The following is a 288,358-nucleotide window of genomic DNA, read 5'->3' as shown; positions in this document are numbered from 1 at the left end:
CTATTTCCTGAGTAATATCACGCACCATGAGATAGCTCATACACTTCTCACATCAGTAAAGTAGTTATTATTCCCATTTTACACATAAAAGAATGATGGCTCACAGAGGTTTACCAACCTTCCAAATATTGCCTAGCTAAGATCACAAAGCAGTGTCACACAAATGCATAAAACAGACGAGGTCAGGGATCCATCCAAGCCCTTGATCACTGAGTCTGGTGCTTTTTTTTACTTTCCCACACTAATCACCAGATGCTGAACAATCTTCAACAAATATCCCTGCCAGTTTAAAAGTACATATTAAAATAACTGTATAAATGGACATTTTTTATTATAACCAATCATAGCAACAAAGCTACTCTGAATGGTGTTTTCATCAAATCCAGATAGAGGTATTTTTCTCCCCATTTTCTTCACATCTGAAGGGAAAATTGCTTCACAGAGGAAACATGACCTTCCCTGATGTATTCTCCTGGGTGAAAAGAGCAGTCAGAAGTAAAGATACCTCTAAGGCAGTTACCTCATAACTCTCCTTGGGAAATTTCCAGGAGACAGAGCACATATCTGAATAGGCATTCCAGCTACAGGAATGTCATACATTGTCAGACATCACACACTGACATTTGATATGCCTTACTGTGTCATAGTCTAATATATTTCACAGTGCTTCCTTTCCAAGTGATGAGAAAACACAACCCCAAAAGCATAATCCTCACTATGTATAGATGTTTCAAATAAAAGCAAGGACAATGGCAGAAGGAAAGACTAGGATGCACTGAACAGTATCATATGCCAGCATGGTCACATAAGACATCACATTTATTCCTCACACTGGATGAGGTGGGAAAGGCCCTTCTTCCACTGGAAGATACAGGAGAAGAAATATTCAGAGGAGGCATATCAAAGAGCATTCTTTGTTGAATGGATGGAGTAAGTAGCCTAAATTTATTAGCTAACTGTAACCTTGGTCCCATAGATCTCTACCTTTCTCTGGAATCTAACTCTCAATTATTTATGTCACAACTTAATTCTGGAAGCTACCAGTAGGTATCTCATGTGCATTTGCAAGTATATTTTTCTACAGCTGTTAAAATAGCAATGAGTTTTGTAGTTCTGAAATGTGCCAAAACTACAAAGGTGTTCTGTGCCAATATACAACACTTGAGAAGATCTGTTTTCATCAGGTCTTTCTTTCTTGAAATGTCTTTCAAATCTTGAAAATTTATCAAAGATATAGTGTACCATTTGAGAAGTAAGCATCTGGATTCGCTTCTGAATTGGGAGGAGCATTTTCTTGTCTTGTAGTTCTTCACTACCTGAAACCATGACTTTCCCTGTACTTTGTATTCGTTTTTCTCGAGTAACATATAAAGGTATTATCTATACATTTTTGTCCAGCTGTCACCAAGGGAAGCTATTTCAAGCTGATTCTCAATTTTACAGATCTGCAAATCTGATTTAGTTAGTTCACCCGGAGGACAGACTCATGCCAACAAAATTAACAACTACTGGTTTCTAAATTAGATGCAACCTTATTAATTTATTGGTGGAACACTTATTATCTAGGGACATAAATATTCATGTTTGTAATTAACTATGACCAGAAATTTTCAGTCATTTTCATTTATCATTATGCATTCATCAATATCCCTTTTTTCTCAGTAATATGAATGTTTAGGGAAGTTGTCTCTCCCTACTTCATTATAAGAAAGAAATACAGAAAATATGCCTACACAAAGACATTAAAGTCACATATAATAGAGAAGTGCCAACATTTATTTGATGCTTGGTCTACAGATGCCAATTTTTCCGATGCTTCTATCTCATCTAAATGATGGACATGGACTAGTAAAAATTGCATAGCAAGACATAAATCATATTCCTTATTTGTGATCCTCCAGCAATTATATTAAACAATCAATTTAGATGCTCAGGCAACAGAACTACATCTGTCATTTAAAAGTCCTCAAATGAGTTGATATAACTTCTACTTTGAATAGCATTCAAAATGAATTATTAATATTACTTTTTGTAAACTCAGGTCATACTTTTGAATAAGGAAGGGAAAAAATGACAGGAAAAAAATCAGTGGATAGAGTAGATTTTTTGTGATTTTAAAATTTGAACCTACCTTTGTATCCCTACACTTTTCCTCCTTCCAAAAAATAAAGCATTGTGCCTTTCATCCCATCATGCAATTATTACTAACGTCACCTCACAGGTGTGATGCCAATATTACTGTCTTTAAAAGGGTAAATCATTATGAAAGTAAAGCATATTATGACATATTCACCTCGGGGAGTATGCCTTAGAGTCTCCAGCAGCACATCAATCATCAAAAGAAACGGTGAGAACCATCCAAAACAAAGGAGGCTTACTTTAATCTTTTTATATCAGTTTACATATAATTTCTACAGTTTTTGTTCCTTACTGTCTTTTACTTGGAATTATTTTTTAAGGTACTTTTTATTCTCTAGTCACTCATTAGTTGAGTAATAAGGTAGACTTTGAAAGAAAATGGCAGATATAAGACAGACCAGGTTTTTTATGACCTGCACATGGATAATAGGGATTTGAATAAAGCAAAGACTTGGATATAACTAATGGAAAACTAAGTCAAGCATTCAAATAAATATTTTCTAAGATAAACAACTTATACCATTATCTCGAACTCTATTTATATAAACAGTTCTTTCATCATGTGTTATTTTCAATGGCATATCTCCTTTCTTCCCCAGTACTCTCCCAAATATGGTTTCAACATAGCTGTAATTATTTTTCTGTTTTAAGAAATATATCTGTATTGATGATTTAGTTGAATATCTCAAAGATCTGAAGCAACATACTAAATACACTGAGAGTTATAGCTATGTCTTAAAGTAAGATTGGTATGTCATTAGCCAAACAAATTCTGTCATAAATTGCCCCTGAAAACTGAAAAATCAACTTTTTTATGAGGAGGCCTTTTTTCATGAGTGGAAACCTTACACTAGCAATTTTGTTTAGTCTTCTTAAGTCTACACACTATTGCGTCAATAATAGGAAATTAGCTTATGGCATGTAAAGAAAGCTGGAGCTAGCTATCTGCTATATCCGCTTCCTGATTCCTTTATTATATTCTCTACAAATGCATCATGTCTTAAAACATGTAAGAAAACCACTTTCTATAGAGAAAAAAATGATCACCAATCACAAGTGCTTTTTGTTTTAGAAGGTAACTAGTTCAGTTTAACCATTGTTTTCCTTTTTAGCTCTCTCTTAACTGACAAGCTTTTGCTGCTATACATTTCAGCAGTTTTTCCTAGTCCACACCTGCTTTAGTACTTTTCTGTGTGCCAAGTCCCAGAGATGAGCTGCATTGTCATAGGGGTCTTCTAACGCATGCTAAATCAGAAATTTAATTTGTTCAAATGCTGCTAAGGCCAGTGCAATGGTATGGCCAACAATGACTCCCTGAACTCTGCAACTCTCAACCCTAATCACTAATCTCAGATAATTGGGTTGTTATGGACTGACACCTTCAGTCCTCTTGCTATATAATACTTTGCACCCAATTGGCAGACCTGACTCTTCCAGAAGAAGATAGACCCTACAGTCTGGACAGAGTTTTCCTGGGTGGGGTTAATCTGCAGGGAAATAGTGTTTCGGAAAATCTCTAGACATATGGATATTTGAGTTTGGGGCACTGGGCTTTGGGAATACTACCCTCACATGTGTTCTAACTCCCTTTGGCTTTCTTAAGAGTTGACCTTTTCTGTAACTAATTTTGGATGGTCTGCTCATTAAGAATGATTTCTATCTTGCATTGAGAGGCCCTTTTGAAGATCAATATATCAAAATTATTTGGCCCTGTTCCTTGGATAAATACCATTACAGTAGTAGGACAGGGTAAGTACAAGATAATCCCATACAATCTTGTGGTGCCAGGAAGGAAGGAATTTTTTTTAAATGATGGAGACATGTCCAAAGGACACAGAAGTCAACTTGAAAGGGATTCCAATGGCTAAAGCTAGGATAATTTGAGGAACAAAATAAAATACTGGTAGCAAAAGTATAACCCATAGAATAAAAACCAATTATCCATGAGATTATACTGATAAAAATAAATAATTTAATAAAAGAAAATGAGGAAAAGGGGAAAGCTCTTCCTTACCATAAAATTCTAATTAATAAATTTAGAAGAAGTGATGAAAATAGAAAATCCATCATTTAGCAAATGCCACATTAATAATTGTTTTAGGCAAGACACATCAATAGATGCTAAAATTAGTGGACAAAAGTATGCTAAGACACAGCAATATTATAGTCTCCAAGTATATCCACTCAGAATAATTATGAAATACAAAGAGAAAAAGGGTAACAGTAATTCTACATCGGAGAAGCCTGGCAGACACCACCTTACCCAGGTGATCCAAGTCAACACCGCCGGCAAAGGGAAAATAGACACTATGTGCCTCCTGAAATTATAGCACCTAAAGGACACGAAAGTACTTCTGTGTGTTTTTGCCAAAACTATGTAACTGGAATTTAATCAAGAGGAACATCACACAACCTCAAATTGTGAGTCATTCTACAAGCTAACGCGCCAGTACTCTTCAAAAGTTTTGAGATCATGAAAGACCAAGAAAGCTGAGAAAGTTCCAGATGTAAGGTGACTCAGGTGACATGGCGACTAAATGCAGTATGTGACTAGGGAGGATGTCTGGGTCAGATAAAGGACATTAGTGAAGCCATCAGCCAGATTTGAGTAAGATATGCAATTAGTTCACAGTATTGCATCACTATTGATTTCCTGGGTTTGATAATGTTACCGTGGTTATGTAAGATGAAAACATGTGGGCAGATGTGAAGAGTATAGAGGAACAGCATATGGGAATTCTCTGGGAGTTTTTTTGTTTGCTTTTTTTTTGGCAAATCTGAAATCTTTTCAAAAGTTAAAAATTGGGAAAATGGTAAATAGTTATAAAACACATATCTAACCCCTAAAACCTTTGCCATCTTCCTGACCTTTTTTTTGGGAGCCAGTTCATTAAAGCCATATCTCAGGCGACTTTTGCAAATGCAAGAACATCTGGGCACCATTATTTACCTTTAATTCTCACCTGGACTATAAAAATGGACTCCTAACAATGACCAGGATATTTGGTCCATTTTCCATACCATAGCTACAGTGATCTACCTCAGTATCTAAATATGATCATGTCACCTTCTTCCCACACCCTCAGGTTTCTCTAAGGGGCCAGATGGTCTCCAGTAGGAGTCACTACAATGACACTTCTTCTTCTGGTGTGCCTCTTTCTCTTCTTTGCTTCATTAATTCTATTAATTTTTTAGATACCAGTTAAAACCTTCTCTGACCCTCTTCACTTGGTCAAATTCCTCTGTCATAGACACTGTAACATGCGGTTCTGTCTTTTTTTAGCACCCATCAGTTATAATTTTATATGTTCTGTGCTTATTTGGTTAATGTATGCCATTCTCAGTGGCCTGTCAACTCAATGAGAACTTAATCAACCTTTATTTCCAGCATTCAGCCCAAAGTATAGCATCCATAAATAGTTGCCAAATGAATGAAATAAATGAGCCATATATGAAAATATCTATAAATGACTCCTTTAAAAAAACTGAAACATGCTTTTCTAAAATTGATACATAAAAAAAAAGTGCATCTTTTTATAAATCTCACCCAATAAACATGTAACTTAAAGATATGAAGTTCTTTGGCTCTTCTTGTTATAAACACATTTTCTGTGTCTAGCATAGATATTTGAACTTACATAAAACAAGTATTTTCCTGAGATAATCAAGGCAGAATACTAGCAGTTTGCACTTGATATCTTCATTCTCTCCCAAGGAAATTTTAGTAGATGATTTTAAAATTGATATTCTTAGACTAATATAAGTAGAAGTAGAATGTCAGAAATGAAAATAAAGATATATCAATAGAATGATGAATTTGCTGTATTGGAATTCCCATTTGGCAAAGAGCCTCAAGGCAGCAGAGACAAAGGGGAAAATCCATTCACACAAAGTAGGAATCATCATTTATTTAGACAGGTCTATATTTCGTTATTCTTGGCGCTATGGAATTAGCTTTCATATGAAAGAATAATAAAGTAAAATGACTTTAGGGTCTTTTATAGGTCTTGGTAACCAGCAAAGTTGGATTTGAATCCTATCTTTGTTAATTTACAAAATTTGCAAATGTAGGAAAATCACTTCTTTTTAGCCTGTTTCCTCCACCAAAATAGAAAAAAAAAATCTTATTGTAAAGATCCAGCGAGACCATTATGCATGCACACTTAGTACATGGGGGTCTTTGTGTATCTGGGTATTCACCGCTCTCTGTCTCCTTCCTTTAAAAGGTTTTCATTTCTCTACAACCTGCTTGGAGAAATACACTTTATGGCAGAGGAAAGGAGTTTTTGAAAGTTATAATGAATTATGCATTTATATTAAACAAGTAGTGGCCACATGTTTCGTTTATTGCTCAGTGTTCAGGGCTTTCCTATTTATTATCAGATAAGGCATATTTATTGGGATTGTGACAGTTCTGCTTCCGGATAGGAATAACTGAAGGAGGACATATATAAGGAGGAGGAAATGACAGAAAGCTGTATGTCGGGGACAGGAGAAAAGAAGTATCTGGATTTCCACTCCTATAATTTAACCTTTTGTGCTGACAAAAGCCAAGGATATTCAACCTCAGAATCCCCATTGACCTCACAGTTTCACTTAAAAAGAAGGTAAAGAAAATGGGTCAGAGGGAATAGGACACCTTACCTGAGTGCTGTTCACTGAACTGTGTCCCCCTAAAATCTGTATGAAGTCCCAGCGCCCCGTATGACTACAGAGATAAGACCTTTAAGAGGTAATTGAGTTTAAAAGGGGTCAATACATGTGAGGCTCTGATCCTACGCGATTAACGTCCTTGTAAGAAGAGACAGCAGAGGGCTTACTTCTGTTCTCTCATCCCAGTGCAACCCAGGAGGAGAGCTCTCACCAGAAACTGACCCTGCCAGACCTTCAAGAAAATTAATTTATTCTGTGACATTTTGTTATGCCAGCCCTCTCTGACATTGAAATGGTGAGGAAAGTATTTGATGATCTTCACCTCAGATTGCTCCGGTGTGACCTTTAACTCCCCTTCCTGATCCTGCTGAAGTGCTATAAAGGATGAAGCTAAAAGGAACCTTAGAACACCTGCCACCTGGTGACCCAAGTGTTTAGATGGAGGCCCTAAGGGTCATGGTCATATGTCTAGGATCTAACAGGTAATTTACTAACCGAGGCAATACTGATGTAGGAACTAGGCTCTCACTGGAAGTCTTATGGGGTCTTCACTGGGAGAAATTTGAGGAAAAAAAAAATCACAGGAGCTAAAATAAATAATAAAATAATCTATTCTAATATAGATAAGGAATTCAGGGAACACACAGTCCAGAACTCACGAACTAACATGTTTGTTATCAGAAGGCCTGAGCCCTGTACCACCTGCTCTGGACTACTTCCAGCACCCCATATCTTGGTTTGGGGGTATGTGCTTTGGCCTTGGCTATATGTGAGACACTGAAAGTAAATTCCCCCTTGTCTAATTAAACCTATAGTTAATTTATCCCTCTTTTTGCAACATAAATAGCAAACTTCTGATTAATCAGCTCTAGAGCAAGAGTAAACCTTCTGCTTCACTTAATTAAAAATTAAATTTCTCGGGGGGATTGATTACAGCCAGGAGTCAGGATATGCCTCTGCTAAGTATGTGTTGTTTGCAGGACAATGTTAGAGGCAGACCTTGGGGACTTGTGCATCAGTATAAACAAGAATACGCTCAGACATTCAATGAGGTCTCTCCACATTGTCATTCTCAACAGGGAATGGGTGTAGAGAGAGAGGCCAACGGGACTTTCAAGAATTTTAAATTATTGAGGCCTGAGGTTCCAGTTGCAGTCATTATTCAAAAAATAACTATTCAGATAATCCCCACTAAAAGAAAAGGCAGGTCAATTATTTTATACATAAAAATAGCATAACCACCAAGCAAAGTCCAATTTAAATGATAAGGACAGGTAGTATCCTGATTTTTAAAAAGTATAATAATCTAAATATTGCAAAATACCTTAATATACCTGCATCTAATTACATATAACCTTCCATCAGGAGCAATATCTCATTTTCCAATTCTATGCCCATATGTAACTTTCCACTTTCTATTTCTGAAAAGAAGATACAGTCTTAGGTAAGGAACCACAGAAGATTTCATCTTTAAGGCATAGATAAAAAGTGCTAACTGATACAGAAATTAGGCAGATAATATAAGGAGAAAACAAGCTTTATATGACAAATTGGAGAGAACAGAGGCTGTGATCTCCGCAGAGGCCAACCGTCTGGTTGGCCAGTCAGCGGCCGGGAGCTCCCCAGTGTCACCATCACCACCATGCATGTGGGAAGGAATGCAATCGATGCATCCTGATTTTTAAAAAGAAAACAGAAACTTACATTTAAATACAAAATATTCTGACTTTTACATGTTTAATCATTTTGAAACTATGTTTAGCATAAACAAAGCACTTCTACACCTTTACTCAGCTAGGGTACCACCTCCCTGTCCATCCCCCAACCTCCATTTGTGATCTCCACTTAAAGGACTAAAACTGAACAATTATTTTGCCTCCTTTACAAAGGCAGATATAGTAGGAAAAATGTTTAAATGGGACTCTGGTGAAACCAGTTGCTGTTTGGTATTGCCCCCAAATGGTAAATTACCTCTTAGATCCTAGCCGCACAGCTGTGAACCTTAGGACCTTCATCTAAGGGCTTGGTAGATTGGAGGATGTGTGTTCTAAGGCTCCTCTCAACCTCATCGTTTATTGTGTTTCAGCCAGATAAGAAAGAGAAGTTAAAGCTTACATCACCCAACTCTTCATCCAAAATTTGAAATACAACTGCAGGTCAGGCTTCATGATTGCATGGCCTGTGCACTCACATGGGGCCCTGCTCTTATAAGGGTCCCATGCTCAGTTTACTGTTCTGCTGCTAAAGACTTGAAATCATTAACAATTAACAACAGGCTCCACATTTTCCCTTTATACTGGGCCCATATATTATGTAGTCAGTCTTGGTCTCTATTTCTGTTCTGTTCTATCCCTATCTTTATACTATGATTGGGGCATTGTTCTATTGGTTTTTTACTTCTGTCAACAGTTGTTCTCCCTGTTCTCCTGATTCACATCCAAACATTTTCTTTTCCAAACTCTAATATGGACATAATAACAATACAAAACTCAGAAATTTCTAAGAATAAGAATGAGCTATGGAAAGTGAAGTGTGTTTTTTTGGCCCATAGTAGGTGTAGAAGAAACATTCTTCTAACTCTTTTTCCTTCCCCCTAAATTAACTACTTTCTTCATGAAACAGGATGCATCATATCCTGAGCTAAATTATTTGAAATTTGAAGAAAATGCTGCTCCTAGTTAATTCCTGCATTTGTGAACATGGTGTAAAGTGGCTGAATTTATGAAAATATCAAGGAATAAGAGATCTAATAATTTGAGCTAAGGAGTTTACTTATCTACCTCTAGTTAAAATAAATAAAATTGAAGTACATACATTAACCAAAATAATGAATAAACTTCATAAATATTTACAGATTGTTGGAACCACAAGTTGTCATTTTATTAGAAGTAAATTTTATCCTAGAAAGTTATTAAAAATCATGTATAACTTCAATAAATATCACTGTGCTCCAAGCACTAATATATAAAATCTCTCATCCCTAAAATCCACTAGATGCATTAAATTAACAATAATCCAAATTCCATTTTCAGAAAATTTACCTTTTAATATTTGAAAGCTATAGTAGTTCACTTCTTAAGAGCTTACAGCAATTACCAAGGTCACTGAATATCTTCATGAAGCCGACTCCTATAGATGTTGTGATGTAAGGATTTCTTTTTCTAGTCAAAGTCATAACGATCATCTCACTAAGCAACAACTACAATAATACCTTACATTTACAAAGTATTTTTCAGTTTGCAAAGTGTTTTCATGCATTGAGTTGAATCCTTATTACCATATCAGAGGATAATTATGGTAATAATTCTTAAGTTCATAATGCAGATAAAGAAACATGGGCTCAGAAAGCCTTTGGTCATCCAGACAGTGCTATATTACCACTGTCTAATGGAACTTTCACAATGATCAAAATGTTTTATGATCTGAGCTCTTCATTATAGCAACCATTAACAACATGTGGTTATTGAGCACTTGAAAGGTGACTAGTGAGCTGTGGAGCTATTTATTTTACTTAATTTTGTTTAATTTATATTTAAATTGTCATATGTGGATAAGATCTATCCTATTAGGCAATGAAGATCTAGAAATTATGTATTCACTTATTACTATTTTTTTTTTTTTTTACTTTATAGTCAGCCTTCTAATTTTTTCCATACTTTGCTTGAAATATCTTTCTTATCTCTGGACATATGAAAGATCACTGGACATATGAACACTGCAGCAGCTTCAAAGGTGGTCTCTATCACTCAGGCCCATTCCCAACTCTTTTTCAACTAATTCTTAAAGAAAGAAGGCATCCTTCTAGCAGTTATAAATGGCCACAGTAATGTGGCACAACAAAAACATAATGTATCAGCAGATCTAAAATGTAAGCATTTATTTAGCTTACAAGTCTGCAGACCATCTGAGGATTTGGCTGACCTACACTGGATTGAGATGGGTAGTGTTGCTGGTCTCAGATGGGCCCATTCATGGGCTTATGTACAACTAGGAAATTGCCAGTCTTGCTTCGCTCAGCTGGTCATGGCTCTGATCCACTTGTATTTCATCTTCATTTTAGAACCAGTGAGCAAAGGCATGTTCTTCTAATGGTGATAGACAAAGTGAAATAGAGCAAATAGAAGCGTAAAAGATCTCTTAATGCCTAGGCTTAGAACTAGCATACTATCACTTCCACTTCACTCTGTTGGCCAAAAGAAATCCAACACAGAATCAGGAAGAAGAAAAATAAATACTGCTCTTAGTGTGAAGTTACTGTAACAGTCCATAATAAAGGGAGAAGACTTAAATAGGAGTGAAATGTAATAACAATACTTGTTTATGTCTATGTACTCCTTGCACACTCTATTCTTTTTTTTTTTTTTTAGATAATTATTTTTTATTGAAGGGTAGTTGACACACAGTATTACATTACATTAGTTTCAAGTGTACAACACAGTGATAAAACATTTATATACATAATTCTAGGTTCCAGCTATCACCCTAGCAAGCTGTTACAATATCTTGACTATATTCCTTATGCTATACATTACATCCCGGTTACTTATTTATTTTACCATTGGAAGTCTGTCCTATTTTTTTTTTTTTTTGTGAGGACATCTCTCATATTTATTGATCAAATGGTTGTTAACGACAATAAAATTCTGTATAGGGGACTCAATGCTCAATGCACAATCATTAATACACCCCAAGCCTAATTTTCGTCAGTCTCCAATCTTCTGAGGCATAACAAACAAGTTCTTACATGGAGAACGAATTCTTACATAATGAATAAGTTACATAGTGAACAGTACAAGGGCAGTCATCACAGAAACTTTCGGTTTTGCTCATGCATTATGAACTATAAACAGTCAGTTCAAATATGAATACTCATTTGGTTTTTATACTTGATTTATATGTGGAAACCACATTTCTCTCTTTATTATTATTATTTTTTTTAATAAAATGCTGAAGTGGTAGGTAGATACAAGATAAAGGTAGAAAACATAGTTTAGTGTTGTAAGAGAGCAAATGTAGATGATCAGGTTCTATTCTTTACTGTAGAAAAATAGTATCAAAACAAAAACATTTCAAAATGAAAGCAGTATCACCTGGAGATATCAAGTCATGATATCTTTATTGACAAAGTCATAGTGATACCATGTATGCCCATTTTTTCATGATTAAAGTATAATAAGGAGTTATGAAATAGATCGAAAGAGTTGAGAGTCCATTAGTCCATCCTTACACACTATGGTAACATCTATGTCATTCTGTCACCTAAAAAATAGGTCATTTTATAAAGCTAGTTATAATGTAACATAGATCCATGTCTAGGAATAAGAACTCATGTATTCTTTGAATGTAAAGACTATTTAAGTTCATCTCATCCTCTTAGTGATATTGTTTTTCTCTTTCTTTAAAATACTATTAAACAGCAACATTACATACCATTTAGAGATCCATTTCTTTGGTCACTCTTTTTAAACTCTTGAAAACTTAAATTAGAATAATAAAATATGTGAATAGTTATATAGTAAGCCTAATAACAAAGTTAAAAACTAATTCTATTTTTCTCTTCATATGCATCCCAGTTAAAATTCTTCTTGAATATTTTCTCTTTGACTAGTATTCTTAGGAGTCTGATTGAACTACTTGTTTATATATTGTCCATCACATTTTGCCTTGTCCTCTGAGTGTTAAGGAAAACTTTATGCCAGATCTATCAACAAGCAGGTTTTAACATAAATGTGAAGAATGTTTCTAAATTAGTTGCCTACTTGATCATAATTGAAACAAGTTGATTCATGTTAAAGATAATTAACAGGCTTGTAAAGAATTTTAACTTGTGCCTTCATGACAGTTTAGTGAAAATGTAAAGGGTCGATTGCTACAGAGTTGTCACCACACAGACACAAGGTAAAAGGATATGTGAAAAATTGCAGCAAAGACTAATTCAATAAGAGCTCTGCCATGGAAATGGGGTGTTCATGAAGATTATCTTCTAGTTAATTATGTTTCAGTAGAAAACTTGCTTAACGTTTATTGAAAATGTTGGAAAAGGTATTTGAGTTCTATAAAATAAATTGTAAATAATTATTCTTTGATTTAGTTATTAGGGTTCTCTTTTGTTCATTCATGATTTTTGTAGAAGAGAATGAAATGGTAAGTAAAATTATGCAGAAAGAATATTGACACCAGAATATCATTGGAAAATGCTAACTTCTAAAATAAACCACTGAACAAAGATTGTTCTGTTGTCTTCATCATTCTCTCAAAAGTAAAACAAAAAATAATTTATCAACACACTGGGTTCTTTCCACTGAAATTTTACCCAAATGCAATTCAATATAAACTAGTTATTTTAACTTGTATGAACTAGATTGTATGACAGTCTTGGTTTCTTTTATAACTTATTTCAAAACACTTTCATAGAACACAATAATTAGCTTCTAGTTTCAGACATACGAAGTATCAGAGTTTTGAGCATAAGGATGGACACTGTTTTCTATATGTGATTCAGACAGAATTGTGTATATATGGAAAAACTATGAGAATGGTCTAACACAATTTTAGCTCTGTGAGTTTTTAGGGGAAAACTAATTAAGACTGGGTGAAGTGAGAATAGTAGAATGGATTGAATCATGGATTAAACTTGAACTTCCATGGGGAAAGCTTGTATATATATATATATATATATATATATATATACACACATATATGTATATACATAGAGAGAGACATATTTATCTCTATGCATATATCACAGCTAAAGCTGTGACCCTGAGTACATTTGGCTTAATAAAAAATTATTTTTTTGCTTTTTCAATCTTCTCTGTTTTATTTTAATACATGACATTTCCTTTCATTTGTATGTCTAATTAATGAGGAAAGCACAGCAATGTGATAGAAATAATAAAGCAGGAATTGTTTATTAATCATACCAGCCCCCATTACTGATTTGGGATCATGTTCAAATTCTTTAACCTCCTTGAAGGTCTATGTCCTTATCCATAGTCTACCTTTGAAAGGATTGCATGTAATATGTATTAATTACCTCAGACAAGAACTAACAAAGAGTAGATATTAAATAAATATTGGTTTTCCTTCTTCACCACAGTTTCAAGGGACAAGTTCATTCTGCATTACTGTTTTTGATGTAAGAAATTACTCATATCTTGACCTCTGAGAATCAGCAAGTAATATCATTGCATTATGTTGCAGAGTTGTTGAGACGGAAATTGATTCATGATAAAGTCGAACAGAAAAGTACCGTAAGATCTTATGCAGAAGTGGAAAGCGTATCAATAGAATGAAATCATTTTAAATGAGATTAACCAAAACAATAGTAGACTTTTGCTCTGTCATAAAATAAGGAAAGTAAAGGTATTTGAAAAGTTATACACCCTATATAAAGCCAATATTTCTTACAAATGATACTGTGAAATTGACTTTGATAAAATGCTTCCTTTGAATGGCCATAAATTGCCTTCCTCAAAAACCATTCAACATAGGAAAAAGAGAAAATATATTAAATCTGATATTTTTAATTAAAGTTTTTCCAAGCTAAAAAATATACTGTAAGTATGGAAAATACAGAAAAGAACTAAAAATCTTAAGAAGAAAAAAAATAAGTCCCATCAGGCAAACACAGTATTATTAAGACCAGCTTTCATGAATTTGGTAGGCTGTTCTGACCAGTCTCTTATTATATAATTATTAAAACATAATTATTCTACGTGTACATTTTTCCTTGTTTTTTCTCCTTCCTTTGTTCTCTCTCTCTCTCTCTTCTTATTTCTTTTTCCTACTCTTCTTTTAATTTCTTCTTCCACTGATTGGCAAAAGAGAATTTTGTCAATTAAAATATGTTTTGTATATCTTAAAGTCAAAGACTACATCTGCCTCAGATCTACATGAAATCACATTTTCAGGAACCAATTCCAGCCACAAAATTGTAATTAAAAAGGAATATAATCTTTCTTTCATATCTTGAAGAATGTTTCAACCAAGTTTCTTGGAAGACCTGACCTGCACTCCCTAAATCTGCTGCTCTTGGACCTCGCTGACATTAACTCTAAAACCCTCTTGCAAATCTCTAGCCCCCATTGCTTCCTCTTAGCTGCATTTGCTTTTCAATAAATTATCTGTAGGATGTCATTTCCCTATTATGAACCATATTGTGAAACCTATTAAGAACCATTTTATTAAAAAAACTAGAAAAGTTCTCCTTTCATTGAGGATTTGTATATACTCTATGGCTTCTTTCCACTAATTAAAGCTTCCCATCTATTTTTAAAGACTCAGAAGTCACAATATTAATGGGATAATTAGTGAGCTCTCAAATGTATAATAGATTACTAGAGTTATTATTATTACAGTTGGACATAGTTAATGTTAACTCCCTCAAAATATCAAGCTTTAGAGAATAAATATTCCTTTCAAAGCTGTTATAACTTCTTCCACTCTAAAAATATTATGACTTTGATTCTAAATAGGGAAGTAGAACTGAGGGCTCCAGCTGAAAACAGCATTGGTCATTTATCTTCCTTCTCCCTGGAGGACAAAATAAAATTTCCATAAATAAGGAAGTATTTTTGTTCCCTTATTGAGTTATTAAAAACAACTAAAATAATGTAACAAAAATTGCTTAACCCCATTATGTAAAATTTGATCATTTTTAATTTAGAATACAAAAGCATGGAATACTTTTTATTAAGAAATAATTGGTATGTAACATTAATTTTAAGGCATATAATGTGTTCATTTGATACATTTATATTTTGCAATACAATTATTGCCATAACTTTAGCTAACACTTCTATTATATCACATAATTACCATTTCTTTTATGTCACAAAAACAATTAAGGATCTAGTCTCTTAGCAACTTTGAAGTTTATGGTACAATATTGGCCCTATAATCAATATGCTGTTCCTTAGAACTCCAGGACTTATTTATCTACTAATTGCAAGTTTTTACTTTAAATAACATTGCCCCATTTCTCCCAACCCCTGGTAAATACCATTCCACTCTTTGTTTCTGTGAATTTGGCTTTTGTAGATTTCATATATAAATGATACCATACAGTATTTGTCTTTCTCTGTCTGACTTATCTCACTTAGAATAATGCTCTAAGGTCCGTCCGTGTTATCACAAATGACTGGATTTTCTTCTTTCTCATGACTGGATAATATTCCAGTGTATTAATATATCACTTCTGTGTATGCATATATAATATATATGTATATAATACATATATATATATATACACATATATATACACACACACACACATACATATATCTTACACCTTCTTTACCTATTAATCCCGTGGCAGATACCTACATTGTTTTCATATGTTGACTATTGTAAATAATGCTGCAATAATGGGAATACAGCTATCTATTCAATATTCTATTTTCATTTCTTTTGAATATATATCCAAAAGTGGAATTGTTGGATCATACAAAAGGACTATTTTTAATTTTTTGAGGAGATTTCATACTGTTTGTCCTAGAGGCTAAACCAATTTACATCCCTCAAACAGTGTACAAGGGTTTGTTTTCTCTATATCCTCACCATTTATCTCTTAGTTTCTTGAAAACAGCCATTCTAACAGGTGTGAGGTGGTATCTCATCATAGTTTTGATTTGCATTTCCCTGATGATTACTGACGTTGACCATCTTTTCATGCACCTGTGAGCCACAACAGACCAAAACCTACAGGATGCTGCAAAAGCAGTTCTGAGAGGGGAGTTTATAGCAATAAAAGCATATATTAAGAAAATAGAAGTATCCGAAATAAACAAACTAACTTTACTTTTCAAGGACCTAGAAAATAGGAACAGACTAAGCCCAAAGTTAGCAAAAGGAAGGGAATAATGATCAGAATGAAATAAATTAAGTAGAGAATGGAAAGATAATAGAAAAAATAAAGAAAATAAGAGCCGGTTTTTAGAAAATATAAAATTAACAAACTTTTAGTTAAATTAAGAAAAAGAGAACACTTAAATAAATAAAACTTGAAGTGAAAGAGGACTCTTACTACAGAAATATAGAGAAACTACTATGAACAATTATATGCTTTCAAATTGGATAATATGTAAGACATGGATAAATTACTAGAAACATACAACCACCAAGACTGAATCAGGAAAAAATAGAAAATCTGAACAGACCAACAATGAGTAAGAATATTGAATCAGTAATCAAATATCTTCCAGCAAAGAAGATGCTGGTGCATTTTACTAAACATCTAAGGAAGACTAAATGCAAACTCTTTCAAGAGATTAAAGGGTAGTAAACACTCCCAAACTCATTTTACACTACCATGTTGCCAAAGTCAGATAAGAGCACTACCAGCAAAGAGAATTGTAAACCAATATGCAAAAATTCTCAACAAAATATTAGCAAACAGTGAAATATGTTCAATTCAACAACATATTAAAAGTATTATACCTCACGATCAAGTGGGATTTAATCCCTGGGATGCAAGGAAATTTCAGCATATGCAAGTCAATGTGACATATCACATTAATAGAATCAAAGATAAAAATTATATGATCATCTCAATAGATTCAGAAAAACATTTGACAAGACTCAATATCCTTTCATGATAAAACCCTCAACAAATTTGGTATAGAAGCAACATACCTAAGTGCAATACAGGCCATTTACAACAAACCCACAGCTACCATCATACTCAACACTGAAAGAATGAAACCTTTTCTCTAAGATAAGGAACATGACAATGGTGCCCACTCTGACCACTCTTATTCAGCAGAGTACTGGAAGTCAGCTAGAACAGTTAGGCAAGACAAAGAAATAAAAGGCATCCAAATAATAAAGGAAGATGTAAAAGCCTCATTATTTACAAATGATGTGAACTTATATATAGAAAATTCTAAATTTCAAGCAAAAAACTGTTAGAACTAATCAATCAATTCAATAAAGTTGCAAGATATAAAATCAACATAGAGAAATCAGTGGTATTTCTATACACCAACAATGAAATATCTAAAGGAAGAAATTTTTTAATTACCTATTTATAATAGCATCAAAACAAGTATTAAGGAATAAATTTAAAAAGTGGAAGATTTCTACAGTGAAAATTTTAAGACTTTGATGGAACATTTTTACTATAGCAAAGATAAAATAAAAGAGTTTTCTTTAACACCTTCTAACAAAACACAGCCACTGTCTAATACTACATATGACTAAGGAAAAAAGGGGAAAAAAAGGAAAGGAAAACTATTATTTGTCATGTGCCTATCTTGTGCCAGGTTCAGAATTACTATGGAACTATGTAATATCTTCACTGGCTTAAATATATTTTACTAGAAAGATAATACAGGTAACATTTAGTAAGTATTTGTATGTCACGAAATTTTCTATATATATATTTTAGCTAATTTATTCTTGACATAAACCCACTCATGTCCTCATATTACAAGTGAGAACACTGAAGCATGGAGGATTTATTTACTATCTGGGATCAAACAACTGGTGAGAAGAAGAGCATAATTTGAACTTAGATAATATGAACTGAGATGAAGAGTTTTATATCTTAACATTTTACTGTACCAACTCTAAAACAAAATTCTATAAGAAAATTTCCAATAACACTTTTCCTCTACTTTTATTTGATAAGATGAAATCTTCAAGAACAGAAATTTAAGAAATACCTTCCCTGGCTAATACAATACTGGACGGTATTCATTGCTATTTATATGCATTCTTCATTAAGACTCACACATCTTCCTTAAAGCCTATATCCTTATAGATAAAGCCCTATTTCTCTCCTGCCATTTTCAGTATCACATTCAATCTTCCACGGCTGTTAATGTGATTTCTGCCTCTACATCTTTGTTGAAGTTGCCTGCGCCAAGGATACCAATGATTTGCTAGTCACTAAATCCTTTTATACATTTTAGCTCTCATCATAAGTGAACAGTTTATGGCATTTGACAACTCCTACTCTTTTTCTTTTAAAATATTGCCTCTCTTTCCATGGTAACTTCTTCTCTTGGTTTTCATTCGTGCTTTCCAATTGTTCCTTATTTCCTTTTTTTCTCTATCCCAGAGTCTTATGTGGCCATCTACTCAGTGACTGAAGCATGTTATCTAGTTATCATTCTCAGTATCTCCTTTGTTTTCAGGTCCATGTCCAGCCAACCAACAGAGGCAACATGGCTACATCACCTCCCAAAAGAACTCATGGAATACCTATCAATACCAAACAAATTCTCTAAACTGTCTTCAAAGCAAATCTTTCTAAAACAAAACTGGTTAAGCCACACTGTGTTGAAAAGTCACTGGCTTCCTGTTACCTATAAGATTGAGTCCAACCGTAGCAAACAAGAAAGTTAATGAGCTAGTGTTTGACTACATCTCTCATTTTATGACCTCCATATTCCATTTCCCAACATACCAATTCACTTGTGATTATATGTGTCTTTACACTTTCTGACCATTCTGCTCAGTATACCTTTCAAACATCTATCTGTATGGGAAGTACCTACTAATATAAAAATACATATTAATCCTGTGAGAGTCATTCACTTCTCTTTTGTACTTCTATGTTGACATAGTATTATTAGCAAGCTATGTAGTCTAGTGATTGCAGTTATTCATTTATATTTCTGTTACTTTCATCTACTTCATATAGTAGTAGCACACAGCACAATGTATAGTACATTGTGATCTTCAACAGATGTTTTTTGAACTGCATTGAATGTCATCAATTCTGAAAACAGGGAGCAAAAGGTATTTCTTTATGGTGCTATAAAATCTGGTTGTCAGTCAAATCAATGAAAGTTCTAATTCAATTTAATTAAAGGCCATGATGAACTGAAACAATCAGCTCATACCAACTACGTTGAACTATTTACTTGGTTTGTCATAATAAAAATATGATTTCATTTTAGTTGAAAAAAAATCTGTGATTCTAGAGGAGAAAATTGATATTCTCTTGATTGACATTTTCTAGTTATTTTGGTATAGCTTAAATAGACCTCGAATGGCATGGTTTACCCCACTGTCTTTTCTGTGCAGCAAATAAACAGTGAGCAACTGGCACACCTTATCATCTAATGTTCCAAGTTAGTATTTCAAGACCGTGGCTGTCACTGTAGTACCGAACTTCCTCTGTTTACCTGGAAGCAGCACAATGTCATTCATCACCAAGACAAGGTCAGCTTGAAAGTGTCATGTTTAAACTTTTAAGCGTGCAATGTTTAATTTACCTGAGTTTGCTTTAAAAATATTTTATATTTAATCCTTTATCTTCCACTAAGATAACTAATTGCTTTTGAAAAATTACACCAGTTAATTTCATATTTTACTATAGGGTAAATGCTGATAAGTAACTCTCATTTATCAGTGATACTCAGGTCTACAGGAATAATTTTCAAGACACAATGTTCTGGGTAACAGTTGTCTTTGGTGATGCTTAAATTAGTTATAAAATGTAAACTGAATAGTGAACTAGAGTAAAAGTACAAAAATGCAGAATTCAATGAGAATAAGACAATACAATATCTAAGTATAGAACATAAAAATTACCAATTACCATTAGCCTTAACTTGGAAATAGATATTTCACATATAAATAAAGTGCATGTCACCTTGAATGACCAAAATGAACAAATTTTTTTATTTAATAGTTACCCAATGATTGCATGGTTATATTACTCCTCTGTAAATTAATACTGTATTTTCAACATTTACCTTTTTAAAATACACTCTCACTCTCTGAACAGATTTTCAAACAGTATAAAAATGAAAGAGAAATTAAGTTGTCCAAGAAAACAATTGTGAAGAGATTATTTTGAAGCCTTTCCTAATGGTATGTTAAGTGCAACCTTAAATACATGCAGCCAGTCCACTTAACTTCTCTTAAGGTTTTGCTCTTTTGCCCCTGGACCATTACAATAGGCTTCTTTAACTTCCTAACAGTAGTGTCTCAAAGCCAGCTCAGAATTAGATATTACTACAGTAGAGATCTAAAAAGTAAACCTTATCACATTCTTCATGTTTAAAAATCTTTGATGTTTCTCTATTGCCAGCAAAACAAAACTGCAATACTTTATCATGGACCTAAGGACCTTCAAATACATCTGCAGTTTACCTTTCCAACCATATTCCCTGTCCCACTTCACTCCCTAATAAGAATGCTAAGGATCCTACACACTGAATTTCCTTTTTCATTTATTGTATATTCTTCTAAAGGTTATTTATTCAACCTTTCTCTCTTTCTCCAAAGTAAAAACCCCTAGTCATCCTTCAAGACCTATCTCAAAGAGTGCCTCTTTTGTGAATCATTTGGCAACATTTCTAGGCAGATCAATACCATTTTCCTATGTTCCCACACCACTTCTGTCAACAATTAGAACACTTTTCATACTGTGATGGTCCATTTTCTCTTGCTTTTAGACTGTGACTTCCTCCAAGACAGAGATCACACTTCTGTACTTCTGGAAACACATGGAAAATACTTAGAAAATGTTTTTTTAATTAATTAATTAATTAACTAACTAATTAGCTTGTCATTATTCCAGTTGTTTGAAAAGAAAAAAGGAAAAAAGATGTATCCATTGTCTGGGTTCTCAAGTCACCTATATGTCTGTCTAAGAAGTCACCGGTCTGTTTGAGCTCTCTGTGGCCTTGTTGAGTGTTGCCTTAGACTGCCTGACTGGACAAATAAACTCTCTTTGCCCTATGCGAAAAAAAGTGAAAATGATTTATGCTGTGTGTGTGTGTGTGTGTGTGTGTGTGTGTGTGTGTGTGTGTGTGTCCCAGAGCACAGTAATCCAACAGGGGTATATTAACAAAGGAAACATTTGCCAAGGTGTGGTTATGGGTCAAACAGAAAGCATAATGAAATATTCCTAGAAAGCAACCCATCTATTACAAATCTAGATTTAGCAGGACAAAAAGAAGGAAGTTCCTGGAGACAAGAAAGACTGAGAATAATGGAGGGTGAAATGCCTTGAAAGGAGCAGTGACTTTCAATTGAGGGATATGGTGTTGAAGAACACAATCAGGTAAGTTAGCTATGGAATAAATCCCTTGACTCTATTCATTTCTTCTCTCTAATGGCTTCTCGGTAGTCCTTACTGGCAGACTTCAGCTGCTAATCTAGAGGCCTCTGAGCACGTTGATGTGATGTGTGCCTGTCTCCAATGATGATCCCCATGAAGAAGGTTGGGGAGTAGGTCTAGAGGGGCAAATGGTGACATCTAATGTTATGTATACATTGACACTCCATGTTATGCATATAATCTAGAGGAACAGCCCAATAAATAATCATATTATCATTTCTCCATGCCCTGGTTCAGAATAAATTGATAAATAAACCTTAGTTTTTAGTAAGAAACTTGGGAAATCAAATTACCCCTTTAGTTGCTGAAAGGGGCCAGATTGAAGAATTGGACTTTAAGTCTATTTTCCAAGTAGGTTTGCAAATACTGAGTCTTAAAGCTGCAAGACTTATTCAGTTATTCGTGACAATCTAAACTGGGACAGTTCTTCACTGTACACATGTGATGTAGCAGATTCCATGTTCTCTTCAAGAAAATTGGCTCTAAGAGAAAGGATAGCATTAAGACTCCCTAGTTATTATTCTCAAGTTTACAAATCAGATGTAGTAAGTGCTGAAACAGACACCCGGTACTTATATAAATTCTTGTGTGAAATGTATTGTGATTGGCTTTTCTCCTGATTCCAGACTCCCAGCTCTCAAATGGGAATGACAGAACTCCTGAACTTCAGAAAGGGAAAGGAGGTTACAGAGGAGTAGGTGAGGCATGGCGGTGAAACGATAGCCACCTCCATCTCAGGAAGCTGGGAGGTGGAGGGTGCATCCTCTGCCATCAGTATTTGTTCTCCTGACCAAATCTGTGCTTCAGATTGCTAAAATTGACACCAAAAGTCAGATTTTTGGAATCGCTGTCTCTGTTCTAGAAGTCCGTGTCAACCTTAGGACTCAGAATGATCCCCATTGATATTTAACTTGGATCAAAAACAATCAACAGGTGATGTTAAACATAGTCAGGTTTTGGAGTGATTCAAAATGTGAAGTCAGATCTCCACAACTCCAGCCGGTTCCCCTTGGCCATTCATTAACCTCTCAACAACATGACCTCACATTTAACATGACTGACAAGTTTTAGACCCTGCATGTGGTATTACGGAGGTGTAGTAAATAAAGAAGAAGAGTGGGACACTTAGAGAAAATCCCTCCTCATTGAATCAGGAGCAGAAAAAAAAATATATTGTCCTTTGGTGATATATATATATCTAGATAATAACAGTAATATTTTGTTTTGTTTTATTAGACTACATTAAATATTTAGGGGAACATACTCTAATTTATAAACACTGAATAGTTGCAATGCTGATAACATTTTAAAATCAATATTGGCTTATCCATTTTTTGATTCAATTTATATTGAAAATATAGTATGTGTGTATTTTGGGGTTCTGGTCCCAATTCCAATATGTGGAGAAGGAGTTTTCCTCCCACACCACCAACTAAGCAATACTCCAGACACCAGCACAGTGTGTGGCAAGTCAACTCAATTCTGACACTATAGCATCAGATCCCACAGATTAAGGGGTCAGTCTTATAAGACTATTCATCCCTCCCCACTTCTGATGCCAGTCACAAGCCCAGCTGTCACCTATGCTTCTGACTTATGGGTCTTAGACTGGAGGTCCCAAAGACCCCCACCTTGGGTCCCATTACTTTGCTAGAGTGGTTCACAGAACTCAGAGACACATTTCACTTACTGGATATTTTTAATGGCTTATTATAAAAGGATATCAAAGGAGTTCAGAGCAAGTCTACTCAAAATGTGCCACTTTTGCATGTGTACTATTTTGAGCAACTGAGATTCTTCAGACTCAAGATAAACTTTTAACCTTTACTTAACTATTTAAAAGAATCTAAATTGGAGATCTTTCCCATAGTTAGTTCTTACTAGAGAGAGATTTGATTTAAGTGACCCATCTATTTGGCAGGGCAAACATCTGCTCTTCTTCCTTTTTTAAATTTTGGTATCATTAATACATAATCACATGAGCATCATTGTGGTTACTAGATTCACCCCATTATCAAGTCCCCACCACATAACCCATTACAGTCACTGTCCATCAGTGTATAAAAATGCTACAGAGTCACTACTTGTCTTCTCTGTGCTATACTGCCTTCCCTGTGCCCCCCACCCCATGTTATGTGTGGTAATCATAATGCCCCTTATTCTCCTTCTCCTTCCCTTTCCACCCATCCTCCCCAGTCCCTTTCCCTTTGCTGTTAGTCCATTCTTGGGTTCTGTGAGTCTGCTGCTGTTTTGTTCCTTCAGTTTTTACTTTGTTCTTATACTCCACATATGAGTGAAATCATTTGATACTTGTCTTTTGCTGAGAGTTTTTATCACGAATGGATGTTGAATTTTGTCGAATGCTTTTCCAGCACCTATGGAAATTGATCAAGTGATTTTGTTTGTTTGTTTGTTATCATTAATCTACAATTACATGAAGAACATTACGTTTACTAGCGTCCCCCCTTCACCAAGCCCCCACCACAAACCCCATGACAGTCACTGTCCATCAGCATAGTAAGATGTTGTAGAATCAGTACTTGTCTTCTCTGTGTTGCACAACCCTCCCCATGATCCCCCCACATTATACATGCTAATCGTAAAACCCCCTTCCTTTTACCCCGCCTTTATCCCTCCCTTCTCTCCCATCCTCCCCCATCCCTTTCCCTTTGGTAACTGTTAGTCCATTCTTGGGTTCTGTGATTCTACAGCTGTTTTGTTCCTTCAGTTTTTCTTTCAGATGGCCAACAGACACATGAAAAGATGCTCCACATCGCTAGTTATCAGAGAAATGCAAATTAAAACCACAATGAGATATCACCTCACACCAGTAAGGATGGCTACCATCCAAAAGACAAACAAAAACAAATGTTGACAAGGTTGTGGAGAAAGGAGAACCCTCCTACACTGCTTGTGGGAATGTAAATTAGTTCAACCATTGTGGAAAGCAGTATGGAAGTTCCTCAAAAAGCTCAAAATAGAAATACCATTTGACCCAGGAATTCCACTTCTAGGAATTTACCCTAAGAATGCAGCATTCCAGTTTGAAAAAGACAGATGCACCCCTATGTTTATCACAGCACTATTTACAATAGCCAATAAATAGAAGCAACCTAAGTGTCCATCAGTAGATGAATGGGTAAAGAAGATGTGGTACATACACACAATGGAATATTACTCAGCCATAAGAAGAAAACAAATCCTACCATTTGCAACAACATGGATGGAGCTAGAGGGTATTATGCTCAGTGAAATAAGCCAGGTAGAGAAAGACAAATACCAAATGATTTCACTCATATGTGGAGTATAAGATCATGTGGTTTTTGTCCTTCTTTTTGTTGATGTGGTGGATGATGTTGATGGGTTTTCAAATGTTGTACCATCCTTGCATCCCTGGGATGTATCTGACTTGATCATGATGGATGATCTTTTTGACGTATTTTGGAATTTGGTTTGCTAATATTTTGTTGAGTATTTTGGCATCTATGTTCATCAGGGATATTCATCTGTAATTTTCTTTTTTGTGGTGTCTTTCCTGGTTTTGGTATTAGAGTGATGCTGGCCTCATAAAATGAGTTTGGGAGTATTCCCTCCTCTTCTACTTCTTGGAAAATTTTAAGGAGGATGGGTATTAGGTCTTCACTAAATGTTTGATAAAATTCAGCAGTGAAATCATCTGGTATGGGCATTTGTTCTTAGGTAGTTTTTTGAGTACCAGTTCAATTTCATTGCTGGTAATTGGTCTATTCAGATTTTCTGTTTCTTCCTGGGTCAGTCTTGGAAGGTTGTATTTTTCTAGAAAGTTGTCTACTTCTAGGTTATCCAATTTGTTAGCATATAATTTTTTATAGTATTCTTTTATAATTCTTTGTATTTGTTTGGTATCCACAGTGATTTTTCCTTTCTCATTTCTGATTCTGTTTATGTGAGTGGACTCTCTTTTTTTCTTGAGAAGTGTGGCTAGGAGTTTATCTATTTTGTTTATTTTCTCAAAGAACCAGCTCCTGCTTTCATTGATTCTGTCCATTGTTTTATTCTTCTCAGATATTATTTATTTATGCTCTAATCTTTGCTATGTCCCTCCTTCTACTGACTTTGGGCCTCATTTGTTCTTCTTTTTCTAGTTTCATTAATTGTGAGTTTAGACTGTTTATTTGAGATTGTTCTTCTTTCCTGAGGTAGGCCTGTATTGCTATATACTTCCGTATTAGTACGGCCTTTGCTGCATTCTACAGATTTTGCAGTGTTGAATTATTGTTGTCATTTGTCTCCATATATTGCTTGATCTCTGTTTTTATTTGGTCATTGATCCATTTATTTAGGAGTATGTTATTAAGCCTCCATGTGTTTGTGGGATTTTTCATTTCTTTGTGTAATTTATTTCTAATTTCATGCCTTTGTGATCTGAGAAGCTGATTAGTACAATTTCAATCTTTTTTAATTTACTGAGACTCTTTTTGTGGCCTAGTATATGATCTATTCTTTAAAATGTTCCATGTGCACTGAGAAGAATGTGTATCCTTTTGGTTTTGGATGGAGTGTTCTGTAAATGTCTGTTAGGTCCATCTGTTCTAGTGTGTTGTTCAGTGCCTCTGTGTCCTTACTTATTTTCTGTCTGGTGGATCTGTCCTTTGGAGTGAGTGGTGCGCTGAAGTCTCCCAAAATGAGTGCATTGCATTCTATTTCCCCCTTTAATTCTGTTAGAATTTGTTTCACATATGTAGGTGATCCTGTGTTGGGTGCATAGATATTTATAATAGTTATACCCTCCTGTTGGACTGACCCCTTTATCATTATGTAATGTCCTTCTTGGACTCTTGTTACTTTCTTTGTTTTGAAGTCTATTTTCTCTGATACAAGTACTGCAGCTCCTGATTTTTTCTCCCTCTTAGTTGTATGAAATATCTTTCTATCCCTTTACTTTCAGTCTGTGTATGTCTTTGTGTTTGAAGTGAATCTCTTGTAGGCAGCATATAGATGGATCTTGTTTTTATCCATTCAGTGACTATGTCTTTTGATTGGTGCATTCAAACTATTTAAATTTAGGGTGATTATCAATAGATATGTACTTATTGCCATTGCAGGCTTTAGATTTGTGGTTACCAAAGGTTCAAGGGTAATTCCCTTACTATCTAACAGTCTAATTTAACTCATTTTGTTGCTATTCTTTTTATTGCACTGTAATTCACACTCTTCCCCTCTGATGCCCAGGCCCTATCCCCATTCTTTAGCTCAGGATGACATATATACTTCACTTTACCTTTCTGTCTTTGAACCTGTCATGTATGTGGTATTCCCATATGTATGAAGTTAAATTAGATTTTCACTTGTTAATCTTTCTCATGTCAATTCTTAGACCAGCTGGAAGAAACTTTGAAGGGTAGAGGAAAACTTTTCCTCCCCAATGATATGATAAGAACCCAGATGAACATCCAAATGGAAGGGAAGCATAGCACAAGGTATGTGAGAAGGAATGCAGAGTTCCTTGTCTTCTCTGAGCTCACCAATCTCCCCAAATCTCCATATGTTCTCTAATCTGAAAGTTCTCTGGAACCCCGTTCTTTGGGTGTTTATGGAGACTTCATTGCATAGGTGTGATTGATTCAATCATTGGTCATTGACATTTGATTCAACCTCCAGCCTCTTTGCCCTCCCCAGAGGCTGAAGGATGAGGCTGAAAATTCAATCCCTTTATTCAAGGATGGCTCTCCTCGCAAACAGCCCCTATCCCTAGCTACTTTCCAAAAGACACCTCGTTAGCATAAACCCAGTTGTGGTAGAAGTGTTTGTTATGAATAATAAGGCACCCATTTCACCTTTATGGCTCTGAAGTCCCTTGCAGGAACTGAGAACAAGAGACAAAGTATTATAACAAGAGATGCTCCTGTTGGTCTTATTACTCAGGAAATTCCAAGAGTTTTGGGAACTGTAAGCCAAAAACTGTGGGCAAAGGCCAAAACATATTTCTTAAAATATATATGAGCAGAGCCAGTATTGTAGCAGGGTTATGAATCACAATATCACAATGTGGTATTTTGTATTTTAAGAAAATCCTAGTATTCTAATTACAAATAACAACTCAGGAAGAGAATAAGATTTGTTTCTTATACTGTCAACCTTTATATATTCAGTAACATTCATAAAATATGATATAATTTCAAAAATAGGTATAATGGAGTATCCTGCTTGAAAATGGACCTGAAATTTCAAATTGTGAATTGTTTACTGCATCATCAAGAGATTATTTTCTAGGAAAAATCTTTTGATTGGGCCATTTAGTTAAACACCAAGCAAAGACTCTTCAGAAGTAGAAATATCTGAGACAATTTCATTCTGACATTGTGTAATGCTCTGTAATAGGTAGCCAGGTCTGATTATCTGTTAATCATTCCCTTGTATAATAAATACTTCTCTATTACACATGATCTGAATTCTCCCTGCCTACTGATAAATGCATGTTTTTGCAGAATTAGATATTGTTTGTTTAAATAGTTTCTCAAGATAGGTGGAACATTGAGATGGAGAATGTGTCATGGGGAAATATAGATCTTTCCTTTCCTTTGCACCACAGGAGAGACGGTGCCAGCCAAGGGCTCTGAACCTGGCAGAGCATGACTTAATCTGGATTTCCAATGACCCTCATATGCTACACTGAGAGATAATATATAACTCAGACCTTAAATATTACAGTATGTTTAAAGTTTATGAGCATGCCAAAAAACAAACCAGAGATCAGCAGACTAAGGTTTCCCTAGAAAAAGGAATATGCTGGTAGCATCACAGCCTACCAGTCTAAAGTAATATACCTTGTACATTTCACATCATTTCTATTATTCTGAACATTCAGTGAAGTCAAGGTGAAAGAGTTTGGACTTTGTGTTTCTATGTAAAATGACAAAGCCATCTCTCCTAGATTTCCAATTAGTAGCCAAAAAGGCAGAGATGGGTCCCTTTCTTAAGGGTAGATTGATAATGACGAGAACAGTCATCAGTGAAGGACAGCTGTGCTTGGAGAGTGGCGCTCCCGGGACAGTCATCAGCAGCAGAGCCAGCATTGTGGCAGCGTGTCTGGGGCCTGAAGCAGAACAATGTGGGAGACTTACGTCTGAGGGTTCATGTGACAGCTCTCTGTGGAGCTCTTAGAAATGGCTAGAGGACATGTTGAGAGATGCTAATTTCTGTCATTCAAGCACACAAGAATGATGCCTTGGAAATTTGGGTATTTGGAGTTATTTATGATGATGGGTGGTAGTCATAAGCTGGTCAAGCCAGAGAACATTTGGGTTACATAAACCTCACTTCTTATGCAAAGCAAGTTACATGAACTTCTTTCTCATTTTTATAATCCAATAGCAAGAGATGAAATTCTATTCTAGTGATTTTCTTTCCCTAAGGGGTTCTCTGTTTGGGATGTGGTTTTTGAAACTGCTATTGAACAAGAATATCTCTTCTCTCAAAGAAGTTAATTTGCACCCTGAATAATTTAGCTTAATATGTGTTTAGCCAATTCTTTTCAGAATAAAAAAATAATAAATTGATCATATATTCATTAGAAAGTGTTTGTGGTGGGAAGGAAGGTTAAATGCAATCATGGTACATGCTATTGCTGAAAACAAATTTCCAGGTTGCCCTAGACACTGTTGTCATGTATGTTTGCCTACTAGTATTCTTTCAATTAAGGTAAGGTTTCTTTTTTCCAATATGCAATAAAAACTCAAGGTAGCCATGAATGTTGTGAGTCCAAGCTCTGATACGTGCAATCTCTTTTCTCAGTCTCCGCTCAGACACATGGGCTGAGCCAAGCTCATCAAGTAATAAGAGTCAAGGCAATTTAGAATTTAAAGCCATGATCTTCTTTACCCTGGAGAAAATATGTTCAACTTATTTTCAGTAAAAAACATACTGTTCAACATATCATTCAAGAAGAGCATACAGAAAGGTTTTTAATTATGTCAATCACCCCAAACATGTTCATTAATATACTAAGTTAAAAAGAAGCATAGTAAATAAATTATAATGGGGAGGGAAGGAAGGAAGGGAGGAAGGGCGGGTGCGAACGTGGGAGGCAAGAGGGGAGAGGGCAAGGAGGAAAGGGGAAAGGAAAGGTAGGAAAGAAGGGGAGGGAGGAAAGAAAAGGTGGTAAGGAGAACAGAAGGAAAACACGAGAAAGGAGGATGGGATTCAGACAACCAGACCTAATCCCTGGCTGTAGCTCCCTTCCCGAGGCTGCAGTTACCCCATCTGTACTTGGAGAGACTTTGATCAGACGGTCACTTGTTCCGTATCAGCTCAAAACACCCAAGAAGTTTGTTTAAAGCTGAGATTCCCAGGTGCCTTCTGCATCCAGTTTATCTCAGCTCTGTATGGTGCAGCACGGCAGTCATCACTGTCGCCCCGTGGATTCTTCCCTCTGCCCCTCAAACTGTTCCCTCGGGCATCCCAACTCCTTTAGAAACTCACGGCCCCCAAATCCTTAGGTCTGCGCAGGGACCCAACCACTTCCTTGCTCCTTATTCCTCCCCACTTCCTTGGAACTACCTCTGAAACAAGCCACTTCCTCTCACTCCTTTCATGGCACAGATCTGAGAGTCCCAATCCCATTTTAAAGCCAGTACATTTCCACCCTCAGGCAACATCCAGCTTTTAATTTTACATCAGCATGGCCTCCTCCCAGGGAATCCCTACAATCTTCTACTTTCTCATCTCCCCTCCAACATTTCTTCACCACTTATCAATTTCCCTCCCCCACAGGCTCTCATCTCCCACACACTATAGACAGGCTCAGTCATCCCCACACGTGGTTAGTTCTCCCTTGAGATCTACCCTCCTGGTTCTTCTCATTCTCATTTACTCAACCAAACTTCTGAAACAAGTTGAACATGCTGTCCACTTTGTTCACTTTGATCCACTACAGCCTGACGTGCTTCCCTAACCACGTGGGCAGAATCCCCACTCACCAGCCAGTCACCAGCCAGCCTTCTCAGTGCTCGGAGCACTTGTGCTATGAGACGTTTTGGGCTCTTCGACGCCCTCTACCCTTTGCTTCCGTAACACCTGCTCTCCTGGTTTTTCTTCCTCCTCGTCACTCCATCTCCATCTCTTCTGCCTGATCCTAGGTCTCAGGGCTCCCCTGGGCTTGTTTATTTATTTCCTTTCCTTTCACCATGCTCTTGTTCTCTCTCATCAGTAATGTCCACCCTTAAAGAAGTCTGAATTTTACCTGTAGCTGTGCCAGACAAGTTTTCTTAAGTGTAGAGTATCATGTGCATAGATTTATTGTGAAGACTAAATGTGAACAGGCACGTATAATGTTTGACACCACGCTGGCACACAGGACAAACTCAACGAATTGCAGTCATTATTTCACCTCACAGAATTTTTCAAGTCCTTTTGTCAAGTTATTTGGTAATTGCCAAATATGACTCCATCCCAGAACTCTCTACTAAACTTTAGGTTAAATATATGACTGCGTATTGCACCTATACATCTGACAAAGACCTCCAACATATTTCAAAACTAAGCTCTCATTCCCTTTCTCAATCCCTTTCCTCTTATCCCACTCCTCCCCAAAATAAAAATAGGTCTGCTAGTCTTCCTTGTACATTCCCAATTTTTGGTTGAACAGAGCTTGTCTCCCAAATCTGAAACAGCAGTCATTCAAAATTCCTTCCCCTTCCATCCATTCTACAATGACCCCAGTATCCCCACATCCAACCACTCACACATGTGCTGGATTCTACCTCCTTACCATCCAGGATTCATCTTCTCTCCAACTGATCCTAGGAAGTTCAGGTCCCTGCCATCTCATCCCTGAACTACAATGACAGCCTTCTATTATTAGCCTTTTAGTCTTTACTGCACTAGTCCAAAGTCTATATGCCAAAAAAAAAAAGGCAATATTTAGGGAAAATGCAGAATGTCTTTGCCATTGCAGAAAATTAACCTTTTATCAGTCTCTGAATGGCCTCAGTGTAAGACGATCAGCAGAGCATACATACAGGGCTTTTTAATTTCTTGTCCCCTGCCTACCTGTCAGTCTTTCGCCAGTCTCCCTTCTTAACTTAAATCCAGCAGTGTAACCTAGTATTTCAGAAGTATGCTACACTATCTCATGTAATTAGGAATGTCCTTCTCCTTCCACTGGGTTGTGTTTACACTTCTTATCTACCTGGAAAGAAAGTCATATACCTATTTGTCTTTTAAATCCCATATCATTAGTTCTCCCTCCTATGATATATAATTTCCATTATCCCAGAAATATTCATCACTGTTAGAGGCAAACAACATGAAAGGGCAAGATTAAAATCTGGGCTTGGCCTTTTTCTATCTATATGATATTGAGTCATTCACTTCACTTCTCTTTGCCTTATTTTCCCCTCTTCTAAAACAGGGAGAGTAGTTCTGAGGCTTAGCAGTTATGAATACCTCATAAAGAGTAAATGCTCACTAAACTTTAGTTATTATGTACATGTGCAGAATTATGTAGGTATTACTAGGCAGTAAGATATCATTTTTATTGTCCTAGTCTTTCTTCACTACTGGATTATGAGACGTTTGAGGAAAGAGACTTAACACTATTCTAAATCTCTATATCTCCACAACCTTATGGTGTGCAAGCAACTTAGAAGCTCTTCAATAAATATTTGTTGAATAAATGTATGAAATGATGAATATTCACTATTGTTAAAGAGATATTAGTGTGTGGGAAATAATGAGAACTCAGCAGCTCCCTTGCATCTGAGAATCCTTTATTAAGGGCCCCCGGCTGATCTCCAGTTGCAATAACAGCACATTTGTAAGCTACACTCTTAGACATAACAAAATAACTTTGTGAAGGTCAGAGAGTAGTGACTAATGTAGACAGAATATTTATAAGTCTGTGATCAAATATATAAGGTAAGGATGTTTCCATTTTTGTACTTCTAAATCTTCTCACTTCAGAACACCTGTCTCCATCCACATATATCAGGATGTCTCCAAAACAAATTATGCCATTTCCCACTTCTAGTCTGAGTACTTTATGAGTTAGACACATTAACCAAGACGTTTCTATCTTGACGATTCGAGCGCTATGGTCCTATGGTCTGGTTACCTGATTCTGTTACCAGTCTTCTCCTGCTGAATATATTCTAGTTTCAAGCTTTTATGCATTATTATTAGAACAATTTCAATGAATAATTGTTTTTTATATTACACATCTATTGGCTATTAGATTAGGTGAACAAGAAAAAGTAATAATAACTGACATTAATTAGTATAGCATACATATAGCTGCTATGTTCCAGGCACTGTGCTTGGCAATTTACACCTGCTTCCTTGTTCAGTTCTCCAAACATGATAGTGATTTTATCTCGCATTTACATCTGAGGGTGCTGAGACCCATAGAGATGAAGTACTTTGTCAGTGAAGTAATTAATATGTTAAATAAATAAAGTTAATCATTTTACCTTTTAAAATATAGCCATTTTTCTTTCTTAAACCTTGAAAACTAACCATGGTCAAGGAAGTGTTAAATAATTATACATGATTATAACATACAGCCTTTGGGTTACAGTGGAGCTAGATAAGAAGCTAGGCGATTGGTGAAGTTGAACTAATCTCTAAACATAAAGATAGTAAAATTATTTCCCTCTCTCAGCAGGAAGCCCAGGAGAGAATCCAGCAGAGCTATGTTCAGTGGGGCCAAAAACTTTCTGTGTTATACATTTTTATGAAAATGCTTGGAGAACACATGTCAATGAAAAAGGTACAATTTCACAAAGAAATCATTCATGTCCTTTGATCTTTTTTGCTAATCGTTCTCCTTACCAGTCCCTCAGTGCTCCCCCTACTCTTCCTTGCCCCCAACTCTGGCAGTGAAGTGAAACTAAACTGATTCATTCCATGTTGAATTTAAAGAGGAAAGCTCTACCCTTAATCCCCATGACTATCAAGTTCAGAGCTGGCTCCTTAGTGGAATAATTACAGCATTGTGTTATTTTACATTGTCTTGATGCCTCTAAAATTGAGTAGAATCAAGCTAATTTAATGAGAAATTGCACATAGCACACATATTTTATGGGGAGTGAACAAAAGTTGATCAGAATAATATCATTATACTCTATAATAATGAATACATGTTCCTTTGGCTCTTGTATCAGACCCTAAAGACCACTGGTTAGGCAGAAATGAAGCTGGTCATTGAGCTGTGCATTATGAAATTATCCCTCATTTCTTGCAGAACACACTAGATTGATTTTGGAAAGTAATGAACTATGATTGCTTATATATTGCATCTTTCATATATCCAGAGAAGAATGCAAGTCTAGAGCTAATATCACTTGTGGAAATATTTCTGGGAATCACTCAGCCACTTTCTTCTAAGAACCAAAGTAGTATAAGTAAATCTCACTATTCTAAGAAACAGAATATTTGATATGTGAAATTGCTCATGCAGGAAAATGTGTCTCTACTGTTTCTAATGGTAACACCCCAGTACATTCATTACTGCAAACCCTTCAGAACTGAGCTGATTTTATTACTCATGACCAAGTCAGGAACTAAATTTTTGCATATGTTTAGCAACATTTTATCATGTCATCCCTATACCCTAAATAAAATTATGCAAAAACAAAGCAAGAAATTTTCAGAATGCTAAATTAAGCCGTTAAATTAACCCACCAGAATAAGTGGGATTAGAAGGGTAGGGAAGAGGCAAGAATCTTTTCTTCCCTCCTGCCCTGCTGTGGCGCTGTATTTCACAAAGTCTCAATATCCCTCCAGAATTAAAGCTCTTGACAAGAGACCCTCCTCTAAGGTTCCAAATTTTACAGAGCTCCACGTTACTATTTCTTCCTCTTCCCTTCATGTTTAGGAGTAATAATGGCTTCTTAACCATAGTCATCTCCCTGGTTTCCATGGTTTCAGCTACACAATCAAACGTGGTCTAGAAGCAGATGATCCTCCTTCTGCTTTATCATCCGAAGATCTGTAGTAGCCTCAGGCTGCGTCACAATGCCTACATCATTCACCTCACTTCATCTCATCGGGCAGGCGTTTTATCACCTCACTTCATCACAAGAAGGGTGAATAGAGCACAGTAAGATATTTTGAGAGAGAGACCACATTCACCTAACTTTTACTGTGGTATGTTGTTATAATTGTTCTATTTTATTATTAGTTATTGTTGTTCATCTCTTACTGTACCTAATTCAAAGATTCCTTATGGTTTTGGGGAAAAAAAAAAAACTGGATGTGGAATAAGGAAGCCTGGGCTAGTAATTCCTCTCTATTGCTTATAAATTGTATATTGCTAGACATCTTAAAGAAGATCACTCTGCAAAAGCATGCAGCATGCTTGAAACTCATTGAATGCACTAGAATGTGATTATTTAGATTCACCTTCAGGAGAAGTAATGTTTAGAAAAATTCAGCTTTCATATTTTTTTAAGGTCAATGTGAAAAACATAGAAGACGGTTACTGTTTTTATAAGAAAACTGTAGAAGTTGTTACTAATTACAGTTATCCAAAATGTTTGAAATATTTATAGAATTATCTGGAAAGTTAGACTAATTTATCAGTGTGACTCCAAGTTAAGAGAGGATGAATTCTTTGCCAAAGATTGAAATGATAACCACAGGAATAGTATGATTTTAAAACAAGGCTGAAATAGTGAAACTGCATTAATAGTCCATTGTTAAAAATTTAATTCTGGTGATCAGTGTGGCCCCATATCAACCTCAATCTAAGAATTCAGAAATGAGCTAGTATCTACTCCTGCCTTCCAGCATTAATACCTGCCAATAACAATAATGGCAAATGACGTAATAGCACCCAGCACACATTGATGGCTTTGTTACCAGAACTGTGTTTCCATGTATTACATGTATTACATATCACTTAATTTCCTCAACATCACTACAAAGTTAGGTTTTGCTAATATTTGCATATTAAAAATGAGGAAACTAAGGCTCAGAGACATGGAATAACTTGTCCAAACCAGATTTATGAACTTTGGAGCTGGAGTAAGACCACAGGCAAGGGGATTCCAAAGTCATCACTAAGGAAAGAGGAAACAATACTTGGATGACTGAATGACTGGCTATAACACTTCAGGAGATAAGCCTGTGTATGCATCCTGCCAGTCTGAGAAGCCGTTTATTGAAACTACTCAGTTGCTGAACATTGGAACATTAATTACAGAAGTAACAAATGCCCAATCGAATAAAACTGCTGTTAGCTGGAGTCCTGCTGCTGAGACACATATGGACAAGCAGTGTGTCGGGAAATGCTTACTCAAGTCAAACGAGAAGCCAGATATCAAACTAGCAGGAAGGCTTGATTTAAGCACTGGGCCTGTCAGCGCAGACTAGCTTCACCCGTCCGACATCATTGGTACCAAGTACGCGGTCTTTAGTGCTTTCCATATCCCCCTTGAGTTATTTATTATAATCACAGAATTAAATGACTAACAACTGCTTTCTCATTCCTCCTTGAGTGCTATACAAAATCATAATTACATAAGTAAATTATTTTCAACTGCTCTTTCATTCTTTCTTTCAGTGAGGTTTCACCCAGTTTTTAGATTTGCTGTCAATACTTTCGTTTTAGATAACATTTCTTTCATTGTGCCCACCCTATAGCTTAATGATCTCTTTGGGTACAAAGTCAATCCAGAAAACTAAAGTTTGATGAAATAAACTTTTCATGTTTAGCTAATAATATTATTTTCACGTGTCAAACATTGTCTAAAATTTTCAAGTCAGTATGCTCAACTTACTGTCTGAATACACACAAAATATAACTGAATGTTTTATTTGGTAGATGATTCAGATATTATAGAATACTAAGATAGTTGCTATAAACAAAAAACAGAAAAGCTATTACTTTACTTTTCTGTTTGCTTCATTTTTAGAGAATCAAAGTAACAATTGAGGTGGCCTCACCAAGGTTACATAGCCAGCTAAGATTACCAGGGCTGGAAGTAGGTCTGATATGAATTCCTCAATAGCCTTGCTTTCCAAAGTGTAGTATGCAGACATGTGACATCTTAATCATCGGGGAGCTTGCTAGGAATGCAGAATCTCAAGCCCCATGCAGACACACTGAATCCAAATCCACATATGAGGTTTGAGGAGCACTGCTCTATAACACACTACAATTTTCCTGATTATATACCTACAGAATGTGGCCCTTAGCAGTTATATTAGTCTAGAACTCAAAAGAAGTTTAGCACAACTGAAGTCTGGAAATTTTTTAAAACTTGTGTTGAATAATTTCAAATACTTTTTTTTTAGGCACTTGAAAAATGACTCATGATTATATTTGGAATTTCAAAATAAATTGTTATCTGTATATGCATGTGTTTTATACATGTATACCAAAAAAGGTATGTAGCTCAGATTTTTATTAAACTGCACAATTCTTCCTCCCTAGAAGCCGTACAGAGGACAGAAGTTCATCTGCAGAGCCCAACAAACGACAACTTTACAGCGCCCACGGTCGCCTGTTGGAAGCGCATTATCGCCACCTGCTGACACTGCCATAGAAAAGCTTGCCAGAGCGTTTAACAGTTTCTGTTTTCTTCTGTCAAGATCATTTCGTCATAATTTTATTGCTTGGCATGCATGTTTTTCCCCAATCTTTGATTTCTCTCCAACTCTATGACCACTCCATCCAACATTTTTTCTCTCTGACGTCCTAATTCAGTAGCTAAACTTTAACTCACTACAGCCATACAAAAAAAAAAAAGATTTTAAGACCAGCTTCAGCACATAGAAAGCAATTTACCTACCTGTCCTCTTTATAACAGATTTATAATTACCAGGAAAAGTTTCCCAATTTATGACTCAAAAAGTAAAGTCCATGTACCAGGTGCAGCGAAGTGACCATTGCAGAAGGACTTACGCCTGTGTTTCAAAAACAAGCAGTTGAGACCCATCAGATTAGGGAATCCTCCCCTATTCCTTGTCTGTGTATATTTCTATGAAAGGGGTCCTCATTCTCTTCTACCTTTAATCTAATGAAAGTTAATATCAGCAAACATGAATATCTTTCTCTTTTGTAAAGGCACTTTTCTTTAAGCCCTATTTTACTTATCTCCTCAGCTTTGGTTAATCTACACACAGAAAAATCTCTGTTCGCTCCCTCACATTATGAAAAAAAAACTGGCCTCAAAAAAGACAACAGCTTTGGTTAATCTACACACAGAAAAATCTCTGTTCGCTCCCTCACATTATGAAAAAAAAACTGGCCTCAAAAAAGACAACTGTTTAGACAGATCTGGAAAATTTTAAATCTAACATTACATGAGTCATCTAAATTAATATAATTAGTGGAAAGAACCTTCAGAATCCCAAAATTTCCTCAAAAAATCTTCAGAGGTTCCACTTGTTAGCAAAGATAATAGTATCACTTTTGTTTTTGTTGTTATTGATGAGGATTGATTATGGCATGGCTAAAAGAAATCCCATTAAGGGAACCAATTTGCCCATCCCAAATATTTCACCACTGAACATTGTGTGATACCCTATTTAAACTAAGAATACAAAATATCCTTAATGTCAGAGTTATGGTAAAGAAAATACCTGCATTTCACTTTTAAACATCTTAAGTCTCCTTGGAGAGAGACTGTTACTTCAACATTAGTGAAATTTAAGGGGATGAATTGAAAGGTGAAGAAAGTTAATTTCCTGAAGAAGTATGTGCCTTCAAATCTTAAATTGCCAATTCAGTGTGTTAAGAAATGACTAAACATAAAACCCTCAAAGGAATGAGAGCAAAGGGAAATTGACTTTTAAGAGTGTCTCAGATAAGAATTTGCATGAAATCACTTCCACTATATTCTTCTTATTGGGTTTGGTTATAAAAATAATAGCTTTTAAAAGGTATACCTGCTGGGTTTGTTCAGTTTAGAGAAAATTAGTTTAGATTATCTTGCACCATCAAAGAAAAGTTGCACCAGGCAGAGTTAAACATTCAAGGAGGATTTTACTCAAGACCACTGCAGTAAGGGAGAGAGGTGGAGCTCAACCCCACTGGAACAAAAGGCAGGAAGGTTTTTAAGTGCTGGGGTATACTAGTGGGTAAGTAGTAGGGGACTTAAGATGGGAAACTGCTCAGTGTGATCAGCCCATCTGTGTTTGCTAATGGTGCTCATCAGAGTCAGGCTCCTAGCCTCCCACAGAGACTGAGAGATAAGGGTGCTATCTTTCCTGATGATTACATTTCAAAGGATGGCTCTTGGATCTTTGATAAAGATATTCCCGGGTTGTGAATGTGGCCAGAGTTTAAGAAATTTACATTGGAGCTGAGACAAAACTAGTATTTTAAAGTGAATGCTCTAAGAAAAAGGAGGTCAGAAGCCCATAGTAAGGAAGAAACTTGTCTAAAGCTTAATCAAACTGAGGGAGTTAAACGGGTCAGCATCCAATTATTATCTCAGAAGTGTGTTAATGAGCTTTAAAATTAGTACAGTTTTCTGCATTCATAATATGTGAATATGAAATAAATAACCTAGATTTTCTTTACTGATTCATGAACTGGCTTTGAAAGTAATTTACAAAGAGAAACTCTTAACCTATAGCAACGTTATTAAAATAATTGAATAGTCTCACAATAAGAGGGCTCTGAAGGGCAACATTCATTCAGACATGTTAGTTATTGAAACTACTTTAAAAAGTCAGTTTACATAGTGTTATAAGTGACTCTCCTTTGTCACTGGGTAACTTTTTTTCTTAAATTGCAGAGACTCCATTTTCCTCCTTTATTAAAAATAATCCATTTTGAAGTTGCGTCAGCTAGCTATTACCATAAAATCATTGCTCTAAAGTCATTGCCTTAAAAATCATTGCAAACAATGATGACACTTCAACGGCACACAACAATAAGTGTTTATTTCTTATGCTTCTGCCAGTTCAGCTGATCTAGGTTAGGCTGGCTGAAATGACTAAAAAATTTTCCTCATCCTTTTCCTTGGCATATCCTTCTCGGAAGGTTGGTAGAAGGACCACAGCAAGCCGAAACATTCAGTCTCTTGAGGACTAGACATGCCATTACTTGCCTAAATTGGCCAAAGGAAGTCATATGGACAACGCCAGTGTCAGAGTGACAAAGCCCTGCAAAGTTTCATGACAAAGCACAGAAGGAGAGTAAAGAATTAGGGATATTAATGCAATCAACTATATTTTAGTCATTAAATATTCACTGAAAACTTGCTATATTCACAGAGTAATGTTGAAGACTTGTCTTTTCTCTCAAAGATGCACAGTTAAAAGAAATCTTTATGAACAAGTTCAAAAGCTAAAGGAAATATTTAGAATGGGCATTAAAGAAAAGACACCATTTAACTGAGTGGAACTGGAGAAAAAGCATTCCTGGAGGAGGAAACATTATAAACAGCAGAATGAGTGAGAAAATACAAAGCATATTCAGAAATGTTCAATTTGAATGGAATAACAAGTACATGAAGAGAAATAATTTGATGTTGTTAGGAGAAAACACTGACTCAGTGTCCTTTCCTAAATCATCTCTGTCATCCCACTGCTCAAATGCAAATGGCCCCTGGGAGGTAGTCTTCTTTCGTCCATGCTTCTCTACACTCTCCTTGGTTGACCTAATTTCAGCATCCAAATTTAAGCTGACCCACAAAGATGAGCTTCCATCATGACCATTCTCCTTATTTTCTAAGCTTCCATTTCTGTTTTCCAAATGTCTTTAACTGAATAATCTAGAATTGCTTCATAGGTGATGTTTATAACTAAGTTGTCTCTACCCCGACACATTTTCTCTTTTGTATTCCTGACCACAGCAATGGGCACCACAGGGTCCCTCAGCTAGAAACCCAGGAGCCTATCAGCTTCACCTCTCTCCTAATGCGGCCACATCTAACCATTCAAGTTACATCAATTCTGCCCCATAAGCATTCCACAAATCTACCTCTTTCTTTTCATTTTCACATCATTACCTTAGCTGAGACCACCAACATGTCTTAGCTGTAATGTTATAATTGTCTCCATACTTGCTCCCCATTTCCAATCCTTTCAATACCAGAACAACCTATCAAATTTGAATTATTTGGTCCTATGATTCCTCTGTTCAAAAAATTTTAGAGGCATTCTTTCATTGTTAGAATTCTTTTGTTTGGTCATTTATTTATTCCACAAATACCTTTTGAGTTCTCTATTACGTACCTGGCCCTGTTCTAGGTAATAGAGATACAGCACTGAACAATACAGGCAGGGCCTCTGCTCTCATGTTGCTGACATCATAGTGGGACAAAAATAGTAAGACAGGTAGAGAAAAAATGCATAACATAATATATCTTAAGACAATGCAAGCACTATAAAGAATGTAAGATGGGTAGCAGGTAATAGACAAAGAGTAACCAGTGGGCAGTACCTATTTTAGAGTACAATTAGGAAAATAACACTGCTAGGACATGATGGTGACTTAGGCTGGGATCAATAAAGAGCTGATTAAGATTATTGAGATTCAAGGTGCACTTTGAAATTTTGAGATAGAACTGACTGGTCTGGATTGCTGGTTTGGTATGAACAATGAGGGAAAGAAGAATCGAGAATGGTTTCTGTGTGTTTGGACAGAACATGGGATGAATGGTGGTGCCATTGGCTAAGATGAGGAATACTGGGGAAACTAGCTGAAAATGGAGGAGTTAAGATTCCCATTTTACTTCACCATATAGAAATTAAATTAACTGACAAGCAAACTATGAAAATTCAATATACTTTAAATAAATTAAATAATGCATAAATTTTAATGGGAACCTTAAAACATTACATTAATGAGCCTGTCTCTTTTGTATTTTTGTAAGGATAGCCTTCTTGCTAGTCATCAAAAGCTCTCCTTTTGAATGATGAGATAGGATGATGGAGTAGTTGAGAGGTAGGATGTTTTGGTCTGTTATTACTGAAATGCCCTTTACATTTGATTAACAGTGTAGGATTTTTGAATTGAAGAAAAAGCCTCGAGAGCTATTATAATAGTGTATTTGTAATCAAGCAGGAGGAATCAGCTTTTACCAATTACTTGAGCATATAGATGAGATCGTCTTTTCACTGATGCAAGTAATGACTCACCAAATATGTATTAAGTATCTACTATGCCCCAGGCTCTGTTTAGTTCTATAAAAGCTATGAATCTGGCTGCCCAAAGCTAGAACAAGGGAAGAAATCATGCAAAGAAAACCTTACATCCACTTTTTCTATCCCAGACGTTGTGGAAGAGGAATGATAGACATGATCAGACTCCTACGGTTCTTGTCCTCCCATCCCTTCACTCCACATTTTGGGCTGTACTCTGAAAAGACTTTTAACATTTAACATGCATGGGGATGCCAAGAAAGTCAGAGCTCAAGCCCTGTTTTCCTTGGCACAATGAAAGGAGAAGTGAAGCCTTAACCTGGGCTCCGGACCATCCAGGGCAGCATGAGGGTGAGCTGCAGAAGGAGGACCAAGAGCCAGAGAAGTGAGTCTGTCTGCAACTAAGTGAGCCTAGGCTCTCCATAACCTGCACCTGTAGTCCTGGTGACAGATCTTCAAGAACCAAGCCAATTCATGGACAAGGAAAAGGCTGTTTGAGGGCAGAGACTGTCTCAATAAGGATTTTATGCTTGGAGCCAAATGCCAGGAACAGATTCCAGCAGTGGATCCAATACATCAGTGCTCTTCAATCTAAAACATGTGTTGCTATCCAAGGGTTGTGTAGGCATAATTTTAAGTAGATTATTTTTAGATTCTCAACTGTCATAACCTGTTTTACAAAAACTGGTAAGATTGGGGACATGCTTGCATTCATACTATTCCTTTTCCAATTGTATAAGAAAGGTTCAATCCATCCCAAATCTTGTTAAGCAGCCTTGTTCTGCAGAGTAAAATATCAAAAATACATAGTTCAAAACATTTGTTTCAAGCATCCCCTGTTTAATGATTAATCATGCCATAAACACACAGGGCTTTTAATTTGTCCTTATTTATACATATTTCTGTTAAAGTGGACTTATGATGCATATCATATTCTTAAAATATATTCATACAACCTCTGGTCCTAAAGTCCTTTTATGACCAGATTAAGTTCTATGTGATCTGCCTCACTCAGTTATATCTATATCATCTACTAATCGGCCTGGGACATAAATACGGTACAATAAATATATTTTGAATCAAAAAGTCTTTTCCCCCTTATTTTAATTTTATCCAACCCCAAATCTAGTATGTGCCCAACTGTTCCTTGAAGACCCTTTAATAGAATGATCGGAACTTCTGACTTGGAAGCATAGAATGAGAATTAAGAATACAGAGTTTGGGGCAGACCACCTGGGGCAAGTCCCAGCTCTATAACAACTTATATGGTAATTTATTTGTACTGTCTGTGACTATGTTTCCACATATTTTAAAAAAACCCTTGTTGGGATTGTTTGGAAGCAATTTAAAAAATCCTTGTTTGGATTTGTTTGAAGTAAATTAGAATTTATATGTAAAACACTAAAACACATAATATATTTTAAATACTATGTATGCATTAACAATTAGCAGCTAGTAGTATTATTATCTATATAGTACTAACTTGGCATGTATCAATAGGTATCTTTCATATGCTCCTACCTTATTCTCTACCACTTTTTGAGCTCTACTACGTGTGTGAGGACAGAGGCATTACCTTCATCATCCCTACAACACTGCAGACCATACTTTGCACATTCATATTTCTGAATTAAAAGTTGTCCATTTCAGTGGGACATTTTTTGTATGGGATGAATTACTACTACAGTTTTTAAAATAATTTCTAATGTATACAATATATTTTAATAAGTGAAGTATTTAACAAAATATGATTTACTAATAATAATAAATTAAACTGAATAACACTTTCATAGAAAAATTTCAACACAATGTATTTATCTATAATAAAAATCAATCATCTATAGCTGTGCAGCTACCTTTAATTTTGTCATTCCTCTCATTGTTGCAGTGTTTCTCCACAAATCTATGTAAAATAATTTACTACTAACCCTACTTCATGGTAATCCCAGATTTCTGCATCCATCCAATGTCCTTATGCATCTTGGCAAGGAAGGCTGACTTGCAATCACCCAAAACTGAAAGCATGCTAAAATATGCAACCAATGAAACATCATTATTAATATCTTTCTGGAAGGCTTTCATCTGCACTTGAAAAAAGTTGTAGAGACTTTCTTCCATGAATCATAGTCCTATGATTTATGAATGTCTCAGTTCACTTGCAAATATGCCATTTATAGGAAAAATTTATGAGGCATCAATAATTAAGAAATTCTAAATTATTGACAGCTGCTTGAAGAAGTACTGATTCACTATGGTTGTCTGAGGTTTGAGGGAAATGAAAGCAAATGGATTTGTGTTCATGGTTCTTGGACCAAATGAAGTAAAGAAGCACTGAGAAACATTTAGATGAAATAAGAATTAAGGGTAGACCATAGAAAACCAAGGTTTGGGGAATTCTAGCAAATGGAGTCCAGAAATAATATTCAGGGATATCTGGCATAAGTTCTACTGCTTTCTCCTCCTAGAAAAGGAGTTGCCTTCCAGTACAAACTTTGATTCAAGAATCAGCAGAGCCAAAAATTGGTAAATATTTTATTTTTGAAAAAAGCCTTAAATATTAATTATACTTATATTAATAGCATGTATAATATCACAAATACTATAGCATGTATAAATGGCATGTGTGTGTGTGTGTGTGTGTGTGTGTGTGTGTGTGTGTGTGTCTGTTAGTATTTGGAATGGTTAGGAATGCCCACTGGTAGTGTACTGATAAATGCTCAACAACCATCTTTCTAGCAGAAGAAATGTGTGGATTTTTGTCTGTGTACAAATATACTTATATTTGTTTATTTTAAATTTCACTGATATTAAGAATACATAGCACAGTGTACAAATGATAACAAACTGTACATTATTGTTTATTGTAAATTCTGTATGACCAATATACTATCATAGACTTTTTATTGATTTTTGCAAAACTTTTATCTGTTGCCAATTTATGGTTGCAACTGATGAACAAGTACAATTCTAACATGAATGCTGGTTGATGTTTTTGTTTTTGTAACAATAAGATAAAAGTAACAATGAAGATGAATATTGAAATTACCTGTCCATCAGTAATGTGAGGGACATCTTTCCTAAATCAGACAATAGTTTTGAATACCAGAATGGTTTTTCCTCAAAATTATTTTGTGCCATTTTTAATATGAAAAGTAACAGAAATACACAATTTTAAGTATAATCTACCATATTAACATTTTCTCCATCACTTCAAGGCAAGATATCAATAAAACAAATCCTAAATTGTAGTGTTCGCCAGTTCCTAGGGTGTATATTGTCCCACCATAGATATTTTGATATAGTATCACCATAGATACTGGGAGTTATAATCACAGTAGCATACCAATACATATAGTATTTCCACACACAGATGCAATTGATGTAAATAATCTTATTTAAGAGCATAGATAATGCAAATATGGAATAGTATAATTAGGGAGTGATGAGTTCAATTACAATTTATTTAATGTAGCTAATTTTATAAATTTTTACTATATACTAAACATAAAGTTTTAACGTAACTTATTTTTATAAATTTAAGTTTTATATATTTATTAATAATGACTGTGTTTACTAGCTTTCAAACTTCCTGAAAATCTAACAATCCTCTCTCAGATAAGCCAGCTCCAGCATTAGACAAACCAAAAAGACCTGCAATAGATACATAAAAAATAAAAAGAAACCCAAATATAACACTAAAAAAACCATCAAACCACAAGGAAGGAGACCAAGAGAAGAAGAGAGGAACAGAGAAAACTATGAAAACAACCAGATAATAATTAACAAAATGACAATAAGCACATACCTATCAATGATTACTTTAAATGTAAATGGGCTAAATGCTCCAATCAAAAGATATAAGGTTGTTGAATGGATTTAAAAAAACAAGAGTCATCTATAAACAAACTGAAAGTGAAGAGATGGAAAAACGTAGTCCGTGCAAATGGAAATGAAAAGAAAAATGGATTGGCAACTTTTGTATCAGGCAAAATATATTTTAAAGCAAAGAATGTAACAAAAGACAAAGAAGAGTATTACATAATGATAAAGGAGTCAATCCAAGAAGAGGATTTAAAATTCACAAACATTTATTTACCCAACATAGGACCACCTAAATATATAAAGCAAATATTAACAGACAGAATGGGAGAAGCTGACAGTAATACAATAATAGTAAGAGACTTTAATACTTAACTTACATCAATGGTTGGATCATTCAGGCAGAAAATCACTAAGGAAACATTGGCCTTTAATGACATATTAGACCAGATGGTCTTAATAGATATGTACAGAAAATTTCATCCAAAATCTGCAGAATACACATTCTTTTCAAGTGTACATGGAACATTCTCTAGGACACATTAGGCCACAGAAAATTCTCAGTAAATTCAAGAAGATGGGAATCATATCAAACATCTTTTCTGGCTAAAGCAGTATAAACCTAGAAATCAGTTACAATAAGAAAACTGCAAAAAACACAAGCACGTGGAGACTAAACAACATGGTACTAACCAACTAATCAGTCAATGAAGAAATTAAAAAGTACTTTGATACATATGAAAAATTTTCCAAAATCTATGGGACACAGCAAAAGCAATTCTAAGAAGGAAGTTCATAGTGATACAGGCCTACCTCAAGAAACAAACATATAGAAATCCCCCAAATATCTAACTTTACAGCTAAAGGAATTATAAAAAGAACAAAACCCAAAGTTAGTAGAAGAAAGGAAATAAAGTTCAAAACAGACATAAATGAGATTTTTAAAAGCCAATACAAAAGGTAAAAGAAACTAAAACCTGATCTTTGAAAAGATAATCAAAATCTATAAACCACTAGCCAGGCTCATCAAGAAAAAGAGAAAGAGGGCCCAAATAAATAAAACAGAAATGAAAGAGACTTTACAATTGATGCCACAGAAATACAAAGGCTCATAAGAGATACTTTTGAAAATTATGCACTAACAAATTCAAAAACCTAGAAAAAATGGATGAATTCCTAGAAACACACAACCTTCCAAGACTGAATCATAAATAGAAAAACTTCATAGAGTGATTGCAAGTAATGAAATTAAATCAGTAATTTTAAAACTCCCAAAAAACAAAAGTACAGGACCACATGTCTTCATAGAATTCAACCAAATAGTTAGAGAATTAGTACCTATGCTTCTCAAATTATTCCAAAAAATTGAAGAGGAAAGAATGCTTCCAAACTCATTTTATAAAGCTGGCATTACACTGATACCAAAACCAGACAAAGACACCACAGAAATATAAAGTTACAAGTCAATGGCTTTGACACTGGCATATCCATGTCAAACAGTTGTTTTCTTAACTCTAGCAAGACCCTATTGGTGTAGAGGGATTCACCAAAAGATGCATTCAAGATTACTGAGCTAAAATGCCAGAGAAAAGCCAAATCAAGAAATACTCATCTACTACTTGGTGCCTCCAAGTCACTCCTGTTAATTAGTTGTCTGTCCCCTTGGCCAAATCAGTAACTAGGAGAAGGTATATATAACTATGATCAATTTCATGAGTTCATTATCCAATAAAATGCTGCAAAGTGGCTAAGATAAATAAAAAGGCATAAACAACATGAAGAATTAAAGTCAGATATGTTTATGAATATCCTTATATTAACATCAGTCAAACTGTAGTCAGGTCAAATAGTGAAAACTGGTTTGAAAGACAGGAATGTTGCTAATTCATCTTGTACTTTCAATTCGTAACTCAATATATGACATATGCTGGGTCTTAAAAGAATAGTTCCTTTATAAATGGCCAAATATATTAAAGCTTAATTATGCATATTACTATGCCTATTCTGTAAGAGACATGAAAGTATTATAAGGAAAAAAAAAAGTCTCTCACCAAGATCTAAACTTACTGGCCCTGTCCTTTTAAGTGATATGCCTAATATGCCTCAAGTATAAAATAAACCAATAGACATACAATCTCTAACTCCTTTTACAACTCTAATATGACATATTATGAGAAAATAAACATGTTTCTTATCCCAAAGATATTTAATATATAGTCTTAGAGAAAAAAGTGATATATAAAACTATTAGAAAAAATGCAATACACAATAAACTATAAAAATATTAGACAGAGTCTGTTTAAAATTATATGGTAGCTGTTCCTAAAATCCTGTGAAATTCACCTATACACACTACTTGAAGTATATTGTGGTCAGTTTCCTGTGAATGATTCAAACCTTCGATGGTTTAATTTTTGCATAGCTATTTCAAAAAACAAAGCTTTCAAATGATATAGACCATGTGTACTGATTCTTAGTGGTATATTTCTATCAGCACATATATTGATTGATTGATTGATGCATTGAAAGGTCACTTCTGAAAGAAAATCTATTTACTGTTGTATGCAAAAGGAAGTATTAACCTTCAATATAGGCAGGGTATATATTGTGTGCTAGGGCTCCCATAACAAAATACCACAGTTTGGGTGGTTTAAACAACAGACATTTACTTTCTCAAAGTTCTGGAGCCTAAAAGGCCATGGACAAGATGGCAGCAAACCCAGTTTCTGGTGATAGCTCTCCACCTGGCTGGGAGAGTCTCCTCACCTGGGCTTTTTTTCTGTGCTCCTAAGGATTAAGAGAGAAAGAGGTGGATCTCTGGTTATCTCCTTATCTTCTTATAGAGATACCAACTCTACTGGGATAGGGTGCCACCCTTATAACCTCATTTGACTCTAGCCTTCCGAAAGGCCTTATCTCCAAATACAGTTACAGTGGGGGTTAGGGCTTTAACATATGAATCTGGGGGACAGATAGTCCGTAACACATGGAATATTAAGAACAAGTGAAAACAACAATTACAAGCACTTATACATTTACTATATGCCAAATACTATTGTAAGAGCTCAATGTTTACCAGTACATTTAATCCCCACAACTTGTTGGGCCAGATACTGTTAGTATACTATCACTACTTTACAGATGAGGTAACTTGGGCACAGAAATGTTAATTTGCCCAAGTTTATTCTGTCAATAAATTAGAGTCCTGCTAATTGAGCCAGAATTCAAACTTGTACAAACTCCAGAACCTAGACTGAATCAATCTGTTAATATCATCAGTTATATTAAGGCTAGGGTGCTGAATTCCCAACTTGTTTCCCAGCTTCATGAAGAGAAGGACAGTTAATACAAGCTACTGTTTTATACTGAGACTCATTGCTTTTTATGTAGAGGAATTTTCATTCATCTGTTCAAACTGGAGCAAGAACATAAGTCTTTCTGGAAAAAATAATCAGCTGTAAGTTGCTTTGTGTAACTGGCACTGGCCTTACTAACGTGCATGTAGTACAGATGTATTTGCCCACTTGAACAACTTAGTTATTCTCACAGGAGAGGCTTACATCAGCATTCTGTGTGAAAGAACAAGCAAATGGAGAAACTGAGAAAGTGAACTATGAAGTACACAACTTTATTGAGCTGGCTTGGATCTTTGGTATCTAAATGGTTTGTTAATAAACTCATCTGAATACACTAAATATGTTATGAATATTATGCAGAGACATTTAAAAGATCTTATAAATAGCCTACATTAATATTTTCCAAACAAGATGGCAGTAATTCATGAATAAGGAAAAATTTACCTTTATTCTCATTTATTTCCCAAAACTTGACCTATCCAAAATTAAACAGATAAAAGAGTCATATCAGATGACTTCATTAAATGAAAATTTATTTTGCAAAGTCATTTGCACCACTTTCTTTGGAAAATAATTCTCAGTATGAAATCTTAACAGAGAAGGCAGGTAAATTATCTTTAGTTCTTTCTAATTACCTGTGCCATTATGCTGGTATTCCATCAAAACTGACACACAAAGCATTTTTTGCTTGAAAACCTTATCTTCATTTTGAACTAATCAATCTGAATAGCCCTTCATTATGCACTGAACATCAAGAGCCCCACTGAGTAATATTTTCAGGAGAAATTTTTGTGAAATTTATTAGAATCATTATTACTTATATTTCACAGTTATTTTAATTTTTAAAACATTTTTATTTTATATTTTTAATAGTTATTTTGCAAGTATACTGTTTCTATACTAAAGGTTCTTTTTTAAACAAATTTATTTGAATAAGAAATAAGTTGATTTTAAAAATCAACATTTAGTAAATAATAATCAGGGTACATGCCTACAACAGAAACTATGACATTGACTTGTGAGTGACTAAGAATTACGAAACAAGACCTTAGTATATGTTTTCAAAATCTAATATTATTTCTATTACTCAACCATATCAAAAAGTTACTTTCAGCATTTGAAAATGAAAAACACATGCAATAAAATATGAAAAGTACATAAACAAGTTGAAAAGTTAAGATTGTATACCTGTTTACCACTTACTGTTACTGGCATGGAAGGAGATCCAAACTCAATGTCATATTTTCCCAGTAATCTTAGAAATTTCCTTTACCGACATTTCTTCTAATCACCTGTGCAATTTACTACCTGCCCATTGTTATTTATATTGGTTCACATTGTGTAGTTACCTATCAGTTTCATATTCATTTCCCCCTGTTAGACTGTAAGATATTGGAAGCAATAATTATTTCTTGCAGATATTTTACACCCAGGATTGTGTTATGCATGTAGAGTGGTTCAATAATACTTAACAAATAAATTAGCTCTAAGTTATATTGTTATTTCTACCCACATTCATTAACATACTTTTAGGGCCTCCACAAACTTCATACAATAAAATGATAAAATATAAATAATGTACGTATACTTTTAAATCAGAAAACAAAATTCAAATTAGGAAAGCAAAGCAGAAGGAAAATAAACATATATAATAATATATATTTAATATATTAAAATATAGTTTATATATTGCATATGTAAAAAATATTGTACATATGCCTATATCATAAGGAACTACATAACAAAAATTAGGGCTAGAAATTGGATCTGGCCTTCCTGACCATTAAAGGGAGAAAAGGGAAATAACTCTAGACATACAGCACATGGTTTTTATATTCCATAAGAAAAACACTCTCAGTTTCTTAGGGAAAACAAAACTCTTCCCAGAAGTCATTTCTAAAAAAAATTTCACTAGAACCCTGAGAGATGGTAGACATATAGCCAACAATCCTCTAAAATATGGGTTTCTCTCATAGATCTTCAAGGCCATACATTTGAAATGTACTTCAATGCACTTCCAGTTTTAAACATTGTTGATTGCCAGATGAATAGACTTACAAATGTAACTGAATAAATGGAAAAATGTAGAACAATTGATCTGTTCTATATAGCTATCAGAACATCTATCAAATTAATACACTTAATTTTTTATATTTATAATGTCATTCTGTTGCTAATTCAATAATAATATCAATTTTTATTTCCAATTTTTAAAACCTATATCTAAGTGTTTCTCTGCATTTTCTTTACTTGAGAAGAAATGCATCCAAATCATCCAAAGACATAAGCATTTTAAAAGCAAAAGAGCTGGGACTTAGAGGTCTACAATCTTATGTCACCGAATATTATGAAATTATCTGTCAGGAGACCATCCTCGCCCACCTTATTCCTCACAGTGGTATTGAAATGCATGCATTAGTAACAAAGAGCAAATTTTTAGCTCATGCAGATTAATTCATGTTACTCCTGTCCATAGTGTGAAGGGTGAAAAAAATTCAACAAAATTTACAATCATATTATTCTTAACAAATATCTTAACTTACTGAAAGAGTGGTCAATTAGAACAAACATGCCTAATGCCCACTGTTTCCTTATTTAAAGTATTTGCCTGAAAAACTCAGGCCTGGAGAGACGGTTAAGAATGTCATGAGGATGAGTCAGGCTGTTTCACAAACGTGACTGCTATCGATTGAATGTTCGAGTCCCTATCCAAATTCTTAGGTTGAAAGCTAATCCCAGTGCAGTGGTATTTGAAGGTGGAGCCTTTGGGAGGTGATTAGAGCCCTCATGAGTGGGATTGGTGCCCTTATAAAAGGGATCCTGGGAAGTTTCTGCACCCCTTCTGCCATATGAAGACACAGTAAGAAGACAGTCATCTATGAACCAGAAAGTGGGTCCTCACCAGACATCCAGTCTGCTGCCACCTTGATCTTGGACTTCCCAGCCTCCTGAACCATGAGAAGTAAATCTCTGTTGTTTGTAAGCCACCCAGCCTATGGTATTCAGCTCAAATGGACTACACCACTGACATTTTTTTTGAGAGAAGAGATAGGTTCCTTCTCTGAAGAAGAGCGCACATGATTCAGAGCCCATGCATCAGGGAATCCTACATGTGGAGCCCACGAAAGGAAACAGCTGGTGGGGAGGGGAGCCCACTAGTCAGACTACAGCTGTTTCATGTTCTGAAGCAAAATGTCCTCCCTCATGACATAACCACAAGTAGAGATACATATGAAACCTCCAACAGATATATCCTTTACCTGCCTGCTAACAATGACAGTTTTTGTTTATTAAATACATTTGGAAATGTTTTATTTTTGTTTAAATTAGCACATCTCTCTCCACATAAGAGACCCTAATAAAGCAGACTTTTTTTTTCTACATTGCATCCATGAAGGGCTAGAATCTGGATCACCAAGTATGGTACTCAAGTCACAAGAGATGCTCAACTGTATGTTAGGGATATATTTGCAAGACCCCCAAAGTCACCCCCTTAGGGTAGTGACATTAAAAAGGCCACATCTCAATGAGCATGCATTGCTTTATGTTCTCAAAGGATAGTTTTTTAAATGAAGATATAAAACATAAGGCAGCTGTATAATATCTACAAACTCCTACCCTACCCCTCAGGGCTTTTGCATTTCAGGTATAAAGTATTATGAGATATAAAACTTAGGAGAACTACTAATATACCAGGGCCAGTAAGTACAGTCTTAGTCAAAGGCAGGAATAATGAGAATTTGACAGATATAAAGTCATTATCCCCCTTTGGCCCTTTTCCTCTACACTTTGAAAATGGAACTTCTGACCCTTCAAGCCTATGGCCAAATATTTCTATCTCAGACTCTGAGTCTGTTTTGTCTTCACTCTGGGCCAGGAATGCATCTGTTGAACCAACAAGATGCCATAGGAGGATGCTTATCATGTGCTAGGCCCTCTTCTATGAAGTCGGGATATAGTAGTGAACAGACCTATGAAGTCCATGCTTGGAGAGACATTCTAGTTGTGCAGGAAAGCACTAAAAATAGTGCATAAAGAAGCAATAAAATTGTCAAGTGTGATAATGACATGCAATAAAAATTGGGTGAAATGTCAGAGCACCTATCTCAAGTGTAAGCTGAGCTTTCCTTTGTGCATCTTGCCCTGTGGTCCACAGAAGGTAACAAGATGCCTGGCCCTTAAACCCTTAAAAGACCTGTGAAGAATGTGTTCAGTTGTATGTAACAGAAAAATCTGACACACAGTAGACATAACAGTTAGGAATTTCTTTCTCTCTCAAATCACATACGTTTATTTATTTGTTTGTTTATTTATTTATGTATGTATGTATGTATTTAGCTAAGCTATGCAGATCAGTGTCCTTGTGATTCATTAGGCCTTTCCTCCTCGGTCACAAATGGCTTCTACAGCTTCAGACATGGCACATATAACTTGGGAACAAAGAGGAAGGAGTCACGATGTGTATTTTTCAAAATTGCCCGTACCCAGCCCACAGAATGATGCCTAGGCCTCAGTTTCATGAGGGAGTGACACGGCCACCCCCAAGCAAATAAGGAAAATGAGAGAATTGGGATGATTGCTGTCATTGGGTTATACCCTTTATGACATGTTTCCTAGGGCCTGCTACACTGCTACCTCAAAGAGGTGGGAGTGCTTTTAGCCAAGAACGGTAGGAGATAAACATTTGGTGGGCAACTAACAGTGACCTCCAGTCATTGATTTTTAATTAGCTTGTGCTTCCAATCTATAAGACGAAGAGTTATACTATTCCATAAATTCTGAAGAAACAATGATGTTGAATATAATTTCAATGTTTACTCAGGGCCCTACATAACAAACACTATAAAAATATGACAGCCCAGATGGGGTTATGCTCAGAAATCAATTATGTCTCCAGATACTTCATGTTTGTTTGGACAATGCTCTGTTCTTCACTTTCCAAAACTAATAATGACAGAGGACAACACTCAAACTCAGTGATGCTAGGAAGAAACAATTATTCAGCTATAAGACCAGAGGCCTCCACAATAAGAGAAATATGGTGAAATTCATTTTTTCTGCATACCCTGAAGGGTACTTCACAGTGTAAAAACAGGATGGAAGAAAAAAGAAGCCCAAAGGGAGAAGTTGATAAATTTATGTTATTAAAATAAAAATTACCATTCCCTTTTGAAAATTTGAGAGATGATGAAAAATTTTCTGATCCATAAGATACTATGTCATATTTCTGTAGGAAGAATTAGAGTGAAAAGGACTGTATAAACACATCATTCCCCCGGACATACCAGGGTGCATTAATGGAGAATGGTGGTCATGCTCTTAGTACCCTGTCCTGGTCCTCCTTTGTGTGTTAGCTGCTTATAGCTCATAGCCGCATCCTTCTCTGGAGAATTTTGCTCAGACAATCATTTTGCAGAGCAGCCTGCAGTCAATGCCCCTTGATACAAGGGACCACCTTGGCAGTTCACACTCCAGAGCTCCCCTTAGGGTCAGACGAGCTAGGTTCCTGCTGAGACCACATCTTGCTAGCTGCCTTCTCTGGACTGTCCTGGGTCCCTCACTGCTTCCTCAGGAAAGCATCATATAAACCTGAATTCTTCTCTCAGGCTCTGTGGCTTGGGAACCCCATGTAGCATGAAGATAAGACACTGTTTTCCATCTGTGGAAACACATTTTTATAGGCATAGTGAGGACCACGGAGGACACCTTCTGTAGAAAAATGTCCCATCGGGGTTTCCTCATAGTCTCCTGATTGTACTGCAGTTTAACAGCAGCTTCTGATGTCCTCGATGTGCCTTTTCTCCCTTGGGTCTCATAGGCTCATTGTTGTTCCTGTCAACAAGCCAGAACTCTCTTTCCTCAGCATCTGCTCCTCAAGTGCTCTCTGTTCTCTTTTAATCCAAAAAGCACTTCAACCACCCTACAGTCCTCTAATGAACGTATTGAGCTATTTCTGCAAATAACTCCTCAGAGAAAAAAAATGAAGATTCTGAAACTGACAACCAGAAGCATAGTCTTCCGGCTAGATATCCACACCTGAGTAGGAGAGTGTTGGTGCAGATTTCCCAGTGACAGCTTGACCAGTGTTCCCTCCCACCCAATTCTGATACGTAAAACTAAATGTTGGCATAAGTCCTTGTCTCTTCCTAGTTTGTCCCAGCAGCAGTTCTGATAGCTGGCTTTCCTCTCAGATAAACACACAAATGTGTATGCGTGAGTGTGTGTGTCATGTGTGTGTGTGTGTGTGTGTGTGTGTGTGTGTGTATGTGTTTGTGTTTGTATCCTTTTGGTTTATACACCAAAACATTTATATACACATATAGGTATATATACATACATACATACATACAAATATACAGGTTTATCTGTTAAGTTTTTTATACGTAAATATCAAAGTTTCATTCCAACATTAATTCACTTAAACCTACTCTCTGGTGAGGTAGAAGGATATATTTCTTTCAGTTTTGTTGGTAGAAAACATGTAAAACACAACTTCAGTATCTCCTGTATTATTTTAAGAGGTTAAAAATAGATAAAAAACAAATTGAGTCCCTATTATTCCCTTCTCATATCAATACTTTCATTACTTCATTAACTCTGTAAAGCTACTAGACTTATTGTTAAATTCAATTCCTTAAAGCTGCAGAAGCAATCCCAGGAAAGCACTTTAGGGGAATTACTACAGTTTCTGGTGATTAAAATCATTCGGTTTGTGCTGTCTGGCTCATCCCTGAGGTTTTTTTAAGAAGCTGAAATGTTTATTGTGACACAAGAGCCAAGTTCCATAACATCTTCCTTCACAGCAGAGTTGACGAAAAGCTTTCATTTTCCCACATGGAGGTTTCAAGGCAATAACTTTGCATAGTAAGGAAAGTTGCCATAATGTCATTTTCAGGAAAGTCAAACACACACACTGATGAAGCTGTTGACAGAAATATAAGTGAATTATGGTTTGGCAAAGCATGAAGCCATTAAAGGAAAAATGTCCTCCAAGTCATCCCTAAGGATCAGCAGATTTTATACTTGACAGCTTTCCTTTGCTTAATGGAGTTTCAATGGGAATTCTAGTAGCATAGTTTGCATTAGATGATTCTTTATTTAATGTATTGAAATATGGCTCCTAGTCAAAGTAAGCTTTAGAAAGAAGCAGGGAATAAGGCCAGGGAGACTTGCTTAGAAATGGGAATGAATTTTCCATTTAAAACCCAATAGTCCCACTGACAAGCAATATCTTAGGGAGAAATGCTTCCCTAAAAGAGTAGGGAGTGGAAGGTTCAATGGGTTCCTCCCACTTCTGAGTCTGTGAGTTTTTACAGATTCACAATAGGCTTTGTGGAAGCTCTAAGCAGAGTTTAGAGCTCCCTAAACTGAATATTGATTTGATCTGACTTGTCGTCAAAATTGGGACAAATTGTTGTTTGTTTCATATCCGATACACCTATCTATCTCTACAATCTAGATAATACCACCGGCTTCAAAAGGATGATAATTTCAAAAGACTAAATTATAAAAGACAACAAATAATAACATTTTTGTGTACCTTAGTTTGGCCATATGCTGTATTAAAGGTTTTAGTCCACATTTAATCCTTTCAGTAGCCATAAGAGGCAGCTGGTGGTGTTTTTTTTTTTCTTGCCACCAGAAACAAACTATCTTAAAAAGAACTGTAAGAAGACTATAAAAAGCTGACATTTTGTGTCCTAGAGTGAATGCAGGAGGTATTTATTATACTGTTCTAGCTTTATTCAGAAATGTGTAACTGAGTTTATTCTAACACCTTCCCTTCCAGCCAAGTAGCTCAGAAAATCTTGTGGTCCTGGCTAAATTTATTCAGTCAATCATAGAGGAGAAAATCCCAGCTAAGTAGTACCACTGACTGGGCACATATAAAACCTTTAGGTGCAATGGTTTAATCATGCAGTTTCACTGAAGAATGTATCAATGTGTTTGTTTAGGAGTATAAATACCTTGTTGAAGATCAGCTGGTTGATGATTCTGCCATGAGCTCCATGGCCACCTTGATGCCCTCCCTAGGTGCCCAGCAGCATGTCCAATACAGGTCAACTGTACAGAACACCGTGGTCTTTCTAAAGCAGTCAGCTGTCAAGGAGAAAACATGGATTCCTGGGAAGAAAATCTCAAGCCACTGTGGTAGAATTGACATGGATGAAACCTCATTTGAGATGTGAGAAAAATAAAATAAATTTATCTGGAATATTATAACTGAGCATTGGGAGAGTCTAGAAAGATTCAGTATTGGCATGAGAAGTAAACTGAAGTGTGCTTTAAGGGATCTTCTTGTTAGGAGACTAGAGCTCCAGTCCTGGCTCTCTCACTCCCTGGCTTGATGTCACTGGGCACTTGCTGGGTCTCAGTTTTACCTCTAAAATGGAGTTGTTGAACTAGATATTTTTAAATTTTCATTTGCCCCCTTTTTTTTTTCTGTAACTTTCTATCTCTTTTGGAGCTCAAAACATGTACTAAATTGAACACTTGGTTACATGTACATTTCTGCTGTTCATTTATTTAACCCAATTTTTCAACAGAAGCTGATGATGACACAGTTGATTCCTCAGTAGAGATCACTGCAGAAGTAAAAAGACAACTGGGGTCTATTTAACTTATCAGCATAGTTAATACATAGGCATTCTTGGCCATTTGGGAGTTGTCTTGTTACTTCTCCTGATGGCCTGCCACACTTTATATATGTAACAATCACACGGTATTTAGCAAATACAGTGTATTGTCCTATTTTGTACCAATGGAGCCCATAACTTTCACCGCTTGGATAAACCCTTCAGTGTCCTGGATTGTGACTGAGTGTACTTCTTTATTCAAGTACTGAAATAAAGGTTTGCTACTGATTTATGAGTAGTTAAATGCTAAGTATTGCCTCATTTTCTGCTGATGAATGTGTTTAAACATACATATTGCATCAAATAAGTTCATTCCCCTGTAAATATCTATGAAATAGTAAAACCTGAAATTGGTAAGATCAGAAAATATATAACTATAAACCTTTCTATGCACCAGGCATTATTTTAAGGGCTTTACAGGTATAATCTCATGATTTCCACCACAACCTCATGAATTTAGGGCCATCCTGAACCTCACTTCTCAGAGAGATTAAGTAACTTGCCAAAGTCCACACAGCTGGCAAATGGCAGAGATGAAATCTGAACCAAAAGTGTCTGAAACCAGAGCCCACTGTGTGAGTTTGAACATGAAAAATAATTGCTTGTCTACAAGTTAACTAGTGAAAATTTTTTTAATTAATATTTTTGATAACAGAAATTTTTCCAGAGCAGGGCTGGCAAACTACAATCCATGAGCTAATTCCAGCCATCCACTGTTTTTGAAATAAAGTTTTATTGAAATACATGGAACACAGCCATACTCATTTATTTATATCTTGTCTACAGCTGATTTTGTGCTACAATTATAGGCTTGCCATAGAGACTCTCTGGCCCCTAAAGCCTGAAATCCTAATTATCTGACCATTTGCAGAAAAAGTTGGCACTCCCCTGGTCTAGAGGAATCTTACTCAGGGTTCTTCTCCTTAAATAAACCTGTCTTTCCTCTAGTAATTCCATAATGAGAAGATGTTACAAGTAATGTATATCCAACCTCATTCTGTCTATCCAGTAATTCCAAACCTAAGTATGTTTGCCCTTATTTTGCCCTTTTTTTCCTACTATCTAAGCCCTTTTATTATCCATTTCCTTTTCTCTCAAACTTTGTTTCTAATTTTTAAATCTTTACTTTGTTAGTATTTATTCCAGATTTCATATTTACAAGTAATACTATATATAGTCTTAATTTTGACTCTCATTTTTATTAAAATATCTTTCATATCTTATGTTTGTTAACATATATCAATAGGTAAGTGACATTCCTCTTATCATCTTGTGCTGATCCTTGATCAGTTTTCTCTCAGACCATTCCCACACTTGTCTTTTGCTCCTGTCACTGGGGATCTGATCCCTATAGGATGCATTTCATAGATGCCTCCAACAACTGGCATCCAGAATGGTTCAGGTAAGGATTAAAGATGGCGGCATGAGAGGTGAGACAGAGGCTTCCTCCTAAAACCGCATATAATATGAAAATATAATTAATACAACTAATCCTGAAAGAGTAACAGGAAAGAGGACTGCGCCAGACTGCAAACACCTGGAGAAAAGAGCAGACCTCACGGAACAGGGTAACATACCAAAGCTGTGGCTCGGCGGGACCCAAGCCCTTCCCCCACCCCAGCTCACCTGTAGGAGAAAGAGAAACTGAGCAGGGAGGGGGTGGAGGCCTGGGACTGCTGAATACCGAGCTCCAGAGACCTGCTCTGGGAGCACAAACCTATATTTCATGGTGCTTTCATGATACTTGCATGATTATGGGGTTGGAAAGCTAAGACAAGCAGAATTCCTGGAGAAACTGAGATTCCAGCCACCTATGGAAAGCAGGGATCCATATCTGGCTGCTCTGGGACAAAAGCTTATACCTGTGTGCTCAGCCCACTGGTTCTGGCAGTGGAGACAGGCACAGCAGCCAGGAAGTGGGAAACAGCTCTTTCCTCCCCCCAGACACCAATACTGCTCCCCTGCGACCCCTGACATTGCTTCAGGGGCTGAGCAGCTCCAGAGAGCAGAGCTTCTGGACACTAGAGGGCACCATACACAAATATGAAATGCCAAAGGAACCTGGTACAGAGTAAAATTAATATAACCCCTGAGAAAGATGACATGGACCTCATGACTCTCCCTGAAAGGAAGTTCAAAATAAAAATCATTAACATGCTCATGGAGGTACAGAAAGATATTCAAGAACTCAGGAATGAATTCCACTTGAAGATCCAATCATTGAAGAGTACAATGGATGGTATTAAAAGCAGATTGGATATGGTGGAGGGGATGATAACTGAAATAGAAACTAGAGAAGAGGAATACAAAGAAGCTGAGGCACAGAGAGAAAAAAGTATCTCTAAGAATGAAAGACTATTGAGAGAACTGTGTGACCAATCCAAATGGAAAAATATTTGCATTATAGGGGTACCAGAACAAGAAGAGAGAGAGAAAGGGATAGAAAGTGTCTTTGAGGAGGTAGTTGCTGAAAACTTCCCCAATCTGGGGAAGGAGATAGTCTCTCAGGCCATGGAGATCCACAGATCTCCCAACACAAGGGACCCAAGGAAGACAACACCAAGACAGATAGTCATTAAAATGGCAAAGATCAAGGATAAGGACAGGCTGTTAAAAGCAGCCAGAGAGAGAAATAAGATCACATACAAAGAAAAGTCCATCAGGCTAACAGAATGGTTCAGCCAGTGGGAGGCTTCGGGGAGGTGTGGAGGTTGGAAGAAGCCAGGTTATTTTGTCCCCTCATTGAATAGTTATTTTGTCCTCCATAGCCGGTTATGGTTCCAGCTCACTGGTTGGTAGGGAGGAAGGAGGGAATGGGGCTGTAACACCTGGATTTCAATAACACTTTCTCCTCCCTCTTTACAGGGTCCAGGCCTCCTTCTCTGGCTCATTTCTGGACTGGCTCACCACTCCATTTAGCTTTGTCATCATCCCATGTCTTATGCAACCATTTCCTTGCATTTAATTTATTTACATATAAGTCCTTGATATGATTTCTTTGCATTGGTTTGACATTAATCTATAAAATTCTATTTTCTATTGTCCTTAGAAATAGAATGCTTTCCTAACACTTTGTTATTCATCATCCATGACTTTACCAAAAAAGGCCTGCCAAAGTTAGCTATTCAATTCCTTTACATGGGGCATATGTTTCAAAAAACATACTACTACTGGAGCAATCCTGCAGATTGTGTTTTCAAGGAACAACAAGAGCAAAAAGATGACTTTCCACTTACTTTGTTCAGATTCAACAGGTTGTCAAATTCCAAAGACAAATACCAACCCAACCTCACTTTTTGGGTATGATGTGTTTTAATTTAACAGAAAATATTTCAAAATTTTAACCTTGAAAGGTAAAAAACATTACTGGAAACTTCAAAATGAAACACAGTATATGAGGATTAAAGAAAATGTCTGTCTTTATCATTTCCTCATGCTTAAGCTAAATGCTCAATAAAATCTCAGCATGGAGACATTATGAATATCTCCCTTAAGATTCTTGCTTTTCCAGGATAGAAGCCAATCATGGCCTGTAATGTGATACTGAAGTGAAAACAAATGACAGTCAATAGACATTTCCAGGTTTAGGGGCCAGAACGCTTTGTTTTGTCGAAAATGTTTTACTATTTATATTACATTTTATGCATGCCACACCACAGTTTTATCAATTCCATATAAAATGTGATGTTTTTGCATGTTTGCACTTCAAAAAATTTGAGATACTATATATTACAGGACATGGAAACCTCCCTTAAGGAATACTTATATGACTATATAACCCATTTTCATTATTAGAAATAGCAACTAGTGTTAAAAAACACTCTTAATTTTTTCTCATGACGAAAGTAGAATGGTATTAAGGATGCTTTTGGTTAGCTGAAGAGTCCCTGAATTTCTTCTTTTTTTCCTTCTTCCACTTTCATTTTTCCAACTTCTCTTTATCCTCACTCCAAGTATATTTTGTAGTGACCTTACAAGAGTATGGGCTTTGGAGTCAGAGATATCCAGGTGCAACTCCCAGATTCCCCACTTCTGAACTAGAAACACCACTTTCTCCTCTGAGCCTCCAATTCCTCACATTCAAAATGTGTGTAACACTGACTTTTCCACAGGACAAAATAACATTTAATATTTGAAGCTCATTCAAATTTTGAGCATTCATTATACCTTAGTCCCCTTCACTTTGCTTCTTGCCTCCACATCCTCCCTGCTAACTTCAGCATGTTACATAAAAGCCAGCAAAAGCCATATGCACCCTTATCTGTGCTAACTTTTCTTTCTTTTAGACTTGGATTGCCTCTTTCTAAATATATCCATGTGAAGAATTGGAGGAAAACCCAAAACAATGTGAAAATTTGCATGTCTGCCCGATTTGAGTTTATTATAAGAATAAGTATGTGTCCACCTCCAGTTAATTCTGCCTGCAACAACTATTCAGGTGGACTGCGGAATTTCCCCTCCTTCCCTCGTCTCTCCTCTGGTTCCTGGTAAACTCTCCTACCCTCGCCATCACCACACAAAACGGGAGGGGACTCATGGCCAGATGCACGGAGAGAAAGAAAGAGGTGTAACAGAGGGACTTTCATGGCTCCAGCAAGGCCTGGTGGTTTCCACTTCTCAAGGCCCATAGGATTGGCTGCTGGCTAGGAAGGCCATGTTCCCAGAGCAAATACCAGGTTGTCATTGGTGATACCGCCCTGATTCTTAGAATAAGATGCAGGTGTCAGTTATAGGCAGCCAGCTCCTGGAGATAGCAAAGCCTAAAAACAAAACGTAAATCATGAATTTTCAGCTCTAATGAGAAAATACATTTATTCCTCAGGAGTGAAAGCTGTTATTTACAAAACATCTTTTTACTTTACTTTTTCCAGTTATGATAGAAAAATCCTACTCTGGACTGATTATTCATGGAAGTCCCTAAACTGGAGTGAGGCATGGGCAGTATACTATTGACATGCCTGTATGCACCCTGAGCAGTAAGTTTTTAAGTCAGCTCAGAAGAGGAAGGTTTAGCTTTTTCTACAGGTGTAACTGCCATTCATCTCTCTCCTTTATTTATTTATTTTTTTCTGGCAGAGGTGTAATTTAGAGTTCTACTTTCTCTACCACTTATACATAGTGGTTGTGCTTTTTAATAAGCATTTTAACTTTTCTATTATATTCTTCAATTGGATGTCAAATCAAACACGTTTTAAACTCTGTATTTTTAATGCTGAGGCAAGAAAAGACAGGGTTGGAGAAAAGAGGCAAGAGGTTGTAGAACAAAGGGTTACGGAAAGTACTCTGTGCACTTACTCCCAGGAAGGGTAACAGGTAAAGGCCTTGACATTTTTATAGTGTGGGCTCTTCCTGGTAGCGCTTTCAATTTTGTTGTTTAAAAAAGAAAGTTAGTGGCAGTGGGTGTGGAGATAGAATAAACATGAAGGTTCCAGGAAATTGAAAACAAATTATCTAAAACTGTGGCATAAAACTGACTCACTTCCCACCCCCCAAGATTGGGAAAGGTCTTAGTATCTGCTGGTGTACATACCAGAACCTGCAGAGAGGCCAAGGCCTCTCTGCAGGGTGAGCATTTGCAGGGAAAGGGCTGTGGAGGTGCCTGTCAGGACAGACTCTTAGAGCTGCAATCACGAGGACCAAAGCCAGAAAGCCCCGAGGGAACCCTGTAATTTGAGACATCCCCTTCCTTGGACATGGAATCCCGGAAGGAGACTTGGCTGCATTCTGGAGCCCCAGTGCTGGACAGACTGGGAGTATCTAATTAGACAATTGTGGGGCAGCTAGAATCAAAAATACCAATGGCACTGATGGACTAAGAAGTATGAAGGTTTTTTCACGCTGGAGAAAGAAATCATACGGAACTTCATTTTAGATTATATAGGCCCCTTGAGTGTTGAATCATTCCAAATGGGGAGCCCCAAGAGTGAGATATTAATTTCTTGCCAAGCAAACAGATAAACTATTCTAGCTTAATGTGCAAATAAACAGGGTCATAACTAGTGCCCTGGCTGTTGTAGAATATTATATATCTGTAGGTGTTAGTCAATCTTCATGGCCATTGATAAGTTTTGTCCAGCTTTGTCCAGAACAGTAAATTAAAACCTCTTTTGATCTGTAGTATCACTTGCACTCTTAAATTGGGAGGTATGGTGGATTTGAATGACCACTCAGGAGGCTCTTTCCAAATTACCCACACTTTCTGCTCTGTATTAGATATTTCAGCTCTTTTTCCATTCCATTTACAAAACTCTGTGTAATTGTTTCAGGCTTGTGACCAAATTGCCACATAATATCACAGAAATATTTGTTTTCATTGTGGCTGTACAATCTGCAATTATGCTTTAATTTGACTTGATGCCTCGCTATCCAATCAATGCATTACTGGGTCATCCAAATGGCCTGGTAGTTCTTCATCACACAATTATCAGAGCTAAAAGCCAGAAGAGTACATATAAATCCTAAGAATGTTTTTCAACTTCTCTGCTAAGTCTTATGTAGACTTTCAGTTTTAAAATTATGTTACCAATATTGTGAATAACTAAGATACTTGAAATCCATTCAGAAATAATTCTATTCTTTATCCCCAATTGTCCATTCAAACTTGGCAGATTCTTGCTCTAAGTCTGGAAGAAATGTCACAGTCCATACATTTTTTTAAATAGCTTTATTAAGAGATAATCATCATGTTGTTATCTACATATGAAGTGTAGAATTTGATTATTTGCGATGTCAAATGTATAAATATGTACTTCCAAACCCATTATCACAATCAAAGTAGCAACACTTCCAAAAGTGTCTTCATGCTCTATTTCAATGCCTCCCACTCTCCCCTTCCACCTTCTATTTACATTTCTAGGCAACCACTGATCTGTTTCTATTACTATTCATTAATTTGAATTTTCTAGTATTTTATATGAATGAAATCATACAACATATAACCTTTTATGTCTTGTGTCTTTCACTCAGCATAATTGTTTTGAGATTCATCTATGTTGTAGTGTGTATCAACAGTTCACTTTTTTTTGCTGAGTAGTACTCCAGTGTATGGGTATGTCACAATTTGTAAATCTATTCACTTTTTGATGAACATTTATATTTTTTCCAGTTTTTCCCTAATACAAATAAAGCTACTATGAATATTCATGTGCAATCACATTGTAAATTGGGAAAAGATTTGAACAGACACCACCAAAGATGATATAAGGATGGTAAATGAGTGCATGAAAAGATGCTTAACATCATTTATGAGAGAAATTCAAATTCAGATTAAAACCATAAAGAGATCCCACTACACATTTATTAGAATGACTAAAATTTAAAAGACCAATATCAGGTACTGGAGAAATTGTAGAACAACAAAGACTGATAATACACTGTTGAAGGAAATTTTACATGGTTATGATTTTGGAAAACATTTTGGCAGTTTCTTAAAACATTAAACATATACCTCCCATTCAGGGCTGGAATTACACTCCTGGGATTTACTCATGAGCAATGAAAGTACACTTATAATATTTTTTATCCCTTTCAGGTAGTAAAAATTCCTCTAGTCATATTTAGTCACCAAAAATAGTCTTTGTAATAAGAGAAATTTCCATTTTTAGGTAGTAATCAAAACTCCAAACTACAGTCAAAGTTTGAGCTTCCTTTCTGTCCCAGCTCAGGCCTGCTTAACGTCAGCACCTGAAGAGGCAAAGTGCTGTGGGACCAGTTTTGTCTTATTCCCTCTCTGACCATCAGATCATCCTTCATCTCTGCGCCACTAGCTGAGGTTTTGTCTCCTCTAGGGTCTGGCAGGGGAGAGGGAAAACAGATAAAGATCTTATATAATGTCATCATAATCTCATTTATTTGGATGTGTTAAATGTTCAAAACAGACTTTTTTCCTTTTAAGTGTCTTTGTGGGTTTTCTTGAGACATCCCTCTCATACTGCTTCCAGTTATTGAAATGTCTCACTGTAATCCCTGACATGGGTGTTGTACATTCTGGCTGGAGACTTGTAATTCCCAAAAGTTTAGGGAACTCAGATATCATGTGCCTATGGACAAGCATCTCATCCACAAAGAAGATTCCTATAAATGGTTTATCTTAAATGGCTTTTGACTGGAAGTCCAGGTTATTGTCAAATGGCTACCTTTCCTCAGAACTGGTCTCTTTCTTGCACAGCGATGGGGCAAACTTAAGTTATCTGTAATCCTTGAGCTCCAGGGACACCGTTCCATCTCTCCACAGACTGAAGATGGAGGGAATGTACCACCAATCTGTTCTCCATGGGGACTGAGACCAGGATTCTTCATGCCCTTTTAAAATTCACTGACACGGGAGCAAAAAAAAATACTGTTTCTACTTTCCAAACAGCCTTTGCCTCAGCAACTTCAACTCTTTTATACTTTAAAAGTGCATGAGGAATTATGCGTCACAGAATTAATTTTTGGACATGTCTTTACAACGTAAGTTCATTAGGCTCATGTCTTGCTTTGGAATGCTATAGTTCTTGCCATTTTTAAAAATTTTTTTGTCTTGGGAAAAAAATATTCTCTCTGGACCAGAAACAGAGGTTTGATCATAACAGAAAGAGGACAACCAGAAGTTACCTCCATGAATCTGAAGCTGACCATGTTCTAAAATAGTGGGGAAACTTTCCTTAAAACAGGGAAAAAGCAACTAATTGAGAATCTCAAAACATCTGACAAAAATCCAACACCATGAACCATAGATTAAAATTTCAATAATATAATGTACAAATAAAAGCAGACTCCAGAATCATCTGAAAAGGACTTTGAAATTAACAATCTAATCTTCAGAAGAATACAGGAGTGAATTCATCTACTACAAATAACAAGAATGGACATTTATGATGTGGAACAAAATAGAAAAGGAAGCTCCAATTATGAAGGCATATAATTAAATACCCAGGTAATATACATAATATATATGAATACAGATAATAATATAGTCTGGATGTAAGTAAAGAACAAATTAGTGAGTTAATAGATACTAAAGAGTTATTTTCCCAGATTACAGCTTAGAAAGATAAAAAGATAGAAAAATTGAATAAACAGATAAGAGGCAAAAAGAATAGATTGAGAATATTCAACACCCATATAAGAAGAAAATAAGGAGTAATTATAAATAATGGATGAGACAAATATAGGCAAAAAGTAAAAGGATGAAAATATACATGACATGCCAACAGGAATCAAGACAAAAATCTGGAATTGCCATATTAGTATCATGTATTAGTATCAGACAAAATAGAGCAAAGAATATTATGATGGATAAAAGGTGTTATTTCATAATAACAAAGTGATCAATTCATCAAATGGACATAACTGTCCTACTGGCATTGTACCAAATAAAAGTGTTTCAAAATACATGAAACATGAATAGAACTACAAAAAGAAAGAAATCCACAACTACAGCTGTAAATTTTAGCACCCACCCAATAAATGATAAAAATATACAAAATTTAGGAGTGAACGAATAAACATGGACATTATTAACAAATCTAACCCAACTACTGTCATTTATAGAATACCCAATAGCAGGAGAATGTACATTCTTTTCAAATAAACTTGGAAAATTTGACAAAATAGACCATATTGTGGCCCGTAAAGTAAGAATCAATAAATTTATAAGTAATTCAAGTAACACAAAATACATTTTCCATAAAAACATAATATTGGAAAACAACCGCAAAAGATACCTAGATAATGTGCAAATATTTTGAAACTAAGTAACACACTTCTAAACTATCCATGAATCAAAGAAGAAATAAAAATAGAAATTAAAAAATATTTAAAGTGGATGAAAATGAACACATAACATAACATATTACAATTTGTAGAATCCAATTAGAGCAGTACTTAGAAGGAAATTTTTTATATTAAACACGTATGTTTTTTAAAAGTGTCAGATTAGGGCAGAGCCAAGATGGTAGTGTGAGTAGAGCAGCGGAAATCTCCTCCCAAAACCATATATATTTTTGAAAATACAACAAATACAACTCTTCCTGAAAGAGAGACCAGAAGACACAGGACAACAGCCAGAATACATCCACACCTGCGAGAACCCAGCACCTCATGAAGGGGGTAAGATACAAGCCGCTGCCCGGCGGGACCCGGGCGCCCCTCCCCCAAGCTCCCGGCAGGAGGAGATGAGTCAAGGCAGGGAGGGAGAGGGAGCCCAGAACTTCTAAACACCCAGCCCTAGCCATCCGCACCAGAGCGCAGACACACAGTGCGTGCGTAGGGTGCTGGAAACTAGGCAAACAGGATGGTAAGACCTGTGAAAGGGTCCCCACAGCTGGCACCCTGGGGACAAAATAAAGAGAGTGCTTTCTGAAAGTCTTAAAGGGACAGTGACCCCACAGCTGGACGGAAGCATCCCAGGACACTTAGCCCAGCGGCTGGGAATCCCGGGGAACTTCAGGCGCCCTAACCCCCTGGGAAGCAGTGCAGCTCGGAGACCCCTCACAGAGATAAACAGGCTCTCAGCCATTTCCCCTCCAACACGGCTCCGCCATATCAGAGAAGCACCCTGAGGCAGGCCACACACACAGCAAATGCGGAGCTAAACTCCATAGCAGCTGGGCAAGAATCAGAAGCCCCATCTGCACACAGCTGCCCAGCACAAGCCACTAGAGGTCGTTGTTCTTCCAGGAGAAGAAGGCAACAAACCAGCAAGAAGGGACATTCTCCCAGCCGTCACACGCACCAGCTCCGCAAACTATCTCTATCGCCATGAAAAGGCAGAAAAATTTGATACAGACCAAAATAACAAAGTCAACCCCTGAGAAGGAGATAGACCTAACCAGTCTTCCTGAAAAAAATTCAAAATAAAGGTCATAACCATGCTGACAGAGCTGCAGAGAAATATACGAGAGCTAAGGGATGACGTCTGGAGGGAGATTACAGAAATGAAAAAATCTCTGAAATGATTTATAAGCAGAAAGGATAAGATACAAGAGGCCATTGATGGAATAGAAACCAGAGAACAGAAACACATAGAAGCTGATGCAGAGAGAGATAAAAGGATCTCCAGGGATGAAACAATATTAAGAGAACGGTGTGACCAATCCAAAAGGAACAATATCTGCGTTATAGGGGTATCAGAAGAAGAAGAGAGAGAAAAAGGGATAGAAGTGTCTTTGAAGAAATAATTGCTGAGAACTTCCCCAAACCAGGGAAGGAAATAGTTGCTCAGACTACGGAAGCACACAGAACTCCCAAAAGAAAGGACCTAAAGAGGACAACACCAAGACACATAATGATTAAAATGGCAAAGATCAAGGACAATGAAAGAGTTTTAAAGGCAGCCAGAGAGAGAAAAAAGGTCACCTACAAAGGAAAACCCATCAGGCTATCATCAGACTTCCAAACAGAAATCTTACAGGCCAGAAGAAAATGGCATGATATATTTAATGCAATGAAACAGAAGGGCCTTGAACCAAACATACTGTATCCAGCATGATTATCATTTAAATATGAAGGAGGGATTAAACAATTCCCAGACAAGCAAAAGTTGAGGGAATTTGCCTCCCACAAACCACCTCTACAGAGTATTTTAGAGGGACTGCTCTAGATGGGAGCACTCCTAAAAAGAGCACAGAACAAAACACCCAATATATGAAGAATGGAGGGGAGGAATAAGAAGGGAGAGAAATAATCACCAGACAGTGTATATAACAGCTCAATAAGCAAGTTAAGTTAGACAGTAAGATACTAAAGAAGCTAACCTTGAATCTTTGGTAACCACGAATCTAAAGCCTGCAATGGCAATAAGTACATATCTTTCAATAGTCACCCTAAATGTAAATGGACTGAATGCACCAATCAAAAGACACAGAGTAATAGAATGGATAAAAAAGCAAGACCCATCTATATGCTGCTTACAAGAAACTCACCTCAAACCCAAAGACATGTACAGACTAAAATTCAAGGGATGGAAAAAGATATTTCATGCAAACAACAGGGGGAAAAAACCAGGTGGTGCAGTACTAGTATCAGACAAAATAGACTTCAAAACAAAGAAAGTAACAAGAGATAAAGAAGGACATTACATAATGATAAAGGGCTCAGTCCAACAAGAGGATATAACCATTATAAATATATATGCACCCAACACAGGAGCACCAGCATATGTGAAACAAATACTAAAAGAACTAAAGGAGGAAATAGAATGCAATGGATTCATTTTAGGAGACTCCAACATGCCACTCAGCACAAAGGACAGATCCACCGGACAGAAAATATGTAAGGACATAGAGGCACTGAACAACACACAAGAACAGATGGACCTAACAGACATATATAGAACCCTACATCCAAAAGCAACAGGATACACATTCTTCTCAAGTGCACATGAAACATTCTCCAGAATAGACCACATACTAGGCCACAAAAAGAGCCTCAGTAAATTCCAAAAGTTTAAAATTCTACCAACCAACTTTTCAGACCACAAAGGTATAAAACTAGAAATAAATTGTACAAAGAAAACAAAGAGGCTCATAAACACATGGAGGCCTAACAACATGCTCCTAAATAATCAATGGATCAATGAACAAATTAAAATAGAGATCAAGGAATATATGGAAACAAATGACAACAACAAAACAAAGCCCCAACTTCTATGGGATGCATAGAAAGCAGTCTTAAGAGGAAAGTATATAGCAATCCAGGCATACTTAAAGAATGAAGAACAATCCCAAATGAATAGTCTAACATCACAATTATCGAAACTGAAAAAAGAAGAACAAATGAGGTCTAAAGTCAGCAGAAGGAGGGACATAATAAAGATCAGAGAATAAACAAAATTGTGAAGAATAAAACAATAGAAAAAAATCAATGAAACCAAGAGCTGGTTCTTTGAGAAAATAAACAAAATAGATAAGCCTCTAGCCAAACTTATTAAGAGAAAAAGAGAATCAACACACATCAACAGTATCAGAAACGAGAATGGAAAAATCACAACAGACTCCACAGAAATACAAAGGATTATTAAAGACTACTATGAAAACCTATATGTTAACAAGCTGGAAAACCTAGAAGAAATGGACAACTTTCTAGAAAAATACAACCTTCCAAGACTGACCAAGGAAGAAACACAAAAGTTAAACAAACCAATTACAAGCAAAGAAATTGAAGCAGTAATCAAGAAACTACACAAGAACAAAACCCCCTGGGCCAAATGGATTTACCTCGGAATTTTATCAGACATACAGAGAAGACATAATACCCATTCTCTTTAAAGTTTTCCAAAAAAAGAAGAGGAGGTAATACTTCCAAACTCATTCTATGAAGCCAGCATCACTCTAATACCAAAACCAGGCAAAGAAACCCTGAATAAGCAGTTCTCTAAAGAAGAAATTCAGATGGCCAACAGACACATGAAATGATGCCTCCACATCGTTTGTCATCGGAGAAATGCAAATTAAAACCACAATGAGATATCACCTCACACCAGTAAGGTTCGCCATCATTGAAAAGACAAACAACAACATGTTGGCAAGGTTGTGGAGAAAGGGGAACCCTCCTACACTGCTGGTGGGAATGTAAATTAGTTCAACCATTGTGGAAAGCAGTATGAAGGTTCCTCAAAAAGCTGAAAATAGAAATACCATTTGACCCAGGAATTCCACTTCTAGGAATTTACCCTAAGAATGCAGCAGCCCAGTTTGAAAAAGACAGATGCACCCCTATGTTTATTGTAGCACTATTTACAGTAGCCAAGATATGGAAGCAACCTAAGTGTCCATCAGGAGATGAATGGATAAAGAAGATGTGGTACATATACACAATGGAATGTTATTCAGCCATAAGAAGAAAACAAATCCTACCATTTGCAACAACATGGATGGAGCTACAGGGTATTATGCTCAGTGAAATAAGCCAGGTGGAGAAAGACAAGTATCAAATGATTTCACTCATCTGTGGAGTATAAGAACAAAGAAAAACTGAAAGAACAAAACAGCAGAAGACTCACGGAACCTAAGAAGGGACTAACAGTTACCAAAGGGAAAGGGACTGGGGAGGATGAGAGGGAAGGGAGGGATAAGGGTGGGGAAGAAGAAAGGGGGTATTATGATTAACATGTGTAATGTGGTGGGAGGAATGGGGAGGGCTGTGCAACACAGAGAAGACAAGTAGTGATTCTACAACATCTTACTAAGCTGATGGACAGTGACTGTAATGGGATATGTGGGGGGGACTTGGTGAAGGGGAGAGCCTAGTAAACATAATGTTCTTCATGTAATTGTAGATTAATGATAACAAATATATATATATGTATATAAACATAAATATAAAAAAAAGTGTCAGATTAATTATCTCAATTTCTTCCTTAAGAAAATAGAGATGAACAAACTCAAAGTAAGCCAAAAAATGAAATAATAAATAATCAGAGCAGAAAACAATATTATTTGTGACCCCCAAATCAATACTTACAGCACTTTCATAAACATTGATAAAATTTGAGTTCGTTGATGTTCATGTTTCCAGCTGAGGTGGAATAAGTCAACACTCTGCTCTCTTGTTTCAGCTCTCACACTGCAAAGGAGTGTGCTTTTCACAGTCTATTTAATGCATGTTTTTCACAGTTTGGTGCTTTCCATTAGTCATTTTGCTGTTTAAAATTGCCTCCAAACACAGTGCTGAAGGGCTTGCTGTACAGAGTTCCTAAGTGCAAGAAGGCTATGATGGGCCTTACAGAGACACATGTGTTAGGTAAGGCTTTTTCAGGCATGAGATATAGTGCTGTGGGTCATGAGTACAGTGTTAATAAATCAACAATACATATTAAACAAAGTATATTTGAACAGAAGGATATCCAAAACAAGGTTATGTATTGATCAGTTGATGAAAATTGTAACTAGAGGCTCATAGGAACTTAAACCTGTATTTCCCCTAGGAGCAATGTTTCAGAAATTGCTAGTTCAGTGTTCACAGAGACTTTATAGAACAAGAATCAACTGTGAGTAAATAAATAAATAGCAACAATATTAGAAAGAAGCAAAACTGTCCTTTTCACAGATGACATGGCCACCTACTTAGAAAACGCTATGGAATCTACAAAAACTACTACAACTAATTAGTAGTCTAGCAAGCTTTCAGGATATAAGATCAATATACAAAAACAACCATATTTCCAAATAAAAGCAGAAGAAATCATAAATTGGTATTAAAAAATAACAATAGCACCAATATTTTTATAGTATTTAGGGATGACTAACAAAAAATATGAAAGACCTTATACAAATAACAACAAAATATTGCTGAGAGAAATTAAAGAACTAAATAAATGAGAGACATACTGTGTTCATGGAATAAAAGACTCAATATTGTTAAGATGTCAATTATACACAGATTTACCTAAAGATTCAATGCAATCCCAGTCAAACTCCTATCAGGGTTTTTTATAGAATTGACCAGCTGTCTCAGATTCACAGGAACATTCATAAGGACTTAAAATAACCAAGAATATATTTGAAAAATAATAGAGTTCGAGTACTAATACTACCTGACTACAAGATTTATCAAAAAGATAAAATATTCAAGACATGTAGTATTGGCATAAAGAGAAATAAATTACTATAACAGAATAGAAGGTCCACAAGTATATATAGTCAGTTAATTTTTTAAAGGGTGCAAAGGCAGTTTAGCAAGGAAAAGATAATCTTCACAAATGGTGCTTGAACATTGTGTATCCATACGTAAAAAAGTGCTTAACTTGAATTCACAGCTTGAATCATATACAAAAGTTAACTCAAAATAAATCATATCTGCAAATGTGAAACCTAAAATTATAAAACTTCCAGAAGAAAAGTGAAAGACAAAATCTTTGTGTCATTGTTTTAGACAAAAATTTTTCAGCTATCATGCCAAAAACATAATTTGTAAAAGGAAACGATAAATTAGATTTCATTAAATTTAGAACTTCTACTCCTTGAAAGACACTGTTAAGTTAATGACAAGTCAAAGGCTGCAAGAAAATATTTGCAAATTGCGTATCTGAAAAAGTATACATCCAGAATACATGAAGAACTCTCAAAAGTCAACAATGAGAAAACAAACATACTTAAAAATAGACAAAAGACTCAGACACTTCACAAATGAAGATATACAGATGGCAAGTAAGAACACAAAAAGATGCTCAACATCATTAGTTTTTAGGAAAATGCAAATTGGAGTCACAAGGCACCACCATACACCTATTAGATTGGCTAAAAATAATTTTAATTGACTTTACCAAGTATTGACAAAGATGTATGGCAACTGGGACTTTCATACACTATGAAATAGTGGTGGAGAAATGTTAATGGTTTTATATCTTTTGAAAACTGAAAGTTTCTGTAAAAATTAAATATTCACTTACTCTGACCTAACCATTCTCCTCCCAGGAGTTTACTCCAGAGAACTGAAAGTTAAGTCCATGCAAAGACTCATATATTCATTTGCAATAGCCAAAAACTGGATATAAGGCAAATGTCCATCAAAAAGTATGTGTGTAAGCAAATTGTGATTATGTCCGTAGATGAAAAATGCTATTCATCAGTAAAAGTAAATGAAGTATAGATACATGCCATAATATAGATGTCACCTCAAAACACTGAACAAAGCTGGGGGGCTGGGAGAGGAAAGTGACCCTCCTGGGCTGAGCGCGCCTGGGGACCCCTCTGTGCACTTGCCGCTGAGGCCTCGGTGCAGTGGGCGAAACAGTCCTCCCTGAGCATCACTGCCGGTTAGGGCAGCTGCAGCGTGTAGACTACAGCGCGACTGTCCCCCGGCCCTTCTCGCCAGGGACGCAGCGCGCTGCTGCGGCTCTGCGTCTGACCCCTGCTACCACTACCTCCACGCGGTAACACTGTGCTAACACTTTAGTTCTCAGAACTTCATCTTCCTTATCTGTGGGATGGGGAACATAATACCTGCTCCACAAGGGTGGTTAAACGAGGATTCAGGGAGTGGCTTTTGCAGAATCAGTGTTTCACAGAAGGCACTTTTCATCTATACTCGCGGTTACACAATCACAAGATGCAATGGTCCAGAGAGGCTGCCAGTGCCGGCAGGGTAGCACCTCCTTTATGTGTCAGAGGACAGTCCTGAAACCTACTGGTGTTCGTTATCATTTCCATTTCTAACAAAATAGTGGAAGTCCTTTTAAAGAAAAAAAACTAGGTCGCTTTTACCTACAATAGTTCTGTGAGCAACAAAACCCATCGTGACATGTAAATTTCAGAGCCATTTTAAGTGCAACCAAATAGAATAGACAAAAAGAAGATTGCAGTTGCCACATCATGGGGAAAAAAACGTCCCTGAGCTAAGTGTCTATTGCTCTGTCACAGAGATGCAGAGTCTCACTAATTAGAATGAATTAGTGTTAGTAATTCATAGGCTCCCATGAAATGAACTGAAGACTGGCTGACGTGTAATCAACAGGAGTAATGATAAATAGAAGTGTGCTGAGTTGGGGTGATGTGATTAATAGAATCAATAGAAGTCCAGGCTGCCTTTTATTTGGCTTAATATTTTCCTGAATGGATTCAAGAAGGATATTTTTTTAAAGCCCATCAATTTAGGTCAATAGGAAATAGTGTAGGTGACAGATGTTTTAAACCCAAGAGAAGTCAAGCAGAAGATAATATTGCTTCCTTATGTTCTTATAGGGCTGTTTACAAAGGGCTTGCACATGCTTTCATCTAACCTTCTTTTGACATTATGAATTAGGCAATGCTGGTATTAACACCCTTTATATAGCTGAAGAACCAAAATTTAGAAAGCTTGGGTCACATGTCCAAGGTCATATAGTCAGGAAATTTCAGAGCCAGGTGTACAGTGAGAATCTGCTGTGCTTTTGTCTGCTCAGCATCTATTATCTATTCTGAAAATAATACCCTGATTCAATTTGGAGGAAACCACTGCTCCCCCCTCTTCAATCATGTAGTTGTAGGTGGCTAACACCACTCACAGGTTCAGGGTCTGTTTTGAAACTCCGCCTAGGCCTGTCAAGGAAGAGGGGATCTCTTTTTCTTCTGGGGCTACATAAGTTGCTTAGCTGGAAATGCAGATGTACCAAAGGTCACCACATGTCATACAGAAGATGTCTGCCTAAGAATTAATCCAAATGAAAGAAGACTAATGTCAAAGAAAAAAAAAAAAGGGAAAGAGAAACAGAGATCTGGGGTCATCATTTGAATCCCTGAATATGGCATCTAGCTGTGCCCCAAACCAGAGCTCCTCTTGAATTATGGAAGTTATATAAGCCAATACATTCCTTCTTTATCTTGTTTAATCTAGCCTGAATTATGTTTCTTCCACTTTCATCTGACTAATACAGATGAGATTTCGGGTCTTTGGGCCCATATCCCAGTGTTCCTTACTACACTAGAATTCCTCCCTTGATAATAATAAATAATTGTAAAATTATGATAGTTCATATTTATTAAGCACTTTCTATATGCCAACCTTTCTTCCAACTGCTTACCATATATTAGCTCTTTTAAACCTTACAGCAGTCCTTGCAATTAAAATGTGTAATTGTCCCTATTTTACTAACAAATAACTCGGGGACAAAGAACTAAATAACTTCACACAACATACATACCTAGTAACTGGAGGAGCCCGAATTTGAACACAGTCTGGCTGCAGAGCCAGTGCCTTTTACTGTGAGGCTTTACTTACATATTTTTTTAAACATGAATTATTTACTCTGGGTTATGTGGGACCAGTGGTAGAGCAAATGCTAGTTTCTAGTAAGCAGTGAATGGACACACAGAAGAAGGGAGGGCAGTCTCAAGCCTCTACTGATCTCTGGGTCTACTTCAGTTAGGGAGAAATCCTCGATGGTATGAGGAATACCTCCTCACCTGCTTCACTTTTTCACTTCATTGTCTAAATCCCCACTAAGAAATGACACATAGTTTTTGATAAGGCAATCCAGTTGGAAAAAATACGTTGTATTGTAAATTTTTTAAATTTCATGCTTTCCTGATACATCACATACCCACAAACAGGCTATGAGCAACCAATCCAGGTAACCAGGTGCACCAATGTGATAGTGTGGGTCCCTGCTCTGGGTTCCTTTGTGTTCCCCATACCGACTGTGATTCAGTGATGTTTAGCACCAATGAAATCTCCTCATGCCTTTTGCTTGAGTTCTCCACCGTGACCCCCAGTAAAGGCACTTACCCACAGGCCCCCACTCTCTCTCAGCTTCCCACCTGTTTGGTAAAGGCTGCTCCCTTGGGGCTGCTGCTGTAAGGCCCCCTGCACGGTGCACCGTGCCTCTCTCTTTTAGCACCCGAGACTGTAATAAATCTATTCCTCTCTTATACCACAGGCTGTGGTATTACTCCAAATCTACACCAGACTGATCATCCAAAACACCATTTTTAAATAATATAATTATTCCTTACAACACGTATACAGATCTCAAAGTTTATTTTTGTGCTCTACTTCTGGGTTTCTCTGCACTGTCTGCTAAATGCTTTGGTTTACTTAGCGTACTTATGGAGTCAGAAGAGTATAGCCTCAAATAATTACTTCAAAATAAAACATTACATATTACCAAATGAGTTCTCATATATTATTTCATTCAGTACCCGCAAGAGGTCTTTGAGCCAGGCCAGGCAGTAAAATCCCCAGCTGTGAAGGTGAGAAATATGAGACTCAGAAGAATATGTCTTGCTCAGGGTCACCCCACTTTTGGATAAGGAGATGAACCAGCTTTCCTTCCATTATCCATTTCACTTTTTATTGTCTTGGGTGAATTCTGTATACTTCTTCAATCTCATCTATAAAATATGAACCATTTCTACCTCCTCAGGTATGTCCAGACTCAAGGTCATAATGCTTATCTCTACCCCATTTTCTGGTCCTTGCTGGCATCCTTATTATTTGTGCTTCAGACATTTCCACAAGTTTAGTGGCCCTCTTTGTTGTCAGTGACATCCATTTCCACTTTTTAATATGCCCTGTAAATGGACTTCAGCATCTCAAAACCATGATCCACTTTGGTGATCTTCAGTTAAATAACACCTCAACCAGTCTTTTTCCTGACACTGAGTCATTCAAACTGCTCTCCCCCTTCCCTGAAACCTTCAGTCACTCACTCCCACTGTCCCCTAAACTCCCACCTTGAACCTGCAGAACAGTGACCTGGTCAAAGGTGGTAAGGACTCCTATCCTAGAATTTTAGCAGTTGATGGTCTTCTTTTCAATCTACCATAAAAAAATCAGAATGTGCTTATGCTTCACTGATGTGTTCAGTACACAGAATAAAGAGAGAGACCCATACATCGACATACATCCAGGTCTCATCATGTTTATTGTGGGGAAAGGTCATCAGGAGGACATGACTCCCAGATGACCCATGAGCCAGACCCAGACAGCTGGAGGCTCCTTACCCCCTCCCTTGCCCTTGGAAGGTGGGTTCCAAGTCATTCAACATAAGCCTCCTCATCTGTCATTGTTCTTATTTTACCAGTCTTGCCTCTTAAAAGTGTCCTCTTTTATAATGTTTACCACAATATTCCATTTCTTCCCACTCCCTATGGAAATTTGTCCTATTTTCTCTCTATTCATGTGCCTCAAGTAACAGCAAACCCTAAGGTATTTGAAACATAGACTGAAATAAAGCAAAGTAAGAAAGTTGCAGTCTTCTAGTCCCTAAGTTAAAGATTTTAATTTCTCTTTGATGTCAGCCAATTATTCCCCCAAGGAAAATTTCTGAGTAAGCTCTTCTTGAATTATGCAAATATTAAGCCAGAAGTTATACTCTGATATAAACATTAACTTAAATGCACAGGTTTTACATTGATAATATGATTTTATATATCGTTGAAGTAAGAGTCCTATTTCAGACTCCCTTGGTTTTCTATTTGCATGTTCGATCATTGTGTTAGTTTTTCTTTTTTTTTTTTTAGTATAACAAATCATCACTAATGTAATGACAACACAAATTTATTACGATTCAGTTCTGTAGTTTAGAAATCTGACACAGGTGTCACTGGGCTGAAATCAAGGTGCTGGTAAGGTTGCGCTCCTGCCCAAGCTCTCTGGGGGAGGCTGTTTCCTGACTTCCGTCCCCTGAAGACCACCCTGCTCCTTGGTCGTGGCCCCTTCCCTTCACCTTCAAACCCAAGAACATCACCTCTCTCTGACCTTTCCTCTGCTGTCTGATCTCCCTCTAACTCTTTTCTTCTGTGTCCTTCGTCCACTTAAAATGACCTTCAATACTGTATGGGTCCCAATGGATGATCCAAGGCAATATCCTTATTTTAAGGTCAGCTGATCAGCAACTAATTCCCCTGTGCCATGTATCTGCAGTTTATATTATGAAATATAATTTAGGGATTAAGACATGGACATCTTTGGGGACAGTTGCTCTGCCTACCACCATTATGTTTGGGGAGAGGTATTAAAATTGAGAGATGGATTTGGGCTATATATGAATTAAGATTCGTAAAGTTCTGGCTCAAATTACTGTGTATTCTTGTAAAAGTGGGATGTAACCGGTGGAGATGGCAATAAAATGGTACTTTTGTAAAAGAGAAGGGCCAGAGGAGAGAAGCTGAAATCACTGTTCGTATGAAGACTCACTAAGTCTCCAGGCACAAGTCGTGTTGCTCTGGCACTGGGGAGCTTTGGGTATTTGAAAGATAGCTTTCTTTATTGGGCTCAGGCAATCTCACAGGGCATCAGTAAGGCTCTTTCAGGAAAATTCAAGGGCAGTGGGCTTCTGCCAGGTGAGTCAAAACAGGTGGGGAAACAAAAAAGGATGACCGAAGCAGACAGGCCTCTTCATGAGTGACAGTGATGTGCTTCTTTGGGGCGCTCCGAAATAACTGAGGTCACACTTGTAGGGGATCTTAAGTCCGTTGTTCAGGTGATGGGAACTACAGCTAAAATTTTGTTTCCAAAATTAATTCCACTTCAAAACCTCTTCAGTCATAGACCTTTAAAGCATATATATTATATATACAAAATATAATATATACACATCACTAGTTTAACTCTTTCATGCATTTAAATTTTCCTTCCACCATTCAGTATGATCAGAGCACCAAAAAAGCATTCACTTGGCTACTGCTCTTTTTGATTCGTGTTTCAAGGTAAAACTTTGAAATATTCTTTTGTTCTTGTACATTGGAAGATCTCTTCATTCACCTAGGCTTGCTCTGTACACCTTTGCATAGTGGAAATGCTGTATGAGCAGTGACAGCAAAAGTTACTTGGAAGACATGTCCCTTCCTAGCTGTTGTTTTCCCAAAGCTGGGCCTATGAAAGAGACTGAGGTATGTTTCATAGAAAGAAGGGATGAATTTAATGAGTCTGTCCAAGAACCATAAAGAGAGGAAGATCTTTCCCAGACTGAATCAAGTCCTGTCTGAAGACCAGGATGGGAGGCAGATGGCTTGGGCTTCATTAGGAGCTAAGACCTATGCACTTCATGCAAATACCTCCAAGAGAGTGTCAGACTCCGAAGGGCTCCAGACCGCAAGGAGGGATGGTTGCACAGTGTACCCAGAGACTTCCCTAGGGTGCCCTGGGCTCAACAATGACTTCCACGCTTTAGCAACAGAACCAGTGGGGTTTCCCTGTTGTCTCAGCAGGGATTTGTGTCACTGATAACAGTTAACAAGGAGGCATCCTCAGGGTCTGGACACCGGTCATGTGACATACCCAGTGGGCTGTATTTTTCTGGAGAGGATAGGCTCCTACAGTGATGGGGTTGGATTTCCTGCCTACCCCACCCCCAGCCACAGGCAAAGGGGATGCTCAAAAGTAAGCTGACTTTGAAAAGCCCAGGAATGTGCTATTTCATGTTGGTTTATGAACAAAGACTCTTACCTGATTCTAGTTCCCTTATACCCTTTCCTGTACAACTTTATTTTTCATTATATGTTGCCTACAAACGCTGCTTCTTAAGCAATATTATATTATATGCACAGTGCCTACCTGTTTACCCACCCCTCAGTGAAGGAATCAGAGTTAATTGTTACTTCGTTTCTTGATCTACCAGTAATACTTTCCTGAACATGTTCTTCCTGTAAGGTCACTAATGATTCCATGACCTATACCAGATGAAAACTTTGACATTTGAATTGAAATAATTGTGTAATATTAAATGCACAGCCCCCATCCTTCTCCCACCCTCAGAGAAGGAAGCATGGCCATCTTACACACCAAGAACCCATTGAAATAATTGTGTAATATTAAATGCACAGCCCCCATCCTTCTCCCACCCTCAGAGAAGGAAGCATGGCCATCTTACACACCAAGAACCCAGACTGCAACAAGGAGGGGAAAGTGAGTGACTTAGAAAATGCACTTCTCCCTATTAGCATGGAGATGAGGGGCACCTTGTGCTCCAGAGTGGATCTATTGTCTATTTAATATTCTCTCACTAAGTGTTTGTAACAACAGGACTGGCTAATTTTTAGAAATTATAGCAAGGAAAAGAAAGAAATATGTGGAGTGTTTTTGGAGTTGAATTACTCAGAAATAAGGGATCCATTAATTGCTATTTTGTTATGGTTAATGCTGAGTTCTGCTTACTGAGAAGAGACTCTAGGGTCATTATATTTTAGAGTCAATCATAGTATATGACTGATGAAACATAAAGCTTGTTATTTGTATACCAGAGGTGTTTAAGTTTCTTGTGGGTGAATGAGAGTAAAGTATTGGGCAGAAATAGGGAAGATGTGTGGCAAAGCAGCAATGAAATAATATTAGTGCTTACTATGTGCTAGGTACTCTTCCAAGTATTTAATATGTATGATCTCATTTAACTAAAATGATAAAAATGTTAGTAAGAAATTAAAAATTAAAAACAAGGAGACTTTAAGTTCATCATTTTCACTTATGGGTAACATTAAACTATTTTTCTTGAGCCAAACTTTTTATTTTTTAATTATTTACATTATAAATTAGTAAATATTTTAACAATATACCACATCAGTGAAATTATGAAGTTTTATTAAACACATAACTGTTGAAACCTGAATGTCCTTAGATTTTATTTAACTATTTAGAAAAATTAAATAATATGAATAGAGGCAGTCATAGATAATGTTCAAAAGTCAAAAGAATAAGACCCATTTTTTTTCCTTTTATTCTGGTACATAATATTTAAATATAATACCCCTTTCTTTTCTGGTTAATTATTCTCAGTGACATTTTGAGATCAGAATCAGCATATAATTACTCTTTCCCTAAAACCCCTGAAATTAAAGTTGAGCTAACAAAAGAATATTAAATGTAAGAACTTTTGAAAAATTACCTCTAAGTGAGCCAGCTAGAACTAACTTTATTGTATTAAGGTTTTAATTTTTTAAAAATCTTTGATTCTTCAAGGTGAATAAGAGGTCTCTGATACTGAGATAAACTTACAGGATGGTACAAGAAAAGCCTGTGGATAAAAAAAATGAAACTGAGGTTTTCTAGAATGTGGAGAATTCAAGGAAACTAAGATCCCCCTCCTCTGGCCTTCTTCTACCTTTTTAAAGCACAAAGATTTTTGCTACTTCAGGGGTTTCCATGACATACTGCCTCTCCCTTGGAGGCTTGCTTCCCCCACCATCTGGCCACCCCCTATTTTTTAACTGCCTAATTTCTATTTATTCCTCAAGTCACTTCCTCAGGCAAGCCTTCCAGACCTCCCAAACTATCTTATGCCTCCCTGGTAGATGCCCTGATATGACCATCCACCACCATAGTTTATAATTACATGTTTAGTCATGCAAATTTTTGTGGATGCTTTTTACAAAATGGTAAAATCTATTCCATGGAGTCAAGAGCTGTTTCCCTTGTTCCCTTCTTTATTCTCCCCCTTCATCATGATGTCTGAAATATATGATAAATGCTATAGATATGTGGTGAAAGAATGAGAAAGATAACAGGATCTTGGGAGAAAAAAATCCAAAAGGTTATCATTAATGCAGCAATAATGCAAAACCTATTTTTATTCCCCATAATTCTGAATCAATAAATATAATTTGATGTAAATATAATTGACATAAATTTATTCATTCACGAAATATCTGTGGAATCCAGCTTTAGACCAGGAAATGGGAACTAGATTGGTGAAGAAAACACCATCTCTGTACTTAAGGTATTTGTAAGTCCTTGGGAGAGTAAGAATAAGAACTATACAGTAAGAAACAATTAGGAGATGCTGTGACAAGCATTACCTCAGAGTAAGGACAGAGTGCTATGGAACCATATAGGAGGGGTACCAATGCCAGATATCTATTGCTTTGTCACAAATTATCCAAAAGTATAGTACATAAAAAAAGTGTTACTTTTATATCTCATAATTCTGTATGTTATCAAGTTGAGCAGAATACAGAGAGGATGGTTTGTCCCTACTCCAGGATGCCTGAAACCTCAGATGTAATCATTAGAATTGCTAAGGAGTGGAATGATCAGAGGTTGGCCAAGTACCTCTCTCTGTCTCTGTCTGTCTGCCTGTCTCAGTCTCCACCCTCTGCATGTTGCTAGCTTGGGCTTTCTTATAATATGGCAGCTATAGTAAGACTTCTTAAACAGAGATTCAGAACTTTAAGAGAGAGTGTTTCAATACATAGGAAGTGAACATTCCCAGTCTCTTACAACCTTGGTCACTGGTCAAAGTGGGACTGAATGACATGCTTATGTTACATGCATATATATCTTGTAAGGGAGCCGGGTTAAACATTTTATGGACAGCTACAATTCACGGCAGTAGTTAACTGAGGTTTGGGGGTTTCAAAAAATCTTTGTGAAGGGCATAAAATCTCTGCTAACACCTAAAACATGTACAAGTAGGATGAAGAAGGGGAAGGTGGAGTGGGGGAAGAGTTTCAAGCAGGGGTCAGTATATGCAAAGTCTAAGGGCAAAAAATGTTCAGAGCTTGGCCAGAGAGTGGGTAGACATGGTGTGGAGACAGAAAGGATATGGTAGTGGTAAATAATAAGACTAACTAGAGTGATTCATTCATGAAAGATTTTGTAGAAGATGCCAAAGACTTTAGAATATTACCTGAGAAAAATAGGTCGCCTTCAAGGGAAATGGTATATCAGACTTGTAAATATTTTAGAGCAATCACTCTGGCTGCAGAGTGAACACAGAGGAGTTTTGCAGAAATTGAAGTAAAAGAGGATAGTGGCCAGGAAGAAGGTAGTAGTAATACATATGGGAAGAGGAAGATGGATTTGGGAGTTCAAGGTCAGAAGGACAAAATGTCAAATCCAGGCTCTAATGCTTTCTAATGGCAAGTTCATTGCACTTCCTGAGTCACACTTAATGCAACTTTAATAAGATGAATCATTTCTCCTCATAATGGTATGTCACATTAGCTATGTTTATAGCCAATATTTTTTCAACATGTGAGGCATTGGTTAATGGCATTACATGTGTCATCTTATCAACCCTACAAAGTAAGTCATTTCATCCCATTTTATCAAAGAGGAAATAGGCTAAGTAGAAAAATTCATTTCCTAGGTTTCCAAAGTTGCAGTGGACCAGGAAGCCAGGCAGTCTGGTCTGAGACAATGTCCTTCTGAACCAGTTCGTGATTGCTTCAAATAACATGTACATTCTAAATGTCTACCACAGACTCTAGCAACCACTATAGATACTCAATACATGGTAACTATTGTCATTTTTTGAGTATGATAACTAATTCTTAATAGCATGTCTTGAAGATTCTTGGGAGCTTGTCTAATATTGAATGCCAGTCTGTTAATAGCAAAATTCCTTACTATGCCAACTCAGGAAAGTCATTCAACCAGCACTGATTGCCAGCTCTGTGCAAGTCTGTCCTAGCTATGTGAGAGGAATGGAGAGAGCACTGGGCTCTCTGCTCTTAGTTCACAGCAGGGTAACCTGGGCTGTGGGTTTCAGCAGAAGCAAGACCTGAGGCAAGGATGCAAGCACAGAGTTTATTTAAGAGGCAATCCCAGGAAATGTCCACAGGGACAGGGAAGCAAAATAAGGAGGGGAAGGGAGCTAAAAGGGTGTGTTAAGTAACAGTTTACCTCTAGGCAATAGAGCTTCACTTCACTAGAAGTCAGAAAGACTAAGAACTTCAGAGTCGTCCCCGCCCCACCAAGGGGAGGCTAACTGGAGTATCCTCCCTCAACTTCTGGTCTTTCATTGGTTGTAGGCTGCTTCTGGATATTAACTCCCTAGCACTCAGCTCACTTTTGTTCTTGAGTGAAAAGCACTTGAGCAGCCAAGCAAAAAGCCTTCCAACCAGGGGTCAGAGGTGTTCAAAGTTGACAACATTCCATGTGGAGGCCGGAGTGGGGCTGAGGGCCTATGGAAGGGGTCCTGGCAGCACCAACAATAATAGCTATGTGAAAATGGGAATAATACAAGTTAGAAAGTGATGAATACTCAGATATTATAAAAACAAATACAAATGAACAATTCTTCCTGTTAAAAATAAGGGGAAGATTCTTCTCCCCTACCCTTCTTGGAGCATTTCCTTTAGAAAACTTGTAATTGCATTTCCCCATCATTACATAATATATCTGAATGCATTTTATAAATTTCAAATACTTTTATTTCTTTTATCTCCTCTGTATCCCTCCAAACAATCTGGTATATGGAAGAACTGACAGCATGTGATGTGTGAACTAACCCGCCCTCTCCCACATCCGTGCCATAAGAGTACATCATCACAGCCCAGGTACATCACAAGCCTACTCTGGAGACACTGGGAGTCTTAGAAAGCAGGGAAACGTTAGAGGTTTCAGATAAGGAGCCTTATACTAACAAAACCCTTTGTGCAGCATCAGCTCCACACTGTCAGGAGCTTAAACATGATTTATAGGTGAAGGATTAAAAATTGCAATTGTTTATTCATGCCCAGTAAACTATGAAGGACATGTTACAGGCCAGAGAGATACTTTGTGATGAGAAACAACAAATCTCACGAGAACAGCTAGACCAAGCAAGGAAAAACAATAAGGATGTTTTTCATAAGTAGTAAATAGCAAGTAAATACTAAATAGTAAGATGATAAAAAAAATAACAAATACATAGTACACAGTAAGGCAGCAGTTATCTCGGTACTGAAATTTCCTTCACCTCTTCCCTATTTTATTGGGAGACACAACCATGGGAAAAAGTTGGTTTGTGGACTCCCCCAGTAGAAAATATTGTGGTGCATCTGCTGTGGAAATGAATGACTCATGTTCAGCCATCGCTATTGAAGGATTAAGCATTTTTTATTTTAAACTAACAGGCAAAACAGGTCTATGTATATGGATCACAAGCCATGACAATAGAAAACTGAATACCTAAATTATAGTCTCCTATGATTTGTTTTCTGTCTTCATTTCTGTTTCTGAATGGCTTCACCTTTCACATATGTGGTTTCTCTCTCCAAGTACTTTTCAAGAGTATCATAATTAATTCAACTTTCATTTGTTTCTGGAACAAATATTTTCTAGACTCTTAGTAGGTGTTGAGCCTGATATTTAACTCTGGGGATTCAGTATTGAAAAGACAGTGACCTACAGACATTGAGTTAAATAATCAGACAAATAATTTAAAATAAATAAGCCATCACAATACAGCACAGCAGCAAGAACCTCAATATGGGGCAATTACTGATCTAACCCAGCAGACATTTATTAAGCACCTTCTATGTGCCAAGCAATATGTTAGATGCTGAGGAGGAAAAATAAATAAATCAGCACTGTTACTGCTCTCTTCAGCAAGATATCACCCAGTGCCAATATGTGGCCCTGTTTATTCATAACTCAAAGTATGTCCTAGGGTGCGGACTGACTCCTAAAGATGTAGCTACTGAGTCTGTAGTCACAGGTAATGCCAGCTGTTCTTCAAATACAGTGCTACTAGTGAACGGCTCTCTCTGTGTAGAAGGCATAGCATAAGGGATTGCTCTGCAGTAATTATTGCCAATGCCTTGTTACATTTTTTTAATATCGTGACTAAACACAAATTCAGTTTGGTTGTACTAACATGGTCATATGTTGAAAGAAATGTACAGTTCATAGTTTGTGACTTCTTACTGATTTTGAAAGCTGCATAAAGTTGATTTTCTCTTGTTTGTCTACTTGTTTTTTATAAAGAACTTCCACATGACTAAACTTCAGAATGGGAAATGGCAGATATAGTTTGGCCCAGGTAGGTGGCCCTATGAGAGAGAAATAAACTGCTTTTACAGTGCTTTCTCCAAATAATTATTTAGTTCATTTATTTAGCTCATAATACTTCAGTTACTTTACAGTATCTATTTCAGAATGTGTGGCTTAAGCGACTTCCCCTAAAAAAATGTTTCTATTCTTTTTAACTAACTAGCAGGACACATAACTGCAAAAACCTAAGTGTCTTGGTATATACATTTATTTAGTACTAATGAAAGTTGAAAGGATTCAACCTGAGCATATTGGTATTGAATTCAAAGAAACTATGAGTCAGGTGCTAATGGATATTATAGATATTTAATTTCTCTTAATGTTCTAAGGTCATGATAGTAGTGTAAATGTGTATTTAGTTAGTTAGAGTAACCATTGATCTGCTGTTGGTATATCAAAAAGGTACTGCTGAGTAGGTAGTCAGGAACTCCTAGGCTAGTAGTTTGCCTGTGCAAAATAGGTAAAAGAAAATTTGGCTCAGATTCAGAAAGTCTGCCTGCTAGTGCTCAGGAGGGCTACACTGGCTCCCAGGTCACCCCAGTTCCTCAGTATATCCACTATGCTTCTGAGATCCAAACATTAGCCAATGTCTGATCCTTATGTATGGTCAAATTCAGTAAATCTTAACCATTAGACATATAATCATTTAAGAAAAAAAATGTTTTAACTGAAAGAGAGAATTCCTAAGACTGAATTACACCCATATGTCAATAGCAATATGCTGAAAACACTGGTCCGAACATCTGGCATGAAGTGAATTAGCAAAGAATTCCATTTAGTTTTCCTTAGCTTATTCTTGGTCTAACTTCACTTCAGATGTTAATTATGGCATTTAAGGAAAACAAATTTTACAGTTCAACATTTTCTATCTTTTGTACTTTTGATTAGGGCAAAATTACCAGCTTGAGAACTATTCGAGAGTTCACAGGACAAATCCAGCTTTTGGAGAATATGTCAAATATTTACTTAATGAGAAGACAAATATGCCTGATGATTCCTGAATAGTAAGCCTCCTGCCTATGGAAAGGTCGAAAAAAGAAAAAATTTGATATATGAAGTTTATGTTTGAATTTGTCCTTCTCAGTGGGTATATTGAAAGAAAATGAGAAATCTAGGATTTGACTTTTTTCACTTTTGAAGTTTCATTTTCTTTTTTGGAAAGGGAAGGTTAGAAAAGTGGTAGGAATTTGGAACTAAGTGAACGCAGACACCGAAGGGAAGAAACGAGCTAAAGGTAAATTATGGGAATGAAGAAATATCAGGGGGGAATTGACTAAAATCTGACTCAGACATTGACAGAGCATGTAGGCTTTTAGAGATGATCAGTAGAGCCTCCTTTCTGAACCCCAGGACATTCATATTCTTGGCCATAGATGTAACCATAAAGCCTTAGGAACATTCAGGACAGGGTTGTGTACAGTGTAGATGGCGTAACTACAAAGAATCAGCAGCTCTACTTGATAGTAATTCTTATGATGACGTTTGGGCGTTTGGTAAATACCCTTTGCTTCTTCCACCTAACACGCCTCCAGTCTTCTTCTAATAAAACAGAGCCCCAAATGGAAAGCTACTTTATGCTCTCTTCAGTGCCATGCCATGGAATTTGGGAGACTTAGCTTCTGCAGGTGGTGGCGATTAGCCACAGTAATTAGTCCAGGGACGAACACGTGACATACTCATAGAAGTGAAACACAATGGAGCCTTTGCTCAGAATCCTCGGGAGAGGACGCCACCTCTTTCTCTTTAAAGCTGAGTAAGTATAGAAACTCCTTCAACCTTCAGCTAGCTTGCTCCTCATGGAAAGTATGAAGACAACACATGGAAGGGAGTATTACTGAACTGAGAGAGAAAAAAAGATAACACAGGACAAGGCCTTAATTTGAGGTTGTGGCTTGATGCAGCTGAAGCTGAACAGCTCTCATTCTAGGCCTTCTCAAGTATATGAATAAAGAAATCATTTTCTAATTGGTTTCTATTAAGCCAATTTCATTAATACTAACTGGTGCATGGACCTCTGCCCAAAATATACAGGGCTCCAACATAGCAGAAGAGATTTAGAACCATACTCAGCTGTATTGAAATCCTGATTCTACCACTTCCAAAGGTATGACTGGGCAAGCAAATTAACCATTATGCAATTTAGTTTTCTCATAGCATACAAACAAAAAATCCAAATGACCAATGAAAACATCTATGGAAAATGAATACAGTATATGCCACATAGTAGGTACTCAATAAATAGTGGTTATTGTTGGTTTTGCCTGTACAACAGAAATAATGAACTATTCTGAAGGGTCCTTACTGATATTCATGAAAAACTAAATACAAATGATGGGGGAAAAAGAATCAGAGATTTTTGTATATGAGTGTAATATGTTATTTCCTAACTCTGCCCACTGACACCCAATAGCAAAGCTAACTCTGCACAGTGACACGCAATAGCAAAAAACACACCTAGTGTCTAGATATTGGTTTCCAAATAAATCTTTCCTCTAAAAGGAACTAAGGCTCCTTGGTGAAGTGGCTACTTTTAAAGCTGGGGCAGATAATAAAACATGAACCTAGAAAACCTTGTGTCAGAAAGAACAAAGGGCTCAAAAAATGATGGAGACATGTTGAAAGACCAAAGAGGGCTAGTTTAAAAAGACTATCTGGCTACATTTAGAATAATTTGAATATCAAAATAAATAATGACTGTAACAGATTAAAGGCCACTTAAAAAATAGGAATCTATGAAGCCATACTGGTATAAATAAATGAGTCAATAGATGCTGATAAGAGACTGCATTTTCTTTTGGCATGATTTCAACTAATAAATACAGAGTGAATGAAAGAATTTGAAAATCATAATTTGACATGGTAATATTGATTTATTTACCCAAGACTTATCAGTGGATGCTAAAATGAATAAAGTTTAATGAGCAATGGGAACGTACATAGTCTCAAAGTACCTCTCCACAAAATACTTATTAATCACAAAGGGCACATGAGTAATACTACATGGAGAAACATAGCAGATGCCACCTAATCAAATGTTCAAAGTTAACATCACCAATAAACAGGCAAATTTAAATCATGTACCAGCTAATGGGATACAATGAAAAGAACACAACATCATTTCTCTGATATTCTTGCCAAAAAAATGCATACCCTGAATTTAATCATGAGAAAGCATCAGGTAAAAATCCCAGTTGAGGAAAATTCTACAAGGTAACTAACTGGCTCTAATCCTCAAAATATCTTAAGATCAAGAAAGGCAAGGAAAGACTGAAGAAATATTTCTGACTGAAGGGTATTAAAGAGACTACAACATGCACTCTCATTTAAAATCTTGGGGAAACTAGAGAAATTAAAACAAAGTCTGTAGATTTTATGGTGTTAATGTATCAATATTAATTTTAATATTTATACTGTGATTATACAGGAGAATGTTCTTGCTTGCAGGAATTATCTGCCAAAGTATGTGGGGTGATGGATCATCATATCATCAACTAAATCTTAAGTGATAAAGAGAAAACTAAATTCTCCATGCTATTCTTATAACTCTTACCTAATTCTGAAATTATTTCAGAATGAAAATTATTTTCATAAATAATTAAATTGATTAAATTAAATCTCAAAAAAGCCAAAAGCTGAAGACAACCAAAACATCCATCAAAAGGTGACTGGATCAACAAATTGTAGTGTATTCATACAACATAATACTACTAGGTAAATAAATGAAACAAACTACTGATACATGCAATAGTGTGGATGATTCTCACAGGCATTACATTAAATGAAATAAAGCAAACTCAAAATATAATTAGTAAGCTTTGCGCAGTGGCAGTATCATAGCCAATGAGGTTTATCCAAGGCGCGATTATTGCTAATTGAAAAAATTTCCCAATACCCCGCTGTGACAACTTGAAATATAGTTGGCATTGGCAATATAAATAAAATGTATAATAATAATAATAATAATAATTAGTGTGAGATATTGTGTATAGAGAATTCAAGAACAAGCAAAAGTTTTCTGTAGTAATAGAAATCAGTTCTGTAGTTACCTGGCTCTGGAGGGTGGGGAATCACGAGTGTCTGGCCCCAAAGGGGCACAAGAGAACCTCCCAGAAGGATGGAAATGTGCTGTGTTCATTGGGACGGTAGGTAGGCAGGGATGTACTGCTGCCGAAAGTCACAATCTGATTCTGATTGTGTGCAATTACACCACACTAATTTTAAAATAAAATAAAATATTGTTGGTAGTCAAAACAAAACAAAACAGCAACAAAGAAAATAAAACAGAAAGTACAATAACATAAAAACCAAAAATTTTTAAAAACTACTTGCTAACTCTTTTCTTTGGAAGTATTTTTATAAACAGTCATGAAATAGTAGGTTGCCTATTTATTTACTAAAACTTAATCAACCAGTAAATGTAATAAGCGCATTCAAGTATTTAATTATCTCTCTTAATTTTAATATTATGTATTTAATAAAATCCTATTATTAAAACAAAGTTTTTAAAACAAACCACTTCATTATGTAAATTTGTTTATTTAAAGTGTTCCTTTTCCTAATATCTTGACTTTATTTTACTTATGCCATGTTAAAACAATGTTGTGTTTTAATGCCAAACAATTCAATTAGCATCAAGATGCAAGCAAATGCCTTGACTGGCTTGGTGAAAGAGGGGAACTCTGACTTCATTATCTACATCTCCTATAAATAAAATATATGAAGTTTTCTGTACCAAAAGCTTTAGCATGTCTCTGGTGTGCCTGAACACAATGTATACTGTTCTCCTACAACTGAAGCCCTTTTATTTTATTTATCTATTTATTTTTATTAAGGTATCACTGATACGCAATCTTATGAAGGTTTCACATGAGCAACATTGTGGTTACTATATTCCCACCTATTATCAAGACTCCACCACATACCCCATTATAGTCACTGTCCATCAGCATACCAAGATGCTATAGAGTCACTACTTCTCTTCTCTTTGCTATACTGCCTTCTGTGTGCCCCCCATATTATGTGTGCTAATCATAATACCTCTAAATCCCCCTCTCCCTCCCTTCCCACCCACCTTCTCCAACCCTCTGCCCTTTGGTTCCTTCTTGGGTTCTGTGATTCTGCTGTTGTTTTGTTCCTTCAGTTTTTCTTTGTTCTTATACTCCACATATGAGTGAAATCATTTGGTACTTGTCTTTCTCTGCCTGACTCATTTCACTGAGCACAATACCCTCTAGCTCCATTCATGTTGTTGCAAATGGTAGGATTTGTCTTCTTATGGCTGAATAATATTCCATTGTGTATATGTACCACCTCTTCTTTATCCATTCATCTACTGATGGACACTTAGGTTGCTTCCATGTTTTGGCCATTGTAAATAGTGCTGTGATAAACATAGGAGTGCATATGTCTTTTTGAATCTGGGATCCTGTTTTCTTCAGGTAAATTCCTAGGAGTGGAATTCCTGGGTCAAATGGTATTTCTGTTTTTCATTTTTTGAGGAACCTCATATTGTTTTCCACAAATGGTTGAACTAAGTTACATTCCCACCAGCAGTGTAGGAGGGTTCCCCTTTCTCTGCATCCTCTCCAGCATTTATTGTTCCTTATCTTTTAGATAGTGGCCATCCTAACTGGTGTGAGGTGATATCCCATTTTTGTGATTTTAATTTGCATTTCCCTGATGCTTTTCTCTGTGGAGCATCTTCTCATGTGTCTATTGGCCCTGAAGGCCTTTTTAATTGCTACCGGAATAATGTCTTCTAAAAGCAATATGCCAAACATTCAAGGCAGCCCTTCTTTACAAAACAATAAATATTGTCAGAAAAGAGAAAACAATTTATGTGAAGTGAGTCTTGCAAGAAATGCAGTCAGGTTTTACACCAGTTGGGCCTATATTGGGCTATAATCATTCAAAGGTTATACTGTTGCTAAGAGCTGATATTTTAAGAGTCTACTCATGACCAATTCCAATTAAAACAATTCTTTTCAGGTTCATTATGCTGGAATAAAAGAGGAAAAACATCTAAGATGCAAATATAAAAAATTATGCACCATAATTTTGCTCTTTAGTTCAAGGGTGGGTTATTCAGTACCTTTAAGTACAACCCCTAAATTATTTAAAGGAAACTAAGTAATCTAAATTCTTCTGCTGTCTGAATTATTTAGGATATAAATGCTTCCTGTCGAATGCTTTTGTGGTCATATTTTATGTCTTAGCCTAAGTGAATAAAATTACCTTTAATGCAATAATACAAAAGCAGTGGTTAGAAATAATGCATGAAGTGATTGTCTTTTTTTCTTATGAAAATGATGTAGATATCAGCAATAATATACATTTCTTAATTTTTTTTAGTAAAGCCTCTGCCAATAAGAAATTTCTCCCTTCTCTCCCTCTTTCTGTCTCTCCTAACTGTATATAAAAGTCAATTGCACTTAATGTTTCTCTGCCAAACTTTAACTCACTTCTAAATCTGCCATTACTAGTTCAAGTTTCCTATTACCTATCACAATATTATATTAGCAATAATACACTAAACAGTATGGCCAATTACTTTATTGAAGAGAAGCTGGCAGTCTGTCATTTGATATGAAACCCAGTGCATTCTCTCTTGAGTATAGCTCTGATTATATTGCTAAGAGATATTGTGCTTTATTTGCTCCATAGGCTTAGAAAGAGAGAGTTCTTGAAGCCTTACCAGAACCTCATTTTTCTCATCACATTTAACTGTCCTTCATATACTAGTACTTTTAGCAAGTCCAAAACTACATGGTTTGAGCTCCAGATTTATTTCTCTTATCTTTTTACCAGTTAGGCAGGTGGGAGACAGGGAGGAAGGTCAGTTAAAAGTTTCAAAATCACAAGACAGTAGGAAAAATAAGAATATGGAAGTGACTTAATGAATCATAAAGGTAATAAGTAAAAATGGTATTATTTTGTTCATTAGATCTCTTGAATTAAATTGAGGTATTTTCTGAAGAATGTTTTCAATATAATGAACATCCTTTATTGGTGGTTTACAGTTGCAAGTAAGAGAAGTCAACTCAAGACAGGTTAGGGAAAAAGAAAAAAAAATAGCTGACACAGACTGAGAACATACAATTTACTATATGGACACAGGAATATTTAATAGAATCCAAGGGTAACAATTCCAGGTCTCCAAAAGAGACGACAACAGAACATTGGAAAGTAGAATTCTCACAACCAGCCTGTTTGTCTCTCAACTTTCTCTTTGTTATGCTCTCTCTAGATTTCACTTCCCAGTTCACATGGTACACGGAACTTGACTAACCAGAGTTCCCAAGGTTAGACCTGGCATGCTCAAGATCAGCTCAGACTCATCTAAAATTCCCTGGAGGAAGAACCTTATTAGCCTCACTTGAGCATATGCTTTCCTGTGGCCAAATCAATGGTGAACAAGGATTTCATTCTTGTACATTTGTGTCTTTGTGACTCACGTAGCTTTGTTGTAAGTTTCCAGAGCAGAGTTTGCTGGTTCATGAGCTGGGCAGATGCTCAATATATGCCCACCACAAAAACCTGTAACTAAATCATTTTAAAGCAAATTGTCCTTTCAGGTCATGTCCTTTAATAACCAGCATTCTTAAAATAATCTGCCAAACACTAAGAAGCTAGACTTTCATAGGTCTATATTTTGCCTACACAACTGTAAGATACTTTGTAAACTGGGTGCTTAACTTTCTCCATCCAGTGTCTACTTTGCCAGTATATTTTAAGTTTTTATATTTGACACACAATTCCCTTACTTCCCTGAAGTAGCCGTCAAAACCTGGGCTGGTGAGGTCACTGACAACTTACTGTGATGCCTATCCCATTCTGTGGTCTAATCCAGGACTGCAGATAAGGGCTGTAAAGGTAAGAATTATATTTCATGTTTCCAACAGTTTTCTTTGTATGGTTCTGGGCTAGAGCTTGCTGATGAGAGTCATTTGCATGAGATCTGTAAGGAGACATTATTTTTCAGAGGTGTTGCAGGTAGAGATGTGGACAAACTTGAGACTCAAGTCTTTCTATGGAGCTCAAGAACCACCAGCCTCACCAATGAAGACTGTGCATGTTGATGGGAGGTTCCTGGAGATGTTTAAGAACAAAACAACTTCCCAGTGGCAACTTGAGAACCATCTTTTTTGATGTTTCAGGCTGAGATCTTCAATGTCAGCTCCAGTGACCCCAAGCTCTTCCAACAACCTGCACTTTCTTAATTCACATATTAAGCCTTTTATACCTATAATACATGAGTGGCCTCTGGATCTTGATTGCACCACTATCTGATAAGATTATTGAATTCTGCTATCAGCTTTAACTTTTTCACATGCTGTAAAATGTATAGCCCTTCAGAGTCTGTGCTCTTAGTCACTCTAAAATTAAATTCAAGGCACTCAGATGCATCATTTTCATTTCAAATAATACTTCTGCTTATAAGATCTGGAGCCTGATCACTCTCACCTGGGCGACCAAACTTTTCAAAAGCTTTCAAACTCGTAAGTGCTACAAAATATTGTTTCTGTTTCTTTTTAGAAGAGTATAATATCATTACTTTTTAAATGTATTATTTTCCCTCAAAATATCCAGACACCTGTGGGAATGAAACTGGACCACGGTTATGAGGTAGTCTTAAAGACTGACAGTCCAATCATTGTCAAAATGCTGCCCTCAAAACTTCTACCTGACTCTTAGGTTTTACTTTGGATGTGGCTACCAACCTGACTGTGTCCTCTAAAAGTTTTCAGAGGCAAAAATATGTTTATTTTTGGAACACCTTTGGAATTCCTTTGGAACCCTTACAGGTTCCTACTGATAGGATCCTTAGCATATAACACATGACTCATCTTTCCATACTTTCCTAATAAGTACTTGCTTTCATTAAAACTAGTTTTGGCTGCTGGATTTGCCTTGGATATAGAATTTGTATTAAGTTCACATCAGAGCACTGGGAGAAATAGGCACACTATGAATAAATCAAATCAAATGAATAACGCATTAGGTGGGCTATGCAGCAGGGCAGAAGTGTCTGCATGTTTGCAGGAAATTCAATACAAGATGAATGGTTTTGGAAAACATGTGCACGGCTCGGCAAGGGCTCCAAATGAGCAGGCCAAAGGCAATATGTCTCACAATCACACTTCAGTGGCCCACACAGCTCGAATTTGCATGGTCTTTAAAACACAGTTGTTGAAGCCCTTTTTCACTTTGAAACCAAAAGCACCGGATTCTACCATGAATCTCACATATTAAAATAAACATGTCTATTGATAGCTTATTATTCTCTTGGTCAGAATTTATGAAAGTGATGAGATAACATCAGTGGTTAATTAGAAGATGTTGATGAGGAAAGACTCCTTATTATCAAAGCCTTTCTCTATGAAAGTCTCTCAGTAGAACTTGATACCCAGACAATTGGTGGTTGTAATATATTGTTACAGCCTGACTATAGTTTCCAGTAAGTTCATTTTCCAAAATGGCAGTAATTTCCTTAACTTCTTTATTTTAGAACAATGTGTACATTAAAACCAAACAGACACTGCAGGATGTAGTTATGTCAAGCAGTGAAAATGATAGCACATATTTCACCAACATCTACAAGCCGCTTCCAGACCGTGAACAAATGTCGCTACATTTCACCCAGATCTGCGATGTTGGCAAGCATTTGTAAAATGTCTGTAAGACTGAAAAACAAATACTGGACATTTTATTTCAGTTCCATTTAGTTTTCAATGTGTTGACTAACTTCTCTGTCTTGAAAAAAAAGTTATGAACCTAATTACATGTTTAGATTTTTGACAAATTTTTTCCCCTATAACTTCTATGTTTCTGTTCTCATGCTCTGAACTAATCTTCAAGAGAAGAAAGCAAGGAAAAAGCATCGGCAGGTGGTAGCAGGAGGTTGTCACCTCCTCAGAAAAAGTTAAATAAAACAGAGTTCTTTAGAGAAGAGCTAGAGTGTCATCCCCCTTGAATTGTGCATAAGCTCTAAACCTAACAGGCAATGAGAATTTCAAAAGAAAGCTTATGTTTACATTAAATCTCAGAAGAAGACACTTTGCCATCAATGTCCTTGTCAAAATCATCTCATCCTGTAAGTTTTGTTCAGATCTCAGAATGTCGAATCTTCCATGTTATGTTTGAGTCATAATCTGCACTGCCGCCTACACACATATACACACAAATCTCAAAATACTAGTAGCCTTTGTGTTAAGACTTCCTATATGAAGAAGAATTGATAGAATCATTTGGAGCAATATTGCACAAATGCAGTCAGGGAAATTATATGAGTGGAAATCACATTTACACATGTGAATTTTTGTTCTTATTTGTTCATTGATCATTATTTTAGCCCATAAAAATAATTCAGTTTAAAATGTTTTTTAGAATTGTCAGATGTGATGTCAACACTGATACAATCTACCAAATGACACCTAAATCCTATGTCACTTTTCTTTAATAAGCACAATGAGATATTAGAGAAACACAGAATAATGGCATTCTAGTTTGTTACGTTATATGATGTGTCTATTTTATTTCATTTTATTTAATGAGGAATATCTTGTACAGCATCTCTCTGGATTTCAGATGAAATGATTTCTGGTATAGGACAAGCATCAAAGTGTACCTTGAGCCAGGGAGAAAGCACACTTATGCAACTATGAGCTCCTGTGATAAGTCAGGTAATCTATGAAGCACCATTACACTAATGATATATTTATGGCATGCCAAATTTGAGTATGCTAGAAGGCAAGACCTCCAGTAAGGAGCACTGAAATATCTAGCACCCCAAGAGAAAAAGAGAAGAGCGGAGATATTGGAGAGTATGCATTGCTATGAAAAAGGTAACTCAGCACCAGAAACTGCAAAGTGTATCAGCCACATTTGTACTTCTGGTGCTACTTAAAATACATGTGAATGTTTTAGAAGTAGTTTGTTTCTTTCATTTTGTAATATAAAGGTCTCTAATTCTTTTTCAATTTTTTCAATAATCTTTTATCTTCTACAATGAGTAGTCCAATGACTTTCATCCATTACTCCCTTTAGCATTTCTGTGGCATTTAGAATACACATTGCATCTTTCCCATACTGGACATTAGAGATGAATTGGCAAACAAGAAGGAGAATTAATTTTCTCTAAGGAATAAAAATGTTTAGTTATAGACTGATGCCCATGTGTAGGAAATTCGAAATAATGTCATAAAAACTTTCACATTATCATCTGAATTGTGATATCCTACTTGTATGTAGGAAAGTAAAAATTTTTGCAAACCTTGAAGTAAAGCTTAGGCATGATCACCACTTCTACATATACACTTTCTAATTCATGTTGCTGTAACTGTACTCCAGTCCATAAAATATTCATATTGTTTTAAGGAAGGTAATATATGCCAAATATTATTGGCAAGGATTTCACTGTTGTATTATGGAGCCAAAAGAACATGGCATTTAGCCAAGGGCTTTATGAAAATTAGATTATCACGTGATTCAGGCTCTTACTGAGGCCCATTGAGTCCATGGATATAGTTTAGGTGATGAAAAGATTCCTCTAGTACTTTGTACTCACTTGATGGGTCTTCAGAAGCAATATCATGACTGTCATCCAAAGAAAATCTTTTAAAAGAATTTAATATCAATGCACCAGCCCTACTGAGGGGTGACTCCATTTGGAATGAAAAGACGGGTGAATGCTGCAGGCTCCGTGAGTGTGGTGACTCTGCTCTAAGTCACTGAGCACTGCTCACAATAGAATTAGGAAGAAAAAGGAAAGAATAGGAGCCTAAAGTTCTTCATACTGACAGCAATATGGTTGTTTGCATAGCTTGGGTACATATCAGGCCACTAACTTCTCCATTTACCTTCCTCCCTTATCTCCTTATAGAAGGATTTGAATGGGACCAAATAAAGGAAATTATTCATTTACAGAATTTAACCAGTTGCAGTCAGAGTTAACTCCCTGGGCTCTTCTTCCTTGGTTTGTTTCCATAGTTAATATGATACAGGTGGCAAAATATACAAAAATGTGTGGGCAACCAAATAGTCATTCAGCAAGTCTGTTACGCATATAGAACAAATCAAGCATCATGCTTAGCACTGATGATATAAAGGTTAAAAATATATCATTAATACTAACAGGAAGGTTATAGTCATAAAATTCCATGAGCTGACCAGCCAACAATTTTCAGCTTCCAGTTACATTAATATTTATCTAGAAAATTCAAGTGAATCAATTTTCATATTTTTAGAATCAGTAAGAGTTCAAACACTGGCCAGATACAAAGTAATTTTACAAACCCACCTTTAAAAAGAATATTACATGTACATAACTCAGAAATACAATCAGGAAATGGAATCATTCACCATAACAAGTTTAACAAAGGAGCAGAATACATACCAGCAGTTCTAGCATAATAAAACAAACAAGAACAAGTAGGATACAAAACAGTAATCCTAACAAAATATATGAATTACCTACATGAACAAGTGAAAAAAATATAGTTGAATTGGGTACACATTTTAATAATTTCATTCAATAAATATTTGCTGAGTGTTTCTGCATAACTGTCATTGTTCCAGCATCTAGGCAAAATGAAGTGAACAAAATCCCTGCCATAATAACCTTTACCACTGGGTGTGACAGTACTAGAAGGTACTGAAGAAAGTGCCTGAATTCTAGATAACCTCTTTTTTGCACACACTTTGTTGAACCAATACTATTTTCTGTTGATAAGAAGAATTAACCATTCAGTCAAACAGTAACCTTTCTTTCTGCAGGTCTGCTCTCATCAGATGCTAAGAATGGCCTTAAGGAAGTCTCCACTTTCAGTCCAACTGCTCACTTGTTCTGGCTTCTTAGGGAAGCACTCCTTTTTTGAATTCCAACATCATGGAGATAGGAAGCAAAAATATTCTAAGGCAAAATATAAGAGAAGCTTTTAGAGGATCCATTCCTACTTTCACCTCTTGGTTCTCACATTCATATATTCAGATGATGCAAAAAGCAGCATCATACACTGTCATTGGTTAAGCGTATATATTGCATCCAAACTCTTATTTCCCTAGTCCCTCAATTCTTTTACTATGTAATTGCTTTCTGTTTCCAAACCAATCTTTTATGGAATAAATTACTTGACTGAAAAGGCACTCATTGCCTACAGGATGAATACAAAGTCCTAAATTTTCAAAGCTTTTCACAACCTATTCCCAAATCATCTCTAATCCTATGTGGCAGGTACTGAACTAAATACTTTATTTCTATTAATTTAATCTTGCCAACAATCCTGTAAGTTAGGTATTAATATTAACATCTTACAAATAAGAAAACTGAGACACAGAAAGTGTAAGAAACATGCCTCAAGTCACATAGCTGGTAAATGGCAGAACTGGGATTCAAAACTAAATAGTCAGAATCCAGAGCTTTTGCTCCTGGCCACAGTGATGCACTGGCCATTATTTTGGGGATCATTTGGAACACGTAATGTATGTTTGCCATCTGCCAGGCATCATGATAAACACCCGCCTGATTCCATATCTAGACCATGACTTTCTACTCATATCTTTGCCTATAGGAATCCTATTATCCAAGGCACTGCTTCAGTTAAACCCCCCAAGAGGGCTCCGATGTTCATATATTCTGCTCTTCTGAGCATCCTATAATATTTAGTGTGTTTGCCAGACAGCTGGTCACCAGTAATCTGTATGACAGAATCTGTGTCCTATTTATCTGTAGCATGTCTTATCTCCCCAGTCATGATAGGGACAGCCATGCTATATCCATCTTGGTATCCCTCACAATGCCTGACACATTTCTTGACTGAATCACATGCTTAATTTTGGCTCCAGAAACTCAGGGACTTTTCTACAATATACTTATCACAATCACATTATTAACAAACAAATATTTTATTCAGAGACTTCTACTTCATAATCAGTCTCAAAAATTCTCCCCAATCTCAACGCTGCAAACATGGAAAGAGAAGAAAATGGGAAGAGGCATGTTTAATGGAGGTTACACATGCTTATAAACAACAAAGAGTCATAGCAGCTACTAAAAAAATACAAAGAGCACAGACAATTTTACCTGTAGGAAGAATGTTCTGAAACACAGATATATTTCACTTTCCTAAGAACAAAGCATGCTACAATATTTCCTAGCCAGAAAACAAAAGTGTGACAAAAATACATTGATGATTCTGTCTCCAGGTAAGATCTACAGCAGTCAGGCAACCACTCAAAAGAGACTTCTAAAGGTCACACAAGCATGTAAACTCCAGAGCAATGAAGTGGCAGCTGCTCTTCCAGGAAACGTCACCTTACATTCTGTCCCAGTGCCCCTCCAAGGGGCTTTTCGGGCTTCACAAGTTCTTCATTCATCAAGTGTGAAGCAATACACAGAACTATGCAATACGCAAAATATAACCAAAGCAACCAGCAGTTTATAAGAAAAGCCGTTGAAATATCATTATTTTCCATCGGTCTTAATATTTTTCTCTCATTGTAATAAATAGGCACTGCCTCAAAGCATCATTTTCCAGATAATGTGCACATTTTGCTTCTACCTGATATGTGTGCCTCTATTTTGGGTGGTCAGATAACATTTATATTGATATTTCTCTAACAAGGCTGTGGGGACAAAAGGGTTAGTATCACAGAAAATAAAGAGAAAACAGGTAACAAGAGCCCAGAATGCTAACTGAGGCAGATGCAGTGCAGGAAACCAATATGGATTTTTCTAGATATTGTTTAATATTGAGAATGTCTTCAGTTCTCTAACAGGTAAGCAATGCTTATATTCTTCAATGAAAGCTATATTCTCATTCAAAGTCACCTTGCCACCACATCATGCATTTTGAGTTTTCCTATGTTTTCTGTACTAAGTTTAATGGAAGAATTATAAAAGTTCAGAATAGGGGCAGAACAAAAAATTCCCTTCAGAATGGGTGCTCTTTTTTTTTTTTAGAAGAATTGTGCTTTGAGACATGGGTATTCTCCCATAGCTGAAAAAACTGTTTTCTCATCAAAGACCTTCCCAAGAGGCCAGAGCTCTCTGAGCAGCGTGCTCCTGCGTGGGCAGCCAGGGCCGCCGCTTCCAGGAAGGCAAATGTCTGCTCAACAGCGCGCTCAATGAGACTGCCGCTCTTTTTCAATTATTCTATTTTTTAATAATTTGTACATATTTAAAGTGTACAAAATAATAATTTGATATACATATACATACTAACATGATTACTATAGCCAAGCATATGTACTTTCTCACATGGTTATTGTGTGTGTGTATGTGTGTTTGGTGAGAGCCCCTTGAAATCTACTTTCTCAGCGAATTTCTAGTATTCAACACAGTATTAACTATGATCGTCATGCTGTACATTAGATCTCTAGACTCTTTCATCCTTTATAACTACAACTTTGTACCCTTTCCTAACATCTCCCTGTTTTTCCCACCTCCACGCCCTGGTGACCACCATTCTACTCTTGGCTGTGTATTCAACTTTATTTTAGACTCCACATACAAATGAAATCCTGCAGTGAACATTATGCTAAGTAAAAGAAGCCAGACACAGAAAGAGATTTTCTCTTTCTAAGTGAGGGAAGTGTAGAAGTATTTCACTTTTGCAAAGAGCATCATATCTTCTAAAGTAATGGGTTGCCAAACATTGCAGTCAAACACAGCCTGCATTAGAAATGCTGGTAGCTAAGCAATACCAACTGCTGATGGACCTGAAGGGTGGTGAGGAAGGTGATGATGAATAACCTTGAGCATAAGGCACTGAAGAACAATGCCTTGTTACTCTTACCATCACAGTAGTTAATTAAACCTTTCTTAGCCAACTACCCCTTCCCATACTTTAAAGGTTGGCAGATCTTCCCCATTCCCTCTGTAATACATTCCTTCTGATGCTTTCTGCCTGCTGATGCTTGTAGCCAGGAGAAATGCTTCTCTGCCTGCATACGACTACTACAAGCAGACAAATATACCTCCCAAGAACTAGTTATATCTCCAAATCTAGCATTATAGTTGTGTTTACAGTTATCTATATATATACATATATATATGTATATATACATATATAATTGTATAAGTAAATAACACATTAATTTTAATTAAGGGAAATAGTTTGTTATAACTAGAAGTTTTAACAGACTGGTTAAATATCAGAGCAAAGGGAAAGATATTTATTCTTTGAAAACGAAGTTTAATGCCTTAGAAATAACTTATAAAGTCAAATATTATGGAAAAAAATTACTGTTAAATTATTGTCAAATACAATCCCAAAAATCTAAAAAGATATTACTCAAATTGCTTGCCAAAATTTAGGTTTTTAAAAAGACCTTGGGATGACAAGATTAAAAAATAAATATGCATTTATATTTTGGGGGTGTATATCATTTTTTAAGATCTTTCTTCAATCTTTTTAAAAAATGTATTCATGAACCAACCATGGCCCTTACTGCATTGCCTTGAATCCTTTGCCAATAAACAGCATTGCCTGGCTTTTGAATTAATGAAGAGTTGCAAAAGGAATGTATGAAGTTGTAAGAGCTCAGAAGCAGGACTTTTCGTTCCAATTCCATTGCTTGTGTAGGTGTTTATCTTTCAACAAGTTTGTTGTTTGCTTGACTGATTTCCTACTTTGTACCACAAATAAAGCCAGCTCAAACGGACACTTAAGATGCAACAAATTGACATAAATTTCAAGACTTTAGGAAAATGAATTAACATTCAGAATCATAGTTTCCTCACAGTATTATAAAGAAGAAGTGAGATACCTTCTAAAAAACCAAGCATACAGGTGTCCAATAACTGTTAGTTCATTTCCTTATTTGGCCAATAAAAGATATATCATTGATGCAAAGCTTTTGTGTTAATTATGAAATTATTTAATGCCTCTGTATAGTGCTTTGTGTTTTTAAGAAGCACTTTCCTATATATTCTAATTAATCCTGTGCAACAGCAAAGTGGGATAAATATAGAAGGAATAATTACCATTTACATTTTATAAAACTGAAACAGATAGATGTGAAGCATCTGAACAAAGTTCTCTCAGAAAGTTAACATAAATTTATGTTTAAATAAGCCTATTATGAGCTTATTTTATGAGCCTATTACTCTCATTAACATCTGCAATTCTTTGAGATGTGTGATATATTTTTTTTTAATTTCATGACTCTTCCATAATGTTCTTCTTTAGAGGCTCACAAATAATCAGCAGAAAACATAACATTTTAATTCCATGCCAATCATGGAAAAAAGAATAAAAGAATCAAAACCAAATTCCTCCTGAATACAATTCAGAGCTTTTATCCTCCAAGCCTGTAGTCTACGATGGGGACTGAAAATTAAAATCCCTTGTACTGTGCTAATTCTCCATCCTGTTTATACCTTGGACAAGGGGGGCATCAGGGCCATAGCTGGATTTGCAGGAACATAACCAGTGCCTGAGTAGTCAGGAATTTCTTGATAGGCTCTCTTACTTAATAGAATCTCAGAGCCATGTTGGAGTTCTGATGAGAATCTGTTCATTGGCGCAAGAAACTCTTCCCCTCTTTCTTGACAGAATGGAAATCTACCCTCAACTATGACTTGTGCTGTTTTTAGTTCTGGTCATATTTCATTCCTTCACCTGCTCCCTGCCCTCTGTAAGGAAACTATTCTATAGATTAATTTTGGCCTATTCTATAAATGGAATCACATAGCACATATTCTTTGTGTCTGCTTAGTTAATTCACGTGTTTTTGAGATTCACCCATGTTATTGCTAAAATCAATAACTTGTTCCTTTTTATTACGAACCAGCTAGTGTGCCCATATATTAATATGCCACACTTTGCTTATCAATTCTCCTGTCAGTGGGCATCTGAGACCACTTTATTTTTTGTCTACTCTGAATATAGCTTCCATGAAACTTGTACAATATGAACAGAGGGTTTTTGTTTCTCTGAAATAAGTCACTAGGAGTAAAACCGTGGAGCATACAATGTATGTTAACCTTTTATTGAGCATAGTGTATGTTTACCTTTATTAGAAACTGTTGAATGTTTTCTAATAGAAAACTATTGTTTTCCTAGTGGTTGCACCATTTCACATTCTCACTAGCAAAGTATGAGTGTTCCAGCTGTTCCACATCCATACCAACATTTCACACTGTCGGTCTTTTTAAATTGTAGCCATTCTGAACATGACATAATAACATTGCATTGTGGTTTTAATTTGCATTCCTCTTATGACTAATATGTACATTTGTCCTTTGTTTTTGGCCATCCACATGTCTTCTTCTTTATTCTGTTGTCTTTATTATTGATATTTCCAAGTTCCTTACACATCCTAACTACAAGTTCTTTGGCAGGTACTTATACTGTTAATATTTTCTCCCAGTTGTGGCTCCCCTCTTCACTTTTTTAAATAGTGTCTTTTAAGGAGATTTTTAATTTAATTAAGTCCAATTTATCATTTTTTATACTTAGGTGTCTTGTGACTTATTCATTAAATCTTGCCAACCTCCAAGGTTGTGAAGATATTCTCCTGGTTTACCTTCAACATTTAAATCACAGTTTCTCAATCTTGACACTATTAGCATTTTGGACTGGATAAGCCTTTTGGAGGATGGGGTTGTCCTGGGTTTTGTAGGACGGTTAGCAGTGTCTCTGGCCTCTAGCCACCAGATGCTAGTAGCAGCAGTAGTAGTAGTTTTAAAGATAATTTTTCCCATAGGTTAATCTAGTAGTTTTAGCATTTTTTGTTAAAAAAATATTTTCCATTCCCCATTGCCTTGAATTGGCACCTTTTTTGAAAATCAATTGCTTTACTGTTTGAATCTAGTTCTGTTTTCAATATTCAGTTGGTCTATTTGTTAATCTTTATTTCATTCTACTTGTTCAAAACTTACCTGGATTCTCTAGATTGCTTGCATTTTCACATAAATTTAATTATTGGTCAAATTCTGCAGAAGTTCTGGGGGGATTTTAATTGAGATTGCATTGAAACTACTGACATCTTTAAAATGTTGTCTTTCAACTCAAAACATAGCATATTCTTCCATGTATTTGGGTCTTCTATAATTTCTCGGCAAAATCTGCAATGTAGTTTAAAATGTAGAAGTTATATCAATCTTTTGCATAATGATTCACATACTTGATGTTTTTTGATAGTATTATACATTGTATTATCTTAATTATATGTTCTAGGACTTAGATGCTTGTATATTATATTACTAATTTTTGTATAATGACCTTGAATCCAAAAATTTTGTGGACTTCACTTTGAAGTTCAATAGCTTGTAGATTTCTTTGCATTTTCTACATACCAATCACATTGTTGACAAATAATGAATTTTATGTTTTTCTAATCTTTATGACTTTTTTTCTTGCCTATTTCACCGGATAGGACCTCCCTCATATATATATGTTGAATAGACGTGATGAAAGTGAACATTCATGCACTTTTCCTGACCTTAAGGGGAAAATATTAATTTTACCTTTAAGTATGATGTTACCTGTAGGTTCTCATATCCACTTGAGCTCCTTCATATTACTAGTTCAAGTGTTGAATTTTATTTTAGCAAGCTGTCAAATACTGAAAGATACCATGATAACATGGAAGTTTGGTTTTAGTCCTAAGATTTTGTTTTTCCCTTGGCTCTACAACATAGCCCTTCCTCCTTGGTTCGGCTTTACTCTAAAGATGGGGCCCTTCTGAGGTTTCAAAGAAACAGCTGCATTTATCACTAGAACTCCGAACACTGACTTCGCCACACGGGCAGCTGCTGACATCTCTGCTCAACTCTTCTGGTCTCTTCACCACCTCTTTCCTCTGTGTGATATTATGGTTTGTAATAAGAACTATGTATTTGATCTCTGTCCCCTTCCCCGGCACAGAGCTCCTAAAACACTTAGAATATCAAAGAGCTTCTGGGCTGATGAACAGGAGAGAAGCAGGGAGAGTGGCGCTCTGGGAGAAAGTGTGGAAGCTCCTTGCCCTTTCCCCATGATTAGCTCTATGTATCTCCTCCGTTTTGCTATTTCTGAGTTTATAGCTTTTTATAATAAACAGTAATCCAGTAAGTAAAATGTCTTTCTGAGTTCTGTGAGTTGCTCTGGCAAACTAATCAATCATAAGGTGGGGGACGTTAGAACCTCCCTTCTATAGCCAGTTGGTTAGAAGCACAACCTAGCCTTTCTATAGGCATCTGAAGTGGTGGTGGTAGGAGGGTAGTCTTGTAAGGCTGAGCTTTCAGTCTCTGGGATTTGACACTATCTCCGAAGAGATAGTGTCAGAACTGAGTTCAGTTGTGGGGTACCCAGCTGGTGTCAGAAAATTTTGGTGGTGTGGAGAAAAGCCCTCCACATTGGATTTGGTCCCAGAATACTACTCTGCATGTGTAGGTTAGGAATCAACCAAGGATTTGAGTGGAATTAAAGAAATTTGGTGGCCCCCCTCTTTTGGTCCTCTCTTTTCTTGAAATATCCCCTTCAATTCCAGATACTCTGTGGTCCCAAATTCCAACTTTATTTCTTCAAGCCAGTACATTTGCACTTTCTTTATGAGTTTATTCAGTACAAACTAGGAAGTGTTCTCAGATGACAAGCTGGATAAATGTAGGATTCATTTTATTTGTTTCTCTTTTCCTAGTGATCGAATCCCTTCTTGTTCCTTTCTATTTTTAGTTGCTTTCCAATGCCTTCAGTAGTTATTTATTTTTCATTATTTTATTCAAAATAAATGTGTTACTAGCAGGAGACTTAGTCTGCTATAAACTGTTCCACTATTACCACACTGTAACTCCTCCGATTGGCTTTCTAATGCTTCCTCAAACATACAACTTCTCTCTGTCTTCAGGGTCTCCACATATGCTTTTCCTTTATCCCCCTTGCCCCAAGATTAACTAGTTTCCAATTACTTTTATGTCTCAACTTAAACATCAACTGTTCAACAAAGTCTTTTCTTACCATTTCTAACTCATTTGGTTAGTCCTCCTGCTCTACATTCCCATAGTACTCTGTACCATTCCTGTAAAATTATAAGACTTGTCCTGCTTACAGTTATTTATTTAATATTTCCTTCCTTCTCAGAGTGTTAGCTCCATAAGAACAGGAACCATACATTATACTGTGCAGGGCTGGTTAGATGTACTCGGTAAGCATTTACAGCTTTTTATGAAACCAAGCTATTAAAGTTTTTGGTATCCTTACCATAGATATTGTGAATCATTCAGAAGCACCTTTTTGGAGGGCCTTCAGAAGCAATAGCACAAATCAGATGTTCAAAAAAATGAATCCAGGTAAGTCTTCTGACAGCTGGTATCATCACCAAGAAATCCATCTAATAATATTAATGATTTCTCATTCATATTATCAGCTCCAGGACCATTTTACAGCTCTTAAAAATATCCTACTAAGTAAAAATATGATCATATTCCTTGCCACTGTTCAGAGCTCTCTTTCCTGCAGCTGAGGCACACAGAAATGCGTTATGCATCTAGAGTTAAACTAATTTACTGTAGACAACAGGGTGACATTGTAATAGGTGTTGTTAGATATAGTTTGTCTTTTCTTCAGAAAAATCAAACACATTTAAGGAATCAGACTTTGGAATATCTTGGAATGGTACTGGGTACTCCATTAATTCTGACTGGAAACCAGGATTTAGCACAGGGCTTGGCACACAGTAGTTATTAAACAAACATTTATTTAATGCAAATCAGTGAAATGGTCACAGCAAAAATTCCAAACAAAGGTGATTATAATAAACAAAGTTTATTGATTAGCCCATAAACATTGCCTTTAAAAAATATAAACCAGATTATTGCCTTCAGTCAATAAAACAAGGTGCTTCTCAGGTTTTCAAGCCCCATCTAACCAGAACAGCTCTTACAGCGCTGAAGACCATTCTCGTTGCAAGCAGTACACCTCAGGGCTTTGAAAGAGTCTGTAAAGCAGTTTCGAAACACTGACATCTTGCTCCCATGGCACACGGAGCACGGAAGAAAGCCAAAGCCTCCACAGGAGGGACACTCGTGTGGATGCTGCACTCTCTAAAGGGAGACGAGAGAGGATGGAAACTATGTTAGCATGCACCACTCCATCAGCCTTCCTGGCTTTCTGTATGGTGGGTGGCCACAGAACAGTACTGGCATAATATGGTGATGGACTTGAAATCAACTACTCTTATGCCTTAGGCCCAGAGGTAAAGCTAACTGATGTTTCCTTCATTGCTCTCTTGATGTCCATCAGTAGCACAAGTTGGTTTGTAAAGGCTGATACATTTTAAATGTACGTGTTAATGGGCACATCCTTTAGGGAATTTCTCACAAGAAAGCACATATTTATAGGCCAAGTAATTCAGTATGATGATTATTTGCACTGAAGGAAAATACAGTAACTTTCCCTTTTGTATCTCTTTAACAGTTTTATATCTTTGTAGAATAGTACACTAATGGTGAGTCTGGAAAGTCAGAAAACCAATAGCTGAAGTGTGGAAGAGCCACGATCAACTGAAGATAAATTGTTTTATTGCACATTAGAATAATGCTTTGTGTTTTTATAAAGCACTTTCAAATGCATTATCATACAGAATCTTCCCTCATCCCAGACTTCACACATATAGACACCTTCTTATGTAAGCACTTAACTCAAACATCATTATCTTTATTTTATATTTAAAGAAACAGATGTAGATATATTATGACATTTACCCAAATCCATAAAATTTCCTATAGTAGCTATTAACCTCTCCACCTTAAATAAACATAAAATACCCTAATAGTAGAATGAAAATTATACAGTGTGTAGAGGATAATATTTGAGAATTATCCATACATATTTCCATTTGCCTCTTTGAACACATAACCTTTGCTGGAATTCCCTAGTGATATCCAGCAGCTGAGGGGAGATTAGGACTCATCACAGAATAAATAAAAGAGAAAAATAAATTAATAGCAAACTTTGACTTGCAAAGTAGGAGTCTGCAACAATGTTTGAAAGCTATCTTCATAAAGAGAGTAACTGCTAAGATAAGATTGGGAAATGTGGGTCTACACACACACACTCAAGCACACTTTACCTACTTACACATAGGTACAGCTTTTCTCTGGAGATGCACAATTGCGCACACTAAAGTCTCCAAACACCCAAATGAAAAGGGATGTTGCTGACAGGGAAAAGGAGAGATGCTTGGTGTGTCTTGGGGAAGTAGCCATTTACTAACCAGAGTAAATTATTTCACTATCTTATCTTAACATCCAGTACAAACATGTTTCAATATTTTCAATAATCAGTACAACTGCTATGAACCAAGACATTTGTGAATGGCCAAATTCTTGAATAGTGCATGTTTTTCCATAAAATATACTGCTGATGACAAAGCAAAGAACAGTGCTGGAATAATGGGAGTCCTAGGCGGCTTCCCAGGCTCATTCCCTGGCTATGTTACTCCCTCCAACCAGGCGCAAAACACCGGAATTCAAAATGGTAACTCAACAAAATTAAAAATTGTTTTCCATCACAGGGCTTGCAATATCACTAGCAAAGATTACTTTCAAAAGGCCAAAATAGCAAATGGTAAACCCACTAGTACTATGAGTCTGCTCTTTCTTAAGAATTTATCCACAAGTCAGAACAAAGAAATGTCCTGAAATAAAATTAATATATAATTGCTAAAAGCTATAGTGTCATTTTTAAAGGAATTTAGAAATAGACCAAGGCTATCTTAAAATATCATCAGAATCCATACAATGCTGTTATGAGATCTGTTTTTTACTCAGGGCTGTTGAGAAGATTCAATGAGTTAATTCATGTCAAGGGAATAGAATATTGCCTCACACAGAATAAGGCTAGTCATTACTAGTCATCATCTCATTACTAAATTCTTATTGGACAGAATTTTTATTAACTGTTACCTCAAGCTAAATTGCTTGTGGTCACATGACACAACCATTTTCTATAATTCTTACAGTCGTTTTATTTAAACACCTCTTTGATACTTAGCCTTCTAGCTTCCAGTCTTGCCGCTGTAAAGAGGGGAGAGTAAATGTGCCTCAGTTCTGCTGATGTCTTGGAACATAGCATTGGAAAGATTCTGAGGTCATTTTCATTCAAGAAAAATTAGCTGTTTCAGCCATAAACTTGGGAGAAGAAAAGGAAGGCCTGCCTACATAGCATGTAGAGGCTATACCTAATTTTCACACTAACCTGGTAGAATACACTACCTCACTTTACAAAGGAGGAAACGAAGACTCTTAATGAATGGGAAAAATGTTTAGATCACAGGAGAACTCTATTCAAGGGCAAAATCCATGGTCTTGCCTCTTTAGTCATAGTTCTCAACCTTTACTTACTTGATTTTTTTCTCAAAGAATGTATATTACATGGGAGCCCGAATGTAAAAGAGTTAGATGGGAAATGAAGTGACGAAAGCAGAAGTGGGGGCAGGGTGAGAGTGGGTCTCGAGGACACCCACTCAAACTCCCATCGCCCCATTAGCCTCCTGGATTCCCTTTCCTGTGATGGCAGCCAGTACGATCTCCATTTATTCTTCTAGTAAAAATAAATAATTCAGCCATCCCTAGCTATCTCCTTCAGAGAATGCTTTTATTATTCTGGAAGTCTGGTTCCAACTTAAAGAGTTCCAACAAAGAGATTGCTGGTGTGTATTAGATGCTCTTATGTTCTAGTTCAGTACTCTCTACCTCAGTAGACAGTTTTGCCCTTCAGGCAAGATGGAAAAAGAGCTAGGAAATTCACTAAACATAGACAATGGTCCAGGTTGGAGAAAAGAGGATAACTGAAGTTAACCACAGTCATTTTTACTAGTCACAAAACAGACTTCCACTTTCAGCGAAGAGGCTGACTACAGAAACATTGACCTTCAAGCAATTAAGGAACCTAAGGTAGCTTTTCAGTACCCTGGTGCCTGTAAAGCAAGAAACCACGCAGACCTGGTTGGGAATAGCACACATAGTACTGAATGTACAGAATGTCTCTCATTTGAATACTGGTTTGGATAGAAGGATGTCACTTTGGGGTGGAATTCAAGTAAAAAGGAAAGAGAAATTATTCTCCCTTGTGATCTTTTTCTGTTCACATAGTTTTGGAGCAAAGCTTTAAAAACAGATACCAAGTAGGTGAGACACTTTCATTTATTCACTCATTCTACAAATATTTATTGGGTGTCTACTTGCCAGGCACTGTGCAAGACACTGGGGATATAGCAGTGAACCAGACACTTCCCTGCTCTCTTCATACTAGCTCTCAGTCCCACCCTTAGGTCTTTGAGTAGGTGCAGTCCACACTGCAGTCATCAGAAAGGATGCACACAAGAACTCCAGAGTCCCTAACAAAGGACCAAGGGGATGAGGACCCAAGGGTGGAGTTCATGACTGATTGTCAAGTAGATTTCCTTTGTAGCACAAACTCAAATTCAGAAATGCAAGATTTCTCCATTACCTGACAAAGAAACAGTATGCTAAAATCAAGAATCTTCAGTGTGTCATTTTCAAGATTAGAAAATGAAATGTACTTATTATTTTTAACTTCAGATCACCTAATCTTATTACAGTAGAGCTTGAAAGTCTGTTAAGTATTCTACCCAAGAGGAAGCAATTCACCTGAGTCTCTGTGCCCATAAACCTCACCACAGACCATCAATGAAATAGACTTATCACTGCCGAAGAGTATGGCATTTGGCATACACTTATGTCCAGATGATTCACCTCTGTGCATTTGTTTTAAATTTTATTCAATAATTTAGGTTAGTAAATGCTTGTTACGTGCCTACTAATACCTTTTTGTTTGATCAGTGGTTGTTAATAAACAGAATCTTCCCTGTTAACCAGAGTTTCCAGCATCCTCAATTTGCAAAGCTGGGAAAGAAGCCACTGAACAGAATGAAGACAGAGAGGAAATCTGCAGCATATAATCCTAAAAGTATAAACCAGAAAGTGTGAGTCTGATTCTGTGGGAGCATGCCACAAACCTACTTAAAAAGATGTTCAGATTTCAGAGAAAGGCAGACCGAGTACATGGCCTGGTTTCCCAGGTGAGTAGGTGGTGCTCTGTTGCTATAGTTTCTGAAACATACCATGGCCACCCTGGGACGGGATATCATCCAGAACTGTGCTTCTATAGGGAGGGTCAGGACAGTCTTTATTAACTCCAATGCCTTATACAGACAGCCTGTGCTAGTCCCAGCATCCTCAGCGAGTAGCTGGAAATCTTACCTATCCATAAATAACAAATAAATAGCCACTAGCCCTTGGGCTTTACAAAAAAGAAAGTACAGAAAATGAACACTATGTTGGCCATCTCACTAGAAATGACAACAAAGTGTTTATTCACACCTTTAAAAAAAAATAGCAAGGAAAAAGCTTGCTCAGAGCTTCTCTACCATCTGTGATCTTTAATTCATTATCTGCCATAACAAGGTGTTTGCTAATACATCTCAGGGCTCCTGTCTTGCACTGTGTGGACACCAGCAGGATCAGCTATCCATCATGGTTATTGTTTTTGGGGAATCTTTAGACACTTCTTTGCCACTAATCTCGACCTTGTTTATTAATATAAAGAAATACATAAATATGTAAATAAATAAATTTTACCAAAAAAATCATGTTTTTCTTCATTCTTTTATACATAAAATAATGATTTTGCTTTTCTCTTTCATCAATTAACTGCTTTGCCTTCTGGAAAAAACCCTGGGAATGAAAAAGCATTCAAATATTTATTGTCTGTTATTTACCAGTTAGTTCTTACCATAGTTCTAGGCACTAAAGGTAAGAAATAGAATGAAATGTACAAGAATCTGTGTCCACATGGAGCTCACAGTGTATTGCTCATATCTGTAAGCTGTCATCCCAGAAGCTGACCCCCATTGGTGCAGCCAGCCCCAGGGAGCCCAGCCTCCAGACCCACTGCACTTGCTTCTGCAGCTTTGGGCCAGCTCCTCATGTTTAAGATCACTGATAGTCCCCACCAATAAATCAGGCCCACTCAACTTTCCAGAGCCATTTTCACTTCAGCAGGATGCATGCTAGAATTCTCGGGCCAGAACACCTGGAATTATTTGCTGGCTCCATTTCTGATGGCCCAGCCACAACTGCTAGACCTCTTTCCTCAGCATAACCTAGGATAGCTGCTGAAAACTGGGGTCTGAATTATGAGGACTGGAGCAGTCACCGTCTACCTGGCAGTGTCCACGTAATATTAAACGAGAGCTTGGTTAGGATCTGCCTGGTTTCTCTCTGAGGTAAACAGCACTTTGCCCATTTCCCAGGATGCCCCACTAACATCAGCATCACTGTTAAAACCAGTCTTCACCTTGGACATAATACGCTGCTTACCTCGCAGTAATCTCACTTGAGCCTTGGGTCTTGCCACATATAGTTAGATTTTCCAAACACTACATGCCATTTAATTTGAGAGTCATGGCAACATAGATTCTTGGGTAAGACCATGGGTTTTAGAATCAGGCTGATTAGAATCATGAATCAAACACTATCTGTCAATTCTTCAGTGAGTGATTTAATCCTCTGTGCTTCCATCCACTTGTTGGAAAAATGGGGATAATACTAGAACTCACCCTACAGAGTGTGATGTAATAACTTAATACATATCAGACACCAAGAATATTACTTGCTACATAGTCAGGGCTCCATAGTTTCCCACTCCATGAATATTTAACTCCTGCTTCACCTTCAAAAGCCATCTAGAAGAATGGGATGAGCTTGGATCTGAATCTTGCATCCTATATACACTTTGCTGGGCTCTTCCAGCAGTTTCTCCAGGGCCAATCTCTTTACCTGAGTGAGTTTGCCTTAAACCCTGGTTCCCCTCTCAGGCAGAGTTCAGGGCTTTTTTGCATGGCTGCATTATCTATACCAGTTCTGTTATAGGCTCAAAGCAGCCCAATGTAGTTAAAGCATCCGACAGAGCCCATAACAGTAGAAGCCAGTACCATACTGCTCTTTTCAACATCAAGAACAGTCTTAGATGTTTGCATCTATGTCATCTGCAGAATGGAGACAGACTTAGTGAAGAGAAAAAAATCTTCATTCCAAAGTTCTCTGATCTGAGAGCGGTAATGTTAAAATAGCATGGTAATGTTAATCAAGTTGCAGAATTAAGGAATTATAGACTCAGAGGAATCAAAGTCCATGAACAGCGAAGTCAGTCATCGATCTTTAAAGAGTAATAAGAGAAATTCACCCTATATGATTCCAAAAGGTACTATTACACCACAGAAATAAAAACAGTATGATATTGGTACAAAAAGAAACAAATAGGTTAATGAAACTCACTAGAGAGATCAACGACCCACGTATATATGGATATTTACTATAATATAAAATTGGCACAACATTGCAATAAAGATATAGTAGATTATTTAGTAGATGATGTTGGTAAGCTAGGTTACCATATAGAAAATGGAATTGGACTCTATATGAATTAAAAAACTAAATGTGTAAAATTATAGTTAATAGTGAAGAATGTAAGATATCTTTGTGACTTCAAGGTGGAAAGGGTACTTCATAAATAAAAATTCAAAAGCATGAAACATAAGGAAAAATGATGGATTAGATTATATCAGAGGGTTCTGCTTGAATATCTGGAGAATACTATGAAAGAAGCTGAAAAAAGATAAGGAAATGTTGACAGCAATTAAAACCAACAAATAATTAATATTTAGAATATAGAAAGATCTTCTGATATCAACCAAAAAAAAGAAAAAAGGCGATCCCAAGACTTTAAACAGGCAGGGTATAAGAACATACAATTTATAGAAGAAATGTAAAATCTAACAAGCATACAATAAGATGTCCAAACTTGGTGGTAATCAGAAAAAAAATCAGAAATAAAAACAATAAGGTAATATATATCCCTATCCTGGCAAAAATTATAAAACAGTAAATTAGAGAACAGTTTGATATTGTTAGGAGTGTGGGAACATACAAAACTTCTTTCTCTACAAGAGAGAGTGTTGAATGGTGCATCCATCCCAGAGAGATGTATGAAAATTAAGTATATGCACTAGCAATTCCCAATCCTAGAGAAATCCATAAAGGGACACGTTTAAGCACGTTCCTTCCAGCACAGTTTGTGTGGGGAGGGAGTTGAAGGATGTGTGGGTTTCCATCAGTGGAAAAGTAGGAAGACAAAAAATAATGGGTGGGCACCATAGAGCTTCACTGTCTAAAACAGGAGCCACTGCCACATGTGGCTATTTGAATTTAAATTTAAATTAGGTAAAATTAAACAAATTAAAAATTCACTTTCTCAGTCACACTAGCCACACTTTAAGTGCTCAATAGCCACATGTAGCCAGTAGCTACTATTTTAGATAGTACGGATATAAAATATTTCCATCATGTAGCAGTTAAAAGAAATGGATTAAGCATTCATATAGTAATATAAGTGGTTCTTAAAAACGTACTGCCTAACAAAATAATTTGAAACAAAATTAGATAAAATATATAATGGCATTTACATAAGTTAAAGATGTACACAGAAAAGAATAACACACATTAACCAAGTTAAATCATTTAAATAAAAAGATACACATTCACCCAAATTAATGGTTTCACAGGGTTAGAGTAGAGGATAGGGAAAAAAGGAAAGAAAGAAATCCATCCATATTGATTTTCAAGCTGAGTGGAGTTTTGGACTATCAAGTATGCACCCTCACTGTGCTTGTCCTTCTGGTCAAGATCACAACAGGAATAACACATGATTCCTAAAACCAAGGAGCATATAGTTCATTTGGGACATGAGTCGAATACCCAAAGAACACTAATAGTAAAATCAAAAGACTTTGATAAGCACCTAATAAAAAGAGGGTTCCAGGAACTCAACAGTGTGAGAGGATCAAGAATGGTTTTGGGGAGAAGTGATGCTGCAGATGGACCTGGAAGACGACAGAAGGAAATGAAGGATTGAAGGAAATGAAGGATTGAAGGAAATGAGGGATTGAAGGAAACAAGGGATTGGAACATAGCATGCTAGGCAGACAGAGCAGCTTGCACAGAGGAATGGTAGTAAACAAATAGTTCTTTCTTTCAACCTAAGTGGAAGGAACCGTAGAGAACCAGAAATGAGGTTAGCAAAGGAGATGGAACCAAGAAGAGCTAGATTCATGGCATCCAGGCACTGGGGACCACATTGCCTCATTCACCTGGGAAAGCCTGGTTCACGTCTGCTGCCCCTGAACCACTACGACGCACCCTCTCCACTCTCAAAGTGCGTCCTAGTTTGCACAATAAAATAAATGAGCTTCCTACTCATATTTTACAGATAGATAGATAGAAACAGGCTAATAAAATAGTTCAGCAGAGAGGTACTAAGGGCTTCCTGGTTGCATACTGATTTGATGCATTATATAACTGAATAAGTATTTCTTGGATACTATAATCATAAGCATTGGAACAAAATTAAAATGTGAACTTTTGGAGAGATCACTTTTTCTGTAATTTTTAGAAATGATGAGATGGTCCATGGGAAAAATTAAATAATTCAAATGAAAAATTTTACATGCGCTTCAAGACAATTGCCTGACTAGAAATTCCTCATGAACACCTCTATTACAGAGAATTAGGCTCTAATAAAGCTGACTGGAATTCTCACCTAACAGTATGAGGTTCTTAAAAGCTAACACTAAAATCACTCTAGCTGGAACAAACTAATGGCGGGTGATATCAAATTAAAATTGCCACATATATCCTATTATGTATTTGTAAGAGCACAGGGGGAATTCAATTAGGAAAACTCAGTTACAATCAGAATGTGTTTAACATTTTGATTACTAAAAATAAGTTGCTAAAAGCACAATTACCTCAATTTTGGTTAAGAGGTCTTGCAGTTCTCCCGATTCATTCATTGACAAAATTTTCTCAGCACCCTATTAACAAAAAAGGGTAGGGAGGGAAGAAAATCCATTGTGTTAGTATTTGAGGAAACAAACTTCTAGCCAGGAAAGCTTAACCCACAAAATGCTCTTCCTTTCAGATCTAAGTAAATTTACAAAAGGAGGCCCATATTCTCCCACCCAGCAAGGCTTCTTGAGGGCAAGAGGAAGACATCCAGCAGAAGGCGAGCACTGGGAAGCCCACAGCTTTCAGATTAAGTTCAGATACAGAAGGTTCCAGCACACACACCCTTCAAAATTGTTCGGGAAGCCTGAAGCCAGCTCTCGCATCTGGAAAAGGAAGGCTTTGAGTCAGTTCCCAGCCTGAGCTGTCTCTGCTGGATTCCACGCAGTCCTGGACACGGCCCTTTTACAGGTATGCATGTAAAGACAGCAGCAATAACAATAATAAAATTAATAACCACAGACACTAATTAAGCACATGTTGTGATCTAGGCACTCAGCATCATCTAATTTGATGTGGTAGACTCTGTTTATAGTACAAATTGAGCCTCAATGAGATTAAATAAATCCAAGATCTCCCAGAGAGGAAGAAGAGTGGGAATTTGAACACAGGCAGGGGACTTAGTCCAGAGCCAATGTCTTTAGCTTCTAAAACTTTACTGTGAAAATGAGAAGGGGCAATGTATGTAATTTCCAACAAATGCATGGTGTTTCTTCCAACTGCCCCGTTTTCTTTTTCTTTCCAGCCTCTTCTTATGTTCTCCCATTCTACTTCCCAAAGAAGAGCCACAGAGGGGGAAGAAGAAAAACTTTGGGTAATAATATCTGATCACAGGCAGATCCTGTCTGCCTTGTTCATATCACATCCCTGAGCACAGAATAGGTGTTGAGTCAATTTTTGATTAATCAACAAGACAGGGAGAAATATCACAAAGTGATACTTTTTGGATTCCTATTTGTGCTGGGCAGGATAGAAAACACAAAGACACATATAAAAAGTTAAAAGGTCCTTGCTCTTAAGGTGGCTATAATATATTTTTATTCAAATACACAACACAGTAACCCACATGGTAGAATGGAAAATGAGTGTCAAATGAGTGATGCAGGAAAACGTGAGCCAGGAAATCACAACAGGGGAAATGATCTGCTTATGAAGGTGATGGAGGCTTCCTGAGTTTAGTGGCATTGGATTGGACCTTGAAGATTAGGTAAGGTTTCTAAGAAAGAGTAGCAATCCTGCAGCAATGAATAGGAGTATTCAATTTTGGGTTTCACCGGACTTCCACCGTCTTACATAACTCATGCCATCTCAGTCACCGTCAAAACATCTACTTTCCATATTAAAGATTCTCATGAATAGATCCACAGGGCAACAGAGAATTTATGCAGCTCAACAAGAAAGGTCATATTCTTTTATCTGTGGGTAGTTTTGCCAGCAATACAGACATGACACACCTCAAGTGAGAACAAAGGTATATCAAAAATGCCAAACCAAAACATTAAAGTATAAAACATGGTAAGAACCAGAAATATTTTACTTTCACTCCATTCTCTCCTTTAAGAGTTAGCCAAGCTAAAATGGGAACAGCCTCTCGAGAACTTAGTACATGAACCAAAGCAGCATGGAGAATAAATGACTCATTTTTCTTCAATGAAAGAAAATGCACCACAGTGACTCCAAACAAAACGAATGTACAAAAGAAGCTGTAGTGCATCTGCTTCCCAGCTCCTTTACTAGCTTAGCAGTCAGCCGTGATCATTGTTTAGAGAATAATGCACAGGCCAGGAAAGGGCTCTCTTATTACCCTGAAATACATGAAATTTGCTCTGCCTCAGGCATGTAATTACAGCACCATCCCTACTTCAGGAGTGGATTCTACCTTTCAGGAGAAATGCAAGCTTTGCTCACATCAAGCAATGTACCTAACGGTATGATAGCGAGTGCTTCTCAAGCCACTCAGTGTCTAGTGCACAGGAGATGCGCCAAGTGCATACAGAGGGAAGAGCTTTGCTCTGTCATAGAGACCTGGGAGCTGAGCACCTGGGTCCCTGTCTCAACTGCCGCCACTCACTATGGCCCCATCCACAGCTCCACGTGGCTGACCCTCAGATTGTTTCCTTGCAATGAGCCCTGTGGTCCCTGTGCCATCTGCTGAGTAGACCCAGTAGTAGAACCGCACCTCACCTCCTTCCCACTGGATCCCACACCCCCTGTCCACCTGACCCTGTCCTTGCTGAGCCTAAGCACAGGATCTTAAAGGCAGGACAAGGAAACCAGGGTTTCTCTCCATTCCTAAGCAGCAGCAGGAGCAAAATGGGGATCTCAGTCCAGAGGACAAGTTTCAGAGAAAAATTAGATTCCTCCCATCCTGAGGCACGGAACATTCATCACTGTAGCTCTCAACTGGCCCTGCTCTGCACTGAATTGATATATTCCAGAGGTCTCAGTCCCCGCAGTTTTCCATCAAAAACATTCCTATTATTACTTGGCCTACAAAGAAACCTGTGTGTTCACAAAAGAGAGTGTATTTCTTTAAGTATTTATATTCTTGGGGAATAATCTTCTCCTGCCTGGTATTTAGCTAAGAATATCACATGTAAACATGTTGCTTTTTAAACATCACTCTACCATCAATTGCACACAAATAGCCACTGGCTCCTTAATCATCAGGGAAAAGTAAGCATTATAACCTCCATTTTTTAAATGAAGAAACTAAAGTCCAAAGAGAACAAGGAACATGCCCAGGGCCTCTCAGTTTATTAGCACAAGGCCTGGCCAGATCTTGAATTCAGGTCATGCTGACTCGAAAACCTCTACTCTCTCCATTGTGTCACGGCTGTATTAGTGAAAAAATGGTACAGATGACTCAGTCTGGGGCACATGACAGACTATGGTGTCAGCACTTACTGTGCCCAGGAAGGGCAGGCCATGAAAACCTTCCCTTAACTGACTCTCACAGCATGAATGTGCAGAGAAGCTATGGAACATCCCAGTGCTTTTTTAAATTTCAGCACCATGCCATCCTTACTCAGTCACATCAAATACCTTGTATATAACCAGGAAAGAATGTAGTGGATTAATCCTCCAAACATGGAATTAACTTTATTCTTGATCAAATACTTTCCACCTTAAAATTCTGAGCAGTGAGCTGTGACATGTGGACAAGCCCCTTTATTTTACATGTAACAAGCATCTCAGAAAATCTACATAATCTTTCTTTATATGGACCACCAAAGAAAAGACTCACACCTTCAAGGAACAAGACAAAGGTGGGAAAAGGAATCAGCCTTCTGTGGACTAGGCCTGCCAGAACACACCCACCATTTTTGATGTAGGAATGTGCAAAAGTGTACCCATGCTCACTCCTGTACATGTTATTCATTCATTTCCACAGTCAACATCATTTTGATCCTCCATATGGGTTACACACCTTGCTGAGTGTTAGAGATACAACAGTAGCCAAAACAGTGGCTCCCTGTTTCTGTGGTAATGCAAAATCTTTTGGAGGAGGCAGATGTTAAACAAAAGATCACACAAAGAAATGGAAATTTATAAACTGTCATAAATACCGCAAGAGACATTGGCAGAAAATGCTTTGAAAGCCTATGATAAGGTAAATGTTACCTAATTAAGAAGGTTAGGGAACAGACTCTTCAGAAAATAATGATTAAGTTGTTATCTTTAGGAAGAACAGTAGTTAACTAAGCACCTAAATATAATGAGCAAAGGAAATTAATTGGGCAATAAGGTTACCAAATACTATATGTACATGACCCTTGTGATCACTGCTCCCTCTCATTCAAAATAAGAAAAGCTATGTTCTGTGAGACTTCTGATGAGAATCTGCATAGTATTTTGGATTGGTGCCTTGGAGGAAAGAGAGGTAAGATATGAGGCCACAAAAATGGGCTTATTTTAAAGTAAGGAATCTATTTTATCAATAACCTAAAGAAACAATAGATTGGCTTAAGCCAACTTGTATTGAACACATTCTTCTAGCTCTCTGGGACGGGCTGCTAGATTAAGAGTTTCCAATCATCATTATTACAAACCAAAATAAACAAATACAAATGTTTAAATGTTTTTTCTCAAAACTTATTTAAAATCATGCATACAGATTTTAGCTATCTCCATGCTGAAGTCCAGGTGCAGGAATTCTGCATAGAACACCAGCATTTGGAAACTATTGAGCTGTTATTTCTGAGAGGTAGAGAAGAACTAAAAAATGTTCTCAGTAACTGAAACCAAACACAAATTTTAATGACCATATAAAGGTATATATGCATATGTACTGTGTGTATACATATATACTATTATATATCATTTTATTTTATTTTTATTTACATTTATTCATACAATACCTCATCATACTAAGAAAGCAACTTGCAATAAAAGATCTACACAATGATATAATAAATAAAATTTGAATAGGAATTCAAGACATGGGAAATGTCCTCCATAAATCTCAAAATGACAGCTATAATTGAACCTTACATTTAATTCCGAGCCAGCTTCTAAGTTGAAACAAAATTTTTCTTAGCACAGTAGTTTAACAATGCAATGCCTTACATAAGACTTTAGATTAGTTGACTGATATAATAAATAATGTTCCTACTTTTTAATTAACCATAAAAATACAGTCTCCAAATAAATGCCATCAGAGAAATGGTCCTTGACTCAAACAAGTTTTGATTTCTCTTACTGACTTAAACCACATTCCTTTTCCCTTTCACTTAACTGCCCCCCAGCCATTTATTTCTCTCTCTATATATTATTGTATACCATACACTGCTTTTTTTAATAACTTCCAGTGACTGGGATGAGACCCAAATTCCTCCATTATCTGACTGTCCCAACTTTTCAGCCCTGTCCTTTAATACCATATGCTCCTGATTCTGAATTTCTTTTTCCTGGACATATCAGATCTTTGCATGAGATAATACACCTTAACACATGTCCCATCCTTTGCCCAAAGTCTTTTATATCTTCCCTACCTTCTCCTAGAAAACTCTTACACATCCTTCCAAATCTAATTACAATGTAACCTTTATGGAGCAAATGAAGCCTATTTGATTTTCCCAGGCAAAAATCAGTCACTCCCTCCTCTGTACTCTCAGTTCACACTATGCCTCACCACGTGGGGAGCCCAGTGGTGACACAGGGGCTCTGCTTCTTCAAGGACCCAGCACTTTGCATGGTGCACCATAGACACAGTATTTGTTGTATTAATGTCTTTGGCCATTTCGCAGTATAGACAGCACTAAATTACAAGTGGCTATAATGACTGCTGACTTAAAAAGGAAAAAAAAGCAGGGGCATAAGTCAAAATATACAAATCTGCAAGGGCTGAAGCTGGTGTGATTTGATGATAGAATGCCAGATACCGAGGAGTGAGAGGGATGAATACCTTGTAAATGACTCCCCCTAACTGTAGCCATTTTCAGCTGGGGACTTGCTGGGAAGTGACAAGCAAACCCCTGAGGCTGCCGTCTGATGAACACCAGGGGGCTAGAACTGTCTAGTGCTGGTTGCTAAAGGATCCTTCTGCTGCGTGAACAGGAGAGCAGATGGCAGAGCTGGCATTCAAGGAGCTCAACCAGAACCTAGCAAGACGCCTGCCAAAGGATGAGCTCCATAAATGTTTGTTTCTGTGGCTGCCGTGCCCCCAATTGGGGAGGTTACAGCAACCCTGGAGACAGGCCACTGGGCCCTGCCGACAGAGTCAGAATTTACTTGGGGAATCAGCTATAGATCACCTCCAGTATGGGAACAACACCAAGGCCCTGGGGCGCTAAGTCAGCACTTAGGCGTGGAAAATGCTCAAAGCAGGTATAGCAGTTTCCCACTTTTCTTTTAAAAAAACACAGTAAAAGTTCCCATGGATTAATCTCATCCTAAAGAGCATTGTGTTCCTGTGTACCTTTGTAGGAAAAACTAGTTGCAAAATTAACTAAACAAGCTGACTTACTTTGTGTGATTATATATTACAAACTTTTAAGTGTTAGAGATGCCCACCAAAGATGGTGATTTTAGTTTTATGTAATTAATGCTAAGCACCTTTTTCAGTGTCGCTGTGAACAATTTCCCATGGAGGCCAGCCTTGATATTTTATAATAAAGCCATTATCATCTAAAAAAGATGATCATGGGGATATATTATCCTCTTTTCTATGGCAGAAGCCATCTCTCCTCCCTTTATAATTATTACCAAATTTTATAACAATCATTATCAAGTCACAAAGTTTAAAAAAAGACAGTATTGGTTGAGCTAGAAGAAGCCAGAAGACAGTTACTATTAATAGACTTAAGATTCTTACCTACTGTGCACAAAATTATCTTTGCATAAACTGACTTTTAGAATATGTTAAGCTTGCCAAAGGTTTTTTGTGGGTTTTTTTGGGGGGGAGATATGATGGATATACGATAGTTTACTAGTTTCCAGAGTGCAATATAATAATTAATATTTATATATATTGCAATATGATCACCACAGTAAGTCTAGTTAACATCCATCACTCACAGGGTGACAAAGATTCTTCTTATGACAACTTTTAAGATCTGCTCTATTTAGTGACTTTCAAATTTGCAATATAGTATTATTAACTGTAGTTGTCACCATGCTATACGTCACATCCCCAGGATTCACTTATTTTATAACTGGGAATTGGTACCCTTTGGCCACCTACACCCATCTTGCTGAGCTCCCCCCACCCAGCCTCTCCCTGACAGCCACAAATCTGTTCTCTGTACCTGAGTTTCAGCTTGTAGCTATTGTTGCTTTAGATCCCACACATAAGTGAGGTCACACAGTGCTTGTCCTTCTAGTCTGAGTTACTTCACTGAGCATAACGCTCTCCAGGTGAATCCATGTTGTCACAAATGGCAAGATTTCCTTCTTTTTCTGGCTAATATTCATACATATATATGTATTTGCTTATGTATATATTTATATACATAGATCACATTTTCTTTATCCATCCATCCATTGATGGACACAGGTCGTTTCCATAAACAATGCTGTGATGGACATGAGGGGTCGGAGAGTGTGAAAATCTTTTCAAGTTAGTGTTTTCAGTTTCTTCAGATAAATTCCTAGAAGTGGAATTGCTGAATTGCATGGCAGTTCTATTTTTAACTTTTCTGAGGAACCTCCATTCAGTTTTCTGAAGACTGCACTAATAGTGCACAAGGATTCCTTTTTTTCCACATCCTCACCAAAAATTGTTTTCTTTGTCTTTCGATAATGGCCATTCTAACACATAAGAGGTGATATCTCATTTGGTTTTGATTTACATTTCCCTGATGATTTGTGACTTTGAGCACTTTTCATGTACCTGCTAGCCATCTATATATCTTCTTTAGAAAAATGTCTCTTCAGATCTTCTGTGCATTCTTTAATCGCATTGCTTATCTTTTTGTTATTGTGTTGTATGAGTTATTTATATTTTTGGATAGCAACCCCTTAGATACATGATTCACAAATACTTTCTTCCATTCAGTCAGTTGATTTTTTTCATTTTGTTAATGGTTTCCTTTGATGTGCAGCTTTTTAGTTTGATATAGTCTCACTTGTTTATTTTTGCAACCAAAGATCTTTTTAATAAGACTCCAGATTAAATCCTAGTGCCTCCACTTACAAATTAATTTAACATGGACAAATAATGTAAACTCTTTTCCTTATTTGTAAACTGGGTATCATGTTTACAGTGTTGTGAAGATTACATGAGCTGATACATAAGTCTAAAACATTTCATGATACATAATAGGAATCCAATAAATAGCAGTTTATTATTGAGTTACCTGAGAACACTTATAACTCAGAATCATTTTTGAGTGCACAATAAACATCTTCTGTTTATAGAGTTAATAAAGAATAAAAGATAAATAGATGTCAACAAAAGTCACATTATGTTTGGATGATGTCAGCATGAAGTGAAAAAGAATGTAATGAATGGGGGGGCTTATGCAAAATATTGGGGTGAAATACTCAATTTTGTGACTTATTAAAAAGAAAAGATGGTATGAAATTTGAAAACTTTTAGCTAAATTATAGAATAGCTAAAATGTTCTTTATTATGGGAGATTTAACTACATTTCAGCTAGGACCCTCTAAAAAGTCAGAAAATAAGAAGGAAAACAGATTGTTGAAGAAAATTGAGTTGATTGTTTTCTGGGACAACATAGATGTTAAATCACTTAATAGGAAAAATATTTCAGAAAGATTTATATGGTGAGTGTAATTGAGAGATACAGTTAGTCAATTAAAATGTCAAAATTCCATTAATAGGAAGGAGCTCCTACTTGAATGGGCCTAAATCCCAGATGGGATCCAAGAATATTTAGACGTGGATAGGTCATGAAGATTCATCACTGCAGCCTATACAGCTATAATTGCTTTATATTTCAAATTACTATCTTAGTAAAATCACTGAAAGATTGAAGACAGCACCCCTACCTACTTGCTATCCAGAAAGATTTCTCTGCAGTGTACTGAAGTTCATGGTCTTGAAATGAAGCAGATACATCAGTTTTATACAATAATGTTGAAGTACTACAATGCTGAAGAGTCATGGATTGTCTGATAATGGTTCTTCATAAATTTAGGGGAATAACCCAATGCACCTTTAAGATCCCAGCAGGAAACTGGGATGGCCTAATGGCTTAACTGATGAACGTTTAAAGAAGGACCCTTGTACAGAAGGGCAGACAGCATTAGAAACCAGCAGCCAGCAGGGGTGGTGAGGCACCCAGGGGCTGGCAACAACGGCAGGCTGGTACTACCACGAGGTCTAAGGTTCATGAGGGAGGTATTGTATTACAGACTCTTAACAAAAGATGTAGCAACGGGAAAAGGGCGGAGAGGAATTCAGCAACTGCCCAAACTACACTTTTGCATGAAGGGAGCAGAGAAAATAACCTGCCTATCCTGCTGCACTCAGATGTACTGCTCTAGCCTCACTCTGTCTGAAGTCGGAGGACAAAGGCATTTTTGTGGCACTCTGCGGCTTGGAGCAGGCCAGAGAAGGGGACAGAATGGGTCTGGAGGGAAAACAGGAAGTGGCCTGCCCAAGCAGCAATGCATAAGATGATTCTTTTCATCCTGTTGGAGTTGCCCCGTGTTTGAGTCCATTTATGATATGTCTTTAGAACAAGAGAATAAGAATGATGATAATTTTCATGTAATTCTAGGATGAAAAAAAGTGAATTGTATGCATAACAAAGTATGTTGGAATGGCTGTAGCTCTGGGGTTAAAATTATGGGTTCAGCCACACATTAAATCCTCTGCTACTTATTTGATGTGTGAGATTGAGCAAAATACTTAATCCCTTCAAATCTCAGTTTTCACAGCTTTAACTCTATCACATAGAGTTGTAAAAAATAAATGAGATAATGCATGTTATGTGCTTAGCAAAGTGCCAGGCACAAACAGAAACTTGGTAACAAGAATAATACTTGTTTAGTCTTGTTTTCAGAAAACTAGTAGGAGTAATGGATTTTTCCATTGAGCCTAATTTCATAGAATCCCTTTGAAAGATTCACTGTCAACTGCTTTATTTTTTAAGTCAACTGCAGTGACCTTCTCATAATAGGACTACCCTCCTTCTATTAATACTGTGGAGAGAACACTAGTTACCTGCCTTCTACTGTTATCATCCATTCTCTAGTCTCCTTTTCAGTTAGAAAATCCTCTGAACTTTATTTATACACAGCATACAGTGAAAGACTATTTTTCCCAGCCTCCAGTGTGGTTAGATGTAGCCATGTGACTAAATCCTCACCAGTGAGATAAAGCAATCGCATACAGCTTCCAGGCCATACTCTTCAGTTCCAGAACATCATTCTATACTTACATTTTCACCTTGTAACAAGAAAAAAATGTGATGGAGTTGATCCATTTGTACCCAAGACATGCAGACTAACCCTAAAAGGAGGTGCAACAAAAAAGAAGACTCACTCATGAAGTGGAGACGATCTACACCCCAAGACCACTGCCAACTCAAACTTATTTGAGAGACAAATAAGTATCTTCTTTGTTTGAACCAATAACCTATGATTCATATAGATGAGAGATAAATACATAGATACATAGGTAGATACATAGAAATAGATATATATTATAGGTTATACATATAGATATATGTATGTGAGATAGACTTAGATAGAGATATAGAGATAGTAGTAGAGATACAGATGCAGATAGGATGAGGATGACAGAGAGGATGAGTTGAAGGCCAGCACAAACTCTTGGGTACTGTCCAAAATTAAAGAATTTTTTTTTAGCTACAAGATTTAGGAAAAGTAAAACAAGGCTGCAATAATAATCTTGTCCAGAGAGATTTCTTATAGATATTTTTAGATTCTTTTCCTTCTTTCCTGCAGGGACTCTCCCTGCTATAGACTTTCTAAATGTGGATTGGGAACAAAGCCTGATACTCTTTTGTCATCCCTTTGCTTGGCCTCTGTGGCCTCCAAAGAAAGCAAGCATAGGATTTCCTCAAATTTACAAGACTCCCATGTTTCATCTCTTGAGGATACTGGCTGTTCCAGTGGACAGGACAGTGCCAGGAAGGCAGTTCATAAGTGGTGTGGGAAGAGGGAGCTTGAGCAGCAACACAGTAGCAGATCCCAGAAGCATTTCCTAGACGACTGAGCACCACCATTAACCATGTGCTGTGCACACATCACTAGTTTGATCGTCACTGCATCCCTGAAGACTGTCTTTTAAAATCCTCAGTTTTAAAATAGGGAAACTGAGATTCAAAGAGAATATAAAAGTACAAGTGTTGTAAGAGCATTTATTCACAGTCATCACATAGCTAACAATTGGCAAGTTCAAGATTCAAATCCAAAATCTATGCTTTTCTTCACAGAACTTCACTTTTTTTCATTTATGTGTGTGTGTGTGTGTGTGTGTGTGTGTGTGTGTGTGTGTGTGTGTGTGTGTATAGATATAGAAAACAATATCCACCTTTAAGGGATAGTATGGGTATAAAGCATGATACTAACACAGGTTAAGCCACAGTTTAATACAGAACATAGTAAGTACTTCATAAATAATATCCTTTACTACTATTATTACTATTACTTTTATTATTGTACCTGTGACCTTAATATTAATGTGTTATAAATTTTGACTAATGAACAGTGATGGTACATGGTAAAGAACATAGATTTTAGATCTTGTCATTTCTTAGGCCTCAAAGACTGTTACAGCATTTTGTTTATGCCATCAGTGTGGCAAACTTACGCTATGGAGTTCCGGTGAAAAGAAAATTCACTCTTTTTCATCCTAGGATTATATGAAAATTATCATCATCCTTATTCTATTGTTCTAAAGACATATAATAAATGGACTCAAATACGGGGCAACTCCAACAGGATGTAACAGAGAACTAGTGTTCTCTCCACAATAAATGTACATGTGTTCTCCTTCCTGAAGGCCAAAAGTAGATGGATGGTAACAGAGGTCATTTGTTAAAGGACATAGGACATAGGCAGGTCTGTTTCAAGGCATCTAGAGTGTAAATATATAGGCCCCTTGTTTAGAGAATGGGCTAGTACAAAAACTATCCATGAAAGGCCATTTATCTTACCAACTATTTAATTAGGCATAATAAAAGGTAATATACTAAATACTAAAATGATGAAATAAACTAAGAGAAATGAAAGCATGCTTGAAGCAATAAAAAGCAAAATTAAAAAGTAGACTCTACAGGAAAAAAAGTTTTATATAATCAATGAAAACTAGATAAAGCTAAGCAAATAAAAACTAGGAAAAAGATACTAGTGAAATAAAACATCATAACCACAGCCACAGTAGACTAAGAAAATTAAGATAAAGGAGAACCCTAAAAACATTTTTAAAATAAAACAAAATGCGGAAAAAATATTTGAAAATGTAAAATTAACTAGTTAAGATATTATGAGGTATGAGAAGAAAAGCCAAAAAATTTTATGAGTATGTTTAATAAGGCAGCATCTAAGACCCAAAGCATAAACCTTCATATGATGCCAGGTTCTCAATGGCATCACCAAATAGCCAGTTACTCACACCAACATTGTGGCAATGACCTTGACTCCTCACTTTTCATTACCCCACATCCAATCCATCAGTAAATCTCATTGATTTGCCTGTAATGTTTATTGTAAATCCATCCATTTCTTATCACCTCTACTGCTAACATCCTATTCCAATGGTTCACCATTTCTCTGGATTCATTCTTGCTTGCCACCAATTCACATCTTCACATCTCCATGCAGAGGCCAGAATGATCTTTTATAAAGTCAGATGGTCACTTCCCTTGCTATTTACCTGAGTAAAAACACTGGAGACCATTTACTGTGACCTATAGGATCTTGTGCAGCACGGCCCTGTCTAATTCTCAAACCTCCTCCACAGCTTCACTTCTGTTGCCCATGAACTTCCTATAGGGCTCTCTTTCCATTTTCCTTTAGCTCCTAGAATATGCCAGCTTTTTCCTACTTTAGTTCATTAGAATATGCTTCAGTGTACAAAATCTCTAGAGTCAGAATGCACACTTCCTAGGATCTCTTTATGGTGGCTTCATTGGCATGTCAAAGTCTGACCTTTAAGTCTCAGATCCTTAAACAGACCTTCTCTGATCACTCCAATTAATTAACCTCTTTTCTTACTCTCAATCCCAGATCATGTTAACTTCATAGCAGTTCATTCTGTAATTTAGCACATATTTATTTACCTGCTAATCCCCCCAGTAGCATGTAAACTCCACGAGAGCAGATAACAGCTATTTAATTCAACACTGTATATAACTGGCACCTACCATATGACCAGACTCACACTAGTTTCTCATAAATATTTGCTTAATGCGAGACCATGTTGTGGGCTTCCTTTCCAAAGCTTTGCCTCCCTAAAGGACAAGAATACTCAATTTGGAACCAAAGAACAGAAAGCAGGATGTTTAGTCTCCATGTCCTTCACCCACATCTGGCATCTCACTTCCCCATGCATATTGCCCACCTCACTTTTTAGGGTTAACTCAGCACAGCAAAACGGAATTCTGTGGCCTGGCTCCTTGATGCCTATGGTTTACAATCTGGTCACAGTCTCCCTTCCTACAGTAGCTCTCTGTTTCTGAACAACATAAGGTTGAACAACATGGCATTGCTATTGTTGCCAAAAAATGATTAAGCATCAGTAATTTATGGTTCAACTTAATAAATGCACATTAGTCCACAAAAAAGGAAGCAAAGAATTAAAACTAAAGACTGTGCTACAAAAAATAAACTCCATCCAACCAGTCATCTTGAAGTTAAGGATTGGACATAACAATGAGGCCACCATAAAGATATCCTGGGAATTGTGCATTCTGATTGTAAATTACAGAATGCACATTACAACCATGACATACAAGCATATTTCTAAATTAAGGATGCTGGCAAACACTCAGAAACTAAACCTCTGGTTCAGTACTCGTTTTGTCTACATCAGACCATAAGTTCCAGTACATCATTTTTCTGAGACAAAAATAAACTATCATCTCTGCCTTGAAATTTGTAATCAGGATAAAAAAAGGACAGAAAGCAAGAAAAAGCATAGTCCAGTGTTCAGGAACAAATTGGATAAAATATAAGAAGATCACACAAATGCCCAATTACAAGCAAGCCATTGGGAAGCTTCCAGTGAAGTACATACACCGCTGAGGACTTATATTTTGAAGAGTATAAATAAAAAGATTTCTGTCTAGAAAATCTCCACATAAATCCAGATACCTTTCCTTACAGTGCAGAATAAAAAACTGCCACTGATTCCTAAGTTCAGTGTTTTAAATAGGGTATACTTGCCATTAGTCAAAACTTCACTGAAGAGAGCAAGCTGGCCACTGCAAGGTGTAGTGTTAAGCCCCATGCCAGGCCATCACCTACTGAGGTGTGCTGGGCCTTAGGCTCTGCTCAAGGTGAATTCAAAAGCTAAGTAAATAAATAAGACAACCATATTTGAGAGGAGAAAACAAAACAAAGTATAAACTCAGTGAAAGTATATTTTACTCCAAACATAGTTAATTGAGGACCAAGGAAAGAATATTTGGCTATAGTACAAAGGCATCCAGTAATTTCTGAGAAAGAGGGAAGAGTTGATTTGAAGGAGGGAAATACTGGTAGCTATGCATATTGTCCCTATTAAATGGGTGAAAAAATTATGAATTGGAAATACAGTCCTTGCATCCTCCCCCTATGTTTTAGTAGTAATACAGTCAGTGCAGGCTTATATATCACAACAGGTAACGAAATATATTAAGTAAAAATTAAATGCCATCAACCACCTGATATCAAATCATCTTAGGAATTTAGTGGGCGGGCTGCTTACCAGTGCTTAAAAAGCTATTGAGCTAACTTGTGCTTTGGGTGGATTTAATTTTCTGTCCCCTTTTTAGGAGCTGCTTTTTTAGTTCTTAGGATGATGAACTTCACATGAGTTTTTAAAAATTCCTATTGTTGCCCCAAGCAAAACACCTTCAAGGGAAAGAGCTGTTTCAAGGAAATGCCCTCATTTGGGTGTCTTGAAGGAAAGAGTGGGAAAGGAAGGAGTGAGAGCCCAAAGGCAGCAAAGGAAAAGGGCTGCAGAGCACAAAGACAGACTCTCTGGGTTTGCTTTCAGAGGACAGAAGATTCTGGCAGACTGGTGTGCAGGTGTGAGAGTGCACAGCGAACAGAGTGTGTGCAGGGGACACAGGGTGGGCAGGTGCAAGGGTGCGCCGTGAACAGAGTGAGCAGGCGTGAAGGTATTGCCGTGAACAGAGCGTATGCAGGGGAAAGCATGCGCTGTGAACAGAGTGGGCAGGCGTGAAGGTGCGCCGTGAACAGAGAGTAGACAGGCATGAAGGTGCGCCGTGAACAGAGCATGTGCAGGGGAGAGGGTGCGCCGTGAATAGAGGGTGGGCAGGCGTGAAAGTGCGCCGTGAACAGAGCATGTGCAGGGGAGAGGGTGCGCCGTGAATAAAGGGTGGGCAGGCACGAGAGTGTGCCATGAACTGAGGGTGGGCAGGGGTGAGGGTGCACCGTAAACAGAGAGTATGCAGGGGAGAGGGTGCGCTGTGAACAGAGGGCGGGCAGGCATGAGAGTGCGCCATGGACTGAGGTGGGCAGGCGAGAGGGTGCCCCATGAACAAGGAGTGGGCAGAGGCGAGGGTGGCCCGTGAACAGAGGGTAGGCAGGCGCGAGGGTGCGCAGTGAACAGAGCGTGTGCAGGTGCAAGGGTGCGCAGTGCACAGCAGGTGAGCAGGCTTGAGGGTGTGCGGTGAGGCTATGTGCTGAAGAAACCCCAAGGGTCAGTGCAGCCAACAGGCCCCTGAAGAAACTCATGCTTAGTTGGAAACTGTCTCTGTCAAAGCAAGTGTAGTGTGTAAGCAACACGACTGTTGTATTTAAGAAAGATTCATTTATTCATAGTCTTACTGAGGATTATGGCAAGAGGAATAACCTGGGAGGACTTTTTGGTAAACTGCACCAAAACCTCTTCATTTGGAGACATCATAAATACCTTTCCTACAGCAGGGAATACATGCAGAAAATCGGTTATAGTTATCAATACACCAAGCAGCATGGCGCCAATACATCTACTCAGTGGCCTAAAAGATCATGCTGTACACGTCTGATGCCATTTATGTGTGTGAGGGGAGGCAAGCATAAAGGTCCTCTGGGGATAGAGAGGGCACATGAGACACCTTATCAGTGCTGCCCTGAAAATTCCTAACTGACTACATTTCAGGGGGAAAAGGAGGGAGGTTAAAACTGCAAATGTTTAGTTATTAACCCCAGTTTGGCAACTCAGCCTAGCAGGAGCAACTCCATGTTGGGACTGTGTCTTTCTTTTTAACAAGTGCAAAGCAAGTCCCTCCTCTCTCTCTCCTCACCACTCATCCTCTGCGTAAATTGTGCTCCCTCGTGCTTTGTTGGTATCTTGCACAGAGTAACCAGAAAAAGGGCTGCATTTCAAGGCTGACTGGTGCAGGAGAGAAACTCCATGAAAAAGCAACATACCGAAGGCAGAGGGTACACAAGTCTCTCTACCCTTATCCCTGCTCCATCCGCAAGAATTCATGAAAATCTTGGTGAGGATTGTGGACAGGCATCATGAACGCAGTTTTGTAGCTCAGTTTAGTATCACCCATATCCTAAGTGGTCGGATTCCCGAGTATGAACTGGGTTGTGCTTCAGTTTGTCTTGATTTTAAAATCGTTTTTGACTGCCCAGAAGGACCTAATGTAGGTAACCAGATGATAAGTCAACAATACCAGTCGTATTTCATTGCCAGGAAAGCCTAATCTACTAACTGGTCAGTCAGTTTCTTTTAAGCTAGTTGTTAAAATTTTCCTGTGGCAAAATTGAGCCAATGAGTACACTCAAGAAGAAGGATGACTTTTTAGGTGAAAAATATTTCTTCTGTTTCAATCTCTATTTTTAGAGGTGATTATTCCTTCAAAAAAGATTCTCTGCATTATGGAGAAGTCAGGACACACATGATACACTTAGACCAGATGATTCTCTGTTGGGGAATGCCACAAATGTGAAATTCAAGTATGCCTATCCGAATGGGGACCCTGCTGTCCTTTCTTTTACATATTTTTTTTTTGTAGTGAGAAGACACAGACATTTTTTTTTCCTTATAAAATGTGGCCACTTTGATGACTTTTATTCAATCATTTATATTTTTTACAATTTACTACTAACTTATAGTTCTGTAATACTGTCTTCATAAACTGTGATTTTCATATTTTCCATATTTTGAGATACACTGAAGTAGTGTTTGTGCTCTACTTAATTGCATGTACTTGGAACAAATGATTATAAAATTTTAAATACTTACGGGGTAGTAGTTTCAGGACAGTCCTTTCAAGCATCTTTCTAAATTAAGAAAAGAAAGGAACCAGCCAGTGGATGAAAAATATGAGTAGGAAAAAAAAATGGATGACTTTGCTAATCTTTTAGATGGAGTACAGCCGAGTGACAGGAAGCATATTCCAGCGTGGTGGCTTAGAGCACAGACCCTAGATTCAGAAAGCCCTGCCCAGGATTCTGCTCCACCGCTTCCTGGCTATGCAACTTCCTGACTGAGAGGCTCCTTAACCTCTCACAGCCTTTATTTATTTGTAAAATAGGGGTCACAATAGCACCTACCTCATACAGCTGTGAGGATTTGTGAGCTCCTACATGGAAAGCATTTGTCACTGTGCCTGACATAAAGTACTCAGTAAACGTAAGCTTTTTAGAAAGTATTAAATTTTCTCCTATTTTAAAATGTAGGTCTTATTATTATGGAGATTTGATGATGTCACTAGATAAGGAGGATTACTATTAAAAAGACAGCTGTTACACTCAGAGCTCCCAAGGGAAGGGGGCACGCATGACCTGCGGGGGCCTTACCGGAAGTGATGGGGGGCGGGGTGTGTGGGCAAGAGCCTTTCCTTTGGTTTCCCCTCAGGAAAAGCAAGGCAAGGCGGGCGTAACAAGTTTAGGACTGGCTAGTTTAAATAATTTCAGTGGGCCCTGGGGATTAGGAGCTCTCTTTAAAGGCCTAGGACTTGACTCTGGGAAGATTTGCGCAGAGGAATGGTGGCCCTTAGTGTGATAGAGAAGAAAGTTGAGAATGTGGGCTCTAGTTGGGTGGTTTGCATATCAAAGGCACCCTCCAGGGCAAATGGCTTACCCTCTCTATGAATTAGCTAACCCTGCAAGGGTAATCGCAACTGTATCAGCAAGGCCCCTAATGCAAAGCATCAGAAAACACCAAAAACAAAGGACATTTTTAATATATATTCAGCTACACATTTTAATGATTCTCTATGCGTTCTATGATTCTGCTATAAACTTAGAGTTTGAATATTAGCGAGGATACTGCCTATGTAAATAGACACAGTTTCAATGTGCCAGGGAAGACAGTATAGTACCAAGACTAGTGACTGCGGCATCTTACTACACTGATGGACAGTGAAAGCAATGGGCTGTAGGGGGGACTTGATACTATGGGTGAATGTAGTAACCACAATGTTTTTTATGTGAAATCTTCATAAGAGTGTGTATCAATGATACTAAATTTTAAAAATTGCAATGTGCCATTCTACTCTGTGATCAATAAGTTTCACCATAATTGTATCAAGACCAATTTACACAATGTTGTATGTCAAATATATTTCAGTTTTTAAGAAAAACCTTTTAAATATTAATAACCTTCACCAAATATTTGAAGTTTCCCATAGATGGCACAAAAAAAAAGAGGAAAAAACAGAATACAGGTAATCCAAATTCCCACTTCCTCTATTTCATGACATCATGAACCCAAATGTACCATACTAAGGAGTAATAATCTATTAATATAGAATATGTGTATACATATATAAATTAAGGTACCCACAAATGACAAGCAAGAAGTTTGTGTGTCATTTGATAAGAAAAAATTCTGAAATGTCCTAAATTATGTGACAGAGGTCTGGAGAATGAGGGAGACAAGGGAAGGTCATTAGTCAGTAGCCATGGGACAGAGCTAACCAGAAACTCCACATTCCTGGATGAAGTCATGTAAACAGTCACCCAGAAGGTTCCCAGAACCACCGCATCCCCCTTGTGCATGACTAGTGTCGACCATCAACAACCAATCCACGAGCCCTTTCTGTGCCCTAACCACCTATCCCAGGACTTACCCTGCTTTGAATTGGCCACCTTCCTTATCTGTAGCTGTTGTGCATTTAAGGACCTTTCTTTCCTTCATTTCCCTCTTAAATGTGCCCTGTTTCTTGTGTCTGGGGGACAAGCTATTTCTGTTAACTGGCCCTGCTGCTGGTGAAACAGAATCTTCCCATCCGAGGACTCAGTCCTTAGCTGGCTGCCTCTATAACAGCTCCATAAACCCTTTTATTTCAGAGATCTTTTGATCTCCAGAGATTTTCATCTGTCACACTCATCTGCTCAAAAAATTGTCAAATGGCTACAGACTAAACATAAGAGACTGAATTAATGTGGTAGTAATTAAGGAAAAGGAACAGAAGTACATCCTCAGGAAGTAGAATCCAGAGTATTTGGTGGTCAATGGATTGTAACCAAGGGTGACCATCCCACTGTGAGGGATGCCATAAAGAGGGGAATATATATGCATATTGGAAGACATTCATATTTTACTAATATGCCTTTTTAATTAATATAAACTATTAGCTTAAAACTTCATAGTATTTACTAGAATTTATATTTTTATATAGTCAGTATGTTATTTTAACCATCTTTTAAAATTGCAATTTTGAGAGTCATATGCAAAACACTATAACGAAGGGTGACAGCTTGCCACAATAAATCTAACCTTGTAGGATTTATGGTTTTCTATATAAATTCACAATGAAATGAATACTTGACAATTTTTAAAGCAAACATAAAAAGTCACAGGCAGATCTGTTATTTACTACAATTACACAAACACATCTTCCAACTACATAGATTATCAGTCAAGATTTTTTCATTGTGCAAACCAAAGGGTCCACATGTCAAAAAGCATAAGTTGGAAAAACTAAGATGATCTATTCGCCAAGTAACTTTAGGTCAAAGTTAAAGATGACTTACTAGGCTCATAAAATAGCAATGGATGTAGTAAATTTATGTCTTTGCTTTGTTCCCTGTCATTTTGTAACCAGAGCTATTGCTGCCCTGCCATAATGTGTACTTTTAATCAGACAGTATTAGCCACCGTAGAGCAAACCACAAGTCACCAGGACAGATGACTGTAACTCTATTTATGTTAGAGATAGATTTCTGTGACATTGCATATAAAGCAGGATTTATAAATCAAAATAAATTTCTGCATCACTTACATGATAATTTTGCTTCTAATGAAATATTTTTTATCCTAAATTTCATCTTTAAAAACATACTTGAAAAAATATATAAATTTTTCTGCATGTTTCTAAACAAAAGTCTGAAAAAATAATGTCTACTCTTTTATTGATGAAATGCTGCCTAAGATACAGTAGTATAATGAAGAAATCTGAAGGCTTGAGGTTGTTTATACTTGAGATGTTCTCCAGTGACATGAAACAGTAGTAGGTAAAGCCTGGTTCTGCATGGTATTAGTCCTAAGCAAGTACACCACAGTTTTGCTTTAAACGACTTCTAAGCCCCCAGACTCAAGGCGACCTTGCCCTAAGCAGTCTGAGTGAGCCCTCCAATTCTTCAGATAAAACTGTTCACTCTGCTCATTACCTTAGAAGGGAAGAACCCCTAAAAATTTTAAATGTCATTTCTTAATTTACCAATTCATTGCATTGACCTGAAGTATGGTATACATATACTTCCTGTTCTTTTTAAGGCAGCAAATGTGTTCCCATTTTAGTAAGATTTGCCCCATATGTGGCTCTTTCCTCAAAGCCACCCAATTCAGCTGTGTGTATATGATTGTAGGTACAAACTCCTTGCCCTCGGTAAGGATGTGGTAAACTGGTGACTCCTAGTGGTTGGTACATAATTGTGCAAATACCTATTTTCAGCAAAGTCAAAAAGAATGGGAAGAATAATATATACTGATTCATACCTTTCCAAAATAGAAAAAAAAAGTCATTGCCACCAAAATATTTTTAAATGGATCGTTTCTACACATGCTAAGAAAATACATGTATGAATAAACATTTTCTAAAAATTATTTACAATGAAAAACACATTGCAAATGGCCCCATACAGGAAAACTAAAATGTATTGGTGAATATTGCTAAAATACAACTATAGCTCAATGCTCCCATCTCTGGGATTTTGTCCTAAAAACATAATTCAACAAAAATCTATATCCAGAATCATCTATAAAGCAAACCACAAAACTAGAAACATTAATTTTCAACAAGAGGGAAGGTTTTAACACATCAAATGTGTCACCATGAAGATATATAATAAAATCATTCCTAAGTTTAATTATAAGTACTAGGAAAAAAGTGAAGAATGTTTTTGGTAAAATATTAGGCTTAACAAGAAGAATAAAAATGGTCCAGTTATTGTGAATGCCACCATAAAAATGTTTTGTGTATATAAGCACATAGACTCACACACTTGGGAGGCAATATGGAAAAATGAGTACAATTGTCTTAAGGCAGTAATACTATGTATGTTTTTTATTAAGGACAATTTTTCTAGGTTCACAGCAAAATTGAGAGGAAGTACAGAGATTTTCTTTATACTCCCTCCCCCAACATATGCATAGCCTCCCCCATTATCAGCATCCTTCACCAAAGTGTTGTATTTGTTACCGTGATGAATCTATACTGACACACCATCACCCAAAGCCCATTGTTTACATGGGGTTCCCTGTTGGTGTAGTACATTCTATGGGTTTGGACAAATGTACAATGACACATATCCATCATTATGGTATCATACAGAGAATTTTTCCTAAAAATCTTCTGCGTATTATATTTTTTAATATTAAAAAAACCCTTCATCTTCCCAATAAAAAAATGTTAAAGAAGAGGAAATATCAAAATTACAAATTTATCTTGGTGTAACATATAAAGATAAGCTAACAATGAACTTCTCAAAACTCAAATCTAACGCGCACTTTCCAACACCAGTCACCTTCATGCCTCACCTCCTCTTCCTTCCTCAGGAAGGTTTTCCCTCATCCCTTGTTTGGGTAAAAGTATCTTATTAGATGTTCTCAAGACCCTATTCTTTTCTTTCAGAACACATCTCTCACTTTGTGATTATACACTCATTAGAATAATCCCTAAATTTTGTTTTTTCTACTAGATTATGGGAAAAGACTGTGTACATAGGAAACACCAAAAAAAAAATCTGTGGAATAAATTGGAGAGCAACATAAACTCTGTGAGATACTTAACTTCCACAACATCTTGTCCCGACTACAGGAGCAGCTGGAACAGAGCAAGGTACAAATTTATCTTTCTGTAACATATAAAGATAAGCTAACAATGAACTTTTCAAAACTCAGCTCTAACCAGCCCTTCATTCATTCATTCTGGCAATTTTTACCAATCCATGTAAGAATCTTGATGCTTTTAGACTTACGTAGTATTCTGTGGTAGAGTTAGTCAGAATCCCTGTCTCTTCATTTCCTATCAACTCCTCATTTCGTCTTGAATGACTGAAGGCCTGAGAATTTTTCTTCTGGGTCCCACCTTTCCTTATCTCCTGCCGCTGTTTCTCTCCCATACCCTCTTGCATGACTTCAGGCCCTAACCAGTCCTCTCTGATTTCTCGACCATCCAAACTGACCAAGTATTGTTGCTCATGTCCAAGAACAATAGTTGCTCTTTCAAGAAACATGTTTGGTCAATTATTCCCTAGACCTGTTGAACTTCCACTGCTCTACTCGTGCTACAGTTCTATAAACCATTTCTTCCCCCAAGTAATTGAGCTCTTTCCAAGCCTTCTCATGCTATCAGCATTAACAAATAAAGGTGTATGCTCACAGAGCTTTGGCCAGTTTTCTTCCACACTTGCTTACACTTGAAGGAGAGAGAAGAGACCACAGGTCCATTCCATCTTCAGAATATACACCGCATCCAGCACAACCTACCTGGAGCCCAATAGTACTTCTTAGTGGAAATGCAGAAATTGAAAACCAGAACTTAGTGTTTAGAAGTTGACTCCATAGGCTAAAGGGGAAAGTCTGCACCTTTTGTTTTCCACCTTTTTGGCTCAAGGCAGAGATGCATCAAGGAATTAATAACCCAGAGTCCAGGCAAAGCAGGAAGGAGACAGATAACAAAGAAAATGATGGGAGTGTTTCTGAGATGTTGCAGAAGTGAATTCCTCTCATCTGACCAGGAGCACATATTTTAGCTGTTCCTTTCATTTCATGTATGTTTTGTCTTTGAGAGATAAAACACACCTTAGTTGGAAGAAAGGGAGGAAATCTGCCATTCATTAAAGTACCATTTGCCATTTTCTAAGCTGAAATGAAATGTAGTATAGATGACATTTACTAAGAAACAAAGGAGAAAAATGAGTTTTGAGAAAAATGAGTTTTAAGAAAAACTACATTTTTTATTACTTTTCCCCAAACTGGGAATGTAATAAAGAAATATAAGAAACATAACAACTAAATAAACCATAAAAACTACAAATATTTTAACATCTTATAAAAATATTTAACTTTTATAAAAATCCATTTTAATTATATTTTATAATTAAGTAAGTACACCAAACATGTGAACTTTACACCCACCCACAATTACTTCACTTTAATAATCTGAATGTACTGACAGCTATGAACAATGTAAGTCAGTTTCTCAGGAAGCTACTGTTTTGAGGTGTTTTGAAGTTACTGAGGCAATTGCATGAACCACTATGAATGTATTGAGTGCAATGTAAGCAAATCTGATTTTTCAGCTCTTTTCCACACAAATACTAGAGTTCTAAGAAGGGAAAGTGTGATGAGAAAAAATGAAAATTATATATCTGAATAATAAAGTGTTGACAATCTTCAAAGGTAGATAAAAATAGCAGGCAGCATAATATATCTTACCTTATATACAAAGCAGAAAATCATAATAAATTAGTCATCTGTGTTCTAATGAATATGAAGAGAGACTTTTGGCATGCAGAGAGATTGACATTCCAATAAAATGATGATCCCAGGCTTGACGTGTAGCATTCCTCTTTCTCCTATGAATTACCAGTCACATTAAATTATTTAACTCTCTTAGGAAACGCATTTGCTCAGTTTTAATGTCATGCTTACGGTTGTATTTGAGAATTTTCTTGGGAAACAGCTATATGGGTTTCTGGGCACGATGGTAAGACAAGCTTACAAGTATAAGTCCTCTGTCTTCCACCACCAAATTTCCCCAGGAAAGAAAATGGAAGGTAAGGGTTGAGGGAAATTTGATACAGTGATAAAAACAAGGACAGGATAACATCCACGTGTCAGGTGCTTAAATGAAATATTGCAAAGGAAGGGTAGACAGGACTGAATGTTTCATGAATTCAGCCATAGAAAAGAGCTGCATGCCGGGAAAAGGTGGGAAATACCTTCAGAGACATGACCAATGCTTGCTCATTCAGAAGTGAGGGGCAGTCAGGAGACAGACCTCTTTGTACAGCAGATATTCTCAGTAAGAAAAATATTGTTTCCAAGGTATTGAAAATAGATTCTTAGGGGTGAGACAGGATGAATAAAATCTTATCTCTTTTTACATACAAATCATAGGTATACATAGAGTACTGAAGCAGGTGGGGGGAATAACGAAAACTGCAAAGATTGAGAAACACTGTTGTATAGCCTCAGCTACACAGAGAAAGGCTTCCGACAAGAAAAACACCAAGCAGTGATTGTGGCATTTTCACTGGCTCCCAATGCTCCAAGCACTACTAGCTGCCTCACTGAAAGGCGGTTTTTTACTGCAAATAGCTCACATGCACTCTTCCTCCTTGTTCTCCCTAGACTACAAGAAAAACACAGTACATTTCATGAAAGACAGAGTTTTGTTTGCTTATTTTTAAGAAAACAAAAAATACACAAAACATAAAATAGAATGAAATGACAACACTAAGGAAAAAAAAATTCTAGTGAAGACAATAAATTTAAAAGGGTTCAATTCTCTTACTGAAACACAAAGATTCACAGATTATGTCAAATAAAATTCAATTATGTTTTTGTTTAAAAAGAGCTACCTACATCAAAAATACTAAGCAAAGAAATACAAGGAAACTAAAACAAAATACACAGACATATAACATGGGAAAGTGGAGTAGGCATGTGAGTAGTAAGACAAGAGTAGGCTGTGTGAGACAAGGAAAGATTCATGCCAAAGAGCATTAATTTACCTATGAAAATATACCAAAGAAAAAATACTTTGAATTTATCTCTATAAATTTAAATATATGAAGCCAAACTAAAAAAGACTAATGTATAAAAGCATGCTCTAAATATTTGATGAAATAAAAATTAAAATAAGAATCAGAATAATTGAATGATATAATGATATAATTAAAACAGTGTGATATTTATGCAAATATACATATGTGTGCATGTAAAAATAGAGATTACATGTCCTTTCTAAAGAGCCATGAAAAATTACAAAAAGCTATTAGACTACAAAGAAAACATCAAAAAATTCCAAGCAGTAAAGATATCATAGGTCATATCTTACCATAATGCAATAAAATTAGAAAAGAGTAGTTCAATGTACAACAAACACACAAAAAACCTTTCTTGGAAATGAATAAATTCTCCAAGGAATAGTTAGGTTAAAGAGACAAAAACTCTGAAATTACCAGCTTCTTTAGCTATAATAAAAACTAAAATATTACAAATCAAAATTACATATGCAATTAAAATAGTTTTAACAGGTAACTTCATATCTATGAGTTTCTATTCCCTAAGAAAAAATAAAAATAAATGTACTAATAATACAATTCAAGAAACTGCACAATGAACATCAAAAGTATCTTATCAAAGCAAAAGGAAGAAAATTATAAAGACTGAATCAGACATTGGAAAAAGACAGAAAAATCTTAGAACTAGTATATATTATGCTCAACTTGACATCAGTTAAGTTTTTCAAGCAATATTTTCTCCAGTTATTAGATAAAAACTTTGCACAATTTTGAAAACATTTAGAACATAAACACACACAAAAAAAATCAAACCTGGCATTAGCATTTCTTTTAGGAAAGAAAGTATACCTAGTAAGAAAAATAAGTTGGTAAGTGCTTGCAGATAGAAGATAATACCGTAAGAGACAGGTATATGTGGAACTCCTCTAGAAGACAAGAAAAGCTTCCTATTGCTCTAGGAAGACTGGGAAGATGAAAAAGAAAGGGGAATTATAAAGCTATAGTACATAGCTATATGTAGATAATGAAATCCTGTATACAATGAAATCCTGACATAGCTTGATATAATTGATTTACAGTGAAAGACAATGAAGTTCTACATCTAGGATATCACAAGATGAAGCAGAGATGGCCCACATGAGCCTAACAGCAAAGAGCTAGAAGCATATTCTTGGGAATACCATCTTTGCATTGCTGTAAGCCATATAAAGTTGCAAATTTAGAATCATGTTTAACCAGATAACCAACATGGTGGGCAGAGAATAGCAATGGCTCAAGTTCTGTTTATATTAAAATGTTTGTGTTCCTTGCTCCAAATTTGAATTACATTAAAATGTTCAGCCCTTGGCCCCAGTTATCACATTTTGGGGTACCTCTCTAAAAAAGATATTCTGAAAACATAAAAACTACATTCATGAGGATGTTTATTACAATATTTTCTATAGCAGTGAGCCTAAGTTCTCAGGGTAAAAATGAAAAAAAGGATGGCACATATTTAAAAAACTATGAGATCATTAAAAAATGTTTTATCCTTATAGAGACTTTAAAATCCTTTTAGGGTAATTCACAGTGTGGGTGGGAAATACTGGGGTAATTCCTGCTCTCTTCTGCCACCACAGTCTGGCTCTAGAAGGCCATAGGCAAAGACAACCAGCTCCATATAAAAGAGCACAACCTATGAATTACTCTAGTAACTGGCCACAGCAACCTCTCCACTCTCATTCCCCTATATACAGTTACAAACTGATGCCATATAAAAAAAACCTGACTACCCTGAGATCAGTATGTTGTGAAGACACTCAAGACACTAACTGCCTAGAGAGGCCACATGGGAAAGCACCAAGATGCCAGCCACTCGAGAGAAGGGTTCCAGTACTTCCCAGGCCCACCCAGCTGACAGCCAAATGCAGCTGAATGAGTGGGCCTAGCAGATGCCCCGTGAAGCAGAAGAATCACCACACTGAGTGCAGTCAACCCATGAAATTGTGAGAAATAACACATTTTTGTTTTAAAGTGTTAAATTTGGGAGTGACTTGTTACAAAAAAATTTGGTAACTGACACAGTTGATATTCTATGCGTACTGAACTACTGAAAGACTGGTATCTCTTGGGCTTGCACATTCTATGTTTTTGTCCCTGCTACTGCCTCTGCCCACTTCATAAACTTCTATTCAACTTGCAAACTAAGCATTGGCTGCTCTGAGAAACCTTCCCTGAGAATCTGAAGCAGAGTTGCTCTTGACCCCCTCAGGATGTCGTCACATGCTGACACAGTTCCTATTCCTTTTCTTGTACTTTCACACTGCAGACACCTGTTACCATGTCTACTTTCACACTGACTGAGTTCCCTGTAGGCAGAGATTATGGTTTTATCACTGATATTTCCATTGCTGGAAACAATACCTGAAAAACGATCTTATGAAGCAGATGCCATTGCTCCTCTTTAATACACTACGAGTGCTGCGTTAACGTGCTCGAGATCACTCAGTCAGAAAGTTGGGTTAGATTTGTAGAATTACATGATGAAAGAATGAAATTCTATGAGCAAGAAGTGTTTCCAGATAAGTTCACCTTTCACTGATCTTTTTCTCCTCTGATGTCCTATACTACTTCTAATCTGAAAAAACAAAAAACTATATAGCACACCGACTACTCCATATATGCTCTTGTCTTCACAGTCTTACTGCAAGTCTCTGACATGCAAGCATCACAGTCTATATTGCTAAGAAATCCTCCAAAGGTCCTGGCATAACACAAAATAGGTTCCCAGTTATTTATTAATTGGTCACTTCAAAAGTCTAGTCAGTGATGAGAAGTTCAGGAAAATGTATCAAGCCTTTTTCTACAATATAAAAATATAACTGAACACCCAATTATATTTTAAATTCTGTTTTTTCTAATAATTTATTATACTATGCTTTACAATGCATTTTTAAATATACATTTTGCAACCTAGACAAAAAGTGACCTAGAAAGAATATTAATTGCAAATAACCTCTCCTTAATCTGAGATCTACACTACCAAAGTGAACTTGCTCCAAAGACTGAATTTAGCAGTCTTCAGAAAAAATTATATTGTTATTTTTACTGTATCCTTTGCCTGAGGAAGGATTGCGATTTGGTGTCATTCTGCATCAGTGCTCTGTCAGTAACAGAATGGAATTGATTTATTTTTCATTTTGACTTATAAAAATTCAAAAATGCAGAAAACTCCCTTTTTTCCCCAGGACAAGACAGAGTGGCGTCAGGATTCTCACCAAGTATCCCCGCCGCCAAGACAGCACCCCTCTAACCCCCAGGTCCTTCAATACACCTTCTCACAATCCTTACTGCATACTTACACTCTGGACTCACTCAAGGGAAAACCAAAAGACTCAAGCTCAGAGTAAGGCTATTCCAAGCTCCAGAGCACAGCACCCTCCAAACACCATGTGACCTCTCTCTGAGGACCCTAATGAGAAGAACTAGGGGGCCTCCCCTGCCTTCAGAGGATCCTAATGCCTTTGGGGCCTTTGACTTGGCAGCCATAATGAAAGGTATGTAGCAAGGAAACTGGACACAATTAGAATGGAGCTAAGCTGTATGTCAGAGATGGTTCCTAAAAACTTGAGTACAAACATTTTAAAGATAACTAAATTGTTATCTCTTCAGGAAAACCCAGTGAATCGCTAGAGTTCTTTTAATTGCAGTTCGTTACCTAAGTCTTTCCCAGAACTGAACCAAACTATACACCATTAGAAAGAATCAGAGATATTCACAAATTAGGCACAGCACTAGTTTTCTCTCTAGAAATCTCTTAAGCTAGGAACACGTGGCATAGAATTAGGGGTACATTCTCACCACTTCTTATTGAAATCTTACTCATTCTGCAAAGCACAGCTCAAATGTGTGCTTCTTAGAACCTTCCCTGATCTCCCTAACTGAAGTCTCTCTTTTCCTAAATAAACTGTTTTACTTTAATTTAGTACTTAGCATAACTAGCTTGGAGTGATCAAGTATGTGTCCGTACTCACCCCCATCATCCTTTCCAGACACACCCCTTATATTTTGTGCCTTGGTTTCAGGCACTGTGCGTTTAAAATCTCTGAATCCCTACAACATTGCATAGTGCTTTGTACACAGAGGATGCTCAATATTTGCTCAATGACTATTCATTTAATTTTCTCTAGGCTTTTTAGGTGGACTTTGACAATAGTCTGGAAGCTGTGCAAAGACATATCCGAACCTGCCCTGCCTGATTGTAGATTATCACCCCTATCCATATAGCCCAAATTCAGGAGAAATTCAAATAATCAATTTCTGAAAAGAACTTCAGACATTCATTTCTGTTTTTTTTTCCCAAGTTTTTCAGCTGAACTTGTTTATTTCAAATCTTTCAACAGAAACCATGTGTGGAATATTATTAAAAGTGTGGATTGGAGGCTATAGTGTAGCATTCTTAGGAGAGCTTGAAATCCCTCCCACTCACACTACCCATCAGGTGCCCCTTAAGGAAAGGTCAAAGGAATGTCTAGGGCTCCACAGAGAACAATTTAATAAGCAGTAAATCTGATTCAGCCTCCTCAGTCTCTCAAATGGGTCTCATGAGTCAGAGAGAGGTGCTGAAATACATAACAAATGGATGAGCACTGGCTCTCAGGTCCCCTGGACCTTGTTGATTTCCTGCAAGGCTGACCTCATTACACCCAGAGAAGCCCAGGACATGCCCTTTGCTTCAGCATTTCAGGGCTTGTTGCTACACAGGTGGTTTGCTTCATTTTATTCATTCTATCCATTCTTTGAATCTAATCCAGAGAATAAACACCATCAGGACCAAACATATGGTCAGGTCTTTAGCTTAATTTTTGTTTTGGAAAGAGAGGCATCTTGGGCTAAGCACAAACAAACTGGGAGCCCAAAGAGTGATTAAAAACAAATCAAAACCACCACACAAGTATTGTAATCCTACCTGAGCATTAGGAAGCCTGCCAGGTGGGGCAGGAGCTTAAAATGTACTTTGTCTAATCCCCATGCAAGATGTTTGCTCAGTTGTAATCATATATAATATCATGGTCTCAAACTAGTATAGAAAAATAGGTCCTATGGGCCAGGAACTCTCAGAGAACATACATGAACTTTCCTTTTATTTTTTTTCTAGTCAACAAATGAATGAATAGTATTAACATTCGATTGAGCATTGTGCTCCTAAAGTATAAAATATTTACATTTGTTTTGAGTTTTTGAATAACCAATTTAAAACTGTTTCTCCTAACTTTTTCTTTTCCTAAAAGGAAATCTTGATTTAAACTTTGTTTACAGTCCCTATATTTAAGACATTTAACTTTACTTGAGCACAAAAGAAAGGTAGATAGCAAATGATTTCCTCTATTTTCATTTATTCTTCTATATTTAATATATTTTCTTGTATTGTGAGAGCCCTCTGGTGGTTGAAGAACACCAAATCTCTGGGCTTATACAGAAACACAGTTCATTAGCAACCAAAGCTTTTCTTTAGTGAGATACTTATTTCAAGTTCTATTCGAAATGGATGCTTATTAAAATTTCTATTAACTTTTACCCTGTCATATAATGATACATTAATTAATTTTTATGTATTTTCTAAGATTAAAAATAAAGATCTTAAATGCTTACATTATGTCTTTAAATTCAAATAAGAAACCACTGATTATGCACAAATATGTTTCTTTTGAACCAGATTGGGAACAGTTAGCAATTTACCTCTAAATTGAGGTAGAGATAAATTGGCTCCTAGAGCCTTTTATTAGGCAGCATGCTATATGTTCTCTTTTAACTTGTAGTCAAGTTATAAATAGACACAACTATTTTATACTCTCACAGTTTCCAGGTCCAAATCACCAATTTTAAGACTCATGTTCTGACATATTATGTGAATCATTAAGCAATGTACCTACCAGACACTTTACAAGTATCCTGCCATACAGAGAATTGCAGCAGACAAAAGTTAAAAGTGTCAAAGTCTTGGACAAATGGGACAATGGATTTACATGTGTGAAATGATAAAGCCAAGGTATATATTCAGGAAAGACTATGAGTGAAGCTGTTCCTTAAGCCTATAATGTAGCAATACTTAATGCCTGTGGGCCCAAGTTCTCTCTTTGACTGACTCTAAGTTTCTGGAGTGAAAGTTGAATTGAGCATAAATGGGTTTCATGTCATTGAATTAACTATAGCACTCAAAATACAAAATGAAAAAATTGTAATCTTAGTACTTCTGCATAATTCTGTGAGAATTAGTGACAGCCAAACAAATCAGTGAACCTGAAGGCAGATTTGACCAAGCATCTCACAAGATGGTTTTGGTGAAGCTACAGGTTTAAGGAAGGAACAACATAACAGTTTATGACTGTGGAAAATTGAAAGGGATTTGTACTTCAATTTAGTTCTACTCAGCTATGCTTTGAATATCAAACTGTTACACAAACTAATTTCTTGGGCACACAGAGTATTAAAGCATAATTAGTGACGTGAGTAAATCAAAAATATGCAATCCTCCAACATGAAAATGTCAGTGAGCACACTGGACGTAGGCAAAAAGCCAGGATCAAATGACGTTAACATTCTGTACTTTGGTAGTTGGTTGCAGTAATTGCCACCAGTTTATTCATGCCTGATACACAGCACTCTACAGCATGATATTGGTGGTGCTCACCAGGAGGTGGAGTCTGTCCTGTCCATCTTGAATCAGGACCTGACCTGTGACCTGTCTAAAGCAGAGGCTTGAAACGTGCTTGAGCATTGGGGTTCGCCCTCTCACTACTAGGACCACCTTTGCCGCCGTCTAACATGTTTCAGCTAGTCTGCTAGAGAGAGGAAAATGCGCGGAGCCAATGTCAGATAGGTAGCAGAGCCCATCCCAGGCCACCCCATGCTGGCCACGCCGCCAGACCATAACATTGCAATCTGCAAAATAATTGGTGTTTTAGGGTGTTTTGTTTATTATGTAGCAAAGGCTGACTGATACAGCTACTTCCATCACAGAACCCAAACTTTGACTATGGTTTGTTCCCGTTCATGGGCACATTTTTTGGAGGTTCAAGTTTGAGACACTTGATGAATTACATGCTTCCCAATCTAAGGAATGATACTGGATCTAGACTGAACTGCTTGCAGAAAGAGAGGGATAGTCATTAAAAATCACAGGTTATGTTTCACAGAAATTTTTATTCTCTTGTAGTCTTAATTATTGCCTAATGACCACATATTTCTATGGAGAAAAGAGATTTTGGAGGCCTAGTAAAATGAATCTATAAACCAAGGGTATAAGAAGTTTATTTTGAGAAATAGTTCATGTGAAAGTCACATGTGTATTTTAACTTGCCTCAGACTCAGTATGGCCAATTGTGTGGTGTAGATGCTTAAAGTAAATGTAGGCTCCATTAATAAAGGGTCAGAAAAAATGTTCAGAGAGATAATCATCTAGAACTTTGGCTCTAGTTCTGGGTACTGCACTTAAAGACTAGACTGTGTCCTAAGGATAATAATTAGGATAGAGAAGTTCAGAAAACCACTGATAAGAGTTAACAGAACCATGAGAAAACTTGCCAACATTTTAAGTTTCAGTTATAAGAATGAGGGAATAGTTTTAATCTGCATTGCTCTAGGTAGCAGAACGAAGACCAGTAGGTGAAGGAAGCTAGAGGCAGGTTTATTCTTAACATGAGAAGGAACTTTCTAATATCTAAAGGTGTACCACAATAAAATAGGCTGACTTGAACAGTAGTGATAGTGTTACCACTGGATGTGTTCAAAGATTGTTCATCTTTGCCCAAAGATGTGGTAGAAAGAAATCTTGCACTGAGAGAAACATTAGACAAGATTACATCTAAGGTTCCTTCTGAATCCAAGATTCTATGCTCCTGTATGAAATTTCTATATGCGTCTATTTACATTTGTCTCTATAAAGCCTAATAAAGTAAGTCTTCTGCAGCCTTAATAGTTGTCCTTGATCTGAGAGGATATGAGACGTGGGAGGGGAAGAATATAAGAAATTAACTCCCGACCCCCTCTCCTTGCTTGGGCACACATGTTAAATTTATCAGCTTTGTTATAGTAATAAAGAACAAATCAGATATCAATCATTGGCATTTTAACCTAACAAAACACTTTCTAGTTGAATGAATGTAAAATTAGATTTACTTTAAAAAAGAGAGAAAAATACAAAAGTTTCATATTGTAAGGAAAAAATGATCGAAGCATAGAGTTTCTTATATACGTTGCTTCATTTTAAAAGAAAATAGATAAGTTGTTAATAATTTTTAAATCTCATGTCGTAAATTCTCAGTAATATGTTTTAAATATTGTTAATGAAAATGTTAATAACTTACTTAGAATTAAACAAATATGTAATTATTGCCCAAGCAATAATTATATTTAATATTCACAGAAAAATATCATGAATAAGATACAATATTTCTAATAACACTCATATCAGCTCACATAGAAACTAAATGGCATTTAACCTTGACACTTGCTTCATACTAAAAACACTATAACCATTACCCAGAATCTCAGACACTGTGCAGTATCCTGACCCCAAACATCGGATCATTAATAACTGTCCACCATAATGAGGGTAGACTGATAATAATACTGCACTTTTTCTCCTTTCATGACATTGATCCAGCCGTAGCTTAATTCTCTTTATTCTCTCCTTATTTTTCTACTTAAATATAAGCTTTCTCTAAACCTTTTGCCTTAATAATATTAGCAAAGGGTTACTTGTGTGCACCATGTTCCAGGCCCCATGAGTTTTTATGTTTCACCTCATTTAATTCTTAAAATACTCAGTGTTGTAGTATTTAATTTTCATCTTCTTAGAATAAGTGACTTGACTGACATCCATACCACTAAGACAAATAACTTATTCTTGCATCCAAATGTCTGCTTGTTCTTCGCTTTGCGCTCTTACTTTCTGAAAGGAGCTCCCAAAATGTGAAAATTAAGATTCCATAGAATACAATATAAATCTTGGCAATTGACTAGATATAAGGAAAAGAAAGGTGGTGGAGTTATAGAAAACTTGAGATTCTGAGTCTGAGTTACTGAGAGAATTGTGGAGCCACTAATCAAAAAAACCCAGATAATTGAAATTAATAATAATAATGAACTTTTAATTGGAATTAAAACTAATAATGAAGAATCACTCCATGTGGTTTTTTTTTCAATGTTCAAGTGAAGTATTTTCAAAAAACTTAAAATACCCTACAAGACTGGACCTGCAATTTGAAGAATGGAAAAAGAGAAAGATAAAAATAGATGTAAAAAAGAGTAGGAGATGGCAATGGAACATCTCTTTGGGGAAATTAGAAAACATTTAGAACAGTTGTTTATCTGTATCACAACAGAAATTGAACAAGATATTAATAAGAATATTTGATAATGGGCCTAGATAATGCTGATACTCCAACTCTGTTGTAGACTTCTTTACTGGTACTTTGAGGTGTTCTCCAATAACGTTCTTGGTGTGCTGGAGTAAGAAGTAAAACAGATGGAGAGGGTGCATAGGACTGAGAACTTGTAGGCAGAGATTATGATGTTCTCACTTATATTTCCATTGCTGGAAACAATACCTGACAAACATCTTATGATTGTTGGAAAGTCAAAAGAACTTGTCTAGCATGTAATAACAGACTGGATATTATTACATCCAAGAGAAGAATCATGAGAAACAGTGAAACCAAAATTGACTATAAGCTGAGAAAAATGGAAAGGGGGAAGAAAGGATAAACAATACCAATGATGACAGAGCAATAGAAAGACAAATGGGAAAGACTAAAGGACAGAAAGCTGTGGCCAGAGCAGGACATTTCTAAGTTCAAGATCTTGAACATGGGTGTTTTCAGTGATGAAGTAATTCAGGATGTGAATATGCTGTTAACAAGTGAAATTCAAAGCCATTGAAAATAAGAGTTAAGAACTTTGTAGCCTTGATTTTAAAGAGTTTAAGCTCTAGAGTCAGACACACCTACATTTGAATATTGGCTATGTCACTTGTGATCTGAAGGAATTTAAACAGTTCCTTAATTTCTTTAAACCTTATTTTTCTTTGCACACAAAATTGGGGGAAGAAGTGATGATAACTGTGCTATTCACAGTATTATTTTAAAATGTGAGAGATAATGCATGTAAAAAGCTTAGCAGAGTATATCATTCTCCTCAGTTATTCTGGAAAGAAAGGACAAAGAAGTAATCACACAAGAAAATATTGCTTAATTTAAATTTCGAGAGCCTGACTTAAGACTTCAATTTCAAACTTCTCCATCCCTGTACTTCCTAAAGCGGAGTGAACAGGCCAGGAACAAACACTTCATGACTCTGGACAAGGAGGCCTGAAGATCAAACACTTACTGTTTCCATTACAAATAAGATCCAAGACAACAAGGGTAGATAAAAATGTTCAGGGGATTCTCCTCTCATTCTCTCATGAAACTGCTAATAATTAAGGAAATGACCAAAGCAGGATGAAGATGACTTCCAAAGAAAAAGGAAGAGAAGATAAAGATCCAAATTCATTGATTCCATAATTAAAGGTTAAAATACCAAAAGTGGGTATGATTATACTTACTTGTAATAAAATGGGTCACATTACTCTATAAAACCCACAAGACAGCAAAGAAGTGAGATACCACCAGTAGGCACCATCTCCAGAGAATTCATTTTAATGAAAAGTTAGTTATATAGGGATAAATTCTCAGAGAGCCCTGTTACTGTAAAGAAAATTGTATATATACACACAATGAGAAGGTCTATAACCTTCGTCAGACTTTCAAAGAATACAACCCCAACATTTAAAAACCACTTCTCACATGTATATGGTGAATATCAGGAGGTTTAAAGCACAAATAGTTCCAGACCTAACAGAACACATAACTTTACACTGATGGTTTATGACACTAGTTATGACTTCATATCATAACACCTTTTCATAAAGGAACATCAAATTCACCGAAGATTCCTTCCCATTAATCCTTCCACTACCTCTGCAGCATGAGTAGAGTAAACACTAGGGAGCTGTCTGGTTGGAGGAAAGAATTAGTGAAACACACAGCTCAGAGAAGCTTGCTCTAGGTCAATTACTAAAAAAGATCTTTGCTTAGTGTGGCAGACATAAACTACCAACTCAATATCTATGATCCCCTCTTTTCTTCTAAGAAAAACCTCATTTTTTAAAACATATCAATGCATTCCTCTCAAAGATCACCATTTCCAGACTATTTTTCAAGAAAAGGTGAACAATAAAATTCTAATTGAATTTGGGCGGGATTTCTGGAAGAACTCTCTAAAAGGGAGCTCCCTCAGCTGGGGTACGCTTCTCTTTTTTCTTTTCTTTCTCATTCCCTTCCTGTCTAGAATGCAGGCCTGATGTCAAGAGTTTCAGCAACTATCTTGAACCATTAGGAGAGCTTGAAAATAGAATGTGCAAAATTATAAAATAAAAAATGGTCATAGATGATATCATGGAACTTTGTACCCTCCCTGAAGCATCTTCCTATACATTTTTTTTATGTGAGAAAAAAATAATAGTATCCCTAATTTTTAAGCTTCAGGGCTTGTTGTTGTCTGCTTAGGGACTTCTATGTGTGTGTGTGTATGAAAAGGAATCATATTAAGAACAGAATGTCATTTATAACTACCATAGACATCCAGCCTGAAATTCCATTTTACTTTGTTGTAGTGCCTGAAAGTGGACCAACTGATGATTCATTCTGACAAACAATAATGATTCTTAATAGATTTGTTTGCATGATATTGGACATTAGACAGCAATGAACTATGATCTCTGAGAGGTAGGAAATAAATGAGGTGAGTTCTATCGTTTCACAAGCTCACTATAATGACAAATTTCCTAAGTTGTATACAAAAAGGGGGAATACAAGCAGGGCCTGGTGGATGCCCAGAGTTGAGGAAATAGACCTGAGAGCCCAGGAGACTAAGCTGGCTAGAGCTCACAGGACAGAACACTAGAGAGTAAAGAGCTTCATGGAGAAATCTCGAGATTTTCAGGGAGCCCAGCTGCTTTCAGCAGAATACTGATCAGTACATGCAAGTGAAAAACTACACAAGGCCAGAAAAAGAACCACCTGAAAGGATTAAAAGGGACAGTACCTGGGACAGGGACAAGAATAGTGCCTATTCCCACCAGCCAGAGATGAAAACGTTATGATTCATGGGTACTGGGTAAAGTTCTCATAAGATTATCCCTCCATACTGGAGAATAATTAGTTTTGGACTAAACACTCTCCGGCCCTGCCTAGGAAACCTTTAAAACAAAACCCAAAATAGCAAACTATTCCCAAGTAATTTAGCTGCATCCCAGCAAAAACCTCAAGAATATTTATAGGAATACAAAAACATCCCAACAAGGAATACATTTACCTAGCCAGGTAAAATTCACAATATGTGAAACCCAGTAAAAAATTAACAGGAAGACAAAGAAGTGGAAGATATGACTCATAGTGAACAGAAAAATCTACCATTTGAAACTAACCCAGAACTGAAACTGATATTAGAATTGTCAGAGAAGGAGATTAAGTCATTTATGCCTATATCCCTCCCATATGTTCAGAAAGCTAGAATAAAGGTTGAAATGTTAAATAAAAACGTGCAAGATTTTTTTAAATTGAATGTCTAAAGATAAAATTATAATGTCGATATAAAAAATACACTGGGTAGGATTAACAGAAGATTAGACATTACACAAGAAAAGATTAGGGATCTAGGGGACATAGCAATAGAAACTATCTAAAATGAAATAAAGTGAACTATGCAACAACTTAAGTAGGCTAAAATGTGTGTAATTAGGCCTCTGAAAAGAAGAGAAAGAAGGGTAGATTAACTAATGGAAAAAATAATGGCTGAAGTTTTCCAACTTTGATAAAAACTATAAACCTAATAATCTAAGAATCTCAATGAATGCTAAGTAAAAGACAGATTTAAAAAGCTATACCAAGATGATCATAATCAAGTTTCTTAAATCCAGTGATAAAGAGAAAAATGTAGTCAGAGTGGGGAGAAAACATATTACATACAGAGAAACAAAGATAAATATGACAGCATAGTTGTTATTAGAAGTAATGCATGTGAGAAGATAGAAGAGCAATAAATTTAAAGTGCTGGAAGGAAAAAAACCTCTCAACCTAGAATTATGTACCCAGTACAAATATCTTATAAAAACAAAAGTAAAATAAACATTTTCAGATATAAAAATGTTGAAAGAATTAACCTACAGTCCGTCCCATAAAGGAAATGATATTAAAGAGATATAATGTTCTACACCAAAGAATAAAGAGAACCAGAAATTTAAATTGCTGAGAGGAGAGTAGTTCCAAATTCACTTGATGAGGTTATCATTACCCTGATAACAAAACCAAAGACATCAGAAGAATAAAAGCTATATTGACAGAAAGACCAGTGGTTTCCAGAGGACTGGGGTTGGAGGAGGGGATTAACTGCCAACTGGCATGAGGAATATTTGGGGAGTTATGTAAGTGCTCTTTACCTTGAATGTATTATTAAATAAATGGGTATACAAATTTGTCAAACTCATCAAATCATATAATTTACATGGTTACAGTTTACTATATGTAAATTACATACAATAATCTGATTTAAGCAAAATAAAATAAACGAAAACAGCATATCTGGCAGATATAGCTCACTCAGTAGCCACTACAATCTTCTAGAATGTCTTTCTGTACTGTAGAGGCTAGAAAACTAAAAAGCACATTTCCCAATTTCCCTCACTGTTTTCATATGTGACTTACTTAGTAACCATAAACAGATACACTCACCGGAGACTTTCTTTACTTAGGAACAGAATTTCATAGAAAAAAGGGCAGAGAACAAATAATCCATTTTGCTAGTGTGGACCATAGTAAAGACAGTCAGTTTCTGGAGCTGACTACTTCCTGATGTGACAGAGGCCAGTGGCTCATTTCTACAGAAGTATTTTACAAGTAGTCCCTAGAAATGTGCCTAGAGTCTATATTTCTAATGTATAAACTACCTATATTCAATAGTGGTTCATTTTTAAATTTAAAAAATACTTTAAATAATTTAACTTTAATTCAGGTATAGAATTATCAAGTAGTCACACCTCAATACAAGCTAGTTTAAGAGACCTATCTAGATCAACATCCTTTCTGTTCCTCTCTGTTACCCCCACCTAGTCCAGTCTATGTGTTTTATAGCTCAGTTTCAATGTGGGTTTTGTGGATTTCTACCTTAGAGCTTTATGGTTGTCAACAGTCAAGACACTATTTCTAACCTATTTCCTACTGGATTTCCTAAGATAATTGATGTCCAAACTATTCGAACACAATCTTTTTGTGTAAGGATTTTCTGATGCCAAAACAACAGTAGAGTCATCCTAAGAAAGTTCTGGGCTGACCTTGCCCCTGGCTGATCCCCTCATTCATCCCCCACCAGAGCATCCCAGGGCAGTGATTTGTTTTATAAAGTAATTTCTTCCCTTGACTGTTCCCTTGTTTCCATATTCAGTTTTTAATTTGGCTGAGGAGGAGAGTCATCAGGAAAAAAGTGTTTAGCATCCTTGTCAATTCTTGCGTTCTTGTCCATTGAACTCTGTTACCTTCCCTCCAAGGAAGATAACGGAATTCCTTTCTCATCGACCTCCCCTGGGTCTGGTAGCAATGATGGCAATAAAACTAGGGAGCTGCAAAATGTTCTCTTGCTCTCCCCATCCCTTCTCTGTCTGCCACCGATGCCTCTGTTTCTGTCTCTGTCTTCCTCTTTCTCTGGTCCTCTCTATTTCTCTCTCTCCCTCCTTAAAGAATACTGTATTATGCAGATGAGTCAAGCATCCTAATTTTTCTCACCCCTCTAAATTTGAAATAAATCAAATGGTTTCATGCAACTGTTTAGAGCATCACAGATGTTAAGGAAATTATCAACATCAGCTTCTTTTCTTCCCTAAAAAGTATGCTTCACCACGTGCCAAAACCCAGCAGAGGGCATCCTTCCATTTCAGATGCATGAATACTGCAGGGAAAAGGCTCTACAATTTCTACAATGTATTCCATTTACAACTGTGCACTGGAATTTAAATAAAGGGCCTATTGTAGTAGGAGGGGAATTCATTATTTAAGTTGTTCTGGAATGTTTGTCTCTGGCCTCTCTCCAGATTTAGGGCATTAGATATACATTGCAAAAGAAATATTCATCCTACCTCCTTTGTCTGGTGCACTCTCCATCTATCCCTCTAACAAAAAGTCAGATAGCAGGAAAGACACTACAGCCCGTTAGATTGCCTCAGGCATAAGAAGAAGGTAACTAAGGTCAAGAGCAGAGTCTTGGATGGGGCCAAGCTTATGCCTGTGCAAGTAGGCAGTTGCCCACTAAGTTTAAATGTGCAGTTTCACACAAATTAAAATGCCACAGTGAGAATTGTCTTACATTGTCAGAATTTTTTTCGAGGTTAAAAGGCAAATGCCCACACCCTTATCATGATTTGCTCCCAGTGTGGGTGAGTTAATCAAATACTTTCCTTGTGGAAGAAAGTCTGAGGAAGAGAAGGAAAAAAATGTGAGACAATACAGCATCATTCATGCATCCATTCAACATATATTTTTGAGTACTTTGTGTCACACTCTGTTCTAAGTACTAAGAATAAATTGGCAGACAAGCTATCAAAGATCCCTTTCCTTGAGCTGATATGCAAAAGAAAGGTTTTAGGGAATCAGACAGGCTTAACTTTTAGTTCTGACCCTGCCATTAGCCAGGTACGCCATTTGGAACAAAAGGATTGATGGTCCATCTTGCAAAGCCAAGGATAATAACTGTTACTGTTTATTGAAAACATAACTTTGTCCCAGGCACAGGAACTGAACACTTCTATATATTATATATATTATAAAATTCTCACAATTAGCCTATGAGAAAAGTTCTGTTATCATTCTCACTTTACAAATGAGGAAACCAAGTCAAGGAGTGATTCACAAATCTCCCAGAATCACATAGACATATCAGATCAAGAATGTGAAACAAGGCTGTCTTGCCTCTTAACCCATATGCCAGAGACTTGATTTCTAAGACTATCCTGAGGGTTACATGAAATGACACATGTAAAGCTTAGAGGATGTCCCTGCCATTATTGCAGCTTTCTGGGTCCCTGTTTCAATATAATAAGAGACCCAATCCTTCAAAATTCCTGTGCTTCAGAATGTAGTTTGTGCCCAGCTCTGTTTACAAGTAAGATTGCATAGCATCATAACTATCGAATTATGGCTTCTCTGCATTTATCTTTCTGTAAGATGACAGTCTAATAACCATGGCTCTAGACAGGATATCAGAACACAGCTTCTCTGCAGCAAAACATGAGCATTTCCTGCTCTGGATTTTTCTGAACTCTCCTGAAAACTGAAAGTTAAAGCCAGATGCAAAACAAAATCAAGATCAAGTATCATCTGCAGTTCGACAGCAGCTCTTGCTCTCGGTTAAGTGAACATGTAGGCAGTCCCACCCCTCAACCACTGCAGGCCCTTGGCTCTTTGTTCCCACCCTTTCCAAAGAGCCTTCCCAGAGCCCTCTTCTTGGGCCTCTAAGGAGAGAGCCTGTTCACAGCTCAGTGGGAGTTAATTAGGCTAACAGTGTTACTCAAAGAGGAATGAAGCAAACGTGCTTTGCTGCTGCCCTGGGAGTTCCCTCTGCTTACTGTAAGCCTGCATTTGTATCTCAGAATGCTGCATTACCAATATTAAGAATAACTCTAAACAACAAGCAGATAAGATAAAATTTTAGCTCTAGGCCCCATTTCTTACTGATTTCATTTCAGGATTGTCATCTTAGTTTCATTAAGTAGGAGACTGAGGGTTTGATAGTGGGGGTATAAGGAAATTCACAAGTGTATATCTTGCAGTGTTCTGTTTTTCTTGCCTGCACACACACAAAGTTTTTATCCCACATATCAAGCTTCGCAATGCAAAATTCAAGTCAACTGAATATTTAAAAAAACACATTCCTATTCCAAAAGGCAATTTCATGCTGATTATATCTCACCGTGTTTCTGCAGGGAAGAACACTGTCAGAACAGATCATGTGGGATAGAAATAAGTGTTTTCAATCCAAAAAATAGCACATGTCCTGATAGTTACATGCAACTTGCCTTGTCACAGGCTTGTAGATTCTATCAACACTGGTTGGGGTCAATAAAAAAGATAATCCTTAGCAGCGTACTTACCCCAAGATAGTGGCCATCAATGAACACAACAGGGAGAGAAGGAGCTTCAGAAACCCGTCGGCATCGTTCATCTAACTCTTTTCCATAGTCACCATTGAGAGCTATGTTTTTCTCTTCAAATTTTACCCGATGGTTTTGGAAGATCTTTCTAACCAGTTCACATCTTTCAAAGGTTGTTCGTACCACACGAAGACACGTGGTATAAATCACTATGCGGTCAAATTCTAGGTCAGTCGATGGTTGCTGAAGGGAAAACACTATAGTGTAAATATGCTTGCATTTACTTTCTTCTGTCTTATTACTTTATGACAATATTTTAGCAAGAATCTTATATATTAAAGGCATGCAAATATCTTGAATAAGTACCATATTTGTCCATTCTAAGACATGTCCTACATTAGAACACCTATAATTGAGCTAGGGATAACAATCAACATAATTTAAATGACATAGTTTAATTGACAGTACTTTTTCCGTTCTCAGTGGCATATTAATAATGGCATATCTTAAAGTTGATGATGTCTCACATGGCATGCCATGTGGCAAAATATGTTTTGTAGACGTTGTTCAATTACTGTATCTCCATCTTAAACCCAAAGTAAAATATGTGACAGAGTAGTCAAGGTTAACATTTAGCCATTTAAAATTTCTTCTACTTATCAATTTACCAATTTTATAATCTTTGAGCCCCAGTTTCTCAGGAATAGCAACACCTGTATCATAGGATTGTTCTGGGGTCAGCAGCATTACACGTATGTATGTGTGCTCTGTTGAGTGAGACAGCTCCAACGTGCAGTGAAAAGGCTCTGCCACAAGGAATAAAAGAGGGAGTGACTCACAGGCACTGCATAGGAACCGACACCAAAGTGAGCAGTGGGTCAAAGTCAGGCGTGAAAAGGAAAGAAGAAAGAGGTTCACTGCAACAGAGGCACGCAACTCTCCAAACCAAGGGGAAGGCTCCATAGGTGAAAATCTTTTTTGTCTAAGTTTCCTGCTACATCAGATATCAGTGAATGCATTCCTGGAAATCCCTGCCCAGCATGGCTAAGGCCATGCCAGGTAGCTGCTAAAACATAAAGAGGGTGAATTATAAGTGATTCTGGACATGAAAAAGGATCAATATCATGTTATACTTTATAGACACTTTAAAGATTTATGGGCATTAGCCTAAGAGCAATGGGAAATTCCTGAAGGTTTTTAAGGCAGTTGGAAGGTGTTTATATTTTTAAATGAATAAATAAAGCCATATAGTTAGTTGCACAGGATGTACACTGCACAAACCTAAGGAGTATCATTAGTAGTGTAATTGAAATAAATTATACCCTCAATGTAGTCCACAACTTGACCAATCATATTCAGTCTCATTCCCAATTCCCTTGGTCTGGAAACTGACACTGAATGCAGTGTAAATTCAGGATAGGAAATATAGTTATCTATTAAAATAGGCTATTAAGTAAAATATTCAAAAAAATCTTATTGCACAATTTTTTGGGTATGATTTGGAAGTAGATCTTCCTAGGAGTAGAGGTAGGCTGAATGATTTCTCAAGGTTTTTCTGGTTTTATAATATGAATTTTAAATGACATTGTCTTTAAATGACTGTGTTTCACTTCACACACACAAAAAAAAGCCTCTTCTGCAGTTGCTTCATTTTCTTTCCCTCAACAAATTTGTCAAAGCATCTGGCCAGAAATCTAAAAATAGCTTCTCAATGGTTAGCTGTCCCTCTTCTCCTTTACTGAGAGTTACCATGGGAATTACATGATGAAGGATGGGAGCATCTGAGACAGTGCCAAGAAGCCACTGGGATTTGCAGCCTGCTTTTCTGAGAAAGCCAACCTACACAGTAATCAAGGCAAGCCATTTCTTCCTGCCCATTGACTCAAAAGATGAAGTGGGGGATGCCCGAAGCCTCACAACTTGCAGCAAATGTAGGTGTGTTGACAAGGGACGGGAGTCGCTTTGAGCTAGACTAAGGGTTACTAAATGGCCAACATGTCTTCAGCCTGCACCTTGCCATACAATAGCTTCTATGGAGAGGTAGAACAGGTCATCTAGTCATCCTGGGGCAGTTCTGAAGCCCCCACACCCACAGGAACTGCTGCTGGAACTCAGGCCAAAATGAGCCCCCACTGCTCCCTGACAGAGGGTCAGCTTGGAGCAGACCCAGCTCCTCACACAGAAGCAAATGCAGTGGATTATTTCCACTTGACCCTTTGCCTGTCCAGCCTGCCACTGGTTTGAAAAGTCCTCCTGAAAAAGGGGCCTCCAGATAACTCCAGGAATTCGGGTCTTAAACAAAAATAAAAAGTAACATTCGCAAGTGGCAGTGGCAGACATAATGCTAATAAGTTTACATCCATTTAATCCTCACAATATCTTACACGGTGTTACTGCCATCTTTGTTTATAGATCTAGAAACCTAGGCTCAGAGGAGACAAGTGTCCGAGACAGGGTGACAGTTAAAATTCAGCAAAGTCAGAAAATCGGAACCAGATGCACACCTTTCCAGAAGCCCATGTGTTTGCACTGGAACCGCAGTGGTTTCGCTACCCCAGCCACAGGAAAATGTTGTTGCCCACAACACAGATGGCTACAGATCTAATTAACTGCCCGGGAGATAAGGCAGTGAGTCAAACAAAGTAGCCTCTTTACTAAATTATGCTCCCATATTTAACACTAAGTCATTGTCCCCACATCAGGGACATTTTAAACTTATTTTTGTTGGTCTAAAATGATACCTTTGAGATCGGCAAGGTGTAGAGATTTTTTTTCTCCTCTACCTGAAGGTAAAGAGGTGAAGGGATCAACTCAAAGCCATACAGCATGCTGGAAGGCAAACTGGTACTAGATCAGATTTCTTGCATCTCAGGCAATGAGCCAGCCTGCCTCCAGGAAATGTCATTTTAAATAGCAAACGCATGTCTGTGGAAGCAGGAAGGTGGGCTTTATAAACGGTGGGAAATTTTACTTCTCTCTCATCCTCTCGCTCTCCATGCTACTCTGTAAACCCCTGTAGCTGTATGTCTTTCTGGAATGCTTCTTAATGTCATATTTAATAAATAATAACGCTTGCCCTCCTTGCTCTCAAATCACCTCATGAGTTCTCATTCTTGCACTTAACTAATGTGATTTGAAAACCCACTTTATCCACACCAGGCTTCTCTCTTAGCTTATCTCTTACATCTGTTTCCATTCTGACCATGCTCCCTATTCAGTTCTGAAAATTAATGGGGATCTGCTATGCCACATCCCCTCCCCAGACTTTGACCACAAAACACAACAGAAAACTTCTCCATGGCCTTCTGCAAAACACAGGTTACAAAAGTAATTCTAATAATTATTACCTATTGTATGACTCCTACACATATATATATATATATACACACACACAGTTCTAAGGACTTTATGTGTGCAACTTTAATTTATAATAAGATATAAGGACTCCTTACACATCAGGAAACTAAAGCTTGGAAATTAATTTAAGGTGCCCAAATACGTCAGGGGAATAAGTAGCAGAACCAGAATTTTAATCTGGGTCTGCCTCCTAAATCCTTGGTCTCACTGTAGGAAGATACTGCATAACCTTCTTAAACATAACTGGCCAATAGGCCATATTGTTCTAGAACTGAATGGTGAATTGTATCATGGGGTGACTGTCATAGGAACAGTCATAGAAATTCCCCTTGTTCATCCCTCCACTTCATTCTAATATCTCTGGTTAGACATCACCCCCTCAGACAGACCTTCCCTCATCAACCTATGGAAAATGGATCCCAATGTTCTTACCTAATTCTTTCCTTTAGAGTACCTAGTACTGCTGGATATTATATTGTATATGATTATTGGTTTACCACAAATAAAATATAACCCCAATGAAACAGGAACTTAATTTTGCTCACTAGAACTAAAAACCTAGAATATGACCTGATACATAGCAGATGCTCAATAAATACCCTCTGGCTTCTTTTCCATACATCTAATTAGAACTTGGTTTGAATCTGGTTCTGAGTAACTGGATAGTTTGGGACAAGTTAATTTTTTTCAGTCTCAGTTTTTTATATGTAAAATAGAGACACTAATGCCTACTTCATTGGACTTTATGGGGATTATATGATTTAAGGATCAGAAAACCCTTAGACTGAAGCATGATGCATAACAAACACTCAATAAGTAGTTATCTTTTTATTATTATATCATTATCATAAAATGTTATTGACACACCAGCTCCAGTACAATCACCAATGTCATAACAAACAAGTCCAAATTCATGTCATTAACCTTGTTAGCTTGAATGGCAAAGTTCAACATCATATTTACACAACGATCAAAAAATAAATCTCTTCAAGGAGTTAAAATACCATTTATATTTGTTTGGGTGTGCTACCAATTCTAAGAGTGAAACAATAGAATGGAGCATACATATCAGATGCCATAAATATTACCCCTTTTCTAGGTTCTGGTGCCCTATTGGTGGAACCAAGAAATGCGTGAACAATCTTTGCATGCAAGGAAATCTTGCCATTTGAAGCAACATGGATGGACCTAGAGGGTACTATGCTAAGTGAAATAAGTCTCAGAGAAAGAAAAATACCATATGATTTAACTTACATGTGGAATCTGAAAAACAATATGAATAAGCAAACAAACAAAATAGAAATAGATTCAAACACAACGAACTGGTGGTTGCCACAGGGCATGGGAGATGGGGGTTGGGTGAAATAGGTGAAAGGGAAAAATAATTAGTGAGAATGTTTGATATCTTGATCTGGGTTATGGTTACATGAGTGTATACACATGTCAAAATTCATTGAGATGTACACTAAGATTTGTGCATTTTATTGTACATATCTCAATAAAATAGAAAGAAGAAATAAAATAAACCCACTAAACTTAAAATATCAAAAAATGAGAGGATTTCAATAATGTTTTCTGTTTGTGTAATGCTCTTAAGATCATGTAAATAAATGGATTTGAGGTAAAACTGTAGGATTTATCTATTTGTTCAAACCAATCACTGAGTTGGCCTAGACATTAATTGAAAAGACAATGAACCTAATGAATCCACCATACAAAGTAAAGTGAAGATTTTTCCAGAAAGTTAAACTAAAACAGTGCTGATTTTATAGCCCATCTTAGTTAATGGAAATGAACATGCCCCATTCCCCTGGCTCCATACCACAAAGACCTTATAAAGTTCTGCTAATCCAGTATTAGTCAAGAGCAGGGACATTTCACTTGGAAATCTAGTTTTTTCTTTTCCTCAAAGAGCAGAAAATCTGACAACCCTAACTTTATTGCTTTCTTGCTCAAAATGATTAACTGGAACATGGCAGCAGCTATTCTCATTTAGTGGCACATGTCTCTTGGTACCACATTTAATACCATTCCCTTATTTCTAGACAATTTCTTTTGTTGTCTTCATTGCCCCTTTAGATCTGAGTTTGTGATGTTGCACCTAGTCTAACGTGTCTGCATGCACACTTTATTTGGTACTAAACTGAGACTCACAGTTTAATTATTTGAACCAAACCTTTTTTAGGAAGCAACGTGTTGCAGGGGCAAGAAAACCCATCTTGAGCCATTGCTTTGATACTTCACAGTTTTTTGAACTTGGGACTAGGTTTTCTCTTTTCTGATATGAGGATAGCTATAGTCTAACCCACAAGACAGTTGGAGAATCATATGTAAAATGCACAAGAAGACACATTGCAAATTACAAAACTTTATAAGCACACAAGCTCTCATCATCACCCAATGTCACACAGCTGGAGAGAAGAGGAACTAGGATCTGATAGAAACCACTTTCCTACCAAACATCTCTTTTCCAATTTGAAAACTTTGGTTTCCATAGAAATTGCCACAAACATTATTTATTGGCATTTGAGATTTTGCTCAGATAAACTGATATCAAGGTGACTGCCAAAATCATCATTTCTAGGAGCATCCAATCCTAAAGTGATGTGCTTACAGCAGTGAAAGGCAGGCAGCAAATCAGGAACATTCTGCAAATAAGAAGATATTGAAAAAATGTATTTTCCCTCATGCTATGAAAGATTCAAAAATGATTCTAAAGTAGCAAAACCAAAAGAAATGGGATGAAAATGCTGAATACCATCAGAATATTAAGTGCTTAGGTTGTCCTTCCTTGACTATTTTCATAGATCTTTCATGTTTTTACTTTACAAAAACCCTGGTGCTCTTTCGTAAAGGGAAAGGTGACCTTTATCTTCTACTCTCCCAAATATATACATATCATGAATAAAAATCACACAATAAAAGATTAAAATCTTCCTTTATTTTCTACATCAAAGAAAACACCTGAATAATTAGCTAAATGTGGTTAGTCCCTTTTGGTGGGTTTGGATATGAAAAGAATCTACTTTAGAGATTGAAATACTTGCATGTCATCTCAGCCTGATGCTTTCGTAAATTCCAGTGTGATGAGGAAAAGTGATCTTAGTCTCCATTGGAATTCCCAGGATAGACATAAGTGAGAGCAACAAAGCTGGGGAACACTCAGAAGTTGAGCAAATTGGACCCAGCCTGGGGCAAATCCCTCATTTCCGCCTCCTCCTGAGGTTTCCAGGTTTAACTCTTATTTCCCTCCGACTATTCTAAGTGTTGCAGCCCCAACCTCACCAAAATATGCTCTTCTGTAGATTCTAAACACTGTTTGCAGGGGAAGAAACTGCTGGAATGCATTGATGAAGTGCTTGAAAGTTGACACACAAGACTGAAATATGTATTTTATGAGCATCAAGCCCTTTAATTTTATAAGGGAGGTAGGTACCATCATAACCTCAACTTTTTAGATGAAAAAACTGAGGCACAGAGAAGTATGTAACAAGCTTAAAGTCAGACAACTAGCAAATGATGGAGCTAATGTTTAATTGGTATAAATCATAGAGCCCAAATCTTTGGCACCTGAAGACACATTGTAAATTATAAACTGTATAATAGGACCCTATTGGTCATATACCGACTGTATCTACATACCCCACCTCACTTGGTAGAGAGAGAATAAGGAGTTAGAGGGACAGATACAGAATTTATGAATCCTAAAGTTTCACAAATAAATGGGGACTTTTGAGAGTGTATTTGTGTCCTAGGGCTGCTATACCAATTTACCACAAACATAGGGCCTAAAAGAACAGACACATTATCTTGGAATTCTGGAGTTAGAAATCCCAACAAAACTGAGAAGAAATCAAGGTGTCATCAGGGCTTTGGTGCCCTCAGAGGCCACAGAGGACAACCCTCACCTTGCCTGTCATCAGGGCTTTGGTGCCCTCAGAAGCCTCAGGGGAAAACCCTCACCTTGCCTTTCTGAGCTTCTGGAGGTCACCTGCATTCCTTGGATCTTGGTCCCTTCCTCCATCTTCGAAGTGCACTGTGACAACCTCCACTTCCACTGTCATATCTCCTTTCTGATTGTGACCCTCGTGCTTCCCTCTTATAAGGACCCTTGTGATGACACTGGACATGTCCAATATTCCAGGATAATCTTTCCATGTCAAGATTCCTAACTTAATTATATCTGCAAAGTCTCTTTTGCTGTAAGGTAACATATTCACAGATTCCCAGGATTGAGACATGGACACCTTTGGCGGGAGTGGGGAGGTAGGGACTCCATTATTTAGCCAACGATAAGATGATAGATAGATAGATAGATAGATAGATAGATAGATAGATAGATAGATAGATAGATAGATAGATAGATAGATAATCGATAGATGTTAAGGTAGGTACTAGGTCATAGGTACAGAAATAAAAGGACTTCAAGTTATACAATCTTAGAAGGGAAACTTGGAGACCATCTAATCCATCTTGAACAAATTATGACAATCTGAAGAATACATTCAAACCTTTGGTTGCTGAACTAGATATTCTTCGTTGTGATTTCAGCTTGCTCTATAAACAGAAAATTAGGTAGTTCCGGTAAGGTGGGCATGAAACACTTTTGACACAATCAATTGTGAGTAGTACTTTTCTCCAAGTTGCTACTGAAGAAATGGAAAGGGCATAACAAAGAAGCAACTGCATTCCAGAAATATTTGCCTGATCTTCATAGTGTGTCTCATCTCTCTTTTCTACTCTTTTCTATCTGGTACCTTGCAATATGCTTTGCCTCCTGTTGTCAAATAAACTTTAGAAATTGCTCTGAAACCAGACACTAAGCATGGCCAAATGAGGAAGCTACTTTGTGTTACAGGAAAAGGAAAACACAAATGAAAATGTTTGAAATTTGTGCATAAAGCCAGAGGTTGAATTTCTCTGTGTGCTCCACAAAAGAATCTAGATTATTTTTCAATTCAGCTTCAAAGAGAAAAAATAACCATGAGATTTCAAAAGCAAGAAAATGATGCCTTCTTATCTCTTCTCAGAGTTCCCCCAATTAGGTTGTTTTAATAGAAGCAACTAAATTGTGAGGCACTTGAAGCCTATGGAAGCAGAAATGAAGAATAATGCTCAAAACTTTAAGAGTCATATTTTTTCAAACATATACTGTAGTTTGGGATGACCAATATGATTTTGTAAAGGAAGTTTAACAGTTGATATTGATTGCATATTCAAACAACTGCAGGTGTTTTTAAACACAATCACAGTATTATCAGATAGAAAAATAAAATTATTTCTGGAAATTTTTTTCATCAGACTCTGCTTGCTTTGATACCAGAGCCTCTTATTGGAGCTGATTATTAGATCTTGGAGATTCAGCCATTAGGAAAGAGATCTGACTAAATTATTGAATAAAATAGGAAATCCAATTAAGTGGAAAATTTTTGTCCTGAAAGATATTGTTGGTAACCTGACCACACTGGAAACAGGAAAAAAAATACATTAATTGATTAATGTTATGTTGTAGGCATCACGTCCAATGAATGCATTTATGGCCATTATAATCCTCACAACACACAATATAACCAATATTACTCCATTTTCACTGACAAAGTACATGAGTCGCCAGAATGACTGCAAACTTGCTCAAGGCACAGAATCATAAAAATCTTCCCACGGCATATCGAACATCCCTCTTTCCTAAATTTTCTCTTATATGTCTGGCTATTCCTTCTCCATGTTCAGCTAGGGTCACTCTTTGCCTAAGAATTCTGCTTCCCCTGGACTTGCGCGTCAGTCCACCTCCTTCTCTCTGGATGACCTCATCCAAAATTTTAACAGTTAATTAAAGGCTGACAAACTCCCAAGTATATATCTTCAGCTGAAGCTCTACTCCAGCAATCCAGATTGGATACCCAGCTATCTATGTAACTTAGATACAGCCTTTATACTTTGAATTCAGATGCCTGAAGCTAACCCCATCATTGGCATTAAACCTACTCACCCAGTTGCTTGAAACCTGGGAACAGTCCTGATTCTTTAGAACTTCCCCTCACCACCGTACCATCTTTTATAAATCAAATAGGCCTATCCATTCTTTATATGCTTTAAGCCTATTTCCTTCCCTCAAGCCCCTGCAACTTTAATTCAGGTCCCCATAATCTCTGTGGATTACAACAGCCTTTTAATTGGCCTCCGTGCCTCTAAAACAAGCCTTATCTATCTTCTAGAGTGCATGTGAGAATCTGACCATGTCATTTCTTGACATAAAATAATAATAAACAATTTCTTTCCATAGCTTTCAAGATGAAGGTCAAAATACTTACCTGCAAAGCCCTCTGGGACTCTCTCTCCCCTAGTCTTGTGTACCATAGCACTCCTTGCCATGCACTGATTATTTATTTGACTAACATTATTATTGACAACCACTTATAAATTCCAACTATGTGCCAGATACACCAAAACATGTTCACCAAAACATACCACATCTGTTAGTGCCTCTGACTTTCTCTTATGTAGGTGCTTATGCCTGGAACACACTTCCCTCCATTGTTCACTCTTGTCCTCAACAGACACAAATCTGGGCAAGCAGCACTTCTGTAGGGAGCCTCTCCTGCTCCTCCCTCTGATGAGATATGTGTTGCCCATCTTCTGCACCCCCAGCAGTCACTCTGCACCACCCTCTCCTCCTTTGCCATGAAACTACGCACTACCGGAGATCAAAGGTTTTATGTTATTTAATTTTGCACCTCTGTACTTAATAGCATGTCTGGAGCATGATCAGAGACACTAAATACATGTTTGCTGAATAAAGATCAAATAAAATTTGAACCTAAGGCTGTCAGATACTAAAGCTGATGCACTTACCACTATAATATAGTAATACAAGATAGCATGATAGAGGGTGAAATCAAGAAAAAAGAAAAATCCCCAAAGTGATGTTTTTAATCCAAAATAAGGAAGCCAACAAATCCTTACCAGTATATCATCCAACTGATTGTCACTTAAGGAAACATTTACAGTGGATATTTTTCTATCTCATTAACAAATTTTTGACATAATAATGACTAATCTTCTCTTAGCAAAATACTCGAGGTGAAATGCAGATTGTGGCTGTTTCTTGGTCATTCCATGAGGTGTGTATAATTCCAGACAGGATAATTTTATGACAGGGTCTCTGATTAAATTAAACAACCTTGCAAGGCCAAAAAGCTGCAGGCTGAATGGTGCATAGCAACCGACAGGATGCATTCAAACAAATCACCCAAAGGACTCCTTCACTTGTCCTCACTTTATCATTTCTAACATATGGAGAAGAAAATGACCAAAAGCCTTGTGTTTACAATGAAAATGAAATAACATAGTTTTATTTAAGTTAATGATGATTTTAGAAACACAGGAAAATAGACTGTGAAGTAGTGCTGAAAAAATATATTCGTGAAGCAATAGGTAAGACAAAAACTGGCTAACCATCTTTAAAGTAGAATGGAGAGCATTATTTTCTCCACCAAGATGCAGTTAAATACTTCTGCAAATGTTAGGTATGCCTACGGGAAGCCTAGACTGTTGGCCTTTATTGTCCCGTCATCCACCATCTACCTGGTAACACCAAATGAAATGGTATGTAGAGTCTATAAGGAAACTTGAATAAGAGAATTGGTAGTCCCAAACCTAGACACAGTCATAGCCTCAGCCAGCTCAGGGAGAGAGAAATCATCTTTCTCTCTGGCTTCCAAACTATTAGAATATCATGGAAGATGCCATACATAACATAACATAACATAAACTGGGATTCATAGTGTGTTCTCATCATCCCCAAATGGGGAGAAGGAAGAAAGAAGCAGAAATGAAAGAAAGATTCTTGACAATACTTGCATTTTCATTTCCATCTCCATCCCTGCCATGGCCATGGTTTTATTTCCATGAGTCAATAAATAAATTCCTCTTCCTGTGTTTTTGTTTGTGTTGGTCATGTTTCTGTCATGACCAACCAAAGACACTGTTACAATAACCAGGATTTCAGCAGGTTCAATGATTTTAGTGATTACCTTTTTGCTCTCCAGAAATAAAAACCTTTCCAGAAATAGCCTTTATTAGGGGAAGTCAGTCTTTCTTAGCAGTTTTCCGATGCTTGGGACATAGCCCATTTCCACACTCTGTATCACCTAGGCTTGAATGAGTGACTGAAGACCTTGGAATGCCTGGCTGGTCTCCTTCCTCCTGACTTCACAATATTAAGATTTCTGAATTTGAAGTTATGTAACCGCACAGTTAGCCCCATTTTGATGGAGCCTCTCAAAGATCCGAGTCCTTCAATTATGATGCAGGGTATGGGAATTAAGCTAAGGAGTTAGAGATTAAAGAAAATGGTATTTTGCAAACCAAGGTAAAACAAACTAAATAGACACAGGATTCTTAGCTCCCCCTCAAGGTCACAGATAAACTCTTGGCTCATAGATCCTTGAGATGTTTTGCAGGATTTAGACTCCCATCCGGTGAGCCACCTGCTGACCACAAGCACACAGAGCCCAGACCAGCTGAAGCCAGAAGACTGATGACTAAGATTTCTGAAACAATCCCCTGTCACCTCACCACTCATTAATCGGAAAAGTGGACACAAGCTGACCACACACCTTGCAACCCTTTCCCATAATTTTGCCTTTAAAAACCCTTGTTTATAAGCCATCAGAGAGTTCAGGACCTTAAGCATTAGCTAGCCACCATTCTCCTTTCTTGAAGCCTTGTAATAAATGCCCACTCTCTTCCACTAGGTCCTGATGTCAGTGTTTGGCTTTGCTCCACAGCAGGTGAGTGGACCCAGGTTTGTTTGGTTCAGTAATAGGTACGAAAAGTTGTAAATCCCATCGCCACTAATCTGTAGTAAAATGACCTGTAACTAATTGATGCCCACGTTCATAAAATAGGCAAATCCCTCCTCCTGCATCCATATCACCTAGCTCTTATGAGGATCAAATAAAATAGATGGCAGAAATATACTTTGTACAAACATGCATAAGTAACTGCGGTTAATTATTGGCATTTCCCAAAGCTAAGTCTTTGAACCTTCAGTATCTTTTCTATAAATTCCCTCCCTTGAAAGATTAACCTATTTGATTGCCTTCAACTACCACCTCCTGGCTCCTAAATCAATTCTTCTTTCCTTTTCTTCTCACCTGAGCTAGTCAAGGGACTATTTTCTTTTTAAATTCCTGAAATGACTTAAAAATCAGCAAGCCTAAAATCAGAATTTTCCCAAATCCTCCCAGTAACTTCTGATTATATATATTGCCATTGGAACCCTGCAATATAGATAATTTTTATTTCTTAGAAAGATGTGGGTTCTGAGACTCAGAGACTTAAAATGACTTGCCCTAGGTCACACAGCTGTAATGTAGAAAAACAGAACTGAGCCCTAATAACCTCTACCTCCCAAACCGATAATGCAGTGTTTTCCACGAAAGGGCTTTCCACTTTCACTGAAGGCTGTGTGGCTTCCTCCTGCTCTCAGCGTTCTTCCCATTCTTGCCCTCTGATCTATGCCTTCTTATATTATTATTAATGGCATTGAGTCTGCCAAGTAGATTGTTAGTAGCAGGCAAGCTTCAGATCTTTGTATGATTGTCTCAAATGTGTAAGGCAGGTTGATAGTGGGTGCCCTGAATCTGATGCGATGAAAATGGTGCTTTACTTCTGTGATCTTCCTCCCCAAACACATTAATTCCAGTTTAATCATGAGAAAAACATTAAACAAATCCCATCTGAGGGATATCCTTTAAAATACCTGCACAACACTCCCCAAAACTATCAAGGCCATCAAAACAATGGAAAGTTTGAGAAACTAAATGTAGTGTGCTATCTTACATGGGATCCTGGAACAGAAAAAGGACATAAGGTAAACGCTGGGGAAAGCTGAGTAAATTATGGACTTGAGTTAATAATAATGCATCAGTATTGGTTCATTAATTGTGGCAAATGTACCAAATAATTTTAAGTTTTTAATAATAGAGGAAATTGGGTGTGGGTATATGGGAACTCTCTGTGTTATCCTCACAATTTTTCTGTAAAACAAAAATTATTCTAAAATAAAATATTTAACTTTTATAACCCAAAGGCTAATAAACTTGAAAAAATGTAAGACTAGTTATGAAAAGCTTAAAATTTAATGTAAAATAGTAATAGTTTGCTATAATTATTATTTAAAATCATTATTTTCTTATATAATTAATAATATATTCTCATTATTAGTTAAAATTAGAGAATTGGGTGTTGTCCCCTCATTAAAGACAAATTTGCAGCTTGGTATGTGGTCTCAAATATCAACAAATTCTGGTCTACTGTAATTTCTATTGAAATTAGAATATAAAATGACAGTCTTGTTTTCTAATATTTGTATTATTTGACAAAGAAACACAGTTGCTCCAAAAAAGGACATTTCTCTCCCTGTTCTTTCCCCTTGTTCAAGAGAAGAGGAGGAAAATACCCGGTAGATTATTTCCCAAAGTGAGTTTCATAAAATGACAATTTTTTTTTCTCACAGGAAAAACAAAAAAAGTAGGATAACAATTTTTGTTGTTGTTGTTATCATTAATCTACAATTACATGAAGAAAATTATGTTTACTAGGGTCCCCCCTTCACCATGTCCCCCCCACAGACCCCATTACAGTCACTGCCCATCAGCGTAGTAAGATGTTGTAGAATCACTACTTGTCTTCTCTGTGTTGCACAGCCCTCCCCTTTCCTCCCCCACACATTATACACGCTAATCATAATACCCCCTTTCTTCTTCCCCAACCTTATCCCCCCCTACCGTCCCATTCTCCCCATGTCCCTTTCCCTTTGGTAACTGTTAGTCCCTTCATGGGTTCTGTGATTCTGCTCCTGTTTTGTTCCTTCAGTTTTTCTTTGTTCTTATACTCTACATATGAGTGAAATCATTTGGTATTTGTCTTTCTCTGCTTGGCTTATTTCACTGAGCATAATACTCTCTAGCTCCATCCATGTTGTTGCAAATGGTAGGATTTATTTTCTTCTTATGGCTGAAGAATATTCCATTGTGTATATGTACCACATCTTCTTTATCCATTCATCTACTGATGGACACTTGGGTTGCTTCCATTTCTTGGCCATTGTAAATAGTGCTGCGATAAACATAGGGGTGCATCTTTCTTTTTCAAACTGGGCTGCTGCATTCTTAGGGTAAATTCCTAAAAGTGGAATTCCTGGGTCAAATGGTATTTCTATTTTGAGCTTTTTGAGGAACCTCAATACTGCTTTCCACAGTGGTTGAACTAATTTACATTCCCATCAGCACTGTAGGAGGGTTCCCCTTTCTCCACAACCTCACCAACATTTGTTTTTGTTTGTCTTTTGGATGGTAGCCATCCTTACTGAACAAGTGGGACTACATCAAGCTGAAAAGCTTCTGTACAGCAAAGGACACCATCAATAGAACAAAAAGGTACCTTACAGTATGGGAGAATATATTCATAAATGACAGATCCGATAAAGGGTTGACATCCAAAATATATAAAGAGCTCACGCACCTCAACAAACAAAAAGCAAATAATCCAATTAAAAAATGGGCAGAGGAGCTGAACAGACAGTTCTCCAAAGAAGAAATTCAGATGGCCAACAGGCACATGAAAAGATGCTCCACATCACTAGTTATCAGGATGACTATTTTTAATGAAATATTACATTCCCCTCTTGAAGAACCAAAGTGTACTTTAGACAAAAGACTAGAAAACACTGCAGAGTTTCCTGCCAGCTGAGATGGGGAAAGAAGTTGTTCCTTTGTTGGAACTCTGAAAAACCTCTCTACAGGAGATGAGAATTCTCAAGAAATTATATGTATTCTATAAAAAGAAGTGCTACTTCATGTGTTCAGACATAGAAGAGGAGACTCACTGCATATGTGCGTGTGCATGTAGTGCAGATGCAGGGTGTTAAATTGAATTAACATTTGTCCCATTACAAAATCATTCAGTGGATCTCTCCTGCTTTTTATTGCTCTTTTTGTCTATCATTAAAATAGCACTTAGGATATGCTCAACTGTATGGGTAATTTTTGTATGTAGGATATCGTATTATACATACATCACAGGCATATTAAGGAGCCTCAACTCAGCATAAAACTGTTTTTTCACTTCACTGCCCCTAAGTGTGCTTTATCAAACCCCAGAAGAAGAAGAGGTCTCCTTATGGATTCCATATCTTACCTGCACCTCTCTGTTTTAGAACTGCTTCATTTGGATATTTACAATACTGCTGTTTACAAAATTTTCAATCTCCAACCTGAAGCAGATTCTCCTCTCCCTCCTTCCTGTTCAGCTACATCTCTCCTTGTCTCTAACTCACCTGGGAGAAGGAGGTGAAACCATGTGGCCTGCTCTTTACTGCCCTTTTCCCCCTTATCTGAGCACTGCCTTCTTGGAGGTAAGAAGAGGGAGGGGGGAAGGGGTAAGACATCTCAGTTCACTGAGTGAGCATGCACTCTTTCCCGGAGCCCCACGGCTGTGGTTCTCACCAGACAGCGGGCTCATGGGCGTGGGCGCCCACACTGGCAGCCTCTATGGCACTGTTTGACCTTGACAGCCCCTCATAAGAGGTGAGCACTTCTTCCAGCTGATCCCCAGCTTGCGGATTCAGGCAACATCTCTCTGACTCCTGTTCTCCATTTACCTCCTGAAAGTACTGGTTCCAGAAAGACTGTTGCCCCCAATATATCTGCCCTCAATAGCCGGGCACACGGGCAGTGGGGACACAGGCAATGCCTCTCTTCCATACATACTTAGCTGAGAATTAGATACAGACAGTGGCCTGGCTTCCTCTCTGCTTAGTAATTCCTCAGCATGCTATCTCTCCCTGCTTCTCTTGGCAGATTAGAAGGTTCTTTCATGAAGCACATGTCCAATAGCTGAGTCAAGTAGGAGTTTCTCCTTCTTTCAGGCTCCTATAACTATGGATAATTCTCTCATCACTCTCCTCACTGACCTTCCTGAGCCTAGGAGAAAAGAAACACCAGCCCCCTTTTTCCTTTACTTCAAGAGATAGGATGGTAGACAACGGAGGAGTAAATTCTCCCAGCAAAACCCCCTGGGAGGTAGGCACCTCCAAGTGCTGCCAGCTTTCTAAACTCAGGAGTACTAACTTTCATACTTAGCCTTGGTCTTCATTGTAATTCCACAGCAAAAGGACACAAATTCTCTGAACAAATAGACTGCAATATAACTATGAGGACAGAGAGTCTTCACATTTCTTTGAGACCCTGCACACAGCTTAGTGCTCTGTTCCGCCGTTCAAAAATACATTCACTTCATGCTAGAGCCACTGTGGTTGATCCTTAACAGTGTGGCATAGTCCTTGCCTCCCAAGGATACTCACCCAGTGGTGATGATATGTAAATATTCCCTGTATGCTTTACAGGAGAAAGAGACTTTGGGCCACAACTAATTTTGCCTTTATGAATTTTGAAATGCCCTTAACCACATTTGAAGCTTTTATAGGTGATACTAAACCAGGAAAGGCATTGGTCACCAGCTTCCTGATCTTTGGCATTGACTTGCCTAGAAGTGGTGAGTTAAATGAATATGCTAAAATTCTGTCTGGATGTCACAACACAGCAATATCTCTAACTTCTAGAAGACCTCTTGACTCAGAGTAGGTGCTTGATAAATTTTAGCTGACAGCTTATAGAGTAGCTGGTCAAGAAACTATTTGTCCAATATGGTAACATACTTCTATTTCCTGACCATTGTCTCATCATTTGACATTTCATAGAATGTTGAGGTGGGACTCTTTCAGTTACACTTTTGGCTGTGACCTAAAAGTGGAAATGAATGAATAGGTGCCAAAGGACCCCTTGTATCCTAAAAGGATGTCCTCTAGAATGGGGAGCCAGTGCAGTGCATGCACCAGCAATAAGAGCATCACCTGGGAGGCTGATGGAAATGCAGAATCTCAGGCCACAGTGCAGACCTACCCAATCAGATCCTACAAACTAACAGCATCCCCCAGGTGATCTGCATGCACAGAACATTCAAAAAGAAAAATGCTAGCTTTACCACTAACCTCACTGACCTCAAGTATACGAACCCATTGAAGCCAAGAAGGAAAACAGGGAGAGCATTTCCTCAGAATACGTTGGAGGGCTGTAGGATTTCTCTGTCATCTACCTAGTTGGAGGCAAAGGGCACTTTAAGAGAAACACCTGGAGAGAGTTTGGCCTGACCCTTTTCTTGTGGAGTTTTTGAAAAGGTCTACAGGCAAGGGGCTGGCTGAGAGGCTGTGGCGACCTAATAAACAAGTAGCATTGGACAGCATACTGTACTCAGACCAGTGCCAAAGGGCTCTCTCTGCGGACCGAATGTGGGCCCCAGTGGGGGAGCCACTGGAGCTGCTGTGAATCCTGCCCAAGAATGCTGCTGTGGAGAGACACATTCTCAGGGATGGGGCAAAACAGATGAACGCCAGAGGCTGAAGAAGGAGTCTGTTAGGCCTGGCAGGACTGGTACTACATGCATTGAGAGGACAGCAGTTGGAAGGACCCAGAGGGAATACCACAATTTCACCAAAGTATCCCATGAGAGGCAGAAGTCACCTTTGGAAGGTGAAACTCCCAGAAGATATCATCACAAGATTACATTTTACCAGCCACCTGAGACTTCTTATCCTCCCACTAACAAAAACCCTACAGAAGCTAGAGGAAGCCTAGTGAGAGATGAGGAGAACAAGGCAAGGAAAATAGAGATGAAGCCCTCACACGCCACTCCCTACTGCAGCCCTCCCAGACTGGAGAGACCCCCACTGGAGGTGGAGGAAATCAACTTTGAATGAAGTTGAAAATTTTGATTATTGCTTCAGAATGATTATTTCACTCACTGAAATGGCCTGCAACCAGGCCAGAAGGCTTTTACTTTCTAAGAAGGGACACAGCTATGCAAATTTGCCTGAAAATTTTCTGAAGTTTCAGAAAAAATAATCCATAAATTTGAAAGAGGTCAAAGAAGAAGAGTATTTTTGGGGTCATATTATAACAAGTACAGCTCATTCAGTGTTCATGCTACACAAACAAGAACAGAGAAGAAATCAGACATCATGTTATTTTAACCCTTGTTGAGCTACTACCTGAAAGCCTCAGTTTTTAACCCAGACCTTGCCGACTCTTTTATACTCCAGTTTGAGCAAATGAACACTGTAAAATGAATCTCTATTTTGGCCTCCAGTCTCAATATTTAATCAGTGAGAATCAATATTAGCACTGTGGTCTGGATTTCATAGGCTAGTGAACTATGCAGATGGTTAAAAAAGAAGGAAGGACAGAAAACACATGGAACTTTATGAATATCTAGAAACTAACATGTCAAAACAAACTTCTGGATATGCAGCAACAGGCTGCTGCTTAGTTTAGAATAGAAGTTAGAAGCGAATCTACTATAAGGAAGAACAAGAGAAAGAAAGAGGAAATATGGCCTGACTCAGAGAAATGGTCTAGAGAAATTGCCTATGATGGAGAATGGCTGATGGATTTTCAGCTCAGTGGTGTCTAATAATAAGCCTTAAGTTAGTTCTTCACCTGCACCAGGCTGGCCTGGAATCCCTTTCCTTCAGTCTCTAAACCTTTACTAACAATCTCCTACATAAAACTGACTTATGATGTTAATGGCATTTTGAACGAATAAAGAAATGCATAAAGGTGATTCAGCAGGGCAGACAAACAGAAGTGAGATATAAGATTGGATATAGAATGGACATAGAGAATCTACTGAAACCCAAAAATCAGAGAATAGAGGTTAGGGCTCTAGAGACCATGTGGGTTCACATCTCAGTTCTGCTGTCCACCAACAGCGTGGTTGACTAAGACAAAAAATTGGCACTGAGAAATGGGGTGCTGCTGTAAGAAATACCTAAAAACATGGAAGTGGCTTTGGAACTGGGTAATGGTAGAGACCGGAAGAGTCTGAGATACATGCTAGAAAAAGCCTAGATGGCCATGGTCGGAATCATAAAGGCGAATCTGATGAGAGCTCAGAAAGGAGAGGAGGACTGTAGAGAAAGAAAAGGAAGGGCTGTGGAGCCTTTAGTCAGAGAATACCTAAGTGGTCAAGAACAGAAAATAGTTAGAAATATGGACAGTGAAGGCCGTTCTGACGAAGTCTCCGATGGAAATGAGGGTGTGGCTGAGCAACTGTTTCATCAGGAGAGTAATATACATGCGACCCACCGCAGACTCAATCAGCTCTATCAGCAAAAGCCAGCAAGAGAGATGGGATTATACCAACAGACACACTGCCAGCTGAAGCTAAAGGAAATAGATAAAACAGGACAAAAGGAAGACAATTGGACTTAGATCCTTCAGGACCTAAGCACCGTAGCACTTTTTGGCTGCAAACATGGACTATTCTTTAAGATAAGGGAAGAAGAACCCCAAATGCAACTCAGATATCATCAGGGCTGCCACTCCCACAACTGGCCCAGCGCGCACAGACCCAGGAAGGCACAGCTGCCTCTACCTTGATTTCAACAGGGCTCACCAATGCCAGAGGAGCTGTGGGGCGGAGCTGTCCTGCAGAGCCCTAGATGTGCAATTTCTGGCCAGATAAAGATCTGCAGCATGAGCAGGGCCACTGCAGAAAGCCAGGGGGTGGGCAGGGCTCTGCTGAACCCCCAAATGCAGGTGCCATTCATTCCTGTCTCTGGGACCTGTGAGTATAATGAACATTATTTCCCTGAGCCTCTCTTCTGTCTTCGCCTGTGGCCACACCTGACTGACTATCTCATAAAAGAATCCGGGACATGGAGTAAAGCAGTTACTAGTCCAGAAGTTGTAGTAGTAAGCCTCTGTCCAGGAAGACCTCCCCTAGGGAGGTAGAAGGCCAGTGTCACTAATATAAACATAATTCTTAAGAGAACATGGAGACACGTAAGAAGCCAAGTTTCCTACAAGTCCAGGACTAACACCTTCTGGTGCCATTTTCTGAGTGTTTATCTTTTACATTTATTGCAGTGATTTCAACATCTCATAGATTTAAGTCTGAGCTTCTGATGCCGGGCCTGAAAGCCTCTGCAGGACACTTTCCCCACACACGCTCCGAGTAAGAGCCTGCCTGTATCCCCATGGCACACAGTCCCCAGGTATGCCACCAGTCCTGGGCCACACCTGGAACTCTCTCCCAGCTGGAAGTTCCGGGAAGTTAACACCCCTTTGGGACAGCCCTCAGCCAATGATTTAGGCAGCTGCAGGATAAGTACCGCAGGCTTCTTGTCCCTCTGAAGTATGTGCTATATCCTTAGGATTGAGCTCTGGTTGTCTACAGCAGGAACTTGCTCAATAATACCCTTTATTTGCTTCCTCCCCTTCTCTGTCTCAATTTGCACTCCTACTGGGACTTCCTGAGATCACTTTCCCTAATATATTACATACACTTAAAACCTTTATCTGGGGAACCCAAAGTAAAACAAATATTTACCTTTGATGGGGAAATTCCCCTTTCCTGCCAAATGAATTTCTATTCTATTTTCATTTCCTGGATTTCAAAGCAAGGTTATCTTAGGTCTCCAACCTTTCTACAGATCTGAGTAAAATAGTTCTTCTGTTTACTCACAGCCCTTTCTACCTTGAATCCAGTCTTTTAAGCCATCTTCTGCTATTATTATTGTTTCATATTTAGTTGTCTCTTCCAAGTAACAGATAAGGAACTTGAGAGAAGGAAGTGAATCTCAAGCACCTTCCTACTTTTCCAAAACACCTAGCAGAGTATTTAACACATAAACATTCAGTAAGCATCTGTACATAAATGTATAGCACATTCATCAAGTATAGGTTAAATACTGGCAGGGGCCAGCCTGGGAGGATTTCTTCAAGATCTGTGGAGGTACCGCCAGAGGAGGGGGCTTAGAGTGCTTTCTCCTCAAATGTGGCCTCACGAACTGAGTGCTGGTACAGTCATCTCCAGCATCTGCCTCCCGTATCTAGTTTTGCTGTAGTTACCTTGGTCATGATACTCAGCTCACAGCAAGACACCCCCATACTGAGGCAGTATACAGTGTATTCCATGCTAACCTGTAAAACCTAGGTGACTCTTCAAAGTCCTAGTGTAAAACCACAAACGTTTCTATCCTTATCCTAAAATCTAGGTCATCTCTGGATCCTGTGGAATGGTTCAGAAGTCAGGCTCTTAAGGGTCCCATTCCATACTAGGTTAAGTCAATAGTAGTATACAAAGATAAAGACAAATAAAACAGTTCAGAAAAATAATAATAATGATTTGGGTAATGGTTTGTTCTATTTTTTTCTCCCACAGACTCTAGAACTTACAGTGTACAGTAATTGCTTTTGCATTGGCAATAATGAAGGCTATACTGCAAAACATGATGGATGTTCAATAAACATGAGTTGGATTAATGAATGAATAAAGAATAAGTAACTCCTAGAGAAATAGAAAGACAAAAATCATTGAAAACCAATATGTCTTTTAGGGATTGATTTTTCTAATGGACAATTAAAATTGTACCTCAACATAATAGAAGTCATATGTGACAGCCCCACAGCTAACATCATCCTCAATGGTGAAAAGCTGAAAGCTTTTCCTCCTAGCTCACAAAGAAGACAAGGATGTCCACTCTCCCCACTTTTATTCAGCATAGTATTAGAAGTCCCAGCCAGAGCCATCATGCAAGAAAGAGAAACAAAAAGCATACAAATCAGAAAGGAAGAAGTAAAACTCACAATTTGTAGATGACATGATATTATATGTATAGAACCCTAAAGACTCCACCAAAAAACTGTTAGAACTAATAAACAAATTCAGTAAAGTTGTAGGCTACAAAATCAATATAAAAAAATTAGCTGCATTTTTTGTGCTAATAATGAGCTATCGGAAAGAGAAATTAAGAAAACAATCCCATTTACAGTTGCATCAAAAAGAGCAAAATATGTAGGGGTAAGTTTAACCAATGAAGTGAAAGACCTGTACACTGAAAACTATAAGACATGGATGAGAGAAATCAGAGGTGGTAAAAGGAAGTGGAAAGTTATTCATGCTCATGGATTGGAAGAAACAATCTTGTTAAAATGTCCATTGCAACCAAAGCAATCCACAGATTAAATATAATCCCTATCAAAATTCCAATGGCATTTTTCACAGAAAGAGAACAAACTATCCTAAAATTTGTGTGGAACCCCAAAAGACCCTGAATAGCCAAAACAATCTTGAGGAAAAACAAAGGTGAAGACACTGTGCTTCCCAATTTCAAACTCCATTACAAAGCAGTAGTAATCAATACAGTATGTTATTGGTAAAAACAGACATGGAGATCAGATAGAGAAAGACAGATAACATTTGATCTCAACTACATGTGGAATCTTTAAAAAAAAAAGTACAAAGAACAGATTGGTGGTTGCCAGACATGGGTGAAGAGGTGTAGGCCACATGGGTGAAGGTGGTTAAAATGTACAAACTTCCAGTTATGAAATAAGTCCTAGGGACATAATGGTACAGCATGGTACATCATGGTAACTGCAGATAATAATACTATATTGTATATTTGAACATTGTTTAGACAGTAGATCTTAAAAGTTCTCAACACAAGAGAAAAAAATGTGTAACCATGTTTATCATGATGTCAACTAGACTTCTTATATGATCATTTTGCAATATATACCTATACTGAATCCTTATGTTGTACATCTAAAACTAATATGTTGTATGTTAATTAATTTTTAAAAAGAAGGAAAAAATAATTATAAAAATAAAAAGTTAGGGCAATTAAAAACATTTTCAAACACAAGCTGAGCCATCAGCCCCAATTAGAGAATAATCAGCTAGAGGTTTCAGTATCAAAAATGATCTTCAACTAACAAAGCATCAGGAATGACTTGTGATTTTTCAAAACAATGCAATGTGAAATTAGTGTAAAAGTTTTAAATTCTAAAATTGCACAGCACAATACATGGAAGCATTATAATCTAACAGAAAAAAATCTGTATTATCTTGCAGTCAATGCATGGCTTTCCAAATTAAAAAAGAAAAAAAGACAAAAACATAATCACAGAATCTGGGAATGGTGAGTTTTGAAAGCATAAATTAGGTGATAACCAGCTTAATTGTCCATTTTTTAAATAAATATCTATTGTGCAAATGCTATATGCCAGGTACTGTTCTGTGAACTGGTGATACAGTGGTGAATAAAACAGACCAAAAAAATAACTTCTACCCCAGTGGAGCTAACATTCTAGTGGACACTGTAAGCATTTTTACCCATATTCACTCAGAAATAGGCTGAAAGAAACTCAGAGTTAGGCTGAGGGGAACATCAAAATAAATTGAATTCTCTACTAGAGTTGATTGTAATTCTTTTTTTTTTTTTTTAGTTTATAAAAGCCTAGAATAGTGCTGCCATGCTGAATCACTCCTCACTCACAAACAGCGACATGGCAGGTGAAAGAACTAAAAAATATCCATTATGCATCTTCAGGTAGAAAGAGAATTAAACATTTCCTCTGGAGGAGATTTGAAATCTTCAGTCAAAGCAGTTTATCTCATGCCAATATTTTGAATGAAGTAATTAATAAGTCAGAGTTATCTCAATTTCCCTTATCCAGAAAGGTATTTTATACTGAAGTCCTTGCTCATTTACTTCCAGAAGTGTCCAATTCCACCTCAGGGTCTGATCATTGGAGGTGATGGAATGGTTGGTAGGATTAAATGAATCATGTCTTTCCGTGCAGCCCCTTCTCCCCAACTGTTTGCCCAAATCAAAGTAAGTACTTTCCATTTTGCCCTCCCTCTCTACCTCATAAATCCCCTGCAAAGATGGTAGAATGGCACAAATCCAGATGACTCCATTTCATTTATGACTGTGAAGTTGTTACATGCACAGATTCAGCCTGTTTATTTGAAGATAGTTATATCTGAGAATGTCATTTTGAGAAGGTTATTAGGGAAATTTTTGAAATGAATTACAACGACAATCAAATTGCTAGAAAAAATAATAGGCAATTGAATTAGAAAAATTCAGTTAATTGGTCTGCTCCAATTTATTCGTCACATGAACCTCTGATTAGGGTGGGGAGCACTTGGTAAAGTGACTCACTTTTTATTTGCTTTGGAAATTGAATAATTCCAAGGTTTTTACATTCCTTAAATAAAACAAAGTTGAGGCTTCAGCTTTTGGATCGGTGGGTTTCATATTCTGCTTTCATTAGCAATTTTCCCTTACTAATACCCTTCCAAATTCCTCACTGACCCTCTCTCTTCTGTCTGATTTTCTTCCTCCTCCACAACAGGTAATATCAGTCCTTGTTAAAGGGGCAACCACCTAAACCCAGGATCTGGACCTACTTGCCACTTAAGAACTTTAATTATTCCTAAACATACTCAGGCATCCTCCCATGCTTTTAGAAACACCTAACAAACATTTTTCATGAAGGATTCTAAGAGAAAATGTATACATTGCTACATAAAACCATGAACTACAAATTGCAGAAAGCAACTAAGAGTTTCTATAAACAAATGCCTAATGTTTATAGTGCCGTGGTGGAACTTAGAAACTTCAATAAAGCAGTCAGTGCCTTGTGGAGTATGGCAGTTGGTAGACTTCCCTGACCTCCATATCTAAAAGACAGTTCTACCCCTGCCTCCATCTGTTACTCCCATCCCTCATTCTCAATCTCTTTACCTTTTGGGTGGTTCCTTCACAGCATTTATCACTACCTGATGGTGCATTCTGTACTTAGTTAGTTATATATTTGCTTGCTTACTGTCTGCCTTTCCAAGCAGGTTGTAAGCTTCAGGAGGGCAGGAATTTTGGATTGTTCCTGCTGTATATACAGCACCTAGAAACATACCTGGCACATAGCAGGTGCACCATACATGTCTGTCAAGTAAAGGAAAGAAGAAAGGGAGAGAAGGAAATAGTGGTTAGGAAAATTGTTTGGGGGTTAGACCATCCTGAACTGCCTTAGAGCTGCACTGATTCTTTTATTGCTGGTTGCTACTGGGCTGAGGTATAATTGGCAAATAATATTGTAAGATTTTTAAAGTGTACAACATGATTTGATATGTGTGTGCATGTGAAATGATTCCCTCTACTGACATAACTAACACTTTCCATCACTTCACATACTTACATTTTTGTGTGTGAGAACATTTTAGTTCTAAACTCGTAGCAAATTGTAATTACACACAACAGTGTTATCAACTATAGTCACCATGTTATCCATTAGATCCTCAGACCTTATTCATCTTATAATTGAAAGTTTGTACCAACCTATCCTATTTCCCTTACCCCCAACCCCTGGCAACCACTTCTCTATTTGCTGTTTCTATGAATTTGATTTTTTTTTAAGATTCCATGAATAAGTGATGTTATGTGGAATTTGTTTTACTCTTTCTGATTTATTTCACTTAACACTGAAATTTTTACAGGTTCACCCATGTTGTCTCAGACGTTGATAGGATTTCCTTCTTTTTCAAGGAAGAATAATATTCCATTGCACATATCTATATCTATATCTATATATTTATATATTATACACACTCATACATATACCACATTTGCTTTACCCATTCATCCATTGACAGACACAGATTATTTCCTTACCTTGGCTATTGTGAATAATGCTGCTGTGAACATGCTAATGCAGGTATCTCTACAAGATAATGATTTTGTTTCCTTCTCATACATACCCAGAAGTGGGATTGCTGGATCATATGGTAGTTCTAGTTTGAATTTCTTTAGGAACCTCCAAACTGTTTTTCATAGGGGCTCTACCAGTTCATTGCTTCTTAAATGTATGCATTTGGGCAAATTATGTAAGTTCTCTGAAGCTCTGCATTCTTATGTATAAAATGGAATTATCTTTCCAACTCTCATAGAGTTGTTTTAAGGATTAAATGTGATAATATAGGTAAAACCATCAATCCATCAATCATTATTCCTGGTATATTACATGTAGGCACATACACACACACACACACATATACATGTTTATTATGCAATTCTTACCTTGCTTCACACAAATACTGCTAAAAGTAAGATAACTTATGTAAAAACATACACTGTTAGGAGGTGGGGCCAAGATGGCAGCGTGAGTAGAGCAGCGGAAATCTCTTCCCAAAACCACATATATCTATGAAAATATAACAAAGACAACTCTTCCTAGAATAAAGACCAGAGGACACAGGACAACATCCAGACAACATCCACAATTGCGAGAACCCAGTGCCTCGTAAAGGGGGTAAGATACAAGCCCCGGCCTGGCGGGACCCGAGCGCCCCTCCCCCCAGCTCCCGGCGGGAGAAGAATAGGCAGAGCGGGAGGGAGACGGAGCCCAGGACTGCTGAACACCCAGACCCCGCCATCCGGACCAGAGTGCAGACACAGTGCATGCACAGGACCCTGGATACTAGGGAAACAGGGAAGCAAGACCAGTGAGTGGGTACCAGAGGCCTGGCGCCAGAGGACATAAGAAAAGTGAGCGGCCATTTTTTTCTTCCTCTTTTGTTTTGGGAAGCGCTTTTTGGAAGTCTTAAAGGGATAGGGACCCCAATACTAGGGAAACAGGGCAGCAAGACTGGTGAACAGATGCCTGAGGCTGGCACCGGAGAATAAAGAAAAATGAGCAGCCATTTTTTATTTCTTTCTTTTTTTTTTATTTAAAAAAAAATTTTTTTTTTTTTTTTTTTTGGTGGTCGTTGTTTTGTTTGGCGGGTGCTTTTTGTAAGTCTTAAAGGGGCAGGGCGGGACACTTAATCCAGAGGCAGGGAATCCGGGGATCTCTGGGCACCCTAATCCCCTGGACTGCAGGGAGCACGGAAGCCCCTTACGGAGATAAACAGCCTCCCGGCCGCTCCCTCTCCAACTGGACTCCACAACTTTGGAGCAGCTGCCCGAGCCAGGCCACGCCCACAGCAACAGCGGAGATTAACTCCATAGCAGCCGGGCAGGAAGCAGAAGCCCTGTATGCCCGCAGCTGCGCAGCACAAGCCACTAGAGGTCGCTGTTCTCCCAGGAGAGGAGGGCCACAAACCAACAAGACGGGAAGTTCTTCCAGCCGTCACTCGTCCCAGCTCTGCAAACTATTCCTATCACCATGAAAAGGCAAAGCTACAGGCACACAAAGATCACAGAGACAACACCAGAGAAGGAGACAGACCTAACCAGTCTTCCTGAAAAAGAATTCAAAATAAGAATCATAAACATGCTGACAGAGATGCAGAGAAATACGCAAGAGAAATGGGATGAAGTCCGGAGGGAGATCACAGATGCCAGAAAGGAGATTACAGAAATGAAACAAACTCTGGAAGGGTTTATAAGCAGAATGGATAGGATGCAAGAGGCCATTGATGGAATTGAAACCAGAGAACAGGAACGCATAGAAGCTGACATAGAGAGAGATAAAAGGATCTACAGGAACGAAACAATATTAAGAGAACTGTGCGACCAATCCAAAAGGAACAATATCTGTATTATAGGGGTACCAGAAGAAGAAGAGAGAGGAAAAGGGATGGAAAGAATCTTGGAAGAAATAATTGCTGAAAACTTCCCCAAACTGGGGGAGGAAATAATCAAACAGACCACGGAAATACACAAACCCCCAACAGAAAGGATCCAAGGAAGACAACACCAAGACACATAATAATTAAAATGGCAAAGATCAAGGACAAGGAAAGAGTTTTAAAGGCAGCTAGAGATAAAAAGGTCACGTATAAAGGAAAACCCATCAGGCTAACATCAAACTTGTCAACAGAAACCCTACCAGCCAGAAGAGAATGGCATGATATATTTAATGCAATGAAACAGAAGGGCCTTGAACCAAGGATACTGTATCCAGCACGACTATCATTTAAATATGATGGTAGGATTAAACAATTCCCAGACAAACAAAACCTGAGGGAATTTGCTTCCCACAAACCACCTCTACAGGACATCTTACAGGGACTGCTCTAGATGGGAGCACTCCTAGAAAGAGCACAGAAGAAAACACCCAACATATGAAGAATGGAGGAGGAGGAATAAGAAGGGAGAGAAGAAAAGAATCTCCAGACAGTGTACATAACAGCTCAATAAGCAAGCTAAGTTAGGCAGTAAGATACTAAAGAGGCTAACCTTGAACTTTTGGTAACCAAGAATTTAAACCCTGCAATGGCAATAAGTACATATCTTCCAATAGTCACCCTAAATGTTAATGGGCTGAACGCACCAATCAAAAGACACAGAGTAATAGAATGGATAAAAAAGCAAGACAAATCTATATGCTGCTTACAAGAAACTCACCTCAAACCCAAAGACATGCACAGACTAAAAGTCAAGGGATGGAAAACATATTTCAGGCAAACAACAGCGAGAAGAAAGCAGGGGTTGCAGTACTAATATTAGACAAAATAGACTTCAAAACAAAGAAAGTAACAAGAGACAAAGAAGGACAATACATAATGATAAAGGGCTCAGTCCAACGAGAGGATATAACCATTTTAAATATATATGCACCCAACACAGGAGCACTAGCATATGTGAAACAAATACTAACAGAACTAAAGGGGGAAACAGACTGCAATGCATTCATTCTGGGAGACTGCAACACACCACTCACCCCAAAGGATAGATCCACCAGGCAAAAAATAAGTAAGGACACGGAAGCATTGAACAACACAGTAGAGCAGATGGACCTAATAGACATCTAAAGAACTCTACATCCAAAAGCAACAGGATATACATTCTTCTCAAGTGCACATGGAACATTATCCAGAATAGACCACATACTAGGCCACAAAAAGAGCCTCAGTAAATTCCAAAAGATTGAAATCCTACCAACCAACTTTTCAGACCACAAAGGCATAAAACTAGAAATAAACTGTACAAAGAAAGCAAAAAGGCTCACAAACACATGGAGGCTTAACAACACGCTCCTAAATAATCAATAGATCAATGACCAAATTAAAATGGAGATCCAGCAATATATGAAAACAAATGACAACAACACTAAGCCCCAACTTCTGTGGGACACAGCAAAAGCAGTCTTAAGAGGAAAGTATATAGCAATCCAAGCATATTTAAAAAAGGAAGAACAAGCCCAAATGAATGGTCTAATGTCACAATTATCGAAATTGGAAAAGAAGAACAAATGAGGCCTAAGGTCAGCAGAAGGAGGAACATAATAAAGATCAGAGAAGAAATAAATAAAATTGAGAAGAATAAAACAATAGCAAAAATCAATGAAACCAAGAGCTGGTTCTTCGAGAAAATAAACAAAATAGATAAGCCTCTAGCCAGACTTATTAAGAAGAAAAGAGAGTCAACACAAATCAACAGTATCAGAAATGAGAAAGGAAAAATCACGACGGAATCCACAGAAATACAAAGAATTATTAGAGAATACTATGGAAACCTATATGCTAACAAGCTGGGAAACCTAGGAGAAATGGACAGCTTCCTAGAAAAATACAACCTTCCAAGACTGACCCAGAAAGAAACAGAAAATCTAAACAGACCAATTATCAGCAACGAAATTGAAGCAGTAATCAAAAAACTACTAAAGAACAAAACCCCTGGCCAGATGGATTTACCTCGGAATTTTATCAGACATACAGGGAAGACATAATACCCATTCTCCATAAAATTTTCCAAAAAATAGAGGAGGAGGGGATACTCTCAAACTCATTCAATGAAGCCAACATCACCCTAATAACAAAACCAGGCAAAGACCTCACCAAAAAAGAAAACTACAGACCAATATCCCTGATGAACGTAGATGGAAAAACACTCAACAAAATATTAGCAAACCGAATTCAAAAATACATCAAAAGGAACATACACCATGACCAAGTGGGATTCATCCCAGGGATGCAAGGATGGCACAACATTTGAAAGTCCATCAACATCATCCACCACATCAAAAAAAGAAAGACAAAAACCACATGATCATCTCCATAAATGCTGAAAAAGCATTTCACAAAGTTCAACATCCATTCATGATAAAAACTCTCAGCAAAATGGGAATAGAGGGCAAGTACCTCAACATAATAAAGGCCATCTATGATAAACCCACAGCCAACATTATATTGAACAGCAAGAAGCTGAAAGCATTTCCTCTGAGATCGGGAACTAGACAGGGATGCCCACTCTCCCCACTGTTATTTAACATAGTACTGGAGGTCCTAGCCACGGCAATCAGACAAAACAAAAAAATACAAGGAATCCAGATTGGTAAAGAAGAAGTTAAACTGTCACTATTTGCAGATGACATGATACTGTACATAAAAAACCCTAAAGACTCCACCCCAAAACTACTAGAACTGATATCGGAATACTGCAAAGTTGCAGGATACAAAATCAACACACAGAAATCTGTGGCTTTCCTATATACTAACAATGAACCAACAGAAAGAGAAATCAGGAAAACAACTCCATTCACAATTGCATCAAAAAAAGTAAAATACCTAGGAATAAACCTAACCAAAGAAGTGAAAGACTTATACTCTGAAAACTACAAGTCACTCTTAAGAGAAATTAAAGGGGACACTAACAGATGGAAACTCATCCCATGCTCATGGCTAGGAAGAATTAATATCGTCAAAATGGCCATCCTGCCCAAAGCAATATACAGATTTGATGCAATCCCTACGAAACTACCAGCAACATTCTTCAATGAACTGGAACAAATAATTCAAAAATTCATATGGAAACACCAAAGACCCCAAATAGCCAAAGCAATCCTGAGAAAGAGGAATAAAGTAGGGGGGATCTCACTCCCCAACTTCAAGCTCTACTATAAAGCCATAGTATTCAAGATAATTTGGTACTGGCACAAGAACAGAGCCACAGACCAATGGAACAGCCTAGAGAATCCAGACATTAATCCAGACATATATGGTCAATTAATATTTGATAAAGGAGCCATGGACATACAATGGCGAAATGACAGTCTCTTCAACAGATGGTGCTGGCAAAACTGGACAGCTACATGTAGGAGAATGAAACTGGACCATTGTCTAACCCCATATACAAAAGTAAACTCAAAATGGATCAAAGACCTGAATGTAAGTCATGAAACCATTAAATTATTGGAAGAAAACATAGGCAAAAACCTCTTAGACATAAACATGAGTGACCTCTTCTTGAACATATCTCCCCGGGCAAGGAAAACAACAGCAAAAATGAACAAGTGGGACTATATTAAGCTGAAAAGCTTCTGCACAGCAAAAGACACCATCAATAGAACAAAAAGGAACTCTACAGTATGGGAGAATATATTTGAAAATGATGTATTTGATAAAGGCTTGATGTCCAGAATATATAAAGAGCTCACACGCCTCAACAAACAAAAAACAAATAACCCAATTAAAATATGGGCAGAGGAACTGAACATACAGTTCTCCAAAAAAGAAATACAGATGGCCAACAGACACATGAAAAGATGCTCCACATCGCTAATTATCAGAGAAATGCAAATTAAAACTACAATGATGTATCACCTCACACCAGTAAGGATGGCTGCCATCCAAAATACAAAACAACAACAAATGTTGGGAAGGCTGTGGAGAAAGGGGAACCCTCCTAAATTAGTTCAACCATTGTGGAAAGCAGTATGAAGGTACATCAAAATGCTGAAAACAGACTTACCATTTGACCCAGGAATTGCACTCCTAGGAATTTACCCTAAGAATGCAGCAATCAAGTGTGAGAAATACCAATGCACCCCTATGTTTATCGCAGCACTATTTACAATAGCCAAGAATTGGAAGCAACCTAAATGTCCATCGATAGATGAATGGATGAAGAAGATGTGGTACATATACACAATGGAATACTACTCAGCCATAAGAATAGGGCAAATCCTACCATTTGCAGCAACATGGATGGAGCTGGAGGGTATTATGCTCAGTGAAACAAGCCAAGCGGAGAAAGAGAAATACCAAATGATTTCACTCATCTGTGGAATATAAGTACAAAGGAAAAACTGAAGGAACAAAACAGCAGCAGAATCACAGAACTCAAGAATGGACTAACAGGTACCAAAGGGAAAGGGACTGGGGAGGATGGGTGGGTTGGGAGGGATAAGGGGGGGGAAGGAGAACGGGGGTATTAAGATTAGCATACATGGGGGGTTGGGAGAAAGGGGAGGGCTGTACAACACAGAGAAGGCAAGTAGTGATTCTACAACATTTTGCTATGCTGATGGACAGTGACTGTAAACGGGTTTATAGGCGGGACATGGTATAGCGGAGAGCCTAGTAAATATAATATTCATCATGTAAGTGTAGATTAAGGATACCAAAAAATAAATAAATAAAATTAAAAAGGCAGTTCCTGTGTGGTGACCTCCAATGAGTTCTACACAAGTGTATAAAGGGCATATAAAAGTGTAGGCAAAGGGCCTGTTTGTGTTTATACAGAGGATCAAAGCCTAATTGGGCTACCCCAAAAATCAACTAAGATATGATATGAAAAAGTACTTCCAACATCAGCACTCTCTGTAAGACTCATGCCAGAAGATGATCATCAAAAAACCCCAACAAGGATCCACGCACTGCTGCAGCTGTAACTGCATTCATCCCACCGGTTCCTGGACTTGCCATGGGAATGAAGAAGGAGATATCTAAGCTGGCCTGTGCATACAGTAAAACAACAAATTTGACTGGATCTATACTGTTGGAACTCAACCAAGAATTTGGAGAAGTGCAAATTGTAGCGCTCCAAAATCTTACAACTACAGACTATTTACTGTTAAAAGAACATATGGGATGTGAACAGTCCCCAGTAATGGGTTGTTTTAATTTGTCTGATTTCTCTCAGACTGTTCAAGTTCAGTTGGACAATATCCACCATATCATAGATAAGTTTTCACAAATGCCTAAGGTGCCTAACTGGTTTTCTTGGTTTCACTGGAGGTGGCTTGTAATTACAGGTATGCTTTGGTTATGTAACTATACTCCTATTATGTTAATGTGTGTGCACAATTTTATTAGTAGTTTAAAACCTATACATGCTGAAGTTACTCTACAGGAAGATATGTCAAAGAAATAATCAATCTTCCCATGTTTTCTTCCACCTGCTACTTCTATAGCTTTTCTTCTTCCTTCCTAATTACAACCCTTAAATAGAATTCATGCCTCATATCAAATTTATCGAGTATCATAATTCTTCCAAGTGGTAAAGATACCTCAAGACAAATGCGGTCATAGAAGCCACAGGGCATTAATATGCAAAGAAGTAAAAAGCTAACCTTTTCAAACAATAAGGCTTCTCTCTCACTTACCAACTTTACATTTCCCTGTATGGCTCCGGAAGATGACTGGTTAGCCAGAGACAGGTAAGATTCCTCAAGGGAGGAACAACCTAAGACAGGCACAGTTGCAGGGGGGCCATCAGGTGAGAAATTGGGGATCAACAGAGGTGAGGCTTAGAACCTCACCCGCCCCTGTTCTGAAATCTTCTGCATACGTGAATGTTTTATTGCCCTTGTCTAGCTTGGATTTACACATAGTTTACAGGCACACACCTGATCATCTACATTTGCTCTCTTACAACACTAAACTATGTTTTCTACCTTTATCTTGTATCTACCTACCACTTCAGCATTTTATTAAAAATAATAATAATAAAGAGAGCAATGTGGTATCCACATATAAATCAAGTATAAAAATCAAATGAGTATTCATATTTGAACTGACTGTTTATAGTTCATAATGCATGAGCAAAACCGAAGGTTTCTGTGATGACTGCCCTTGTACTGTAACCATGTAACTTATTCACTATGTAAGAATTTGTTCTCCATGTAAGAACTTGTTCGTTATGCATCAGAAGATTGGAGACTGATGAAAATTAGGCTTGTGGTAGATTAATGATTGTGCATTGAGCATTGACTCCCCTATACAGAATTTTATTGTTGTTAACAACCATTTGATCAATAAATATTGGAGATGCCCTCACAAAAAAAAAAAAAAAGTACACACTTCCAATTGTAAAATAAATAAGTAACCAGGATGTAATGTATAGCATAAGGAATATAGTCAAAATATTGTAACAACTTGGTATGGTGAAAGCTGGTACCTAGAATTATCATGTATATAAATGTTGAATCACTGTGTTGTACAGCTGAAACTAATGTAATACTGTGTGTCAACTACCCTTCAATAAAAAAATAATTATCTACAAAAAAAATAAAAATAAAAAGCATACACTGTTAAGTATCAATGTATAGGAGTCCATGTATCTAGGGCCTTCCATAAATTAAGGTCCCTCACAGGAATCAGATCCTCTCCCTTTGTTATAACAGCCTGCTGTCTACTGTTTTTCTACTTGAAATTGTTTGTCAAGTGATTGTTAGTATCACAATTAGTTGTGCAGTTGTGGCATGTAATTTTTATGGATAATAACAGTGATATTTGTAAGTGACTACATTTTACTATAAAGTGAATTCCCATAATAGCTTTACGCTCACTCACAAGGTACTGTGAAATCTTCCTCTGAGAGAGAATGGAGCGACGGTACCATATCGGAAGCTGTATATCACCTTGCCCAACAGTGATGTTTGGTAAGTAAACATTGTCTACTAGATATGTCTCTAAAGGAAAAAAATTCTTGAAGCATCTTTGGAGATTTTTGAGGAGCTGGTGTCTGTACTGTGTTTGTACATCTCCTCCCCATGTAGCAGATGGAAGTGTAGAAATGTGGTGTGAAGCTAGGAAAAGAAGGAATTGAATTGGTAATTTGAATGTTACCCAGAACATATTTTTAGGCCAAATTATAATTTCACTATTTGTATAACTGAAGTAAAAGAAAATTTCTATACACAAAAAGCAGAGATCAAGGTAAATATTTGACCAAATAGTCCTTTGACTTTTTAATTGGCAAAGTTGCCTACTCTAATAGGAGAGACATTTTGTTTGCATGTGCATTAGGATATGGAGAGATTTTCTTAATGGCCTTGGAATGGACTACTGAGACTATAAACCAAGAACACAGAGTATAAATTACCTAGTAATTGGGAACCAACAGTCCCTCCTGGGTTATTAAGAAATGAGTAAATGAGCTTTGCTACCTTCCAACCACTTCCCCACCCCACTTCCAAGCCCCACTCATACCTGCTGACGATGAAGGGGAGCAAGGGATCATTGGAGTAGGCAGCTGTTAGCTGGCTCTCTAAAGGACCCCATTCGCACCCTTCTACAGCCATGCCATTGCCACAAAGTGAGGGACAGAGGGACATGCCTATACGAAACCTGCATCCTCTTCAAACCATGCTCTGAGAATTCCAAAATTCTCTCTCCAAATGGTCCTAAGCGTGCTTCCAGAGCCCACACAAACTTCTTCCCTGGGCACCTTCTCCTGGGGAGGAAACCCTTATACACAAAGAATAGCCAAGGGGTGGCTGTTTGCAGCAAGTGGCAGGAAAGATAAGGACGACAGGCCTCGGGCCAGGGATGGGAGGAGGGCAGGCAAGGTTCATGTCATGCCACTATGTTAACACATAAAATTACACGGAATTTGGGAGTTTCAAATTCTAACCTGGATTTTAAGGTCATTATGTATATATACCTATCAAGATAGGCATTTTAACACTTCATTAGCTTGATATAAATCTTCTTAATATTTAGACATAGGGCGTCTAGGCCTCCATTTGTACTTATGCCCAAGGCCCCACAGATGTTAGGGGCAGGCAACAGAGAGGCATATGGTGAGGCCAACCAGTGTCCCCCAGGGGATGAATGAGAAAGACTGTCACTTTCAGTCACTTTTTTCTCTCCTGCTGCACAGGCCTGGGGACTTAGGAAAAGGAGAGGGTGAGGAAAAAGAAGGTAAATTCTAGGACCCCCCCTCACCTCTCCAAGGCTGCCCAGCCTTAGGTCGAATCAGCAATGGGTGAAAGAAAATCCTTGAGTGGATTAAGAGAAGAAATGTTTTAGGAGCAGAAATTTTGGAATCATTCTGGGATGTGCCTAAGACGTGGGTGAAATTTAACAAAAGATTGGGTGAAACATGTTTAAAGACTGATTTGAAAGGAATAAAACCATTTATTGTTTGAATATCACCAAATTCAGACTATTCAAAAAACTGTTTAGAGACGGACTGAACATGTATTTGTTCATGCAGTTACGGTCCCCTCTGTGCACAAGGCGCCCCACCCCTGCAGTCTAGCTGGGAAATGACCCACTGCCCTCCGTCACAGAATATTCTGCCACGGGATCTTCAGTAGCCAGAAGCATGATTCAGTTCTGAATTTCCAAATTTGGAAGAGCCTTAGAGAAAAATGGAAAATCTAGAAATGGATAAAACTGTGGGATGTGGGTAGAAATGGTGCTAGTGTGGATCATTAGCATTTAGTTTCTGGGATTGAGATTTAAAAGGAAATTATTGCAGCCCTGAATGCTACCCACATAGGGAAGGCTAGTGGGAATAATTTATTGGCTTCTGCTTACTATAGATTAAAGGAGGAAAGTCAGAGAGAAAAACTATTAAGAGCACTATAATAAGGACTTAATCAGGATTAGTGTTACAGCTAAATGTGGGAATGGAGAGAAAAATGAACATTTGATTTTCTGAAAATTAGTTTTAAGAAATTTTAATTAAAAAAGGAGGAAAAGAGTGGGGGGGGATTAGACCCTGCCAGATTTATCCAATGTGAGCTGCACAGAGCTGGGATCTGAAGCAGAACCTCTACATCCCTGTAATAAGTGCTCTGCACATACCCTGTCAGCACATTCTCTAAGCTTGCAGCTCCTGTAGGCATGATTATCACACATTACACTACTATTTGCTATTTCTACATGACACACTGTCCCAACATATATATCATAATTTCATAATTGATCTTGAATGCCATTCTTCATGGTGTGTGCATTAAGTACAGATGGCAGGGGGAGCAAGTTAGTTCTCACACTCATTCATCGTAAGGTATGAAATAAAAGACTTTTTGGTTGAATGGGCAAGCTTATGATTAGAAATATTAAAAAGTTCTCTGTAATGGAGATAATTGCTAAGGAATATATTCATTGTGCTCAGTGCTCACACCCCTTGCCTCCCCCTTCACTTTTCCCATTGACTCCAAGTCAGGCAGTCAGTTCCAGAAATCAGCGTGTCCATTGTTTTGCAATAAACTCTTTCTGCCAGTGATGCAGAAGCAGCCCGTGTGGGTGGTCTCTGCTAATGGGTGGTCAGCAATGCCAAACTTGCTGCCTGCTCCTCAGACACAGGCCAGACCTGCTGCTTCCCTTTGGGAGGTCTAGGGTCCATTCCCTTGTGCCACAGAGGTCACAAAGCTTTGCACAGAGCAGACACTCCTCGGGCATGCAGGAGATACACACGATGGCTCTGCACATGCTGTGTCTCCTAAAGCAAACCACGTCAGGCTTCTAAAGCAAAACAGATGCATCAGACTCCTTGAGAGATACGGAAGTTGACTTAGAGATTTACAAATCAGTACCACAAATGGAGAAGAACTATTACAGCAATTTACATTTCTAGAAATTAAAAATTTAAGCTCCAGATAGAAAGATGAGTTCTAGGAATTTTTTGTTTTTTCTGTACCCAGTACATGATATGTTCTTGGAAATAGCTTGTGCCCACAGGTGCAGCATGTGCTAAAGGAGCCAGTGGAAACAACCAATGAAACAGCCTGGTGGACTTTTTCACCATCCAAATGTACTCCTTTCTCATCCTGTGGAGCTCTCAGTTCTGAAGGCACTGATTTAAAAGGTCTGAACCTTTCAATGCTTGGAATCACAATGCCCCAGGTTTGCCCTGGAAAGGAATGAAAATTATAGTGCACCTTTACAAAATATTAAGACAAACCAAATGGCACACTTAAAAAATACCATGTCCAACAAAGTAGATTAAGAAGCTGGCCCATGGCTTCAAATGTGAATGCCCACAGGAGATAAGCAGGCAATGTAAACATGAGTGACTTGGGCCAGGTTTAAGAAAACCACAGAGTAAATATGAGGATAAATACCAAAGACCCTTGGACTTGGAGTTAGGGGAATAATAAGAATAGGGTAGGGACAGTGGTATACTGGAAGGCGTAACCCCCTCTGGCCAGCCAGCCACTCCACAGCTGTAGCTGATAGCATTTGAGGACATGCGAGCCCAGATTTGTCAAGAGATGCACTAATCTATGTAATATCTTCCGATTTTAAAATATTAGCAATTAATGCGGGGTTTTTTTAACCTGTAGTATTATTAAATCCATATGATGACTATTAAAATAGCAGCTAGTGGAGTTCCCAGCTTGAGCCTACAATAGATCCTAAGCACTAGGGTTTAGCATGTATGAAAGTACAAAGTACAGACCACATGGGCACCTGCAGGGACAGAAGCAGGGGGTGTTTGCATTTTGGTTAATTTTTTTTTCATTTCTCACTTTTTAATTAATCAAATCCATCAATTGACCAATTACAGACAATAGTACTGAAAGCTGAGCACAATGTTGCTCTGGCAGGTATGAGACAACTATAACATGCTCTTGGGGAACATGCAGTCTGGTAGGGGAACAAGAAGGAGGAACCTGAAACATTAAGGGAGCATGTCTGAGACTAGCAACAGCAGGAGGCAGAAAACAGAGCTGGAATGTAAAGGAGAAAATGGTGGGTACCATAAACTCTGTGGGGAGATCTAGTCCTCCCACGCCGTGCCTCTCAACCTTTGATTTGCAAAGGAATCACCTGGACATCTTGTTAAAATGAAATTCTGACTCAGTAGGTCTGGATGGGACCAAAAATTCTATTTTTAACAAACCATCCAGGTGATGCTGGTGCATCCTTAGATGGCATGTCGAGGAGCAGGAGGCCTTGACTCTGCAAAGCGTAGTGCTCCAAGGAAAAACACAACTGTTAGAAGGAGAGTTGCTCAAGAAATAATGACCGTGATCCCAGGTTGACCTCTTCATGAAGGTGAGGCTGGTGTGGTGTGGATAAAATGAGAGTTCCTGTGGTCAGGATTCTCACCTGGCCCTGGTTGACTGGCTCACTGCACACCTGTGGGCAATACATGGCTGTTGACTCTATAAAAAGAGCTCCACCCAGTGCTCTGGACATGACATGGTGGCAGGGCTGTAAGGCTACAGGAGAGCAGAGCAGAGGCTGGAGTGGTGGCAGCGCCAAGGACAGAGGCCCAGAGGACAGCTGTGCAGGAAGACTGTGCAGAGAAGCCTAGAGGACAGCTGTGTGGACAGAGCGTCCCAGAGGCACAGACCGGCTTGCTGCATGCAGACTCGCTCTGAGTGAATGGGATTTTAGTGACTGACCTGCCACCTGGAAATAAAGTTGGGTATAAACCTTTCACCCCAAAGAACATTTTGCTGTAATTTTCTTTGGTCACTGAATCCATAGCGAACTTGCCTGGGGCTGAAACCCATTGGCAAGACGTGGCAAGGAAGACACTCACCAGAATGATCTTAGGAGAAATATTATGTGCTTCTAAGCTTATTTCAAGCCACTCTGCACTCAGATATAAGTACTGGCGGTGCTGTAATCTTAAAATGCACATGTGCCAGTTAAGTCCCATATCCAACCTCCTAACACTGGAAAACTAAATATAAAGGTGAATATTTCATGAACTTCCTTTCTTCCTATCACTTCATCTTTCTAATTCCTATTTTGTTTTGTATTACAGGGCAATGATTCATGCTTCATAATCCAATGATTGTTCTGATTTCACCCAGAAATACTACAGTAGTCTTTCTGTCCAGGGCAGCTTCTTTTACAGTGAAATGCACTCACCCCAAGAGGCTCTTATCTAAGAAACCCTCTGTACCTCCTTCATCCTGACTGGCCACTTCTTTCAGAGACCATTTAATTAAAATGAGTGACAGTGGTTCCATTTGTCACTCTCCCTAAGTAAGTGAGAGTCATCGTAAAGTCACGAGTAGCTGCCAGTAAAGCCTTCACTAGCATGTCTCAGCTGCAATGCAGATACACAGCATTTCCACTGGCAGTTCCAAACCTTCACTGGGGATTAATTACTCTGCAGGAGCAATCGGCCTGGTGCAATCAAACAATTTTCAATCATCAGCTATGAGTGTGAGATAATGAAAGCCACAATCTCGTTGGAATGCAACCCTAAGCTCTAATTTTTGCTATCATTACTGGAGGAAATGAGACACTTTTTTTCTCCTCCATGTATTTCTGCTTTCAGCAATAAAATCAGATTAGACTTTCATAAATGTCAACGATTGCATGTTGGTTATGTGTGTGTGTGTGTGTATACAAATGCCAAATGTATTGGGAAAACAGTAGCAACCTTTGAAGGCAATGTATAAAAGCAAATTACTGAAGCCATCTTCCTATCAGTGTTCATTGTAAGGGGGTAATTCTTGACTCTGTTTCCTCTCAAGCTGTCTTCTTTGACCCTGGGGGCAACCACACACTATTAAGGTAAAAGACTGTAGGAAGATAGAGTATGAAGTTCCATCCTTCAAGTTTTTATCAGCACATATGTTAATTCATCGAAAAATCCCATTGAAATATTAGTTACCCTGGAGGTGGAGCATGCCCTGGAGGAGGAAGACGCCCCAAGTCCGTGGAACTCAGTGGTTCAGATCATCCTCGGAAAATGGGGACTTCGTCAACCTGAAACACTCTTCACATCCTCCCCCAAAAAATAAGATCGACAAGGGGCAAAAATTAAAGAACACGTGGCCCATGCCTTCAACATTATTAGGTGAGAGAGAATAACAGGAACTTTAAAATTAGCTAGAGAAATACATGCCAAATTACAACAGAGCTCCCTCTGCCATCGTCGTTAGCTTTGTCCAGTGAAAGGACAGATGAGGAACACGTACCAGCAGCAGTGAGCAAGTCTACCACCCAGATTTTGGTTTCCTAACATCATTCTGCACCACAAGGTACCAAGGCTCTTTGAAAAACGATTGATCCCTGGGATGTGCCGGGAAGGTATACAGTGAGCCTAGAACACCTCGGGCTAGAAAGTAAGGAAGTACTCACAAAATTGAAGGAAGCATGTCAAAAAGACACGTGTCAATTTTAATGGCCCTCACTAGCCCAAACTGGAACAGACAGAGCATTAAAATAAGTAAGGGCAGTGGTGGATTATAACCCAGCAAATAAGAATCCACAAGTCTATATACTGATAATAAATAGATGCTTAATAAATTTATAAACAGAGGCTAGACAAAAACTCTTCCTTAAAGAAACATTCTAATAACTATAAAAAGAAGGTCATCATTTTGCAAACATAGTTCTAAAAATCAGCTCAGGTAAAAATCATCAATGTGGAAATCTCTTCCAACAAATTATTTCTTAATTAACACAGGAAAAAATGACTATACAGTGGAGATATTAGACAACACCATAATATTGTTGCTATTATTAAGTGATCAAAATTAATATCACTAATAGGGGACAAATGAACATCATTTGCTTTCAAATATGATACCCCAAAAAAGACACAACATCACTTATGTAAAATTCCAGCCAAAAATGTACAACCTGAATCTAATCATGAGGCAACACAGAAACCCAAATTGAGGGATATATTCTATTAAGTAATTGGTCTGTATGCTTCAAAATGTCAATTGCATGAAGGACTAAAAAAGATTGAAAAACTAGTATCTTAAAAAATGACAAATTTTCATTTGTTATATATTTGGATCATGACTGTTTTCAGCACGTGTCATTTTACCTGGTATTTGTTTATAAATTTTTAAGTGAAGTATCATTGATATACAGTCTTAAATTTGTTTCAAATGTAAAACACAGTGGTTCAACAGTTACCCATATTATTAAATCCTCACCCCCACTAGTGCAGTTACCATCTGTCAACACAGAAAGCTGTTACAGAATCATTAGTTATATTCTCCACACTGTACTTCTATCCCTGTGGCCACCATACATTATAACTGAGAATTTTGTGCTCCTTTATCCCCCTCCGACTCCCCACCCATGCATCCCACCCCCTCCTCCATGGTAAACACCAGTCACTTTTCAGTGTCTATAAATCTACTGCTATTTTGTTCATTCTGTTTTGCTTTGTTTTAAGAGTCCACAAATACTTGCTTTCTTTTCCCTTGATTAATACGCTTATGTATCTTAGGTAGCCCTCTTTGTGCCTGAGGACTTACTGTTCACTACCATTTACCTGGCTGATCTAATATGGACCCATTGCTCTTCTGCTCTAATGAAAATATTCCTCCTGGTACTTCCCTTTAGTGATCTCCTGAATTGGATCTAGTGTTTCCTGAATTCCAGATCTTCTCACTTCTCAGTTTGCACCTTTCTTTTTTGCAAATGAATGTGTTTAAATAATTTTTTTCTGAAATGATACAAGGAAGATAAGCACTCTTGAATCTTTGTACATATGGAAATATTTTTGTTCTACACTTATATTTGATTAGTAGTTTGCCTGGGAATAGGATTATCTGTCAAAATCATTTTTCCAGGAGATATCCAATCAAGATGGCAATGTAACTTTAGGTTTAGATGTGCCCCATTTTAATGTTCCAAGTAGCATGAGAGAGTAAAATGAAAAAGTAGATTTTTTTAAACATCAAAACAATATATTCTTGTCAAGGTCCAGAAAAAGAACAGAAAGTGGTGGACAGAGATAAAGTCACATAGCTCCCACAGCAAAAGACTGAAGCCTGATTCACTTAAAATGAATGCTTAAAATGGAGTGAGACTAAAAGCCATTATCTCATTACAAGTAGATGGGGAAAAATATAACCTCATTGGCCTAGAAATAGAGCTTATATGAAATGTGGCAAGATACAAACAGAGCCTTGCAAACAGAACCTGAGCCAAGCTATCCCTTGGCTTTGTAACTGGATATAAGATATGCCCTGTATCAGAGGCAGAGCCAACATGGTGGCGTGAGTAGGACAGTGGGAATCTCCTCCCAAAAACATATATATTTTTGAAAATATAACAAATACAACTAATCCTAAAAGAGAGACCAGAAGACACAGGACAACAGCCAGACTACATCCACACGTGCGAGAGCCCAGCACCTGGTGAAAGGGGTAAGATACAAGCCCCGGCCTGGCGGGACACGAGCGCCCACCCCCCAGCTCCCGGCAGGAGGAGAGGAGTCAGAGCAGGGAGGGAGAGGGAGCCCAGGACTGCTAAACACCCAGCCCTAGCCATCCGCACCAGAGTGCAGACACAGTACATGCGTGGAGGGCTGGAAACTAGGGAAAAAGGGCAGCAATACATCTGAGTGGGTTCCGAAGCTGATGCCCCTGTGACAAAGAAAAGCAAGTGCTTTTTGAAAGTCTTAAAGGGACAGGGACTTAACAGCTGGACGGAAACAACACAGGTCACAGTCCAACAGCTGGAAATTACAGGGAAAACTGGGCACACTAACCCCCTGGGCAACAGCTCGGAGACCCCTCATAGAAGTAAACAGCCAAACAGCTCCACGTCCATTACCCCTTCGGGGCGTGGTGAAAGCAGAGAAGCAGCCTAACACTGGCCATGCCCTCAGAAAGGGAGCTTCCTCCATACGGGCAGGGCAAGACACAAGACCCAGTCTACATGCAATTACCCAACACAAACCACTAGGGGTCGCAGTTGTCCCAGTAAAGAAAGGCCAGTAGCAAGCAGAAAGTTGGCCCTCCCAGCTGACAGTCAATAGCACCTGTCGACATGAAAAGGCAAAAAAATATGATCCAGAGAAGACTAACCAAAGACAGCTTTGGCATCTGCTACATCTTCCCCTGAGATGGAACCTGGGGAGATAGATTTAACCAGTCTTCCTGAAAAAGATTCAAAACAAAAGTCATAACCATCCTGATGGACTTGCAGAGAAATATGCAAGAACTAAGGAAGGAGAATTCAGAAATAAAACAAGCTCTGGGAGGACTTCAAAACAGAATGGACAAGACTCAAGAGACCATTAATGGACTAGAAAACAGAGAACAGGAACACAGAGAAGCTGATGCAGAGAGAGATAAAAGGATCTCCAGGAATGAAAGAATTCTAAGAGAACTGAGTGACAAATCGAAACAGAACAATATCCGCATTATAGGGGCACCAAAAAAAGAAGAGAGAGAAAAAAGGATAGAAAGTGTCTGTGAAGAAATAATTGCTGAAAACTTCCCCAAACTAGGGGAGGAAATGGCCTCTCAGACCACAGAGGCACACAGAACTCCCATGACAATGGATCCAAGGAGGGCAACACCAAGACACATAATAATTAAAATGGCAAAGATCAAAGACAAGGACAAAGTATTAAAGGCAGCCAGAGAGAAAAAAAAAGGTTACCTACAAAGGAAAACCCATCAGGCTATCATCAGACTTCTCAACAGAAACCCTACAGGCCAGAAGAGAATGGCATGATACACTTAATGCAATGAAACAGAAGGCCTCGAACCAAGACTACTGTATCCAGCACGATTATCATTTAAATATGAAGGAGGGATTAAACAAGCAAAAGTTGAGGGAATTTGCCTCCCACAAACCACCTCTACAGGGCATCTTACAGGGACTGCTATAGATGGGAGCACTCCTAAAAAGAGCACACAACAAAACAACCAACATATGAAGAAGGGAGGAGGAGGAATAAGAAGGGAGAGAAATAAAGAATCATCAGACCATGTTTATAATAGCTCAACAAGCGAGTTAAGTTAGACAGTAAGATAGTAAAGAAGCTAACCCTGAACCTTTGGTAACCACAAACTTAAAGCCTGCAATGGCAATAAGTACATACCTTTCAATAATCATCCAAAATGTAAATGGACTGAATGCACCAATCAAAAGACACAGGGTAATAGAATGGATAAAAAAGCAAGATCCATCCATATGCTGCTTACAAGAGACTCACCTCAAACCCAAAGACATGCACAGACTAAAAGTCAAGGGATGGAAAAACATATTTCATGCAAACAACAGAGAGAAAAAAGCAGGTGTTGCAATACTAGTATAAGACAAAACAGACTTCAAAATAAAGAAAGTAACAAAAGATAAAGAAGGACATCACATAATGATAAAGGGCTCAGTCCAACAAGAGGATATAACCATTATAAATATATATGCACCCAATACAGGAGCACCAACATATCTGAAACAAATACTAAAAGAACTAAAGGAGGAAATAGAATGCAATGCATTCATTCTAGGAGACTTCAACACACCACTCACTCCAAAGGACAGATCCACCAGACAGAAAATAAGTAAGGACACAGAGGCACTGAACAACACACTAGAACAGATGGACCTAATAGACATCTACAGAACTCTACATCCAAAAGCAACAGGATACACATTCTTCTCAAGTGCACATGGAACATTCTCCAGAATAGACCACATACTAGGCCACAAAAAGAGCCTCAGTAAATTCCAAAAGACTGAAATCCTACCAACCAACTTTTCAGACCACAAAGGCATAAAACTAGAAATAAACTGTACAAAGAAAGCAAAAAGGCTCACAAACACATGGAGGCTTAACAACACGCTCCTAAATAATCAATGGATCAATGACCAAATCAAAATGGAGATCCAGCAATATATGGAAACAAACAACAACAACAACACAAAGCCCCAACTACTGTGGGACACAGCAAAAGCAGTCTTAAGAGGAAAGTATATAGCAACCCAGGCATATCTAAAGAAGGAGGAACAATCCCAAATGAATGGTCTAAGGTCACAATTATCGAAATTGGAAAAAGAAGAACAAATGATGAAGCCTAAGGTCAGCAGAAGGAGGGACATAATAAAGATCAGAGAAGAAATAAATAAAGTTGAGAAGAATAAAACAATAGCAAAAATCAATGAAACCAAGAGCTGGTTCTTTGAGAAAATAAACAAAATAGATAAGCCTCTAGCCAGACTTATTAAGAGGAAAAGAGAGTCAACACAAATCAACAGAATCAGAAACGAGAAAGGAAAAATCACGACGGACCCCACAGAAATGCAAAGAATTATTAGGGAGTACTATGAAAACCTATATGCTAACAAGCTGGGAAACCTAGGAGAAACGGTCAACTTCCTAGAAAAATACAACCTTCCAAGACTGACCCAAAAAGATACAGAAAATCTAAACAGACAAATTACCAGCAACAAAATTGAAGTGGTAATCAAAAAACTACCAAAGAACAAAACCCCCGGGACAGATGGATTTACCTCGGAATTTTATCAGACATACAGGAAAGACATAATACCCATTCCCCATAAAATTTTCCAAAAAATAGAGGAGGAGGGGATACTCCCAAACTCATTCTATGAAGCCAACATCACCCTAATACCAAAACCAGGCAAAGACCCCACCAAAAAGGAAAATTAGAGACAAATATCCCTGATGAACATAGATGCAAAAATACTCAACAAAATATTAGCAAACTGAATTCAAAAATACATCAAAAGGATCATACACCATGACCAAGTGGGATTCATCCCAGGGATGCAAGGATGGTACAACATTCGAAAGTCCATCAACATCATTCACCACATCAACAAAAAGAAAGACAAAAACCACATGATCATCTCCATAGATGCTGAAAAAGCATTTGACAAAATTCAACATTCATTCTTGATAAAAACTCTCAGCAAAATGGGAATAGACGGCAAGTACCTCAACATAATAAAGGCCATTTTTGATAAACCCACAGCCAACATTACACTGAACAGCGAGAAGCTGAAAGCTTTTCCTCTGAGATCAGGAACTAGACAGGGATGCCCACTCTCCCCACTGTTATTTAACATAGTACTAGAGGTCCTAGCCATGGCAATCAGACAAAACAAAGAAATATAAGGAATCCAGATTGGTAAAGAAGAAGTTAAACTGTCACTATTTGCAGATGACATTATATTGTACATAAAAAACCCTAAAGACTCCACCCCAAAACTACTTGAACTGATATCGGAATACTGCAAAGTTGCAGAATACAAAATTAACACACAGAAATCTGTGACTTTCCTATACACTAACAATGAACCAACAGAAAGAGAAATCAGGAAAACAACTCCATTCACAATTGCATCAAAAAGAATAAAATACCTAGAAATAAACCTAACCAAAGAAGTGAAAGACTTATACTCTGAAAACTACAAGTCACTCTTAAGAGAAATTAAAGGGGACACTAACAGATGGAAACGTATCCCATGCTCATGGCTAGGAAGAATTAATATCGTCAAAATGGCCATCCTGCCCAAAGCAATATACAGATTTGATGCAATCCCTATGAAACTACCAGCAACATTCTTCAATGAACTGGTAGAAATAATTCAAAAATTCATATGGAAACACCAAAGACCCCGAATAGCCAAAGCAATCCTGAGAAAGAGGAATAAAGTAGGGGGGATCTCACTCCCCAACTTCAAGCTCTACTATAAAGCCATAGTAATCAAGATAATTTGGTACTGGCACAAGAACAGAGCCACAGACCAATGGAACAGACTAGAGAATCCAGACATTAATCCAGACATATATGGTCAATTAATATTTGATAAAGGAGCCATGGACATACAATGGCGAAATGACAGTCTCTTCAACAGGTGGTGCTGGCAAAACTGGACAGCTACATGTAGGAGAATGAAACTGGACCATTGTCTAACCCCATATACAAAAGTAAACTCAAAATGGATCAAAGACCTGAATGTAAGTCATGAAACCATTAAATTATTGGAAGAAAACATAGGCAAAAACCTCTTAGACATAAACATGAGTGACCTCTTCTTGAACATATCTCCCCGGGCAAGGAAAACAACAGCAAAAATGAACAAGTAGAACTATATTAAGCTGAAAAGCTTCTGTACAGCAAAAGACACCATCAATAGAACAAAAAGGAACCCTACAGTATGGGAGAATATATTTGAAAATGACAATTCTGATAATGCTTGACATCCAAAATATATAAAGAGCTCACACGCCTCAACAAACAAAAAACAAATAACCCAATTAAAATATGGGCAGAGGAACTGAACAGACAGTTCCCCAAAAAAGAAATACAGATGGCCAACAGACACATGAAAAGATGCTCCACATCGCTAATTATCAGAGAAATGCAAATTAAAACTACAATGAGGTATCATCTCCCACCAGTAAGGATGGCTGCCATCCAAAAGACAAACAATAACAAATGTTGGTGAGGCTGTGAAGAAAGGGGAATCCTCCTACACTGCTGGTGGGAATGTAAATTAGTTCAACCATTGTGGAAGGCAGTATGGAGGTTCATCAAAATGCTCAAAACAGACTTACCACTTGACCCAGGAATTCCACTCCTAGGAATTTACCCTAAGAACGCAGCAATCAAGTGTGAGAAATACCAATGCACCCCTATGTTTATCGCAGCACTATTTACAATAGCCAAGAATTGGAAGCAACCTAAATGTCCATTGGTAGATGAATGGATAAAGAAGAAGTGGTACATATACACAATGGAATACTACTCAGCCATAAGAAGAGGGCAAATCCTACCATTTGCAGCAACATGGATGGAGCTGGAGGGTATTTTGCTCAGTGAAATAAGCCAAGTGGAGAAAGAGAAACACCAAATGATTTCACTCATCTGTGGAGTAGAAGAACAAAGGAAAAACCGAAGGAACATAACAGCAGCGGAATCACAGAACCCAAGAATGAATAAACAGTTACCAAAGGGAAAGGGACTGGGGAGGATGGTTGGGTAGGGAGGGATAAGGGGGGGTAAGAAGAAGGGGGGTATTAAGATTAGCATGCATAAGGGAGGGTGGGAGAAAGGGGAGGGCTGTACAACACAGAGAAGACAAGTAGCGATTCTACAACATTTTGCTTTGCTGATGGACAGTGACTGTAAAGGGATTTTTAGGGGGGACCTGGAATAGGGGAGAGCCTAGTAAACATAATATTCTTCATGTAAGTGTAGATTAATGATAACAAAAAACAAAAAAAAAGGAAAGAAAAGGGGATTACTCCCTGATTGGATAAAACTATCTGTAAATCAACGATTAATGCATGCTTTAAATATCCTTAATTTTGATCACTTAAAGGGTGTCAGATGATCGGCTAGGGAGGTACATTTTTCTCATAATATTCCTTTTTCTTAAAAAAAAAAAAAAAAAGCAGTTCCTGTGTGGTGACCTCCAATGAGTTCTACACAATGGTATAAAGGGCATATCAAAGTGTGGGCAAAGGGTCTGTTTGTGTTTATACAGAGGATCAAAGCCTAATTTGGCTACCCAGAAAATGAACTAAGATATGATATGAAGAAGAACTTCCAACATCAGCACTCTCTGGAAGAGACATACCAGAAGATGATCATCAAAAAACCTCAACAAAGATCCAGGTGCTGCTACAGCTGAGCTGCATTCATCCCACCAGTTCCTGGACTTGCCATGGGAATGAGGAAGGACATATCTAAGCTGGCCTGTGCATACAGTAAAACAACAAATTTGACTGGATCTATACTGTTGGAACTCAACCAAGAATTAGGAGAAGTGCAAGTTGTAGCACTCCAAAATCTTACAACTACAGACTATCTACTGTTAAAAGAACATATGGGATGTGAACAGTTCCCAGGAAAGGGTTGTTTTAATTTGTCTGATTTCTCTCCGACTGTTCAAGTACAGTTGGACAATATCCATCATATCATAGATAAATTTTCACAAATGCCTAGGGTGCCTAACTGGCTTTCTTGGTTTCACTGGAGATGGCTGATAATTATAGGTCTGCTTTGGTTATGTAACTGTATTCCTATTATGTTAATGTGTGTGTGCAATTTAATTAGTAGTTTAAAACCTATACATGCTAAAGTCACTCTACAAGAAGATATGTCAAAGAAATAATCAATCTTCCCATGTTTTCTTCTGTCTGCTACTTCTATAGCTTTTCTTCTTCCTTCCTAATTACAACCCTTAAATAGAATTCATGCCTCATATCGAATTTACTGAGTATCATAATTCCTCCAAGTGGTAAAGATACCTCAAGACAAATGCTGGGCATAGAAGCCACAGGTCATAAATCTTCAAAGAAGTAAAAAGCTAACCTTTTCGAACAATATGGCTTCTCTCTCACTTACCAACTTTACATTTCCCTGTATGGCCCCGTAAGATAACTGGTTAGCCAGAGATGGGTAAGATTCCTCAAGGGAGGAACAACCTAAGACAGGCACAGTCGCAGGGGGACCATCAGGTGAGAAATTGGGGATCAACAGAGGTGAGGCTTAGAACCTCAACCCCCCCTGTTCTGAGAGAAATCTTCTGCATCTGTGGATGTTTTATTGCCCTTGTCTAGCTTGGATTAACACATAGTCTACAGGCACACACCTGATCATCTACATTTGCTCTCTTACAACACTAAACTATGTTTTCTACCTTTATCTTGCATCTACCTACCACTTCAGCATTTTATTAAAAATAATAATAATAATAATAATAATAATAAAGGGACAAATGTGGGATCCACATACAAATCAAGTATAAAAATCAAACGAATATTCATATTTGACCTGATTGTTTATAGTTCATAATGCGTGATCAAAACCGAAAGTTTCTGTGATGACTGCCCTTGTACTGTTCACCATGTAAGAACTTATTCACTATGTAAGAATTTGTTCACCATGTAAGAACTTGTTCATTATGCTTCAGAAGATCGGAGACTGATGAGAATTAGGCTTGGGGTGGATTAATGATTGTGCATTGAGCATTGACTTCCCTATACAGAATTTTATTGTTAACAACCATTTGATCAATAAATATGAGAGATGAAAAAAAAAAAAAGATATGCCCTATATCACCAGAGAACAAGTCTTAAATCACCATTTAAGATGTGATTCTAGACTGAAATGGTGGCACTGAAAACCACTTGACAGGAAAGTGGAGCAGAAAGAGAGAAAGAAAAAATATCCTTCTGTTCAAGTTGACCCTGCACACCCTATTCCCATGTATTAAGAAAATGAACTGAACTCTTCAGAAAAAGTCAACATAGGTGAAATGAAAATATTAGTGCCATCTGAAAAAGACTTTGTATCAGCCATCTCTCACAGACCACTTCAGATCCTCATGGTCTCACATCTCTCATATCCCTTCCCCACTGTGCTGACTAGCTTTACCTGCATTCTGACCAGCTGCAAGTGGGTACAAGCTAACAGGAGTCACCTAAGGCCTGCCTCTCATCTCCTACTCTTGCTCAGGGAGTGGACTTCACTTAACACTCCACTGAGACTACAGATATGCTTTTCTGAGTACAACTGATGATGTCAAATTTTGCCTTATTAAAGTGCTGAGATCTATATTTCATATCACTGGTATCAGTACTTAGTTTCCCAATTTTCCAATTATGTTTATTAGGTAATAAGGGCAAAGTGAAAAAGAATGTTGGAATCACTGCACAAACAGTGCTGTATAATGATGCTTGTCCCCAAACTATTGACAACTGTATATAATTCCAAGTCTGGCATATGAAAATAGCTCATGGCTGTCATTTGAATATGAAGTAAAGGACTTCCCATATGCATGAGCTATATGAAGTTTATTTGCAATGAGCTTTGGCTCACTCCTATTATTTCTGTTTTGTTTGTTTTTGTTGTTTGTACAAAGGGTTCAGGTTCACATACTTATTTGAATATTTCAAAATAAAGTGAAAGCAAATCACAATGTAGGCCCATATAAAAAACAAAGAATGAATTCCACCAGATTTTCTCCAGGTCCCTTTCAGTACTGAGCTTTTATGATTCTATAGAAACAAAGATGATTTTAAATAAACATGCAACAGTTTGTTACCAACATGTAAACTGCTTTTCTCCAGTAAACCTTACACATTTATGCCAGAAAATCTCCACAAATCCCTATGACCCTTATTTAAAAAATACTTTTTAAGGTGTCTTTTATCCAAATAAAACACTTTGAAAGTAAAAGCTGCCCTGATAATATCTAATGTCTCTGCTAAAAGACTAACCACCTCATTTTTTAAAGTATATATATATACAATAGAAGTGTCATATACCAGGCATTGTTCTAATCTCTATAAATGCATTAATTATTTTAATCCTCACAATAACCACATAAATTATATATAATTAATAACTCCATTTTGTAGATGAGGCAACTAAAATTTCCCCATGATTACACGGATAATGGGGACATGTGACCTAGGAGTCTGAGTGCTCCTTTACAAAGTCGTGGCTGTAAACCACTACTCAAACTGCCTGATCCAAGACTTATCTTCTGCCTAGAAACCTACTTGTCCTTCTATTCCCAGAAAAACCTCAGAATCCTCTGATATCCTAGAAAATATTTTTTCTGCTGGTTATTTCCCTATTCACCCATATTACCTTGTAACCTTTCATATTTCAATGTGTTATTTCCCCTTTTATTACAACTCATCATGTTATGTGCTTGGGTCTTTATATAATTCTTGAGAGCAGGAGCCATGGGTTCATTACTATTGCTTTATTGTTTGATTTTCTTACAATAACAGCTTCATTGTTATTGTTTTGTTGATTTTATAGGGAGAGAGATATATTTGGATACCTAGTAAATTTCTTTCAAAATATATCCATGTTTCAATTGCTTTGGTCTTCGATTAGGTTTTCTTTTTTGGTAAAACCAGTCCATTGCAAAATCAAAATATTTTCATTCATTTAAGCCACAGGTATGTTTGAAGCATGTATTATATAACCAAGTACTAAGCTAGGCACTTAGAATGTAGAAATTTAAAATATAGACCTGTGTGGAAGGCAGGGTAGTAAACAGACTTCTGTGTTAGAGTTACAGTATGTTGTAAGTGGGCTTTAGTAGGACTATAATAAGGATGCTTCAGGAGCTATAGAGGCATTCAACACTAACTGAGGAGAAGATGGAAGCTCCCAGGAAAGAGCCACATCTGAGATTAGTTTAAGAGATTGTCAACTGAAAGAAGAAAGTGGTAGGATTTCAAGAAGAGAGGTCAGCATTTACCATCCCTGCCGTGCACACACACACACACACACACACACACACACACACACATGCACCAAATCTGCTTATATAACCTGTCAGGGTACAGTTAAGGGTGCCTGTATTAGGCTGTAAGGACAGCATGTCTGTGGATGAAACTGGAAGAGTAAAACGGAGAAATCGTGGAGAGCTTTATAAGCCATCGTACCAGTTGCCTCTGTTGTTCCACCTCACGACAGCTTCATGAAGCAATTCCATAGGAACCTCAAGTCATTTTGTACTGACAGAAATTCACTGCGACTTGTGCATGCATCTTTTGCTTTCTGTTCTGGATCTTCTCCAAGTCCTCAGCATGGAGCACTGGAAGAAGCCTATTCTTAGGCAGATGTAGCCCAGAAGTGTGTGTGTGTGTGAGGTTGTTATACATTTCTGGGGGCAAACCTCACCAAGGGAGGGAATCCATATGTCTCTGTTGGTGTGGATTCTGCAAGGCCTGTTAGACACTCCTCAGAAGGCTCCAGCTGGACCCAGGACCAGAGGAGCCCTGGCTGTCCATGGCGGTAATCAATGCAACTTTGTATTGACTATATCTCCTTCTCTCTTCCTCATTCCTCCATCTCTCCCTCCTGCCCTGAGACCACCTCCCCAATAAACCTCCTGCATACAAGTCTATTTCCTATTCTACTTTTGAAAGGAACTCAGGCCCATACACCAGACAAAGAAGTTTGATTTTCTATGTAAATGCTACAGAGAACCATTGGTTTGTTTTTAGCAGAAGAGTAACATGATTAACTTTTCAGTTACATGAGAAAAGGATCTGCCAAAGGCAGCCCAGAGGCTGGAAAATAAAATAAGAAGAACTTCATGTCTATGACAACATAAAGTTAACCATGAGCAAGCCCTGGAAGTAAATGGATTTTTAATGAGAAAATAATAATGGCCTTAAAAAAATGGCTAACCAGATGGCACTTTCTGATTGCCTCTGAGGGAAAGGAAAATGTGCAGGGACTGGTTCTGGCTCCAGGATAAATTATTGAGTGAATAGGGTTTCCGTTTTTTTGGCTTTCTTCCACTTCACCTTTTCCCACGTTGACATTCTCTTTAGGAACTTTTTAGTAGCAGTGATGTGCTGCTGAAGTACTTTCCCAGAGAGGGAAAAAGCCCCAATTTCTAGTATTTGCTGATCTCCATGCTGGGAATACTCACACCATGGCCAATTTTAAAATTCCAAGGTTTTAACAGCTGACTCATGGATTTTCTGAATATTTAACAATCCTCTCTCTACCACAGCACGGTTACTTCCCACAGGAAAGCTCCTGGCGACACGCAGCTCTGGCAACCAATGCTTTGCTTTCTTCTATTGAACTGGAACTGCCTGTCACTGCTTTTTAATGCAGTGTTTTAACGAGCGATCTTTGTATCCAGAATTTTGGTCTCTCCCCTGCATAGCACTGCTCCTCTCTTACCTCCAGATGATGTCATTTTCTGTTTTCAGAGACTAGCAGATGCAGTGGTGCATTTCCCTGCGTTTCGCTCTCCTTCACCAGGCTGGCACCTGTCCTCAGCGGGTGTGTGGTGGCTGTTAACTGTTCTTAGCTGCCTCTTCCTCTAGAGAGAGAAGTACTCCCTCAGATGAACGCAAGTCACTTTAACCCGAAGACTGGAGGGGAGAAGTGCAGCCAGTTTGGGCATTATGCAGAATGGTCCATCAGTATTAATAACTCATCTTAATAAGACATGATGAGCAGGAAATACTAAGTATCTGGATGTAAGACACATCTGTTCTGGAGTGAGGGAGATAAATTTCACAAAGATCCAAGACCTTGAGACTCCTGGTAATTATTTAGGAGGCTGGGGTATGCTGGAACCTGCCCTTCAAAGAAAAGAACAAATTACTGTATTTTGCCCCCTCCTATCTCTAAGAAAGAAGTGCACTGTTTGGCAGACCTCTGCAGGTATGGGAGGCCACATACCTTTTATCAGGTGGCATGGAGGGTTGCTGGTTTAAGGACTCACACAAAGAACAGCCGCAACCGAGGTACAAGCAGCCCTTCAGGGGACTCAGAAAGCCCTGCACATCCCACGTTATGAGAGTTATCTGTCCTGGCAAAGAACACTGAGTCGGACCTCTGACCAACCTCAATGGGAAAGACACAGCACCAACCCTTAGGGTTCTGGTTCACGGCCATACCATAAGCAGGAGAAACTGCACAGCATTTGAAAATCAGCTTCTGGCAAGGCCTGGACACAGGTAGAAACTGAGCACTTACCTTCCCAGGCCATTAGAGCTACTTTCGATGTGTGCTTCTTTGTGGATGTATACTGTCCAGTCACAAAATCATAAGGTCAAGTAGGTCTAGCAGCAAGCCACCATGAAATGAAAGTACCTTATCTAAGATGTCAAGGTATCAGGCAGGTTCACAAGCCCAAGAAAGCTACTCAAGCAGGGAGCACTAGTCCTACCATAAAGCACACCATCCGGAACCTGCCACCTGATAGAGATTTAGAGCAGCATCTGAAGGTATACGGGATGCATCGGCTTGGAGATGATTCCCTGAAGATATCCTTCCTCAGTATGCCACTTACACCTTGAACCAGTGGTCACTTAATGACGCTCTACCACCAACAGCTAGAACTCATTCGTCCGGGAACCAATGTGGAGAAGTAGGCATGATTCCATTTCCCATCACTCTAGTCACCCACCTGGGGAATTGTGCTTTCCATTCCTGCAAATTTTAGGTATTTATAGTCTAAGTCCGTGGTCCTAGAAGGTGATACTTCTATCAAGCAACACAGTAAGAGGCTCACTACACTTAAAGCTACAGTGACATCCGGTCACCTTAGGCTCATCCTGAAAGTAATCCAAGCTGGCATAAGAAGGAGTCACCATACCAGCAGAGGTAATTAACCCTGACTGTCCTGAGGAGGCAGAACTGCTGCTACATATTAGGGCAGATAAAAGTATGCCTGGTGCTCAGGTGCCTCTCTTGGTACTGACTTGGTTTTAAATACAAATGGGAAACCATTTCTCATTGTATGATAAGGGCATAGTGACCAGAGACTCAGACTCTACAGGGACTGAGAATATAGGTCATCCAACCATGCAAACCACATAGATAAGCAGCAGTGACAGCTAGGAGGGGGGATCTAAAATGAATAGTAGAAGAGGGAGAAAATAAATATCAGTTATCACTACAATACCTACTGCAGAGTGGGGGCTAAAATGTATTCCACTAACTGGCTATTGTAGATATTGGCTGCTAAAAACTCAGAGCTTCCTCCTTTTCTGGGTAAATTTCTCAGTAGGATGGGTAATACCTTGATACACACACGTACAGACAGACACACACATGCAGGGACAGTCAGTGGCCAATGACAAACTGACACAGCCTTAGAAAAATGTCATTCCCTTGCTGCAAGGTACAATTTGTATTCTGAGTATCCAGGCTGAGGTTGGTGTCCAGCCAAGATCGTTCCCTTGCTTAGCTCTCTTCCTGCCCTGACCTGTTTCCTGCATTTCCTTTCTTCTGAGAGTGCTTCGTCAAAATACACTTCACAAGAATCCAAGCTCAGGTTCTGCTTCTAGGGAACTCAGTGTAAGATGGAGGAGATCTCTGTAGTAGGAAAGTGGAGAAAATGATGGGAAGAATTTCAACTGGCATATCAAAATGAAGGCCAAAATATTTGGAGACACATGTTTTTTATTGTCCTATAAGTTGTACTGGAATGTAGTCAGCTTATATCATGTAAAATGAGATAATATCCATCTTGCAAATTTTCGGCAATGTTTAAGAAAACAGTATTGTAAGAGAAAATTTGACAAGATAATTTCTGTTGTGTGTAAGCATTCAGTAAAGGGTTGCTCTTATTACTGATACTAATAGTATTCTTTTTAGTAATCCCCAGAAAAAGCTTGTTTATGACTAGCAGAATCAGGAAAGCTGGAACTGCATTGCTAAAAAGCTTGCTGAGAGAGGGTCTTCCCTGCTCTGCATGCAGAGAGCTTTCCTATTATTGTTCTTCTCAAATGTGAAATGAGTTCCACCTCACTGACAGCAGAGCCCCTGAGGTGATTGGTTTCAGAGGCCAGGAACAGGAAGGAGCTGTGAGAATGACCACTGTGACTCTGTAGTCACTGTGTTTTTGTATTTTACTTTGTTTTTGATTTAATATAGGCAAGCAGAAGGGGAAAAATAAAGCAATATGCCCTCTTTGGGAGAAGTTCCTGTATTTGATTGCTCAGCTTAAGTCAAATGTGGCATGCACCTGTTTTAAATTGCTACAGATATCATAGGTAACTAATAGATTTTCACTGCTGTTATTTAGTAATACATTTTTTACCATCCCAATATTACTTGAGGTTTCTGAAGTTCTAGTGCTAGAATAATTGAAACCATTAGGTAAAAAGCTCTAGACCTGAGTGTGGAAAAAGTGAAGGTTCCTATGTCCAGGATTCTCACCTGGCCCTGATCAACTAGCTCACTGCACATGTGTGGGCAATACATTCCTATTGACTCTGTATAAAGAGCTCCACCCAGTGCTCTGAGCAACATGGTGGCATGGCTGCAGGAGAAAAGAAACTGTACTGGCAGCAGCACCTAGGACAGAAACTGAAACTCCTGCAGGAGTAGAGAGGCCCAGAGGATGGTTGTGTGGGCAGAGAGGCCCAGAGGCAGAGACCGGCTTGATTCACCCCAAGAATGTTCCACTGTCCTTCCTTGGTCTCACTGAATCCACAGTGAACTTGCCTGGGGCTGAAACCCATTGATAAGACAACTGGCAACAGTCGGTAGGATTCATTGTTGACAGAGGAATGGAACAGGATGCCCTCATGGAGGAGTGTTTCCACGGCTGCCCCTATGGACGGGGACACATTAAAGTGTCCCCCAGCAGACATGTGGTCCAACATGGCTTGCCTCCTAGACAACTGGTCCCCACCCCAAGACTGAGAAGGGGTGAAGGTAACACCTGAGGCAGTGAAGTTGGCCCTTAGCAAAATAGGGAATTCCTTAGAGAAACAGAGTGCCCATGAGGCCGTGGAAATGGTGAGGAGTTTTCTTCTCACAATATTGAGAAAAGTCAAGAGAGAAAGACACCCTCCTGCAGGAAGCATGAGAAGAGGCAGCATGAGACCGTAAGCTGTGAGGTGCCAGTGAGGAGGTAAAAAATTTGTTGGTGACTGAAATGGCATCATTACAAGGTGCTATGGAAATGGTAAAGGATGCGGTGGTAGCCCGAGAGGAAGCAGCACAAGAGCGCAGACTGCCAAGTGCTGTGGGGCAGGTCAAGGATGTAGTGGAGCCGTCAGTACCAGAAATGGAGGAGCAGAAGTTTGATACACAGGTGGGGGTGGAGGCCCTGCCGATGCAGGAAGCATCAGCCCCTCCTCAATTGAAATCCCACCCGGTTGAAAGTTGGTGGAAAGCCCAAAAGAAAGTAAAGACTCTGCCACCACGGTCGTGGAGCACTCCATGCTCTGCTTCTATCTTCAGGTTCATGCAATGAAAGCACAAAAGGAAAGATGGTCTGCTACTCAAAGGAAAAATTTAAAGGGTCCCATGAAGGTCACAAGGACCCAGATGTGAGTTGATTTGATAAAGGCAGGAGCAGACAGACAAAAATTGGATGGAAAGTAAAATAGGCTCTTACTGGAGCTGTGACTACAATTAAAAAAAGCAGTAGTTCTCGCTGCTGAGGATGAAGCAGAAGCCAGAGACAAAGCAACAAAATCTGCGTGTGTGTCTGCAAGACTTTCTGCTAGGGAGGCTGAGAAGGTGGGTATTGTAAGGCCCACCCACGGTCCTTTTGGTTAACTCATTTGAGTAGAACTTGTTTGAATACAGCCAGGATGACCACTGGGTGACAATGGATCTCCTCAGGCTTGAGGGTTGTTATAATTTGTCATAATTTTTGTTATTTGTAGATTGTATTATGTTATTATGGAATTTGGTTACAATGTTCCAGCTTCCTCCCACAGGCACCACTGCAGAAGACTGAGGGCACATAGATTGAGAGGTGAGAATCCTGGAGGGGTGGAGTGTGGATAAAGTGAAGGTTCCTATGGCCAGGATTCTCACCTGGCCCTGTTTGACTAGCTCACTATAGACATGTGGGCAATGCGTTGCTATTGACTCTATACAAAGAGCTCTGCCCCCTGCTCTGGGCTGCACAGGCTGCAGTGCTCCGAAGTTGCAGGAGAGCAGAGACCGGAATGGTGGCAGCGCCGAGGACAGAGACTGAGGCGGCTGCGGGCATAGAGAGGCCCAGAAGCAGAGACCGGCTTGCTGCATGCAGACTCACTCTGGATGGACAGGATTCCAGTGATTGACCTGCCACTGTGGGAATAAATTTGGGTGTAAACCCTTTTACCCCAAGAATGTTCCATTGTCATTCCTTGGTCTCATTGAACTTGCCTAGGGCTGAAGCCCATTGGCAAGACACTGAGAAAATATGGATGGCAGCCAGAAATCAAAAGGAATGAATACTGGAGGAAAACAGAAGAAATTAACCTGGAAAGACAGCAAAAAATAAGGACATGCAAAATAAATACACATAGGCTATGGAATATGATCACTATTAAAGTGCTTTTGTAATTCTAGTAGCATGATTCCCTGTAAGTTAAATTGTATTAACATAAAAATTCTTATCAAAATCCTTACATAACGGCATAGCAGGCGCTGTTGCTTGTTTATCCAACAGCTGTTTCCAGCCCCTTGCTCCACGGTCTCTTCTACCACAGAGGCGATGCCACTTTCTCACATTCTCAGCCTCCTGTTATGACAAAGAGTGGCTCAGGGGACCCTATTCTGGCCAATGAAATGTAAGAGAATGTTTCTGGGAAGTTTCTGGAATTTTCTCTTCCTTTTTGATAGAATATTCTTTTTTGCTACCCCTCCCTTTTTGTTTTTAACTCTGACCTGGCTTTAAGCTATGGCAGCCATCATGAGTCCATGGGGAACAACACAAACAAGCTGAGGATAATAAAGCAGAACAAGAGCAGCCAGGTTGTTTATCACATTATCAAGCCACCAAACAACCTCAGCAACAGCCTTTTTTCTGAACTTCTCAATTGCTATAATAACTGTATATTTTAAGCCATGTCTAATAGTCCACCTGTGACTTATAGCAGAGCACTTCCCATATAAATGCAAACAACCCCCTGATTCATGTTGAAAGGCACAAGTCAATCCAGGCTATCACTGAAGAAGAGAGAGAATCTACCTGTGCACAGAAGGAGCAGGCCAGGCTTTGGGATGACAGGTGCTGGAGAGCACTGCCCAGACCCGCGGCACGTGGGTGGCCGGCTGAGCTCACAGGTCTGGGGCCAACTGCAGCGCAGCCGGGCTGACAAACATGCGGCCACGCAGCCGTGGGAGGTGAAAACTGGGAAATCCAAGACAAAGGTGCAAGGAGGGGCTGGCGCCCAGACAGGATTTCAAACAGAGGAATTGGTCTTAGTAAACAGGTGTGCATCGCAGAGGCTAAGCCAAGTTTAGAAGCAGCCGCTGAGATTTCCCGAAGTGAAGTGAGTTCTGCCAGTAAAGCTTGCAGCTGCGTGATGCCTTCTGAGGGGTGGCCTGGGGCTTCCCACGCAGCTCTAGTTTTAGAGGATGTTGTATGAGGGGAACAGGCTCTCTTTAAGATTTACAGAACTGGGCCAGATGTCCTGCCTCTGTGCCCCAGGAAACTCCTGAGTACTTACATTTTATAGTAACTTGTAAGAGTTTGCCTTCATCATAAGAAGGAATTCCCTCTGAGGATAGAAATGAAGATTTATCTTTGTACCCTCATTGCCTATCAGAGTACTTAGCAATATTAATTGATTCCATTTGTTTGGGGGATGGATAATAAAAATAACAACAGTATTTATTGAGCACTTACAATGTGCCAGGCTTTGCACAAAAGGCTTATATGCACAATGGTTAATTTCATAGGAAATAGTTGTTATTACTATCACCCCCACCCCCAGGAAAATAGAGCTTACAAAAGTTCAGTGAATTTCCCCAGAATACCCACCCAAGAAACAGCAGACCCTGCATCTGAAACCAGGTCATCTTCCTCCAGAGAATCCTCCTCTTATCCATTAATAAAGGGTAAGAGAACACAAAAATCACTCAGTACACTAGTAGGGCATTATGGCATTTGTCTCTTCTTTCTCTCACAGAGAAAAGTAGGGCTTTGATTCTTAGAAACTTGAGTCTTTTCTTGTCCCTGGGAATTACTGATAGAGCTGTTTTCAAAAAAGCCTGGACATAAAAATGATGAAGTTGAGTAGTTCCAAGAATTGAAAGAAATAAAAGTTGGACATTCTGAGAGGAGACTTCTGTGCAGGGCCTTATGAGCTGCGTGCAGCTTCCTCGCAGCACCGAGGGGCTGAAGGGGCAGCAATGAGGATGGTCCAGCAGATGCCGTGCGCCAGGGCCATATCTCGGTTTTCTGGCCCCAGCAAACCTGCATATCCTGCAGATGACAGAATGGGGAAACAAAGCGCAGAAGTGACTGACATAGATCTTCCTGTCCCCCTTTCAAATAGGAGCCAAGCATCACTTCTAATATAACAGGGAAAAACCAAGTCAAATGACATTCCCTGTCATGGTCAGTGGCATCTCACATTTCCACCTCCAACAGAAAGAAGCAGGGGTAGGAGATAGGACGGGACTGTCGTGCACGCTGAGCCGGCAGCAGCCTAATTTGCAGCACAGGCTTTGGGTCTGCTTCAGTTCTAAGCTCCCGCCACCAAGTCGCTTTAGGGGTATAGTTGCATCTCCAGAAATCCTTCCCAAAAATATGAAAAGCACTCCTGAGAAAGCCACCTTGTCATTAAGGCAGGCAGCAGTGGCCTTGGGGGATGCTGATGTTAGCATAAACTGAGACAAATAAAAGAAAAAATAGATGTACATATAAAAAGAGAAATCCCACAGAGGAGGAGCCTTGACAGCTGTGATTAATTAAGAGAATCTATGAAGCTACGTCCTGAAGTTCCATCTAGTTTTCTGTGTGATGAGAAACAGAGGTAGTAGCCCCCAAAATGACAGTTGGTTTATTTGTGCTATCCTTTTAATAGATTTCCTAATACTTTCTTTTAACTGGCAAAGTGTCTAACTGTATGTTGTACTAGATCTACAGGTAAGAGCACCAGGTGCTCAGAGAGGCAAACTATAGCCTACAGCCCCCTGCTGCTGCCTTTGAATCATGAACGAAGTTCCATGACTGTAGAAGCCCAGTACTGCTGGACACTGATTCAACTGGCTCCACATGCAAGGTCTGTGCCGTGACTGTAAGCGATCTGCTTCTCACAGATCATAGTTATTTCCCTGAGACTGTAGGAATCAGAATGCATGAATCTTTGGGAACACAATGCCTCCCTTCCTTCCTGAAAAAAGTTTCTGGTATCATAAGAGTAATGTGTAAGAATCATTCTTAAAGAACTTAATAAGGGGAAACCCACGGGACCCTCTGAGAGCAACAGAGTCTGTGTCACAACCACTTACACATCATTTTCTCTCTTCTCTTTCTGTGTTACAATAAACCCACTGGTTCATATTTACTGATACACTGGGTGAGTGATCATTGCTCAGTCCTTCCTACCTGTGGATGCTGTAGGCTTTATTTTTCACATAACCAGCATGATTAATCTGGATGCCAAAGGTCCTGCCCTTTATTTTTGAGGAAAATCATGGGTCTTGTGTCACTGAAAAGAGGTTTACCTGGGACAGTTTGGAAGGAGCTCAGCAGAATCTTGGAACATGAGAGGGCATTGGTTCTATGAGATGTTCCATAAGCAGTGTGTTGACAACTGTCAAAAGAAGGTGCTCATGAGACAAGTGTGAGAGGACAGGTGAACCTGACCCTATGCCAGGTACGTGCAGGACGGCCGTTCTGCAGCACAGGCTGCTTCTGGGGCACCCATGAGCAGGGTCGCTCCACAGCTTCTCCATGCTGGCCCTGCTCTACCCCATGAAGACCTCTGCCCCAATCTCTAGGCCTGCCAACTTCCCCTGAGGTCACAGTCCATCCAATTCCTCTCCCCTTCCTAAAATGACCCTCATGTAGTGTCCACTGGCTTGGCACCCTGTCTTTCTCCTTGCTATTTTCCTATTAGAGCTTTGCCTATCCTGACTTATTAAAGCATGATTTCCCCAGGCCTACTCTTTTAGCAAAACTATCTTACGCAAATCAATAACTTGGCCTTTGCTACTCTGCCCACTTTGTAGACTGCTCAAGCCTTCAGAGTTTTCCTATAATAATGATCTTTAATTCCATACCATTAGTTACATAAAAAAGTACAAAAAGGAGCAACTTAATTCTTTCATGGTCTAATTGTTGGAGAAGGTAATGAAGAGCATGTGGCCATGAGTTGAGCCTCAAGCTGGACCCAGGCAAGCAGGCACTCTTTCCCCCCTCCCCTGTCCTTGGAATGTGAGCTCTGTCTACTGTTCCCACAGTGGGAGCTGTGCCAAAGACACAGCCTTGAGAGTAAGGTGATGTTGAGATCTGGATCTTGTGCATGACTTAGCCCAGTTAGAGCCTCTGCACAAACTTTTAAGCTTCCAGTAGGCAGATGTGGAAATCTACTGGTCTTGCAACCACTCAAAGAAAGCCTTATATGTAAGTTTCCTTGCTTATTAAACCTACCATCTACCAATCTGGAGCGGCCTGCCTCTTTCTTCAGTCTCTCCCTGCCCTCTGCATAAGGGGAGTACTTTCAGATTGTACAGGAAAGCTCCCAAGGTTAGAAACTAACACTAATTTTGTTGTTTAGGAATCAGTAAAATAAGGAATATCACTATAATTTGTTCTAGTAACTGAGAGTTAATGAACAAAATGTACATCCATTTCTTTCTTCCTAATGAAATGTTCTAAGGCATAAATAATTTGTCAGCAATTAGGTGATATAATGAATTATTATAAAAATAAAACTGAGCAAAGATACCTAAAATTTCTGTATGACATTTTATTGTATATAATTTTTTAAATTCCTTCCAGGGAATAATGATTAAGGGATTAATGTATTTACATAGTGTGTCAATTTATAGACTATTAAATATTTATATTGCTTTTATACAAAATTGAAAAGACTGAGTTTCAGAGGAAATATCAGAAACTCTACAAGCATAAGCAGGCCACCCAAAGGTTGTTTGTCTCTTCCTGCTGTTATATTGCTTTTATAAAGTTGGAAACATCAGGTGCTAATTCCTTAATTATGTAACCACGGGCTTCCAGTAAGAATTCATTAAGCAGTTTCAAGTCATCTTGTGGAATCTGTGCATTTACTCAGCATGTTGTTCAAAAGTCTGAACTCAGGAAGATTCATAAGATTAAGCTTCAAGAAATTAAAGCCAAACTTCCACGGATTACAATGTCATGATGACCCCATGTCACGATGATTCAAGGATACATGATGAACAGAGGAGAATGAGTGACATTCCAACTAGATGCTCACTGAACCAAAGAGAGTTTTAATAAGATTCATAGAACTTGGATAAATCAGTGCTCATGGTCAGACTCACCATTCCTGACTTCTGGAGACTTGTAGGATCAAGATTAGAGTCATTAATTATATAGATTATCCCTCAGTTTTTGGGCCTTGAGATGGATCTAAATCAGAAAGGAAGCAAGAGAAGCTGAAAAAAGAGATGCAATAACATGATGGTCTAATAAGAAAAAAGACTAAACAGAGAAAATTATAACCATTGGAAAAATGAAGAATGGGCAGCAGAAGCTAGGGAGGGAGAGTCCTCTGGAGATGGAAAATTAAGTTTTGTATCTGAATCTCCCAGGAATCACCTGACACAGCCATTCACAATTTACTATTGAATTCCATGTAGGCAGAAATTGGGTTTTATTCCTCACATTATCTAGCATAATGCCTACTCCATAATAGACATGCAGTAAATGGTAAGTAAATAAATGATTGAATAAATACTGAAGATAACCTACAAACCACACACTGAATGGAGCAAGCTACTAACACATCACCATGCAAACTCTATTCCTACCCAATATGGACACCTCCAGATCCAAAGAGATGGAAAGGAAGAAAATATCCATGATTTAAGAGAATTGTATTTAATTCACTAACTTAAAGAAGAACATTTAATGAGGTCCCAGTCAGTATCAGTGTCAAGTGCTGTGACCAAGTAAAGCAAAGGGATGGTATGTGGAAGGTGGCACAGGAGTCAATGGTCCATTCATTTGCAAATCTTTAATTGTACATAAGAAATACATCTGTGTTTTACCAGCTAATTATTGTTGCTTTTTTTACTTTGCTTTTTGGGTGACAAATCACCTAATTTCTTATTGTAGTTTCTTGTGCCATTTAGAACTATATAAAAAATCCTAGAGCTTCTTGCCTACTTCCTGATAGCTAAAAAGCAGTATTTCTAGTAGTAGACACTTAACTTTGATAGAACATTACATAAGAACTTCTCTGGAAAAATGAGATTTCAAATCCTGTAACTTAATGTTTCATACACAGAGGAGAAGCTCAAATTATTATTAACTAATAGTGATACTGCCTCCTAAAGTTGTTGTAAGAAATAAATAGGTCAATACACCTAAATAATGAAAACAGTGTCTGGAATTCAGCAAATACTTAGTCAATGTTTACTATTATTGTTGCTGCTATTATTTCTCCAGAGGGTGCAAATAAGGCACTGGCACCAAGGAATCATCAATAATATTGTCTTGTTTTCACTGGAATGCTGTCCTGTTCCCCAAGCTAGATTCAGTGACCCAGAAGTGGATAATAAGTACAACCAGAAACTCCTTTTAATATCATCCATCCTAAAGTAAGCGAACAACAATGAGCAGCCGTCTTCCTTGAGTTCACCATGCCATCCGCTTCTGGTGTCGACCTTTACAATCTCATGATAATTTAATCAAATAATGTTATGGAGATAAGTTTTGAAAAATTTTAAAGTGCAATTTAAACTGAATAGAAGCTTTATAACTCTGCAGAAAAACCTTCCGTAGGTGAAGATTGAATGTTCAATAAGTAATACATTTTAAAATCTGCTAACCAAATACTGGTTTCAAAAGACCAGATTACTTCATAACATGATATATTTAGTCTTATAAATATTTGTATTTGTAAGCCTAACATTTCAAAAGGTAAAGTTGGAAGGTTTGCATATAGCATTATACTTTTAAAACCTAAAAACTACAAAACAAAGAAAGGCAGAGTTCTTTTTACAAGCTTTGAGCCAAGCAATTGATTTTTCTAACACTCTGTTATGTAAAAAATAGGCATTATAATAGTAATTTTCCCTTATTTCATAAAATTTTATATGAAGTTAAGTAAAATAATATATATGAAACCCCTTTGCAAAATGTAAATCATTCTGCAAATGCATTATTTTTATTATTTTGTCTTGAAATTTATAATGCTCACAAATATAAGCCCACTAACCACAGATGTGCATGTACATACATAGATGGAGATAATATGTTTGAGTTCTTAGAAAGAAGCCAGAAAATTATAGCATGTGGTATAATTATTTTCCTTCTTTGCATCTATTTTGTTCTAATATGCTCATTTTAAACTTGGAGAAAATTAAAATAATGGAAATTATAGTAGATGATTCTAATAGAGTGTACAACAGAGTATACAAATTTGAGGGTAAAGTCAAGAAAAGATTCCTGTCTGATATTTAATTACTGTCTAAAATTTAATCCTGTAAGAACAAATTAGAAAAAAAACAAATGACCTTAATTAACTGCATCATTGACCCACCCTAAGAGACTTTGGAAATAGGTTGCTGCTCAGAGCAAAGCATATCTCAAATCTAATCATGCAAATTGGGTGATGAGATCTGTGAGCTCTATGGTGGTTTTGTAATTTGTCTCGCATGAGGTAACAGTGACTAACTTTTAAAAATAAATAAGAAATATTTTTTTCTAAAAATTCCCAGTAATGAGTAGTAAAATCCTTTATCTAGGTAGAAATATCTTCACAGCAGAATTATTAAAGTAAAACAGATCACCTACATCAGTTCGTACTGGTAATGTCTGCACCTGTTCCAAAGCAATTAAGTGATAAATTAGGATACCAATAGAAAAGTTGTCTGTCAGGGTATCTTTATCTTTGGTTCAAGAAAGACCCTCCTTGTGATCTAAAATGCTCAGAAAAACAAATCATATATCAATTCATATCTTTTTTTGTTTTCCTCATTAAATACTGAAGAAATAAAAAACATTAAGGAATATTTTAACTCTAGGAAACTAGATGAATTTCCCTTTTACATTCTAGATCAATGATTCTCAAACTTTAGTGTATATGAGAACATTCCAAAGAGCTTCTGATAAATGCTCATTGTTGGCAATGACTAGATTCTAGGTTTCCAGATTTCCAAATTGACTTCTCTTGATCATTATACTATTGTCATCTCTGAGAGAAATGGAAAAGTCAAGCACCTGCATCTGAAGAGCCATAATCTAGACCTGCTGGCAAACCACCCTCTACAAAAGGCCCACCTGATCATCCAGGTGACCTTTCTCTCTTTTGCCTCCTCTTCCATTACTACTCTTAAAAACCTTGATTAATATGGCATATCCTTGATTACCCAGAATTCTATAGGATAAATTAATTAACAAATTATATGGAAATTAATTCTACTATCCCTTTTATAGACAACTTCCTAAATAAGTGCTGTTAAGAAGTAAAAATGTTTGAAGCAAATACTTTCAGTGACTATTCTCTGCACAGTTGAAATTTTTGCAAGGCACATGCCAATGTTTTATGAGAAAGGAGTAACAGAATGGGAAACTAATGGAGAGGAAGCAAAGTGATTTATAGAGTCTTTGGAAAATGTTATTTATATTTAGGGTTTCCTCTCAAGTTGAGTGTTTCAAGATTTTATTACTTAAAACAAGAAGAAAGACCTGGCTGTTTCTTCAATCACAGTTCCTTGCTTAAGTAAGATTAGCTCTGCTTTGGAACCTTAATCAAATATTCAAGATACCACTCCTCACTTTTTCCTGCCTGAGAGAAATTGCTATGTTATAGTTACATCTCGTTCAATTTGCTCCTTACTTTCCAAGGGATATGGAAAATATATGGAGATCCAGGGAAGAGACACATCTGGTCCCATAACCATGTATGGGATTAAATGAATGATAACTTCCACTTTTAGCTCCTGGGGCTCCTCTGCTATTGCCTTGCGACATGACTGTGGAAACCTGCTCAGTCACCCTAAGAAATATGCCTAAGACATTCATCTCCCCTTACAGATACCCATCCCTTAGCAAGCAGCAAGCGTCCAAGCCAACTCTCTACATAATGCTGCAGAGGTGGTATTGCCCAACTCCAAGGGGTGCTGTTCACCCAGACAATGACATGAATGGAGCCCCTTGGGATAGAGCAACTGGCGGCCCTAACCCAGGGTAGCCCCTCCTGTAACACCCGTTTCTGTTGGGAGAGATTAGAGAATATTCCTTGATGATGGTGGTGGTGATGATGGAACTAACAATGATGGTCAAAGTTTGTGAATACCTACAATATGCTGATGACTTTACCCACATGGGTCTTTCAAAGAAAGAAAGACCAAATGGAAAAAAATGAATAAATACCAAAGACTTTGTGGGACCTCTGCCTGTAGCCACCATTGTCCCCTTAAAGCAGAGGGTAAGTGTAGTGGTGTTAATTTATTAGAAAATTAGTTTCATTGGATTTTTTTTAAGAAAAGGTGATGAAAATTATACCTAGCAGAAATATACAAGTAAGTATTGTTACCTAGTCTAGTACTAATTTTTTGACTTCAGAATTTCCTCTATTTCCTATTTGCAAATGTATAGTGCTATCAGAATAAAACCATGTTTTAAAGATTTAAGGTATTTATTCATCAGTGATAGTTTTGGGGGAGATTTAAACAAATAAATTGAAATCAAAGTACTAAAATTAGTAAAGAAGTCTTATAAATGATCCCTCTAGCAATTCAAATCCTGACAAGTTACATTAATCACAATAAATGCAAATATTATTCAACTTAATTGCTAGAGTCTTGGTCTATGCCTTGGCAGTAATAATTTCTGCATTGGGTGAAACACAGAGACCACTAAGATCTCAGTCTAACAGTCACATCTCTAGATTTCTATGCAAGATTGTTTCCAATCTAATAAAACAGTCACCAGTTTCTGATTTTTAATTCTTCACCCCCACTCCTAACCTGTGAAAACTTTAATGGGTAAGTTCAATATATGAAAAAAACTTTAATCCTCATTGCTTTTACAGTTTAATTTCTTTTTTAAATTCTCATGATGTGATCTTTCTGAATACTTCCTTTGAAATGAAAAACAGTCAAATACCTTTGGTTAAAATATTTTCTTTCCACCACTCCTGCATCTTTAGACAATGTAGGGGCACTGAATAATTAATCACAAGAAATTATTTTATTTAAATATTGAGAATAATATAAATTAATATTACAATGAAAAGTAATGGCTTGCTAATTTAATGATAGTGATTATGAATTCCACTCTTGAAATAATGATGCCTGTTTTTAACAGAAAATCATTTTACCAATACTTCCAGGCAATTTCAAAAACTTGTCTTAATACTAGATCATTGCCAAAGGCCCCAGGACCTGAATAAATGCATTCCTACGTTACTGTGCAAAATCTATCACATTTTAAGGGCTAATTCTTTACTATAAAATCTGGATCTCAGTCTGTTACTTATAGAGGAATAACATTTTCATGTGCTGCTCCAGAGTTCTTCAAGGCAAATGAATGGAGACATGTACTTCAGACGAAACCTGCAACCTCCTCAGGAATGGGGGAAAGTTATGTTAGCCTTTACATCTTCTAATATCCCAACTGAATCCGACTCCCCTCAATGCAACACTCAGTCTTTTCTGATTTAACTCCATGCAAGTGATGATAAATGCTACACTGGTGTCTTGAGGATGATAAACCAGAAATTATCTTCCAAGTTTTGCTCAGATGCTTTGAACACTAGAGTCTGTCTTTTTCCTAGGTTAAGAAATAGATATATTGTTTTAGTCATCATACCCTGGAAGAAAAGACCACTTAAATGTTAGAAATTTGGCTTTGAGAAGTCAATCTAGTTTGCCAAGCATAATGACCCTATTTCTGATCGATGAGACAATATCTTAGATGGAGGAGTGGCTCGTGAAGTATGCAAGAGTCAAGAATAAGAGAAGCTTGCTTTACACTGGAGAACAGAGGTGTTGAGATAATGATTTAGGAACAAAGCTCAAGAGGAGAAAAGTGCAATGACTTACCTGCAATACTTTGGTCAAATTGTTAAACAGAGCTTGGCCAGCACTCACTTTGTATTTGACGCCTCTGACTGTGCCATTTTTGCTTAAAATGTTGATTCTTCTTGTACCAAAACCCTTCTCGATGGCAGCCCTCACTAATGCCAGCAAGTTATCTTGATCGTTCTCATGCTCATCACCTTCAGATCCTACGTGACCATTTTGCTGTCCATCAGACTCGCTGAGCCCATCTATCCCACAGATACTGGCACATTCAGAATCCAGAGAACCTGATGGCTGTCCATCTTCATACACCTCCTTCAGAACGCGCCCGCTGTGAGATGATGCGATCCGAAACCGGACTTTCCGGGGCCTGGCATGCTCTGACTTCGTCTCCCTTTTCAACATGGTCACATCCACCCACGTAAACAGTTCACATGATTCTGGCTCCCTTGCTGTTTCCTTAGTCTCCTTGACACACAGCAATATCAGAGCTTAATTCTAGTGACAGCAGCACTCACACAAAACTAACGTTGAGAGGAAAGAAGATTCCCAAGAACTTACAGTGCATCTCTGCTATTAATAATGAATGTGTGTGTGTGCTATGGTTACCTTTAAATTAAAACCTGAAAAATGATCTCAGTCTTTAAATATTAAAAAGTCACAGTGGACGCCTTAACAGGATAAGTGCAAAAAAAAAAGTGGCATACAGTGAAACAGAAGATAAATATGGGGCAAAGAAATGAAAAATTTGAACTTTAAAGCCAATGGTGAACAATTGAAAAGGATCTTAGCAGCAGAAATAGCTCTAGAGTTCATCATCCAGAGTGGAGGCCAGAGATAGATAAGGAATCAAATGTGTAAGATGGGAGGTGTCATAGTCTTACAGTGCTTATTTCTTCTGATGGTGAACTTCATTTATACTTATTTTAGAAAATTCAGAAAATAATACCACGAAGTTGAAAATAAAAGGCACAGATAATCTGACTAGAGATGTTAATTTTTTTGTCTTTTTCCAGTGTATATGAATATGAGGTGCTCTGATGCTCACAAAACTACACTGTCCAGCCTCTTGCATTTAAAGGAAGAGGACAGGAACGCCTAGCTTTTGTTGATGGGATGTGAGCAACAGTGATGCATCATTTGTAGACCAAGGCAATTAAGACATGGGCAATAAAACTGTACATGTAATTTCTCTTCTTTCTCCATCCATTAGCTGGATGGCCCCAGCAATCTTAAAGCCAAATACTGAGTGTATCAGAGTAGCAGAAAAATTCACAACTACCATCACCCTGCATAGGACTATGTCATGAACAAAATATAAGCCTTTATTGTATTAAGCAAAGAAGATTGAAATTTAAGGGATGCTTGTTATAGCAGCTATCATTACTCAATCTGACTAATGGACTTTTATGTATAATCATACTGCATTTATTTAATATCTTGCTTTTCTCATTCAGCATTATATAGTGAATCATTTCTTACATCTTTATTTCTGAAAAACATGAACTTTATGTGTATATTAGAAGTCCTAATAGCTGTACCATTTTTCATTTTACTCTTTCTGGACTGCTAGATGTTAAATTTATTTAAAATATTTAGTAATGCTATAGTGAATATTCTTGTTCAAAACTCAGTGTACATATCCAAGTAGTTCTTTAGTATAAATTCTACTGGGTAAAATTGATAGGCTGAGAATTTTTTAAAATGTAAAGCTTTAGATACAAACTGCCAATTACTTGCAAGGAAAGCTGTATAATTTATACTTTTACCAGTAGATGAGTTCCTGTTTTACTGTACTCTTGCCAGTATCAACATTGAATATTATCAGTTTTCAATAATTTTCACTTTGCCAAATTGAAAGCAGTCTATGTCATTGATGTTATCGTTTTCTAGCTTTTGAACACTACTGGTGATTTTCATTCTGAATATTTTCTTCATATTGAACTCTTACAGAAGAGAAAGATGGAGTAAAATGAGAAACTCTACCTCATGGCTAATGAAATTGGAAATCAAACATTAAAGAATTCTATAGGGTGCCAGAAAATAATGAGAGGAGAGTGAAGTGCTGGGGGTTAGGAAGCTGTATCAACTATATCTAACTGACAATATAAAATGGCTTTAACTTGGCAAAGTAAAAGAGTATATAGTCAGAGTATATAACAAGTACTTCAGAGAAGAAACACTTATTGAGGTGGAAGGAAAATAATAATGCAATATTACATCCAAATATCCAGATCTTTCAGAATATACAGTAGCTAGTGGGGAGGGCATAGATATTAGTGTAATCAAAAAAAAAAAAAAAAACGAAATCCGATTACTCATTTTGTCCCAAGCTTCCCATTTAATCTGCCCCAGCTCTACTTTTCTAGGCTTTTCAGTTGGAAAGTATGCTGTAACATGAGCAAGATATTTGAGTCAAAGGAACCGTGTTTCAAATTCTTGCATACCTTAGTGAGAATGTTCTGCTCACCACTCCAACCTTCAATTTTCCCAGAAGTAGAGTGGAGACAGTATCTACTGCAGGGAGTTGTATTTGCAAACTATCTAGAACATAACATTCAATGTGTCTGTGATGGTGTGCACATATGCTCTCTGTCCTATAGATAAAAATAACTAATTTTAGCCTGAATAAGGCAAGACAATGGCTATACAAGATCACAGTCAATAAACATATTTGAGGAATAGAAAGAATTCATTAGAGTGACTAGAGAGTTTGTGATATTTTAAATATGTTTTATATATATATATAGTGTGTATGTGTCTATATACGCACATACACAAGTGTGCGTATACATGCATATATAATATTTTTAAATAATAGGACTAGTTAAGAGTCCTCTCTTTCAGTGGTGAACTGAAAGTCCAGTAGACTGGAACCAGTCTTACACGAGTATAAAGAGTATCTATTAGTGTAAGAAGATACATGCCCTATATAATATACCCTTGATAATTGTATTTCACACACTCATTCTAAACTAAAATAAAAATCAAGCCGTTCTTTTCAGTAGGTAAATCTTTGCCACTCTTCTTCATTCAGGCAATGGGTGAGTATTCCGTAAGTATCTATTGAGTGCCACCCAAGGATAATACATTGCAAGACACTATGGTGAATATAAAAATACATAAAATTATGTCCATGCTTTCCATTAGTAACATATGCCTAAAGAAAATAGCTAGAGTTCAATGCAGTGTATTTTAAGCGCATACAGAATCCCTCCTCCCTGAAATAACCGAATTTCTAGTCATCACCAATTTAAGACATCAACACTATTCTCTGTTAACAATTTGTTCCCAGCTGCTTAATGTTAATATAGCAACTTCTAACTACTCATTTGCACTTTTTCCCAGTATAATATTGATATTCCTAGATTTACTTATTTTTCTAGGTTGGTATCCTCCCTTCAGCAAGAATTTCCTTCTCTTCCTTCATATGTACTCTTGCAATCATTTAGTCATTTAACAATGTGTATTGAGTACTTACTAAATGTCAGAGAGCTGTTGGATTTATACAGGTGAACAAATAGGCATGTTCCCTGCCTTTAGAGGTAGATAACACACAATAAACAAAGATATAATAAAAATTATAACTAGCATTATTACAATTAAAAAAGGGGTTCTAATGAGAAATTATAAAAGACAGGAGCCTACTTTACCAAATAATCACAATAAATTCCTCTGAAAGGAGACACAAAACTAGGGTCTACCAAAATTAGGAGAGATTGGTCATATAAAGGCTTGAGGTGGGCAGGCATAGTTGGAGATATTTCCTCAGTTGCAGTGGTGTGTGTAAAGGGAAGGCACAACACCACTCAGTTTGTTCAAAGAATTTTTAAAAGTCAGATGATTGAAGACAAGTATGAATCTCATTCTACAAAGCTCTTCTCAAAAGAGGACAATACTAGCAAGACCTTTCTTTCCTAACGTGACCCTTACTTTATGCAACAACCTCAAAACATAAAAAAACCATACACAATATTACCAATATAGAAATATTTCAAATATTCATAAGGTTTGACACCATGGGCACCTATTCATTTAAAATAATAAATTGTAAATTCCAAAAGCTATATAAAGGATAGAATTTTGCATTAATAAAACTAGAACTACTTTGGAAAATACTGTTAATTGTGAATCCAATGGAAAAAATTCCCATAGAAATGCTAGACTTAAGCCTGAATATTTCTTGTTGATATCAGCCTTTCAGTCAGAATATCTAATAATTATTTCCTTTTTGTAGAGAAAGCATGACATCACAATACAATTATCCTTTTCCTTGTCTCCAAATATTGGCCTACATGCTATTTTGCATGTGATTGCCATTGTATGGTGAGAAATAGTTTTAATCTTATTCATGGTTTTTGGAGTATAATTTTTTTAAATCCCCTGAATCATACATGTCATATGTGCAAAATGCATCCATTTGCTGTGTTTTATGACTATCACATCCACCATTTCATTTTTTGACCTTGAAAACACTAAAAATTGATTATTGAAAGTGAAGAAGAAACTCTGCTCATCATTGGCAAAACAGTTGACTTTCCTCCAGCCACACATCTCTGGATAGGTCATAAGACCATTCCCGAGTGCTAGAATCAGATCTATTGTTTGCATGGGAAGAACCGATCAGTTCTTATTTCCTTACATTGCTGATTAGAGTGGAGAAAGATTTGCTAACCATCACTGAAATAGGGAAAATAAGCTATCACTGAAACTTTTTCAGCTTACAGAATATTGAACGTTTGTTAACCAACAATAATTAACAAATCAAAATCCACAGTTCAATTATTGATTTGAAGTGCAGAGAACTTCTAGTCAAAAACTAAGTGCATTAAGGAAAGTGTTCTTCGGAAACAGGACTATTGTCTTATTATATAATAAAAATGGATGATTTCTTACTATATAGATTAATGATTAAGAATGGAGGTTGCTAGTATGCACAATGCTGAGTTTGAATCTTGGATTGGCCATCCTCCAAATGACCTTGAATTTCAGTTTCCTCATCTTTCAAATAGTAGTTCCTATTGCATAGAGGGTTTGGAAAGATTAAATAGAATGATGTATATAATGCATGTAGTACCCTGCTCAACAAGTGATAGCTACAGACTCATCAGTTACTTAAACTTACCTAAATATACATACTGTTTGTGAGACAGGGAAAGCTATAGAACCGAATCAGCATAATTAACTGACAGGGAATCAAGGCAATACCATTCTGTTTCTGGTCTGATTCTAGGATTTCAACGTTGAACCAATCTGTCTTCACTTAGACACTGGAAAAGAACTCTAATTTTCAGCACCTTATTCACTCTGTACATGTTTGGACTGAGAGTTTACAACATATTAAGTGCCGTACTGGGCACAGGGGGTTTCAGTGCTGGCTTACATCCTGTCATTATGGATCCTAAAAGGGCATGGTTGCTCAGCTATGGACTCAACACATCCTCAGACTCCTGGGCTGCTCAGCTATGGACTCAGCACATGCCCAGCATTTTTGTTGGACAATTACATGAACTCTCTAAAATTAACACAACCACAGGTGAAGGAGGATCAAAAAAGAGTCCCCAGAACAACAACATCCCCAAGTACACCTTTACAGTCCAGTTTTCATCTTTGATTCCTTCACTATATCCTAAAGGGTATACTGAATATAAACAGTTCTCAGAGAAATATTTTAGAATTAAAATTAGCTAAGTTAGATTTTAATGTCAGAAAAAACTGACCTCACATTTAGGAGACAAGTAAATAACAACTAACATTACTTCCGTCTCTTTCTGTCCTGCTCTCAGTCCATATGTGAAGTGGGATGTGTTTATTTACTCTTCAGGCAAAATATCTGAGTCATATAATACTATTGGTGTGTTTAAAGGTATCATCTATACTACATTTGAAGTTGTTGAATGTTAGAGAGTAAATAGTATACTCTGCCTACAGAAACCAAGCCCAAAAAGAAATAAAAGAGCAGTGAATCAAGTTTAACTATGTGGGTGCTGAATACTTGACTTAGTTGCCTTCAATTTATAAACACCAAGTGATTCAAACATTCATTCCACTTAGCACCAAGTAGCTATAAACTCAAGCTTCATTCTTGAACATGAAACAATGATTTCTCTGTATCTCCTCTTGTATAAGGAGTTTCTTGTATATTGCATGAATAAGATCTTCAGATTGGGAGAAAAAAAAAATCACTTTTTTATCCTTCCCCAGTCACATTGTCATTATGTAGAATAAAAATAAATATGATAGATTTTTAAACTCATTGCATTATTACTCCAGGATATTAATGTACGGATTCAACATCTCCTAATTCCTAATAAAGAGATAATCAGTGAATGAAATTATGCACTTATATTTTTAATACATGGGAAGTCCACTTCTCAAAATTCTGCTTGGAACCATATCAAAAGCAAATCCAACAGTCATGGGATGGAGAAAAGTTCAGACAGGATGTATGAACAGGCACTTAAGAATAAAGATTCATGAATAAAGCATTAAAAATACTGAGTCAGACCTAGAAGTACTCAAGGTATTCTATTAAATACCATAAAGAACAGTTTATTCTTGAGATATTTATGGAATCAGGGTAGAAACAAGAGAACAGGAAAATAGAGTCACAGTATCAGAAACATCAGCCTTAGAAACTAACAGTAGTTTTCCAATCAGCAGATTTCAAAAGAATGTTAGTACTAAATGTAGTAGCTTAGAAGTGTAAATCCCTAAAGTGTCAATTTATTTTTCCATATGAGAATGTGCTTGTAGGAAGTGTAAAGGTCCTTAAGAATTTTCAAATCTATTGAGATAAAATGACAACACTCTCAGAAACTACTCACTGATAAATCGTTCTTAGTCATTGTTTTAAATTGATGAAAAAGTAGAAAGTCAAGAGAAACATGCAAAACTGATCAGAAATCCTTATGCTGAGACAGTCTTCCTGCATTATTCTTGTGGTTGCATATTTCTTAAAATCATTGCAGGTTTAACATACATTATCTTTTACCAACAAATGCCATAACTTTAAAATGATTGGGCCTTTCCAAATTAGAGTATCACAAATTTTATTTCATAATCATACTGTCCTTTTTTTCTTTCAGGACCACGATGTTAGAATAGAGCCCTGGGACAACCTAATTCCATTTTGCTATCATCATTGCCATGGCAACAGGGGACTGTTGATTCTACTGTCGGAGATGAAGGTTAAAACAGGCAAAGAGAGGAAAAATGGGGAACCAGAAAGACAGAAGAAAACCCTGTGCTCATTTAGAGAACTAGAAATGTCTTTATTTTTTCTGATGGGATTGTAGTTTGGGCCCACAAATAAACTAGAAAGTTATTTAAGGGCACATGAGTGGTGCCAGAAAGAGGCCAGAAAGTTCCCCTGAAGAAAAGGCATGATAGGATATGGATTATGAGCTCTGTGGCTGAAAAAGCACATCACTTGGAAAGCACAGAATCCAGTCAGGTCTCCCAAAGTGCCAGTTAGACACTGAAGAGAGAGCTTTTGCCGATATATATATTTTTTGCATCATCTTTTGCAAAATGAGTTAATGCAGTTTCCAAAGCTTTTGCATATATAGACTTGGAACTCTAAGATAATCTGACTTATGTGGCTTTGATCTGCTCTGTTTGCAAAAAGGATCTTTTTCCAGTACTAATAAATATATGTCATATTAAAAACTAAATTAAAATGCATGAATCATTTATATTGACTGTCTGCCATTAGATGATTATGCACAGAGAATATTTCAGGTAATCCTTGCTTTCAAGGAGTGTATCTTCCTGAGGGAAACAAACTACAAATAAATTAAATCATGACAAAGATGGGGATACATGTACAAACTGAGTAAAAGATCAGTCCTTTTGGGTTAAAGCTACCGTGATAGGATATGGATCACTATGCCTAGTCTGCCTCCTCCTTTTGCACAAATTGCAGTGCCTGGGGTTCACTCCTGCTTTGTGGCTAAAAGGAGGATGCGATGGGTAAAATTTGTTGTATTTTGCCAATGTCAAGGAGAGAGTGTCAATCTGGGATATGAGGGAATAATGGAGTGATATCTTGGTATATGTGTCCCTTTTGGAACCCTGAAATGGTTTGAAGCCCTAAGTTTGCAGGGGTGGCAGCCAGAAGTCCAAGGTCTATTGGAAGACATGACAAACTCTAGGGATAAGCCTTACTGCTTTGGGACCCAGGAAAAAAATGAGATGAGGAGCTGAGGGGACTATGGTCCCCTCTTCTACATAAAAACTCTGCATCTCTGACATCCTGGAGAGTGATGATTGCTGGGAGGACCAGATAACATCCTCGGCACGGACACTGTGGCTTTGCCCCCAAGGGGCGGGGCAGCAGTTGTCCTCTGTGAGGCCTATCTAAGCAGCTGCAGGGGCAGTGGATGTTGATAAGCATGAGCCCAAAGGGGATGCCACATGGGGCTGTGTAGTTCTCCATGAGTTTCACTGAACTCCCTTTCCTGAAATAATTCTGGAAGCTTTGGAGTTGGGGACCCTGAGATCCAGCCATCCATCAGGTGAAGGCTCAGAGCCACTGTAATTAAGGAATCATTTGTTTTCTCAGGCTGTGGAAGCCTGCAACATATGTTCACCAGTGCATAAATGTGAAAGGTTCAACCTAGGAAACTGTTCAGGTAGTGGAAAGAGGGGTCTGGGGATCTTAGCACTGCCGAATATTTACTACCATATTTCATCAACTCTAAGGCAGGTGTTTCCTCACATGTTAACATCTGTGAAAATGATGTGCCTCTGAGCCTCAGATAAGTCTGTGATGGTCATGACATAGCTGTCATTGCCTGCACATTAAAACTTTGCAGACTGGTTTCACTGGTTTGGAAGAAAATCCAAGGTGATAGTAAAGCACATTTTACGAAATGCCACATCATCGATGCTCTTGATTGCAGGAGAGACCGACTGCGTTGAGTGAAAAAGCACACACATTAATGACTCTGGGTGGAAAATGATTAATAAGAATCAAACTCTGAGTATGAACATATTTAGGAATATTCTAACAATTTGTTTTACATTTATTTGCCTCTATATATATGCTCAAGGGTGATACATGACAGTAATCTATGTATAAATACATCTAGAAGAGCTTTTTCCATATGTTTAAAATAAACACTTCAACAGACAATAAAATGTTGTGCCATACTTAAATTAGCAGGCCTTTTTTCTTTCTCAGTGGTTCATAAAATAAAGTTGCACCTTCCAGCTGATGGTATCTTAGACTGATAAAAATATGGGCATATGCCACAGTATTCATATACATGTAACTTTTATTTAATGCTGTGCAATATGCAGAAGGACAGGCAAGAAAGAACTTAGTAACCAAGAAGAATGCATCCTTACTAGAGGTCTGTCAGGAACCCACCAGGACCCAGAGGGCGGGCCATTCATTTATTTGCCATCTGCATAGGATCACCTTTCTGTTTAATAAAGTCAGCCTCAGAGGGGCATCCACGATTTCCTGCTGCCCACTCCCACCTCCCCCCATCCTCTTCCTCCCCTGCCTCTGCTCTCCTCCGAGGACACTAGCTCAATTTGGTTGTCACTGTGTGGGCACAGCCACTGAAGCTAGCTTCTCTCACACCTCTCTGGGGACAGGCTCAGGACTTTCACATGTTTCAGAATGGAGCCTCTCTGAAACTATAGAAATATTCTCTTGCCAACACTGATCACATCTCACAACATAAAGGTGAAGCATCACTGCTGGTTGGGTGTAAGGAGAGGAAGGAATGAACTGGGTGAAACAGACAGAGAACAGTACCTATCACCTTATTTAACTTCATAACATCCCTGGGAATAGGAAATGATGAAATACCCATTTTACAGATGCGATTGGGACCAAATGGAAGTTATATACAAACTCTAACAAACACAGATAGAAAGAGCAGTGAGAACAGCACATTAGCTGTCACACTGGGGAAAATAATCTTATATTTTACTTAAAATAGTAATAAGCAGAGTATGTGTTAATAATGACCACTCACATATGTTTACAAATGTTTATTTATGAAAAATTTATGAAGACCTATTTATAGGGGGTCTAATTTGATTTAAAACAAAATAACTGCCATTATTTCTTTCTTACAAGGGCTGAGAGAACACTGAAAAAGTGCATACATAACAACACAAATTAAATGTAAAACAATTCAAAAATTAGGCAGAGGAAGAATAAAGATAGGAGGTAAATATTAATATAGCCACTTTCCAGACTGAAGGAAGTGAGGCACCAAATGAAATTATTCCTAGTTCATTGTTTATTCCACCATTCTATGTCTTATATAAATGAAACATTTGAGTTGAAGTTTAATGCCCAAAACTTTCAGAAAGTCAGAAAATCAATCCCCATCTTTTATTTTACTTTTTCCCTTACAAACCCAAATGCTTTATTTCCCCGCCCATTCATACATTCAGAAACTACTTTTTAGTACTTTCATGTGCCTGGCTTTGCCCTTGGCCCTGCCCGTACAAACGTGATCAAGGCTAATCCTCACCCATATGAAGGTGTCTGCTCTACTTCTTCCTCTTCAAGGCATCATTCCAGTTCAAATACCAACACAGAACAATTTGAACATGACTATTTTAACCTTTAAAAGTTCCGAAGTTACACCTGTAATCATTTGTGTTTAAAATGGTAGTACTCTAAGAAAACACTCTCCTTGCAGTATAATTCTCTTGGTTCTAAGTAAGCACACTAAAAAAGTGTTTATTTGTGTATTTCCTATTATATAGTCTGCTTTGAGCTCCCTTATTAAGGAATGTATTTGTCCTTTGTAAATAAGTACCTAGAATTATGCTGTCCTGATATAAAGCACATTGCATAGCAAACAACATCCTATCATCGAAAAAGAACATTTTTGTGGAAGGTTATTTCATCTTTTCAGATGTTTTCCTCACTGCCCCCACCACCACCACCACCACATGAAAGTCTAACTAAATCCCAGGCTAATGCAGAATGTCACATTTAAGAAAAGAACCATTATCAGCACTCTTACCTCTCTTTTTCTTACACTAGGGCTTCTGGAATTCCTTTTATGTACATCATGTACACTATACACATAGAACATCAGTCTAAAAGGTTGAAGATCACTTTCAAAAAAGAATTCTTAATCAACTCTGTGGATCTATTTAATTTTTTTCTGCAGAAATAAACCCTTTTTAATATCAGATATGCTGCTCAATATAACAATATTGAATTCTCCACAACCAATTTATAGCAAATCATTGATGATCTGAAAGTATCATTCTAACACTCAGTATACTCTTGAAGAATTGTATCAGAGATGATGATGTGGGGGAGTGAAGAAATAATCCGTATGTATGTCAAACACCTGAAAATCCTGAATCATGAATCACTATAGAATTTAATGTAAGTGTTGGCCTAATTTTACTCAACTTCATAAGAAAACTTACAAGGAACTTTACGATGTGAAAGGTAAACATATTGCTAAAACTGGGGAATTTTATTTTTTAATTACCTTCCATCGTAAGATACTTCCAGCCAATGAGTCTTCCTACATAAGGGGCATGTTTCTCACCTCCCTTGACTAAAAGCATGCATAGCAACATGATTGCCAAATTGTATAATGTATAGAATTGCTCTGGAACACAGGCTTTCATTTCTTTCCAGTTTACCTTTTTTCTTATTGAATTATTTCTCTTAATATAGATGAAATTTCATTAGTTTCCTCTAACCAAAGAGCTACACTTATGAACACTTCAAGATCAGTGAGAAGTAGATTCCTACTCATGTGCAAAGATCAGCGATTCAATTTATTAATTTGATAATTACACTGTCTTAACTGTAAACTTGTTTATGTCCCATCGTAGACATATATTTTATCTAAATACCACAAAATAAGCTTATCAGTTAAACAAATGATACAGTCCAATAATTAAAGTCCAGCACTGAGTATGTTAGAATTTTAAATCATGGAAAAAGTCCATGGTAAACCAATTTTAAAAGTAAATTATATGTAATAAGAAAATTTCTTTTTTAAAAACCACAGACATAAAGCTAATTAAATGCATAAATGTTGAAGGATATGTGAAAAATTGGCAGCCTTCTAAAATTACTGGCAGGTATATACATTGATCAAACATTTGGATCCCATGGACTTTAAGTGACTTGCTTAAACACACTCATGGGTATATAACCTAGGGATGTGAACTCACAGGTCTATAAGGGGATGTATTTGAGGAGGTTGATTTCACTACGGTGTGGGGTCGTGGAAAACTGGAAACAATAGCCCTGTTAATGCTATGTAGAAATTGGGATCAATGAGCTAAATTTACATATAATCCTAATGTATCTTGAATACATAGTATTGAGTAAAATAATTTAGAAATCAAATGGGTTTTATAACCAATAATGTATCATTTAAGTAGAATATAAAGAAATGCATGCACAAAGCAACACTACATATTTTACAAGAGTGATATACATCAAAGCACATGCCATAAGTGCCCATAAAACAGAGGAGGGAAATAGGAATGGGAATGTGGAGAGGAAAATGGAATGAGGGTTTTTCCATGGACCAGTGATGACTTCACCCCACGGTGACCAGAAAATAAGTACATGATCATCTCATGGTTGAGATGTTATGGTTAGTTTTTTACCTTTTTATGCTCTTCTGTATTTTCAGATGAGCACGTTATCTTCATATTTAATAAATTAACAGAACATCGTCATTCCTCAGATTTTTCAAGTTATACGTATACAGGTTTAATTTACATACAATAAAATTCACCCTGTTGATACTACAGATTGATGGGTTTTGACAAACATGCAGGTTCAGGTCTATAAGTGACTTGCTTAAACCAGATCTGTACCCAAATTTAGTGCTCTTTCAACTAGAGCAAAATACTTTTAAATTACCCAAAAACTTTCATTTGTCTCTGCTGATATTTCATAATACATCATACCATTTTTTTGCCTTGAAAAATTAATTACTATAATAAACGCCTCCCTAAAACAGCTCGTAGGAGAACATCATTAGTCCTGCCCTTTGTTATGTGAAACAATGGAATTGAGAGAAAATAATTTTTGGCAGTGAAAATGCAGAGACCAGACAGGAAATCAAGACACCATGAGCCTGACATTTGCTCTGGCAAATTTTAATGACCAGACTTTTTGCTGGATAGTATTTGACCCATCTTACAAGGATAGGAAGCCAAGACTTCATGCATTTAAAATTATGCCATTCTAGAAGGAATGATAACTTCCAACTCACACCTGGTTTCCTTCTTTCCACCTGCCACAGATCATTTTGAGGGTCCAGGGGAGTTTTCAGAGAAATTAGGAGCAAAGACAAACAAGAGCCAAGAATAATGTTGAAGGGTAAGAAAAACGAGCTGCTGGCATCCAGCTGACAGCACAGTGAGCCTGGACGCACAAAGATGGATATGATATGAGGTCAGCCACTCAGACGACGGGTGATAGTCCTACAGCTGTTAGGACATGGTCCCCATCTAGACTTGTAGATGTCTTGGCAACAGCTTGTAGTCTAACTTAGAAATCAGATCTCCCTCACCCAAAATGAATTAATTAATTAACACGCACCCCTCTGAATTAAATAGCCCTGTCTGCCTGCCCAGCTTCTGTCAGCATTCTTTTCTCCTTAATGCTGTGCCTTTGCTGAGCTTTCCAACTGCCCTTGGAGCTGTCAAGCATGCAGTTCCTGTTCTTTAATTCAGTTTTATCATGTCAGGAGATTGCAATCAAGTCTTAATAACATTCTGCAGCCAGTGGAGACATTAGCCGTCCCTAAAGCCCAGCTAACTTTTTGTTACAGGCATCTGTTGAAAAGATTAAAGTCTGCCCAGGCTCAGCCAGCATGCCACACACGCTCCAAGGAGTACCAACTAGGAGGCACGGAAAATGGATGAGCACCTTTACGTTTATTCCTCCTCAGGTTTTTTATTCCCATTAGAAATATGCAAAGATCATCAAACGATGTTCGGTAACCTAAAAGATGACCAAGGACAGTTGAGACTCAAATCCTGAGAAGCATTTTCTACTAAGCTGTCCAGGTGGCACTCAACTCATCATAAAGTTATGATAGTAAGATTCTTCATGTATTTAGCACTTTCATTTCCAAGGGCCCTCACATGCTGTGCCTCTCATGTCAGGTCAAAGATAGGGGATCTGAAGAAGCTGATTCTGCAGAATGATCACCCAAATAGCTTCTTAGAGAGAGAAAATTTTAACTTTCAGTCAAGTGATGATGTTGGCCGCCAAATAGGTCAGATATTCCATCACTAATTATTTGCAAACTCAGACATCTATTATCTGAAGCACAGCTAGATCTATATGCATAGCAGAGCAAATTTGAGCTTCAAATATTAAAACAAGTGAACAAGTTTATTGATGCCCAAAAGATATATTTGCATTGCAGAAAAACATATAAAGATACCAATCTCTCTCTCTTATGCTCAGTGCTTCAGGAAACTATGCAAAGCCCATCCATTTTCCAATCATCAAATGAGCCCTTGGCAATCTTATATGATCCTAGAGAGGCATACCCACAAATAATACTCCAACTGATGCTTTTGCTACTCAGGTGTGGTGATTTTAAGTAATAAATTTTATAATTTAGAATCTTTCAGTCAAAGTGTGGTCCTCAAGTCATTACTATCATGTGGCTTGAGAGCTTGTTAGAAATGCAGACTCTCAGACAACCCCCCAACCTACCCACCCCACATGGTTACTGAATCAGAATCTGCCTTTTAACAAAAGCACCAGAGGATTCCTATGCACATCAAAATTTGAGAAATGCTGGTTTAGAACAGGTAAATCCAAATTTTTAAAAATTATTATGGACTCTTTCATACGCCTATATATTATGGAGTAAATCCACACCTGCCAAACTTGGATGTTTATTGAACTTCAGCTTAAAGGAATGCACATTATTTTTAGCTATCATAGATTTGAAGGAATAAACAATATGGGTTAATCCAATCACCTTATGAGGAAGAGGAGGAAAATAACTCCTTTACCTTGAACAACTAACTACTCTAGAGAGGCAAACAACGCATTCAATGGACTTTTTCAACAGTCCCAGTTTTCCCATGAGAGCATGGGGTTTCCTGAAAGAGACTTCCGGTGTGCAAATATGAACATACCTGGGCAGAAAGGAATTGCTACATTTATAGCTTTCCAAATAAATATTTTCTTCCAGATCTTAAGTGATTATTTTGTTTTTACTTTATGACATATGATCTTTAAAATTTTTTACAAATTATAACCACTCTTTACATTACTAAGATCAGAACAGGTCTAATTATAGAACCAATTACTGAACTTATTTCCTACTGGTAATTTTCAGAAGAGCCCCAGGGGAGCATGGAAACAGGACATCATAGCCTCTTATGGCATGGGGCAGCTTGGGAAGGGGAAATACAAAGCAAACTGGGGCAGGATATGGGGATTCCTGACTGAGCACAGACATACCAGAAGAGAAAAAAACATGCAAACAATTTCTCTAGCTTCTCAATGTGGCTTGATGTCAACCACAGCACACACGTCCTATCGTGCCATGTCCTCTCCTGAGAGAGTGAGCATGGGATCGATCCCTGGCCTCAGGAGACCTCGGACTCACTCTGGATCATTCCACTTGTTGGTCTGGGGAATTTCTAACTTTTTGCAGTGATTCTCATCAGTGTTTGTGGGCACTGGAATATAAAGGCATTCTTGGAGTGGTAGTTTTTCACCATATGCATGGAGAAACTTAGAAAGCTATTTGTAAAGAGAGGGAAAGACGGGGTACAGACATCAAAGGGAAACCAGAAGCAGAGTTTGTGGTGTGGGGACACCAGCAGGACAGAGAGACAAAGATATTTTACTACTGGTCTCATTCCCACTACTGGTTCCAGTCCAACTGCAGGGGAATGCAGTTTCCCAGCCTACTCGGCCCCCGACATGTCTTGTGGGACATGGGATCTAAGGAGACCCCATTGAGAAATGATGTCAGCTTCCAGCAGGCTCCTGTTTCACACCTAGACCACAGTCATGTCCTTGCATATCCTCTTGTCAGGATTTCCTCTGGGTTAACTGTTTTGCCCATTTCCTGACCTCACAGTGCCTTCTTAGTGTTCACCAGCTTGAGCAGTAGGGTCTCACCCTCAGGTCCAAATGTCCCAGCACTGAGTCAGTGCTCAGCAAATCCTCCTCTTCATCTGTGTGTTATAGCCTGAAAGCTTCCAAGGAAAAAATCAATTAATCTACTTTATACTGAGTCCAGCTGTCCCTGAGGCACAGTGCCAGGATGATGGTCCCCAGAGCCAGCTAAGTGATGTTAAATACTAGCTCCAAATCAAGGTGTGTGAGTTTGGTTAGTTTTTTATTTTTTTTAACTTCCCTGGACTTCCCTTCCTTTGCCCTTAAAATGGTCTAACCATATGAAAATTTCATTTCTGCTGGTTAAAAATAATAGAGCATAAGTAACTTCATATTCCTGTCCCACAGTGAGGATCTGAGTTTTTAACTCCTAATGTTCTTAAGTTCCTGGGAAAAGTCGCCCCAATGAGTAATAGCTGTCGATCTTCATGTGTTGTTGCCTGTTACCCTGAACAGCACCTTTGTGCCCACAGGTACTTTATGATGAGGAGGGAGAGGAGCTAATATGGCATAAGGCAACCTCCCCAGGCTGCTAGGCTCCCCACCTTACTACCCCAGAGTGTGGGCTCTTGACAGAACATGATCCTCCTGAGCTAAGCAAGATGTGCAGAGAACAGGTGGCAATAGAAAGCAGCCACAAGCACTCAGTGAACTGAGCTGTGACAGCCAGCAGCAGCAGGGTGGGGGGGCACAAGCTCTTTGAGGTCCCTAGCAGCAGAGACTCCATGTGAGGCAAAGGACACACCCCAAAGAGAGGCAGAAATGTATCCTCTGGTGGCCATCTGGCTTTGGCTGCACCAAGTCTCCAGACAGAAAGAGCTTCTCAAAACAGTGTCACAAATTGAGACCAGCCTTTTTCAAGGTGACTACATCATAACACCATCTTACTATGACCATAGTGTGGAAAAGGCTACCTTCTGACCAGCATGTTTCTCCTCTTGCACTGACAATCACCTACCCAGTGGTCAGGCTCTGACAGGGCAGGTCAGCCCTCATCTGTCTAGTCCTAAAGGGGTCATTCCTAGGAAGGGAAAGGCCATGATGGAGTCCTCTCCTTCTTTCAACAATACAAAGTTACAAATGCCCAATGCCAGAAGTCTGTGCAAAATGGTCCAAGCATTCCCGCTTTCTGGACCACTTTCCCTTACACATATTCATCACCTGCTCCCCAGTTTCTGCTGGTGTCTCCTCAAACATCACAGTATCACAGGGAGACCAGATTGCTCTCCATGTTGTCTGGAACAGTCCCAGTTGATGTCTGTTATCTCAGAATTACTAAACAGTGCTTGTTTTCATATTTGAAGTATCTCATTAGACACTAAATGATATAGTTACTCTGCCTTCCCTAATAACTTAGATAAAATCTGTCACTATTTCCCTTAACCAGCTTTATTATTCTTCATATTTCACAATGATTTGTCTCTTATGGTCTGCCTTCCACACATAAGACACTCTAGAGAAAGGACTTAAACAATTTTAATAAATGCCATATTCTAGCATCTAGAACAATCACTGGAAGGCACTTGGACAGTGCTCCAAAAATGTTTGTTGAACAATTTTAAAAATGAAAGAGTAAGACAAATTTCCCTTCCAAATATGCATATTTATTTTAATTATCCAATAAAATAATAATAAGGTTAATTAAGTCTGTACCACTTTTTGCTTAAAATGCTTCAGCATTCTTGTTGTCTTGCTCTGTTTCTACCAGCATGCTCTGGACCTTCTGCTCTCCACACAGTACTGAGTGCTGCGCCATGGCACTTAGAAGGCAGGTTTCGAATCACTTGCCTTGGCCCCGCCCTCCTCCCCCCACACCCGCTGCACTGCGCCCATTCCAGCAGCCGTGTGAGTGGCAGTGGGTCGGCCAGTCCTGTCCCTCAGCTGGCCCAACGAGATTACTTAGAATTAGAACACAGCAGTTCTAGGGGCTTCAAACAAGGGGCAAGATGGAGAAAGCTGCCTTAATTCCTGGGTTTTTTCCAACTCGGGGCTCCTCATAAGACCTGGCATTATGTCCTGCCATGCATACTTCTCCTTAATCCACCTGTTTACAGAACCTGGTTTGAATAGACTTACGTTGCTGACAACCAGAAACTCTGAGTCACTGGGGAAAATCGACCAAAGGAGCTGCTCCTTCTCACTACCAGGCACCACCCAGGCATAAACTCCCGGGTGCTCACTTCTCTGGGACCTGAAATTCCAAATGGGAAACTCTTTAACTCCCTGCAGCTGATGTGTACATAGACTGGCTTTAGGAAAATGGAACATTTGAATGAAAATAGATTGACGGTTCAAAGCCACTTCTGATTTGCCTTTATTTCCACATGCCCACCAGACATTGCCAACAAGGTGTGTGATTCTGTCACCTATGCATAAAATATCCAAATGATTCCTCACCCTCCTCTTTCCAGTCATCTCCACTTCTGCCAACAACACACCTCTTCTGAGCAGCGTTAGAATGTCTGCTCTCCAGCCTTTCTCTTTCCTTTGCTTCTCTGTACTGTTACCAAACCCACAGGTACAACCTGTGCTCACTTCTAAACATACCTCAGGTATGGCCTTTCCCACCCTCAGAGTCTCCACTTAAACCCAAGTCCTCAGTGTAAAAAAAAACTACACTCAGAATGATAAGGTCTGAGTTTTTCCAAACTTTTGTACTAACTGGCTTTGTGTCCTGTGTTTTTAAATATAAAACTATAAACCAGAGAACCTGAATGGATGAACCCAAGCACTCAACCTAACTAAAACAATCAGTGGATTAATGACCATTTCTTATCCAATAAATTCACCCTGTTTAATAAAATTCTAGATGCACCTTACCCCATCAGGCATTTCCACTTGGCTATTTTTCTTTCCTTTGTACCTTTTCATTTGCTTTGTTTTCATTTACCCCTTGCTCTATTGCCATTTTAGAAGTATTTTCTTTCAGCTCTCTCCACTTTTGATTTTTATGTCCTGGCACCTGGTACACATATGAATAAGTTCCAATTTTAGAGGGTTACAGCTGGGCTTTTATAAAAAATGGAAAAGGACAAAAACCTCTTTTTAACAACCTGAAAAGCACATCTGGCTTTTTTGACGGTTGCTTTTTCTTTCATTTTTTAGAGGACTAAATAACATTCTCCTATCAACAAAGCACCAGGGCCCTGAGTGCAAGCCCCTGTTGTAAAAGCAGATAGAGATTAAATAACCTGGCTTGTCCATTTCAATATTTTATGAATGGACTCCAGCCTCAGGGAACCATTTCCGAATCAAGTCTAGGTCCTAACTCAGTCAGTGACTCACTGCAAATGGTTATTTAAAAGTCTGAGTGTCTTCAGCTAGATCAGTGGTCCCTACCAGTATCATACCCCAAGTTTCCTTTTATACCAAGTGTCTTACTACCCCTTTTACAATCCTGATGGGAAATGCACTGTAATCCATCCACAGAGATAATACATTCATTCCATAGCTTTTTCTCCACAATGCTAAGGCCCAATAAGCTCTGAACTCTGCAAACTTTTTTCTAAAGTTGGCTCCTAAACTCACCTGGCTGCAACCCCTGACCTGAACTGATGAAAGTAATTTATTCTATTTATCCCACCTACGATGAATATCTGCTACAACAAAATCAAGTGTTTGCTTTACAGGGGTGCTCCCATATTCTACTGAGAGGATTACCTTATATCAGGAGTATGTGCTGCATTGGCTTTCTAAAATCTGAAAACACTACTAGCTAAGAGAATCAGAAAATGACTTTTGGAATTATGTAATCTACCTTCACACAAAAACTCAATATAATGCTCAAACTCTAGCATGAGGAAGAAATAAAAGAACACTAATTTACAAGAAACCATACACATTTCATTAGGTAAGCCCTGGGACCCAACGTAGTAAAAGATGTACTGAAGTGATCTGATGCCTGCACCGGGACATAGAAGCACCCATCTCTGGGCGTCACAGGCACGTACACAAACTGGAAGGGTGTGTCATGTCAACACTCAACTGCCTGACAGATATAGTGATATTATTCTCTGAAATGATGAATAACTTTGATAAATTGCCAAACAAGGCAAAATACTATACTTCTCTCAATTTGCACATCAGTTGCATATCCTGGAAAATAAACTGTACATTAGAACTGTGTAAAAAAGTCCCCTTGTGTTCCTATGTCAGAGGGAGTTCATTTTAAGGCTAAGGTAATAGGAAATTCGTACAGGATAGATAGCATTTGCTGGGACAGGCTTTCCCACACATGGCAAGACATTGAGAAGCCCTGAATCCAGCTATATTCAATGACAGAGGAGACTCCTCCCTAAAAAATTAACAACCAGAAAACACTCCCCTTTAATTTTCAGGATGATCCCAAGGCAGGAGAGGAGCTCTTCCCTTCATAAAACCACTAATTTATCTTCAGTTTCTCCCAGACCACCCTAACCTTAGGAGGATTTGGAAAATAGATTCAAAAGGGACTAAATCCTACCCAAGGCCATTCTCATACTCTAGAATTCTGATACCTCCTTTCCCAGTAAGCCCCACCTAAATAGGAATCTTGATCTCATGGCTGTTACCAGTTAGTTGGCCTGTATGTCACCCCTGCTCCTTCCCTAAAAACATTTATTCCATTCATTTTTCAACTGTTCATTCAATCCATGTGACCGAGTACTTGTCTTGTGAAACAACAGGGATTCAAAACTTGATAATCTCCTGCCCCCAAAGAAATTCCGGTATAGTTTGACAAGCAGTATAATACAAATAAATGAAGCACAGAGGAATATGCAAGTATGGAGAAGCGGTGCTTAGGGTCACATGTACAGGTCAGAGAGAGCTTCTGCAAGAAAAATAAAATTTAATAATACTAACTTTGGCTATAATTTCCAAGAATGTTAAAGAAAAATCTGTATGCAATCAAGGCAAATAGACATAGAAATGTTGCTTGCACATTTAAAGAAAAACAATTTCCTCCTTTTCTTAGTTTCATTCTCAGTGGAAATAAACTGAATAGTAGTTCATTCATTCAAAAACATGGTTTTTAGAACACCTATAAATACAGGTTTATTGAATAAAAAGTCATGTAATTCCAAGTCATTATTTTCATTATTTTTCCCCAAGCTTGACTTTAGATTAAGAAAATCTACACAAGTATTTCATTCTCAAGAGTTGTTGATATTCCACAGATATTACCTGCTTTTTCCTCATTTTCTTTATAAAAAGGATACTTATTTTTAATAGCCACAGTTCAAAGCACAAGTATCCAAAAGCACTATTTGTCCAAAGACGTGGGATTTTTTTACCACTTACAAGAATTGTCTACTTAGTTTACAAATAAAATGGAAGGGCAAATAGAAAGATCAGCAGAGGTAACTTCCTGTTCAATAACTAGGATTAATTCTCTAAACAGAAATGTTCCTGAAAAATGTTTTTGCTATTTTTCAAATAATAACATAATTGGAACATGCAACTGAGAAGTTGCTTCTCATACATGGAAGATATAAAAACATATTCCATTTTCATGGTCTATTTAGGTAGTTTAGATTCTTTGCTGCTTTGAATGCTAACATATTCTTGTTTTCATGTGCAAACTATATTTTTTCTTAATTGTTCAGAAATTAAATTTTGTAATTTTAAGTTGTGAAGTCTAATTGAAGATAAAGCTTGGATACTTAGAAAGTGTAACTTGAAGTGAGAAATTGACTTTAGTTTATATTGGTGTACTTCCTACTGGATAATCTACATTCTGGATGCTTCATAAATAATAATAATAAAGGTGACTTTTAGTATTTCCTATGTGCCAAAAATGCTGCATCTGTTACCCCTTTTCCTCCTTAACCTAAACCTATCAGGTATGTATATTGTCTCCATTTTATGGTAAGAAAACTGAGGAGATGCTAAATATCTTACTCAAACTCTTTAAGGCAGAGATGTAATTCAAATGCAAATCTGATTGAATCCTGCATTCTAGATTACAGACATTGTGGTATCAGAACTCAAAAACCAACCCATTGATCTTCCTTTTTCTCACACATCTGGATGGAATAAGGCTCTGCTGTAATGTCCAGAAAATGCAAACGGCTCCTTATCCTTAATGCTTCCTTATCTATGACCTTTGCTCACCAGCCTCTGTGTAGTAGAAAGGTTTCACCCAAATATTTCTTTAGAACCTTCAGGAAGCATCATGTGGGAAAAAAATAAAATAAAACTCTCTGGGAGATGGTAGTATAAACTCACTTGATAGTGGTAAATCTTTCATGAACTAAATGTCAAAATGTTTTGTGAAACTAGAAATTAAATACTGCACAGCAGTAAGTAGTGTTTTACAACTGATACAGCTGGTTTCATATAACATCACCTCTCAACAATTATAATTTTCATTCCATTGCTGGGACATGTGTACTTCTTTAAAGAAAACAGCAGTTGTCTGAACCCACAAGGTACAGGCCCAACTGTGAGAATGGACCACGGGCAGTGCTTACAGAGGTCAGAACTGGAAAGAAACCTAGAGATAAAATTCAGTTTCATTAATTTTCCATTCCTAATGGATAATCAGGGGCATCTTCCAAAGTAAAACCTGTTTCCACTGACAATATTGTCCCATTACCACTGCTCCATGATACCAAGTCTCAATAATGCCTAAGAGATCATATTTACCCTCTTGGGGTAAGTTTTAGGTCCACTTTGTTCATTGCTGTGCTCTGCACATTGTTGAATGTACAGCCACCTGAGGCTACAAGTATTGTAATGGATCGTCTTTCTTATTAGTTTCTCCTGATAAATGCTGATCACCTGTTGCTCCATTATTTTCCCTTCTATTCCACACCTGTTGGCTCCACAGCATCTGACTTTACAAATTTATCCCAGGATTTATCTTCCTGCCCTGTCAAATTTCAATGCAAAGCTTTTGTGTGATTTTATTTGGAATGACAAGGATTAAGTAAAGTCTGACAGAGGCCAAGGAAAAGGTTAAGACCAAAGAAGAGGGTCATAATTCAGGCAAGTTCAAATAAGGGACTGACTGAAGAGAGGAGTCGGGGTGGGGTTGTGAAAAGAGAGGAAACTAGGAATGAATAGCACTAGGTTGGAGAAAACAGACCAAGAGGAGTAGTCAGTACCCAGAAGAATGTGACAAACTCATCTTCCACTCAGATGAGTGTCTGTATTTAATGAGGGCTGGGGGAGATGGGGCATGGTGGCAGGAGACTCTAGGTAGGGGTCATTTTCCATGCAGGCAGAGACTGGGTCAGCGTTCCGAGTCATCATTCTCTGGGAACAAACTCCATCGCGTGCCCAAGTACATGGGAGACAATTTTCAGCTGTAGACGTTTAAGAGGGAGTTAGGGAAAGAGCTAAGCTAGAACTAGGAGTGTTGTCAAAGACCCATGAGTATGTACAGGGTCAGAACTAAGCTAGAACAGGATCTAATGCAATGAACTCAAGACACTTAGAAATGCAGTTGCATGAAAGGAGGCAACAGCACAGACATTAAGGGAAGGCTGAAATTCAGTGCTAGCTAGCCCTGGCTTTGTGGCTTTTGGCCGGAAAATTTGTCTTGTCTTATACTGCCTGATGGACTAGATTCTCTACCTTAGTCTCTCCTGTGTCAGAAAATGAGTGGAACATCAGTACCACTCAAAGCTGAGCTAGAGAAGGCTGAGGCTGACCCAGATTATGGGTAGCATGCAGAACAAAGTCAGAGAAGACAGAAAAAGTGATGGTGAAGGGAACTCTGAGAGCTGAACTAATATCGCAGCTCAAACAGTGGAAACAGACTTGCTGCCCACAAAAAAAAGACAGGGCTTTGAAACTGAGGCAAAGCCTGTTCTGGGAAGTTTCCCATCCCCCTGGAACAGGCACCGCAGTCTAGCTTCCTGGAACCCAACCAGCTCAGGACCCAGGGTGTTAAAACATAATTCTTTGTATACACAAAAGAGCCTGACACCAGGAGAGGAATATTCCCGGCAGTTCTCTTTGGAATTACTACCTCCCACTACATAAATCTAAGCCCCTAGTATAAGGCAGCAGCAGGCATCCCTATATGCTGATCACAAGCAAAGCCAACTTTTAAGTAGTGAGAACCGCCTGGCTCAGCTTCATTATATTTCCTTATATTACACACACATACACACACACAGACTATAACTTTCCCAAGGAGAAGACATTAAGGTGAAAATTAAGTTAAAGGTGTGTTTTAACCCTTTCCCCCTTTGGGTAGTTCTGGAAGGCACAGAAACAAAGGGCAGTTTGCTGTAGTGAAGATGTCACTAAGGACATATAAAAGCACACATTTTATAAGAACTTTAAATAACAAGTGCTGAAATTCTTATGTCTTGTACTTACTCAAATGTAGCAATTTTCTACACATTCTGAAAGGTTACATTTATAGTTTCTGAGAGAACAGAAACTTTTTACAATGCTAGTTTTACAAAATTGGTTGATAACAAACATCCTAAGTCATATAATTAAAAAAGATCAACATGTGACCTGGACCTTTTTTCAAAATCTTTCCTGGCTGTTTTGTGTAGGCCTTTCCTGGGTGACTTATCAATAGGTGCTGGTCAAGAAAACAGGAAGAAACCTAGGTATTACAAAGAGAGGAAATTTAATAGAGGGAATTGGTTACACAGATGTTGGATAAGAGAAAACCAAGGGGGCTGAAGTCACTCAGAAATGAGTAATTGACTTCCGTTTCTCTGTTTTTGCATAACAAAGTACCTCAGACTTTAGTGGCTCTGAAACACTAACGATTTTTTCTCCTTATCTCACAGTTGTGGAAATTGAGTGGGCTCAGGTAGGTGACTCTCATTGGGCTTGCTCCTGGTTACGTCAGAGGGTGGTGGAGACTGGAGACATCTAGGAAGTTCACTTGTTCCTTTTCATGGTCGTTAACAATGGCTGTGCTGGGACCTTGGTAGTAGCTGTTGGCCAGAATACCACACGGAGTTTTTCCATGTGTCCGGGCCTTTCTTACAACATGACAGAGTCAGACTTCTTACTTGATGGCTAAGGTTTTAAAGGCAAGTAATCCAAGAGAAAAAGTTAGGCAATCCATCTCTTTTATGACCTACCCTCAAATGTCACTTAGTGACACATCTGCCATACTCTGAAAGTTGATTAGGCAGCAAGTTTGGCCTAGATACATGGGGAGAAGGTATTGTCAGAAAATTTGTGGATGTGTTTAAAAACCACTGAACAGAGGCAGTAGCTACCAGCCCTATGTCTGAGAGAACAGAGTCAACATTACTAAAACCAAGAACCATGGAGTTGGAGATACAAAGGCCAGTGCTGGAGGCAGGGAAGAGGCTGTGCTGGAATTTGTGAGACAGATGGGATGGGAATCCAGGTCATCCCATTCCAAGCCCAGTGCTCCCACAGAAGCAGTACTGATTTTTCAATCATATATATGGCTCTTGCAAAATGCATCTTACTGAAACAAGTATGATTTCACAAAGTACTGACAGGTACACTAGTAAACTAATGAGTAGATTAATTACTGATATATGTTACAATAGTATTTTTCAACTAACAACACTATCAAAGTAGACTGGCTGCTTTTTAGAAAATAAGTCTTTGAGATTTTGATATATAACAGTCTCTTTGATAAATCAGGATCATAAGAAAAAGCAGTTGTGCCAAATAAACATAAACCTAAGAGATAACTAAATGCAATATATGGTCTTGACTTAGACAAACCAACTATAAAGGACTTTTTTAGCCAACTGTGGAAATTTGAATATGATCTAAGTATTAGGTGAGGATCATTGACTTAGAAAAGAAGTTTACAAAATAGGATGTACAATATTAATATGTACTAAGGTGTTAACAGTGGTAATCCCCAAGGAAGTGGGAAAGTGATGTTTGTTTGTTTTAATTTTGCTTGTTTTGTGCTCCAATTTTCTACAATAAGTGTATATTATTTCTGTAAGCATAAAAAGTTATTTTAATAAAAGCCTTTTAAAAAATTATGACATATAGGTGGGTTCACAATCATATAGAACCTGACTCTCAGATCTGTAATTTTAGAAACTCAGTGTCAGGCTGACAAACTCATTTTCATGAACCCTGAATCCAAATGAAAACCAGAGACAGAGATATGATCTCCTGTGGGAATCACCATACTTTCTCTTGGCTTCAAATGGATATTAGTGATTCTGAGCAAAGCACTAAAAAAGAGGAAATTGAAGAGTCTTCCTTTAATTTCCTGTCTCTTGTCTCAGCCCTTGAAAATATCCAAGTCGCTCCAACCTAAATTAAACATGAAGCTCTCCATAGTTCTATCCTTGATGTTCTTATTTTTCCTTTCACTTTATATATGCCTACAAGGCAAACAACCATGTATAAGGATGGCTCCCAGATGTATTTCTTCATTCCCGTAGCTTCCCTATGCACAGATATGATTGCCTGCTAAGTATTTCATATGGGTTCTCATGAGAACCTAGAATTCAAAATATTCAGTATTAAACTTCATTATATTTCCTCTTAAAAAAGTAGTATATATTTCTAATGTTTATTAATGATATCACCATCAACCTAGTAATCCAAGTCAGGAACATGATGGTCATCTGAAATTTTCCTCATATTCTCATCACCCATGCATGTATGTAGTCATTCATAGATGCCCTGATAATCTATTTATGCAAGAACTCTATGCAGCTACTAAGACTAATAAGTGAGCTTTCAATGTTTCAGGATAAAAGATCAATGTGTAAAAATCAACTGTATTTCTATAAACTAGCAACTATTGGGAAATTCAATTAAAAACATAACTTGTGATGCATAAAAATATGAACTACTAAGGGTCAAGTCTGTTAAAATATGTACAGGACCTAACAGTGAAAACCACAAAATATTGAAAAGAGAAATTAAACAAGATCTAACTCAATAGAGACATATTTCATATCTGTGGGTCAGAGGACTCAATTTAGTTAAGGTGGCCTTCTTCCCAAATGGATGTATAGATTCAACACAACTGCAATCAAAGTTCCAGCAGCTTTTTTTAATAGAAATTGACAAGCAATTCTAAAATTCATTTGGAAATGCAAAGAAACTAGATGAGCCAAAATAACTTTTAAAAAGAACAAATTTCTTCCACCTTACTTCAAAATTAATCATAAAACTATAGTAATCAAGGCAATCAACTGATTCCAAGATAGACAATTGCTCTACAGAATAGAGTCCAAAAATAGTCCAATACCTATATAGTTAATTGATTTTTCACAAAGCTTCGAAAACAAGTCAATGGATAGTCTTTATAACAAATATAAATAGAAAATGAACTTCAATCTGTACCTGATACCATATACAAATATTAACTCAGAAATTAATCATAGATACAAATGTAAAATCCAAAACTACAAAATTTCTAAAACAAAACATAAGAAGAAATCTCTGTGTCTTGTGTCGGGCCAGAATCTCTTAGCTAAAATATCAAAAGCACAAACCATAAAATAAACAATTAATAAACCTAACCACTTTAAAATAAAGAACTTCTGCTCCCCAAAAGACACTGTTAAAAGAACTCAAAGACCATCCCACAGCCTGGGAGGAAATATTTGAAAATCTCATATCCGACAAAAGATTTTATCCAAATACATAAAGAACTATCAGAACATAATAAATAAAAAAACAGTAAAAATTTTAAATAAAAGATTTGAACACTTAGCCAATGAAGATTTACTAATGACAGATAAGCATGTAAACAAAGCTCAACATCCTCCATCATTAGGGAAATACAAATTAAACCATATACTACTATATATCTATTAAGATGTCTAAAATTCCAAAGACTAGCTGTACCGAGGATTTCAGGGATATGAAGCAATGGGGATTCTCATACACTGCTGATGGGAATGCAAACTGGCATTTGACAGAAAATCCATCTGACAGTTTCTTAAACTCAACATACACCTATATGTTTACATACACCTGTACAACCCAACGATTCCAATCCTAGGTATTTACCCAAAAGAAATAAAGCATATGTTCATTAAAAAAATACTTGTATGTGGATGTTTACAGCAGCTTTATTGGTAATAACTAAAAGCTGGAAACAACCCAAATATCCATCAACAGGTCCAAGAATATAAAAATTGTGGTTCATCCATTCAATCGCATACTCTCAGCTATAGAAAAGGAGTAAACTACCAGAATATATAACAACTTGAATGAATCTCAAAATAATCATACTGAGTACCTCCTCCTTTTTAGTAAACACACATGTAAATCTAACAGAATACATAATTATTTTATATTATTATAATCTGCACACATCATTCATTGTTGTGGAGGAGGTCATAAAGAGGATGTGACCCCTACTAAAACCATGAACAGAACCCTGGCATTGGGAGACTTCTCACCCCAGGCCTTGGAATTCCACCCACCATCCCCAGAGTGGGAGCTGTCCCAAGGACACAGCCTTGAGAGAGTAAGGTATTGTTGGGGCTATGTGGCTAAACTCAGTTAAGACTTCTATATAAACTTTTTAAGATTCTGGTTGGTGGGTGGGTTTGGAGATCTACTGGTCTTACAGTCTCCCAAGACAAGACTTGTATATAAAGTCCCTTGCTTATTAAACCTGCCACCTCCCAATCTACAGTGGTCTGCCTCTTTCTGCACTCTCTCCCTGCCCTCCGTGGGCGGAGTGGAGGTGCGGAGCCAGTTTCAGATTTCACCAGAGGTTTCAAATTAACACATCTAAATAAATGTGCCTGCAGGGTGATTAAGTCTTAAGGTATCAGGGAACTGAGGACCCACCTACATCATTGTCAGTAATAACGACACTGAGCTCTTCACAGTTCAAAGCAAAAGAACACTGCAGTTCTCATTGTTTGCTAATTAATATAATCATTTTTATTGTGATACCGCTGGGGACAGTTTAGGTCAGAAATGAAGCAATTCTACCACATACAGCTTTTGAAATGACACTAACCTTCTACTTTCGGATCATCTTCCTTTACTGCCTCACGTTCTTTTGGTAAAGATTGCTTCCAAATGTTTCATTTCTAATCAACATTTTCCATATCACTTCTAAGAGACTAAGCATCATTTTGTAATTCTTCACTGATTTATAACAGTATAGAATTTTCTTACAGCTGGTTTGGTCCTACTAAAACTTATGACCAAAGCTGCCACCACCAGGAAAGGTGGCACCAAATTGGCCTCTGAGTGTATGCAGAGTATACATAACGTCTTATGGTCACTTTTCTTAATTTTTCCTTTATCAATTCAGTATTCTTTTATGTTTTTTAAAATTCTTATACTTTGTATTCATTTGTTAAGGTTTCTATAACATAGTATCTCAAACTGGGTACCATAAAGAACCGAAATGTATTGCCTCACAGCTGGAGGCTGGAATTCTGAGATCAAGGTGTCAGCAGAGCCTGGGACTGTGATGGGGCATCTGTCCAATGCCTCTCCTGCTCCTGGTGGTTTGCCAGGAATCTTTGGCATCCCTTGGCCTGTTTCAGCACCACTCCAGTCTCTGCCTTCATCACCACATGATGCTCTCCCTGTGTGGCCCATATCTCCCTTTTAACAAAAACACCATTCATATTAGATTAGGATTCACCCTAATGAACTCATCTTAAGTAATTACATCGGCAATGACCTTATTTCCAAATAAGGTCATATTCTCAGCTACAGGGACTAGGGCATACGAGTTTGGGGGAGACACAATTCAAAATTGCTTTTTTTCATGCCTTTTTCTCCTAAGATGAAGACAGGGTTCTTAAGATCTTCAACAATAAAGAGCAATATAATAGACAGAAGTGTTAAGGTTAAGTTACTCCAGTGAGGCTAATGATTCCACTAATTCTTAAAGTGCACTCTACCTGATGGACTAGATTGCCTAACCACGTGGAAACACGCGGTTTATGTCCAGTCTCTCTCTCACAGTATCTTTTGTTGTTTGCTTGCTGTTTTTTAACTATAGCCATCAACAGATAACCACTCTCTCCTAATAAATTTTATAAATATCACATGTTTATGACCTGTAGCTCTGTGTGCAGCCCACATGATTTTAGTCATCAGATTTTAAACAATGATGGGTCTGTGATACTACAGCAAGTTGGACTGTGTAAGTTTGTTTCACCAATACTGACAAACAAGATAGCAAATAGGTTTCATTTTTCTCTTAGTGCCAACTCCAATCAACTGGTAAACTGAATTAGTAGAGAATTTAATTGAAGATTCTAAGGCCCAGAGAACAGCAGGTCATTGTAGATTTTTAATGTTTCTCATTAGCTGGGATATAGGAGGTGGTATATTCCTTCTATGACCCATCGCCTGGCTCTGAGTCATCCTAAGGCTCCTTAAGACAATTCAGGTCACCCCAAGACAACTGTAACCTTCCAGAGGTATCATGAACATTCTGTTCCCCAGATCCTGCTTCCCCCTAATTTCTTGTTTATGAATTATCTTTTTGCCCCCATACTACCTAATGTACTACTAATACTAATTACTTCTCTATCCCTACTTCACTGGCCCTGTGAAAATCAGCCGCCCTGTCCTCCACTCTTTGGATTGTCTCTCTCAACTTTTGCACCGAGTGTCTTATAGATGATATAGTCTGGAAGCAAATTAGTTTCTGCTAACTAGATGCCTTTACATAAGATTCCAAAGGCAAAGAAATATAGTCAACACCATATTCCTGCAACTCTTGGCTGTGGCTGCTGCCTAGAAAGGTCATGGAAATAGATGGTCTTCCTACATCAGCCTTCCAGTGCCCATTCTCCAGTACCATTGGTTGAGAGGCAGGTTCCATGACATCAGAAGCTTCTTGCTTCCAGCAAGGTTACAACTGATACCTCAGAAACAACAGCTCACCTAGGGACAGGGATCCTATCTTCCTAAAGATGTTTCTGGAAACCCAGCCTAGACCTCTTCCATCACCCTCTCTAGTTATTTTCTGAGCACTTAGTTTCATGTAGTAAATCTCTCTCTGCTTCAAAAACAGAGAGTGGTATTCATAATTATAGTAGATTTATCTGAATATGAGAGACAGGCACAACACTGAAGAGTTTATGGCACAGAAACACAATTTCAAAGTGAGCATTAGACATTAGCCATATTTATTTTGTCTTTGGATCAGTTCCCTGTGGCAGCATTTATCAGATACTTTACGCCACATCAAATCCCAGCTACAGACAATCTCACACCTTTCCAGATTATTTCTGATTTGCCGAATTCTCCCCAATTGCAGAGAAATTCAGTCTCTTCATTTCCCAACCCCAAACCTAACTCGCAGGCCTATTTTGCACATCCAAACTCAAAAGGCTGTATAGCAACTCAAAATAATTCATATAACATAACACACAACTTTTCCATCCAATAGATAATGATAGTTGCTATGGAAACCAAGGGCTGTCATGTCACATGAGAAATTTAAGGTATGACCATAATGGTGTTACCAGGGTTACCAGGGAATATCAAGGTTCCACACAACAAAAACACTACATACTTGCCAGAGACATGACTGAGATCAGGGAAGGCAGTATCCACCAGCCTGATTTCTCTCTCCCTCTCCTCTCCAACCCTGAGCTATGGAAATCAATCCTGCCTGGGCACTTTCAATCTGAATATACATGCCTTTTTTTCCATCGAATGTTATTTTTCCCAATTGTTACTTTGATTGTTTCCCTCTACCTGTTCCTTTTTTGCCTTTGTAGAAGCCTTGTTCTTCACATTTCACAACTCCTGATGCTGCTCCCCACATCTCTTAGTTTTTACCCCATGATTTTATTCTCTTTGTATTTTTGCTGTGTTTTGAAATGTGTTTCCCACTTGACCCATCAGACTGATCTTTGTAGTGATTAATCTCTCCTTAATTCATCTCCTCAGTTTTTAAATTCAAAAATATCTAATTTTTTGGTTTCAGGAAGTCTTTTTAAACCTATAATAGAATCTCGAGTCTTTTAAAAAATTTTGTTGTGATTATTCTAATAGTCATCTGTCTCCTATAACAGTTTTATTACTACACTAGAATCTTTGCTGTTCTGATCATCTTCTCTCTCTCTCCCTGTTTCTCTTTCCCTCTCCCTCTCCACCTCCCTCCTTGTTTTATCTCAAAGATGCTTCTGTGTCCCCTTAGATTGTGATTCTGTCCTTTGCATACCCATGAGTCTATTTACATACCAAGCTAATAGGGAACCTGGGAATGGTGAAAACCCACAAACAGTAAAAAATAACGCTGTTTACAGACAGAGATATGAAAACTGGAAACTCTTCATTCCCTTCTGTAAACATCAGAATAAGCTTGATTGGTATTCTTTTAGGCGGAGGGAGGATCACAGTGTTCCTTCCTCAAGGCCTTGACAATCATCAGATCGTCTTGGAACAAAATGCAGACTGGCAAGGCTTTTCTCCTCTTGGGGATGCACAGATTCCAGAGGTATGATCTCTCTCCAGGAACAAAAGAGTTCAGATTCTCAGCCTAGAACAACTTCCAGGCCCAAAATTGAGAATCATCCTGAACTTCCAGCCCCTGAAAGGGTCAAAGTCTTCACATATGAAGACTTCTAATCTGAGCACCTGTTTCTCTAGGAAAATATAGTTGATAGCTGGATTAGAGTTGAGAATGGATATCAGGGCAACAGGGATGTGTCGGGGCCAGCATCTCATTAGAATTCTGATAACTGAGAGGCAGATGGAAAAGATGAAAACAAAGAAGACAGGCAAGACAGATTGAAACAGCCAATGTTATTTGTGTTACGCCTTATCACTTTCCACAAAAGATTTAATATGACTTATAGCAGAGCACATGCAATAAAACAGCAAAATATAAACAGATCAAAAATAATACCCAAGCAAAACATAATTTAGAAGAGGAGATCTAGACAAGGAAAAAAGTAAGTAACTTCTATCTAGAGCTGAATTATTGGGTAGATAAGCCAGGGTTTTGCCTGGGACCCTGATTTCTAAAGAATAATAAAGCATCACTGGAATAAATTCACACAATATATATTGGCCCCAACCCCATTAAAGTAGATAGAATCTAAGTCAAATTCAAAACACCCCTTACTGCACTACTTTATCTTTTGAGTAATTTTTCCCAACGCATATCTAGTTTTCATAAGTTAGATAGTGTCAGCAAAGTGAGCTGAGGTTCTAAACCCAGATAAAGTCCAGCATGGGTCTGCTTATGGGGAATGAATAATTTAGCTAAATAAATGTGAAACCTCATATTAGGTCTTCTAGGAAGTTGCTTGGAACTCTGTAATTCTATAATGTCTGTAATTTAGAAAATTAGGAAAATGGAAAATAAGAACTAGATAAAATAGGAAATAGCTTGACAGACATTTTGGATAGTATTAATCAATGAATATGTGATTCTGTCTGCTATAACTTCTTAGAAAAAGTATTTCTCCCCACATCCACTATATATAAAAGTTTTAAAATATATTTTTTAAATTTCCCTCTGAAAAAGCATGAAGTTATTTAACCTGTCTATTAAGTTCTGCATCTCTCTCTGGCCTTACATGAAGCACATTCAGGAATAAACCTTGTTAAAGCAGTTCTTCTAAGCCAATTTTACCTTTCTCAGAAATCAGAATCTTGACTGTAGTAACTACCTAGTTAAGTATCTACCTATGAAAATATTCAGAATAATTTTAAAATTATCATATGAAAAAAGTGGTTAAGAACTACCTATCAGTTACTTTGAAATGAAAAAAACTATCAATATTAATACGTAGTTAACTTGAACATTAACAGACACAACTTCTTCTAAGTGACTCTACATTTTTATCCTGATTTTAACTAAAAATTCCTTGTCAATAAGAAATTAATCTTCCTTACCCAGCCTGGTCAAGAGAACACACTTTTAGTCCAGTTTAGATCGATCTTCTTCCAAAATCTAGTAGTAGCCTTGTCATTTTAGTCTTTAATACTTTTAATATATTCTCCTGAGACTGTAAAGTCACTAAGGTTTATTGAAATGGCCAAATCTTTAATAATTGTTTTTGGTAGGTGATGACTTCCTCCAATATGCTATGTATTAAGGGTCATTTCTTTCTGCAAATTCAGCTCTAAGGCACTTACTCTCTTTTTACCATTCTCATTATCATTCCACACCTCTGCTCTCTGCTCTGGTGTGGAGTCAAGGACTCTTACGGTAAGAAAAGACATGTCCCTATTGAGGTCCAAGCAGGGAACAACCAGCTACAGGGGGCACAGAAAACCTGTAATGCCTCGACCCATGACATATCTTTAAGTAGCCCCATTTGCTGCAGTATCTCAGAGCTGTTAATCTTGAACAATGTAATACCCCAAATCATATGGGCTACATACAGAGCTGCAGACCATAAAAATTATTTCATATCTACAAACTAATATTTAAAGTACTTTCTCACAGGCTCCCTCATTCAATGACTGACACAACCTTGAGAAGCAGATCAATAAGACTTCATTATCTTTATTTTACAACTGAGGAATCTTAGGGTCTTAAATCTGTAAGTCATGGCAAAAAAAAACATAGTTCATAAAGTCAGACAGATAAACATTGTCATTTCAATGCACTCACTTGTGTAGGCCCCTCATCTTTCTATTCAACTTAGTTTCCTCCAACCTCATAAACCAGTTGGAAGGACTAATGAAGATAATATATAAATAAAAAGCACTGGTATGATCCTGGAATTTAATTACTGGATATCCAGTACATAGCGTTTCTCTCCCACTTTTCCCGTCCTTAGAGATCTGAGTCTGACCACCCAGCTAATAAATGGCAGAATTCCGAAGAAAACCCAACTTTCAGACTCCTGACCAAATGGAAAAGGATCAGCTCAGGGGCTAAAATGCCCTTCTATGCTCTATGCTTATGCTTTATGATTGTCCAAATCGTGTGAAATTTCTCCCACAGAGAGGGACAAAATCCAGGTTTTGTCCAGTCTGACACTTATGTCAGAATACAAAATTGAGAATATAAAATTAGGTATAAAAGTACTACTTATTTAAAATGAAAGAAGTCACAACAAATTATTTAAAAGCTTACTAAGAATGAAAACATTACAAAATCCAGAAAAATATTACACTTATTAATCAACTACCAGAAATACTTCTGTAATACCTTTTTCCTACATTTTTTTGGCTGCATACTCTTTGATCACCTCTTCATATAACAATTTTGAAACATTATCTGAACACAGAGACTAGCAGACCAAGTCAGCCTTTTCCTTAGCATAGCTGTTTAACTTTATTGAAGGCAATTTTACTTGCCATTTGGTCTGAAATTGTCAAACTTCATGAAGGTAGAATATACCAGATACTCTCTGTGCCATCTGATGTGCTGGAACACACAAAATATGCAACTTCAACAGTTTATCCTATCGCTACAGATTTATGCCCCATATAACACGGGAATTCTGAAAAAACTATGTCATGTAATTCCCTTCCAAAAAAATAAATGAATAAAAGATGGAGTGTTACTGACTAGAAAGAACTGCTTTAATCAGCTATCAATACAAACTGAATCCTCCATGTACAGTTTTACATGCCTAACAGTTGGGAGAATTTCCCATGGACTAGTTTCTGGCTCCGTACATTCCAAGCTTTGTTTCACCCCTTTTCCTACTGTCATACTTCTGGAGCTGGATTATATCATGACATGCATGTTTAGGCCAAGATGCCAGACAGGTCACATAGTGAGCATACTTGTCCTGTAAGCTATGTGTCCACCAGGACAGCAAGCAACAATTCAGGTATATTCTGAAGTGACTGTAGACTATGCACATCGTCTCATAAATCCCTTAGCCAGATCCCAAAAACACCCGCAATCACACCAACAACACACACCAGAGAACTATGTCAAAGGAAAATCTGGAGTGGAGAAAGTAGTCTTAACTGATAGCTGTTAAAATATCATATGTTCTTCAAATTTTACAAAAACACGACCATTAAAATTCATTGCCAGGGCCTCTCTTCCCAGGCCTAGATGGAGCTCATGCAAACGAGGGGCCATGCAGTTCCAGCTCTGTGATTTCACAGGAAATCCACCTCTGTGGGGACCCACTCCAAAGCAGTGTCAGGGAGCCAGCTTCATCAGACGCCTCCGTGTTTGTTCACAGGGGAACACTACCTCTAGGACTCTCAAGTAATTTAAAAGGATAAGTTAACTCCTTACAAAGACTACCTTAACTGCACTTTTAATTTATTTACTTTCTTTGTCCAGTCTTGTTGCTTTGAAAAGCTGTAGGAACATCTTGGCAAAGAAATGGAAAGATTATAGCTGGAAAGGAAAAAGGTCTATGTACTCGTTATTCGTTCTGTGACATTTTGACACGAGAATGTTTTTTAACATTTTAGCTGTAACCTCAACTCTGGTTTGCCCAGTTGTATGACCATTTCAGATTCATTTCAACCCTGAAAACTCCAAGCTGAAAGCTTCTGGAGCCACCAGCCACAGGTTGTTTCTATTCTGACTTGTTTTCATTTCACCACGGATCTTTGAGCAGCCACTGAGCTGATTCGATTTTCTAGCCCATTAATCTGGAACTTCAAATCAAAGGAGAGACAGTGCATCTCCCTGATGCGCCTGCAGAGTGGCAGTTAACGATGGTGGCAGCATCTTAAAACTCCTGTGTCTCCTGCAGCTCTAGGACTGTGTGTGACATTTCCCTGAGCCCCAGACAGATGTGAGGATGCCTCCCTAAATGCCCGAGGGAGGGACAGGCAGGCAAGGGGTGCCACAGCTGTCATTCCCTCATTGTTCGACACTAATACAGTGACCCTTAAACAACTCAGGAGTAAGAGGCATCAACCCCCCCTTGACCCCCATGTAGCAAAATATTCACATAAAACTTTTGACTCCCTAATAACTTATCTAATAGCCTACTGTTGACCAGAAGCCTTACCAATAACATAAACAGTCAATTAACACATATGTTGTAAGTTATATGTATTACATACTGTATTCTCACAACAGGCTAGATAAAAGAAAATGTCTTTACAAATCTCCAAAATATTTTCCAATATATTTATTGAAAACATCCATTGTAAGTGGACCCATGCAGTTCGAACTGTGTTGTTCAAGGGTCATCTGGCCTGACATGCCTGCCCTTCAAGCATCATGAGACGGACAGCACTTGTTTCTGGACTCCCCATGTTTTCTACCTGAATCTCTCTTTGATTTGACCCCTCAATTTCCTTTAGAGTCCAGGGGTCCTTTCTTTATTGTCCTTCTCCCTTTCAGTAACCTGTTTTTCAGAAAAATATCTGATCCAGAAGAAAACAAAACAAAATGCCCACCCTCACCTAACTCAGGTGCAAATAAGTGCACTAACACAGAGCTGGTCAGTGCTTATCACCACCAGATGTGCATTAAAATTACCCAGGGACTTTTTTTTAAATACCAGTGCCTGGGCCCCAGTCCAGACTAATAAAAGCAGATCTTCTGGGGTTCGGGCTCAAGCATGGGGATTTTTTTAATGACTCCCAAGGTGAATCTATTTTGTTATTTTATTTTCATAGGGAAAGGAAACATAAGGGAAAATATGGAGCACCCTTTGTGGAATTTCAGGCAACAGAAAGCAAGGGAGATATTTAAGGGAGCAGATGGCAGCGGGCTTTTTCAGCAGTCTTAAAATCCCCTAAGTAGTCAATTTGCTTCTCCCATTCATAGCTAGAGCCTGCTCTAAATGTGCTTCACCTATAGCAACCAAATTAGAATTAAACAGACCCAACTGAAATACCAATATCTTATAACAATTCAGTCCCACAACATCTGTAAGAAGCTGCTTTCATATCTCAGTTGTGGATTTCATCAGCTGAATTTTGTGCATGTCACAAATAGTGACAGCAGATGTCATTATAGGACAGAAATTTTTATTTCTCTGTTAATGCTGTTTATTAACAAGAACTATGTGAGCCCCTGTTGTGCAGACACATAATGGAGTCATTAGAAGATTAGGATATAATGACAGAGATATTCCCTCTTTAGCTATAAAATCCTATGGTTCAGAGGTAAAGTTCCTCTCTAAATATTGAACACTTTGGAAAGACCTCTTATGAGATGAAATTCTGGAGGTATCAAAGACCAAATTATTCCAAATTGTCTCCTTTCCTATCTGCCTGAAATTCCTATTTCTTCCAGATGAGTCCAGGTAAGTTTGTTTTGTGAACTTAACTTGGGATGTTGCATTGTAGCACCTACTGATCCCTTGGCATACACTGTCACGAGATCACCTAGAACAAATCCACCAAGAACAAGCCACCAGAGCCCTGGGAAGGAAAGTTCATCAGGGGAAGAAGGGACTGGGACAGCCCGAGCTTCGGTAAGATGGTGTGAACACTGCAGGACGGGAAGGCATACAGACACCCAATAGAGAAGAGGACGGTCCCAGAGAGAGCAGGAGCCAGGGATCAGAAGAATATGGGTACCACAGTCTACCCCTCTTCCCAGGGTTGCCTTGGCCAGGCCCAGCCTCTGTGTATTCAAGACAACCTGCTGCTGGTTTGAATCTTTCTGGCTCCATGGCCTTCAGTTTACTTAATGGGTCTCCACCAGTTTACACCTGGCTTCTTACACCCTGGCTCCCCCTGCTGCCTGCTTCTAGTTTCTGCCTAATTCTACTTTTTTCCAGCCTTCCCCACAACTGAATAACCCCAAATATAAAGAAGGATGATGTCTTTTTAAAAGAAAGTCAAAAAATAAACTGTAGGTAATTGGGAAGTCAGATACATGTTGGTAACAGTAATAGTAACTATACTACTAAGACACTGAATGTTTACTAATGAATAGTAATGTCAGCAGTTATCATTAAATGCTCCCATTTCTAGGAATGTAGTAGTCCTTCCTTTCCCCCTTCCTCTCAATGGGATATCCTGTACTATTCCCTGTGTAGAAAGAGTGTTCAGAGCACATGTGAAAAACTCACATAACCTCCAATCTGGATGGAAAAGAGTTGGGTATGAGCTTCCTGCTACTTAGTGGGTGAGACCTGATCCAAAATAATACTATTACTATGTTTCTGTAGAAATTCTGAGGTTAATGTAATCGTATCACTATGGAATACACATATATAAGGTATTTTTATGATGCTGCTTTTATATGCCACCTCCTTTAAGAAAAATTAGCATTTGTTAGACCAGCTGTCTTTATATCTTAAAATATCATTATGATCACATATTAAGAAAACCTATTTGTGATCTGAAATATTCTCTATCCCAAACAAAAAGCATCAACGCATGCTTGATTACCTGTGACTACATACAACCTATATAAAATAAAATTACTTTGAAAACATTGAAAATGAGGTCTGGGTTGGTGAAACAAGCTGAATTCAGAATTTTGCAACTCAAATGAATCAGACCCAAATTGCTGGCTCTTATTTTCAAATTTAATTATAAATACACCATAAAACTTTATACTTTACTTGCAGCAATTGTTTGCTAAAACACAATAATAGTAATTAAGTAAGAAGGGTAAACTTTCAAGGATAATAGCAGTGTGAACTTTCTTTTTCAATGGTTATTTGAATTAATCATAGAAGATATTGAAACAATAAGAATTTATATGCAGGCAGCAAAGATAATTGGCATGTACTGAAAAATCATTCCCACCATGTCATCCAAATAAATACAGAACAGTAGAACCAAGTCCCAGATGTTTTAGTGTTGGTCTACTCACATGGACTTTCCCTAAGTTTATTTAGAACATGAGTTAATAGTAAAAGCAGTCTATCATTTCTATGTAAATACAGGGACACTTAGTAAAATGGTAAGCCAAAAATGTATCCCTATTGTGCCCTGTATAACAGGATTTGGCAAAGAAAGTGTACAGGACTAATACAAGTTAATGAAGACAGCTTCCAATGAGGCATCAGAATTGGAATTAAGAGTTGAATTAAGAGCAGCATCAGCAATGGATCCACCTCATTCATTCATTCAATGAATGGGTTTTGAGTATTTTTATGGGTCCAACACTATGATAAATTCAAGGGATATAGTGGTGGCCAAGACAGCCTTCCCAAAGCTTACCCTCATCAGCTGGGTGTACGATATAGCCCTGAGAGGGCAAGATCATTTTTCAGTGGGTACGTGAGCATGCACACATGAATTTTAAATTCTAGATCTGGTATATAAATGCAATGGGAGTACTATTCAACCTTTAGAAAGGAGGAAACTTCTCCAACATGCAACAACATGCAGACTTTAAGGACATTATTCTGGGTGAGATAAGCTAGACACAGAAATACAGTAACTACCACTTATATGAGGTATCTAAAATAGTCAAACTCATAAATTCAAAGGTTGGAATGGTAGTTACTAGGGGCCGAGAGGAGGAGGAAATGAGGAATTATTAAACAATGGACATAAAGTTTCAGTTAAGTGAGATGAATAAGTTCTAGAGTCTGCTGTACAACATTGTACCTAGAGCCAACAATAATATACACTTAAAATTTGCTAAAAGAATAGATTTCATGTTAAATGTCCTTATCACAATGAAATTTTAAAATAAAAAAGGAGAGCATAATCTTTAGATTCTCAACTTCCATATGTACTCAACTAGAACCGAGCTGAGAGCATGACGTGGTCCAGACGTCGCCATGCTGGCTCTTTGCCCCCTTCCTATTCATGACCATTTTCTCCCAACATACTAAAGAAAGGCGTAACTTCCTCCTACCTCAAATTAAACTGTGTACTTATAAAGCAGGGTTGTTGAGAGAATTGCAGGCTATAACATGTGAGGATGTGAAAATTCATTTACATCTTTGTTTTTTAGCAAACATTTGGTGCTTGTTATGGGCCAGGCACTGTGCTAAGCACTAGGAAAGCACAAAGAGTTCTGTTCACTCCCCTTGAAGAAAAGGCAATCTATTAGGAGAGAGAGGTGTGTTAAATTTATTAAATAAAATGAATGTGGTAAAAACTGGAGCAAAAATATTATTAGAAACAATTCATAATGTCATGGAAATAATTGTTAATTACTTGTTCTATCTCCCAGGTATTAAATTTTAGCAGAAATTTCAGTGCTTCTGTATCTCTATAGAAGATTTCAGTTTTAAGAATGTAATCACGACATTTGGAAAGTTGCATTTTTATTGCCTCTGTCACTTCATTTACACAACTGAATTTTCTACCTAACTGGAAGATATTCTCAAATCAAATAATGTCTCTGATGAATGTCTCCACCTTCTACTTAGTTCTCCCTCTCAGGGCAACACAAAAAAATAATTCACTCAGTAGCTGTTAAGTATTACAGTCTTCTATAGAATTACCTTTTTTACCTTTTTTATGTTGGTTGTACTCAAACTTCTGAATTTGGGACACACTATAAACAGCATAAAAGATAAAGAAGAGGAGGGAGAATATGTCTATTGTCCTTAATGCAATCATTTTTATGGCAGCCTCAATGCTTGAAATACCAAAGAGATGACTGTTTATTCATTGATTCATTCAACAAATACACATTAAATGCTTACTATGGGCCAGGCACTATTCTTGGCACTGAAGATAAAGGAGTGAAGAAAATGAGTAGAAACCCCTGCCCTCCTAGAGCTTACATCCTTGTGGAATAGAGTAAATAGATACCAACATTAAAATAGTTGAATATTAAATGTAAATGAGAGATGAGTGCTATGGAGAAATAAAACAAGCCAAGATAATACTATGTTGGCAAAAAGGGAGTTGAATTTTAAATAGGATGGTAAGGGCAAACCATCCTTTCAGGAAGGTGACATATGAGTAAGGACCTGAAGGAGATGAAGGCAGTGAGCCATCCAGGTGGCTGGAGGGAAAGGGGAGAGCAGGCTCAAAGCCTCTTCAGTAGAAGTATGCCCAGCATGCTCAAGGAGCAGCAAAGAAGCCAGTGAGACCAGAAAAAGGTGACCAATAGATGACAAAGAAGTGTTGGGTAAATCAAGAGAGGCCAGATTAAGGAGGGCCTATTTTTACTCTGCATAAGATGGGAAGTCATTAGAGAGGTGATATAATTGGATCAATGTTTTCAAAGGAATTGCTTAGGTTTTCAGCTGAGACTAGACTCTATGAGCAAGAACAGAAGAGGGAGACAAATGAGAGGGTATCTTAGCCTGGGTTTCCCCAAAAGCAAGGCCCAAGATAACGGCTCACCCACATACAGATAGTTGTGCAAAATGACCCCAAAAAAAGGGGAAAAGTGAAACAGGAAAATAGAGAAAGCCAAATAAAAGCACATTATGAAGCTAGTTGCTGTAAGCAAGTGCAGTTCCACTCAGGGAAGCCTCTTAAAAGGTAGGTGCAAAGGTGGTGCTAAGAGTTTTCCACCCAAAAGATGGAAGGGGGCAGTTTTTCTCCAGCAGCTCTCATTCCCAATTGGTCAAGTGTTGTCCCATGGAGACTCAATCCCCTTCAGCTTCCAGTTTTGAAAACACACAGCAAAAGAGTTGACTGAGCAAGTTCCCAGAGACATCACTCTTAGTGGTGGCAAAGCAGCCCTGGAGGTAAGCAGGAGATGAGAGAGCCAGCCAGAACTTGAAGGGAAGGGCTACCAGGTTACACTGCCCCCTGGAGATGGGGCTTCAAATGCAGCTCAAGGACTACCTTCCTCACCATGTCTTCCCGCTCCTTTCCTTGACCTCTTACAGCAATAATGTTTACCACTCCAACGATACACACATTAACTTTCCATATGAATCCATTTTTTACTGCCACTCCAAAAATCCTGAGAGCAAAGAATATATCTTATATCTCTTTTCTATGCCTTAGAACACTTTACACACTTCTGTGACCAGAGTAGATGCTCAGTAAATATCTGTCATTTATTTAGTGCTTGTTAGAAGTCAGGCCCTGAGCTAGGAGCACTGTAATAACCTTCACAAGACAGTGATTCACTTACCCAAACATGGTGGCTTAAGGCAACAATGATTTTTATTGTATTTCGTGATTTTGTGGGCCAGAAATTCAGGCAGAACTTGGCTAAGTGCAACTCTACATGATGTCAGTGAAGGTCTTTCAGTGGTATTTGGTCTCCAGATAGACTGGTCTGGAGGACCCAGGATGGCCTCATTGTCACCCTGGTGGATCACCTAGGTTCATCTGAGACTGTCACCCACAGTACTTGGTACACTCAGGGAAATAAGACTTCTTAGTGGGAGGCACGGGGCTCCAAGAGTAAGTGTTCCTATGAGCAGGATGGCAGCTCCATGACCTTTACAACCTAGCCCAGGAAGTCACATAGTGTCACCTCATTTGTATTCAATTGGTCAAGTAGTCATAAGCCCACCCATTTTACAGAGAGGGGACATGCACTCAAACTGTTGATGAGAGGTATGCCATAGAATTTTTAGCCAGATTTTAAAGTTACTAATCATGCTCCAAGGTAGGAACTTAAGGTATCTGCGTTACTTGGTTAATTAAGATACTATATATTGAAATTTTCTAATGCTCTTCAAAGAACTCACAGTATATGAAGAGAGAGCAGCTTCCTGTTGCCTATGTATTCCTTAGACAGATACTCCCACAAGTCTGAGCATATAGTTTACAGTAGAGGGGAGATTTATCACTGCCAGGGCCAGCATATGGTTATGACACACTTATAGGAGTGATTGAAATGATTTGGAAAGATGTGTCTAAGTTGTGCATGTCACCAAAGATTATGAGGCATCCTAAAAGAAGACTGATTTAGAGGCACTATGGCTAATGCAGTTGCAGCTGAAAATTGCTTTGAATTTGCATACACATGCCTCGAAAAGCAAAAAACTACATTGTCTGAGTTTTTCAGAAACTGTTTAATTAACATGTTGAATATTAGTTCATTTAATGCATGCCCTTATGGCCAAAATGTATGTGTATATGAGCTCATATATGGGTACATGCATATATGTGTGCATGTTTCTGATGGGAGATGAGGGTAGCAGCTGTTAGAGACAGTATTGGCACATTACTTTGAACACATTGCTTTAAACCAAAATGATGCTATCTGTGGGGTCAGGCACCAGAAGTGACTTAGATGGAGAGTAGCAAAAACACAGAAAATGGTGGCACTGGGACTGATATCCCTGATGTGAAATCAGTTGAAGACTGAGGAGCAGAGTAAAGAGGCAGCATGGTGGAGAGGCAGTAGAACATCCTGCAGGCCGAGGCTGGATCCCAGAGCAGACACCTCACTGCTGATTGAAATTTGAGCTAATTGTCAAATGTACCTGAGCCGAGTTTCCTTATATAGACAGTGGAGTTGACAACCCTTTAGAAAAGTGTTGCTGTAAAAATTAGAGAGACTGCACAAAAAGTGCCTAGAAAGAGGACTGACACTTTCTAGGCACTTGATAAACACTGTTTGATGACAATGACTATTAGGAGACTAATTCTCAGTCTCCTCTGATCAACTGTAAATTCCACAAATGGTAGAAACATACGCATCAAATTTCCTGCTATATTAAGGGCATCTAACCCAAGTAGCACATATTAAGAACTATATAACTATTTTGATATACAATGCATGAATGAATGAATAAATAACTGGGACAGAGGTGAACAATGGCAAAAAATAATGGGGTTACAAAGGTGTGGTAGCATCCCCAAGTGGATAGATAGAACATGGGCTTTGGAAAAAGACATGCCTTTGAATACCAGCTGTGTCTCTCAGGAGCTTCAGGCTGCTGTGAGGATCATAATCCCTCCCTAAGGGGTTGCCGTGGTGATTGAATGACGTACAACCTTGGGAAAGTGGCCTGCACGGTCACGCAGAGAGTACACAGTCCAGCACTGACTGTTGCCCTTGTTAGTGTTGTTAACGATCTAGGATAGTGGACCCTTTCTCATTCCCTGGGTTTTTTCCACACTAATTGTGAGTTCAGTGCATTTCTGCACACTCAGTTACAACAATAACTTGGTGAGCCTGTTAGTGCTCATGTAGATCTGCAGATCTACAAATCTGGGTTTTCTAAATTTTTTCTGCTTTAAATGTTTTGGCTTTAAGCTCATACCAATTTTATTGATTGCTTTAATGTCACAGTTAATGTATCTTTTCCTTAGTGAAGATGCTTAGCTCCATAGTAGACCTGATATCAAGCCTCACACTAAAATTACCAAAGCATGCTATTTTAATCCAAAATAAAATGATTCAGTTATTCCACCTCCCCCCAGCAACTGACATGTATGCTTATTTGATTTAATTTTATTTTTGTGTTTTCTGTAATGGCTTGTCTTTATTAATTATACACTAAGCACATTTCCCCCCAAACTAGTACCCAGCTACAGCATTTGAGTGTTTTAATCACAAAATGTCACTCACAATTCTGTAATTCAAAGAAATGGTTGCAAAGTCCTCTGAGTTCTGTAATGAAATGTGTTTGTTGTATTTCTTATTACACCAAAACATGACTTTTTCCATTATCTTTCTTTCAAAATTACCAAGGCAATACATGTTCTGGTCTACCCACTGATTTCTGAAGCAAAGGGGATTGTTCTCTCCCAGTATTGTATTGCTGAAGCACACTCTATAGAATTTAAGAGTTTCATCCAAATGTTAAGTTGGATTCAATCAATGCCAAGTTTCTTTCCCTTCCTTAATAAAAAGAAAATACTGCTGTGCTATCTTAAAGAGATGTTGTAGGAAATCTCTTGCTATGAATTTTCTGAAAATAAGTACACAGGATATCTATAAAAGAAAACTGCAAATGGCCAACAAATGTAGGATACAGTGCTTACCTTACTATTGTAGATGTCTTTCCTACTACCCTCCTAGGTTCTCCAGCTAGGCTCTAAAACCAGACTGATAAAAGATTAATAGGAAAAAAGCATTCAAATTTATTTAAAATAAAAGTTTTATGTTATATGGGAGCCTTCGTAAGGAAATGAAGAACCAAAGAAATGGTTTAGCCTGAAGGTTTTTATATTTATTAGGTTCGATGAAGAAGGTTGTGGAAAATATGATAGGCCATGGGTGTAAGACCTAAAGGTAATAAACTGGGGGAGACTTAGGCCAGTTCATTTGGACTCCCGTTGGCATCCCTCCATCTTCAGATGTAAGGATGCCCCTTTCCTCTGGTATGCAGGGCACCTCTCACAAGAGGGTTATGACCTGTTCAGAGGAGAAGGGTGAGATCAAAGAGGACTTCCAGCACCTGCCCTTCCTCAAATTCCTTCAGCTAAATATCTGGTATACCTTATTTTCTGGTAGTGTGTTCTGAACCCTATCACTACCAAATAAATAATAATATAACCAGCAACTATCTAGACCTTACTGTAGACAAGTTCTGTTCTAGGAAACTTGTATGTATTGATTCGTTTATTTCTCACAACCATCTTATAATTAGTAGCACTGGGATTCAAACACAGGTAAGCAGAGACCACGTTATAGTCTAAAACATCATGCTTTGAAGAAATGCAAACAAAGCAACATAAACACTAAATTTCACCTATTAGACTAATCAGATTTTTGCTCCTATTACTTAAGCTTGATAAAAATGTAGTGAAACAAGCTTCCCCATAAAGTGATGTGAAAATACAAACTAGTACATCCTTTCTATAAATTAGTTAAGAGCCTCAGTAAGTTCATATCCTTTAATCCATCAATTATGCTTCTAGAAATCTATCCTAAGAAAATTTTAAGAGATGAGTTGCAAGTTGTATGGTGATCCTGGAGGCTTTGGAATCATACTACTTAGATTGGATTCTAGCTCTACTGATTACCAGGTGGGTGGTCTTGGGACATTAACTAGTTTATCTGTGCTTCAGTTTCCTCAACTATAAAATGAACATAATTGCACCCATCTCCAAGTCCTGCTGGAAGGATTCACATCCTTAGTACATGTCAAATGGTTAGAAAGGTTTGTGGCACATAGTTGGTTTTATATAAATACTAGCTATTATGCACCAAGGTACACATTGCAGAATTATTTATAACAGAAGAAAACTGTGGCCATCTAAATGCCCTAAAATTTATAAATAGTTAAATACACTAGCTCTTTTTTGTTATTGTTGCAACATGATTATCTTCATTAAATATTTATGGAGTGTGAGAAACAATTTTTTAAAGGGACAATTTCTATGCTGACTTGAGGGCACAGTTGAGAGTATTACAGGTAATTTGGGCACTTTTAGATCAAATTCAAATAAAATGAGGTGCTTACACTTGACTTACCAATATTTGTAATTATAAGCTTATTTTTAGATTTACAGGTCTAACTGTAGCTTAAACAGAGACAAGGTTCAATGTGTGAATCTATGATGTTTTTCTTGCCTCAAGTATTGTTTGATAAAAGAGACACTGGTTTGTTTGGCATGGGTAAACCTAACAATTTAACCTATTAGATGTCCTATCTCAACAATAAAAGGTCTGAAGAATGTTAATGTCTAGGCCCAAAATTATATTTAACAATTCTAGTGGGTCTATTCTATTTTAGTTACTGAATTAACAAATCTTTAAAGAAGACCTTAGCATGTATTATGGTGATATGACTTACACCATATAATGATATGATTTATTAAACATGAGATAAATTCTTACTTTCAATCTTAATCTTAGCAAAAAGAAAAGATGGGAAAATGTTACATTACTTAAATTTTGAACGCTTTTGTAAGAGATCAGTAAGATTAAGATCAAAATATTTCTCTAGTTTATTCATGCATTATGCCAACAAAATACCTTAGTTCAAACTCACAATCAATCTTATAAGTACCATTTTTTCTTTATAAAACTACTTCACATTCATTGTAAAAAATTATGGGAACAGGGAAACAAAATTTGAAATTTCACTTGAAATTCCAATACTCGGAAAACTATTTAAAATAGTTCCAAGTGGACACATTTTTTTAAAACTTATATTGGCTCCCTTTTAAATGTTACATTCTATAAAATGGAATAGTACATTGCACCTTTAAAAATATTTCCAAATATTTATTGCTTACACAAGAAAATGTTTATGCAATAGTGTTACAAGCAAAAAAAACAAAAAAGGAAACTAAAATTTATAGAATAAATTTTCAATTATATTCATAGATATGTTTGTGTGTTTCTATGCACACAAACATTTGAAAGAACATGCATCAAAACATTCAAACTCTGGAAATTTTTTGTGTGTAACATAGATCTATGCCTATTATTTTTTTCTTCTACAGATTAACAGTATCCTTGATACTGCAAAACTAGTGCATATTAAGAGCTCAGTTCTCTATGTAAAATTTTTAGAGAGAATTTACATCAGCCTTTGAGCTAAACTTTCTGAGACTTTCCACTACCCACATCATCATAGGGCCATATTTGTAGAATACCTGCTGTCTTTCGCTTCTCCCCTGAAGGGAGGAAGGATCAGGTCTTTACCTCTGTATAAGGCAGGCCCATCAGACACTGTAGACAGAGCCATCTTTTAGATTCCCCTGTTAGCCATTTTACCTTGAGAATAATTTAAGCACAAAATCTGGGAGAGGAAGACAAAGAAGAGTCCTCTTCCTCATGTGCGTTAGGAAAAGATTTTGGGTTGTACCACACACTGAGAGGGAAAAAAAGCAAGGATCAAAATTGGCAATGCACTGATAAGGAAAAAATAGGCAATTGTGGAGCTAGGATTTTGCTTTAAAAAAATTTATGCCTTACCAATAATAGTGTAATATCTTGTTATGTTAATGGGATAACTTCACTTACTGTGGCAAGCATAATGTATATGATTATCAAGCCACTATGCTACACATCTGAAATATACTATTATATATCAACTTGACTGCAAAAACAAAAATAATGTATGCATGTAATGACTTAATAAAACTAAGTCTGAAAGACAGATGGCAGTGAAGGACAGTATTGCTCATTAAATATTCACTTTATAATGAAGATTTCAGGACATATCATGGAATTTCAGTGTCTTCTAACACAATCGCTTGAATTTGACAGTATTTCAGCTCTTACCCCAAGAAGGATTGTCATTTCCTGACTGAAATACTTCAATTACACAATTTTCTCTTCAAGGGTAGAGGTATTTCAGTTCCAACCTGGCCGCCTGTGTTTTATGCTATTACAAACAGCATTCTGTAAAACCTTTCAAAGGTTGTATGAAGGTGGCAAAATGCAAATTTTGAAAGGCATATAAACCTTCAAAATACAACTAAGCTGTCAGGAAAAAAAACCTGTTGGCAAGATATGTAGGAAATTCATTTTGCAATCAACCTGGGTCTTATCAAGATTCTGTTTGTTCTACAAATACTGATGAAATAGAAATCCAAGAGGTGATTGGGGTTATTTACTAAGCAATCATCCAAAGTTCTATTGTTGAGAATGCGGCATTAGCTAGTTAACAGAAAAGGAATTCCAACACCTCAACACACATGCCTATTTTATCTATAAATGAGAGAAAAAAGAATGTACTGTTTTCACTTATTTAATGTACCAATCAATCCAACACAAAATAAACAGTTGGGCAATTGGTTTGTTTGTCTAGAACTTTTCTTAGGAGCAGAGAGGGGAAGACATGAAAAATCCAATTACTCATCTTGCCCATAGAGATGAAAAGAAGATATTTGTGATTTATGAAAAGCTTTGCATAAGTTTAGTAAATAAAATGAGAAAGGAAAGTGAATGTCTCCTCACCAAGGGCTAAAACTAAGGTAGAATGGATCACAAACAGAAAGGGACAATTGCCCAATTCGCCAGGTGGTTAGTGGCAAATCAATAAATGATCTTATATTACCTTGATAAGTCCATTTCTGCACAGCATCTGGTCACCAGATCTGCAGACCAAAAAACCTTATTTTTAAAAAACATCAATTATAAATTTTTTATATTGATTATGATATTTTAAAGAGAATAAAAATTTACTATAATTCCCAGCACAGAGAAAAACTATTGTTGATCTTATGTACTTCCTCCAAAGCTTTTCTCCATGAACACAAACCCTTTCACAAATAATGTTACCTCAGTGAGCTAGGTAGGCTCCAGACTGTTGCCATATTTTAAGTTAAAATTTAATGTGTTCATTTGATAGCTAAAGGTGTGGCCTTTGAAATGAGACAAACCTGGATTAAAATCCACTAATTGGAGCAAAAATATTTAAACGTTTGTCTCACCTGAGGGTTTCAGCCCTGGGCAAGTTCACTCTGGATTCCATGAGACTGAATAAGACAACGGAATATTGTGTGTAAAAAGGGGCTCACACCAAGCTTTATTCTCACAGTGGTAGGTAGGTAAAGTGCAGGAATCACATCCACCTCCGTCTCTGCCTCCTGCTCAGCCTCTGCCCCAGGCTCTGTCCTCGCTCCCTGCCTCTGCTCTCCTCTCTCCTGCTCTCTTGCCCTCTTCTCTAGGCTCCACTCTTAGCACTGGGGAACCTCTTTTTATAGCAATACTGGCAATACTAGCTTATTGTCAATGGCTATGCAAGCATGCACTTGCACAGTAGGCTAAGTATTACATCAGCACATGTACACAATCGGTGAGATTAGGATCCGCTGAGAATCCTGGACATTGAATTTGGTTTTCCCTGCAATGCTCCATGGTTTGGAGCACTCCATTTTCCTCAATCATAAAAATACAGAAAATACTAACTTGTTAGGGCTCAAGATTCAGAGAAGATTTGGTAAAACAATGTACTCAAACAATGTACAGCAAGTAGGAGAGATCATTTATTAGGTTCCAAATTAAGAAGTTATTTTTATTTCATACAGTTTTACAATTAGCAATGAATTTAACTTGGGTGCTAATTGGTGCCAAGTTAAACTTTGGAAACCTGGATTCCGGTACTTCCGGTGTGTTTCCTGACCAAGATTTACTGACAGATACTTCCTCACCACTTCCAGGCCCAAGAGAAGACAAAGGGAGAAACAATGCAGGCTCAAATCAGTTGCCACTCTAGGAAAATTTTTTAAACCCATCACTTTAAATACAAATACCTAATAAATTCAGCTTTATTTGCAGATGCCCTATTTAGTTAGAGATACAGCATTCACACAGTGACTGGATTTGAATCCCCACTCTACATCCTACCAGCTGTGTGCCTCTAGACCAATCACTTAACTCCATTTGGTCTCAGTTTATTCATCTATAAAATAATAAATGAAGTCCACAACAATGTCTGGCACTGGGTTATTTGTGTGCTATCAGGATCATGCAGAGCTTTGTGGAGTTCATATCCTGGAAAGCACTGATTTAACTATGGTCTTACTACCCTCATGAGACTGAGTTCTTTATTCTCTTCCAGGTCTCTTCCATCTTTTCCAGGTCTACAAATATGGCTTGCCTTATTTCCACTCTGCTGTCCACAGCCTGCCCATGATGGTTCCTCTCTCTCACCATGCAGAAGGCTGCAGCAAGCCCAGTAAAGGTAGACATGTTTCTTCCAAAAAACATTTTTTGTTAGCAAAGAAAATTTTTTCCAGAAGTCCTCACCATTCTGCCCCTCAGATCCCATTGGTCAGAAGTGGGTCACATGCCTGTGCCTCAACTAATCACTGGCAAGGGGAATGGCACCACCAAGAATGACCTACACTAACAGTGGCTCATCCTTAGGCATATGGGAATGTGGAAAAGTTGATAAACTTGGCAGTGGGGTCTTCCAAGAAAAAGAAGTAAGGGGTTGGAGAAGGAGGCAAGGAGAATGGCTGCCATAGGCAACCCACAAAATCTGACACCAAATTATTTCTCAGTAACATCCACCATTTATTAGTACCTACTGGTACCAGACACTTGCCTTTTGTGGATTATAATTCTCATAACAATCCATTCCAGTCTAGCTCTTGTCCCCATCACTCCCATGAAAGTGCTCTTGTTTTGAGTCACTTCTCTATCCTCATAGTTTCTGCTCAGTAGCAGCAAATACAGTGAACCCCTCCCTGGACATATCAACATTTTCTTGTACTTTTCCATCTGTTAGCTATTCCTTTTTCCAACTCTTCAGCTGATTCACTCTTTTCAACATGGCATCTGAATGTTGGCATGTACTGGACCATCTCCTGTTTTCTCTTCGTTCTTACTCTCTGAGTCATCTTTTCCAGTCCTATGACTTTAAATACAAGTAAAGCTAAGGATCCCCAAATTATGTTTCCAACCCAGAGCTCTGCCCTGAGCTCCAGCTTATATCTCCTACTTGTTATTCTTAGATACCCATTTGCTATCTCTACTTAGACCCTAAAATACAACTTAAACTTAAGAGACCCAAATGGAACTCTTAATTTCATTGCTCAAGACAGTTTCTGCTGTAGTCTTGCCCCATTTCAATGCTTCTTCTCATGAAACTAAAAACCTAGGAACAATATTGCAGGATTCTCCCTTTCTCAAAACCCTCATATTCAATCCATTAGCAAATTTTTTCATTTCTACCTCCAAAATACATCCCAAATCCATCTTTTTATCTCCATTTCCATTGTTACTTTACTAGACCCAAGCTACCACCACCTTTTACCTAGGATACAGCCATAGCTTCCTAACTGTTCTTGTTATTATCACTCTTAGTATCTGTTCCATAGTTCACTTTCTACACAGCAATTTGCTTTTTAAAATACAAGTCAAACCATATCTTTACACTTAGTATAAGCCTCCAATGATTTTTATTGCATTTAGAGAATATATAAATCCTTAGCTAAAACACACTACATGGTATGGCCCCTGTCTTCCTATAGGACAGTCTTCTGTTTTTAAAACACCCCAAGATCTGTCCCACTCCAGGGCCTTTGCATTTTCTCCTCCCTCTGCCTAGAACATTCTTGCCCTGATCCCTCACAAGCTTGGGGTCATTTTATCATTCAAGTCACCCTCAGTGTCATGCCCTCAGGGAGTCTTCCCTAACCACTCTATCTGATGGAGGGCTATCCTGTTGTATATCCTGTATAACACGTAAGACTACCCAAACTGGTTTATTTATTTACTGTCTGTCTTCCACAACTAGAAAACAACCTTCCTGAGGATAGGGACTTTGTGTATCTTATTAAACATTAGTATCCCAACATAGAATAGTGCCTAGTACATGGTACCTACTCAATAAACATTTCTGGGGTGAATAAATGATACTCTAGAAGGTAAATATTTTTATCCACAATGTACAGATGTTGAAAGTGAGAATCAAAGAGGTTTAAAAAATTTTGTCCAAGATCACCCAACATGTTGCAGGCAAACATTTGAACACTCTGAGTGTCAAGCTTAACCAGTGTTCTCTCCAATACACAACTGAGAGTTTAAATAACTTGTTTAGAACCAACATTAACTTTCTTTTCTAACTACTCTATCATTTTCTTAACATGATCAAAGTTTGAATATTGCTAAAGTGGTAGCAACAGTAATTATGTGAGCAGATAAGAATTAGGACCTAGAACACTGAGGTTAATGAACTTGTTGAGGCAAGAATTCCACAGCTTGTGACTTCAATCAAATATAATTACTGAGTAAATAGAGATTAAATGGAATGGTATTATATAGTGAGGATCAGAGAAGACATGTGCAACTTTACAAAAACATGATAAAAGCACTATGAATTTAAAACTTTTTTAACCACAAGTCCCAGCTTGAACCCAGATTATTGGAATGATTTTCTTTTTTGTAAGTCATATTTTGATTTTATGAAACATTTTCTTTATCTCTTTATGTCTGTAAGACTTCTTTTTATTCCTTCCAAAACTGGAGCCTAGTTACAAAAGTCTATCAAACCACACATTACTGAGTACTGAGAGCTGGGACTGCTCTGGGACCAAAAAGCTCTTGTAATTTAATCTTTTAAAATAGTAAAAAAGAAATGTCAGTTGGACTCAGTGCAAATCTGAGAATCTAGAAGCTTACCTAGTGTTGCCCCCAAAACCAGAAAGAACCTTTGGGAAACTAGTATTCACTAGCAACCCCAACGTATCAGAAGGAAGCTAATAATGTCAATATGTCCCGCTTCCTGCTTCTATCCCAGTCTTTTGGGTTTCCTTAAATCATTCAAAAACATATTACTGTTGATCACTTGGCTGGGCCTTACATAGCCACATGATCGAACTGGCTCCACTCCCAGTTATTGATTCAAATATGCATTTCACGGATAGCAAAGTGCTTGGAGTGGTGTGAGGCCCTAGTTCAGAATGAAAGGCAGGTCGAGGTCGGCATTTCATTTCCTATAGTGCCTCACTCACTGCCCCCTGGGTATCTCCCAACATTTGATATGGCATAGCTGAGTTTTCTAAACATCTTTACATCTCCTTTCCTGTACTGTTAGGTCTTAGTAAATAGCCAAATGGGAAATGCTTTCTCCTGGGACCCAACGCCCAGTAACCCTGAACAGCAGCAGCTGTGGGGTTGGCCAGGTTGTCGCTGCAGTGCTCAAACTGCCACTCAGGGGACGAGCTGCTCTGATACTGGGTCCTGAAAGCGGAGACAGAAGAGAAGCCTCTCTGATCAGATCACTTCCCTTCAGTATGCAAAAGAATCTAGGAAAGCAACTTCTAAATCTAAGGGTTGTGGGTATATATACATACAAATGCATATTTATGCAGAGAAGCCATTTAGCTAAAAAGACTTGAGAGACCCCAAGCTCGACCACCCCACACGCTTCAAGTACTTCTCTCATTTTGCTTGTTCTTTCTTCAGATCTAAAAATTAGAGTTAGTTCCAGGGAGCTCAAAACACAGGAAGGGCCTCCCCTCTGGGAGACCATGGCTACATTTTCCACACTTACGGAGTTGGGGGTATCTCAATCGCTAGGATCTTTCAGGAAATCCAGTTGGAAAAAATATTTAGTGACTCAAATATGTCTGCATATCAAACATTTGAGCCAAAATTTTTTTTTCACGTTCACTTTGAAGCAATGTTCTTCTTTTATTAATTTGTTTTAATTGAAATATGGTTGATATAAGTATTACATTGGTTTCATGTGCCTCAACAATTGCATACATTACTAAATGCTCCACATCATAAGTGTAGTTTTTAACCGGTCACCAAAGATATTATGTTATTGACTATATTCCCCATGCTGTACCCTCTTCCCTGTGACCATTTTGTTTTATAATTCTAAGTTTGGACCTCTTTATCCCTTTCACCTAAAAGAAATGTTTTTCTTTTCTTTGTCTTATTCTTCCTTTTGTTGTTGTTAACATTAAAAGGGAAGTGTCAAGCACATCTAGATAAATTACACAGTACAGCTCCCATTTCTCCACTCTCTCTGGGTCCCTGCCTCCCTCTTTATTCACCTTGACATGAAATTTTATTTTTGCCAAAAGAGGCGGTTGAGGTAGAAGTGCTAATTTATTTGTGTGTTGTCATTCTGAAAACTAAAAAAGGAATCAAATTATCAGAGGACCATTGTAGGATAAAAAGGCACCACTATAAATTTACCTGTCCAGCTAAAACTTTGAACTGATTTTTTCATTTGCCTTTAGAAAATGGTCAAAGGTTATATTTTGTTATAACAGGCCTTGGATATCAGAAGAATACCTTAAACCATGAACACAACCATATACATTTACACACACACACACACACACACACACACACACACACACACACACACATGGTCATTCATGGAAAGCTTAAGAAGGAAACCAAAATTCAAAATAGATCATGCCCTGGTTGATACCATGGTCAACTATCAGGGATCTTGTCATTATAAAGAACAAAATCATCACCAGGATTTAGGAATAAAGCTAGCATTATAAACAGAAGTCCCGGGGTCAGGCAAGTCAACAGCATTTTCTTCTATACCAATCACCAACCAGTTTTGGGGGTGCTATGAGCAGCCTCTGGAAGGCTGTTAACAGGCATTCATAACTGGTCTGGGCTGGCAAGCAGGGCTTAACCCACAGCAAGAAATATATTTGTTCCTGGTCCAGAAAAGGATTACTTGAGGCGAAAAGCCTGTTCAAGACCGTAGAAGCTCTCACCACTCCAAGATCAGTCTGTCCTGTCTGAGCCCCTGTCCTGTCTGAGCCCAGACCAGCAGCCCTGTTAGTCTATGAGATTCCCTTTAAAATAAATAAATAAATAAATAAATAAATAAATAACAAAATATGAGACAAAACCAATATGAAACGGCACTACTTCAGGATAGAGTTAAGAATTAGGGAACCATGGAGTATTTCACTGAGACAGGTACCCTTCATTCAAGACAAGCTGGCCCCAAGGCTTTATGGTAATAGCCAAAAGCTCATAGATTTTAACAATTCTTTGAGAGTTTAATTGATACGATTCTTTTTTTTTCTCCCCTTCTGTTAAGAGCTTAGGCTCTGCAGTGAGGTGGTTTAGCATGAGATCTAGAGTGAGTTCCGTTACATTCAAAGCTGGTCACTTGCCCATGTTACTTAATCTAATGAACCCTGCTTCTCAGCTCTCAGATGGCAACAGTAACAGGATTAGATAAGATGAACCATGTGGGACGCCTGGCACACAGTAAGCCCTCCGTGGACGTCGGTACCATCATCACCATCTTCTTCATCACCAGTAATAATATCATTCTTTCTGTTACAGTGAAGAAAGTGACTTTCTCCCTGGTAAAGGCCCATAGTGCCCTATATATACCAGAGGACTCGGTGAATCTGCTGTTACCTTTCTTCCCTTATCTTCAGTCTTTCTCCTTTACTGGATTTTCCAGCAGCATTTAGCCATGTTTCACTATCTCCTTGCTTTTTACAGAGCCTCCCCTGATTTCATATATTCTTCTAATTAACTGCCTTTTCCCTCCTTGTTTTAAAAAAATATCTTGAAGTAGTTGTCTGCACACATGGTCCAACTTTCAACTTCCATTCTCATTTCAACGCATCCCATGATGGCTTTGGTCTCTTGGCTTTTTGCCAACTCCAATACATACTTTTCAATCTTCATATAATTAGAACTTTTAGTCACATTCAATTTAGTTTACTACCCCATCAAATTATGTTGGGAGTTTTTTTCTTTACATAACATATTTTACTGCTTTTTTGTGAATATTAGAATTCCTCTTTCTTCAGTCCCCAGGCTTCCTCACTTACATCCTCACCATCAGGAATCATGCCCAATTCCATGGCTCTGTGTACCTCCAGCTAAAATCTCCTGATGCATATAAGTAACTGTCTCCTTGACTTCTCCCCTTAAGTCTTCGAGGCATCTAAATTTACCATATCTAAAATGAACTCCTGATATTTATATACTTGCATCCAAATATTCTCCCCCTTAAGTCATTGAATTTCCATAAATCACACATACATCTGTTTCTTCAAATGAATGTCATTCACAGTGCCTCCCATTCCCTATACCCCCACATCCAATCCATTGTCCATTCCTATGAATTGTCCCTCTAAAATAATGGTTTTCAATTAGGGAGACATTTTATCCCAAGGGATATTTAACAAGGGATACCTGCCTTGTCTGAACACATTTTTGGTTTTCACAATGGGGGGAGCAGGGAACAGAGAATGCTACTGACAAAGGTAGAGGGCAGGGATGCTACTAAATACCCTACAATGAACAGAAAAGCCCCAGAACAAAGAATTCACATCAGTAGGACTGGTTTAAAACTCTGCTCTTAAATACACCCTGACTGTGCCCAGTTCTCCTGGCCTCCATTGCTAGCACCTGGCCCAGCCCATGACCCTCTCTGGCTTTACTCCTTCAGTGGCCTCCCAAGGCGCCTCTCAGCTCCTTTACAGTCACCTCTGCCCCCTCGTCCTGGTCTGCACACAGCAGCCAGAGTAACCTTTGTAAAATGTAAATCGGATCCTATTAAAGCCCTACCACGTCCATGACACCTTTCAAAGGTTCCCCCACTGCACCTAGAACAACCCCCTACTGCTAACCAAGTCCTGGCCCTGCACACCTGTCCAACTTGATCTCTCCCATGACTCAGTCCGCCTGAAGCGAAGAGCCTTCTTCCTCTTCCCTAACACACCAGCTCCTCTGCCTCCTCAGGGATTTTGCCTAGAATTTCCTCTTCCCATTCTGTGTCTATCCAAGCCCTACTCAACCTTTATAGGTTCATATAAATATCACCTCACATTAAGCCTCTCCTCTAGAGTCCCAAGAGTGTCTCGATAGTACTGTTTCTTTCTATTCATCATGCTTGGCACAATTTATAACCATACCATTGTTTAGTATCTGTCTCCCCAAATAGATGAATAGGTGCTTTGAAGCCAAAGTACAGGAGAATAAAAGGAATTGTAAAAACTCTGGGAACCTGGGGCATACAGTCTGAGCAGATGGAAGGACAAAGGGTTTAAAGCGATCTTCATTTACATCCTTCACACTTTTGTTTAGGGCTCTTGCTGTTCTCAGTG

The 288,358-nt window shown here is 37.8% G+C and overlaps 1 protein-coding gene and 1 non-coding gene across 2 annotated transcripts; one reads left to right on the top strand and one right to left on the bottom strand.

The window, feature by feature from the left end:
• Positions 1 to 90,726: 90,726 nt before the first annotated feature.
• LOC118922568 (U4 spliceosomal RNA) lies at positions 90,727 to 90,867 on the top strand. Its single transcript, XR_005028813.1, has one exon. It is a non-coding gene; the product is annotated as a U4 spliceosomal RNA (small nuclear RNA).
• A 17,818-nt stretch (positions 90,868 to 108,685) lies between these two features.
• Positions 108,686 to 230,559, bottom strand: GRXCR1 (glutaredoxin and cysteine rich domain containing 1). Its single transcript, XM_036905463.2, has 4 exons — positions 230,176 to 230,559; positions 159,788 to 160,030; positions 117,729 to 117,794; positions 108,686 to 108,942 (listed from the first exon to the last, which is right to left on the bottom strand). The coding sequence occupies exons 1-4, from the start codon at positions 230,557 to 230,559 to the stop codon at positions 108,763 to 108,765; spliced, it is 873 nt and encodes a 290-aa protein (XP_036761358.1). The 3' UTR covers positions 108,686 to 108,762.
• Positions 230,560 to 288,358: the final 57,799 nt, after the last annotated feature.

Source organism: Manis pentadactyla, chromosome 5 (assembly GCF_030020395.1).
Source record: "Manis pentadactyla isolate mManPen7 chromosome 5, mManPen7.hap1, whole genome shotgun sequence".
Taxonomy (NCBI): domain Eukaryota; kingdom Metazoa; phylum Chordata; class Mammalia; order Pholidota; family Manidae; genus Manis; species Manis pentadactyla.
Note: the sequence above shows the minus strand (reverse complement) of the source record. Positions and strands in the feature narration are given on the sequence as shown.

Bases quoted from the DNA above. Each gene is read 5' to 3' on its own strand.
- GRXCR1 (XM_036905463.2), bottom strand. From the start codon at position 230,559: ATGTTGAAAAGGGAGACGAAGTCAGAGCATGCCAGGCCCCGGAAAGTC. The intron at 160,031-230,175 runs GTAAGTCATTGC...TTTTCCCTTCAG, and splicing joins ATTTGACCAAAGTATTGCAG to CAACCATCGACTGACCTAGA. The intron at 108,943-117,728 runs GTAATTGTGCTT...GTCTCCCTTTAG, and splicing joins ACCTCTTAACCAAAATTGAG to AGAGTGCAGCATCCACACGA.